This window comes from Diprion similis, chromosome 1 (assembly GCF_021155765.1).
Source record: "Diprion similis isolate iyDipSimi1 chromosome 1, iyDipSimi1.1, whole genome shotgun sequence".
NCBI classification, from domain to species: Eukaryota; Metazoa; Arthropoda; class Insecta; order Hymenoptera; family Diprionidae; genus Diprion; species Diprion similis.
The window spans coordinates 12,247,031-12,517,698 of NC_060105.1; the positions used below are offsets into that span (position 1 = coordinate 12,247,031).

General features: G+C 36.4%; 2 protein-coding genes across 2 annotated transcripts; both read right to left on the reverse strand.

The window, feature by feature from the left end:
* Positions 1–2,405: 2,405 nt before the first annotated feature.
* On the reverse strand, positions 2,406–123,895 carry LOC124406706 (dipeptidase 1). Its single transcript, XM_046882276.1, has 10 exons — positions 123,623–123,895; positions 99,069–99,222; positions 87,590–87,722; positions 71,326–71,476; positions 63,715–63,784; positions 41,074–41,250; positions 39,405–39,489; positions 37,940–38,015; positions 18,283–18,418; positions 2,406–2,931 (listed from the first exon to the last, which is right to left on the reverse strand). Exons 1-10 carry the CDS (start codon positions 123,745–123,747, stop codon positions 2,815–2,817), a joined length of 1,224 nt encoding a protein of 407 aa, XP_046738232.1. The 5' UTR covers positions 123,748–123,895; the 3' UTR covers positions 2,406–2,814.
* Positions 123,896–146,774: 22,879 nt separating this feature from the next.
* On the reverse strand, positions 146,775–149,261 carry LOC124409228 (histidine-rich glycoprotein-like). The gene is made up of 2 exons (XM_046886725.1): positions 149,180–149,261; positions 146,775–148,313 (listed from the first exon to the last, which is right to left on the reverse strand). Exons 1-2 carry the CDS (start codon positions 149,189–149,191, stop codon positions 146,775–146,777), a joined length of 1,551 nt encoding a protein of 516 aa, XP_046742681.1. The 5' UTR covers positions 149,192–149,261.
* Positions 149,262–270,668: the final 121,407 nt, after the last annotated feature.

The following is a 270,668-nucleotide window of genomic DNA, read 5'->3' on the forward strand; positions in this document are numbered from 1 at the left end:
ATCGTCCCGATGTTAAAAAGTACCCGCTAATCAACTAGGATCTATAAAATATAAAATTAATTGATAATTAGATAATTCGATAAATATAACCTCAAAACCCGTACCTCAGTAAAAGAAATAGATGAAAAATCTGTATAACGATTGTCATTCACCCTCAGCTGACTAGTTACACTTTCTTTTCAATAAACCGATCATTTCACAAAATATTCCAAATCGATTCGAAATTTTTAAGAAATGAATCTTGTAATGGCAGATTGATAATTACTTCGCTAAATTGGTGGGAAACAAAACTTGAAAATGCACTGCTCTTTCAGATATCTAAACAAATTTAAACTACTCAACGGTTTACACATAAACCCATGACAACCAGTCCTCGTAATTTCGAGAGAGGATTCTAAAAATTAATATTTCAGGCAAAAATACACAACAAGTTTCATTTATCAGGGTATTCCACTCACTAAACTACTAATTTAATCAATTTTAACCTCAGTTAGAAACGGCTCAGTGGATGAGACTACACATCAAAGGTTCAACATTTGTGGGCAAAAAAATACCCCCAAGAGTTTCAACAGAATCCTTGATCGGAAAGGAAAGTCTGATATTCTTCTTGTCAGGACCAGTTGAAATTTCACCAAAGATCTTCTGTACCTCTGTTATGAATAAAGGACACGTAGTCACGGAGTACTGAGCGGATATGTTCCAGTCTAGAATTTTTCCTACCAAAGAAAGTATGAAGATGCGGTAACAATGAAATTTGTTTCTGCCAGGATGTGAGAGCTTTGAGGTATTTGGTTCAACTTATATGATTTAATTGTAGCCTTGTAGCGAACCACCTATAACGAACTCCCAATGAACAAGAATTTAATTAACACTTTCGTTCTGTTACATAATTGTTAAAAATCTACCCTTTAAAATACCAATTTTAATTCTAATTTCTATAAAACGACTCAAGTCAATTTTCTGTAGATGAAAATCCATGGCACCGAGTATCTTTTAATGTTTATAAGTGCATATCGGTGATCTTCATGCAGAGCTGCAATGATTTTTTTGATTTTTTTTGCACAGAATTGAATCGACCGTTAATCAATTCCTTACAAAAATTGATAAAATGTATCATTAAACCACACGTACAATATAATACATACCCGCGTCGGTTTTTCCTCTTTTATTTTACCACCTGTGAGCTTGTAGAGATGATAAGAATGGTAAGATACGAAATGTGGATAAATTCGTGAAATAGAAATCAGTAAACTTTTATTTTTGACATGATAGGTACATTTACGATGTACGGATTTATATGCTGTTGATGAAGGAATAGTTCACCCAATTATCGTAAACCTAATTTAAAGTAAACTATGGTAAAATTTGAATCAGTATAGAAACTGAACGAACACATTATTACTTTTATCTTAAACATATTTTTAGGCATGAATTAAGAGTCGATGTTAATTTGACCGAGTAAGGAAAACGTTTAATTAAGGTCGGAAGAAAATGGCTTGTGTCAACTCATTTGTACCCGTCGTGTTTGGTTAAACGTAGCTGCATGGCATTTTCACTAGCATTACTTATTACTGCAGCCAATCGTCAATTTATTTCGTGCAAAGCTCTGGTGAAATTGTCTATGCTGGTTATCAGGTACCTCATGTACATTTTTTCTATCTATTTTACGTCGTTCATTTCGTTTTAAAATTCAAATTCAAACAGTGTTCAAGTAAATAATAAAATCAACTAATTCAGGCGATTTGGTGCAGTTTGAATAATAATTTTTCATGCTTCTTACGTAAATTAACAATTTTAAACGATGATGGCTATAACTTAGTTTTATACAAAAGTGTTGGTCATTGAAACAGAATATTTATTTCATTTTTTTCTTTCTTTCTTTTTTTTACTCTTCAACGTACTGAGATTCGATATTCCTTGTATAAATATTTACAGTAAGGTAAAGAAATATTTCGTTATTCGAGTATTCGTCGCGAGATAATATTCTGAATATCGTATTAGTAGTATTATATCTACATATATATGTATGTGTATATTCGTATATTCGTAAAGAAAAATTTATAGAATTTGAATCCAGTACAAATAATGTCGATATCTAATTGTTATTACGTTACTGATCTCACAATAGTTTACAGTTTTCTTCTCTTCTTACACAAACGATCGTTTATGTAAATACACTTCATTAATTCACACAGTTTACGGTACTTATTTATACACGAGTACTCGACAGTCGATTATTGAACAAAAAAAAATTTCGGAACAGTATATCACGCCATTCGTCCTACAAGAAAATTCTTACTTAATATGAATTATTTATTTAGCGATCGATCACAAGAACTTCGAAATTTGTTTCTATAATAACGTTAAAATTCTGTCCCACTATACGGATAAAGAATTTTTTTAAATTAAATTTTTAGAAAGGAACTTTTTTCGTTTACAATGCCAGAGTTTTCCCGCACTCCTCACTCCCATAAATTCAAACTTGGAGACGCGCTCATTTCCATAAGAATCAATTTCTTTTACAACAAACTACTTATGCCCAAGTAATGGCAATACGTAAGCGAATATTCACACACCTCTCGACGGTACAATTACTTCGGAAAGCAATTGCCTCGGTGGATGCATCGTAAGGAAGAGAGCTTAAACTTCTGGTAAGGAAGCGGGGCCCATAATGGTCGAATCACTGGTACACCCATCATAATTTGCTTCTCTTTATTCCCAGGCTTCTTTGTATTGCTAGAGAAAATTTCTGTCGCAACTTAGACATTCGTTGCTCGCGTTCAACCAGCTGTCAACTTTCTTCTAAATAGTTGTTCAGGGAATTGTTGATGGCGTTATTGGATATCGACAATATAATCTTCCTATAACATCGTCACGAGGGATTTCCTCCTCCAGCGGCTCGATCCCTTCACCTGCCATGCGGTCCCTCACCTGCACAGATTTACAAAGAACGACTGTTTTTTAATAGGGAAAAATGACACTCGACTACTTATTTTACAAATTGTAATTTGAGAATAAGCAGGTACAATGAATTATAAATACGTTTCGATCCTGTCTAATTGGATCGTTCGTAATTATTCTGACGCTTTTAAGACTCATTCAAGCGGTTGCATCGAGATTTGTTTGCAAATAATTTAATGTATCTGGAGAGCGTTCAGCCCGATCTTGACCCGGCATTGATCTCACCTTTTTTAATTTGGCTGAAACTTTTTCAGGCGAGAATGGGTTTTGTAAAACCTCAATTTCTTATTTTTCATTTTTTCATGCAATGATTTTTGTGTTACGAATATTCAAGTATTTTGGTTAATTTTTTTAAATTCTTTGAATTCTTGATAAATTTTTATAGCATTGATTTTGTTCATCGGTTTCAAAGTGGAATCAATTTTTCTTCCAATTTTTTGGCCTTCGTTAAATCAAGGCTCAAACATAATTGTAAAATCTCAATAAAATTCTCAACTATTTTTGCCTTCTTAGCAAACCTGTTTGAGTATTCATAACTGAAAAAGCATCGCATGAAAACATGAACAACGGAGAAAAATTACGGTTTTACAAGAAAGATTCGACCAAATTCAAGTCTGTGGGTTCAAAAAAACTTGATCGAGTTTGTATGGAATCCTTCATGCAAACGGTCTGACTGACAGGAATACGATAATGGTAGAAAAAAATTCTCGATGCAAATAAATTATGTGCCTGTGATTTCAGATTTCAAATTTCAAACAATCTTATAAAAGTGACGATACGATAAGGTTTCATGTATTTAAAATTTTCGTCGATCAGGCTTAATTAAAAGCTCTAATCGTAAGATCCAATGGAGTAACTAAAACTTTGCAAGCTATAAAAGCACGAAATGAGGCTACGTATTGCAAATTACAATCCAGATTGAGTAAAGATTTGAATTCTTGATCACGCTTGATCGATCGAAACTTTGGTTCATAAGTTTTCCTAAAAATACTTCGTTACATTAATGTTGCAAAGTTCAATCTCAGTTGAATTTCAGGATTTTTAATCAACAAAATCTAATGTGTTTGAAAAACAGTGTTGTTAAAAGTAATTATTAGACTAAATCATGTGTAATTTGTCACAGTGATAGAGAAAAACAAATTGTCGACATCACGAGAGTAGTAATGAGTATTTGACTTGATGAGTGAGGACCTTGAATTGCGTTTTAAAATATAGAAAAGGAAGGCCACAAACATAAAATATGTATAACCTTCGCTTTGCTTCGTTTGCAACAATATTACACACATATTAAATTTATCAAAGTACCACGGCATAAATTTTTAGTAATTATATATTTCAAATTAGGCAGTATTTTCAGAAAATATCATAATTTAGTTGGACCAAATTTAGTAATATAATAGCGAAATTTTTATTGCCTTTATCAAGGGAAGAATTAATTTTCAATCAAGCTCTCATTGAAAAGAATTTGGCTTGCAGAATTGCAATCTTTGTGTGCTCTAGACGGAAAGTAATGTTTTCGTGAAGATTAAATCGGTATGTAATAGCTATATAATTTAACCCTTACGCTGCAAGTCGGGGTCAAATTGACCCCAGAGTATCTTCGCTGTAAATACCACGTAAAAATCATCCTATAATTAAGATTCTACATTTGCATTTGTATTTTATAATTTGGAGAACGTGAAATACACTTTATATTAATCTTTGATCTAAAGCCACATTCGAGATATTTGCAGATATCTTTTAAGTACATACGGGGCATTCTGAGTTAAATCACAGAGTGATCGGCCTGACTCCTTCGAATTTTTATTTCCAAAAGATTTTGGTTTTTTTCACCCAAAATATGACCTCAAAGTTTTGAATTATTAGTTTCATTTTTAGGGGTGTCACGAGTTCAAAAATCATAAAATTAAGGCGAAGCACGAAAAGTAATATATTTTTTTATCTGTGAAATTTTTCTACACTCTTCAAACTTCAAAATAATCATTTTTCGTTATTGCTCAAAAATGGGATAAGAACAATTAGCGTTCAAAAAAAATCTTCTAGTATTAATCATTCTCATTTCATTTTGAAACGATGACGAAAATATTCAGATCTCAAAATTTTCAAATATTCAATTCAATTCTGATTATTGACACGGATATATTACCTGGCCAAAAAAAATGTTTCAACAAAATTTCATGATTGATTTGAGAGGAATGTGAGTCACATACTATTGGCAAGTACATATCTCAGAAACAAGTTACCATTCAATCTAAAAGGGAATACAATTTTAAAAAATTGACAACAAACTTCAAATGAGAGAAAAAATAAATCGGAGCTAGCGAGTGTTTTTGGCAAAAAAAATCACATGATTTCAAAAAAGTGCTCAAAATCGTGATATACTGATGCAGAATCGAGTCTGATAAATCTTGACATAATTTTTCTCCAGTAAGTAATTAGACCTCACAGAACTTCGTTGAAATAGTAAAATAGCCTGAAACCTCGATTCCTTGTGGATCCGCACGTTTCAGTTCATGCGTGACTTTCCACACGGAGAGACTTTTTGTATCAATATTAACTTTACTGCTTATCTGTAATAACAATAAAATATACGAATTATTAAGGATAATCGAGGAACTGCAACTCCTATAGTAATACGAGATTATGGTATTTCTGTATGAAAAGATCGCTGTTTACTCGCAGTAAGAATAGCGTGAACAATGGAAGTACATTTTTCCTCGGTTGTTTGAATTCAAAATTTGCTCTGTCTCGTGATAACATTATTTAAAAATGTATCGAGAAATTCTGCTTTAATAATGGCAGCAGCTGCTTCAAAAACTCGATAACATTTTTCCCTTCCATTTGTATACCAATTACCATACCAATAATCAGATTAGATTATTTACCCAGTATTCTCAAAAGAGAAGGTTGAAATCTTTTTTTAATGGTTGATGAAACGATTTTATCTCCCAATTCAAATCGATGCAATATTTGAATTAAGTGATCGAATATTCCCATCACACTCCACAAAATTCAACAGGCCCAAATAAGATAACGTGAAGTAAAGTAGCGTTTATCATGTTCTACGATAGATCCTTTAAGCACAATAAGCCATCAGACACAAAAACCAGCTCGGAATAATCCGAACTCAATATAACTACCATAACGTGAGAACATGAACAGGTCTAAGAACATTATTTCTTAAGAGATTCACTTCACCTCTCTATCCATCATTCAATAAAGGGGTTGAGTTACTATTGGCTTCAGTATTGGGTTAAGGTGAACCGAAGAGCACAAAGGGCCCAATCGTATTAAGTATAATGGCAACACATGTTCCTTTCGTTTCTGATCCTGATGAAACCTGCAATAGAAGAGGTGCAGTGAATTTCTGTTGAATGCCTTAGTTCGACTGGCTCTTCTCATCTCAAGCATTAAGATGAATGATGGATTTTACTAGCTCCACGCTCCTTGTTCAAGATATTCCTAAACATTAATCAACATTTCACGTTCGTCGTAGTTTCGAAACCATCTTTGTGTTCTTTTTTGTTGGAGGAATCGGTTTACTTGGATCTTCCATCGTGAAATGATCTCAGATATATATCAGCTCTTGCTCTACTTCACTTAACAACTATGAATATTGTTTTACAAGACTACAAACAACTTTTGTTGAGTTTTTAAATCAATTTTTTCAATCCAATTTTCATTAATACCACCCTAGTTTATTCTACCCAGGGAGGTCGGGGGTTGAATAACACTTAAGGTGCTTATAAAGACCCGTTGCACACCTCGAAAACGCGGGGATGCAAAACTTCTATACCGCTCAAGCGATCGGAGTGAAACCTGGGCAGTTAATGCCTTATTTTGGCAAAAAGTGGAGCGTCTTTGTAAAAAGACTTGTGCAAAATTAAAAAAAAAATTTTACAGACTAGTTACCATCCACAGAAATTGGCCAAATTTTCACAGTTGCACTGAATGGATCGACCTATCCGGTATGATGCCACTCGGCGGTGATGAAACACACATTTTGAGCCCAGTCCCATGAGATTTGATGGTGAAATGACGAAATGGCAGCTGATCTGGTTTTCGATTACGAAGAACACCGAAATCCCATTTTGGCGACATTTGTTACCGACATTACGCGCATGCCAGTAATGTATGCGTGTAATGTCGGTAAAAAATTAACGGCATGCATGAAAGGTCGGTAACAAATGTCACCAAAATGAGATTTCTGTGTTCTTCGTAATCGGAAACCAGATCAGCTGCCATTTCGTCATTTCACCATCAAATCTCATGCGACTGGGCTCAAAATGTGTGTTTCATCACCGCCGAGTGGCATCATACCGGATAGGTCGATCCATTCAGTGCAACTGTGAAAATTTGGCCAATTTCTGTGGCTGGTAACCAACTGTACATTTTTTTTCAAAATTTTGAAAAAGTAAAAAGACGCTCCACTTTTTGCCAAAATAAGGCATTAACTGCCCAAGTTTCACTCTGGTCGCTTGAGCGGTATAGGAGTTTTGCTTCCCCGCGTTTTCGAGGTGTACGACGCTTCTTTATAAGCACCTTAAACAGGTGTCTGTAGGCTTATCATCACCGATCGGAGTCTATATTAACTTGGTACGATAACCATGTTTGCCTTCTCCTTCTCCAAGTTGTCTGATCATAGTAAAATCCATTGAAACCCTTGGAATTCGTCTATAGTACCTCAAAATTGCAATCGACTAACGACTACTTGTGCATAAATCAAACATTCAACATATCCAACGAAGCCAACTGCGGTTTGCCATTGGTCAGAGATCAAGTGCGGAATCTCCATAGCTTTGCGAAATCCTCCGGTTGGAATCTCTTGGGACAGTTTCCAACCTCGTTCAGACTCTGACCTTATTTGCCTGCGAAAATAATGTAGGATCCACCGGGAATCTGGTTCTCAGACTATTTTGTCATTTTAATGGGGCCGTGTGCGATCCAACGTACCGCCAAATGATCGTGTCATAATTTGTTGAAGATTTTTATGACTTTTACAAATCATCTAATTTTCCACCACGTCTCCCAAACAGCGCTGCTCAACTTTGTTCCCAGAGTCCGCGTTAGCTGTTGATTAAGCCGGTTTATTGCAGTAAAGACCCAAGCTATAAAAAAAACTTCGGTTGCCTGTTTGTGAGGGAAGCGCTGGACATTTTCAAAGAATCCTTTCAATATATGACTACGACTCTTCTCAAATCAGTATCTAAATTCTGTTGAAGAACTTGACAATAACGAAACTTGTGATACTGAAAAATTCATCACTTTTTTTTGAAATCTCGGTAGCTAACGAAATGTACACCAAAGGTTAGCACTTTTTAACGATTCTTTGAGAACCAAACCGGAAAAACAGTTTCCTTCGCGATATTTTTTATCATCATGAAAAGGGAAGAGTCTGTCGGTATGACTTCCGCAATGACCTCGGAAACAGCAAGATGAAAAATCTGAAACTGATAGGATTTGGCAACAAAATGAAAAAGTATTATAGAAAAATTGAAAAAAGATAATTTCTACATAACTAAAATTTTTTTAAATAAATAAATTTATTCAAAGTATTTCAGAGGAAAAAGAATAGGTTTTTCAGTAAAGCATTTAAAATCGATTCATATCAATGGGATAGGGTTTATATGGTGAGAATAAAATATGGATTGAACAGTTTATATCCATCAAAAGATCATTGAGCAAGCGAGAGTGACGTCATAGTTGAATGATTATGAGAGGCATACTGCTGAGAGAAATGAAATACATGTTTCGTTCCAAAATACTAATTCTACAGACTTATCTCGTGCTTTCCATATGCATTCAGAGCTCTGATGAATACTAAGGAAAGACGATTTATTTTATATTGAACTCACGAAAAGTATTAATTCAATTCGATGTTACTTGTATTCGTATAATAAAAATCACTTGTATTGAATAAAAAAACATATAAAATTACTCGCATTCACTGGCGTGAAAGTTTTCAAAATTATTTGACAGTGAAATAATTTAAGTTATTTAATGTAATTCTGAATGCATGTATATATATATATATATATATAAGTACGAGAATGTTTTACAAAATATGTCAAGAATTATATGGGAAGGGAAAACTTATATTAGGTTATGCGCCAACAACTTCGAAAATTTTGGATTGATTTGCTCAGACTTTTTGAACTTAAGACATAGAAACCCTGAATTTCTTATTCCAAATTCTCCGAGGTCTAATACGCATAATAATGATAGAAGACGTTGCGTTGCGGGAAACGATAGAATATTAGATAAGTCGTCAAATGCGTTTAGTTTCGAAAGTGAAAGTAATAGTCAAAAGATTAGACAAAGTTATGGACATTTCCCTGAGATTTCTTCGTGCATTATTGATTCAGTCTCGCTATTCATATCATTTCCGCGCTTAGCTAGACACGCAAAACCACTCAGAGAGCTCAAAGTCATAATTCGGATTAACTAATGGGCTAAATTTAGTAATTTCAAAGCCACTTTATTTCGTGTAAATTGTAATCGCAAGCTTTGTCTAGACGAAATTTTTTATCATCAATCTTAAGGCTATTGCATTGAGAGTGTCGCTTTACAATCAGAGTTTCAATTGAATAAAGCAGATTGGTTTGGTTACACGTTCATCTAATGTAAACCCAATTCCTGACATATCTCGTTCAATTTTTATTTTTCCTCAACAATAGACTTTGTCGAGTCTTGCACCAAGTAGGTTGATTTTGAGATGTAATAAAGTTGATAAACCTAATAAGTATGAGTTGGGGTTGATTGATAAACGTAACATTTCATTTTCCATCACGTGACCCCTTGAGACGTTAAAAAATAACGAAAGATGATCGCAAAAAAATATGTTTCGCGTATCTAATCTCGATTTCATCAATAACATGCAACAAATTTAAACAATTCAGTGCACTCTCTCAATAGGGCCGCTTTCAATAGAGACGCTGTTCCAGAGTGCACTATAAATACACATGACCAATTAATTTTTACTACTCTTCTTGTTTGTATAAAATCTTCGTTTAACCGAGCTTGTTTATTGTAATGAAATAAAAAGGCTTTTAGATAAAAGGAATAAAAATCTAGCTATGAATATTACAGAAGTGCGTGATGAGAGTGGCACGTTAAACATATATATTATTAAAAGTTTCTTCATCTCATTCATGAAATATGCACACATCTTTTTTAAAGTATTATACAATCGTCTAAAAATCTGTCCAGGAAACAGTGAGATCAAGAAGTATAAAGGATTTCAATATTAGCTCAGTCGAATTAGGATTTGACATGGAAAAAATTGAGAGGGGGGGGGGGGGGGGGGGTCACTGGCAGTCTACATTTCGGTTTTCGGGATTCAGCCGACATCGTGGATTGACTCAATAACTCGTTCATTTTGAATTTCACACGAGAAATAGTTCGATTTCGACGAAAGTGCGTATGTAATAGTTTTTGAGGTCGCTGAATCCAAATCTCAAATCAAAATATTTTTCGAACTTGTGTCCGCCATATTGGATCCACTATTTTGAATTTTGGAAATCCGATTTCAGATTCGGATTCAGCGACCCCGAAAACCGTAATACTAAAATTCTAGGATAAATCTATAAAAAAATTTTTTCAAGACAAAATTGATACGAAAATTTAATTTTTGTCTCACGCATTTTATTTATTCATTCTCACCTGAAACTAATGTTGTGAAAATTTGTATCTGAACTTTTTCTAACTATTGTTACAAAAGTATTTCGTAACTAAAGTTTCCTTGGTCCAAATTTTTGCTTACCTATCTATAATCGTGGCGAATTCCAAAACTATAACTTAACGCTTGAAGTACCGCAAAATTATATCAAATTGATGAAATAGACAATATTTAATTTCACTGGGGTTTCCCTTTCAAATAACAATGTACCCTTGCATTAAGGTATTGTCCAGAAAAATTTCGAAATTTGAATCGGTGAGACATTAGTTTATAACTTAATAATGGAGGCTATTGCCGGTAGTAATTAAATGCTCGCAAAAAATTATGTATATGCTTTGGAATTGAAGTCTTGTGTTTGTACAAAGAGAATATTCTTTTTCATTATCCGAGTAACACGTACTTCAGAAACTAGCGCCTATCAAGCGTCAGATTTATCACTTTGATCGTTATAGTAAATTAGTAACTGTCTGAGACACGAGCCAATAATGTAATAAATAGAATTCATCTTGCGTGATACGTAACAATATAGCTGAAAGAGGCAAAAAATCGATTTTTCTCTTAGATGCTGCACATCAAAAGGAGAAGGGGAGGTCCTCAGAGCGTCGCGATGTCATGGAGCGGGTCCTGAGAGCTAATCGAGGTAACTAAGTACTTCGTCTCACCCTTGTAAATTCATCCTCACCGTGAGTGCAAACGATCTACTTTAAGGTCATGTAGTACTCCTGCTTTTACCGACCGAGAGCATCTTTTATTTACGAAATTATTGCAATTCCTAGTTCTCATCTAGCGACCTGAGTATTGCATGAGAACAGTCTCACGATAACTCATTTTAATCCTCATTCTTACCGGAATTGCGCAAAGAGTCTCAGCAATGCAGTTTTTGGCCCCTGAAATGCAGGAATAGTTAACACGTGTCAAAAAACTAGACAATTTCTGTGATGATTTTCGGAATATTAGTAACTTTCCTGAATTCCGTCACAAAAGAGCGATGCACCGTCGAAATTTGAATCATTTCCGTTCGTTTGTTTATTTAATATAAGAAGGAAAAGGGTGAGTTTGCTCGGTCGGTAAAGGTAGGTGTACTACGTGACCGTGCGAAACTGTATCTGCGTGTAATTATTCATTTATTGAACATATATTGTGTGCTTAGACTGATTGTAAGTCACTTACGTTAAGCTTTTCTGTATTTCCATTCACAGAAGTATGGAAATTGGCAACTAATCTATAACCGTTTTAGTAACTAATAAATTCATCACATTATGTTGATGTTTAAATTTCTTTTAGGTTATGACCCACATAAGACGTGTTCGCAAATAATCTGGTAGTAACCTATGATGACCATTCTGCGACAAAGTTTTGAACAAAATTGTCCGAAAAGCATTGGAAAGTTGATGAATATTTAAAAATTCAATAGTTTTCGTTAAAAACGACAAATTTAGTTATGATATTTGCCAGACGTAGTGTAACAATGGTTCTCATTCAATTTTTCCCCCTTCTAGTTGACGATGAGTGAGAAATGCTTGTGGGTAAATAAATGAACTTAGGATTATTCCATTCGTCATATAACATTCTTAACCGGAACGTGATTTAAATAATTCATGAGAACCGCTATTATTGATCGACCTTCGATAAGGGTAATAAATTTCTCTTCGATCTAACCTCAAGACGTAAATATCACTAAATAACATCATTGGAATTTTTACGGCACAGGTCCATTTTCATAAGTACCACCAACGATCAACGCTGCATTTCAGTTGTTGTATCGATTGCCTCACTTTAGACAGATCCGATTCTACTCTACGTACGTATGTCGCATTATATTAAATTCCGGAAACGGTACTGGAATCCAACATGGAATTCGGGGAACTTTTCGAATAGTGAAACTTTCATTTTGCGATTCAATTACGCGGTAGAAGCTTTTCCGTGTAAAGTCTAATTCTCGTGTGATACGGTCAAGCTGTTCGGGCTGGCAACTTGAAAAAATACTCAGTCCTGCAGGTCGCGTCTTTTGTAACCAGAATTTATCGAGGCCCCACTTTACTATACTACCCTTTCACTATGTTCGCCCCCCTTTTTATTATTACCGACTGTCGGTAAAGAATAACACACCTACGACTGTTCCAATGTTTCATCATTCAACTATTTCAAGCATTTCCCATTTTTTGGTTTAAATTTTATAGACTTTTGTCAAAACGTATCTGACCAATTACGTGTGATTGAACGCTAATTTTATCTTTGTTTAATCTGATCCAAGTGAGTGTAATTTTATTTAATATAATCGAATTATACATCCCATGATTTGGTCTATTCTGATCTAACTCATCTGGCTCTATCTGATCCACCTGCATAACTATACTGCAGTAAATATGCGGATATCCAACTGTGAGGTATAATATCGAGTTCAGCTAGATTTGAGATTAGATTTCGAAAGTTCTAACCTAATATGACAGAATCTGGTCGGTCCTACGTGATGTTACGTCAGCCTGATGTAACTTCTGTATCTAATCAAATAAGTACGAGATCTTGTCAGATCCTGCAAACATATCTAGTCGCATTCAGACCTGAGAATTGTTACAATCAGATTTAACAATATATTAACATTAGATCTGATTTAATGTTATTATGTATGATAATGTATAATTCAGGTTTTATATGATGATATATTTGGACGTATTTTTATCTGGTCATCGTTTTCCCGGCTCGTAATTATTCCGAGCGATTTAGTGGCGTCGGAGTTGTTCAGAGCTCCGTTTCATTTATATTTCATGTGCCCTGACTAGCTTCTTGGATAACTGACGAGCTACTGTATCGACGTTTTCATCAAACTGTCCTTGGATAGCCAGAAAATTTTCGCAACCCTCATTCGGGTCACAAACCGTTCCTAACTCACGGCATAAAAAATTTATAGCAACAATTCAATCAATTCGAGGGGTGAAAGTATCCTCTTACCTTTTCCAAACAATCGTATATAATATTTACTACATATGACGTGTATTAGTAATATTTCCAGAATAATCAAAGTGCTGCGAAGTCAAAGGCGATTTAACCCCTCTACACTCGGAAAGAACTTTTTGCTTTTTTGAAAAAATCGATTTAGACACACATTTTATAGAAGATTATCTAGTGAGAACAGTTCTTTTTTTCTTTTTTGTTTTGTAAATACCAAAATTGATGAAATGATTGCTTGAGTATTGGGTCCCAAAAATGAAGCGACAAAAATATTAAAATTCAATTTTTAGCGTGAACTAATGGTTTCGAAACATCACTATGCGTGTATCGTGTCAACCGAATTTTTCAATTATGTATCCATGGGGTTGGGCTGAAGTTCGGAATTTGAAAAGCTCCGAAAGCTCCTAATTCCAAATTATTAGGAGGCGAAACTTGAAGTAAAGAAATCGAACTTTGAAGAAACAACAAAGTTTCGAATGTTTGGAAACCTGACGGCTCAAAGTTTCCGGATGCAAGATTCTGAAAATTCAAGTTACGACAGAGCAAAGTTCCGAAAGTTAGTATATACTCACAGAAATTCAGAGAACTGAAAATTTTCGATCATTCAGAACTTTGATGTTCCAGATTTTTAAATTATCTCATTTTCCCACTTTCGGAACTTTGATTCCACGGAGTTACGTTCTTTCGGAATTTCGTCCCTTCAGAATTGGGCTCGTCACCAGAAAATTCGGAATCTGTCACTTTTGGCACTTTTCAAATTCGCAATTTCAACCCCCCCCCCCTCCCCCCCCCCCCTCTCTATCCACGAGAGTTTTCATCTATTATCATTTTTCTTTTCATTAATGCCTCCAACAGTTACGCCAACTTTTGCGCGTGATTTCAGGCAAGAGTTTTCAATTAAACTTGTAACTGTACACTCGTACACGTACGTCCATGTCCTTGTAATAAAAACTAAAAACCCGTAGGTGCCTGGCTGGTCTATTTTTCTATGTGTGCGACTCGACGTACCTACACAACCCATTATTTGTACCCAGTGTAAACCTCGCAAACTATTCGCCGTTTCGTGTTCAGGTTTAGGTTGTAACGTCCTCCCTGCTGCGACCGGAAGTCGAATCTACCCACGTGAAGTGACCCGTGCGGGACAATATCCAATAATTCCGCGTCCAGGTTCGTCGTGTTGAGCAATCCAGTCCGTTCATTTCCGCGCTTGGTGAAATGGCTGTATTACCTGTACGTGTAGCCGATGGAATTTTATTCTACTGTAGAAGAGTTTCTCGTTTTTTTTTTCCATCATTTGCATACCGTATGTGTTGCTCTTTTTTCTCATTTCGTTTTATCATAGTTCCAAAATGACAAGAGCACAATCGGTGAAACGAGGTCAACGACGCGACTCAACGTACTCGGTATTATGTTTTCCTTCGCTTTTCCCTTCTTTCATATTTTTTCGAACTTTCGCCCACGTTTGCTTTTCACTTTGTTGTTATTTTAATTTATAATCAATTTTTTCTCCGCATATTATCTGCCATTGGAAATTGTGAAATCAAGATGTTGGAAGGAGTTCGAGACTCGAGATGATTTTAATTGATTATCACTATGTTGATAATTTCATTTTTTCTTTTTTTTTTTTTTTTTTTTCATCTCTCATTTTGCCCCATTGCCATTAGACGTGACGCTTGGTGTCGGCTGTCAGGGAAATAAAGAAACTTATAATTTGACGACCACCAAGGAAATTGCTCTGCGAAAATAAGATGAGACTGTATATTCTGCTTCGGGATTAAAGTCGAGGGAAAAAAATTGCAAAGTGTCACGTACGTGACTTTTTTTATCGTGTAACTTTAATTTCACTATCAAAGCGAATGAAACATACTTGAGTCTTGCATTTCATGTTTACTCTGTCACTTTAGAACGGTAAAATTTTTTTACCAACCAACTTCTAGCTTCCGAAAAATGAGATTTATCGGTTGGTATTTTTTATTTATTTAATTATTTGTTTTACCAATTTGATAAAATAGTTATACATCAAAAAATCATTATAATGACTGCACAGGTACCAACAAGATCCAAAATAACGATAATTTATACGAGGTATTCCACGCTAACTCGACTAGAGTTAAGCCCCAACTACCTCAAAATGATTTAATATTTTTTTCTAAAATTCTACTCGGTAAAAAACGCGGCCTGAATTGAAAAAAAAATTTTTATTCAGTCTTTTTTTTTTAAATAAATATTTGAAGTCGATTGCGAATGCCCATTGTTAAAAATCTGAAAAATTTCTCAAAAATCTAGTGAATGACACAAAACAATCCCCCTCAACTAAAACGTGGGCCGAATTTTTTTCTTTTTTTTCACCCAATTCAGAATTTTTTAATTTTTACACCCAAAATTAACACAGAATCAAATCTTAAACGACAAAGAAGGGTCAGTTTACTTGTAAATGTTCGGCTTCACTAATTCAATGATATGCCACTCTAGTTAGTAAATATAATTTTGGGTTTAAAAATTATAAAAAAAATTCAGGTTGCGTTTTTTACCGAGTAGAATGTTAAAAAAAAAACATGAAACGATTTTGAGATGGTCGGGGTTTAAAACTGGTCGAGTTGGCGTGGAATACTCCATATACAACACATTATGTAGAATTCGAATATCATTCGAAAACTTAATACCTAATTGGTGCGAAATGAAGGTGAGATAATGGCAGAACAGTATCCGTCTGTGATTTCTTAGTTTCATGAGTCTTTATTAAATATCGTGATTCAGATTGTCGAGCTTCTAATTAACGGGGTCAAATTAATCATCAATTAAGTCCGGCCCTCGAGACTGCGGAGCATTCATTCCGCACGAATTGCTTCGGCATGCGAAGAGTTACTAATTAGTGGCGACCATCCCACGAGAAAAGCAGCAGATCATTCTACTCTTCGTACTGCCTACTGTCTGGACAGTCGCAAGCAAGACTTTTGCTTCGGTAGAAGTTTCCACAGCACAACTCGCCCGGTAAATGAGTTTTTTCAACAACGAAACGTGCCGCTAAAGTTTCTCCCGACAAACCGTTCGGTTAACGTTTCATTCGTATGAGTTTTAGAATTTTTTATAAATATTGTAACTTTCACGTTACTCATTACCGGATTATTCGATTGTTTTGAGTTCAAATTTAACTTGAAAGTGGAAATGTCAATCGGTAAAATTTGAAAAATAAAACAAGGTAGTGAAATTCGAATTTTTGATCTGGGGTTCATTAAAATTTACTTTTCTTCGGAGGTTTTTATTGATTGGATTGCATTTTGATCAAAAAAACAAAGTATACAAAAAAGGTGAAACTATTTATCTGTACTTTGTTTTTAATCATGTTCAATTCAAATGATTTCTAACAAAATACGCTCTAATCTAGAATAAAATTTTCCAATCAAGACTCAAGAAATGAAATCGGAATGTTGTATCTACTTTTTATATTTTTCTGTAGGATATGCTGTACCAACGTAAAGCGACGGAGTCTTGCCGCCAGTCTTCTGTGCTCGGAATGAAATTCCCAGACTGTGTATTATAGGATGGAATATGGAGAAGAAAGTAGAGGAAGAAAAAATGGGGGGGGGGGGGATGAATCTTTTTCAGTCAACCGGAAAGTGACACTTTCATCGAGTATGAAGCAGGTTGGGGCAATTTAAATTTGTATCGCAAAGCAACAATTCCGTAACTGAAAGGAGAAAGAACTTTCCAGTAATGGATTTTCTCTGTTTACTACTTCTTTTTTTAAATGAATATTTGAGCAGATTTTAACAGTCAACTGCGTGAAATATTATTGTACGACTCGTTTTTTACAATATACGTTATTTTGTTTCTTACTTATTTTCTATCGATTTACATCTACTTACAGTAGGTATTGAAAATATAATCATCACGCGTTTTAGTCAACCTTGGAATCCGTAGATACACAAAAATTTGGCATTAAATTTATTATTAACTTATAAATACCGCTACATTGCTTAAGAAATAAATTCCTGAACACTATAAATCAGCTTAACTTCAAAAATCATCGAGTCTGCAACCTACAAGACTACGTGGAAGACAAATCGATCTTTTTACCATTACAAAGTCAAAGTGATCGTATCTGATGAAAAAATCAGTTATGATTCTTTAACCAAATCCACGTTTGTTCAAATTTCAAAGACATAAAAAAAAAATTTTGCAAACGAAATGAGGAAATTCTTTAAGAAAATCACTATTGACAACAATATTATGTGTGTGTTTGAACGAGTTTGAAGTTGTTTATCAGTAAGCTCTAAAAGCAAATCCGGATCAAATTAATAATTATGATTAATAGTCACGAATTCAGGGACTGAAAAGTTTATTCTGTTTGCAGACAGAGACGTACGTTGATTACTATTTGATTACAGTAAACGGAAAAAGTTTGAATAGGTTTCAATTAGACTTTTTTATTCTGAGAATATATATTGGCCCAAGTATTAAAAACTTTTGTACGATCCTGATGGAGTTTGAGACTAAAAATAATAATGAAGTTGATATCTGATTCAAATATTTTACAGTACTGGCTATTTTAACAAGAAGAAATTTTCTTCAAACCAGCAAATCGATGTAATCATAAATGTCAATACAGCAATGATTTGCTCGGGGCAAGCCACGATTATCAAACAATTTTTCCGTCTACAATCAAATTCATTCGAACCGGCTGAAGGAATTACCTGTTCAACGGCTTTGAAAACTCTGATGAGGTTGAGACCGGCAAGCTTCTGGACATCCTTTTCCGACCAGCCTCTTGCCAAAAGCTCTGCAAAAAGGTCTGGATATTTGCTTACGTCCTCCAAACCGACGGGAGTCCTAAAATGTGAAAAGAGAGGCGAAAAAAGTAATGAAAAGTTGTTTCAAACGAAGAAAATAATCCTCATGTATAAAATATCACGTGAACTCTGAATGCTCAAAGTAGAGTAAAGCTCGATTGCAGGTATTTACAAAAAATGTTGCAGTAAGTATTATGTTGAAGTTACTGCAGTGGTTTTTTCAAGAATTTTTTTAATAACTTTTAACTGTAAATATTGATAAAGGGTTTGTTAGGCTTAATAAATTATACCCTCGAATCACATAAAAAAAACTTTTTCATCGATTTTAATTACTTTTTATACACAAAAATCAGTCTGAAAAGAAGTAGGTCTGAATCGTACGTTTTTGAAATTTTTATTTTAACTATATTTTTAATTTTAATACGTAATTCGAGAATGCATTTATTAAGCCTAACAAATCCTATATCAATATTTACAGTTGAAACTTATTAAAAAAATTCTTGAAGATACCCTCTTTTTTTTTGCTCGTCAGTTGGGTAGACCCCATAATTTTACGAATAGCGCTGTTTTGATTTAGCCTGCATATTTGACTTATCTAGTCTGTCGATACGTTACATCCTTATGTGGTGTCGCTTTACAGTTCGCTGACAGGTGTCGCCATACGTCCGTTACAAAGCGATCAATACATTCTTCTCGCGTTAATTTCACCCTCAAAAATACAACAAATATGTAATCAGTTTTATCTTTGAGACGTGGACGTAGACGTGCTTGCGCGTGTGTCCTTAAAAGGATCTTTCACTCGATGGAAGTTAGGGGTAAGGTAGTCTTCACCTGGTTAGCGAAGCGGTGAATGCGAGGGGGTGAATCCCGTTGTCGCAGGGAACTCCTACAAAATTCTTCTTTATAAGAGGTTTCATCAAACCGCGGGGCAGCTACCAGTGGAAGGTGTATTCCCCGATGGTAAGCCGCATCCATCGGATGATTTTTTTTACGCAGGGGTTCGCTAAGTGGTTCTTTGTGTGCTTACAATGGCAAACTCGCTGGAATATAACGCTTTTCATGCCTAAGGTATAAAGTGTGGACACATTTACACACAAGTATGATTATACTTGCTGATGTATTATAAGTACACTTAAAACGTAACGAGTAGGAATGCACATCGGCTTATTCGCCAGATATACGTATACAGATATCACATCCGTGGATTAAATTACACGGACTCTCACGATCAGTAGCGATTTTGTAAAGGAAATATGTCCACGGCCCACGCAGTGTTCTTCTCTTATCTTTAAAATTCGTATCAACGATGTCGATGTTTTGTTACCGTTGCTTTTCATTTTGTGGGATGGAATTAATCCAGCGTAAATATCACATATGGTTTTATCCTCATATGTCAGACTCAGTTCCATTATGTACCCATACGTGTACTGTTATCTAGAATCATCATATTTCATCTCGGATCGAGAGGTACACGATTCAATTTTTTTTAGGTTAGGACTCCTTTATGACAAAGTAAAATGGTGTAACCGAGAGTATGGCTCATCTGACGTAAAAAGTTATTCCTTTTCGCCCATTTACACCTGGCTTATGAGTGTTCGTCGCAAGTCATTTCTGTTGTCTGGCTGAAAGTAGGAAGTCGATAACACTTGTATAGTTTGGCGTTCTGCCTCGATAAGGAAACAGTAATATTTGCTAGCTCGGCAGTGTGCGAGCGACTAAACGTGACGCTACGTTATTGTGTTCGTTAAAAATGGTGTGTACGTTTTCACGAAAAAAGATTTAAAGCACGTTTGAGAGGCAGTTTCACCGCGTAGATAAGACTAACTGGTTCTCGTTTTTCCTCCGCGATATTTTTACAGCGTTCAAAGCGTTCTAAAGGGCTCTTCGCCGCTCGAGCTTTGTCGGAAACGTCCGGGGGCAACAGAGTTTGATAATAATGTATAACTATGTACCTTTGAGCCGACGAGGAATCGCGCAGAATATATAATTATGCATTATATAAAGATTAGTGAATTTTGCGCTACATCAGAAATGATATTCAAGCGAAAGATCAGTGTCGGGAGAATTATCCAGGTGGAATCCAAATTTTTCATTCACATGGTATCAAAGACCCTTAACCTTTTCAGAATTCAATTAAATCTAGAGGTTGAAATATTTTTTTTCTCTTCACAAGTATTTCGATTCTCTATCTTTCAACTCGGATATCTAATTTTTCAGAATTTTCCTAAATCCATATCAAAAGTTATTATACATATATTCATTAGAGTGAACACGTAATGGATTTCTAGTTTACAACTTTGCATTCATGGGTGCCAAGCTCATATTTTCTTTCATGAAATTTGAAGCAAAATACAAAAATATTTTTTTCCAGGCTACATTATTGTTAAATAGCAAATCATATATAATTATTCTACACCCTTTAAAGTACATACTTTTTAAGTGATCGTGATTGTAAAATTTTTACTCCGAGGTTTTTTGGGTTGCTAACTATGAATCCGCTGTCTGAATAAAAAAATTATAAATGGCGGATACTGAAATGTAAATAAACAAAAATAACAATAATGAATTTTTAGTAATTTGCATTTTGATGTTCACGTTCTTCGGATCTGCTATTTCAACTTCATGAATCTGACATTGGATTTGTATTTGTATTATTGAGTATTGGAAAAACTGAAAAATTTCGCTATCAAGCCTTATTTTTTTTCCCTTCAGGGGGCTGCGGAGTGAAAATCAAATTCAGGAATTAAATGAGCGTCCCTAAAAACCCCCGAATTCAACTTTTTGGGGAAATTATAAATTTCACCCTCAACCGTTTTTTTCAACCCTGTAACGTGATGCAAAGCAAAAACGAAGTTCAGAAATGGAATCGACAACACCAAAAACCCCCTAAAACAGATTTTCGCGTATTATAGTAAAGAATATGCTTGCACCAGTTTTGGCACAAAAACTCGAAAATACCCTGCCAGTCAACCGGTTAAAAATCAATTCTGACGAGTCGAACTTTGGTTATGAATATTTAAATATATGTCCACCGAAATAGGAAACCATTTTGATAGGGTTAAGGATAAGTAGGTAGAACATACTTTGATTAGTTTACGAGTCACCGGTCATCCTTAATATTGTGTACTAGTTTGTATCACTTTATCTCATCGAATTCACAAAATAGCAGCTACACTCCATCGACAAATTTGATGTATCATTTCGGGGCGTTTGCCCCTGTTCTTGAAGCATGATATTCAAAGATCCTTGATTAATTGATTTAGGATGAAGGGTCGTAAGCTATCTCACTTTAAAAAGAGAGAGTTATCCAAAGCACATGGACAGACAATCCGGGTTGAGTAGGCAATTAGTCATGGTTCGCGTTAGCCTTAGTCATCTGCGCTGGAACTCATGATATCCAATGATTGATGCATTCAGAATTGATGAACTTAAGCTTGTTGAATTTGTCGAATTGTAGAAGCAAGAAGGCACATCCCCTTTGTTTGTACAGTTCGAGGTTACGTCCTGTCTAAAAGATGATAAATTGCTTTGAATCGTACTAATGTGTTGCAGACGTCTCAAAGCAGGCACTGATGGACGCTAACAATCGACGTAAGACTCTCAATCTAACTTTACAGTTATAAAAGTCAAATTGACGGATTCAACTATATCACCTACCTGCATCATCAAAAAGTAGTGAAATTTCCGTACCACTCAGTTTACATTCGTTTGGGACAACTGTTTTCGAAACTATTCTTCAGATTTAAGAATTCGGTACGGTTCACCATTTCGTATGTTTGGCAGTTTTAACTAATTCAGTCATGCACAATCATCACTATTTTGAATTTCATATATTTACTTCAACCTGGTGAAAATCATCTGCACCTGTACTGACCTGAATTCCAATTAGAAATTTTCATCAGGCTCATTGTCAGAGAAGGCCATAAAGTCAGGACTACGTTACTACCTTCAAACTACCTAATCAGGGCCTAACCAGAACTGTAATGTGCCGTTCTAGAATACCCTGATCAGGTGTTGATCAGAATCAGGATCAATACTGCATCAGGAGTTTATCATGGCAGATTGAGACGCTACCTGATCAGGCTCCGGCAACGATTGTTGCATATACATAGATGCAAAGCGATGGGTACCTACACCTTCGAAAAATGAGTAGCTGATATCTGTAAGTAGATACCTACAAAAATAATAAACTGGCAAATGATAGTTCACACGATTTTGCAAGTAGATGACCACACTTTATTACAGGTCATCTTATACTTTTATCGCGAAAACGTCCAGGACTTCCATGACGCCTGGTGGTTGATTACAGTACTTGCGATGTGTCAGCTTTAGTCAGGGTCTGATCAGGTGCACCTAGTAGAGTTTGCTTGGCTTGAGCCTGCTCGGGATTGGATCAGGCATGTCCCATGCACAATCAGATATACCTACTGATCTGACTATGATCACACCAGGAACGCCTTGGTAAGAGATGTCTGAGACTGGCCTGACTAAGGCTACGTTAGGTGTGCCTTAATGAGTTGCGCCTGATTTCAAGGGCCTGCTGGTACATTAGGTAGGCGTGATCAAATATCTACTCAGGAAACGTTCGTCCTAAGAAAAAATAACGACTTTCGGTGAAACATCGGAAGATTAGAAGTTTTTGCAACGCGAATGGAGTTAAACTTTTTTCTTTGATGGTGTAAGGATTGAGCTCATGCGGGATGAGGTTGACACAATCGTAACCAAGTTCTTGGTCGTATTCTGACCTCTTTATATCGAAATGGTATATTGGAATCGAGCCAGAGGCTCCCTGGGCGAAGGGACGTTAAAATGTCGAACTTTGATATGATATCTCGTAAGGGTGGATATCGCCACGTAACGACTTCTCGTATTCGTTTGATTGTGGAGGACGAGAATCCCGCGATGGTTACGTTGGGGTCAACGCTTGTTCGCAGTTAAGGAAAGATATTGCTCGAACCCCCCAAGGCGGCTACCTATACCCCGCACTCTATCCAACTTTGATTCCTTATAACTTATCAAATCTATCCCAGTACGATATTTCCGGTGGTTCATTCCTGGGGAAAACGATACATGGTCGGACACAAAAAGAGAGAAGGAACCACGCCAAAGTATACATAGGAATAATAAAAGACACGAACGGTATACGCAGACCATATAGGTATAATATATGCATGGAAACCCGGGGCTTCGTTCCAAGTTGAAGACTTCACACCACCGTTGATTCCTAGCTGTATATGTATACCTAATGGATTTCCTTTCATTTTCAGATCAAAGTGCCTGAGTACCAGACCCAAATGTTCAACAAAGATATTGGCACAGGCACAGCATTATTCTGTTGTATTTCGAGGTATTCATTAGGGCTCTTCGGTGTGAAGGCATGCAAATCGCACAAAAGTTAATTCGTTGTTCCAGAGAAGATCGATGAAAATGATACGTATAACGACGTAGGCTGGAATGTGAGTTTGAATAAAAAATATCAACCATTCTGTATTAGGGGTGTAACTTGTAAGGGGTGGAAAAAAATCACACCCGCGAATCATTTCTTCTTTCACAATCTGTAGTGCGGAGATTTCTTTTATTCTTCTACTTCGGGATTTTCGATGGCTAGGTTCACGCGTGGTGAAAATCTCCAATAGTTACACAGCGCGCAAGGCTATTCCAGACAATTCAATAACTCCCCTACTGGTGCGAAGTGTAGTGGGACAGCGGGAAATATAGGAAAACGATAAAGATAAAAAAAAAAGAAAAGAGAAAAAAAGTCGTACAAGAGAAAGAGAGAGAGAAGGAGAGAGAAAATGATAATATGCTTATGACAGCCTTTTTCCATTTAGAAATCGATGTCATATAAAATTACAAACCATCACGCTGCGAGAATCTGTACTCACATTATTTTCACGCTAGAACGTGCGCACTTTGTTCGTCCAACAACTCCTGAATACGTAAACTGAAACTTGTACCTTATCGTTCCAGCCCTGAATTGTTTACTTAAGGACTGTGTGCATTACATTGAGATAGACTCTTATCCGCAAGAATGAAAAAATTTACGTTGCTCGGCTCAATTTTTTAATCCATAGGTCGGTATTCATTCTCAAATTGAACTAATCAAAATATACACACTGATAAATATTTCCAAGAGTTATTCGAGATTTTGAAGTTGGTAAGCGTTAGATTTTACAAACTGGTAATCGAACACGGTTTAACAATATTTGTCGAATGAAAGATATATTTTAACAAAAACTTGACTCTCGTCAAATTTAAATGAGAAGAATTAATGAAGTGACTAAATTTTATTTACACATTTCTTCCGTAAATACTTTGGACAACAATATTACAGCGTTCTAATGCTTTTGTATTATATGCTTCCAATACTTTTCGATTCGCTGATTAAAATGGATGACTCAATTGTAGTTACGTACGAGATATTTTTACTGGAGTGATCGTGAGAGGTTCATTTCCACACTGAAAATAACTGGTCAACGTTGAGGGTGAAAGAGAAAAACGGTGTTTTCCTTTTTTCTCCTTGAAGAGCCATGCTGCATAATATATGACCATATTTATCTTTATATTCCGCGGTTCAGTTTTATATTTTTTACTTTATCGTTTACTCGTTCAGAATTTGAACATAACATCGGTACGAATATAAAATTTGTGCAAGAATTGAGACAATAAAATGCGTAGACACAGTAAATTGTGGGCAATCTTTTGATATGGTTATCTGATTAAAATTCCTACCTACTTTTATCCGATCTTATATACCTGTCACGTCCAATCATTTGTCAAAAGTTTGTGTACTTACAGGACGCCATTTTGATCGAATTCGTCCCGAGTTTGCATTCCTCTTCTCCGGGTAGAACCACGAGCTCCATTTTCAGCTCCTCTTCAAATCCGTCCGCTGTGGTGACCGACATCCAGAAAAAACCGATGTTTTGTCTTTATAATCCGACCTTACACGTTTGCCCGTTAACGCCAGATTATAAAACTTTTTCGTCTGCCAGTCAAATGAATGTATATTCTGTGTCTGGTTCCCAACCACGAGGGGGCAGCTACGGTTATTGCCGAAATTCAAATCTACACATCTTTCTCAATCTTTTTGCGAGACGAATCACTAAGAAAAGCTAGACTCATAGATAACGCGAGAAATTTATTAAAATCTTGAACGAATTTCAGGAATTATTCATTTCATTCGAATGAATGAATCTAAAAAATTCTATCTCCAAACGAGTGATTGTAGACCGATGGGATTTCGCTTCGTTGATGGATTCCAATTAATCAAATAACAGCCAATTTAAAAGCGGATCTTCGACGCGAATTCATTCCGTCTCAATGTTTTCTAAGTTTTTTATGCCAATGACGCGTAATCGATATTCTTGAAAATTCTCGAGCCATGGACTGTTTGCTCACGCCTATCTACAGAGCTTTGTCGCTTCCTAATCTAAAATTCTCCGTGACGGCGGTACGTGTCTCTGTAATATTAGGCATACGTACAACCATATACCGACTGTGACACAAGGTTTTATTCCCTCATACCTACATGCGCCTGTAACCTTCTGTGGAAATCGGATTTCTCTTGCAAGCAGTTCGTGTTTGGCAATTCGAGACAATCTACGCCAGCCATAGCGCGCCGTTGCCACCGTTCAATGCCGACGGATATAATTGAGTAGCGTAGTGCTTATTGTTTCGCGATGCTATATCTGCTTGCCAAACCAATGTCTCGAAATCGATTCATCTCGTGTTGATGTTACGCCAACATCCAGGTTCAATTCTAATCCGTCACTTTCGCCGAGACCGCGCTCGCTAATATTCGATGAGCAAGAATTATTTTTTATAAGCACAAGTTTCGTGATGCGTCCATCGAATCATTTCACCGATGTTTGAAACGGTAGTTGGAATGGAGAAGTGCTTAGAATTCTGTCTACCTTGTTGGTTTTTTCCAGCTACCGCCTAACTATCTGAAGGTTTTCCGAAATCAGTGCGATCCTGATATTCTTGGAGTAATTTGTTTCCAACCTAAAGGAAACGTCTACCTTGTTGGTTTTTTTTCAGCTACCGTCTAACTACCTGAAGGTTTTCCGAAATCAGTGCGATCCTGATATTCTTGGAGTAATTTGTTTCCAACCTAAAGAAACCGTTCCTTCTCAAATTGCCGAAAAAAGATCGAAGAAGGTTCAGCTTCCCGTCTTGTTCTGTTAGTGAGTTCTTAACTTCTCTTTCCCAGTTACGACCTAGAAAACTTTTCTGAGAAATTTTCAGCCTACAAATTCACCACTTCTTCCAACACGATCCTAATCGTAAGCTTTTCCTTGCTTTCCAAGCCGCAGGAAATTGGTTCATTTAAATATTAAAAGAAGTAATAATTTCTGGGTTATTTGCACCTTAAACGTGAACATATTGTATGTAAGTTTTTCTTTTGCATGCAGCATCGACTTTTTCCGAAAAAGAGCAACGATAAAATGGTATTAGCATAAAACGATGGGATGCTGAGTTTCGAAGCTTAATGCCGTTTCGATGTCGCCCCAATTACTGTCAATCATTGAATCTCGGCACTTATACCTTGGCCTGTATTCCTAAATTCACGACATGAGTGAAATGTTTCTCATTATCTGATGTGCCATAATATTTTCCCGAAAGATGTCAACGTCTGTTCTAAAAAATGTACAAAACATAAAAATCTCCATTTCACATTGTCGGATCCTATAAGGTTCACGCTACGTCCAGATGTGTACCCAGTGTCATGTATTTAGTTTTGTACTCCAAATATACGTTCTATCAGACCCTCCTTTCCACAGCGATATTATTTCAACGGACTTTAATATGAAATAATCGAAATGGACGTTTTTAGACGTTCATTGACAGAAGAAGTCAAAGCAGAGTGATTTTTATGAATTATTTAGAAATAATAATATCCGATAATGTAAATAAATACTATACATATTAGAGGTAAAATGATTTTTCATTTTAGGAAAAATATTTGTGTTTTAACAATTCTATTATAAGCAGTGGATGTGATTAAATGGCGAACAATATAGTATAATTTAACTACATGCAACAATTCTTTATCAGGATTAAACTCTCGTATCATAGCTGCTCGATGAACTTTATTTCAATACAGAATATACGTGTATCATGTAATATCTAACTGTAATTTCAAAATTGGAGAAAATGTATATTCATATATAAATATATGATTCCTGGATTTTTATTTGTTCTGTATCTTTGCACACAGCAAAGATAAATAATCTGACTAAGCATGAAAAACTCTAGGATGTCTGTCGACAAAGTTTCAACGCAAACAAGAACACAAATCTTAATTCGCGTAGACGAAATATTTTACGTTTTTTTTGCCGAAATAATTTTCAAACGATGGATTCATTTCGGTTGATGAACCAAACTGAGAGTAGAAATTGATTGCATTGGTAAAGCAAATTGACTCTATCTTGTACGACCACTTTGCTCCGAGGTTTCCTATATTTGTACTCGGACTCACCTCAATGGAAGAAAAACATTTTCACATAATTTGAATATCATTTTAACAAACACGTGAATGAGTTACCAGCGATATTACGTCTCGACACCGTTCCGCTCGTTAGGAAAACGTCGAGGTACTCATGCACATGTACAGAGCTGTATAATTGGTGCTACACTCGGTCCCAGTGCATGCCATAGCATTCAATGGAATACGTATACTGTAATTACTAAGCATTGTTATCTGCACATGCAGCTCTAACGTCTCGATGGAACGCGTGTGGCGTAACGAGTCAAGTGTGACCATAAGATTCGTGTAATTGGGCGAAATGAAATAACTTTGAAATGCTTACCGTTGCAAGCACAACTGCAACGGTGAGCTATTTCTTCGTTAAAAAGCTTCTGGAGGACCTTTTTTCCGACGTGGACCTACCAGCGTTTGAAAGCATACCTACCCTTTAAGGATCCTTGGTCTGATATTGTTTTTGAAAAATTTCCATTAAGGACCTGGAGGGCCTAGATAATAAATCTTTAGATAAGCTCGACTTTTTGCTACCAACCACCACCATATGTCCACTTTTCAACCCAGACTGAAGACAAAACAAAAACTAGGGTATAATTATGTCTTTGTTCGCACAAAACCTTCGTGGGTTTCCCACGGCATTTACTTACAGAATCACAGATCCCGTAAATATATATATATATATATAATATATGTTATAGTTATATATATATATATATAATATATGTTATAGTTATATATATATATATATAATATATGTTATAGTTATATATATATATATATATATATATATATATCTGTGATGAATGCCTGCACGTAGTCTTCTTCAGGGTAAAGATTACAGCGTCGACCCGAGGACTTTTTTTTGGAAATAAATATATCTCTTCACTTTTTCGTTAGGACACCTTTGTGCCGCTGTGGAAACGTGAGGCGATTGTCTCCTGAGAAATGTACCATCTAAAACGAGTCTTTTGGACTTTTTTTCGTGCACAAATATTTAAGTACACGTGAAATATGATCGTCTTGTTTGGATCAAAGTCTATGGAAGATAAAGATGCGCTTGTGGGTTCTGGATTTAGATTCTGAAGACGGATAGAAATATGGTGAATCGGTTGTTGTAGTTGTATTAGTTTTAGATCAATTCTACATCTTTAGCGGACTTTCAATCACACTGTTTCCAAGGCACTGAACGAATAGTGTTTTAAATACAGTCTTAAAAAATTTTCGAAAGCGGAAATTTCAAAAATATGATAAGATTCTGTAAAAATTCACGCGTTTTCAGTAAACTCAACAAATTTATTTCATATGAGAAGAAGAAAAAAACATTCTCTGAAATCTAGTTGAATGATATTTTGTTTAAACAATATTTGTTCATATCTTTTGGACATTATTATTATTCAAATTTAATTTTATGATCGTCTTTATTGTGCTTGATTGTCTTCCGATTTTCATCTTAGCATAAAGTATTCAATATTGTTGACGAAACTGACTTTTGGTTGAGAACGATAAGTCTTCGGGTTTTGTAGAGGGGACATGAGCTGATGCTACTCACAAAATTCTTAGTAAGTGTAGTAATTGAAGGATGAAGTCAGCTTAGGTTTCCAAATAGAAAGTTTGTGGTCTGGGTCGAAAGTTAGAAGGTTTAATACTTTGAATGGCCGATATATCGAAATTTCAAACATGCCAAAATAAAGTAACGGGTGATGAATTGTTCGAAATATTGATTTTCGAAAGTTTCACTGACTAGAATGACTACTAATCAGTGACACTTGAAAAAATCAAGATTTCGACCAATTCATGTTTCCTTAGTTTATTTCTACATAGTTGAAATTTCGATATATCGACCATTCGAAATATTGAATCTTCTAAGTGACTCCTTTGACCCCAACCCAGCGGGGTGTTTTGGTAAATTCCATGGAAGCTGGTTTCAGCAGAAATCTAACAGTCAAAAAATGGTAGATTGTGCAACAAGGAGGCGAAGTAGGTCTTATACTATAATTATACGATTCAACGGTAATATTTTCTGAACTACGATGGTTTCCACATTTTTTGGTCTCTCTTCCATTTTTTCGCATCTTAGTCTCGTTCTAGTCCTTTAGTCCTAGTCAGTTTCAAAGTACCGAGCTGCTGTGTGATTCCTATATAAAATAAGAAGAATTCTTCACGCGAAAATATAGCATGAGTTATGCCCCTCTGACAACTCGGGGTCACACGAATGGTGCATTTAAGCCGGGTGAATTACGTGCCCAGTGTTGCTGACCGAAGAACACGTGATGTTCTGAACCGTAACTAATGCCAGGCATTAGACGAGGCATAACAGGCCACTTGAAGCCAAGAAACGTGGGAATTGCTGCGTCGGATTAATTTTAATTAAAGAGAAGAAATCGATACCGGTTTTCTCGTTCTTTAAATGTTCACTCTTTATCGGTGTCTGTCATTTTTTCGTTCCAATTATTCTGTATTCCAGGATTTTTTGTTCTTTTCCTTGATCACGTTATAATCTCCTGGGTTTTCGACCGTCTATAACAGAAGTGAGAACCGTAGATTATACATTATAGACGCCCTCGTTTACTCCAGGAAATGAGATTCATAAAGCTGCAGAGACAACGTGACTTAAAAATTTCTTCCTGGCTCCTCGTTACTTCATATAATGGGCAGGTATAGGAACTAAGGTGAAAATCACCTTCCAGAGTCTTAAACTTATCGTCAGCTGCTCTAGTGCTTGTCGTAAATTCTACTCCTCAAAGTTTTGCAAAACGCTTTTATCAATAATTATTTATCGAGTAAACGTAATAATATTTCGCACCTGCTTCCGCGTATAGCCCGCAGATTTATACTCTTCATAAGGAATATCAAATCTTTGCTATCACCAAGGGAAAGGATTATTTGAGACGAATGATATTAATTCAACAAATTACTTTTGATGGACGAAACACTCGTGACAACTTAATATAGAATCGAATCAATTCCTTGAACGATCAAACTGACTATCAATTTATTCAAGATAATACGGCGTGAGTTCCTTGCTCACTGATATGACTAAAAATTTGACTGTACGTACCTCAATCGTTTTGTTTAAAAAATATGAAATAGTTATTACATCAAATCGAATACAGCGTCTTCTAACTCATGGTTTTGTTAAGTCAAGAGTTCAATGGTAGAAAATTGAAACAGGTAATGAAATTTATTGTTACAAAAATATTTTGTTGACTGAACATTAGAGTTCATCAAGCGCACAAAACGTATTCTCCGAATTTAATTTATAATTCTGTTGAATTAAAATTTCGCAGAATTTACCCGATACTAAATGGGTAAACACTGAAAACGTAAGGTTATATGTGTCATTAATTTTTGTGTACTTGCAGTTGATGTCTATTTCGATGATTCAAAACTTGTTATTATGTGTTCTTCGTTTCGAAGTTGTCTGACGTCACACTTATCTTGCGTAAACGGTATCTTAGTATCGAAACAGCTGCCCAGTTTTATGAGAATCTCTGAAGCTACTTTCGTAGCGAGAAAGTCCGCCGCCTAGTGGCCGTTTGTAGTACTAGTATACCGATGTTAACGATGAATATATTCTCTACTTGTTTCAACGCATGCGGTGTTTCTTTTACCTCGTAAACAAATTAGAGCAACTGATTCGACCAGTTTCGCCAAACAAGCTCTAGTTAGATCAAAGTATGGCATTGAGTCGATGTGAATTTTTTGTTGGCTAGATTCGTGTATTTATCTTATTTGAAGTATCAAATTGTTTCTGTCAACGAATGCGTCAAAAAATTCGCTCGATTAAATCATTTTGACCAACTCATTGAATCGAAATAGTTGAATTGTTGAAATAGTTGAATTCAACGTATTTGGAACAAATAAGGGATACTAGATTAAAGTGAACGGACTTTAATGAAATCTATTTTGTTTGTTCAAAAATTCCTTTCCCTCCATACATGGTGGAGAAAAAGGAAGTATAGCTAAAGAATTCCAAGCTTGCATAATACACGATTTTCTGCAGACACTAAAGTTCTCTCTGTGCCAAAAATTTTGACAAAACCGAAAGTAAACCAGAATCAGGCAGACAATTTGTGATAAAAAATGTATAAATGAACCGGATACAGAGGCATTCGGCATTTGAATCAGATTTTACAGTTCGTGTTTGTGTTTGTGGGAACAACTACAATTAGAATGAATTCATGAATAATAGATGAGTGGTTTATCGAAGCCTCATCGTGGCTTGAGATATAAATTTTGGCTTCTAGTCTCTTTCCCTCTTTCTTGATCGCAGGATCTCTCCAGGCGACGTTTTGCTTAATTAGCTCAATGCCAGTTGACGTTACACGTGCTCGACGCTTGTGGTTGACAAACGGCCGCCGTGCGGACGCTCCTATTTGCTCAACGCTGTTTGCAATTTAAACTAAGTCTCTCCGTAAACACTGTAGCGACTCTCTACTAGTCAACAAAAGTAGCCTGTGATCTGCAAGCGAAAACTCGTGATCAATATATCGGTAGAACACGTTTTTATGCTCAGTGGCTGTCCGGAATCCTCATACCTACAAAGAAATTGTTCATGGACGATTACTGTGGTGAAAATGATGAAAGAATTGTTAAATTGTATTCGATTTTTATCAACTTTTTCTTTCACAATAAAAAGAGAGAATGGTTTACCGTATTGATAACAACAGCATAATTTCAAGCTACAAATCACTTCAGCGGATCGTCTGGAATACTGCCAGTTGAGTAAAACAAACTGGCACATGAAAATTGGAAATGGACACCAGAAATTATTTAGAAGATTCCTATGAACGTCTTTTAAGAATATAAGGTTGTATGTGTCAGAGTTCAATAAATGATCTTGTAGAATTTTCCAAATCTTGGAAAAGTTTGAACATTTTTTATTTTGAAACAAGTCGTAGAAAAGGTCTGACAGAGTTACGGTAACATAACCTAAATGTAGAAGAAAAAACGTTTACCCCGGTTGTAAGATTCCACTTTTTTCGATTTCAGATCCACCGATCCCAAAACTACACTAAAATCGAGGTTTTGTATAATGTCTGCGCAATATTTTGCCACACCTTGCACACTACAGTATCATTTATTCGAATATTCCGCAAAGTTTCACCCTATTTCTTGGGTAAAACGGCTCATTGACCCTTGCAGATTACGCTCTCGTTGAGAAGGGCTGTGGAGACGTACTGCGTTTTTTTTCTGCTTACGGATTCAACAGTTATATAGAGTCCTTTAGGAACAATCTGTTATATGCAAATTGCAGGAACTCCTTCATTTTCATCTACCATTTCCACTCCGTTATTCTTAGTCCCCAGGCTTTCTTTTCATAAATTTATTGATACTGTCCTTATGTTAATTTCGATTTAAATTAACCGAAGTTAGTCTTCAGATCGAAATTCCCGCACTTGATTTCGACCGTATGATTTCCATAATTTTTACATTAGATTTGAACCACTCGAGAACGATCTACTGGTTTTTACAAAGATATAATTATTTTGAAATTTGCATATGTAGATTGGATTGCATATTTTAGCCTTCTTCACTCTGCGCTGTACACCAATTTTCTGAAGAAAGAAAATTTGTGGAAAATATGCATGCCAGGAGTCCTTAGTAAATGGGTTGTAAAATGAGTGAACAGGTGTTTCCTCACATTTACTAAATTCCTCTAAAAGTCAATGAAAACATTATTAATAGAAATTATGTACCTTTTTTTATGCAACGAACATAAGAATCGGAATATAGCTGCAAATTAAACAGCTATTCGAATATTTTTAAGACTTTTTTACCGATTGCGCAAATACAAAGCTTCTAGATCAAGACGCAATTTTTCATAAACTGATAAGACTTGATAAATATACAGGAAACAAGAAAATCCTTAAGTCGTATCGTATTGATGCTGATGTTTCAAAGCACTTTAATCATTCTATAATCAATTTCCAGTGAAAGCTGTTTTACGCCGGCTATTTTTTTTATTTTTTTATTTTTTGCGAGAAGTACTCGTAAAAGGTCTTTCTTTATGTAATCGCAGCAGGAAGTCGAGCATCTATATTTTCTTCACCGACATTTCAGCTCCTTCAGTACTGAGTAAATAAATAAAACCTCCGCATTTTCTCGCATTCTTTGCGGAGGCCGTTTGGACTGAGAACTTCAACATGAGTTCCTCCATAGAAGTGTTGAAATATATGTCTATGTTCCATTAAATGATGGAATTCCTTTCATTCCGTGGAAAAGGAATACCGTGACAAAGATAAAGAATGGGTTCAAAAATAATAACAGAATAAAAGACGAATGCGTCAACAACAAATAGAGTAGAAATCCGATTGCAATAGCTGTGCGGATTCTAAAGAAAATCGTGCAGTGATGCTGCTTTGTTTCGTTGACAGCTTTACAGCCTTCGAGAAGAACTTATCGGTAAACCTTATGGATTCGTGTCAGTCTGGAAATGTCTTTTTGTTCAATTTTTCGTATTTGACAATCCGAAAAAATTCCAGACACGCTTGCTAGAATCTCCATCTTGGTCGAGAGGACCTTCGTACGAAGAGGGTGAACGAAATGCAAACAAAATTCCCTTACGTATGTACCTAGCTATGCCTGTATTCGGTTTTCGCACTTTGCATGTATCCGCAGCTCCTTTTATCCTGCGCAGAACGCCGTCTATATACGTATACTCCTTGACCTTTCACATTTGGTCCGCAATTTTTTATACAATTGTTCTCACTTTAAAACGCACCAGTTTTCTTTTCTTTTTTTTTTTTTAGATTTTTTCGACACGGTTCGAATTTTCTACAATTTTTCAGAACTATCTTATTGATCGACATGAAAAATCATCTTTCAGATATCAAAATTTTTAAACTCAGAGCCGGAGTTATTTTACTATATATCATTGCAGAAACATTTTTATATGTCATATTAGATTTTTGAAAAGTAAAAAAATTTTTTGAAACCATTTTATGATTTGCAAGTTTTTTTATCAGCAAAATAAAGAGGAAAAAAAAATGTCTTGCGAAAATTCTGAAAAAATTCTCAACAATCTGATGTGAAATATGAAAATGTTTGAGCAACCATCCATAGTAAAACGACTCTTGCTTCTAATTTTTTTTTAAGTTTTTTTTTCGGAAAAAGCTTGAAAACAGTAAGAATAGCTCGCCTTACTTCATTCAAACCCTTTTTATGGAACGTTCAATTTCCTACGAAAATCTATCTTGCTTGTTATTGTACAGTGATTCGTTTAGGAGTAATAAAATTACAAAAATGAGAGAAAAAGTTTTCCCTTGTTATTTAAATGGAAATAGAAAATTGAGAATATCTTTGAACAATAATATTAAATAGCTCATATTTTGACAGGGTTTTTGTTTGGGAATACTCTGACGATTTTTCAATGTTATTGGAAGAAAAAAAAAAAAACACGGGAGATTTTTTCAAAATACTCTAGTCTGCATGTATACAGCTACATTAATTACAGAAAGGGTTCCGAATTTTATTATAGACTTATTACAATCTACAGATTTTTCTGTAGATGGCTTTCTTAAGAAAAAATTGGGTATACAAGGAGAGTTTTCATCGGAAAATTTAATTTGCTGTCCGAAGTTCGAGCAACGATTGAAGCAGCTTCTGCCCCTTTTCTACTTTACCGATTGTATTGACTCACCATTTCTTTCGGATTCATCGAAATAAGGACACAGTGTTACCATTTCTGTAGCGTTAAGTTCTGACTCCCCGAGTAAGACCAGCCACGGGTTCGTCCTTTTAGACCCTTTGTATTTGAAGAAAGGAAAATGAAAAGAAAAAAAGGAAGAAAAATAAGAAACGAAACAACCCCAACGAAAAAGCAAAAATCGTCGATGCAACGTGACTGGAAAGCGATTTCATTCAAGCGTGTAATAAATGCTCTCCTTTTACTCTAAAACACGTTTTCTAACAACTTTAAAATTTTCCTTTTCGCAATGTATCCCCGTCGCGAAGGTGGCAAGAAGAGACGTGTATTCAAAGAAGATTTCCTTTTCATACTCCTATAAAACAGAAACGGAGATTTCATTTGCTTTAAAAAGTATTTCCGATTCGCTTTTGACTTACTTTTCTCCAACGTATATTTATAATCCAATTTGCACAAGTATACATAGTTCAACAGTGTTCAGGTGCACACGTGATAGGATTAATTATTAGTGCTTTCCCAGTATTTTCTCAACATCTATATCTCCTAGCACCATCAAGTACTAATATTATCAAATTAAATAAATTACACTGCAAAATTTCGTCAACAAAAATGAAATATATTCCAAAATTATGGTTAAAAAAAAAAAACAGAAAATAATACAGCAACAACGACAACAGACAGTAACATTCACAACAATAATCTCTGGCCTACCCGAGCGTGAAACGTTTGTTTATGACATGATTACTTAGGGTGATTCAAGCGAACTGTTTGTTCGAGCCCTAGCAATTGAGAAAGCCTACTAAGTATTGACGCAGGTAAACACAACAAGTGGTTTCGCCATTAACACAGGCAGTCGACATCGCAGGCAAGTCAAACTTATCCACAGATATGAAATATTTTAACAATTATACGATGTTTAATATTCAAAGATAAATCAGCAATAATATCATATATATCTATATATGCCAATTAATAACATCGATAAAATAAACAGCGTCAAAATTCACGAGAATAATATTTACTTGAACCTTTGAACACATTTTGTATTATACCTTTAGTATAATATAAACATTACAATATATAACGATGTAGGTGTTTTTCGAACATTTGATGCCGAAAATTATTCTGCTCGAAGCGTTTTTTCGATAAATTTTATCCGGAAGAATCTACCGAATTTACGCAGCAATAATTATATGCCTATATACGTATATAGAATATTCTAATCAAATTTTTTTAGAATCGAATTTCGCTATCAGAATTAAAAGAAGAAAAGAATTGAAAAAAAAAGACGAAGGGAAAAGATAAATAAATTTCGTTCGACGATTGCTCCGAAATGGTTGCTTATAACAACCAACATCGAAGGGTTGAATAATAATAAAGAAATGCAGTATGAAATCCTGTAAACCATAACTTTGTTCATCGCATGGCGCTTACCGTTTCAATTTTATTTTTATTTTTATCACTAGTTCAGAGTGTTTTTAAATATTGGCAAATGTGATACTTTCAGTCAATCTAAAATGTAATGCACTGGTTGGCGCTTGAGGGAATAAGTCCCGGAGCGTGAAATAAATATTGCTTTCTCTCTCTCTCTTTCTCTCTCTGTTCGACTTTCTCCGTCTGTTTTTATCTTGGCAAGTCACGTGTCAGGTAACCCATCTTGAATTTAAAATATATCTTAGGTTTTTGTAAAGCTGAGAGTGAGTACGGCGAGTTCTTTCACTTTTTTTCATGGTCGCTTCGACAGCAACTACGAATTTTGTGTATACGTATATTAAATGAGACAATTGATGAATTCGGATGACTGGATTTGACCGGGAACTGATGGTTTGAATGGAATCTGAACGAAAGTTGCCACCCTCTAACTGCAGTACATCCGATGGCCGGATGAACAGCTCGGAAAGAGTTCGCGATTTTTCTCACGTTGCCTTTTCAATTTTCCGCAAAATCCTTGTGCGTTTCACGAATCAACAATGATTACCCTTTATAGTTTGATCAAGCAGCTCACGAAATTCACTTGTCGTTAGATTCCGTTTTGTATTCCATTCGAAAAAACCGAAGATTGAATCTACAGCGACTATTATTTTCTGCACGAGTAAGTAGGTAACTGGAGGTGAGTTGATGCAATTCTGATTTTCAAATTGGAGACTATATCTCAGAGTAACTGCAGTCAAGACTTTTTTTTTCAGTCTATACAATGGGAATAAATTCACAATCAGTATTAGGCAGCATCTTATTACTTTTTGGAATTAATTACATTCAAATTAGAAATTACAATTGTAATTTGTAATTTATTCGAGAAAAAGTCTCAATTACTTTTGAATTTGTAGTTGATTCGAAACAAAGTGTCAATTACTTTTACTTTTCTAATTGATTCGAGAAAAAGATGTCAATTATTTTTTTAATTTATAATTGATTCATTTACTTACAAATTAATTCCATCATAGCCGGCTCCGATCCCAATGTGATCTATTCCCGCGACTTTTCGTATGTGGTTGATATGCGCTGAAAAAAAACGATTCATTAACGTTTATTGTTTGCAGAGACGAGAACGATGAGTTGTGTTATGCGTTATCGTTGGGACAACACGGTGAAATGATAATTTCGATATTTGACGTGTGTAAATGGAGGCTAAAATTCCTCGGATTTGCGATAAACGCATTCATGTTTAGCTTTGAATACACACCAACGCATCGTAAAATGGATTGAGAGTAACCAAATTATTTTTCGAAGGCAACAGTATTTGCACTCGAGAAAATTAGAGTAATATTACGCCGATCGACGAGCCGTCTGACATCAGAATCAGGATAATTTGACGAATTCGCTCATCAAACCTGCACGGAGTTCACTTCTGTAACGAAGATCAAAACACGATCCACGTCAAAACGTTTCCCTCGACATTGCGAGTTCTGAATCCAAATTGGTAATAATTTATTGGTAATATGTGTAAGGAATCGTACTTATAGACACCCAGGATGTCGTTTGAAATTAAAACACAGCCCGATCTATTGAATACTTACTCAACCTGGATAACAAAGGATATTTGAGATGTCAACAGATCACCTCACACCGCCATCTATCGAAAACTTATGGAACTAAATCGATTAACTGACACCGCCATCTATTAAAAACTTATGGAACTTATAAACGAATTGCGACCCTTTGTTCTACAAAAATTCCTTTAATTTGCAATAAAAGATATTGACCGTCACTTATCGGAATAAAAACTATCTTATCACTTAAGTTGGACCAAGCAATACACATTTACAAAGTTTCATTGAAATCGGTTTAGCGGTTTCGGAGATTAGCGTAAACGAACATCGTGACACGGGATTTTTATATATAAAGATACAAGCAACGCAACTTGGGTTAGAATGTATTGCACCCAAGGGTTCAATTATTCTGTACAGTGTACAGAAACTATTTGGCAAAGCGAGCCATTTACAAGCACGTATTGTATGTAGATAGTCATGCATATATCGAGTAACTCAAGTGTCCCACTGATTACGTGAAAAAAAATTGTGTCGGCTAAAAGTGAGTGGATTCAAAACCGAAATTATGGTAAAGTAAAAGAAAAACAATAATAATAATAATCGAAGACGACGAGATAACTGTCGAAATATTGTTCGAAACTGTAACTACCGTAGAGTTGAAATTTTCCATCGATAAAATCGTAATGCTTTTTACCCTGTGAGCGATATTCAGACGGAATGAAGTTTTCCGCGTGAAGAATTCTGGCAAATACTCGTAGATTTGACCAACAAACGACATGGAACGACTTCGATCGGTTTCACGAACCGCAAAATCTGACTACGTGCAAATTTCTCAGTATTGTTATAAATGTATACGGGGTTGAAAATTGGGGAAAAATTTTGCTGACGTGAGCAAACTCACCGGCAACGTCTTGGAGCGTTGATTTCTCTCCGCAACTGATGAAATGGGGATAAAATGAGACCATCACTATTCCTCCATTGCGAGCCTGTAAACAAATTCGCACATACTGAACTGAATCTGATTTATCGAGTTTTACTCTTTACGCTAGGTAGTCATTTCTCTAATTAATCATCCGGAAAATGCCATCTGATTTAACTCTATTTTATTGAATTAAAATAATTTATGCAAGGAATTAAGACTTGTTGAATAAATTAAAGAAGACACATGGATAGATAAATTATGAATTATTTAACCGGTTGACTGGCAGCGTATTTTCGAGTTTTTGTGTTAAAACTGGTAGAAGCATATTCTTTACTAAAATAAAAGAATGTCTGTTTCAGGGGGTTTTTGGTGTTTTCGATTCCATTTCTGAACTTAGTTTTTACTTTGCACCATGTTAAAGGGGTAAAAATATGGGTTGAGGGCGAAATGTTCGATTTTACAAAAAAATTGAATTCGAGGGTTTTTAGGGACGCTCATTTCATTCCTGAATTTGATTTTCACTCCACAGCCCCCTGAAGGGATGAAAAATAAGGCTTGAGGGTGAAATATTTCAGTTTCTCCAATTCTTAATAATACAAAAACAAATCCAATGTTAGATTCATGAAGTTCAAACAGTAGATCCGGAAAACCTGGACGCCAAAATGGAAATTCCTAAGAATTCATTATTGTTATTTTTGTTTATTTACATTTCAGTATCCGCCATTTAGAATTTTTTTGATTCAGATAGCGAAATCATAGTTAGCAACCCAAAAAACTACGGAGTAAAAATTTCACAATCATACGATCACTTGAAAAGTATGGAGGTACTTCAAAGAGTGTAGAATAATTATATATGATTCGAGTAATTTTCAGGTTAGGATTTTGAGTTTAATAAATCTGATTGATTAGTCGAATAGAGTATACCAAAAAACAGTTATATATAAATTTTCGTCCAAATTGATTGAAAGACAAAGTTATTCAAGTTCGTACAAATATGATACAATACCAGGATTGGCATAGTTTTTTGCTCTACATATATGATTCAATACCAGTCAACCGGTTAATTATATCAATATAAATAATTGACTACTAATTATCCATTCATTTGGAGATAAATAGTTTATCAAACAATTATCATTTGATTAATATATAAATAGGTTCTTCAATTGGGTCTATTAATATTATAAATGAATGTATTTTTATGTAGATGTAAAGATTTAAAAAAAAAGCTAAGCTAATTGAGCTAATGGGTTCATATTTCATGGATAAAAATTATGAATTTTTTTCTTCTTAACTATATTCATGACTTTGCAAGTGGAACTAGAATATCAAATACGATAAAATACGTATAACATATTAATATGATTCGTGAATCAAGAAATCTATAAACAATAAAGAATACCAAAGAAAACAGCAAAATTTTTCAGAAAGCATTCGTTTTTTACTAGTTTTTGCACATTTTCCGGAGACCGAAGATTTTTTGCAGTAATTTATCATCAACCATTTTCGTCTATTCGTGTCTGTGAGAGTTGAGTTTTCACATCAGAAAATTTTTTATAATTCGAATCAGTGTGGAAACTGCTAATGAAATAGTTTCCTTATAAATTTTAAACGATAGATTTTAGTGAAAAGTTATAATATTACTTACGAGGAAACGTAGTGCATGATCAGGCACATTTCGCGAAGAATTACAAAGAGCGTGAGCACTGCTGTGACTGAATATGACCGGAGCTCTCGAAGCATCCATCGCGTCCAGCATGGTTGGTACAGATACGTGTGAGAGATCCACCATCATTCCCAACCTGTTCATCTCCAATACGACGCTCTGAAATTTTCAACAACACATCCTTTGAAGAAAGACATTTTGAGTCGACGTGCGAGTAGACATATATTCATTATAAAAACTTGTGTGAATTTGTGATAAGATCAAATATAATATTGGCGAGTTTTTATACAATCTAACAGCGCATTCTTAATATTTTCGTATCATTAACGAACTGCAATGGAATTTTTAATATCGTGTCAAGTATATGGCGACTCCTTGGTAAGCCTTGTCAGTGTGATTTCAATGAAACGTTGAAAAATGTGAAAGAGCGAATCCTTGGTATGTAAATGAGGGATAAAATTTTTCCTCGGGGACTGAATATTTGAATTCCTCTGGTTGAATTTTTCAAGGATGTTTATGAAGCGTTGATGATACGTTGGCGAATTCGTGTTTACTGGTAACGCGACTTATACGTACTAATTAATCATATGAGGGAGAACCGCGTGCTGGATATCCTGCAAACGATGTTAACATCGCGCTTTCATTTACAAACCTGATCCTAACAGCCATGTTAGTTTGATACAAAAGTTATTTCATGAAGCAATCTGTATCGGAAGAAGATATACTTGGTAGAGTCTTTTGAAGAACCAACGCAATTGAAATGCAAGTATAAATTTGTTTAAAAAAAAAGTATCAAAGAAATATTCGATCGGTTGTCTTTCGAATCCTTGTGCAATGTGCATACATCTAATTCAAAAGGATTTATCCTTTTTTCAACTCTTTTTGTACAAGTTTGAACTTGAGCTTTTATTTTTTATTACATTTCATTTTCAGAGATAAAAAATATCCGAATTGGTCTATTCTTAATGGGAATTTCGGGGCAAGTTACAGTGACGAACTGAGGCCATTAATTTCCGAAGAATCGGTTCGTTAGCTACCAACATACAGTCCATGCTGAAATTATCACGGTGCCTGACGCCACTCATTCTTGCCAACTGCAAGATTTAGTGCGTATAGCTCGCAGGCAGACCCATGTTACTTGACTGACGCTTATTGCCGGTGCTGTCAGCGCTGCTTTGCTGGATTCGAAACTATATTTTGCGAGTATTGCAGGGAACGCTGATCTCCAGGGTCAGAGGCTGGGTTTTAGGGAATTTGGAACTTCGGTTCAACACCCTCCGGGGGTTAACTAAATCGTGAATTTCATACCTTGATGCTACTTACCAATAGATTAATCGTGTCGTCCTTGGATAGAAACACTCCAAGTTCGAATCACGGGAATTGCGGCTGTTTCAATGTTCCAAGAAGTGAAACTATGAATCAAACTCAGTTTTTGGTTCTGATCGTTGGATGTCAAGCAAACTCGACAGCGTAGGGAGTAGATGAGGGCCCCAGGGAAAGAGAACTTTTGGGTCGGAAGAAGTATGCATTTTCTTCTTTTGTCGAAGGATTTCGGTCAGGAGAAAGTAGTGGAATAGCCTCAGTCTACGAGGTACTTTGTTAACGCACAATACCTTGTCCATTAATTCCATTAAATATTACACACGTTTCTCTGAAGTGCAACAATTTTCTCTAAAACATTTCTGTGATAGCAATTGATAAGATTTGGACAGTCAACAGAATGTCAGTGACTTATGACACCGTATCATCACCTGGTCATCGCGCTTACATCTGAAAGGAAAACTTTTCGCAGGTGTGTGTTGAGGGTACCCGGATAAACCAGAACAATAACATATAGCTAACGGAAGAAGCCATCTTTGTACATCCCGATACCGATAGGAGATACCCCAGAAAAACATGTCGTATATTACACGCCTTATAACCAAGTGTCCAATCAGAAGTTGAGCTGGTTGTCCTGTATTGCCACCTGCGCCAAGCATCATCTGTCCGGATCTCCTATAAGCGAGAACTTCACGATAAGGGTCCCTCGAATACCGAGACTAACCGAAATCAGGAAAACTTCGGCCAGGAGGGTGAAAAAAACAGTAGCTTCTATATTAACGTGCGCTTTTTTCTCTGTTCTGATTATCTCACAGTTCACCGTTTTTCCGAGAAGCCTCTAAAAAATTTTACATCACGCTGATTCAGCTCGTGCTTATGGTCGTCAGTAAAGATGAACTTTCATTATTTGTCGTCGACTAAAATAATCTAGACAGTGTTAAAAGACGAAATTAGTCACTCATAAAGGTCACTTATTATTAGTTTGGAATCATTCTGATTGGATTCAAGCCGGTAATTTGCGACACTGAATTTTATAGATTATAGTTACTCTTCGTTTATCGATTTTAATTTCAAAATCAAAAATCTTTGTCCTCGATTGTAACCAAACCAAAAATTCATCAACTCTGATGGACAAAATTTTAAACTGCACCTAATCGGAAATAGCATGTACCAAGATGAAATTCGTAATGAACTTGAGTTCCGAGGACCAAGATCTCCGTGAAATCACTGAATTTTCTTTCTGAAAGATAGAAAAGTAAACAGGAAAGACAGGATCTATTCAATCAGTCAGATTACTGATATAAATATCCTATCCCGTATGGGTGTACGCAGGTTTATTTTTAAATCGAAAGTAATATTTTGAAAGGCTGTTGGGTAGACGGTTAGTGATGTGGTAAAAGCGCAAAAACTATCAAGTAAAATACATTTTTTAATAAATTCTTCAAACTCTGCTGATACTCTAATAAGTGATGATTTTGTCACCAGACCAAAGACTTCTAAAGGAATTGCCAAGTTTTGCCATTGTAGATAGACGGAAAAAATCATACGGGATCCACATATTGACCGAAATTATTGGTCTAAATTGTACTATGATTGGATAATCAGAAATCGTAGGATGTATTGCGAATGTGTAAATATTGTGTTCTTCGTCGTTTTTAGTGCGGTTGCACTGCACTATGAGGATCAGTGCATTCATTGCACGTCGAGGTGACAGATTGCGGTATACCTAACCTCAAATGTGCTGGCGATGCGGTGCTTTCATTACTGCTGCAAAATCGTGTCACGCATGAATTGACGATAAAGATCTGCGCATGCGCAATACATGCATCGGTTAGGAAGGAGGGACCAGAAGACGACACATCGTCGTACTGTACAAGATCATTTTATATAATAGCATTTAAAGATTCGCTGACGGTGGTTTATGATTATATCTACAAATGCACTTCGACTTGTGCAGCCAATATGGCGTTAACCTTTCGACCGTCAGAAAATGTTGTTTCAGTTACAATTAGAAAGACAACAACGAAATGCGATGGTTTCTTAGCGAACCGAAACTTCCGATTTATTACTCGAAGGTGCTTATAAAGAAGCGTTGTACACCTCGAAAACGCGGGGAAGCAAAACTCCTATACCGCTCAAGCGATCAGAGTGAAACTTGGGCAGTTAATGCCTTACTTTGGCAAAAAGTGGAGCGTTTTTTTACTTTTTCAAAATTTGAAAAAAAAATTTACAGATTGGTTACCACCCACAGAAATTGGCCAAATTTTCACAGTTGCACTGAATGGATCGAACTATCCGGTATGTTGCCACTCGGCGGTGATGAAACACACATTTTGAGCCCAGTTCCATGAGATTTGATGGTGAAATGACGAAATGACAGCTGATCTGGTTTTCGATTACGAAGTACACCAAAATCTCATTTTGGCGACATTTGTTACCGACCTTTCATGCATGCCAGTAATTTTTGACCGACATTACACGCATACATTACCGGCATACGCGTAATATCGGTAACAAATGTCGCCAAAATGAGATTTCGGTGTTCTTCATAATCGAAAACCAGATCAGCTGCCATATCGTCATCTAACCATCAAATCTCATGGGACTGGACTCAAAATGTGTGTTTCATCACCGCCGAGTGGCATCATACCGGATAGGTCGATCCATTCAGTGCAACTATGAAAATTTGGCTAATTTCTGTGTGTGGTAACCAATCTGTAAATTTTTTTTCAAAATTTTGAAAAAGTAAAAGATACTCCACTTTTTGCCAAAATAAGGCATTAACTGCCCAAGTTTCACTCTGATCGCTTGAGTAGTATAGGAGTTTTGCATCCCCGCGTTTTCGAGGTGTACAACGAGTCCTTATAAGCACCTTAAACAGGGTTGTAGAAGCATCCAGATCTGCCAACATGCAGACCGTACCATGCATGTCAACAATCCTGCTGTCTATTATCGTATCGGAAACACAAGTTACATCAATTAGCTCAAATGTGTGCCAACTCCGGATCCTGGGTGAGATAGTGAGGTTATACTTTGAAAGAAAGTAATCATCGGCGCTGCATTTTACAACGTATCAAAATCATTCTCTGTTTTCATGTTTTAGCAAGCTTCACTTTGTGATTCTAGGTTGGATTGAATATACACAAAAGTAGATAAGCTCCTGAATATTTCGCGAATAAAGACGTAAATCTGATATTAAAAATTATTGGATTCTAAATCCAGAGAATGGGTTTGTGCTAATTGTAAATTCAAAGTTCAATCAGCGCGGAGTGCCCACTCTACTGTGGAATGTCCTTCCAACCCTCGTAATGCTATTAGTTGGGTGAGGTTCCTCAGGACAAGCGGTCGTCCTAAACCCAGTCAGGATTTATGCTCGGAAAGCTGGTCTCGCACTACTCATGTATTCAGCACTGCATACTCACGCTATTCGTGTAGATTTCGCGCTCTGCGTGGCAGATGCATTCGCACGCAAAAGAAATGGCGAATTGCATGTTACATCACAAATTAGCTGCGTATCCATTGTCTACGATGAAAGTGTATACTCAGGGCAGGCGTGGCTTCACTTTCACTCTGTTCTGTAAAATTTTGTAATCATTTTCGTACCTAACTGAACTCGAATATACGTTCTGATACTTCTTCGCGTCAATGCCAAATGATATTTCAGTAATTTATTCAATAATAAAATACTTCTTTCATGCATTGATTACTATGTAGCTTCACCTTTTGCATCACTGGATCGTTTTCCATTTCTATTATGACTTGTGCATTTTTTTTTCTTCCTCTATATTGCACCAAGATTTTATTTTGATTGCCCTAAGCTTACCATTTTGACGTGTTATTTGACGTCATAGGTATTGACATTACCTGTGACGTCCTTTTTCAACATTTCCATCCACATTAGCTATATGGGCGACTTGTTGTGATAAATAATAATCATGCAAACAGTAATCTGTCGCTGTAGTATAGAATTTCATTCGGTTTTCATGAAAGCTGGCCTAATAATACACCAATTTTGTATTACTTCAACAGTACTTTCAGTAAACCACTTTGTGCCGTTTTTAGTTTGTGCATAACATTTCCACAAGCACAGATTTCACTTTTGCATGGTATACTGTTCTTTCATTCATTGTAGTTTCTTCGACATTTTGTCAGCCATTGGAATAGCGTTCAAAGGTAAAAATTTTGGTCTCTTCGTACAGAAGATTCATTTGGTAAGATTACTTTAAAGTCTTACTACACCAGCGCCTTGAAATACTACATTTGATACATTAAGTTTACCAATTGTACCATGTATAAAATCCCGCTCTGTTCTGGATTAATGAACGCATTTTAATGACGAATAAAAATTCTTGGATTTTTCCTATGACAACTGCATATAACCTCTTAACACAAAGACTTGTTCAGAAAGGATACAGTTACAAAGTAAAAGCAAGTCAACATAAAGTGTAGAAGGAAAAAATGTCAGCTAGTAGCGTACGCCACAGAGGTGCAATAAAGACTGGTTGAAATTAAGCGGAAAAAGTGGAGACTCCTCCCTGTGTCGGGGCTAAGGGTCGTGTCGTGCCATAAATGCCAGATGTGTAGAAATGCCAGCCACGGTCAAATCCTTGGCCGTAGGCTAGTAGGGCAACCCCTGGACACTTCGGAAAAAGAAAAGGTTACGATGGAAGTTAGGAAATTGCGTACACAGGAAAGCAAATGAAAATAATCATGTCTTTATCAGGTTTATGGTATTGAATGGTCGTCATAATAAACAATACACTGTTTGTCAGAAGTGTTGAAAAATTTAGATCCATTATAAAGACTTGTATTTTTAATTACATTTACTATCGCATTTCCATATGCTTCGTAATTTTCATAGAGTCGCCATCAAAAACGTCCGATCGAGAAAGAATTCTCAAACCATAGAAGAAGCATGTTTCGAATTTGCACAGGATACTATTTCAACGTCAAAGATGTGCAAGTAAGCGTTTCCACTTCCGGTTTAAGAATCTGAGTCGCTAATTCCATAAATTTTGAAGATACAGTATCGAGGTTTGAAATACACTGTATGATCGTGCCTCACGCAAATGAACTTTTTGACTAAATCAGGCTGGTTCAATCTATTAAGAAATTAGTTGTCGACAGAATCGTCTTGCTTCTTTCATCCGCAGCTATTTCACTTGCCATCATCATCCCCGGTGCTCGTAACAAAATTGAAAAGTGATCCGTGACATCCGCTTACAGTACCTCAGCCATGACTCTCAAGGATTTTCACGAGCATCAATATTTTCGTACAGAGTACGTTTACTTGAGTCCATCATTTTGGTGTAACTTTTCGTTGTTGATTTGGTGAAGCTTATGGTACCTTCATAATATGACAGAGAAAGCTTCCCAAAATTTACGTAGACAAATGACTCAGGTCTCTGAAAGCGATTAACTGTGAGAAAGCCATACTTTAAAGGCCGTCGGTGACTTGTAGGAGAATCTTAAGCTTTCAAGACGCTCTTACAGGTCGTTGGAGATATTTAACTCGATCCTCGTTTTATCTACATCCTGCAATATCCGAGTATACCAAGACGACGCGACGTTGTCAAGAGCCATGACGTTCTCCCAGAGGATGGGGTCGTTCTCTGTACCTGACAACAATAGCTTACAACTACATAGTTCTCAGCACCATCGCGCAAACTGACAAAGTAGAAATATCCCGTCCCCGGCAATATGCGGGATGCATTCACTGTCGGGTTGTCAAGAAGTCCTTTAAGATTTGCCTGTAGAGAGTAGTACGTCGTTTTGACCAGGTTCTTTTTTATCTTTCTAGTGCCTAAAGCCTAGTTATCTTATTTCGCAGACCAATACGTGCACAAGCACAGAATTACATTTTAATCGGGTTTAATTTCACTTAAAATGCAAAACCGTTTGATCAATAACAAAGCGGTGGAGCACCTCCTCCATTGAGTACTCTTCATCCATCGTTTCCGACTTTTGTCTTTTGTTTTCGATAATTGACATTAATCACAGGTGACAGTCTGTATCACCAGAGCGTTCCTCAAATTCTAGTCAGATGAAATGTCAAATTTAACGACATGCTGGCACACATAAGTCTTTAATGATTTGGCAACCTGCGACGCTAGAATATTGATAATCAACTGTACAACCGTATGAGCCGAACTTTTATTCTTAGTCAACGTCACATAAAATAGGACTGAGCTCGAAAATATCATCGCCAGGTCGCAAAACGCGTGGACTATTTTAACATCCTCATTAATATACTTAAGATTATAATTATTGTGCAGTCTACTCGTACTAAAAATGATGTTCTTCGACTTGTCTATGTTCATTTTTAAAACGATCACTTCACAGTGACTTTAAAGCTTTTTCAACTTTGTTCCTCGCAGTTTCCAAACTCTTTATTGTTTTCTAAGGTGAACATTCAGTTCCGTATAAAATTTCTGTAACATCTTGATCACGGCTGACGCATTCATCCGCATATAGTTCGTTGCGTTCAATCTGCGATCATCAACAACGCGTCTTTTCCTTCAAGTTCCAGTTTGTCTCGTATTCTTAGACTTTTTTCATTTGCTCTCTTTACATTTTAGATAGATAGTTTTCTAATTTATCGAAGACAGACTTCTTTCATCAAGGTGCTGCTCATTTTATCACACTTGGTTTTTGGCCTATGGCCTTTCCTACACGAAACACTGAGATTCTATTATGCGCATCAGGAATTAACAGTTTCGCTTTACTCATTTCTTCCTTCTTCCTTGTTTGGTACGATGAATAGCACAAGATTGTATTTAACAGTTTGCACCATATCGTTTTTCCTGCTTCATTTGTGATTATCTTATCTCTTACATAACATCAACAATTTTATTACCCGTCACCTCCATTATTTATCAATGCAGCGCGAAGTGATGAATTCCAAGAAAGAGACTCACAATAGCTTAAAAGATTGCGAACATTTGCACAAGGAAATTCGGTGATAAGTGTTTCATTTCAGGTGGAACACATGAAAAAACTGGAATAAAGTAATGGTCAAGGGTCTTGTGCTCGCAAAAAATTAGGATAATTGAAAAGATTGCCCAAAAAACCGGATATGCAAATTCTTTTTTTAACAATTTCAAAGAGCCTCATTCTTTTCTGCCCCTGAACTCTGATCTCCAGACAACAAATCCACGATACATGCGTGATAACATTCATTTGACAATTTACAGTCTCGCGATCTCTGCAAACCCAGTTGGACTACAAATTTCCCCGAACACAATTGGAGACAAGCATGTTCGCCTTGGATGGAGATAACTCAATAGGGTGACCGAAATATCAACATGGGACACTCGGTTAGTGATAGCATAACCAGGCAAACTTACTTCCAGAACCTCGCTACACGCTCGCGTCTCTTGAAACCATCCACCGGACAGTTTACTTTGATTGATACAAGTAGAACGCTTGGCTGCTGCCACTGGCTTCAGTTGTAGCTTCGAGAACGGATGACTTTACTTCGAAACTAACCCCCGCCTCTAAGCCTAATTCCAAGAGGATCCACCACCTAATTAGCCGGAAAGTTTGGAGCCAAGAGATCCACAGGCCAATAATACCCGATCCCAGGGGGCATCTGTAGTATACGTTTGAGCTTAGTGCTTTCAGGTTCACATGTTATGACATATTCACTTGAAGGATTACGGCTGCGGAAGCAATGTGTTGAGATAATTGAGCAGAAATTACATTTAGAATAAGATCTACGACTCCATGTGACGATCATTCCCGTTCAGGAGGATACTCTTCACGTGCTCTTGGTCTCAATCCATTCGGAATACCTTTAATTTCTTTCGAGAAATCATGAAAAATAACCTGCAGAGAACTATTTAGAATAGTTTGGGAGCAAAAATAAGCAGCTTAGGCAAAATTTTTAGGTCGGTAAAATTTTCCTGAGCTTTGGAATGGTCGAAAAAATATTTGCTTTCATGTTATATCCATCCATGTCAATGTACACGTACTCCATTATTCAATGACTTCACTCACACTGAAATACGTTTTTGAATCCCACACAATTCAAAATTTCAAACTCTTGCTATATGCATGAAAAATATGGTACACCCCTTTGGGAAAGGAGAGGATAGCCTGGCCTTATGTAGTTCGAACACTGGCAACGAAGAGCCTGGAGCATGGGCTTGGTTATCCTGAAAAGGGGGCGTCAATTCACATAAAGAGTGTAGGATTTTGTGTGGGTACTAAAAGAGAAAAGGTAGTGAAAATGAGGTGAATGATCCGGACGGAACGGTTCATTTGACTTGTTTGCTGCCACTGCTGTTACTGCGTGATGTCAAGCGAGGAATGACCGCGGACCACCTCGTCTCCTTGCTTTTATGTTGGTTGGGCGCACAGCGGCTGACGGTAGTTGACATTTGGAGCAGTCAGTTGTGCTCTCAGACCAACTGCTGGGTCCTTGGGTAATGGTGTGCTGTGATTCGATCGCCAGTAGCAGCGAGAACTGCGAGAACACAAGAAGAGTTTTCTGTAAAAACAACCAATTTTTTTCTCTTGCCCAACGAAATCCTACTAAACGTGAAATATTTCAGGGTGTCAAGTCCAACTAATCCAAAAATTCTATATTTATCCAACTAAACAACCCTAAGTACTGATATAGGAGTCCGAATGATGATCTCTTGTGCACTGATGTTTATGAAATGGCTTCCACAATTATCGACCTAAAGTTTAATGTTCAACATAAAATGGATCAAGGAAAAACTGTGAACATCGGTTACATTGACATATATGTATAATAAACACACTTGGAAATGGGTGTGCAGAAATGGTCGTGTAGAATCCAAAAAGGGTTTGGAATTTAACGCGGTACAAAGTTGTGCAGACTGCTTGAGGCAATTAATACCGAATTGGAATTGAATAGAATTTCGAGAGGAGTAGTCCCCGAAAGGACTAATCAAAGCCAAAATGTGTCAAGTGAGAAGTTACGCAGGCAGCAGGCAACCTATTTGGCAATTGTTTCATCAATTGAAGCCGCGAAAATCAATGTCCCTACATTTCATTTAAGCTCTCGTAAGCTTGAATGGTGGTGAGAGAACAAGCATGAAAGGGGGGAGACGGAAGAACGAGGAAGCATACGTATGGTACTAGTCGATGGAAAATTTCTGCAGGGATGCTTAATTCGCGTTAACGGATTTCCTTTGCAGCGACATGGTCTGTGGTGAATGGGTGCACTGATGTTTTAGATTCAAGTCTTTGCTCCCAGGTTAGAAGTTTAACCACGCGTTCAAATTCACGTCTGAACACACACGGCCAAAAGTTTCACCCGGATCTGCACTCGGTCTGATGATTCGTTATAGGAAAAGTTTTACCGAAGGGAGGCCATCGGAGGAAATAAACGTTTCACTAGTTTCGAAAAGGATTGTATTACTGGGACGATTCCGACGTACTTAAACCGATTTTGTCAACAGTATGATTTACAATTTAGTTTATACTCAAGTCACGATATTTTCTCAGAAAAGATTTCATTCGAAGTACCCATGGCGTATGAAACTATGTACAAGTAACCGTGACTATGCCTATTTAATAACTGAAATACTCCATTTTTTTAGGTTATGAAATTTCGACGACATCGTCGGTTGATTGAGGTTGACAATTCGAAACCCTTTTCCTTGAAAATTAAAATATAGTGGCAGTAGAGTCAGTCGATGGCTGCTATGATCCCCTTACGTGTACACCACTACCAATCAAGAGCTTATCTCCATAAAATTCAAGTGCTGAACTCGATGTATGTACTTGCTATGGAATAACCTGGATGTTTCATTTCAAATGCTTACCCCAAAGTGCTCGAGCAAAAATTTGCGCGCTAGTTGGTTTGAAACTTGACATTAAATTGAAAGGATTCGGTCGTTTGAAATTTTCAACGACAGTTGTGGGATACCTTCCAACGGTCAAACATGCAAAAAAAATTTTTAATCTTGCTACTCAGTGCCGGTCGATGGGCAATCAAGTCAAATTTTTATAGCATCAGTCATGGTAATCAATGACCAACTGAATCAATTCCATTTGAAATGGTACAGCGTTTTTAGTGTTATTCCCTGATATGGTTACGCATGATATGTATCAAAAATGTACTTTGCAATAATTATTAACTACAACTCTACATTTTTTCTGCAGAGTCTGAAGTGAATTGGAGACCAGCGTGAAGGAATCACAAGGTTTTGTAGCTGGAATGCAGTATAAACAGTTCCGTTAGGGGTCTTGACTTTCTAATCCTACGGTACTGGTCCAATTGACAAGTGTGACCTTACCAATTCGGGTTACCTCGCGGAATTCAACAACATGGCTTGATATTTGCTTTACAAGGTTTGCAGAAACCTTCGCCAGAAGAGTGAGGGAAAGTCGTCCATTTTCAGGCATTTTCTCGTTTTCGTCAAACTATACAGATGAATAGCTACTTCCTTGAATGATAAGCTGAACCCTCTTGTACGTTACGAATCGTTACATGATATTTTTTTTCAAAGTCTGGTTTGTATTACATTTTCACATAATTAGTAAGTTCAAAGTGTGATCTATTAGTTGTATATATATAATATTTTTTGAACAACCGAACGTTGCTGGGTTCACTTTAACGGTTGGATGACCTGTTTTGAAATCAGGAGGAGTAAGGTACCTACAGATGTTATTGCAGAAACGGATGCTGGAGTAAAATTTGTTGGAACTCCTTGTGGCACCACTTGAAACTTACAGGGGAGTGTTCCTGATTTTTATTGGAGTGCCAAAGTATGTCGTCGTTTTTCAGAAAGGCCAGTCACCCGAGGCTAAATGTACGACTTCTGGCCAACAGATCGCTCCCCCAGTCACCGGATCTTTAGAAAATATGAAATTAGCATTCAGGGACACCACCTGATATATACCTTTACTTTATACATGAGTAAATGTTTGTTCAGATCAACTAAGGAAATATGTTTGAATGGCAGTGTGAAAAATGTCGTCACGAGCTGCAAAACCAATGCTTCGTAATACTGCGAACAGCTTTACAAAAATTTTCATGCTAAAAAAATTTCGATTAAATCTATGAATAAGCTGAAAAAAATAAGCTAATATGAATAATCAGAATCACAATTTTCTTATCCACGCACATTACGATCACGGGCATAAAGGAGAAAGATAGAAAATTAAAGTATAACGTAAGAGCTTAAAGCTCTGCTCAAGGGTCTTGAATTCGAAATGGTTATCAGTATGTGTTTTTTTTTTTTTGTATTTTCCAAGTATCGCTGTGATTTACGCCGTTATCTTGGCGCTCGGCATCTTTGCTTTAAACACGCTGACTGGAACAAAATATCGCGTTTCGCGAAGTCGTAAGAAATTCTGCTCTCAGGGGTGAAGATTTATTTAGCTATATGCGTACGTATATATATATATGTATATGTGTGTGTGTGTGTATGTGTGTGTGTGTGGGTAAGTGAATAGAATATGTATGTATGCTGTACGTATGTAGGTGGCGAAGGAGTTGAAAATTAATCTGGTCATTGTCTGTAACGAATTGTGATTCCAGTCGTGAAATGAGACGCTCCCACCCTCGTGGGGGATGATAATTTATTTAATTTACGTGATGCTCGTGTTTACTGGTATATTATTCAATTTATATATTTCGTGAGATAAGCCTTCCATTTTTTATCAAGTTTTGACGTGGAATAATCCGATGGCTTAATAGGTGACTCAATTTCATTGAAATGAGTGCCTCGCCTGCGGTGAAAATTATGATAAACCAAATTAAGGAGTGTACATCCTGATTGGATTCAGTGTAACTGTATATGTATGCAAATACTCCTCACGTTAAGGCTCTTAATAATAATTTTCCAATGAGCTGTATTAATCATGGAATCTGCAATTTCTCAGACTCACCGAGCAGGTAGACGTTATTTCCTAAAATTAACGTACCGAGGAATCCATAATTTCACACAGAAACCTGCGTCGAATAGATGATATTATTGGTATAGTGAACTTCCGGTGTTGTGACAAGTAAGAATTAATATTTAATACACTGCTAGCATTGAACATAATCACCCAAGTCAGACCACAATTTTGTGGAAGCCTAAGGCTGTGGGAAATAAAAAAAAAAAAAAAAAAAAAAAACTACAAATAAAGCAGAAAATATCGAATAGAGGGAAAAACTAATAGGAAAAGAATATATATTCGGGTGAGACGAAAGGGGCGTTGGGTAGAAACTACGCGGGCGTGAAATGCGAATTGATTTCCTCTCACTTCCAGGATTATTTTCAGCACCAAAAGTCGGTTAGTTCACCGCAGTGGTATCGAATTTTGATTCCATCCGGCGGTATTTATTTTTGGTATAACCACGTGGTCTGGCAATTTTCTATCTCAAAATGCCTGCAACGAACTGATGTGCCTGTAGGCGTATTATAAATATTGAGATAACAGCTGAAAAGCAATATTTGAATGACGACGAACCGTCTCGACGTCTTAACTGATATTTCTACGTGTCAATATTCAAGTACCTGTTCCTGTTCCAAAAGTATTCACAACGTCTTTGAATGATCAACTTTTGTTCATTGAAGATCATCGATGACGTGAATCAGTTTTGATCGAAGAGTTTGACTTTTCTTACGTACCTGATATAAAAAATTCAGACACTTTGGTTGTTGATTTAAAGAAGGAAAAAAGCATGTCCTGTGAAATTCAACTTCTAAAAAGGATGGCGCTTTTTCCTGAAAATCCGACCACGATTTTTCACCACCCCATCGTGGAACATCGCACTTTAACGTCTACAACAAACTCGCAGAGCAACCAATCTAAACACCCTGCCAGATTCACGTTCGAGTGCTCTATTGCTAACACTTCAAAGTGCAATATCTTGCTGCAGGAAAAGCAGAAACCGATCTATGACGACTCGTTAAATCGGTTTCGACTCAGGCTAGGATTGAATCCTGTCCATATCACGTATCGCTGATCGCGTGTCAATTTGCTGGAATGTATTTAATTGTCAATGTAAAATACAAATTGAACAAAAAATCATTCTATTATTTTATTAAAAACAAATCAATATTACTCGGCACTTTATATCAATGCGACATGTTTCAAATACGTATAATCGCTGCTAGTCGATGAGAGAATGGATATACCTTTTAAGTCTGGGTACACATTAGGGTGTTTCAGAAAAAAATAATTAGCGATAAAAAGTTTGTTTAAGTTAAAAGAAAGTTTTACGTTACGTGGAAGATTGCACTCAGTTTATTTTTCTCTTTTATCCATTTTTTTGATCTAAAAAAACTTTTTACAGGATGCCATGGAAGAAAATCGTGAATTATTTTCATCCGAAACACTCTATAGACCAAAAGGTTTCTAAAGCTACTGAAATCGCATCGATATTTTGAAATATCAGACCTGATACTCTCATCTTTCATAAAATCTTCTGAACTATAATTTTCAAATCCAATAGAGGATAGAAAAACCGATCGTTAATATGATTGAATACAATATTAATAGATATTGAAAAATGAAACGATATTGAAGTCGATTACAAGAAAGTTGTTTACAGGCACCTGAAATAAATTGAATTCTGTCGAATTTCGACCCGCCTGATCGAGTAAAGACGTGAAAATTGAAATGAAGTTGTTTCTGGGCATCCGCAGATCGAACGAATGCATTTTTATGCATTTCGTTACAACCAACGTCTACGCCTTAGAAAAATTAAGAAACTGATCGAAATCCGAGATATAAATTCACTTTCCTTTATCCGAAGCTCAATTTCATATCTGGGATAAATTATTTCAAAAAACATTCTTCTTTAGAATTATAAATTATTTCGACGTATTTTTCTCGCACTCTGTTTATATCCTCCCCTCCATTTGCTTGGGACTCGACGATATCATCGTGATAAATACCTCGATTAAGTGGCACGAATCATCATCCTTTGAATCTAAGCAAGCATACAGAAAGATGAAGAAACTCAGGCAAAGAATATCGGAAGGAATCCTACACCGAGGCTTTTTCTGAAGCTAGAGGCTTTTAGCAATCAGCAATAATTTTCTTCTTGTTTTTTTTTTTTTCTCCTCCTCCTTTATCAGAAGATTAAGAAGTCTTTCTTACAGACTCGATTGCTTCGTTTCTCCAACTAAAATTATTTGCTTTTCAACTCAGGAACGACGATGATGAATTTTAAACTTTAAAATTTATTTATACATGACCTAAAAATCACTGTGAAAAAATATATGAAGGTATACGATGCGGATAAAAGACGGTAGAATCCAAAGAAGAGAACAAACAATGGTCAGCAGGATAAGTGAATCTTCTGTGAACGCGAATGTGTTTTCACAGTACAATCGTAAGCTGGTATTATTATTAACATCGTACAATTCTGAGCAAGCTTCGGATGGTTGGAGTTGAACAAAAAGCTCCTGCAACGATCAGTTTGTAAAGCGTAAAACATTTTCGCTTTTTATCCATAAGAGAAACTCGGGTTCTTGTCTTTACTTTTCTCTTTTCCTGCATTCTTGCTGCTTTTTTTTCTCTCTGCTCACTTCTTGCTTTTCCCTCACGTTTTATGGTGTTGGTTGTCGTGTTTTATTTGCCGGCTGGAAGATATTTCCGCAATCGCCACCGCCGCTCTTTCCTTGCTGTAAAAATTTTGACTACCTCCATGTTATTCTTTAAGATCCATTTAATTGCTCGCTGCTAAAATATACTCGCAATATCAGGACTCCAAGATCGTATAACAAGGGGTTTCACTTACCGAATCCATCATCATCAAATGTTTCCTTGGCGATGTGATTTTTTTTTTTTTTTTTTTTTTTTTTTTATTTGTTCGTTTTTTTCTACTACAATCATGCATTATATCTCGTTGGAACTGTATTCACGCTGGCAGAACTTTGCTTTCATTAACCGAATGACAAAATCAGACCAGATAACAACTGACGGCTGACGTTATGAAACTGTGAAAATGGCTGACTGATCAAAATTGTAATTATGTTCTGATCCCCTTAGAAAGTGTATTAAAATTCATAATTTCATCGGTTCAGCATTTTTTATGTAGCGAACAACGTAGCTCCGAAGACATTGGCATCAAATAAAAAATCAACAAACAATTTGTTGATAATCATTCCTAGGGAAGTTGATTCATTCGTAATCATCATTATTGGCACAATGAAAATTGATGGAGATTTTTTAAAACAGTTTTTCCGTTTCCAAACTTGTGGTTCGAGTTTTGATACCAATAGATCCTTGACGAGTAAAATAATAAAACTATCACAGAAGAGAGATTTCAGACTGCAACACAAGCAAATCGTTAGTCAAAATTTAGTGAAAATTTTCTGAAAAGTATGACAAAAAATGTAGTGAAAATAAGTTCATAAAAAATTTCAACGTTTGAAATAATAAAATTGAAAATTATTTCTTAAGAGATCGAAAATTCGAAGATCACACATCGATTGCGGTCACTACTTGTTCCTCTGAATTCCACGTGAATAGGTTTAGGATTTCGACAAATTTTCATCTCGTTACTCAGAGTAGCCACCGTTGTAATGTTAAATGTATCGTGATCAAAGAGTACGCACGCTTTGGCATGGAATCGCTTTGATTTCATTACCTCTGATTGAAATGGGAAAGTTGAAATACTTTGCGAAACAATGCCACAGAGTTTACGAGTATTTCTGTAAACATGGGCTGTCCCTGATAAATTTGAACAACGTATAGATAGTCCGTGGGTTCGAACCACAATAGAGCCATTTGCAATACGAGGATCGGCTATATGGTCCATGGTTGATTGTAGAATCAACCTGTTACGGTATGTTGTTTTGGAAAAGTTTATATTCAATTTAACATACGTCTGGTGTGCCGCGTAAATTTTGCCTCAGTACCGAGTTTCCCCGCCAATTTTTATCCGAGCTTGATTGATAAAATTTTCAATCAATGGTCGATTGAACTCATTATTTATTAAACTGTCAGAGAATATTTGAGATTGAACATCATTTGTCCAAGTCGTCCGTGACGTGAGAAGAATTTTTATTAATCACTTCTTCTGATTACTGCGGTTATTTCAAACCTGATATAATAATTACGTTCCAATAAGCCCATCAATTCCATTTTATCGATTTCGAATTTCTCAACTTGATTAATATTGCTCATTCAGTGTATCGGAATTTCAATAATGGCGCTTATAGGCCTTAAAAAGAGTTATGGATTTTACGAACTTCGGTAGCGCAGTGGAATCGTCTCATAACGAAGCTGCTGGCACTTTTATCGCAGCCAACGGTTCATCAGAACCTTGTAATTTCAATTAATTCACAATCATATAATCTAATAACCGTTAACTTACTTAATTTCGCACGATCGACACGGATATTGTAATTATTGTTTTATAGTCGTAATTCTTCGCATGTTTGATTCGTTTGATACGCGATTGCTTGATTAAGCAATTCATCTCACTGTTTATGCCGAAATCTAAATATTGTGAAAATCTGTAATTTTGGTTATCGTTTCACCGAGTGAATTGTCATTGTGTTGTTTATTCATGATTAATCCAGTGATTAATAAACTAGAGTAGTAATCAAACTAAACCATAACCCAATTTTTAAGGGGTCTACACAACTACCAAACAAAAAAAGGGTTTTGCAAGAAAAGTACACAACTTTTTCGAAAAATAGCCGTAATTTTGTTAATTTTGCAAATATCAAAAATCGTATGATTCGTTCCAATGCCATTAACATGCCGAATCTAAAACCGTTAAATTATTTGGTTTCAGGTTAACCATCTTCGAGAAATCTTCAGCACTGCTGACCTACCTTTTTTTTTTAAACTGATTTTCAACTACGATTTTCGTGTATAAAAAATGATTAAAATCGATACAAACATTTTTTTTAATTTATATAATTCGCAAGTGTATTTATTAAGTCTAACAAAACCCATATCAATATTTACAGTCAAAACTTATACTAAAAATTCTTAACAAAAACCCTTTTTTTTTGGTCGTTATTTGGTAGACCCCTTAAGGTACAACAAATCACTTGAATGCAGTAATAATTTTTCTATAGAAACGATTCTCAGAAAAATGGTTCTCTTCCTTTTTGATATTGGGAAAATACTGTAACAAATTATCGTAAAAACGACGTGGAGATAACGAGGCGAAGCTTTTGATAAATGCTTACGTCTGTTAGACCGGCGACGAACCTATTCCTATAAATATGAGCACTCTGGTTAATGATGAAGGTTTTTTGAAGCAAAGAATAGTCTCATACCAGAGCTGAAAAGCGTCTAACTGCCTAATCGGTATTTTCCATCACTGATCGCAATATCTGCGTAGCTTACGAAGCGATTATTTCCATGCATTTATTTTTGTGAGAAATCCCTTGAATAAATGAATCACATCCAGCAATAAAGCTCCAACGTTTTTCGAGTTCTCCAAGTGCATTATGGGAACCATAACTGATATATTGGAAATCTGTGCTGCGAGTAATTCTTAACAGATGTATATAATAAAATAAATTCTCATATCATACAAATTACTGTTTAACAAATTCGTAATACCTACCGGAAAACATGAAGATTCAAAGTTTTTTTTTTCTATCAAATGACATTATTTTCACTGCGGAATTATTTCGTAACTGTACATCCAAAGACTGATACATGGAAGATTGAAAAAATGTGCTTGAAAAAAAAAAAAAAAACTTTAGAATTATTTATTTCTGTTTTAACTGAAAGGTCAAAAAAATAAGCAAAGGACGTGTATTATAATCTTTTTTCTCGCCAAACGAAAAAAAGGCTGTTTTTTCAGCTAAAAACTTAAAAACAAAAGGGCGTAAACACCTTCGACACGCCTTTTTGCCGGTAAAGAATTTTTCTAGTAACACCGAAAGGGCGTATTCAAAATAAAAAAAAAATAAATAAAAAACAAAATATAATTATTTGCCTGCTACGTCTTTCTGGCATTAACTTTGTCGGAAAAACCATGTCGATTAACGCAAAAATTAGGGCATATCCGTCAAAAGTATTAAAATATCTTATATTTTTCGATGATTAAATATTTTTGGTAGGGCAACCCTTTTGGAAACAATTTATACAATTTTTTTTAATAATTAGGGCCTTATCTTCGGCATCCAGGCCCTCCTTTCTCTTATTATTTTTTACTCTTTCATGTCGACATTTTCTTCCGTTTCAAAGGTGTCCTTGTCGAATGACGAAAAAAACAATTCACACCCCTTTGTCTTTAATAATTGCAAAAGGGTCGCTAAACGTGTCGCTAACACCCTTCATTTCAATATTCACGCGATATTTGTCTCGAAAATTTTCTGGACAACGTTTGATAAAAATCAGCGATCTTTTTTTTTTCACATCTTCTTATAATCATAAAGTTTCATACAACTGTTTATTAAATAATAACCAAATTTTACTGCGAATCTATGTGTAAAATCGAAATCAAATTTCACGCTTTCTCACACCTCATATTTAAAAAAAAATTTCTCTCTCGTTTTTGCTAAGAAAATCCTTTTCATCCATTATTTCTGTCCGCTAATTAGCATTGATTTTTTTTTAGCTGTACCTCCTAAAAGCTTTTCTGTTTCAAAATTACGTAACCTACCAGAACTCTCAGCCACTTACGGACATATTTAAGTTCTATCGTTGCCAAAGCTCAATTTTCGGTCTGCTTAATTTTAACTCACTTTCCACCCACGTTGAGGTATAGACCTTTCGTGAATCCTGTGAATCGAGAAACTTTTCTTTTATCTTAACCCTTTGAGTCACAGTAGTAAGTATTCTTACCACTTATTTTATATAAATTTTTTTATATATTTAGAAGATTTCTCAACACACTTTGAGATTTTTTCACATTTCAAAAAGTATACGTACTAACAGGTTTTCAATACTCGAGAGTAATTATTGCGATATAGTGTAAATTATTATCGATAGAAACAAATTGTTGAAAAAAAATTGTGAAAATTCAAGGAATTATTCATTTTCAAAAAAGTTATCCCAGCACACATGGACATATTTTACCTAAATTGTAAGTATTTGGGCTCACTAATTGCAAATCTGAAATCAAATTTAAAAAATTCAAGATGGTGGATACAATATAACGGACGAATACTTCAAATTCCATCGAATTTGGAGAAAAAATTCTGTCCACGGATTTTCGGGGTCGGGCTGATTACGAATTTGAAATCAGATTTTGAAAATTCAGCGGAGCGAATCCAATCAGCGACCCCGAAAAACCCTGAATAGAGTTTTTTGACCGTATTCGATCAAATTTGGAATTTCCATCTGCCATATTGGATCCAGAGTCTTTAATTTTTGAAATTTGATTTCAGATTTGTAATCAGAGACCCTAAAAACCACATCATACTATCCTGTTATAAAAATTGACTCAGCACAATAATGTGTGACGCAAAGGGTTAACCCAAAATCGAAGGCTCGAACAATCGAATATCGTATCTCAGGTCACTCAGGAAATCATGATCGAGCTTCTCTATTTCACAAATCGGCATGAATAAAGTAAAAACGGTTTAGCTGAGTAAAAAAGGCTAGACCCGCATATCGATTATCGCACAAATGAGAATCAGATCGGTTAGTCGTTCCTGGGTGATGCTGCAGAATCAGGTATACATGTGGACGCCGGATAAAATTCCCTCGAAAATCACGAGAATCTACGTGTCTGCGGAACAGCTTCGATGGATGTGAGGTACCGAGGGTAGGAGGGTGGAGGGTGGCCGATGCCGTTTTTGCAACCTCTTGCGTGACAGAATTGGGAAAAAGGAAAGCTGCGAATCATTTGCAGAGAGTCGAGAATCGTGCGGGTCTTGCAGGCGGAAGAGTGAACAGCTCGCTTCTATTTGCACAAGATTTTTCGTCCAGTTTCTCTCTTTTTCTTCACATTCTACATTTTGCGGTATACGGATTTCGGTGTCACTCTACAGGAGATGAATATCGATTCAGTCAGCTATTCTAGGGACTTCCCCCCCCCCCCCCCCCTTTGTATTTTATGTTGTCCCGTCGTTTCATCGTCGCTATGCACTTTGGCACACATAAAAGTATAAAAGTGAACATGAAGACTCATGTATTAAAAAAAAAAAAATTTGTATACGTTTTTTCTTATTCACATTGCGTAGTAGATTTATAAAAATATACAAAAAGTGTGTCTCGCGAAAATTACCATTTTTTTTTTTTATCCTAGACACAAATATGCTCTGTCGTCAAGATGAAATGTGAGAGCAGAAAGGCTCTTGGAAAAGCACAGACAGATATTTCTGTAATTTGTTCAGGATAAATGATGAAGAAATCTCATTAAATTCTGTAAGAATAATAAACGTGACTTTAATCTCTTCAACTACTCCATTCATTGTTATAATTCGATTCTGAACAAGCTTCACGCAGTACTTGATACGCTTGATTTTTAAAACTTTGATGTTTACGTGGTTCAAAAGCACCTTTCACCTTCGTACTAATTGTGGTCGTAACTTCCGAGGTCACGTAATAAATGTGGCAAAACGTGGATCGAACAGTGACGACAACTGGTAGGTATTATAAGGAAATTTTGAATGTAAAGTAAAAGTTTTCAAACCTGCATGACGAGTGGATATTCGGAACAGTCGATAATTATATCATAAATATTCATTTCTTGTTATTGATCGACATCGTTTGGGCTACATTCTTAATCACCGACACAAGATCAATGAGAATGGATGTTCATGTGAAAATTGATACTTTGTGTATTCCCCTGTTGTTACACTACCTTAATTATGTCCAATTAAGGAAATTTTCACCTTTTGAGGTTATAAATAATATTTGACCTAAAACAGCTTTCTGTATCTCGGTTAATTTAGAAAATATTGCACGCGGTAGTTACACGACGATTCAATATTAATTTCTGCTGCTTTAATCGAGACACGAAGCAACTCTAATCACACGACACTTCCGCGAAAACATATCAGGCTCATTAGCAGGTTTTGTAAAAGAAGATCAGGGGAAGTCGCATCGATCGAAAAGCTTACCATCAACCGGTAAAAAAAGGTATGATGAGGAGAGAGAAAGAAGTGACAGAAAAGTGTAAAAAAAAAAACAGTAAAAAGTAACATTTCGAAGCAGATGGGCGAATCACAATTTCTTCCGGATCTCTAGTTTGTAATTGAGTTTTTATGATTCCACACACGTGTTACCATGGAGAGATCTTCACAGTAGGTGTACAGCTTTAGGAACTTTCATCGAAATCACCAACTCGACCAGAGTCACGTTCATTCATGAAAATACCGAAGTCATTCGACATTGAGGGATACGCATATCCGCATCTTATGAACAAATGTAATACACTTCTGGGGATATTTTGTTACTTACCTTTCCGAAATTGGAGAGACCGCCGATATGAGGTACTTGCCCGGGTTCATCCACTGTACTGCAGTCTGCCCTACCGAACCAACATGTCAATAACTTTATAGTGATAGTATTACGTTACATAATATCATTATTAATTGATTATCATATTTCGTAGAATGTCATGAAGGGTGTGATGGAAATGATTACAATACTGTAGCCACGGAGGAGTTCTTGAAAATTTGGAAAGATTTCACTCGGAGTTGGATTGGTAAAAAATATGCTCAAAACGCATAACAATTCGACAGACACCATCGGAAATTAAAATGACCTGATGGTTTTTTTCAGTTTTTTTTTTTACTCATCAATCCTCGGGGAAAAAAGCTCTCAGAACCCTCAACTTAAGGGTAAATTCGTAGCGTCAATTTTTTTTCTAATTGGAATTTAGCATTATCTATGAGTTGGTGGTACGAATCTACCCCCAAATTCAGGTTTTTTTTGTAAGGGAAATCTTTGGATTTATTTCGTTTGGCAATTTGTCGTATAACATGCCTGACAATAGGTTGTGCTTGTACGATGTGGACAAACTTTTAGTATTAGAGAAGCCGGTTTCAATTCACACCTTCAGATATATTTTATTAATTGATATTTTATGGACACAAAGGAAAGATTTCTTGGCTTCACCAAATATATGGTAATTAAGGGTGGTGGAGGGACTTTTTTTTTCTTTAATTATATTTTCATAATTTTGTAAATTTTCAAAGCGGTCAGAGAGTTGAAGCTATTTTTTGATCAAGCATTTTCATTGTAGTTAATGATCGAAAACGAAAATTTCGACATATTTTTTTCGATTGAAAAATAATATTTTTGAGGAAAGTTACACTTTTTGACTAATTTTAACTCCAAAACTGCTTCATGAAGTACCGTGAAATGAGTTTCTGCTATGTGTTTTGACATACAGAATAACACAATATTTTTCTAAAAATATTGTCATACCTGCAAATAGACATAAAAAAGTATTTTCAACTGGAAAATTTTATATTTTTTCACGTTTGTCAGGATACCCGTATTTTTATTCATTTCCAACGTTTCATTCGGGATAATTTCAATGTGACAAGTCTATTTTCATTTGACTTTGTCTCTATTTTTAACATCTTATCCAAAATAATTTCAATGTAACAAAGCAATTTTCATTTGACTCCAATACCAGCTTAAGTCGTATACTTTGAAATGTGCAATTCAAATTAAATTTCCTACAAAAAGGGTCCTTGTAACAAAAATGTGGTAATACGACAGGCAAAATCAATATTTTAGAAAGTTTGATTCAGTAATCCTTAAAAAATTCGTACCACAAATCGGGGATCAATATCTCAAGAAATATCAAACTTAGCGATTAGGCTGAATAAACCTTTTTTGTAGAAAATTCAATTTCCTACAAATTCATCGTTAACATTTTTTCCGGTAAGTTTAGTCATTTATGAAATAACAGCGAAAAACCGAGAATTTCGGTTATAAATCAACTTTAGTAACTTGTACCAACTCACCAGTGTAAGTTACACTTACGTCGCACTTAGCAATTTTGTAGACTGCTCAATTCTGAGTAGATTGCGATCTGGTTCGATCTGATAGCACAAAATATCGCGCAGATATAGAATTTCGAAAAAAAAATCTCAATTTACGTGTATTTTAGATGGTAAATCTTTTCACACTAAGGGAAAGTACTTGATTTTGAATTTCTATTTCGACATGTTCGATAAAATTTTTGATCGGGAGTGAAAAAAAAAAAAAAATTTGTCGTCTCAAACAACGCACCCTAATATATAATATACGTATATATATAGTACCTACGAACGTTTTTTGCAGCAGGATCACTGAGTAATGTTTGAATTCGAAGAATGTGTCCTTCGGGGTTGGAAACAATATTGGGACACGACAGAGCTTGGAGAAATTGAGTTCTGTATGAATATTTCGTTTTTATAAACTAGTTTTATCACTTCTTACACCCCTACACACTCTCCATAAGCCATTGTCTCACATTTTCGAACGTTTATATTGCTGAATTATTCAATTGGAACTCGAATCGAATTTTTTGTCGAGACCATTGTTTTTTTTCCACTCCCAAGGGTGAAATATTTATCCGGAGTTATTGAAAAATTTTAAAACATGGATATGTGTATTTTCCCCTTGAAATATCCATAAAAAACTTGATTATTTCATTCGACGGCTTAAAGTTCCGAAATGCAAGATTCTGAAAATTCAAGTTACGATAGAAAAAAATTCTGAAAATTAAAATATATGGACATAGAAAATTTTATTAAAAAATTGGGTGTAAAAGATCAGAAAAACTGAAAATCAGAATGACCTGGTTTCCGAATGTAAAAATATAGAAAATCCAAAACACAGAGAGATCAAAGCGGTGAAGTTTCACCAAGTCAGAAATTCACAGTACTAAAAATTTTGGATCATTCGAAATTTTGATGTTTCAGATTTTTGAATGTTCTCATTTTCGCAGTTTCGGAACTTTGCACTTTCGGTATTTTGAGCATCGGGTTTCGGATCGTTCGAAACTCTGATCTTTCGTCAAAGTTTGATTTATTTTCCTCAAGTTTTGCGACCAAAAAATTAGAAATTTTGCGTCTTTGAAACTTTTAAAATTTGGAATTTCAACCCCGCCCAGAAAGACATACATTCACTTACAAGTATGTTCATACATCACTTTACTGTTTCCTCGCCCATACATTACACCCATACTTCGAATTCTCACAGAAAGTTGTGACCGCACCTTTACTAGGTAATCTTGAAATTTGTTCCCGAGTATAATTTCAATCTGGCTTATATTTCTTATTTTCTCATGCTTCTCGGAGATTCGAATAAATATGTTCTCGTATATATTTCACATTGGTGCAGTTTTTAAGTTACTTCGAGTTCGACGGGATGCGGCGTGTGAAGCTAACAAAGCTATCAAAACTTTTATCATCCGTAAAAGTACGCATATATCTTTGATATACGTACGTATATATCGTATCCCCTAGAGATTCACGTCTGCCTACAATCCAGCTCAATTAAATTATTTTGGATTCCATCTCACATTGGAATCCCCGGGATTGAAAATGTTGATCTGTGTGTCAAAAAAAAAAAAAAAAAAAAAAAAAAAAAAATACGTTTCATTCACTGATACAACTGCTAACTTCAAAAAAGAAGTATTCATGAATACTGCTGAAACCCTAAAAACTATCGGATTAGAAAAAGACATATTTTATTTCCAAAATTTTTATAACGAAAATCATGAACATGAACGTTCTACAAAAATTAACAACAGGTTACTGCACTGGGCTGCTTTTTTTCTAAATTGAAAATATTTCGGTACTGTATTTTATACATGTTTTTTGTCATTCGATTTGAGATAGAAATTCTGATCAAAACTTCCGATCCTACAAGTTTCATCTACGGAAGAAAAATTTAAAAAGTATCTTTTTATTATCTTAACGTCGAATAATTTGGAAGCCACCACGCATCATCATTTGAATTTTGATTATTGGGTGTTCAAGTGCACTGAGAAAAAAAATGAATGTGAAAACAATTTTTGGATTCCTCCGTCAAACTTGTGCCACGCCAAAGCAATGAATCGCAATCAACAACAAAACGTGTTTACAGCATTTCATTCATTCACAATTTTTCCCATCGGACTCCAAGTCCAAAAATCACTAGACTAACAACCAAGTAGGGAAGTCTGAGCTTTTAGAAGAAGAAAAAATACTATCGTTGAAATCAAAACGGCCTTGCAGATATGAAAACGATTTTTAAACTTTCCAACTCAATTTTTATGACTATTTATGAAGTCAAGTATATGTTAAAAAATTGACGAAATGAACAATTTATACCCTAAATGTTCGAAATTGAAAATATAAGATTCCAACTTGCGACCTTATACATTATGAATATCATATCTGTACATTTTTTTACAATCTATAATTATATTGCAAAAAAAAAAAAAAAAAAATCTTTTGTAGTCTACGATATTTACTAGTGATCATTCGCCTGGATCTGGTATAAAATTGTGTTTTTCTTTGAGCAATCCATTTTCGGTGCTCTCCCGGCACCCCTGAAGGTGTTTTTTCCGTGCGCCTTCGTGGACTGATACCGGGGCTCAACCTCCGATCTCGCATCTTAAAGAACAATTCTTCGCTCTTGTAAACGGGGAATCCCCAGCCTTAGCTCGGCAGCCACGCCTCGCCTCAAGAATGATCCGGTACAACGGCTTACCACAGATCGATGAAAATGGCTGCACGAACCTACCAGCCGAAAATCCGGGATTCGATCCGAAAGACTTTGACGTTCATTTTTTCAGACTTTACCGTTTATTATTTACAAAAAACGCTCAAAGGTTCATGCAGGACGTATTTTAATTCGATTCGAAAAAACTGATGACTGGTTTTACTGTGAATTATTTTTGAATTTAGAATTTTTTAAATCTAAATTATTACAGAATCTTCAATATATTTTCTTTCAACTTCCCTTTCACTCATAAAACCTGCTCAAAACTAAAGAAAAAAGTTGCTTGATGACATTTATTTTGAATTACAGACAGTAATCGATGTCGTAATTTTTTTTAAAATTTTTACGGGTTTCGTCTTCACGTTCAAAGATATTAAACTAACTTTTATAGTAAAAATAGTCATCAAGCAGCGTATATCATGGCGTTGACTATATATAGCCATATTTTTTTAAAATGGCTGAAATCGTCCTTACGTAATTAATGAATGGCCCCTAAGCATCTAATGAAAAAGTTTGTTATATTTTACGGATTATTGCACGGCCATAGTCATGGAAGTAAAAATTAAATATGAATTAAGTAAAATTGAGTTGAGAGAACTTTTATGAGTTAAGGTGAATTCTCGCGCAAGTTTTTGCTTTATTCTTGTGAAATTTGCATGACTGGCATAGATTTCTAGCTACACGAGAATTTCAAAAGCGTTATATTAATCACTCTGTCGCTTTTCGTTTTTCATTTTACCCCACTCGGTGAGATTCTCCTCCTCCTTCTCCTCCTACTCCTCTTGAATTTTTAACGCTAAGGTATATAACAATTTTATTATTAATTGAATTCAGGTTTAATTTCTCTCCCCCTAACCATTGGGTATTTCATCAAAGGCGCCTATAGAATTCTAACTGGCGACAAGCATACCTGACAAAAATTTTCTCAGCGATTTTACGCATCGTGAAAAAAGTAATGAGAAATTGCTAATAACGGAACGGTCGACTTCAGCGAAGAACATTGAAGCGATCACCGCTTATCGATTGACTGCAACGTTAGATTGCGACACGTTTTATTTTATGCCCTTTGTGTTTGGAGCGATAAAAGTATTCCGAAAATCTTCTCTCATAGAAATGTTCTTTCATCTCATAACAATTAAGAGTGGCTAACTTCACGCACCAGCATCTTCGGTAAAAAATAAGATTACAAATTCCAACAAGAAATTCTTTTCTTTAATGAATGTGAATAACCACGATGACCTCTAATAATTGTATTTTTACTACCAGCTGTGGCAAAATTTATAATAAATAAATTTTCAGATAAATTCTTTCATACATATCAAACGTTTCGAAAAAAAAAAATTTTCTATGATTTATTATTTCTTTTCAAATATTTTTTCAACTATTCAGGTTTTCAAAAATTTTCATTTTAAATTTAAAGAATTTTAAGTTAATGACAAGTTTCGTGTGAATTTCTGTAATATTATTTGCATTGAAAAGTAATTTAGTAACTGTTATTAATATATGATGCGACGGCTTTTGTAATATACTCTCCTAATTCCATCTTACTAAAACACACGTGTAAAGATATAATGAAAATTTCAAAACGTGTTGAAATATTCAAGTGAACCATACGATGAAAAATTGTGCGGCCCGTCAACTAACCCAACATTAACCCAAATGTGTGTGACTTTAATGAACTCAGAAGAGAGTTTTCCAGATTGTACTTCGTTTCATTTTTCTCCCCGGTGGAAAAAGTTTCTCGAAAAGAACGAAAATTCCACCTCATTTATATCGTGTTATACATTTATCGATATAAACACAGTATACGGTCTCTCGTTTTTAATTCCCTTACTTTTAATTTAATTTTACCTTTATTCAGGAAACCACCGTAACAGCTTCTTCACAAAGATATTTAATTTTTTCAACAATCATTCAATTTCCTTATTGGTCTTAGAAAAGCTAATTCTAATGTACACATTCACCATCGAATCCTTTCCTCGTAAAAAATTATCCTTATCACCTTATAATATTTTCATTATATCACGTGTTCGGTATTTTTTCGTTACCTAGTCAGAATAAAATTTTTCATCCAAATCAAAAATTAGTCACAAAGTGATAATAAATGGTACAATATTTAATGTGACATTATTTATGGGACAAAATTAGATAAAAAATTGATCACGTGCTGCGGACGATTTCAGATCTACCAGCAAAAAACGGAACGTCACGTTCTTCTGCGCCCTCCGCCCCTCCACCCCCTGCTTTATGGGACCGTCACGTTATCCCCATCCCTCTCCTAAGAGCGAAAGTATTCGTCAAACGGCTCTATTGACCAATCGGTTTTCGCGATTTGGCAATTGAATTATACCTCGCACTTCGCAGAGTCATTGCGACCTTGTCAGCAGCCCGCGAGGGTTCGAATACACGAAACACCCGACACCCTTAGAATAGGCATGCACGAGGCACGTCTTACAATTAATGCAAGGCATTGACGTCTGGTTTCCAACGGGATGCAGGCGGCTTGATTTACCCCGAGATTTATCGTAGTGATCGATGGTATGTCCTTTCATCACGGGAACTTAATCACTAATTAACTACTAAATGAAAATTAAGGAGTCATTGAAGTACTACGTCACGCTATTTTCGACCATTTTGCCCCTCTTTCGGAAATTTGAAAATTTGTTAATAATATGACGGATGATGTTAATAGGATGATCAAGAGAACAAATAAAGTACGCATGAAAAAGAACGAGACGTGAGAGATTGACGTTATATTTGAACGGCCCCTAAAATGTCTTTCCAACTGCCCAATTTTTACGTATTACTGAACGTTATGTATTGTCAAAAATAAATACAGCTGACTTTTAAAAACTGGAAGGATTTTCAGGATACGAAAATATTTTTGATTATTTTGTTTTACAAAATATTTCAAGTCAAAAACTGAATAATAGTTTTCCCCGAAGAGTGTCGTAATAATAAATGTAAGTCATACTCAGAGATGAAACGTTTTTGGAAAAAAGCTACAAACTATAAGAAGTTTTGCAAGTTTTGATGCTTTCTGTTGACTTGTTGTCTAAAATCTAGTTGGCCATGGTCAGATTTTACGAGCAGGTGAATTTTAATGTAACTGCCCTGCGCGAGTGATAAGTTGATGATTTGAATTACCGAAATAATTACCATTGTGCCGTAGCTTTGAGGTGACGCTTGACATGAAAGATGAACTATGAGGATGGCACATCGATACCGGGAAGCCCTCCTGATCCAATCGATATCAATTTAACCCTAGGCGAACCGTATATAAATGGACTGACGTAGTTTCTATGGGTAGAGGACGGTGGTTTTAATTATCTTGCCTGAATGGCGGGATTAGGCACTCACCAAGGCGTATTGCAGGTGTGTGTAAGGGTGAGATATCGCGCTCCCAACTCGTATAGCATCCTAAGAACGGCCAGGCTGTTTCCCACGGCGTGACCACCTTCCACCCCGATCAAACTAGCCAGTCGACCTTCCTTGTGCGCAATTTCTATACCTGAAAAACATTAAAGAATCTATTGTACAATTTGATTTCAGTTCAAGGATTCTTACATCTATTTTGTGCAGGAATGTGTGTTGGATATACTGATATAAGTGCCAGCAGCCTGAGTATCGTTTTGAACTTCGCGGGTCAAAAGACGAGCTTCTCTGAGCGTCGATAGAGGGCGCGTTAACTACATATCGATACATCGATGTGCGTTTCTTGTAGACGTAAACTTCATACCAAACTGCATTATTCAAGATGTCTACGAGTGTGAGGAATGTTCCAATTGGCACGATTTTCATTCTATTTTGATTTCGTTATTATATTTTATTGATGAAAAACCGCAGGCTTGATGCTTCTCAATCTCAATGAAAAGGAAGGTGTTTTATTGATTTATAACTCAAAGGTTGAGAATTCGAGGAGGATCGAATGGACAGGGTTTCAAATAAGAACACAGTTATTTCGCGGGTTATGTAGTGAACTATAACTTGCTCGGACGTAAAAAACCTCACGGAGTAGAGGCACATCAGACATGAATATATCGTAAGTGAGGACCACCTGAGGTCAACCTTACTTTCTACATCTATTATCACTATCTAAGAGAGCTCTCTTACTTTAGTCTAATTAACGTGGGAGGGACGGACTTAATAGTAAGAGAAACAACCCTTCGAGGGAACGAGACCTTGATTAATTTGTATAGTATTGTGGAAAGTACACCCCACCGAAGCCTGCAACCCGGCCCCCGACGCCTCGGGGCCTCCATCATGTTGCAGGATGTGGACACAAGGTCGCATTAGGGGTGTACCCCGGAGGTGATCCTGAGATCACCTCCTGCGAGCACATCATGTGACTCGTCCAGCTGATGCTCCCTGACTAGCTTGATGAGCTAGTCGAACAATTGGCTAGTGGCTCTAAGAGTCGAGCCCCTTGTGCTAATGCACCCTGATACATGGAACACCATAGTAGAGAGTGGACACAATATAGAGACCTGATCGAGTGTCCGGCAAGTTATGAAACGCTCGCCAAGACGCGCTCGTCCGCACTCGCTCACTGCCGAAACTTATCTGCGCAGAACCGCGTGCTCGCTGCTCTCGGGCGTAAGCGGCACTCGCCCGCCCCCTGGTTCTTAGCGCTGAAACTATATTCTAACTATGCCCTGCGTCTTTAACTGCACAGATTGCCCAAGGCGCGAAAGGAAACTCTTATGATAGCTTCATGAATGCATTATATATAACACATATTTCGCAATAAGCCACTGATCTTTCTTAGTAAAAATTTTGACCAGTAAATGAGGAAGCGTCTTCTATCCCTAAGTTCAGTTCACTTTTATTCTATACAGAGTAAATTACTAACGCCCGAATGGTCTGTCGTCTGCTATAGTTTAATGCGCATGCGCTACAATTCAACAACAGTTGTTTGCCAGGGTGACCAACCGTCATGAACGTAACCTCCAAAATTTTTACAGTTGTCGCTGATAATTGTGTTGAACACTGACAGCTGTAAAAATTTTTGAGTCAACATACATCTGTTGTCTAAATTCATGACGGTTGGTCACCGTGGTAAACAACTACCCGTGGATTATAGCGCATGCGCATTAAACTCTGGCAGATAGTGGACTATTCTATCGTTAGCAATTCACTCTACATATTTTTATGCACAGGAAATTATTTTCCTTTGCTCGTAGTCTGCAGACGGTTGGCCGACTAAAACGTCACGAATAAAATAATGTTTCACCATTCATCAACGCATCGATTCAATAATAATTCCACTGCCAGGAATCCAATACATTCATCTATTCAGTTGGCTATTAGAGTTATTCGGTAAATCTAACATACTTATATTTACAGTGGAATTTTGCTGTATGATTATTCTCTTTGACATTTTACAGCAATTTGATCTGATTCGGTCAGTGATTTTTATATGATTTTTCAGACTCTAAGACACTCGATTTTTTCTCACTTCTTCGTATCGATTGTAATTACCGATATTTCCTCAAACAAACGTATTCATCTACACAATTAAAAAATTTGAAACAATTTTGAAAAATCCTGTTTCAGGTATCAATTTTTTAGGCCCTGAGTTAGAGTTGGTTTTCGACTTATTTATACAAAAAAACAAAATCATTTTAAAAAGTTCATTATGATTTTATTATAATTTCGATCAAGAATTATGTTTTTACTAGAAATATCCGTTCTCGATTTGTTGCGAAACTCTTTTGTTCCATATACGAAATCGTGATTTCAACCCTTTCGATGGTTAAATAAAATCAACAACTCTCTAAAAATCAGTAACCAAGTCATTTTTCGGTTGCTCATGTTGAGATATCCGTAGGGGTATGAATAATGAACGGTATTCATCTCGTTTGTGATGAAGATTATAGTATGATTGCATGTGAATGATTTCAATAAATCTTTGACTGCAAAGGATTGAATAAAGATCTCGTTTAATGTCAAAATTCAATCGGATCATAGTCTTCCGATGTATAATATGATTCTGGATCGTAAGGGTGTGTTTGATGACTTTCTGTCAATAATATATGACGTATATAGACAGTAATAGTATCTTCCGACAGTTTTTAGAATACCAAATTGAATCTTGTCGAATATTTTGGAGGTTATATCGAATGTTCTTAATTGTATTCAACTCCTTCTTTTCTGGATCAATTTATAGTACCCATCTCCCATTCCACTACGTGATGGTGCCACAACTTCAAAGCTAAAACTTTTCCATCTGCGTCCGCTGTGCATGCTCTCTGCAATAGTGTAGGTACTTAATTCTTCTACTTTGTGCTAATAGAATCAGCCGCTGTAGAAATGCAGAAAATGAAGGTAACTCGTTTGCACAGATTAAACTTTCGTCAAAGGAATTTCAAAACAGGAATGATGGACAAAAACGCGCTTATAGTAGCGTCTCGATAGGTGCAGGTATCAAAAAAGTGGTTAAGCTGCTTGATGTGCCTAGAGATCAGAAAACATTTAAAAAAATATAACATTCCTTTTGTAATTTTGTTACCTGAGTAACACGAATGGTGCCGGGCCCATCGAAACCTAAGCCTGGTCATTTCTAAGTTTAGACAAGCAGCACCGATCGAGACCGAAATCATCAAACCCGTTGATCCTTTCATGAGATAATTATGTATCATGCGGATTTTAATTAGCTTACTCTGTTTTTTGAACATTAATTAGCTGATTAAAACCAAAATTGTGCATAAGCACTCACATATTTTAAACTTTTGACATTCTTAAATTTTCGAAATTAGTCTTGAAAAATGTTGCTTCGATCCATTCAAGGTCGATCTTATACATTACCTATGGAGATATAAAAAAAAATATCGATTTTGATTACAACGAATTTTTGAGTTATCGGTCCTCTCCAATATCCGAAAACAGATTTTTAGAGAGATATGTTGGTTTTCAGATACAGATAAACACTATGACTTAATTAGTCAAAATGGATCCTACGGTGATAAAAATTATCTTAAGCAATACTGTTCTGAAAATTTGTTTTTCTTGTTTGTTGAAGCACTTCGAAATTTTGAAAACGCTCGGTACTCTGGAAGAGCTCTGAAGAACAAACGAAAATAAATTGGTGATGAGGTCAACCTTGAAATGACAAAAACCACAGTTTCAAAAAAAATTTCTTCAAATTTGCATTCTGACGAGTTTCACACTGCTCTTATTGTTAGGAATAATACATAAAATAATCGAGTGATGAGTCTGATCTCGAGATAACCGGAATGCGAGGCTAAAAGTGGTAGGAAGGGTAGGAATTTTAGGTAATACCGTCGTCCTAGGGTTAATAGGGGTGAACAAAGACGAACTGTAAAGAGTTTTGAATATTCGTGGCTCGATACATTTACATGATAGAAGGAATGAATGAATGAATAAATAATTACAACAACAACAATAACAACGACAAAAACAACAACAATAACGGGGATTCTTTGGATCCGCTAACATAATTTGAAAAAAATTCAACTAGAGTAGATGGGATTCAAAATCACACGCCCTGAAAAAAATGTAAGTCATCGATTAGCAGTTTTACGAAAAGATCAGAATACAGATGCAGATATATCAGCCAGTGGAAAATGAAAGATGGAAATGAACTTGAAATAAAAAATTGATATTAGAATTTGGTAGATCTGTAGCTAATCAAATATGGCTGGTGAAAATAAAAATTGTCATACAACATACGTTAAAGAATTCACATAGAAGCAATAAGTCCGCGATCAGTGAAAGTAAAAAGCATGTACGGGCAATTCCGTGCCTTAAAGGTAATCGATCAGGTAGCAAAGTTTTTGGTTAGCTTCAGTTACAATATGTCATCACGTACAGTAACAACGAAATATAAAACGATCCCAAATCTACCTTCAGGGCTTATCATTCACCAGAAACATGTTGATTCATGACACCTTGGCGCACGCTGCATTCGTACTGGTGTTCGTACTCGATTACGGCACTCGTATTCGTGTGAACGTAGAATCGGCAACTTTGCACTTATCTCTTTTAACCTAATTTCCGCACTTGTAATACAATATACTACTTTCCAGCACCTGCTCGGAAAGTTCTAGTTTCGAAGCCGCTGGAGCGTGCCTAAGGTGCTCCATTTCCAAAGAGTGCGGTAAAGCAATGTTGGCACGTCCATTCAAGTGAGTTGATGTATTTTACATGCTTTAGATTTGGCGCATGCGCACTTCAACGTACCTCAGTTTTACACACTGTCTCATTGAGTGTAAGTTACTACACCCTGTTACAACTGGATGTAAGTCATATCTACGTTGCTTTTCAAATGAAACTTTTCCTAACGGGTGTTGGAAAATATAGCGTGTATCACACGTGCGCATGAGAGATATACTTCACGCTGCGCTTACACTGGATATCTTGCGATTGCAGCACTCGCCTTTGCAACTCACGCTGCAAACGTATAACTCATCGGAAATTACCCACTTTCCGCACTCGTCACACAATTTGCGAAGCCTATGGACCGTGCGCAAAGTGCTATATTTCCGAACAGTACGGCAGAATGACGTTGGCGTATGCGCACGATTAAAGCACTCAATCTTACGCACTAGGACTTTATTTCGCGCATACGCACTTTCGATTAGTTCAATTTCTTAAAAACAGTAATTTTTCCAACTCACACAGAAGGTTAAACTTGCGCATACGTAAGTCTTGTAAAGATTTAATTCACTTCTTTCTTTTGATCTTGGGTCTTACTCAGCAGCTTGGCCTGAATCTATACTTGATATGAATAAGCTCAAATAAGAGAATGTGAAGCTAAGTAGGTCAAAACGTATAATACAGAATTGGAAACAGCCGAGTAAAGGCTCATGGACTGCTCATATCCCCCAAAATACGTTTTCTGTACTTAAAATCGAACGTCACTTTAAAAATCTCGACCATATCAGTGGGTATCATACTTGCCCTTCGAAGCATTTCAAGTTTCTACAAAATTTTGTCCTTTCTTCTCTGAAACATTTACTTGGGTGGATTAAAATCGACCACCCCGTATATACAAAGACACCCATGTTTAAAGTCGGTACTTAAAAATGTGATATGATGTGAATTCCATAACACTATCGAGCGTTAAGGGAAAGTCTGTGAAAGTTATTTGTCATTTCTTAGAAGTCGATGGTCAGGTACAGTTCTGTAGTGGCGTTTGTTCCGATATTGACATAAATTAGTACGTCACGTAATATTCTTAAGCCCTGCCGAGCGCCATCTTGAGAATAAAGAATAGAGATGCCGAGGTCACACTCAGACAATAAAAGGAGATGATCTTCGGCAACTGTGCCAGAAAGTCAATGACTCGAAGTCAGCTATACGCTATGCTAATATGGAACGACGATATTCGGGAAGGAAATGCTTTTATCACTAATGAAATAACATCTTGGTAGTTTGTCTGCCCAACGTTTGTTTTGGATTTCCGCTAGGATATTCGATGCTATATCGAGATTGGTTATATTTTTCCTGTGCTTTCTCGTCAGCCGTCAATTTCGTGGATGACATTGCAGCTGCCCCTCTAGATGTGCTCCTGAATCTAATCAAAATGTGTAATAAAATGTTGAAACATCCTCACGTAGCTACTTGAGGATTGAGATTTGTTTGTATAAACAGAATTCAAAATATTGTCACCACATTTTATCCCAACTGCGTATTTGGGTGTTGATATCCAATAAAACAAGACATTATAAAAGGCTTTGAAATATAGAATAAAATGAAATAACATTAACTACTGCACTCTCCTCCTTGGTAGTTAATCATCACCCTACTCTGTTCCATAATCGTATCCAATGAATCGCATTGGATAAAAGAAAAAAGTTTGGCAAGATGGGGGTGACTTTAATAGCTCCATAAGCTCCGCGTCTAAATCGGTGACAGGTGGTAGAAACTTTTAATTTCTTTGGTTGAACGATCAGCCAGTCAATTAGGTACAGCTAGAAAATTCTTTCTATATGTATACCTTCACATCTTTACTGTACCTGGACGCCTTTAATTTTCTTGGTAATCAATATCGTTATCTGCCACAATACCGATTACAAACGACTAACGAATGGGAGAAAATAAAAGTGGCCAAGGAATAAGGAGACACGTGCTGAACCCAACAAAGGTGAAGAAAGCCACGGATTCGATTTCCGTTCAGTCGACAAATGAGTACTGCTATCCCCTCGTCCAATCCACGCGGATTTTGTCTCCACCTCACTCCATCACTTTTCTTCTCTCCTCCTTAGTGCGCTCCCTTCGCACTTCTTTCTTTCGTCTCTTTTCTAGGGGTGGATTTCTTAGCCACTTCCAAGCTTGGTGAAACTTTCGGCTTCTGTATTAGCAACCTATTACGTTTCGACATTTCTTCGCCACCTTCCTTATTGATCGAGTCCTTTTATTCTGTGCTTGAAAAGTATCAGGACGTTTGTTAACTAAGATCTCGATAAAGCGCAAAGAGCATATGACGGGGAAGATGAATTATTCAAATGGTTTCTATACTGTTCTATTTTACATTCACTGCACCGCATTGAAGTATTTTTGAGTTGCGTTTTATACTTACCTGCTAACCGCTCACTATGTATGGAGACCGTATATTGCTTCATCGGAATTCGTTTTCTTGAGGAATATTTGTTCTATTCACTCGATGAATCTAGATTCCATCCATTTTCTTGGCAGTCTACCAACTCAACCCCGAACAACTCTGTCCCGTCTTAAAGACTCCTTCAGAGAAGCGTTCCGACTTGATATCTCTTTTAAAATTCAAAGCTTACATCACTTTCGCAGAGTGCAGCAGCGATCGCTTTACCAGTACCGTATATGAAACTAGGAGGTCGGCGAAAGGAAGAAGAAAACCTCAAAACAAATTTCACCAGTTGAGAATGCTGTTACTGATATCTCAGATCGTCGGAATAGCTTTTCCTCAAGAATATTCCACATGATCTAACTATGAAATTCAGAATCAAAAGCACACCGAAGCTTTTAAGACTTCCTATAAAAGGTCGATAAAATTTCCATCGCTAGAAACTGCGCTTTACTCCCAAAGGATTTTTCACCCTTCGGATATAGAATGGAAAATTGCATTCACACTTTAATCAAGGAGCGGAAGAAGTTTGGGGATTAGGGTAGCCCAAAAATGTAGTTCACTATACTCGCTGGGTAAACTCGATTGATAGTTGAATTTGTTTTTCATTTCAGTTTCCGATATACACGGTGATTTTTTCTGACCTTCTAAAGGGACGACCCGACCTTAAAATCGTGGATTCAGATTAGTCGTCAAAAGAAGTCGATGGAAGAAGAATACAGAAACGTACAGACTCACGATCAGTGGAACAACGTGCGACTTTCAATGATCGCCAAGAAAGCAATCAATTGATCTCTTCGAGTCACCCCAAAGGGCAGGTTTAATTAATGTTTATGGATTAAAGTAGAGTCCTTGAGTCTGTTATGCATTATTTATGCCATGGAATCAGTTATTCCAGTTTGGTCTGACTTCCAAATACATTCGAATTTGTAAGAGTACAGGTACAACCACAACACAAGGGCCAATTTATCTATCTGAATTAACAAGAGTACTTCAGAAAGCGTTGAGGTGAAAAAAGCGGTCCTTGGATAAAAAGCACTGAATCAATCGTTCCTTAACTAGTTTAACGTTGATATTCAATGACTTTAGAAACAAAGGATTTCATGGAATTCAGATAAGCCATTATCACAATCTAAAATATATTAGAAACGCTACAATAGAAAAAAATTCATTTTTCTCATTCTTCAGGTAAATGATACAAAATTCAATTCAGACTCTAGCTGTGTGATTTGATAAAACTCAGTATCGGTGTAGAAAAAAAAAAACAGTGTAAACTTCGTATTAATGATCTACATCATCAGGTATTGATTAGAACACCATCAAGGACTTCGATCATTCTATAATTGTTGGTTATTGAGATTCGTACATAAATAATTCGTGTCTAAAAATTGTCTCTATTAAAATCCAGCTGAAGATATGGGAGTTTATGATTTTGACAATATCCATCAGAAATTCAGCCTAAATTGAATGGTATCCGAACCATTTCCGTTGCAAAATTGAATCCAAGACCGCCAACTGGCTGAGTTTCCAAATTATTAATCTGCAACCAGTAATTAGCCACTTCCAAGAACCTTTCACAGTTCACCGTGACAGCTACTTTAACCTTCAGCGATAGTAGAAGAGCCAATAATTATTGATTACAAGGAATTATATTGAACTGCGCTTGAATACCTTCCTCCTGGAGCTGTGGTTACTGGTATTCGCGTAATTACTTACAGCCAGGGGCGATACGGCGTTGGTTTTTGTTCGTTCCGTGGATGGTGTCGTAACTTTAACCGCACATTTCGTTCGAGTTGAAAACCCCGCAATCTTTATTGGTACACACCGTGCATGTATACCATATTCTATACAAAACACGTGCAGATGTAACTTCAGCCGCCAATTTACATGTTTTACGTTGCACGTAACACATATTACATATGTCTCTAATTGGCTTTACTCTCAGCTTTTCCCTACAGCATCGTAATTTTCAGCTTTTATTGGCTTTCCATAATAACGTTTATTGAATCGATATGGAGAGTCAGACACGCTATGGTTAAATTGTATAATTAAAAAATGGCGATCGATTGTAATTTGTCGTTCACGTGATCAGTGAAAATGTGTTAAAATACTTAACAACTTGTTTTTCTATTTCCTTACATAGACATGTAATTGACATAGTATGAAAACTTGAAACAAGAGCCATAACTAGCTTTATTACGACACGTACTGATCGTCAAATGCCTTTCTTGACTTAACTTGGAAACTTTGGTAATTTGAATGAATTAATGTTCTCAAACGAATTCACCGTCAAGCAGCATTAACTATAAATTGCAATGTTAAATTCACGATATCGTAATAGTGAATATCACTCGTATTTACAGTTAGGCTTGTACTTACCGTAAACACCTATAACAATGAGATAAATTCCGCAAGCAGGTAAACTTCGTAACCCATGTACTTTCAGAGAATTTGATTGAACGTATTGCCATTGATTAAAAAATAATTACACAACTTTAGCCCTAAAGCTGCATGTTGATATGTGTTACCACTCGTTAGGCGAAGCGATAAAACTTTGTTGAGTTGGGGAAAAGTTGGTCAAATCCGGATAACTGTAGAGAATCTCATATTTTCATGTGACATGTGTCTCATTCTACCAAGTTAAACCAATTAAAAGCATAAAGGTTTCCTTCTTTAACGCCAAATATTGCAATATTATGAATAATTTGTACAAAAATTTGTCGATCGATATCAAATTAATTCACTCTAGTAATTTTCGAACTAGTTCACGTCCCCTTAGAATAGTAATTCCATTTTTAGGTATATGTAACCACTTCAATAATTTTCTTTGACTATTAATTAAGCGGTAATTAAAACAACGAGATACTTGATAAGGTAAGGTAAGTTAATTTAGAGGGTAAAATGTCTGCAGAAATGGTTCAGACTCTGACTTCAACGGCTATTTTCCTCGATTCCATTCCTCAGTTTCAAGAATTAGGTAAGTGTGCACATAATATACTTGTTATGGCGTTCGGTGCAGTACCACGATAAACTTGGCTCGTGGGAATAACGACTTACGGTTTATTACTAATTTAAAAGTTAGTAGCTCGTTAAATCATAACACTTTGTGGTTAAAATTACTCAATTTGTAAAATTGGGTAACTGAGATACCGCAGAGACACTGTTCTTCACCACACGTACTAAGAATTTTAGTATTATAAAAAGACAGAACAATATACCTCCAATCATTACGTTCCATTGCTCAGAACTTTGTCGATACTTTCGCAAAATCGACAGATTCATTCTACCTTAAAGTTTGATTTAAGGAAATTGAGTGAAAATTAAACAGTCGAGCACCCAAACGATATATCTATACTTTCGATTGACTGCCAGAAAAAAAAAAAAAAAAAAAAAAAAGAAAAGATTATTAGACACGTTCGAACATAATCTCCAGTCACAATTCAAAATATCAAATTCTCGGTCACCTTTTTAAACTTGACGCATAAATTAGCTTCCAACAAATTCGGGTTTTATCTGAGTTATGAAATCATGAATGATCAATCAATATCCCACCATATATTTCTCCTATCTTTATAACCAAGTAACCAAAAGCTAAAACCTTCAAGTTTGATTTCTATCTGCACTAAATCGCTTATAATAATTTTTCTAATGTATTGAACGCGTTTTTTTTCATGTGTGACGTACGTGTTCACTGATTTAACCAATACTTGCACCGAAGAGTTGCTGCCGCTTTCTGTAACTTTTTTATTCCTTTTCTCCCTACCATTAAAATGAAAGTTCTCGCTACATATATCGACGCAATAAGAACAGCGGAGCAAAGTTTGTCCGTTGTAATAGAACTGAAAACTTGAGCGGGGGTGCTTATCTATGTATATACATCTATACTTAGGTATATCTACTCGAAGAACTTAACGAGATCGTGCCTTAAGTTTTATGTCTCATTGTTGTTTCGTTAGACGTGAAAGTTCACGTCCTCATTAAAGATAGTACAGGAAGCGTGCCTTTTCTTGGACGATCCATGAATACCCCGAGTATATATATATATACACATATTAGGGTGGCGCAAAAAAACCGACTACTTTTTTTTTTTTTTTTTTTGAGTCTCGTGTGACAAAATGTTAGTTTTTGATGTTTGCACCAAACAATTGAAAAAAAATTGTGAGCGTCCTTTCAAAATTCAAATTTTGCACTGAAACTTTCGGAAACTCATTTTTTTTTTCTTCTATAAAATTATACCGTAACGAGAAAAAAAAATGTTGAAAAAAAAAATCGTTTTTTGACGATTTCTGACGTTTGAAAAAATGTGGAGCGACCTCTTCAAAAATTTTTTTTCGAACTGTCCTTTGGAGTGGGCTCTTAAAACATCAAAAACGAACATTTTGTCACACTAGACTCAAAAAAAAAAAAATAGCCGGTTTTTTTGCGCCACCCTAATATATATATATATATATATATATACATATCATGTACGTGTATCGGCGAAAGGGCTTATCGTGTTCCTCGGTAAATTAGTATTCATCGAAAGCTCTACTGTTTCGTTAGTCAGAAAAGGGCGAAAGGTGTATGGTAAGAAATTAGGGTACATGAATATCGTATGTGAATAAAATAAGAGAGAAAGAAAGAAGAGGGAACAAAATTCCGCAAAACTCAATTGACGTAAATTATACCAATTGTAGAGTCGCAAATAAGCTCGTCAGCAGGTGTAAAAGTTTCATTTATCCTTTTAACGATATTATTATTATTATTATTGTAATTGATTATTAAAACTACAAGAAAAAAAACAATCTAGGACAAATGTATAGAGAACATCCAAATTTTCGTAAGAATTTCATTCAGTATGATTATAATATTAATCCAGACGTGAAAGAATAGATTTAAAAAATATTTTTATCCTGTAAAAATAACGTGGTCACCAGCTGACTACTGCAGAGCTCTAAAAGCAACCAATAAATAAGATCGTGGTGACTAACCCCTGGTAGCTAAATGCTTATACACCTGGTGCACGAAAGCCAGGAAGGTGGTGAATTACGGTCTGGCTCTTGGTCCACGCAAGAAATCCTTGGAACGCTGCTGTGAGGTAGGCTGTTGTGGCTAACCTGCGATATAATTGTATCCTGATACTAATTAGTAGCATCGTACCTACTTCCAAGATTATTGCCTTTGTAGGTGTTGAAATTAACAACGGTGACGTAGTTTATAGAGGATTTTCAAAGGCAAGCTTATCCACTAAGAATCTTGAGCCTTATACTTGGATAAATAATTGACTCTTGGAAGATATCAAGTGGATTTTGATAAGATGTGGATGATAAATTGCTGGGACAAGCGAAAAGATCAGTTTAATTGAGGGACGAAAAGTGAATTCGGATTCTGGTCGAATGAAAGATCATTTAAGGGGATGCTATGGTTAGTCCTTACCGACAGAGTGAAATATCACTCATTTTGACTATTATTAAAGTTTTCGCAGTACTGACGTCAAATTACCATCCTGGCCAAATTCGTCCTAACTTGATGCTTCAGTCAATGTGCTTGGAGGTATCATCAGTTGACGGAGAAGAGGATTGGAGTTTTCAAAAAGTTAATAATGAAGACCTTGTGGGAGCGGCCATAAATTAAGCCATCGAATTTTGAGAGATTTTCATCCCTCCCCCCCTCCCCCCCATTTGTTATCTTCTGTCTGATTCAACTCTTTGAAGCATGATGGAAACCCACGTTCCAACCTCGATTTTCTTAAATTTTTTAAATTTATTTGCATTTTTACGTATTCAGATCCGGGTTTTTGCACTTTTTAGTTAATTTAGTAATAAACGAACATAAAAATACATTTCAGTTAGCATAATTGTTTATAATATAAGGTTTATAAATAAAAAAACTAAAAAAAAATGACATTTTTTTCCGAAAAATTAGTTTTTGACAAATTTTTCCAACGATTTCCTTGGAAATTTAGTGACAGTGAGTTTTTGGGGTCGCTGATTACGAATCCGAACTCAGATTTTCAAAATTCAAAATGATGGATTCGAGATAGCAGCGAAAAATTGAGGAAAATCTAAGTTGCGATTCGTAATTAACGACCCGAAAAACCCCCTGTGTGTATCATTTTCAGCAAAATCCCACAATTTTCTAAATTTTTCGCCGCCATCTTGAATCCGCCTTCTTGAATTTTACAAATCTGATAGCGGATTCGTAATCAGTGGCCCCAAAAACCTCCGTGCGAGAATTTTTACCATCATACGATCATTTAAAAAATGTATGCTTCACAGGGTTAAAGAGCCCCCCCCCCTGCCCGCCATCCAAATAACATGAGAAAAATTGCTAACCCCCCCCCCGCTTCTATTCCTATACCCCTTCCTCCTAACTGATAACGTAATTTATGGACGCTGTTTGTGCCGTTCAAAAATAAATGAAATAGTATATTATATAACAAGAAGGCAAACACAAGAAGGCGAAAAGACTGTTGCCTCCATGCTGCACACGATACTTTATATAACAAAAGCATGTTACACGTTCTCTCACGAAGCACGAAATTGAGGTTAGGGTCGCGAAATGTCAGATCGGTTCACTGTGTTTGTCGCGACAGCGCATGAAAGCTGTACAGAAATGACCACTTTCAAGTCCTAGGAGTTAAAAGTGGTCGTTTCGGTATTCCGCGCATGCGCATTCATAGACTCACTGGATCGTCATAGAAACGGGTACTTTGTGTACGGAAAACACGCATGAAAAAACGCGTGAAACGTGCTCGCGTTGTATAAAATGCATTACCAAAGCCCCTTTTTTTGAAGTTGAGAAAAAGAGGGTCGAAAAAGGCTGACAAGGGTCACCGGCTCAGGTAAGACCTCGTTACGTGTAACGTCAACACCAAGTTCATCGGATTTCATTTACATGTCGTCTCCAAGGGGCTTGTGAAGATGATGCCGCGGGCTCTGAAAGCCGTAGGCGTTTCAACAATGATTAAATGTGCTCCATGGACGGTGCGAAACCACGAAGGGTATTAAGATTCATGCCGCATTCCACTAAGTCCAAATCCTAAAGCTTTAGGTTGAATATCAGCTATAAATCAAGTTGCGATTGTTTAATAGATCGCCGGTGTTATATATCAATCGAATTTCTCGTCTGACCAGGTTTAATGGTCAATTGCATTGAAGGACGATATGCACCATGCCATTTTAATATAAGAATAAACAGTTTTTTTGAAAAGGGTTTCGATGATGTGATTTCTTTCGTGTCGACGTCCGACTGACAAGAATATGACAAGAGCTCAAATTGTATGATTAACTCATGATGTCATAATAAATATGATGTTGAAGTACATGAAAACTGTATTTTCATAAGGAGAAGTTTGTTTTGTGGAAAAACTAGCGAAATATTACTTTCAACTTGCGCTTATTTCAAGATTGTTCATCATTTTTTGAATTCATTTAGTGATTGTATGTAATTCTCGACTAATGAAGAAGCATGAAAAATCATATTTCCTATTAAAACTTAAGTCGACTTAAGTTGTTATCCGGCAGAACGGGCAAACTGCAAAATCCTGTTGAACCGATAAACTAAATTCTTCCGTACGACGTCCCCAAGAAGTCTGTTCTTTTCTTTGCTTTTTGTGAATAAAATTTAAAGGCATGAAATTAAGAACTTTTAGTATTTTGTTTCGGACTACAAGATAGGAACGCAATTCATTACACAACACGCACACGGGGGGAAGAGAATTATTTATGTAAAGTAATATCCGTTTGTTTCAACTAAATGCTATGGTCAAATGCAGCGAACACAATACTTAGTTAATTCAACAAAATGATACCATTTACTATTCTTGATATGAAAACCGGATATTTAACGGGTAAAACCACAAAATTTATTGTTGTGTATAAACGTAGAAGCATAAATTGAACGCGTGTCAATAGTTTTTGATTACTTACGGTCAATATGATTTTCGATTACACGTAACGTGGTATTACGATTTTGCCGTTTGTATTGAGTCTGACGACAAACTTGTCTTGCGTTATCCGTCGCTGATTTCTTACCCTACGACCCGGTTTTATAAGTATCTTTGAAGGTACTTCCGTAGCGAGAAAGCTCACCGCCTAGTGGCCGTTTATAGAACTAGTAGACTGATGTTCACTATGAATATAGTTTCTACTTGTTTCAAGGCATGCGGTGTTTATTTTACCTCGTAAACAAATCAGTGCAACTGATTCGACCAGTTACGCCAAACAAGCTCCAGTTAGCTCAACAAAGTATGGCATTCAATCGATGTGAATTTTTTGTTGGCTACATTCGTGTATTTATCTTGTTTCAAGTACCTAATTGTTTCTGTCAACAAACATGTGACTTGGAGGAACTATACATGAACTTTAAACGAAATGATATTTAGTTGACTCAATTTCGGAAACACACCAAAAGGTTTACTCGATGGCGACAAAAAAGGCTTTTTTACGGCACAGGCATTGAAAAGTCCACTTTTTGTGGCAGTTTTCGTTCCGTAAAGTGATGCTTTTATACGGCAGCGAACAAAGTTGCGGAATAAAGTCTTTATTCCGCAGTTTTGATGCGCAGTTCGAAGTGCCCATCCCAAACTGTCTAATAAAGTAGCTTCGTCGAACAGATCGCGACATAACCTCACTCTTCGTTTTGCTTTTCAATGCCCATACCGCAAAAAATATTGTATGTGGCATGCCGGTAAACCACTTTTTCAAGCTCGCCTTCAGCTCTTCCTGAAATCTTTATTCTTGCCAAAAAAAAACAGGCGGTTTACGGGCATGCCACATAAATAGCTATTGTTGGATCAAGAAATTCGCTGGACTAAATCATTTTGACAAACTACTTGAATCAAAATTGTTGAATTGAACTTATCGTATTTGGAATAAATAAGGAATACTAGATTGAAGTGAATCGACTCCAACAATACGTATGTTTTTGGTTCAAGCATTTTTTTCCCTCTAAGTAACTTTGGTTAGATCTTATTTTCAAAAGTCCGTAAATGACGCTCAAGCCCAGCCCTCGTGATTGAAGAAATTGTTGCATGTTTGGTACGCTGAATCAATTGCGAATTTAAAAAACGTAACGTACCTGCAGCCGTCGTAACCAGCACCATGTTCTGAGGATGCTTGTTCACAAGCCGCCGTATCAAGTCGATTTGTTCTAGCGCCAGCTGTACAGAATCCAAGTACTGAGAGGAACAGGGAACGTAGGCAGACCAGAACTGTAATGCATAAAAACAGACAAAATTGGTTCTGAGAAAACGACGCACCGGTGCGAATTATGGAAAATCGCATAAACGTGCGACGCGATGCGGGATCGTGAACTTTCATGTGAAACCGCTGATTACATCCACGTGTTAGACGTTTTTTGAAAGCAAGAGACTGTTAGCACAGATCGATGGATTTTGGCAGTATTGCTGTAAAATATCCTCTTACACACAGAATTTTGGATTGTTTTTCTTCGATTTTTGGCAAATACCAGTAGTAGGTAAGTAGTTTTTGTACATTAAATGTTTTCCTAAAGTTGATTAGAATGTTAATTCTCAAACTTTATGGAGTACTTTCGAGATTCAAGCTGCACTCAAAAGAGTTTGATAAATGTATTTCCAATTCTGATAATATTTTCAGACATGATAAGCAATGTCGTGTGCAAATCCTAAGGAAATACAATTCCCAAAAACAATATCTCTCGCGTTCCCAAACATACATTGCGCAAAAGTTTTTTTTTTTTTTATGTATTAAAATCATTGGATAAACTTTATATCTCCAAATGAAAATGATTGTCTTCAGTAAATTATTTTTTGCGAGGAGATAGAAAGAAAATCCAAACCAAATGCCAAACAAGTATTAACGATAATTTTTAATTAGGCAAAAAAAAACTTGACAATTAATTCAAACAGTCCACTTATTATGATTTTTGAACGAAACATGATTTTTATTTCCTTTTTTCTACGTTTTGCCTACCATTTCCCTGGTATTTACCAACAGTAACAGAATGTAAACAAACATGTTGAGACGGCGAACAAGAGTCTTCAACTTCTGAAACATAGGACATCGATTTGCGTAAATAGTTTTGATTAATCACTTTATCTTAGGCTCAAGATACTTATGAAAATTATGGAAATGCTTTCCAGCTCTGTAGATACTTTGACGTGAATTGACTGATTACAATTCCCAAAGTCTTTACAAAGCGAAATTTAGTGGAAACTCTGGGGTGAACTTCGGCTTTGCAGACCCTTTGATAAATTCCGTTTGGTCAAATAGTCGTAAATTCGTGAATCCCCCTGGCTATGTAAGGGATGACCCGAGATCAATGGACTCCCGGCAGCAGTAGGTACTCGGTAGATCCTTCGCTGGGTCTAAATTAACTAAGACAGTGATGAATTGCATCGAGGGTTGAAACCATATAAAGAGTTCTGCATTATACGTTTGGTACTACACTGTAGACAACTGAGCGTATCTAAAGCATACCTATATATGCTCTCATTTAATCGGATTACACAATATGTATGAACAGTTGAACGTCGAAACGGACGAGCTTTTGGAGTTTTTTGACTCGTATTTTTTAAATCGCTCGAACCTTTTTTTTTTTTGATAACTTGAATTCAATTCTTGTGTCCGATTTGACGTGGATTTGCCCATACATTCATTACCTGCCTACCCGTCTTCCTTTACACGTTTGTATCGTTTTTCACCCTACATCAGGTTTTATCAAGGAATGAAGACAATGATATATACGAATTATATTCACGTGATCTGCTCTACCTTATTTCTTGTAACGTTTTTCTTTACCCACACCGAGCGTTCATCTCTAATGGAGGTCCATGGACATCCATGATTGATACAATGCAACATCTCTGGGTCTACCATCTCCACTTAAATTACATTAACCCTGTGCGGTATGGTGGTCCTTGAAAGGTATCATCCAAATTTTATCACTTTTTCGCCATTCATTCTGTCATCAACGGATTTCTGTCGAGTCCTTTGCATTTTGTTGGTAGCTGAGATGTTACGGAATATAGAAAATATATCCAGCAAACACAAATATTTATTCTTGTTCTTTTATAAGCGAACAATTACAAACAAAGAGTGATTTTTTCGGAGAAATTCATTTTTGAGGAGAATTTTTAGAATTTTTTTTTGCAAATCAATACCATGTAGTTTTTGGGAGTAGTGATAATGAATCTGACATTAGATTTTCAAAGTTTAACGAACTCACAACTGAAAATGCATAAAATTGTAGGTCCCCATACTGAATCTGCCATCTTGGATGGGGAATTTTGAAAATCTAATGTCAGATGCGTTGTCATCGCCCTCAAACACCCCTGAAAATACGAAGTTTCACGGAAATACTTCAAATATAAAATGTATGCTTCAAAGGGTTAAAACTATCTTCATAAAAGATTCACAAAAATCTCATGAACTTTTAGGAGAAAGAATTTACATCTCCAGTGATCATTACTTCATTTTACTTATCCTTACGTACAGGGGCCGTGAAAAAATCTGATATCACTAGGTATACAGTTTATTTTCGATATAAACAAAATGGCCGAGTCATGTTTACTAGGCACTCAAAGATGACCAAGTCCCCAATCATCTGAAGATATTTAGAGTAGATTTTAAGGTCACTTTGCGATTGAATGAATTGAATGATGAATAGTTGACGTTACGAAACCATTTTTCATAGTTTTATAGAAGTCATTCGCAGGTATTGCGTTTGCCAAGTGAGAATACTTTATTTGCTTCAAGTTACATATTTGAAGTCATTTTTTTCTCAGTGCGTGAAAATGTAATATAACTGAGATTTCAGGCAATGAATGTTTTATCAATTGGTAGATATTTTATATTTTTTGGGACTTAATTAAGAAATTAATGAGCTGAAGAAGTATAATTGAAAATGACGAAATAATCGTTATTGCAACTTAAAAAAATTATAGCTCCTATGCTATTCAAATTCTTGCTCTCCTTCAAAGAATGTTTGAGAAAAAAAAAAAAAATTTCAAATTTAATTTCATCTTCAAATTCAGTCTTTAAAAAGCTAGCAATTACTGCAAGATTACCAGATAATATTATTAATATTCATTAAGTTGGATTCAAGATGATTGCAATAATCGTGTCATTTGTGTTGATATATGACTTTGCAGATTCCAAGATATCATCGGTTGAAAATTCTTAGATTTCATCAACTGCCGACGGAAGGTGTGATGTTGGGTTAGTTCGACTTTAACTCACCGGATATGTAGCCTCAATGAAACTTTAATATATATTATTTACCTTATCTACTACATAAAAATGATATTCATATTAACCCAATCAAATTGGAACATTTTCAAAATCATCCCGATTTATAATCAGTGACTCGCCGAGATACGTTCTTGGATGATGCAAATATTTCTGTCATTGATAGACTCAGTATCTGCTGTTAGACAAACAGTTACAAGTACAGTTGATTAGGCATAGTTGCTCTTGTAAGTTCTGTATGAATTAGATGTGAATAGATTCCAGGAACACTTCAGCGAAAGCAAAATTTTCTATATAATAGACAATAAAACGATTGGTTGCATATTTCGAATCTTCCATTAGAAAGTAGTTTTAATTATTTAAAAATTTTATTTGTATCACATAAATTTTTCTAATACAGATTACAGAAAGAATCGATTATCATTCATTCCTACTCCTGGTCATAATTTAAAATACTTAAGCTGAGTTTGCAGGTGATTGGTATATAAAAGAAGTGGAATTACTGATATTCTAATTTTTCATACGATTAGATAACTTATCTGTTTATCGCATTAGTATTATTGTTCGAATCACAAGACAAAAAAACTTATTAAACAACCTTAGCCAATTGTACTGACTACTATTCTAATTGAAAATTTTAAGTCAAGCCTGAAGAGAAATTTTGTATCTTTCGAGAACGCATCTGATTTTTTTCTTTCCCACACCTTCATTTTTCAATTATTGATTTCTACTATTTCTAGTGTTAGAGAAATTTGCGTTCCGAAGTGTTGTAGAAACGAATAGATCTCAGTGAAATTTCAAGCCCTCACCTGAGAATGTGCAAATTTTATTTTTGTAAAAACGTTCAAAGTCAACTTGATCTCAATCCATTTCAATATTTGTCCCAAATAAGCGCTCGCTTGAAACAGAATCGATACCAACCATCACTTGCAGTTAATTTGAAAAAGTGTAAGAAAATTAATACCAAAGAATGTTCAACTTAATATCCATCGCAAATTGTGATTCAAAATTCAATTCGGGCATTTAGTGAATTTTTTAAAATCGGTCAATGCGTTCGGACTTTATTCCCGTTATAAATTGCTCTGGATTTTTTCGCCCACCCTGTAAATGCGTTGCGCTGATGAACTAGTCAGACTCAATTCCCTCCAAAGTGACATCAAAATGATTGTGAAAAATATTTGGAGAAAAATTCTCAATATAAGAAAAATCACAATCAGTTTTCCGAACTTTAATAAACAAGGCAAACTAGTATCTTTCTGCTATTAAAAATGAATCCGCAGACCAAACGCGAAAGACTGACCAACTCCATTGAAGGTATTAGATTTTGAAGAGTGAACAGAGCAAAAAATCGGTTATAAGCACTCAACGTATTCTCTGCAAACTTGGTATCACATGGAGATATTTTCCACGTGCTCAATATGGAATATCTATGATATTTCTGACACCACAATTTCTCACAATTCGTCGTGGCTTCCATTATACAGGATGACAGATGACATCTCCGAGAAGACCCTATCAGTTTCTGCCCGAGGGAGGTGTAGCTTCTATCAACCGACTGATTTGACGAATTGCTAGCTGCGCCTGTTTAGTATTCTGCAAAGAATACTGCACACACGGAACACGTGCCAGAATGAACACTACTTACTCGATCTATCTTGATTTATACGATACAGATATAAAAGTAAGTCAAATACTCCGTAACGTTATAATTAAATTTACAGAAATATTTACAAACAGTTAAATGTGTACTCGTAAATCATCTTTTCGATGAGAATCTCTGGCTGGATTGAATATTACTTCTGACCGTAATCCAGACAAGTTAAGTACATGTCCAATTAGATAATAAATCATCACTGTCATCAAAAATAACGATTAATATTTCTTAGGTACATTCGTACACATTGTGCTACTAAACATGAAATTATCTAACCACAACCATTCTGGTAACTAAAAGCATGTGATAAAAACATTGATTCATGGTCTTCATGGTCTCAAGACCTTGTAATCAATGAAATGCAAGGAATCTTCATCGCTTGGATGATCATTATTTTGATCAATGACACTGTATTACTCTTGCCAAATGGTAAGTGTACATCAGTGGTCAGTTGTAACACTATTACCCAACGCTGTGATACTCGTGATGAACGACGTGATTGCGAATGGGTTCTCCAGTCATGGAATTAGAGGTAAAAGCACCTCAATAGCTATTTATGTGGCATGCCCGTAAACCGCCTGTTTTTTTGGCAAGGATAAAGATCTAAGGACAAGCTGAAGGCGAGTACTGAAATTATCAGAGTCAAAAAACGGTTCACGGGCATGCCACATACAATATTTTTTACAGTATCGGCATTAAAAAGCAAAACGAAGAGTGAGGTTATGTCGCGATCTGTTCGACGAAGCTACTTTATTCGGCAGTTTGGGATGCGCACTTCGAACTGCGCATGAAAACTGCGGAATAAAGACTTTATTCCTCAACTTTGTTCGCTGCCGTATAAAGCGTCACTTTACGGAACGAAAACTGCCACAAAAAGTGGACTTTTCAATGCCCATGCCGTAAAAACCATTTTTTTTTACCACAGACTCTGGCATTACTGCAGGGCTGAGGGGTCTGTGGTTCTCAAAGATGTGCAGTACGTTCCCAATTAGACGAGATCATCAACGACAAAAACTATCACGGACGAACAGTCACTAACTAACCATCACCCGGTGAACTTTGAGAAGGGTCAGAAAATGGAGCAATCAGTGTGATAACCGGAAAACGCTTAACGAAGTGCAAATCCGAGAGATTTCCTCTTGGATAACCGCTGGTCCTCGCTGGTCATCCCTAATTACACGAAGATTTCTATAATTGAGGTGTCGGAGATTGAACTGTGAGATATGGGTTTAGGATCGAATACGTGGTCACCTTCCTGTTGCTGACAGAACACATTTTCTTAGGGATAATCTTTTCAACTAATAGATCAAGTTTGACACAGGGATGCTCATTTCAAAGGATCAGGTATACACGATACATTTTCATTTACGTTAACCCTTAGCGGCACACATTTTTCCTTACTTACTACCGACTTGAAATTTTGAACACGAAGGTTTTTGGGGTCGCTGATTACGAATCTGCACTCAAAATTTGAAAATTCAAGATGGCGGATTCAATATGGCTGACCAAACGTGCAAAAACTCGTTTGACGAGAGCGAAAGTTGGTACTCAGGGGTTTTCAGGGTTGCTGATTACGAATCCGCGCTCAAAAGTTGTAAATTCAAGATGGCGGATCCAATATGGCCGACACCAAAACGCAAAAAGTCGTTTGACCTTCGCAAATCATAAAACCCAAGATCTTTTCCATACTTTCAAATCAATTGCAATCGTTTTGCGGTCATAAAATCCGTCATTTGAAGTGCACTGCCGCCATATTGTGTCCGCCATTTTGAATTTTGCAAATCCGAAAACGGATTCGTAATCAGCGACCCTAGAAACCCCCAACTACCAAAAATCGTAAGAATACTCTTAAAACTATCTTCAATAATACATTTTTTCTAAAAAAAAAGTGCTATTTTTTAGAGTTTGTTAATTTATATAAACAAATTAACGAAACATAAAAACAATTTGAACATAAACTTTGATCCTCTAACATATCAAGATCATAATATTACAAAAAAAAATCCGGTTAAATCGAATAAAACTACTCTAAAATCGTAAAAACGTGTTTTAAAACAGGTGGCATTCAGGAATGCCAAAGTGCCGCTAAGGGTTAACTTGAAAAATTGACAGAGACAACTTCAAGTCAAGATATGTGAATTCTACTTTGTTTTGTACCATGTAGATGGCAAAGCAATTTACGACATGCTAGAGCTGAATATTTGCTCAATTCTAGAAGCAATTTTCACTCTCGTCAAATCTGTCGGTTTTATGCATACATAGAAAGAAATCCCGGGTACAGTGGAAAATTGTATTCTGTTCAATATAATTTGGTTTTGGAATGTATTTCGCAGGGACACATTTCGATGATACGTACGTAGTATTTCTACCGATATGGAAGAATACTTCTCTTAGGAGTGCAACCATGATTTCGTTTAGATTTTCATCTTAATCTAATCTCTGATCATGAATTAAAAAAAATTCTACGTCAGGTAGAAAATATTGATCAAAGAAGTGTACCACTTCTGCCCCTCAAATTGTACTTTGACAAAAAAATATTATATTTTTTGAGAAAAACTGTTATTCTAGACCCGAATTTTTAAGACAAAGGCTAATATTCGAATCATGTGAAATCAATCAGAAATAATCTGTATTTTTTAACTAGAAATTGCAGAAGAAACGTCAACGTTCGTTAAATTAATTCGAAAGATAACGAAGTTGGCATTAATTATTTTGAAACTGGAAATAGAGAAACCCTGTTGGAAAGTTATTTCAATAAAAAATACTGTACTGTACAAATTGCAATGAAATCGGTTCGGTGATTAGTCTATTAGTAAATTATAAAAAAATTACCGAAACACATTTCAGCGGTTTGAAGTTGGATTTCAAAGTTCCAAATTCTCTGAAGGTTTGAACTTTCGCCAAAATTTAAAGAGACTCAAATAATTTGAGACTCAAAGTAATTTGAAATTCAACGCTGTTTATGATCCGTAACCTGCAACTGTTCAATCGACAAAACAATTCAACCTTCGAAAAGTTGGTGATGACTTTTACCCGAGAGGGACGCGTTGGATCGATTCGAATGTTGAAGTGATTGCCACGCGTTTGTTGTTACATTTAATAAGCCATCGAATATGTCAAACGCTAAAAGTCCGTGAGACCTGTCATGTCGACCCTCGTCAAAATCCCGAATTTCCTTTTTCTTCGCCTTGATAGATCCTGACATATTTATTTGCTTGAAATCTGTGTTGCAAATTCAGAATCGAATGATAAAAATTTTCAATATTGTTATGAAAATGAGCATAATTTTTTATTTACCTACTAAACGTAAATGTAAACTGTGATTTCCAAAAATTTGAATTTTGGATTTTTTTAAAGTCAGAGTAAATTCCTCTACAATGAAAATCAATGACTTTACTGACAACCTACCTTTGGAGATGAGATATCTGTATAAAATTTTTTATTAAACTGTAAACCGTTAAAAAAAAATGTAAGCAATGAAATGGTTAAAACGCATGGCATAAAAGACAAAAAATATTGTCACCAAATAGTGTATACACTGAGAAAAATGATCTATTTGAATCGTGTTTATCAGGAAAATACTTATTTGTTTAAAATAGATTTGAATCAAAAAATTGAATATAAACAAATAAAAATTTCACCAACTCGAGAAATGAACAATTCAATTCCATATATTCCAATTGAATTTAAACAATTTATTTTTCTCAGTGACATTTGAATTATTTGTAAAAAAAAAAAAAAAAAAAAAAAAAAAAACAAATGACGTATTCAGATTCATCGTTTTATGCAAAATAATTCTGTATTTCCACCATTTCTCAAAGGTGTTTTACTTTGCAAGAATCTGAATAATTTGCAGTATACGAATGAGTCCCTGCGTATCTCGTGAATTTTGAAGAGTTAGGGAACGAAACAACTGACAACACCAACTGGTAATTTGGCTTCTGGAGGTACCAGGTAGGGTGTGTGTGCCTGGTTAAGCGGTGGAAAATTATAAACGGCTGCGTACCTACGGTCAAAGCTCGCAGCCCTGGGGAAAAACTGGGCTGAATATTTTGACCCGTTACAGTACAAGGTTGAACTCCGGTCCCACCATACAAATGATCACAAATATCACCCATGTTAAGAGACGAAATGCGACGTTATTGCACACTGCGGAATTCCCTTAAGTTCAACCCTCCTTCCCTGCATCTCCAATTAACTCATCTTATATTTTTTTTTAACAATTTTCCAACGATTGAATATCAATTTCACGTTACACGACCAAGAAAGTATTCCAAAAGGAATATATATATGTATATATATATTTTTTTTGTTTATTGATGAATTTTCTGCCGCACGGCTGTTTTAATATTCCACCTGTGAAGGCACTCGGTTCATGGAAGCCTCGTGGAGGGTAATAAAATAAATTAGGTAGACGTATCTGACATGGTTTGTGACGCAGTGATACAGATCAGACTTCCTTTCGTGGCAAATATCCCGTTGAAACATTAACCCATGTGAACATATGTGAATGATACAGTGTTATGCTGTATATATAGCAACCTTAAATAAACAATTGAGTAAACAAAGAAGACTTGAACTATTTCGAACCGGTAGTTGATGCTACGTAACCTAAGTCTGAACTCCAATCGTGAGTTTATAAGGTACATCTGGATCCTAAACTAATCTTCATCGATCAGAAGACGAGGCAAAGCATTGAGATTTGAGTGTTTGAATTGAATCAAGTGACTATAGACGACAAATAAGCCTGGCAAACGACAAATGTCAGTCCAATCGATGGATTGAGTTTTCACTTTTAACTTCGTTAAGCTGACTTTCAAAGCGCACATTCCTTGGTGTGCTACTTTACAATTGACTCTCCGGTTATCCGGATGGAAACGAAAACTCACCACCGACTCCCAGAATTACTCTTCGCTAAAACTTCACGAAAACTATTCGACGTACCGATTGCGCTTTGAATCGATTCAGCCAATCGTCTCTGTAGAAATATACGAGTTTTGGACTTAGGAGATAGGACACGTTGCTGAAGTTGCTTCGAACATAGTAATGTACCTAAAGCTCTGCAACGGTGTGAACAAAGTGCAGTTTACGATGCCAGAATATATCTTATTAAAGTCATAATTATTTTTAAGGTAATCGATGAATTTGACAAAAAACTTTATTTAACTATTTTTAGGGAGTTTAAGGAAATTAAACAAGACTATTAAACAACCTGAACGCAGATTTGGCTTGGAACAGACTTTTCTTAATGTTCGAGAATTGTTTCAAAGCAACACTTTCAACGCGGCATTATTTTTCTTTCGTAAGTAATTTATTTATCTATCCAGACTTGAGTTATATTTGAAATTATTCGTTAGTATTATAACCAGAATTTCGTTCACTGAGTGGATAACGTGGCTAAGCTGGTTTCTTTATTTTTACAATCTGGTTTTTCTATTTCTTTATTTTTCCTCACGCACTGATAAACGTCATTTTTTCAACCGTCCACCAAGCTGTTTAATAACGAATGATCAATCAGAATTCTATACAAATTATAAGTGCAACAATAATTCAACGTCAGTGATACTCGAGAATGTCAACGAGTTAGTGGGTTGAAAAGTTCTGAAACTTGAACCGAGGAAAGAGCTGAGTTTTCGAAGCATCCATCTTCGTCCTACTGTATATAATATTTACCATCGCATAACACGCTTACATGGATATTATTCACTATCCTAGATGAAACTGGCCGTGAATTTTGAAGATGAACTAGGATTCAATCTCTTCATATGCATCGTGGAGGGTAGAAGTAAGGTGGACGACCGTCGTGTGTAGAAATTGTCCGTAAAATCGAGTACAATTAAGATGGTGTTGGTATAGAAAGAGTTCCACAATCCGCCAATCGTTTAAAAAAAGCGCTAATCAGATCGAAGCCTTATTGCTTCGTCGTTTTTTGGTGAACAATTTTTAAGTTGATAACCCATATGGGATACTTTTCTTTACCACTACTTTCCATAATATGCAAAACGAATATATACACTGAAATTAACCGAAAAAATAAATGAAGGTAAAAGACCTTACGTTTAATGGTTACGCCCTTTTAGCACGAAAATATATTCCTTCTTGTCACAGTTTTGAATTTTTTTTTTCTTTTTGATAACGACCAAAAACCTTTGGAACTAAAGATTCATGAATTTCGAGGAGAATTTAAAAAAAAAAATTGTTTTATCAAGAATATATGATATTGAACGTTACGGTGTAAGGTCGTATTCACCAATTTCTATTTTGCAAACACTTTGAAACCTAAGGATTCGATGAGTTCGAGAATAATGTTTGAAATTTCATACTTCTTTGATACCATTAGTGAACGTAATTAATTTTCATAAAATTTGCGATGAAAGAGCATAATTGATAATTAATAATTACAACGTTTTACCGTCCATTGATCCATCTTTCAATTTCAACGTTTTTTAACGTATTCTCATGTTTTTGTTTTCGCAAATTTTAAAGGAAAAAACAACGCCTTTTAACTCTTAAGGGTGGTAAAAGGTCGTATAATGGCGCGTACGTCCTTATATGATTATACACGCGATTTACGAATGGATATATACTATAATTTCACACAACTAAACCCGATTGCGTTAAAATTATGTTCAAATCGAAGAAATCTCTCAATGTTTTTGGTTTTTTATCGTACCTGTGCAGCGACCATCCCGTCTTTAAGTCTTCGAAGATCAGTGTGGCTCCAGGCACTTCGTGCCCAAGGGTGTGCGTCTCGTAAATCTTCGAACTTGAAGTCCCTGAGTTGATTTTTCAAGAACTTTCGAATGTTCCAGGGAAGATCGTTGTGTCTGGAAAAAGAGAAGGACGTGACTGTTAATGGAATCGTTCAGAAAACCCAGCACCGCTGTTCATTTATACTCTGACAATTGTAGCGAACTTATGGACAAGTGCAATACTCTCGAAAGTCATGAGTGCATAGCCATTGCAATTTTCTTGGTGAGAACGGGACAAGCACTCAGGATAAAATGCAAGAAGAGTGCAGAAAATCGTGACTCGGATATCGTGAATGAACTGAAGAAAAAAACTACTGATCTTTCAAGTAAGTAGCTAGAGATAAGTAGTTTTTGCCTTTTACGTTTCGTGAGAAGAGCTCGTTGCTCTCGAGGAAAGTCGAGTCTGAGTAAGAGTCAAAATGAGATCCTATGTTACGTATTTTTATCGCAATCAACATGCAAGGAGTCTGAAAATTGTCAGTCGATTTCAAAATTCAATTCATCTTAGGACATAAAATTTTTTGATTTTATTCAATTATCGTGAAAGATCGAAGATATGTTATTAAGTTCGTAATGTCTCATGGGACGAATTCCGGAATAAAATCTCCTCTTTTGTTTTACATCGGTAGACATTGAAATGAGTTTAATGACGAGACCTTAAAGGCCTTAGATGTTAGCGATTCTCTGGATTCGAGGCTTCTGGAATTACAAAAATCTGAACATGATCGAAACAAAGGTATCGGCACTCGGGTTGTTTCCAAACTCCACATTGCTCGATAGAATCCTGGAATTCTTGGGATTAGTCAGCCATTGCAGTCGATCCGCTTCCTGTTTCCCACGAATACTTGCGGGGTACTGCATTCAGAGTGCAGGAGAAATTCATTACACTAGCTAATGCTAAGTTTTGAGGATAATCTGATTTGTACGAACGGTTCTAGGATGTCTAATTCAGAGGTTCCTGAGCAAAACAACCTCCTGAACTGCTCGTGGCACTCCTTAATTTAATAAATCTTGACTCGAAGCTCCTTATTGGATTCCATTATCTCACATAATTCCGTCGTACCGAAGGAATTTCAGTCACCCCAACAACGTATACAGCAATTATTTTCACGCTGAGGTGAGTCTGCATATATTCTATTGCCGAATAAGTTACAATCTGCTATAACATTCGGGGGCACGTAATCAATATCCGAATATTCGTGAGTTTGACAAAAGGATAACATAATGATCATAACCTAACCTCGAACATATAATTTTCGACATTAAATTCCTTAGACCAGTTACTACGATCGTTAGAAAGTTCGTTAAACAGTCACTCCCACAAAAGTAGGTGAGTGACGTACCGAAGCAAGACTTCACTTGATTAGATTATTAATCCTTTCATTCCATTAGTCATATGGGTTTTCAGGTCTATTTTTAGAATGATAGGCAATCTGTTCTTGAGGGTAGTAGAACTATATGGAAAATGGTTGATATTCGACCTGATGCGATAACAGTCTCTTGATGCATATTCTATAATCCGATTATTAAGCAGATGCTAATATTCTAGCGGTTAGTGTATCATGAAGCGGAGTAAAGAGTGTGGCACTAGGGTGGCGCAAAAAAACCGACTATTTTTATTTTTTGACCTCGTGTGACAAAATCTTAGTTTTTGATGTTTTAAGAGCCCACTCCAAAGGATAGCTCAGAAAAAAAAAATTCATAGACCGCTCCAAATTTAAAAAATGTCAAAAATCGTCAAAAAATTATATTTTCAGTTTTTTGTTTGATTTTTAATTCATGTCGTGGTGTATTGTTATCGATTCTTTCTTACTAAATAGAAGAAAAAAAATGCATGAAATTTTAATATGAATATTAAAAGGTGGCTCGAAAAAATCTAAAGAAATGCATCAAAAAATTGAAAAAAAAATTATGAGCGACCTTTCAAAATTTAAATTTTGAACTGAAACTTTCGGAAACTTATTTTTTTTTTTCGTCTATAAAATTATACCATAACGAGAAAAAATTAAAAAAAAAAAAATCGATTTTTGACGATTTCTGACGTTTTAAAAAATGTAGAGCGTCCTCTTAAAATTATTTTTTTCAGCTGTCCTTTGCAGTGGGCTCTTAAAACATCAAAAACTAACATTTTGTCATACCAAAACAAAAAAAATAGTCGGTTTTTTTGCGTCACCCTAGTGTGGCACCCAAAACCGAGATGTTGAGACTCCAGAGAAAGGAAAAAATTGAATCCCGTAGGATACCGTCATCCGTGCCTAATCAGCCTACAGCGAGGCTATCTCTGTAATGGAGTTACGCTGTTCACCCTACTCTATCCTGTAACGTTTTTTGTTGTGCCATAATTTTGCAAAGTCACCAAAGCTGCCGCGTCATCTCTCGGAGCTTTAGAGGCGTCCGCAGCTTCCTACGTGTGGTAGGTATTTATGGGCTTTCAAATATGCGCGTGGTTTCCATGGTCGTCCAAACTTCTGCCTGCCAAGCTAATTTTAATGGGACGTCAAGCGTATGTAACAACTGAACAACGCGTTACGGTTTTCACAGGAAATGGGTCAGCGATTTTCAGATACCGAACAACATGCCAGGCATGGCCCTTGCGAGGATGACCTACTTATTTCTGGTTTTTTTTTTTTGTGACGAAAAATAAAAAAAAATAAAAAATTTATCAGTCAAAAACTTTTTTCAGAAAAATCGGGCATTGAAATCGAAGATGATTTTTTGTATCAAAGATTGATTTGGTGAAATATAAGTCAGATAACGGCAATCCAACCTTACGTGGTCGAAGCGTTGCTGCTAGTAGTGCAAAGTCCAAACAGATCGAACCATTTTCGTGTAACGTTGAGAACAAAAAAATTCTGTCCTGTAAAGTTTGGTGTAAAAATTTTGTTTACCCTAATTATAAGAACCAAAAATTTTCATTAAATTTCTCAACATGTTATACAATTTGTTATAATTTTTGTTATAAATGAAAGAAAAAAAAGTTTTCAAACATTTCTTTTACACATTTATAATATTTTCAATTCCTTGCTGACGTTTTGATATTCCTAACTTTATATCGAATCCAAACCTGATATGAAAAAATTGATTCAATGACAATATATTTACAATATATTTACAAATTAAAAGCGAGTCAAAACACTGAGACGAAAAACAGAAGTATTCGTTTAACTTCATGAAAATATCTGACATACACCATAAAGCTGTTATGAAACAAATCAAATCCTGCAGTTTACCCTTTCACGACGATCCTGATGTTCCATCAACCCCGTAATGTCTTAAAATGTGATTAATCTGGTATGTAGAGTGAAATCCAATGTTCGTAGTAATATTTCTGACCATAAAAGAAAGAAATAAAAACTCACCAGGGCGTAGATAATTCATACTAATTATTGAATGAGACCTCATCCGTCAGTTTGAACCACAAACCACCGTAGACGAATTATCTCGCTATTTATCTGGATCACTATCCGTGGAAAATCTGTTCTGTACATTACGATTATAATAACGGTGCATATAGAACAGGGTGTAAATTTCGCTGGCGGCATAGGGATTTAGTATATTGATCTAATTGTAACAATAATACACAGGGAGAGTCAAACTCGTACGCCCTAATGCATCGTAATTATTGTCGGTCCCTCCTCTAATTCCATGGTTGTAAAGGTGATAGGCTCTAACGTAACATTTGCATCTTGGGACGGACATGGCTTCGAACGGACTATATTCCATTCATATGCATATCGTGCGAAGCACCTTATCGCCAGTTACCAATTAGACCTTACAACTATGGGTACACGAATACAGTTTGCGTATACATATCTACATCTCGTATTCAGTGCCCTTGGATTCGGCAAATTACCTCGAGGAAGCCGCGCAGTTAACTGGAGAACCTTCTTACGGGTGGTGGAGTGCCTTCGGAAAGCTCCTCCGTGCAGAGTCATTCCATTTCCTCTGTAACATCTGTTTCACGGTAAAAAGTGAACCGGCCAACATTTCCTTCTTTTCATTCCAGTTTTGCTGATGAAATCTTTCCTCTTTCTTCGTCTTCTCCCCCCCCCCCCCCCCCCCCCTTAAATTCTTCATGACATCAGGTATAAGGATTGTTCCGTGGTAGCTCTGCGGCGGCTTACGTGGAGCTTTAATGTTGTTATCTGAAAATTTCGTTTACGGCACAAGACAGCTGCCTTGAAAATACCGAATTCCTTTGTACATGGAGAATTTAAATTTTCCTCTTGCAAAGTGCCTCGCGTCTTTGCAAGATATTTCATGAATTTTAGGCTACAGTATTGGGCTTTCAATCAGGTTCTTCAATTTCTAGTCACTACGTCTGTACTGTTAGAACCGTACAGAAGCTTATTTCATTACTGTTCAAACGGCCATTTTAAGTGTACCTACACCTGTAACCTAAAACTGTAACCTAAACCTGCAATTACCTACTTCATGAATCCAAATTGTAACCTGAGACCATTGAATTACAATTGTTCTCTTATAAGAATACATGATTTACACAAAGTGTTCTCTATACACGTATGGGTATGAGTTCTCTACATTGAAATCCCATGGTTAATATTGTTCAAAATTAGGCGTTAATTATCACGGTACTCACGTGACAATGATTTCGCTGATCGTTGTCATAATAACCAGGCACATTTTCTACCTGAACCTAATACAACGTCAACCTTTTCACGTCATGTCAACTGTCAGAGAATTTTTAAGCTGATGGTAAGAATTTACATAGTAACAGTCACAGGCAACTCCAGTTCCTGGTAACTACAGTATCGTGCATTGAGCTCATTTTCCAACAGTCACACTGCGCACTTGACTCCAGTGTTTCGTGTGCGACGGACAGATAGCAACTTCTACAAGGTTGACCAACTCCGGTTGGTATGGCCTTCTTCCTTCAGATACTACAGACTACCATCCGAAGTTTCTCGTCGGGTTTTCAAACATTGTGCAACTGGATTGTATACATAGTTTCTAGTAACTGTCACAAGCAGATATAACGCTCGGACTTGTTTACGTTCTTGTTTACCGGGCAGGAATGATGAGTATAAATTACGCAGTTCTGGTCTGTAATTTGAACTCTGTTTCAAGGTAGATTTAATTGTCAGTTGAAATAGAATGGTTGTTAAAACTCTTACCCATAATCTGTGAGACACGTTCGTTTTATAAGATTTGCACGAGCTAAGTTGTATTATCTTAGTAGTGGTCCTTGATTTTCTCTCAAAAGGGAATGAAAAATGTGAAAGGAAATGGACAGAAAAATTTAGAAGGTTTGAAATAGAAGGTCCAACTATCACCTATCAACTAATACTCCATACATAAGAAATCCATTTTGTTTTGTGATAAATGTAAGATCTGTATTTTAGATTTCATCAGTTCACGGTCTTAAAAGTGGACCAATTTCTCAATAGCTATACGCGGTGGTAAAATTTATGGGGGATCAAAGTGAATTTAATCATACTCAGAGCTTGGAACGCAGCACTTTCGCGTCTTAATTACCAAATACTGCTTTTCAGGGTGCAACAGCTGCGCAGGCTATAACTAGCGTGATAAGCACTTATAGGCTTTCAGACACCGTCGATGAATTAATGTAATAATGCAATATTCATTGTTCCTGAATTCATTTCGCAGGCCTTTCCTTGCGAAATTAATCACACCCAATATCACTTATTCCGTTACCTTTTCTCTTAATATGACATATTTCTTTGTCGCTGACCTTTAACCAGCGAATGTAATAAATGTACTACTCGAGTTTGGAAGTGTTCAGTAAATGTACCTAAGTTGAAGAGCCGGACTTAAGGTGCTTATAAAGAAGCGTCGTACACCTCGAAAACGCTGGGAAGCAAAACTCCTATACCGCTCAACCGATCAGAGTGAAACTTGGGCAGTTAATGCCTTATTTTGGCAAAAAGTGGAGAGTCTTTTTACTTTTTCAAAATTTTGAAAAAAATTTTACAGATTGGTTACCACTCATAGAAATTGGCCAAATTTTCACAGTTGCACTGAATCGATTGACGTATCCGGTATGATGCCACTCGGCGGTGATGAAACACACATTTTGAGCCCAGTTCCATGAGATTTGATGGTGAAATGACGAAATGATAGCTGATCTGGTTTTCGATTATGAAGAACACCGAAATCTCATTTTAGCGACATTTGTTAGCGACATTACGCGCATGACGGTAATGCATTCGTGTAATGTCGGTAAAAAATTACCGGCAGGCATGAAAGGTCGGTAACAAATGTCGCCAAAATGAGATTTCGGTTTACTTCGTAATCGAATACCAGATGAGCTGCCATTTCGTCATTTCACCATCAAATCTCATGGAACTGGGCTCAAAATGTGTGTTTCATCACCGCCGAGTGGCATCATACCGGATAGTTCGATCCATTCAGTGTAACTGAAAATTTGGCCAATTTCTGTGTGTGGTAACCAATCTGTAAAATTTTTTTCCAAATTTTGCAAAAGTAAAAAAACGCTCCACTTTTCGCCAAAATAAGGCATTAATTGCCCAAGTTTCACTCTGATTGCTTGAGCGGTATAGGAGTTTTGCTTCCCCGCGTTTTCGAGGTGTACGACGCTTCTTTATAAGTACCTTATTACGAGTGATACGAATTCACTTAATGGATTTAATACGCCATCACTTGTAAATATTTTCTGATTGTAACAACGTCTTCGTATTTTGATTGTCAAACCATTAAGAAACAAGGATTTCTTATCCGGGAGCTATTCAGCTTAAGACAGTGCGATTCATTGATTGGAAAAGTATCCCATAGGGGTTATTTGTTGACCCCATGTGCCAAGTGTTTAGACTTCACGCGTGTTTGTCCAACCTAACATTCGAGCTACGTATGTATACATAGTTGTATCACCTTTAGTCAACAACTCAGCCTTGCAACGCCCTTTCGACTCACACACATCAAAACCCTGTTTCTGACCGAGATAAAAATTTACGGCGCTCTTTTCTCCTGCGCATTCTTTCTTTTGTATCGTTGTTTCTTCTCTGCCTTGGATTTTCGATTTGTTTCAGCACCCTCGGATAAACCATTGAGAACTCACTGCTCTTGAAAGCCAAGTACAATCGATACAAACGCATCTCACATTTCTTTAGTACTTAGGTATGGGATTTCGACGTCTGTTTGAATGAATGGTCTATCGGATATACGACTAATGTGAAAAAGTTTCATTTTGACAAAATTGTTCGCGGAAAAACTGGCTAAGCTTTTGCATGCAGGAAGGATCTGACTTGAAATTGGATTTTCATAGAGGATTGGAATTCTGTAGTCACATAAGATTTTATAAAACATCAGCATTAATTCGATAAAAAAAGAGGTAAAGAATTTGCTACAGTTTTATAAAAGCTCATCTAGTATTCTGTATTGAACAACAAGAAAAATTTTATTGAAACAAAAGCATAAAATATTATTCGTAATGCAAGAAATATTTTGAATTTTAAGTATCAAAAGTTTCCGACCAAACAATTTCGTTTTCTGTCTGTATTTTATCTGATCGTCAAAGAAATATGGCCATTGTGAATTGACAGGCTTCTTCGATGGTATTAAACACGAACACAAACCATTTAGTTCTGCTGATTACACTAGAAAGACGCCTGGAACTCCTCCTAATGACTGCTCATCTTACTTCTCTTGCGAGAAAGGATTTTTAACACGTTAGTGCGAATATTTCGGCACCGCGACAAAAAATGTAGTGTCTTGCGTGTATAACTTACGCCCACCAAATTATACAACAAAATCACTTGGCTCTTACGAAGAGAAATGTAATTCATAAATTAGTAGCTAAAAAAATTTGCTTGATATGATCTTTTTTCTGACAAGGGTAACAAAACTTTTTTCCGAATACAAAAATTTGATATTTTTTTCTTATATTCTTAGGGAAATAGTCCTAGTTCAGGAATACGGGAATTTGGTATATCATCAATGTGTGGATAAATATTGATCCTCGACTCACCAACCTCCTCCAAACTTCGAATTGTCCTTCCATAAACCTTCTCAAAGCATTTTGATGCATTAGTGCACCGACAGGTGGTGGTATCCACCTGCTCTCTTCTCGCCTGAGTGGTCAAGTAAAACTTCAATCGGTACATAAAACTGGTTTCCTGCCCTGTATTCACAACGACGAAGACTTTACTGAGGACCGCGAACTCTTGAGTCAAACATGAAATCGAACAGGGTTTGAAGAGCGTTGTAGATACCAGATAGGGTGAGGGAAACGATGAAAGGTATACTCGTCAAAGCAGATTCGTGCTCTTTGGTATGGTATGCATCTTCACAGCGACAAGTATCGAAACTTGAGTGTTTGAATTAAGCAAGGTCAGATGTGGTTTGAGTTTCATTTAATTGTACATACGTTCAATATCGCTGAGAGTTACATGTGCGTGGAAACAAGTGACGTGATGAGATATCAGGCAATAGGTGCAAACACGTTAAGAACACATTAGGTTGGAAGAGAACTTGGCCATTCATTGGTCATTCACAGCTCCACAAAAGATCCATATCCATGGTGGATCTTGTAACGGTTTCGTTACGTTGCCACGAGGCTTCGTTAAATTTAAAGCATCAAGACAGGAATATTTTGAAATTATAGGTTAATCAAGAGGAATATCAAAAGAAATGAAACAACTTGCATGACATATTACTGGCCCATATAATTATATAAGTTATTTGAGCTGAAGCTCGAAGATGGTGAGGCAAGTTAACATTGGTTATTTCTTATTTTACTTAAATTCACACGCATTCACACATTCACACATACACATTAAAAAAAAAAAAGAAAATGAAAAGCAAGCACGCCGTGAAGCGAGTTGAAATTATCTGGATAATGCCTGAATTGTTTACATTGTGACTCTACGTTATATGGAAAAGAAAACTCTGCTGAGTGACTCGAAGTTATAATAGAAGAAAGAAGCTAAATTAACAGAGATTTTCAAATTATTTATAAACAGTAACTTATAAATTAAGGTTTTACAATGGTTTACTTAACTTAAGACGTCGATTCGAAGTACAAACGGTGACATCTGACGAAAGTTGCAATTCCCAGAGATAGATGATCAGTCTATGGCCATGTGCTCCACAATAATTTGAATTTTCCTTTGGTTATTTCATCCTTGCCCACATGTTTCGACGATTAAGTAGAAGATTGGTTCACGTGAGAACTTAATGCAGTTCGTAGATTATGCTTTTCGTGAATTTTCACATGTATCTTGGCTATCGAAATTTGAGTGACACATCGCCATGAAGAGAGTTCAAATAGAGCGACTGATCGGTTGGACGACTACTCGGCGAGAGAGCGAGGTTCAGGATCTAATTTCCTGACCTGGTCAATATGACTCTCGTTGTATCTATTTGTTTTGACTTTCTTTGATGGTAACTTTCTTTCAAATATTGTGCTCTGCTAGCAGGTGTCGCTACATACATGTCACAATCTTTATCATCTACAGAAATCCATAACATCTACGGTCAGATTAAGACCGTTGATGGATATCTATTGGAAGTCTATGAATATCTACGCACATAAGTCGAGGTTCTGTGTATGTACAACCACCAGACAAGGAATGTTCGCTCTCCTATCTCGCCACAAAAGAGATCCAAATTATACTAAACCCGCAGCAATACAGCTTTTCCGCTTACTCTGAATTCTTGAACATTTTGTCTGGGGCAGAACAAAATGTGCACATGATAGTTTTGAATATTTTTCATGCTACATCCATAAGAGGTAAATGTTCCGTGTGGGTAGGATCAAGGTACACATGAATAATGGATAGAAAGGATGTCCATTGGAGGCCCGAATTTCTTATCCACAAAATCCATTAGATCTCTAATGGAGTTTGGTATAGACATCTAGTAGAGTTCTACTAGATGTGTAACAAGAACATATTTGGATCTCTGTCAGATCTCTATTGTACTTAATTCCGGATAAAATGGATGTCCAATAGAGATATTGCATATCCATAATGAATGTCCATGGTACGTCCACTGGACGTAGATGTTCCACGTGGTTCTGGATGACTGCCATCTTTTGAAAACATCTAGATTTGGATTTGGATCTCTAATCAGTGACGAGAAATGAGGATTATTAAAATAATAAAATGACTTCGAAGATCAGGTTGGCATCGAAAATTTGAGTTATAAAAAATGTCAGACTTCTGAAGGTGGTCTTGACCATGACCATGAATTTGAACTTGATCCTGACGCCAAGTTTTGAAGTGAAATCAGAGTACACTTATTTAGTATTTAATTAATCGCTTAAACACGGATCTCTTTATTATGGACAATTTTTTTTGCTCAAATCAACATCTTTCTATTAGGGAAAGAGTGAGCAATATGGAAACTACCTGTAAGCCGGAACCACGTGACACGGATCTCGAGTCGCTGTGCAAATATAGCCACACTAACATCTTTTATTTACGAACGGACTTTAGTCGAGCTGACGTGAACCAGCGAAGTGTTCAGACGTTTTGTATTTTTGCATGAGATTTTTACAAAAACATTGGATTTTGTAATGTTATAATTTTTTACATTAAGTATCTCCTAAGGATATATTGTATGAATTGATATACGAAACAAAAAGTTGAACGTACTGTTGAAGCGTTGAAATTATTATTAGCAATGGGCACGTGGGCAAGATGAAATAATAATAGAAGATCTTTAACTGAAAAAACGATGCGGAAGGCAATGAATTAAGCTGAATCCACAACAATAAGCTAAACGACGATTAAATGTTGCAGTATCCGAAGCAGCTCTAACAAGATGATGTGTTTTGTGTATTTTATGTCTATTTTATATTACACATTCCACTTTGCCCGTAAGTTGAGACGAGGTTGAAATTAGTAATGTTATCTTGACGAAAGATAGAACGAAAAAATCACTCTTTTCCAATTTAGGAATGACTGAAGGAGATAAATTTTTTCAATCTGAGCGTCTCTTGTTTTCATGTTTTTTCTTCATGAGTCGTAACAAGTTTTATTCACTTAATATAGATTATTATTAATCGCATCGTTATGTAAACATGTAAGATATATTTTACGGAAGAGATTAATTGATCTTTATACGAATTTTGATGGATAACTTGCGAAAAAAATCCTCGTGTCTCGTAATAGAAAGTGTTTCTATTCAAAAACATTCGTTCAAAAAATCCAAATCTAGTGAAAATTTCGAGACCAGAAATTTCTGTCAATTGTTCTTAACAAAGTTGCTAAAAGTTCTAACACATTTTGTCACATATCTATGAATAGATATTCGCCATGAATACCGCACACATATATCCAAGGAGTTAATCACTCTGATAATCTGGTCTACATACGTCATGTAATCTCTTGTAATCCCTTGTAATCGTTTATAATCCTTACGATCTCTATGTATTCGTAATTTTTTACTCTCCAATCCTTGATATTTGAGATCCTTATAATCTGTGTAATCCTCGTGTAACTTCTCGTTTCCAGTCTATTTTTAACCCTTGTAATTTTTCTGCCACTGGAATGTTTGTAATCCTTGTAATTTGTGTAATCTTTGTGTAACCCTAGCAGTCTTTTAGTAATCCTTGTGATGTTTGTAATCACTTCTAATCGTAGTAATCAAGCCCTTGCTTATAAAAAACATATTTGAAAAACATGATATTACACAATAACTTACAACGAGTGATCACCGTTTATTACCGCACATTTTCTGCGAGGTTTTCCTTAGTGCGGTAATAAAATGCAAAAATACTGAAAAACATTTCCGCGGTCACCAGCGGTTGGTGACCCAGATCCATCAATTATACATATAGATATTATAACTCGGCAATTATTTTTCCACAGTAATTTGTTCCCCGAATGCAAAACAGCACCCACTCGACCTCTGATTAGGGGGAGGGGTAGAAGTGCGATTAGTAAACAAAGGTCAAAGGTTGCCGTGGGATCTCGTTTTATGCGCTACTGACCGTTTCCCGGATTTTTCCCGGTTAATTTTGCAACACTTGCCTTGTTTTGACCCTCTGGTTGATCCCAGCCGCGCCGGTCACCACCCGTAATTAAATATATTTATGAAAAAAGAAATGTACGAAATGCTTTCATCCCCAACGCTTGGTTGGTTGTTCTAACCGTGTGATGTACTGCTGAAACGTGAAAGGAAATCTTTTCCACACACATCTACGGCTAACTTGTACCCAATTTGTTATAAGTGTAAATAGTTTCCTTCGACACCACGAGTAATTACGCTCTTCATGTTTATTTGGATTTCCCTGAATTCAGGGTTGATTCTTAGGTTGAAAATAATTAGTCTGTGAAAAACTGTTTTTTTTTTTGCTTGCTGTGAAAATCAGATGTTTTCCGACGTGCTCAGCTAATCAATTGTATTTATCGACTATTCAGTAATCTTGAATCTTTCCTAGATTTACACACTTTTTTTTTTTTTTTTTTCCATATTTTACAAGGTTTACTTTTACTCCATCTCTCAATAAATAAATTTCTATTCAATATTTTAACAAACAGACTTTGAATTCGTTTTCTAATGAAATTCAATTTTCTATCATCGAAACAAGAATTCAAGTTCAAATTCTAAAATTTATAACCAATCCTTTTACACTCATTGTTTTTCTGCAATGGTAACGATACAGTTTATTTTTAACTTCAGAATCAATCCATTGTGGGGGAAAATTCGATCTTTGGTATGATACTACTTTTTGTTTAATGCAGAAGGATTGAAATTTCAGTTCCATTATTTTGGAAGCATTTAAAACAGGTTTGGAGTAAATTACGTCACAAAATGTTACGAATACGAATTAAGGCCAACCCTACATATATTTAATTGATATCCAAATATACATCATATACTTGGATTTCTTGAATACCCATTGAATTGAAATTGTTTTTTAATATACATTTTGATGTATATATATATATATATTAGGGTGGCGCAAAAAAACCGACAATTTTTTTTTTTGAGTCTCGTGTGACAAAGTGTTAGTTTTTGATGTTTTAAGAGGCCACTCTAAAGGACAGCTCAAAAAAAAATTTTAAGAGGTCGCTCCAAATTTAAAAAATGTCAAAAATCGTCAAAAAAATTAAATTAAAAAAATCATATTTTCAGTATTTTGTTTGATTTTTAATTCATGTCGTGTTGTATTGTTATCGATTCTTTTTTTCTAAATTAAGGAAAAAAAATTTATGAAATTTTAATATGAATATTAAAAGGTCGCTCGAAAAGATCTAAAGAAATGCACCAAAAAATTGAAAAATAATTATGAGCGACCTTTCAAAATTCAAATTTTGAACTGAAACTTTCGGAAACTTATTTTTTTTTTGTCTATAAAATGATACCGTAACGAGAAAAAAAATTAATAAAAAAAAAAATCGATTTTTGACGATTTCTGACGTTTTAAAAAATGTGGAGCGACCTCTTAAAATTTGATTTTTTTGAACTGTCCTTTGGAGTGGGCTCTTAGAACATCAAAAACTAACATTTTGTCACACGAGACTCAAAAAAAAAAAAAAAATAGTCGGTTTTTTTGCGCCACCCTAATCTATATATTGATGTTGAGATTCTTTCAAGGCTTGTGCCACGAACTTGATTACAATAAGAAATCAGTTTTCTTCATTCGTTAAATTTTTACCGACATTTTACAGAACGTCACTACGTATCACTCAACCTCAACCCTGCTGATTCAAATTTGCAAAGGCAACAAGAGAAAATACGTAGATATACAAATATAGAGACGAGGTAATTCATGCAGATTTATACATACACAGGTATACCTGAATATATTCGCTTCAACGATCAGGGTTTCACCGCAGATCTCGTCCCGCCAAGATCGTAAACCGTAGTCAGTCGAGCGAAATCGAGAAAAATAACTGAATCACTTGACGCGATTTCGCGAGCATGAAAATAGTTTAACTACACAGCCAGCAACGAGTTGGGATATTTATTGAAAATTTTTAGGTTATCTTTCGTTTTTCTTCCAACAGTGCAAAAAGTTGCGTCTGTTGTTTGAATTGAAAATTCAGCTATCAAAATACTGACTTCAATATTGTTAAAAAATTTGCATCATATTTTTCACTTCAATTTATATATCTTGAGTTTATCTTAGATGCTGTCTTCAATGCTTGCAAATATCATTCCACGCTTTCCAAATATTCTGGAGTTTGCAATTTTAGAATTGCATGCACTGAAGGTGTCTGATGGTTCCCCTGAGGTTGTCGATATTGTTGTATTTCTTTTTCAATCTCATACCTTCAAAGTTTTCCATTTCGGATCCCCACTTGAAGTATGCATCGAGCGTTCGAATATCGAAAGAATAGTCAATCATCCACCATTGAATCTATTGAATCACCTCGACAATGAATGCCCTCGATAACAGTCTGTTTTATTCATTTTTTACAGTTTATGAACGACTGTTGATACTTATGATTATTCGAATCTCGGGGGATTGCTAACAATGTTGTGATAACGAGGCAAAACGCGTACAGATTTTGAATACTCACGTACAGCTGAGGATGTTCAAATATCAGCATCTTGCTCGGTAACTCGATTGTTAACAATTACCAAAGACAAATTCAAACGGAATTTACGAAGCAACGTACCCTAAAACTCAACTCAGAATCCATCATCTTCCAACTTTCAACGCTTCCTTGGAACTCTAAGAATCTCAGGTGAAAATTTAGAGAATTTTTTTAGTTCACTTGTTACCTTTTTTCAATTTTTTTTTAACTGGTTACATATACCTAGATGGGTAAAAAAAATCGACAATGAGGGCATCAAAAGAGGTAAAATAAGGTTGACACAGCAAAAGAAAAGATCTAATGGAAACGTTGACGTCACAGGAAGATTCGTCATGTAGTCCAGAAATCGTCAATTTCATGTAAGTTTAAAATAAATCAGTTATTTCATGGCCAGTGTAAATTGAACTCAAAACTATAGACGCGTTTTTTTCGAAACTGTGTTTTCAAAATCAGGACCAGAAATATCTCCACGACGGTTATTTTTCACACAATAATCTATTTATATATTGGGCCATTTTCTCGATACCTGACAGTTTTCTTTTTCATTGTAAGTTCTGAAAAATTTGGAGGCGAAAGATCTCTTGTTTTATTCCAGAGACTGTCATGATCCGAAAAAATTGAATTTTTGAATTCCGGCTCGACAAGTTCTAGTTTTATCTCATTACTTTATGACATCTTTTTTAGGATAAAAAATTCTGGAGGCACTCAGGTACCGCAAACGCCATAAAAAAAAAACACGTTCCAGGGAAACGATGGTAATTTTTTACCGTCTGAAATTCTTGACCAAATTTTCACACAATATAAATAAAACTTCATACTTTCGAACATATATAATGGTTGTTCAATAAAATTTAAATTTTTATACGCAAAAAATTCTTAACATAAACATAACCTCAATACCCGCAACTGATGCGTCAGTTCTGATCCAAGTAGGAGTCTGGTACGAAAATTTTTCAATTCAAATGTTGCTCATGAATTCATTACTACAGCAATTCAAAGCCACTTTTGAGACCAAGATGGGTTCAATTTTTGATGCAGTATCAATTGACGTTCGTACCATTTAAATTGGGCCTAAAGTCATTAGTGAGGTATGGATTGGTCGAATGATGAGTACAGTCGAATTATGGTTCTCATTCATAGACCGAATACTAGTTCAATAGTGCATATAATGAATTGATGCTCGTAAATCGTGAATGCTACTCTGAGGCCAACCTTTTTGTATTATGAGTCTGTTTCGATTAACTGTCATGGGTATAAAGTCACCATCGATCTGTTCTTGATATCATTCAATGCTTCGCTGACATATTGTCCTGATAAACAGCCACTTACGATCTGACGATTCATTCGGCAATGGCAGTAGTTAGTCAGAAACGGATCATCAATGTTCTATCGATTTGATATTCCTGCTGAAAATATCAGTTCGGTTAATTAGGCGCCAGCCTAAGGTTGGAAATTATGAACTAACAGGTTACTTACACTTTAAACAATAGAAAAACTTATGGTGGCGAAGAATCGGACCAATAAGAGAAGTAAAAAATACAATCATAAAAAGTAAAATTCAACTTCAAATCAAGAAACTTGAGTAAGATATTGGCAAACGTGTCTCGACAGATGGTTCAGAAACGCTTTACACAAAATCTGAATTATGATTCCGCGAGGTTCCAGATTTCAAGATGGTGTATCTATGACCAAAACCCGAAGACTTATGGGGAACGACAGTTCTGGAAGTTACTGGAATATTACTACTGGATTGTTTTTCCACGCCTTAAAACGCGAGTATCGTATAGGGGTGGTTCCCTATCGTCCACTGAACCATGTCGAGCTCTCGCCTCACCCCAGCATGTGAGGGTTTCCCGTTTCCGTCCACAAATCGTTAGGGTGAACCGCGAGTTTGTATAAATCAGGATATAAAGTTACTCACGTGCAGCGCAGCGAGGAAGTGCTCGCAGTTTGTGAGGCAGAAGGTAGATATAATATAGTACAGTACACAGGTGATAACTGCATGTAAATATGTACGTACGTGCATCTTTTTACACAATAATTAGTAGTTGATGCAATTATAGTAATTATTATACTCATAAAATTGAAATTTCCAATTTTTTGGTGGCAAAAGTTAAAGTAGAGAAACAAAAGTTTCAAATGGTTGGAAACCCGACGTTGAGAGGAAAATCATTCGTCAAGTTGACACGGAATGCCCCATACCTTTCTTCGTTTACTTACATCTTTCATTTCCAACGGAGACAAGCATGATTATACGTATATATGCGCGGTTTTATCTTTCGAAGCATAAAACGGTGCGAAGAATATAATTATTGTACGGTGCGGAACAGTTTCATTTCCATTTTTATGTTCCTGGCTGTTTTATGGCAGCCACATCTCGTACTTTCTATTTTCCCCTCTGACGCAGTTCTGTCTGGCTTATTGTTGGACGAAAACCTGTCATACCCTGTCGCTCAGCAACTCAACATCTGTCAATACATCGAGTTAAAACATTTCTCTTGTCCGTGGGTTTGGTAACTTATACATCATGTGAGTCATTAAGTGGAATGAAACAACAATGGAATAATCGAAGAGCTTTCATCCCCCGATAGCACTCTACGAGTATGGACTCTATTTTTGCCAACAGTTTACTCATTGTCAGATTTCCTTCGACGAACAAAGCTCGACCCACTCACTGGCGTCTTCATGCCTTGGGAAGTCCGAAATAATAAGAGATTGCACACGACAATAGCTCTGTGGCAATGGTGTATAACACCAGTGCCGACAATAGTGCTATCCTGCGATACCAATCTGTACGTAATCATACCCGACCCCTTCTTCAACCAGGGATGAACCCTTGCTCCATCCCATAATAGATGGCCGTAGGTAGACCTGTACACACTCTGATATGTGAGAGACGTACTGAGGAGATTTCCACGCTGATTAAGAACGTATTGACACGATCAATGAGGCGAGTAATAGGAAATCCTCTGAGAATGTCAAATAACGAATTTTTTGCTGGTGAAACTTGAAGTAAAGAAATCAAGTTTGATGAAATATCAAAGTTTTGAATGGTCTGAAAACTGGCATCGCTCAAAATTTTTAAATCTTTCAGAAATCTGAGTGAAAGAAGATTTGCATTTTTGGGGATTTCTGGGTACGTGAAATTTTACCACTTTGATCTTTCTTTGTTTTGGATTTTTGATATTTTTATGTTTGGAACCCTGGTCATTCTGATTATCGATTTTTCTGATTTTTACACCGACTCGTTGAGTATACTTCGAAATTTCATTTTATCGGAACTTCACTTTTTGGAATCTTGGATCTCGGAACCTTGAACCGTCAAGTTTTCGACCATTGGATTGTTTGTTCTTTCGCAAAAGTTTGATTTATTTACTTCAAGCTTCGCTACCAAAAAATTCTGAATTAGGCGCTCTCGCCTTTTCAAATTTTGAACTTCAACCCCGATCCAAGTATACCCATGACGTGATGTTTCTCCATGAACGGTTGACTTTATAATTAATTAATCCTTCATACTTGTTTACAATTTTTTTGTGTGTTTCGTATAGTTTTTTTCCTTATTTCCAACGTGTTCTTCGTATGCTTAAAACCATAATCATGGATCTGGGAAATCACCTGAACAATCAATACTTGTTTTATCTTAGGACGCATTTTTTTGCGCCAACAACGGATCAATCTCTCTGGTTAAAAATTATACAAGCGAAGAGAAATAATTTTCGGACTCATATCACAACTAGATCGCTATGAAAAGTTGAAAATTGAAATTTTTTTCGCAGTGTAACTTGATTTATTTTTCTATACGTAGAAAGAATTTATCTCATGCAAAAGTATTTTTATTTCAAAGGTTCTGCTTTACTCTTGTAGATCTATTTACAAAGCGGAATGAAAAACGATGTTTCTTAACGACCCGATTGAAGCACCAAACTAATACGAAGATTGCGTGTCGCTATACGTATTCCAATAAAAGAGGCGTAAGAACAGGATATTATAAGATTGATCTACTTCTTCTTGGTGAGATAAATCTTGTTCCTCAGTTTTGAACCTGCATTACAGTGAAGAACAAAATCAACTATACTACACAGTACTCTCAATGTTTGAAACAAACATAAACAACAACATTAAGCAAAGAAGAAATAACCCGGAGTACCCAATTCACGAGGGTAAAAAATATTGACACACGTGCTCGGGCTGAACGTCGACGCGTAACAAGCGCTTGTGGTTCCGCGTGTTGATACATGCATATACATCGCAAAATAAATGAAATTTAGCACGCCGTTTCATAGCAGCTCACTATTTTTCTACCCTCGTGAAATTCGTACAATGTTTTCATGTTTATCAACATTTTTAGTGTTCGATACATCACCTGTCCTGTCAGGTTGTTGAGAAAGAATTTGTTTAATTCACCGAATATCGTGATCAAATGTGGGGAAAGAAATGCCATTTCATCAGCCAAAGAAGTGAGCAGAACGATAACAGAAGTTAAAAAACGAAATGTTTTTTATTGACTTTATGATTTAATAAGTAAATTTTTATGTTATACTTCGAATAAGCACCGAAATATTCAGTTATTAGTTATAAAGTCTGCTTTTGTCTTTTTTAGGTTTATAAATAATCACCGATCAACACGAATTTTGAGTCTGGTTTTAAGTTAATTTAACGAATTTTAAGTCTTAAGTTTTTGATTTCTTATACTCAACTAATGAAAGAAAATATTACTTTGTTACATAAAGTTTGCTTTTGTAGAAACCAGAACGATATTTTGGATTTTAAGAAAAATTGCCTATTTTTTTAAATATTTATTGTTAGTAATAATTGAACAAGCTTCGGTTACGCTATTAAAATTTAGAATGAAAGTGATTTAACTACAAATAGAAAAAATCTAAATTTTGGCGTCTAAACCCAGACTCAAAATTGGTGTTGTAATTGGGATGATCGATTGGAACCACTTTTATTCGTATCAGCAAAACATTATATTACCTACTTTTAGTCAATTATTAACTTTTAACTATTAACTCTTTCTTTCGTGCGGACTCTGAATAAGTTACGCTTTTTTCATATCGGTTGAGATTTTAGTTGAGATAGTTAGGTTTAGATATTTGATTGATACTGGAAATTGTTAGGTACTTGTTTTTGGCTTGAGGATTTCAAGTGAACTGTTGTTGGTTTGAGGTCTTGACGATAACAGACTTTTTGGTGATGAAAGACGAAGGAATTTTACCTTCCGTGAAAGTCCCAACCGTAAAAGAATGTATATATTAAAATAAGACTAATTACATTGAAGAAATTGCGTTGATACATGACATGCAGTTTCTGGACATTTCACAAAGCAATCGCATGCCACCATTGAGAGAACACGTGGGATCTAGAGCTACACTCTACACTTTTGCATGAATAGACAACAGATCTACCGCGTAGTTGGATTGATTTTTCAATTCTCTCTCCTACCGATAGACGTGATTAGGAAATCTGCGGTTTGGTATTTAATTCTCGTTCAGCATGTTTGTTTTCATCCAGACTTGCCCATAAATTTTCGGTTTTTCCAGTGTTTCTCAACAATATCTCGTCAAGACTTGGATGTACAATTATTTGAATGCTTGATCAATTTGCAAATTAGTTCTAAATTTCGCTTACTTCTGGTAATACTGATTGATAACGTAGAGTTTAAATAGCTTTTCTCGCACCGGAAGCGATCAATGAATTTTTCAGCTCAATTGGCGGATAAAACATCTTGTTTCTTCTACTTTTTCAAAGTGGCTAACTGCGATCTACCTAAACTTGATTGAAAACTCGTCGAACCTCTACTTCAATGGTGATAAATTTACAGAAAATGAAAGCAAATCCGCTGAAGGAAGCGTAAGACTTTCAATGGACGGACTCATTGTATATAAAATACATCGTAATTATGCTTATCCAATTTACTTAACTTAGGGTACTCGCAAACATCGGTATGCTTACGATCCATCTTTTCTCCCCAAAGGGAAGTTCGAACTTCTTTCTCTCCACGATATGAATTCGCAAGGGGCTTCCGCCGAATATAGAATCTCACTCCCCAAGTATCAAGGGAGTGAGTTAGCGATTCAAATCACATTGGTAACGGAACAAGGAATCATCCACAAGCTCCGGCATATTCTTGGAAACAATTGTTGCAAGTAGATATGGGGAAGTGTGACGGACTCGTACTGTACCAACAGTCGGTTATTCTCTTTCAAAAGAAATCCTACTTATCGACAGTTTCCAGGGAATATTGGTGGAATAATTTCTTTATTTGTTAATCCGACTTTGTTTCTGGCTTATAAGAACATAATTCGATGTATAATTTTCCGCTCTACACGAAGGTTGACTCATTTTTCATCTGTTAATAGCAGTTTTTGAAAAAACAGTAAAAAAACACCAAATTTTCATGTTTTCTTGAAACATTGGATATGCAGCCCAAAATTATATCAGATTTTTTGAGGGTTGAAAACATTTTTAATTCAGACCTATTTTCACTGGACTATGCACAGCTGGTGTCGTGTGAATGCTAAACGGAATTGAATTACACAGAGAGTCAACGTTTAATCTTCTTTGTGAACTTTCGGCTGAATAGAAATCATTAATCATGTAGTTACGATGCACGCAAGCCGCATGGACTGCAGGGTATTTACCATATATAGTACCTACTGCATGTTTGAAAGTTTAACAAATTAGCTAACGACTCGGTGATAGTTGACGGAGACTAGAAACTCTAAATGTGACGAGCGAGCCGTCGCCTTGTGCAGTTGTAAAACTGTGAAGGTGTTCATCAAGCTGGAAGTGTTATTCACACTCTTATACGCAGGTGCAAATGTCTACACGAATAGTACAACTTTGAAACCGGCTTAACTATAGTATGATAAATTGCTTACAACCTGGGTCTGTGAATTATTCGATTTCAGGCTCACTCAGAATGATATATGATACCAGACGAGAACTAGATATTCCATTTGCAAATGAAAGACGCGCCAGAATCTTTCGTGGATCGTTCGCAAAATTTGCTTCAAGATTTTTCTAGGAAAAAAACATTCAACGTATGATACAAATCTGAGAGGAATGCATAGATGAGCATCATTTTTCATGCTTTTGTGTAATGTTTCTTATCGCATAAAAACTTGAGTTAGTAAAATCCCTCCCTGCATAGTAATTTCTAAAATCTGTTTCTAGAAATCTTTGAAAAGAAAATTGTTTTTTTTTTTATTTTTCAAAAAATATCCACGTATTTCTTTTTTCAATTATCTGTGTCTTGAGAGTTACTCAAACAATTTTCAGCTCATAATCATGAAAATTCAGTGAGTTATAATTTTTTGAGTAGAATAATCCATTTTCCGGTATTTTGTTGGTTTGTCAATTATTTATCCATATTCAAAATTTTATTTCGTTAACGACAACTAATTTGCCTTGAAATATCATAGTTAAATAGTATTTCAAAATGTTTTCAAGTTATTTGAATCAATACCTCCTTTTTGATGCAATGATTTTTCATCTGGGTTCAAGTGTGTAACGTAAGGATTAAGTTACATGGTTTGAAATCAATGGTCGCTGAACTCCTTACCACCATTCATCAATGCATAAACGTTTACTGGTTAAAATGATAATTGAAGATATTTTGGTGTCGAATTTTTTTTCTAAATCAATACTGTGAGCAAATTGTTTGTTCAGGAATGTCTGCAGAGGTTTTTATGGGATTCGTTATATCTCAGATCTAAAGATTTTTGAACTTCTCTGTTATTTGCAAAGTGAAGAACTGCGCCTCCCTTTTTAATGCTCTAGTTTATCGTAAATTCACCCAACGGATGCCAACGTAATGATAAAAAAAAAAACGTCGATTTTATTACGCGCAGGCATACGCCACTCGTGCTATGCATTGTCCCTCAATAACTGCCTCCACTTGGGAGAGGACCAAAAGATCTTTAAGAAATATGGACGATTACCCCCCCTAACAAGCCATCGCTTGGATCTCACAAAACATTCCTGTCGACGCTTGTCTCCCGTCCAATTTTCGAACGATATTATTGGCTTTCTTCCGAGCATGCAAATGACATTCAGATGGTTTAGAATTTACACGTTCAATGGTTCAAGAAGAAATGTAAATTCTAAGGTCACATATTGGAATAGGCAAAAAAAATAAAATAAATAAACAAAGCTACATATATTATACAAATAATGTAATATAAAAAAATATCGATTTAAATTTATTGCAAATTTACAAACTATAATTTGTCGTTACGATTTTTTAGAAGTACTTTTATCGAACGTAATTGCAATAACGAGTAGATTGATTTCGAGAAATTTTTCTCCAACAACGTAGTAACCAGTTGATTTGTCAGTGAAGTGTACGAAACTTCGAGATCGTCGTAATAATTATTGGCGTAAAATGTAAATTCATATCATCGTTCAGACGTAAAATATAAATCCATTGAACTCACTGTTTTCACGTGTTTCCAGTTTATCGGGTAATGATATGCCGAGAAATGGAGGCGTGTATTGTTCTACGCCCGAATTTAAATTTCATAATCAACATTGATGACAGGCTGTCGAAATGTAGTATCGTTATGCTAATTTCAGAATTATACAACAGCATGGTTTCCGCTTGGAAAGTACGCCTACGTTACTATAGTGAATAGCACAGAAATTTATTAGGTAAAGGTTTATAACCTTCAGTATTGACGCATTTCACTACATAATGAGAATTAATTGTGATGAGAAGTCAGTAATTTTTCGTTTCGGTTCCGGTTCAAAGGCATAAGTTTTCGACAATTTAGATAAAGTAAAGTTGCGACAAGTTTTTTTGCCAGTAAAATGTATTTCGATACGTGCGAACTGCAAATTAGATTCAAAGATTCTTCAACGATATAAACTGTGAACACACGCTACGCTGTTTCCATTTCTTTCTCCTCTGGGCACTGAAAAATTTATTTAAAGTTGGCGAGAATGATAGAAAAAAAAAAAAAAAAAAAAATTGGTGGATTAAAATATGTAAATGAGTGTTCAATATTTGCAGGCCACTTTTTCAGGGTTCTTTTGCGTTTACGCTTTCAAAATTCACCCCGTCTGTATACGGGGGTTAATGTGTAAAATATTTACCTTTCAGAACCGTCGAGCTCAAATATGCCGATTTATTGATGCTTAGATTTTTTTTAAGCGCGTAATTAACAATTTAAAATTATAACTACGAGCCTTGAACAAAACCGTGTACCTATATAAAATTCCTAAAAATATATCGAATTAAATTCCATGTTTGCATACACCCGGCAAAATAATTTACTTCACCAAACGGAGCTCGGAAGTTTTCGTTGGTGAAAATATCTGACTGTTGACTTTACATCGCATCAACAAACTCCGTGTAACTTTCAGAATTTCATACCTATGTGATTATCCATGCGTTACGGAAACCCTTGGAGTGAAAAGATTTGAATGAAGCACGTATAATAATATAAACGAGAAATAATAAAACTGAGAAGCTTTTGTTAGTCAATTGAATTTAAGTTAATACAAGTACCAACTCTGGATTTCACTGTGATGCCGTCGTAGGAAAATACGTTTTATATTTATGGTACAGTCATATCTCTAGGCGGAATCACCGTGGAAGTGCAAGAAAGATCACAAAAGGATCCTCATGCAGTCGAATAATTTCTTAATTTCCGTGGCAAATATCTTAGGAAACGATTTTCCACTTTTGCGAAGAGAAAAGTAAAACAGAATGATCCAACGATCGATCAATCATCCCTCGGCAACGGTGCGTGAAAGATTAATAGCGTAATTCACACTCTCTGGCCTCGAAGCAACTCTTTCCTATTAAACTCCGACATCTTTATTTTTTCTCTTTTTCACCAACATTTCTAGATATCACGTGACGTTGTTACGCGCGCTACTTCGAGTACCGAAGTGCCTGACAACCATTTGTCCGACTCCTCATTATCCGAAATGCGGTTTCCGGAGCAGCTCGCACCTGAGGGAACTTGACTCACCCATCTATAAGGGGAACGTCTCTCAATATCCTGCGGGCGGCAGCAAGACGATCTCCAACATGAGCTGCTAGTAGCAGCCTTGTCAGTAGCTGACCCAGCACCATCACACCCACAACCATCTTCATCCTCGACCTCGCTGGGCCCGCAACTTCTGACCGTCACTGTCCTCATACCATCACGATCACCAGGAAAACTTCACCACGCGGAAACTTGGAGCAGCGTTAATAACCACGACGAACCAAACGATAGATCCTTGATCCCTCCAGACCCGCTTGAGAGGCGTTTTGTCAATCTTGATCACCCGAAATTTGACGAAAATTTTTTGACGCAGTGTCGGCTTCAAGGCACTGTGATGAATCACGTGATTCACTGCATCGTTATGAAGTCACTTTACACCATCCTTGGTGAAGTGAGAAGAGACGTGGCACCGTTTGAAAAAACTGAGCACGTAATTAAAAAACTAGAGTAAGAAAACGCAGCCTCACTTCTGTTGAATACTTGGAAGGTCACTGGAAGCTAACAGTGTCATCTGCGCTTTGAGAACCTCACAGATGTAATTGCCGCAGTCATTAACGAGCAACTCAAACTTGCACGTTCCAACAACGAAAACACTTTCGCATGAAGTGTTGTGGTACATGCATCGCGCACTTCACGCCGTTTTTACTACCTTCAATGAATGAAGCTTTCGCCAACGAATCCCGGTACCTACTTCAACGTGAACGTCAGTTAGTGGGCAGTTTTGCGACTAGGGTAATTATTCTTCACTCAAGTTTGTTCCGAACGTAAAACTGCTCGGGTTTTGTGAAAGCAGTTTAAACCAAAGTAAGTACGGAACACTAAGAGACGTTAAACTTTTAAAACTGAGTAATCAATTCGATCAATCGTTGTCGTAGCTTTTCTACTTGTCCTTCTAATATTCACCGCCTGATCACAGGCAATTTGTAAAAAGCAATTTGTACTCTACCAAGTTCACCCCATCATTGTTTATCAAAGTTTTCATAGTTAAAAATTTACCGTCAACCTCTCGGCAGGGTTCATCAACAATCAGCCTGACAAACTGAGTCGATCTACCGAAAATCGGATGTCAATACCAGAGGACGACTATTTGAAAGTTCAAAAGAACCGCTACCGAAAAACTTTGCGAAAATCCATCAACTGTATTTGTTACCACTCTCCTCGCGTTTATACTTAGTCACAACGGAAATTTGATCTCTAAGACTACGTCCAGGGTTGGCACAGGATACACGTTGATTAGGGTAAACTTTCGCAAGGCTTTCAGAAGAGCATCCGGAAGCGATAGTCACTGGTGCCTTCCGAGGTGTTTGCGGCTCGGAGATGAAGACCCGACTGACTGGCTTGTCCGTCGGCAATAGCGCAGGCGCTCTTCACATACCCCGTTCTCACTCTGTCAGACTCTTTCCCCCTCAGGATTCTCTTCCTTCGTACGCACTTGTCAGTGAAGCTTCCCTTCTCGCTTACAATCCTACAGGAACTGTGGGGCTCAAGTGATCCCACCTTCTCCTACATGTAGTTGGTTGGTTTTTTTTTATATATTTCTACTTTGCGACGTTTTATCATTATTTGACCGTGAACTGTAAAATATGTACTGAAATGACGTATTAAAGTCATTTCGACCACCCCACCCCACACCGTACTTATCTTCAGAAAGTCTTTATTGCACTAATCGAAGCCTGCTACTTTTCGTGAGAGGCATCGTCATATTCACGAATCTTAACCCTTAGCTAGCACCTTGGTCTTGGATTCTCGTAAGTTGAAAGTTTGAAAATGTGACATATATTACTACATTAACCCTTTGAGGGGCAGCGGTACACATTTGTACCACTTTTTTTCCTGCAGTTTTTTCATTATTGCGTTCTATTTTCCAATACCTTTATACTTCTAAGTCGTTTCTAGTATCTTGAAGGTTCAAACTAAAAGATACTTGAGGAAAAAAGTGGATATTTGTTTATTTATAATTAATTATACATAATTCAAACGCAAAAAACTCGTTTTTTTTTCAGAATAAATTCAGCTGTTTTTAAACGAAGTGTCGAAACTCTTTGAAATTTTTTTCATGTATACTTCAGGTCTATTACCAACGTGTAAAATTTTTTCAGATTTTTTGGCAGGCTCAAATTTTCAAAAAAAATTATCGAATTTTCTAAAAATCCAATTTCGAAGAAAAAAGTTTATGTTTTACATCAGACATCAGAATTGTGATCAGCGACCCCAAAAAATTCTCTATACCAAATTTTGTACCGATTGAACGAAAAACCACGAACTTAACCTAAAATAGTCGCCATTTTGGGTCCGTCATCTTGAATTTTCTAATTCTGACGTCAGAACCGTAATCAGCAACCCCAAAAACCCTTAGACCACCTATGATTTTGAAAATTTGTTCCATAGAAAAACGTGACCCCTCAAAGGATTAAAACTAAAAATCATTGTTGGGACCTTATTCATCCTGTAAAAGACACTTGAGTGAATAGCCAAAAAAAAAAAAAAAAAAGGTAATGTTTCCGACGAGACTCATACGTGTCCAAGGATCACTCATTGTTTCACATGTTCTTGGGCTCCAAGAACAATTCGAAAAATGCTTGCCGGATAAAAACGCTAACGAATGCATTTCGTACTCATGAGGAAAGTACTTTGTTAGTGATCGTCCTCAACTTTTGTTCAAATTACACATTCGCGCTAAATTGCACATTATTTGGCTTGTAATGGGTTTTGCGCGAAAACAAGCGAATGAAGTTCGTTTAATCGGAGTACAATTCCGTCCGTCTTCGTGTCCGTGTAACGAGAAATGATTCTAAACTTTGTCCAAGTTTCATCGTGAGGAAGAAAAGTTATACGGTAAACAGAATAAATGGATGAAAAGTTATAAAAACAAAATAATCAGAACTTCGTATGTTGTCTTTGAAATTTGAAACGGAGTTGCTCGAGGTGTACTCTGGCTATGACACATGTTTACTGAACGTCATTGGAACAGGGAAAATTATTCGCGTGGTCTTTCGCCTCCTTAAAACAATGTTGTTTTGTTGTTACAGTGACGACAGCGCTTCAGTCCCTTGACGTAAATCGAAAATGTTTTCTCACTATTTTCCGTCCAGGTACAAGGTCGTCGGCCATCAATATATTATTCTACTCTATATGTGGAAAGTGTATTTTATACCACGTAGGTAGAGCTGCATGGGGCGTTCCAAGGGATCTTGATCCAGCCGTGACTCTAACATTTTTTATTTCTTTTCTTTACTTCTTATCGTGTTTATTACGTTTAGCAAAAATAATTTTCTGGTTATTGTCCGATTAGCGAAATCACTGTTATCCGTAATCCATCATCATGATATTTACACGATAGTGAGTACTTTGAAAATAAAAAACCAAACTTTTGAGCCTGGATCAAAGATAGGCAGGAACTAATCAACTTGAAAGCTCCAATCAAACCAATTTAAGAAAAAGTGAGGTTCGACTTGAAAGGCTTAAGGGGCGAAAAAGGTCAATAAAAGAAAATAAATCACCGGCGTAGGGTTTGCTGTCCATGATTTTGTAATGATTTCTTTCTCCTGATATTGTTTGTGTTGTTTAAATTTCTTATGTAGAAAATTTATTCAGTCTTATATCTCCTAAGCCCAATGCACGCCCATCTTTGCCTCAGGCTGAAATTTTTCTTTACAAAGAATTCATTGAAATTAATAATAACTCATAAATTTATGTTTGTTGTGTTTGGTTGAACCTTTTGTTCAAAAATATATAGCTTTTATAAACAATCAATATTTACCAGACTTTCGAAACATGTAAGCGTTTTTCTCGTCCACGAGTTATTTTTTCATTAATAAGATGAAATAATAATATATTTTATAGCTATTAGGATTGATCAAAAATTATATAAAAATTCTTATTTGCTATAATTTTTTCTTGCAATGTACCACAGAATAGTGAAATTTCATTGATAAGCAAACCGTTTTTTAATATTTTCCGAAAATCTACTAATGTGGCATCCAGAAGTGTTACAATTGTCGCTTTACTTTATTCATTTACGATTCAATTATATTATGAGCGACTAAAGATGCTCCTAACAGGGGAAAACAGGGGCAAGGGGGGGGGGGGGGGAGCAGTGACATATTAAAAACTCTGACGTAAACATTTTCCGACGAGTTGGGGAGGAAATTTTTGTTGGACATGTCACCTGACGTTTAATAAGGAAATATGCTGCGGGAAACTATTTGAAAGTGCGCAAAAACGGTATATAAACTCAACTTTTGTGATCATATGTCTGAGAGTCTATTTCTTTCCCTGAACGGTATATATCGCAAGTAGTTTATGTCTTGTTGACGCTTGATGTCAGTGCTGTGAAGATTGAAAATTGAGAGAAAAAAATTCTACGTATATTTACGAAATGCAAGAAAATATGAGTGCTTGAGAAAAATATTATAGATTTTACATCTATGGACAGCATTTTTTTTCGAGTCAAATCTAAGCATTAATTGTGGTAGGTCCAATTACCTAATCATATTGTCCAATTGTCTCAACTCCAAAAAAACTGCTTTCCATATATTCACCACATTAGATGTAAAATCTACAATATTTTTCTTTCGATGGAAGAGGTTTAAATACTTTTGAACAATTCCTACGATATAAATTCATGTATTATAATTTTGCTAAGAGCGAGTAGATTCGTGAAAGGAGCCAAAAAGCGCGACTGATTCAGCTTGTAATATTTATTTAATTTCTTAATCAAATTCAAGGTGAAATAAAAAAAATAAAAAATATGACACACAAGTATTATGTCATGAAATTGAAAAATGATGAATTTTTCGCCACACGCCCGTTGTATCGTAGATTTTCAATTTAATCTTGATGAAATTTTATTATTTTAAACGTAAAGGTCTTCTTGGTTCGTAATTTTACTTGAACTTTGTTGAATCAATGTTCTTTATCTGATAAATTCTGGTAGATTACTTTTATAGTCAGACTTGATGTAAAATTAAAAAGAACGTGGAAACTTGTAGACACAGACACTTAAAAAATGTTACTCCAACGAGAGGTGAGTGAAGAGAAAGATTCACATGGATTAGCGAGCAGATATTCGTTTTAAAGAAGATGCGTGTCATTGGATGGAACCCATCACGTGATAAACACTGCTAATCAAATTTGCTATTGAAGAATATACAATCATGTTTATCATGATCACCTAAAATTGGGGCCAAATTATTGGTAAGCACTCAAAATTTTGTACTGAATCCGCAAAATCCTATCAAAAACTTCGAGGTAACTCATAAGCTTTGTGAGTTTGCTGGCAAAGAATAAACTGCAAGTCATTGAGTGAAATCTTGTACTTTTAATAATACTTCTACAGAATTATATGATGCCATAATATCCTGTTCCAAAATCCTTTTTCTATACTCCATTTCCCAATATTATTATATGGATATGAATTCAATCACATTAAACTAAATATCCATTTAGTTATCCGTTTACGTACTCAATCAATTATTTCCCTGCCTAAATATAAGACATAATTATACAGATATTTCTTATTCATTCGTCCATTTATTAACACGGTGTATCAAATAAATCCATGCAAATGATGCTCGTCATTTGTGTCGTTTCTATATATATATATATAGAAACGACATAATTTTTAATAGCTCATAATTTTTTTTCAATTTTTCGGTGCATTTCTTTGTATCTTTTCAAGGAACCTTTCAATATTCATATTAAAATTTCATAAATTTTTTTTCTTCAATTTAGTAAGAAAGAATCGATACCAATACACCACGACATGAATTAAAAATCAAACAAAATACTGAAAATATAATTTTTTTAATTTAATTTTTTGACGATTTCTGACATTTTAAAAAATTTGGAGCGACCTCTTAAAATTTTTTTTTGAGCTGTCCCTTGGAGTGGCCTCTTAAAACATCAAAAACTAACATTTAGTCACACGAGACTCGAAAAAACAAAAAAATAGTCGTTTTTTTTGCGCCACCCTAATGTACATACATATATACATCCATTCATTGAATTATTCATTGATTCGTTTATTTCTGTCGTCATTCCTATCGTTTTATTTTACTCATTTGGTAACCACCACCAGGACATTTGCTCGGCACTCACCTTTCTTCGCCTGATCCGCGCACATGGAAGTTACCATGACGGTCGTTAAGAACAAGAGAGCAAAGCTGGGAGGTTGAGGTGCGAAACCCTCTCTTGGATTTGCCGGGAGAGTGGCAGTGTGTGTTTTATGTTTCAATACCCGCCAACATAGACAGTCACACTGCGTGAAATACAGCCCCAATCCAGACCCTTATACTCCCCTCAGTTATCCACGTGCGTGCAACCCCCTTGGCTGAGCTAGTTTACTGGGCTGGGCACAAGAACCTCGCGAGCATGGTTATCGGATAGGGTTTGCTGCTGATATAATTTACGACACGTACTCGTACGAAATGTGGATCAAATAGACAACTCGAAGATGATCGGATACCTGTTTCAACGCAAACGAGAGTCGAGGGGTTGAATTCATTTGGTATCGTAAAGTAAGGTGGGAACCGATTTTCAGGTCGACTTGAAGAGCGGAGATACATTTACATTTTTTTTGCTTTATAAAACTCACTCGGCTTTTTCCATATCCATGTTTCAAGAAAATCGTATATTATTTATTAGCCAAAAACTTTACTTCATCGATTTTTTTTTTTTTTTTTTTTTTTTAACGTACGAATATTATGCCTTTGTTTTTTAATTTCAAGCCACATCACGTTCGTCATTATCTTCATAAATCAAATTTTGGCATATGTTGACCATGAAGTCGTAATCAATGAGCTCAAAAAGCCTCGTGTAACTGTTATCTTCGAAATCTGACGTCATTCTATTAAACATGTCCGCCAAATCGGATCTGCCATTTTGTTTACAGTATTTTTGACCTTAGATTCGTAATCAGATACCTCGAAAACCCGCCATTGTTTAGTATCTACGAAATCTGACATAATTTTATCAAAAATGCCTATCAAATATACTAAAATACTTCATCAGTTTTCTGCTGATTATTTTCAGATGTTTTTTTTTCAACCAGTTTGCAATTTTTAATTTTTTAAACTGCAATCGATTGTCTTTAAAAAATTCACTTCCTAGGAACACCTTACTAGTATCGATACTGCAATTAATTGTGATAAAAAAAATTAGAAAAAGAGGGAACAAAATTGCCAACTCCCACAATGCATTACGGTCACGTGTGGCACTTAATTTGGGCTGCTGAAGTGAACTTTATGCAGGGGATGATCTGGGTGGTTGGCTGGTCACTGTCCAATGGTGATGCGGTCGTTGCGAGCAAGCGTTCACGATTTTGCAGTATTATCGCTCGGTCCACAACGTCCCACAAAATTTAGTGGCTCTCTGATTTTCTCATAATTTCTACTCCAAGCTTTTATGCCACGTCGTTGGATTCGATAAACTGGATTTGCCTCGGCTATTCGTGAATCGGGTGCAATTCGTGTGTTTGGCCATATTATTATTTGCGTTTAAACTGAAGAAATAAAAAATTAGAAGATGTATTGCATCTTCAAAATTTTATGAAACTTTTTCCTGATGACATTCCTTTCAAATTGGATGTAAAGAATATTGTTACTATTCTGAAAAAGGTTTACTTTTATAACGAGAAGAAAATTTTTTTTCAATAGTAATCCGCAAATCAGCTGTCTTGAGTTGATAGTTGAAACAAAGCATTTTTTTTTTTTTTTTTAATGCTTATTTTTTTCCTTACGATTATATATTTTATCACTTTTTTGTATTAGCATAATATCTATCATCTGATCAAGATATGAAAATCAGCAAAAAAAAAAAAATAATGACGAATGATTATCAGTTGATCGGTGCAACTAAGTGAAACTCCTCAACTCTTTTCAACTACTTAAATTTTCATTCTACATTGCTTTTTGAAAGCAACCGTCAGCCGCGTTGATATGACATAGAAACAATTTAATCAATTGAACATTATCTTCAAGGTAAAATCATTCCCCCTAATAATAATCGCTTTTTAATTAGGCAAAATTATGGAATTTGAAATCGCTGTAATAAAAATATAATAAATCTAACTTGATAGCTCGTACAAAATTCGTCTAAACCATCAAATTATAACATCTGTTTGTTGCAATGGTCTGAAACTGAAGTGAATCCATAGTAACAAGCCACATATGGTATTGTACTTAATTAATTGGAATCATCGATCTCCAATTGGACGTAATACTATCGAAAGGCTGTGTCTAATCCATGAACATATCAATCCTTGTCAAATCTTTTGACAATAACATAATAACCAAAGTTCAGGATAAAGCTTGGTGACAGATAGATCGGATAACATCAGATTTTGATAAATTGCCTAGTGTAACGAATTGTACTTTATTTCACAATGTTTCGGAGCTTTTTTTTTTCCTTTTTTTGGTGCAAAAAAATATCAGCAAGCGAACGTGAGGAAAACCTGAAAAATTAAGCTTCATTCACATTCGCGTCATCTCACACTTGTCACTTGTCTATTGAAAAATTAGTAGTTTTTATACTCGAATTTTGAAATTCAAACTGTCTCATGTACACAGGGATGAGCATTTTGATTTTTTAAGGTAATAATCCTTGGTGATCCATTTTTGAATTCTTCGTGTCCTAGGCCAAAACGTAAAACAGTTTCGACCCTTTTACAATTAACCTTCGTCAAGAGAAATTCATTTATGCAATTATCAAATAAGATCAAAGAATCCTCGAGGGATTAGATTTGAATTCATTCAACTGTGAGTCAATTCTGATTCCTTGGGCTGACCAGATAGTCAGAAAAGAATATCCTGGTTCTCATCCAATAATATCAACGAAAATGAAACCTTGATGAAAAGCAAGATTTTATTTCATAATTTAGCTACTACTCAATAAAAGTTGCGCAAAAATTTATACAATTTGTTACACACTCTTTATTGTACAAAGTTCTAGTCATAATGCACCAATTTTAAAGTTAATCTTGACATGGGTTCGTAGAAATTTATGCTTGGAGCTGAGGTCACGCGAACAATGAATAGTTATCGCAACTTCGAACTTGGCTCTTTCTAATTGAATCGGTCATCAACCCGCGGCTTGTGATCGCATCCAACGACAGTTTGCCACGAAACAAACACTCTATCCAAACAGATTTCGTCAAGTTAGTTATAATTACTGTAGACTTTGCCCGCGGTGTAGAAGCGACCGCGTATCACGATGGGAAAGCAGCTTGTATGCGGGCACCATTTCCACGTAAGCTTCTAATTTGCATTCAATATCACATCAAGGCTTCAGGGCCAAAAGCGAAAATGTAACAGTTGAGCGAAGCGAAGTGCTCACACCCTTTTTTACCCGGAGCCATTAATACAGCCTTGTAACCCAGGATGTCAGACTCTTTTTGGGCCCCTTCAGCACGTACGAATCCCACGCTGGCGTGTCACGCAGTCATTTTTCACCATCCTGACGTTACCATCTCTGGAAAGACTGTCCCATCGCTGTATGTGACGACCTTCTGTACACCTTTCCAAACTTTTTTCTTTCTGATATTTGATATTGCTGTACTTATGTCCGCAGCTTCGGAAGTATCATTAACGTTTACATTTAAGGGTGTAGGGTTGGGATACCGAATTAGGAAAGTTCCAAAGGTGCAAAATTCACGATTCGTGCTCGGTGAAACCTCAAGTGAAGAAATCAAACTTTGACGAAACACCAAGTTTTTAATGGTTCGAAACCCGATTCTCAAGTTCCGAAAGTGCAAAATTCCGAAAGGGCATAAGTCCGACAAGTCAAAGTAAGTTAAGAAAGTGCGAAAATGAGAAAACTTTGAAATCTGAAACATCGAAGTACTGAACGATGGAAGATTTTCAGTTCTGTGAATTTCTGGCTTGAATGTCACCGCTTTGATCTTTCTTTGTTCTGGATTTTCTAGGCTTTTATTTTCGGAATCCTGGTCATTCTGATTTTCGGTTCTACTGATTATTTACACCGAATCGTTGAGTACACTACGCTGTGTGAGTATATTTCAATCTTCGGAATTCTACTCTATCGAAACTTTATTTCTCGGAATTTTGCTTCATTACAACTTTCCTTTTTGGAACTTTGCTCTATCGCAACTTGAGTTTTTGGAATCTTGCATTTCGGAACTTTGAGTCGCCAGGTTTCTAACAATTCGAAACTTTGTTGATTTCTAAGAGTCTGATTTTTTTACTTCTAGTTTTGTATCCATGCATTCATCAAATTTTGGTACATATGTTCGTATCGGGTAGCTTGCGAATCCTTATTGTAAGATATTCCTTCGAGAAATTTATATAACATCCTCAAGTGTATTTAATTATTACAATGAGAGCTATTCGTTTGACATGGGTCAGTCTAGGGCATAAATATTTGTGAAACTTTGCATATCAGTAGGCCGCAGGGATCAGTGACTGTTGTTTGGCCAGAATTGTCTTTCGGTACGAAATTCATGCGATCGTTAACGATTACTATTCTCTATAAAGTTTTCCGAACGAAAATCGATAATTTTGGTAATATAATAACGTGAAATCCGAATACATTTTTTTACTCAGAATTCGATAGTGTTACAGATTTTTTTTCTTGGTGATAATTCTACAATCGATCTAAAAATAATTAACGAAAAACTTTTCCCGGGACTACTTCAACCGTAATAGCAATCACGGGATAAAATCTTTGAAGCAATTTTCAACTTAGCATTTTCTTAAAATTAAGGAAAATCTTGTGATTCAATAAACACTAAGAAAATTTAATACAGTAACTTCAGTCAACCACAGTCGGTTCTTTCGAATAATTTATTCTTCAGCGAATGTTGCCGCACAAACTCATTTGCCTGTCAGACGCAACGTTTGAAAGTTTTTTACGTTTCCACGACGGGCTTCACATCAAACACGTAAAGCAGTGGCTCCAAAAAGTGGTTCTCCGTAGTAAATAGTATAATGTATTATGACGCGTATCCATAATATTATATTATATTATATTATATTATATTATATTATATTATGATATACGTATATATTAGAGATATAATAGCTGAATTCGAAAATGGAAGTGAATTACTTGATAAGAAAAAGATGCAGGTATCTTCTATTAACGTTCAGTTTTTCTGTTTCGACGTTTCAAGATCTAGAGAATCACCTCCGACCATTTTCGGCTGGATATCTGTAGGTATGTATGTATATTAGGGTGGCGCAAAAAAACCGACTTTTTTTTTTTTTTTTTGTGTCTCGTGTGACAAAATGTTAGTTTTTGATGTTTTAAGAGCCCACTGCAAAGGACAGCTGAAAAAAATAATTTTAAGAGGTCGCTCCAAATTTAAAAAAATGTCAATAATCGTCTAAAAATTAAAATAAAAAAATTGTATTTCCAGTATTTTGTTTGATTTTTAATTCATGTCGTGGTGTATTGTTATCGATTCTTTCTTACTAAATAAAAAAAAAAAAATTATGAAATTTTAATATGAATATTAAGAGGTCGCTCAAAAAGATCTAAAGAAATGCACCAAAAAATTGAAAAAAATTATGAGCGACCTTTCAAAATTCATATTTTGAACTGAAACTTTTAACCTCTTAAAATTTTTTTTTTGAACTGTCCTTTGAAGTGGGCTCTTAAAACATCAAAAACTAACATTTTGTCAAACGAGACTCGAAAAAAAAAAATAGTCGGTTTTTTTGCGCCACCCTAATGTATATATGTGGCATTCTGGATAGGGGTTGAAATCCCGAAAGACTAAAGAGACTGATTGAAAACCCGAAATGTTCGAGATACGAATCTGAAAACAACAAATGATCAGAGTACCGAATTTGGGATTTTCGATAAGCCACCCAGTGGAATAACTTTTTTCCCGAAAGTTCATTTAACCGAACGCTTTCTTATCCGAAAAAGTGGAGAAGTGGAGATACAGAAAAACAAAAGTTCCGGAATTAATAATTGAAAGCTGCTAATACGTCGAACAGGTGCAAGACCGAAAAATTTAATTGACAAAAATCATGGTTCAGAAAAAGCAAAATTACGATCCACAAAATGCAGAAGGGCCAGAAGCCAAACGGCCGCAATACGGTTATCATAGTTGTGCAGACTTACGCTAGATGGCACTAGACACCAGCCATCGGATACGTGTGACGTTGCAGGAAATATACGTGTTTCCTAGGTCATCTAACCTTTCGGCATTTTGGATATTTTGTTTTCAGCGGGTTTCGGGATTTCGATTTTTAGAGTCTTTGGTCAGTCGTTATGGGTAAATTCGGATTCATAGATTTTCGACAAAGGCACGAGTCTGACATTTAAAAAGCCGATTTTTTGGTTCTTAGGTATTTTCGCAAATCTGAATTTTAATCTTCGTACTCTTAGCCACTCTGAAAAAAATGGCGGTGTTTTCTTTCTACTTTTTTAACTGCCGGTAGTTTGACTTTCGGGATTTCGTCCCATCGACGTTTTGGTCTTTCGCATTTTTGTACCCCACCCGGGCAATCCGTGTAAGTTCAACCAATGATTTTCCCTCATCGTTTTTAATTTGCTCCAGAATTTTTATACGATACGATCGTTAATTTTTTTTGATTATTCAAACCTATCTAAGAATTGGCATTTTTTAAATATTTCAAAAAATTCTCAAAAATCTTATTTTCCATTCCGATCATTCTGACATTGCCCATGATCTGGCAATTTTTTTTCCAAGTTCTTTTTAGCACTTCAGACATCTCGAACAAACAAAATACCACATTTCAACATTCCGAAAACTATAAAAAAATTAAGTAAAATTTTGTGTTCTAGCGTGAAAAGATTCAGAGCTGAGCACAAAATTTCTAGTAGTTTTTTGACTCGCTGAATACAAATCTAAATTCCAATTGGCAAACTTAAAATTTGGCATAAACGATATGCTGAAAAAAACTAAAAACTCTTCCATTGTAATGAGATAGAAAAAACTGCAGGAAAAAAAATGATATCGTGAAATAGTCGAAAACTCCTTTTTTCATCCAAAATAATCCTGAAAAACTTGAATGAAACCAATTTGGTAGTTTAAAAAAAATTCTAATCACTGGTCATCGATTTTCAAAATGCTGTTTATGAGAAAAACTCGTTCAAAGCTTAAGGAGCTTGCAACTAATTAAAATTAGCATTTTCGAACTCACACCGATCATCTGTTCTAGGTCCAGCAAATCTTGCGCTGAATACAACTTCTAAAATATCCATTCGCTGCTGCTGGCGAAGCATTCTCCCCTTGGTTCTTACTTGCGTGCAGCTGGTGCCTCACCTCGTCTACTTAGTCCGTAAGTTCTCGCGATCAGCGTCCACTTCCAAAACCCTATAATCCCGTTAAAAAAATTTCGTCAAATCAACTTAAAATCTTGAGAACAACTCTCGAGATGCCGTTTTTGAAGAAAACGGTAAGAAAAACAAATATTTTCAAAATTGCACGTGACTAAGGACATGACCTCGTAAGATTTAATTTGATGAACTCACAGCTGCTAGATTGATTGTGAGTATAGCAATTTGTGGTTAATCTGTTTTAGCACACTGACGCATTGATGAAAACGTATCCGGACATCAAACAAAAATTTTAGGTAATTAGTATCTACTAACGGATTGGGCGTGACTACGACGCACCCAAATAAGGCCGAAAACGTGGTTAACCTTCATGATGATGAGCCAGTTGGTATCTTCACGAGCGATCTGTACATGCACGCAACCTAACGATTTGTAAATCATATTGTCTCGGAATACTACCCATAATGGTTCCCGGTCATTTGTCAGTGTCAAACTAACAATGAGAAGGACTCTGTTTTAGTGGAATCTTTAGAAAATGATCATTGGAAGCTCGAAATAGGCGATTGACGTGATTTTAGAAGTAGCTCATTTCAGTACTTTCACATGAAAATAAAGGTGCAGGTATTAGTTACCAGAAGTGAAGACTGTTCAACGTCAGTTCACAAAACCATGTTTTTGTAATGTACGTGACTTTTGAAAGCGAAGGAATTATACTACCTTCATCAATTAACTTGCAGTCCCAAAAATGTGGTAACTATGTGCATACAAATGACATTTCGAAAGTTGTTTAAAACTGATTGAAATTGGAAAACGAAAAATTCACACAGAATCATAAAAGCAATGTGCATGAACTCGAGCGAGACAACCAAACGAAAGATTCATGGCTCCCAGCGTTCATTTAAAAAACTAAATCATGTTTATCATAATTTTGATTGGACCCCTCATGGTCTTAACCTTTAAAAATTGGTCCAGGACAACAAATTTCTTCATCTGCAGGTGAGAAGATTACAATTGCATCCAAAAAATCGACTTTGCACTGTGAATTCAATGACCTGTTATGGCCATCTGGTGATATTGAAGTCGTTTGGTTTTGATCCGAGCTTTTGCAACTGGATTTCTTTAGCAATAAAAGTCTTGCGAGTCTCTACATGAAGGTATTAACCTCCAATAATTCCATCTCGGATTCAATCTCAACACAAACTCACTCGTCAATGAGTAAATGATTCGCGATTAAAGTTGGTCAAAGTTGAGGTCAAGTCTGGGTGCTTTGGGCGAATAAATTGCAGCCATGCAAATGTAAAAATACCAAAAAGTGTCAATTCGTCATATCATGTAATACATAAACTTCTATATGTTGTTTCGTCACGCGATGCTGTTCTTTCCGCTGTTCTGTTCGAGTCAACTATGTGTGAGATCAAACTTGGGGTGGTGGTGGTATTTTCGAGATCGGTGAACTTGTTGGGAAACTTTGTACAGAAGTTGCTCCCAGTTCAAGTTAACAAATCAGTGACACATGTGGGAATACAAGCATCCAATCACCTGTTTGACGTGACGTGCTGTCTAGCAAGAAAGATGGAAAGGAAGATAATTGAAGACTGGAAGCGGTCGAGACTGGAAGATTCCATATTGGCAGATCTTTTCTTCTGAACTTTTTTATGATTCTCTTGTGAAACAAGGGGATTCGTCGTGTGTCGTCTTGAACCAATATTTTGCAAATTTGGCAAATAATCCAGAAACCGAAAACACCTTTCTTGCGTGTTTCCGTTTTGTAATGCAGATACGAAAATGTTGTTTACTGTTTAATATAGACAAGACATTAAAGATGAATGATTTTTGATTTGTTTCTGTCCTTGGAAGCATATTGTATTCCATGAAAAGGACTATCCTAAGTTCCTCTAAATTTACAAATGAAATTGGATAGGAGAGGAAACTTTTTTTCAAGAAAGTTGTTTTACACATGAATATTGATGATAAATATTTCTATTGTATACAGCGAGAAATTTCACGATAAACCTGAAGTTTTTGGAATGAATTCTCAGTGACTTTACTCGTCATTCGAATATTTGTTAGAAAACAGAGAAAAAGTTGTTTAATAATTCAAAAGTTTTATTATTTTGGAAAATGACAAGTGATGGACTAATTATCCTCTTGTTTTTATTAAAATGTGAAGATTGTATTTTTAACATTGTTAGTACAATTTGATTGAAGTGCTTACTTCTGACCGATTATTGTTACGCTGCGCTATTCGAGCAGGTATGGCACCAGATATTTGCAATAGTTGTGCATTAAGGTGGTCCTCAAAGAGGTGATTTTTGAATTTCGACTGCCTCATCCTCCAAACCGGTACCAAAAAATTAAAAAACAATTCCCTAATTTTTTCAAATTCTTATCTCAACTCGTACCGCCAGAGGGTTGATTTCCCCATTTACCCCTTTTCAAGGGAACAGTAAATCTATTCAACGGAGTTCCATGAAATTTGGTATAGATGGGTTTCTTGGATCGCCAATTACAAATCTGTGTTAAAAATTTCAAATTTCAAAATGGTGGATCTAATATGGCGAAGAAACATCCCAAAGGTCACTTGGTATTGCTGTATTGGATCCGCTATTTTGAATTTCAAAATTTCGAGCCCGCGGTTTAATCAGTGACCCAAGAAACCGACCTTCATCGAATTTCATCGAAATCCGTTTGGTAAATTTACTATTCTCTTGAGAAGAGTTAAACAGGGAAATCAACTCTGGCGGCACGGGTTGGAATTGAAATAAAAATCTGAAAAATAGGGAATCATTACTTGAAAAAACTGCAATCCTTCAGGAAAATCATAACATCTCTTTTACAGTAGCCCGATTGGCAATTCTAGAATTTGGAAGATATTTGGAAGATGGAAATGGATAATATCTCTATTTCAGGATACTCGTTGAGGCGATAGCTTTTCTGAAAAATTTAACACTCATCCCGGCCTCGTTTCGAAATTCTAGGAGTCTTGATAATGTCAGAAATATAATTAGTGATATTTTCATCCTAGATTTCCTATCACGGCTCTCCTCTTTACAAAAATAGCTATTTATGTGGCATGCCCGTAAACCGCCTGTTTTTTTGGCAAGGATAAAGATTTCAGGACGAGCTGAAGGCGAGCCGGAAGCGGAAATTATCCGAGCCAAAAAACGGTTTACGGGCATGCCACATACAATGTTTTTTACTGTGTGGGCATTGAAAAGTAAGACGAAGAGTGAGGTTATGTCGCGATCTGTTCGACGAAGCTACTTTATTCGGCAGTTTGGGATGCGCACTTCGAACTGCGCATAAAAACTACGGAATAAAGACTTTATTCCTCAACTTTGTTCGCTGCCGTATAAAGCGTCACTTTACGGAACGAAAACTGTCACAAAAAGTGGACTTTTCGATGCCCATGCCGTAAAAAGGTTATTTATCTAACCAATTCCATTTAGAGAATCCTGTAGTCATTAAACATGACGGCGATAACGAATAGTACTGGATATTTCCAGTTACTGATCTATGATCAAATCATTCCGGAGTTTCTGTTCATCACTTGACGCGACATTTTCAAAACGTACCAATGACTCAGCTTCAGTGGTAAATGACATCCAGTCAAGAGTCGTTTATCTGTACAGATTTCAATTCGTATACCGATAATCAATTACGAGAGATGAAAAGTTGCGTATATTTTTGATGGATTCTCATAAATCTGCAGTCGGCTACTTTACTCACAAGATAAACGGACCTCTTCTCAGTAGACCTCTGAATTTGATGTCGATAAAAAGCTCACATAGAACTCTGAGATCTATAATTCAATGCCAGAAAGAGTTGGAGCTGCGAAATGGAAAGGTTATGGGTAACCCTTATGTGAGTTTGATTTCCATCGATCCAGTTATATTCAAACCAAGATGCGGTGCAGCAGACTAAGCACTGAATTGTAGGTGAGAGGGTAAGATGTGTGTTGAGAGTAAATCTGCGATAAACTTAAGTTTTAATAAACATGAGTACCGTGCGAAAACTGCATTGATTTTGCACCTGTTACAGAAAAAACGCGATCATTGGATAATTCGTTACGAATACCAATTTGTGGTGAAGATATTTTATGAACCACACTACTTGAAGAAAAAGAAGAAAGAAAGAAAAATCTCGATGTTGAAAAAATGAATTCCCCTAAAGTCTTCGAATGAAGCCGAAAATTTTAAAAGTTCTTTATACTTTTGGTACTTCAATGGTTCAGAATCTATAATATCTTTAGTGCTTGAGAAAGTTGTAATATCGTTGAGGATTTCACACGATGATTATTTCATCATTGATAATATACATATTTTCAAAATTTTGGTGTACAGGTAGAAAGCTGTAAATCTAAAAAGTTGTGCCTCAGAAAATATGAAATATATAATAAGCATTAAAACATTCAACAAATCAAATTCCGTACAATAATCTGACATTTCCACAAACTAAAGACATCATGAATACTAAATTAGATATTATATTTGACAAGCAACAATTTGAAAAACAAAGCTCGTAGAAGAAAATTGAAAACATCTGAATTATCAAAATACTGATTTTCATTTCTCAAATCAATTTCCGAATAAATTCGGATTTCATTGATGAAAATAATCGAATATTTGCAACAATTGCAAACTTTGCTCTGCTGTGGACTTCGAATCGAGGATTAAAAAAGTTTTTACAATATCACAAAAGGCACTTCAAAGTATAGTGGTTCAACATAATCAGAAAACCAATAAAAAATCAAAGTCGTTGAAGTCTACAGAGGGTTGGATTTCAGTTGGTTCCCTGCCTACAGGTTATTATGATCAACATTTGATCAAAAACCGAATTATCAGTGGAGGCACCAGAATATGGATGGAACGAACAGGATTCAATGAAAAAATGTAGCAAGACTAGCAGAGAATTAGAGAATTGAATCACAGAATGGTTGAGTTGTGTAAAAGAGTTGAAAATTGGCGGAATTCTAATAAGAGTCAAGGGCATGATATATTTACAACATTCTATCTTAATGGTTTGAATTTATTTTTCAATACTTTAGTCTCGGAAATTTGCTAATAAATTTGTTTCTAATTTTTTAGTATCCTAAAATAACCAGCTGAAATTTCGCTAATGCACACTAGCATATGAGACAAGCTGGGTGTAATTTGATGAAAGTATGCAGAACAGAAAAAAACGTTTGATAAAAATCAAATTTGGTGAAAATAATGGCCATAGAGAGAGAAACTATAAATTCAGTTTTACCAAATTATCACCAGAACATTCAACCGCATAGCTTGTTTCGGACTGTATAATACAGGTCCAAAAATGTTAAAGAGCTTAAAGTCTTGAGAATCTTAGCGACGGGGATCACTGTGGTGTGATGATGCTGCTCACTGTAATTACTGAAGCTGTCAGCAAAATTACCCGACTTCCCCAACTTTGATACCTTAAGTCCAAGTTCATTCTAGCTGCGGAACAAGGCTAAAGATGATACGACATGATTCGATGAGAATTTCCGCAATCCTCATTGCTATGTGGTGTCGCCTAATAGCACTGGAGACCACTTTGAGAACGTCTAATGAAATGCGAGCGAAGATTTTAACCGTGGGAATTTATTTCAAAGAGTACAAGATGCGATGTGAATCGATATAGAGGTTGAAAGTAAGTTCAGAGCTTTGATTTTGGGCTCAGATTGTTAGAAGATTGTTATTGACAGTCACGAAAATATAGACCTATCATTCTCCAAAAATTGATCTATTTCTTGATCTTATACCAGGAGACGTATTTCTGGGACATAGATTTTTTGCATCATACGGATACGGATCAAATTATATGTCGCAGTCAGTATTTCAAGTTAATTAGCATTGCATAACCGCGAATCTATTGGATGCGAATGTGGATAAGTGAACTTTGGATCAGGATAACAAGTTCAAGGGAACAGTCAGATATGCAGGTTAAAAGGTGTTTACCACGTTTAAAGCCCCTGTGAGTGTCAAATCCTGATCGGAGGAAACGGATTATTTGAGTCAATAGATATTCGTTTGATTCAACTAGATGCTACAGTCAAATGCGGTGAACAAAATACTTGTGGCAATTTAATGTAGAATTGAATCAAGCCATTGAATGATTATGCTGACTATCAATTTTTTTAAGATAACACGGCGCGAGTTCTCTGCAACAATGTGAAATTAGTATCAAGATAATGTGTGATTGGAATGACTAAAAATTTCATTGAACGTACCTCAATCGTTTTGTTTCAAGAATATGAAATTTTTGTATGAAAACAAATTGAGTTTGTTTTAATACATTCATTACTTATTTTATTTGATTTTTTAAATTGATTTATTACTTACTTTAATTAGATTCATGTACTTATTTTATTTGAAGCACCTAATTGTTTCTGTCAATAAACATGCGACTCGGAGGAGTAATACAAAAAACTTCAAATGAAATGATATTTACTTGACTCAATTTCCGAAACACATGAAAGGGTCCACTCGAATCAATACTTCATTCGATTGTGACAAGAAAGGTTTTTGTTGAATCAAGGAATTTGCCTAACTAAATAATTTTGACAAATCAATTAAATCGATATTATTGAATTGAAGTCATCGTATTTGGAACAAATAAGGGATGATGCATTGAAGTGAATGGACTCCAACAAAATCTATTTGATTGGTTCAAGAATTCTTTTCCGTTCAAATCTGTTTTGTCAGATTTTTTCTCTGCATCTATAAGAGGTGTTACGATTGTTTTGTTTAATTAAAAAATTATGGGGAGGGGGGGGGGGGGCGAGAAATCTACCCTCATTGTCTGTCAAGGGTTGAAAATACATTGGAAGTTTTCATTGTGCAAAACATAGCTACATCCTATCGGAAAACGAAGATTTCAATACCTTAAGTTAATGTTCACTCTTTAACAAAGACCTGCAGCAAATACGATGACGTGGAAAGAAGTTCAATAAATTTTCGGTTGGATGCAAATACGTAGAAAATTTTTTGAAAATTTACGGGTTTGAGTAGCAAATTAGAGGTATGTCAAATTACTGATATATTTAGTGAATGATGTGAGCAAATCATCTTTGAAAATTGTCAATTTTGCATTTACTTTTTCCATAAAAAATTTTAATCATAACATGCGTTTGGAAATGAACTGTTAAATGTAACGTCTAGAGTTTCAATTTTCAAAACTCAACGCTCAATTTGACTTGAGCACGCACATGAAAAATAAATACTTGAATGTTAAGCCATCAGATCATACACAAAAGAAAAAATTATCCAGTATAATGGAATTTGGTTTAATGATGAATGAATTTTAATTTAACGAAATATTACGATGTGATGGCGACTGATCAATTGTGTAATGAGTTTATTCACAAGACAAAATGCTCAAGTGTTTGAATCGTCAACTATTGGGAGTGTATCATATGGTAATCAGAAATATTATTAAAATAAATGTCCTTCGCCGGCATTGTTAATAGCGTTTTGAATTTTTTTACCGTTATCACGGCATTGTGAAAATTTTGCAAGAATAAAAATTGAAGTGGCGTATTGTCCAAAAACACAATCTGGAAAAAAAATGATGAATGCAACTCAACTTAATTGTAGAAATAATGTGATACGAAAATTTCTCGAATTTTTTTCTAATCAGAGTTCCCACGAAAATAGAAAAACATACATCCTTGTACGTGTTTTGATTACTCCTACATCTCAAAAAATTTTCAATGTCACCGCTTTCATAGATAAACAAAAAAAAAAAACCAATATTCGACACTGAGGGTTGAATAAAAGCGGTAGGGATTAAAATATTGTTTGAAAATTTTTTTCTTGTATGACTAATATTTTGCTTAAGCTGCGCAGCAAGAAGTTTCTTGGAAACTTTTGACAAGCTTATCCATCTAGACCCTTAAAGATCCAAAGTTGGGTGTGTTCCAAAATAGCACCACGTACATATCATGCCGATGAAATAAAAATTTCACCACTTCTTTTCTGCGTGTTTGCTTCTGTCTGGTTCTGTGATTAACGGACTGGAAACCTGCAGCAAGAAATTCTAATACCAAGAATCGTCTGTACTTTCACATTTTATGTACATATTGAACGCAGACGCAGCTTTCGCTAACAACAGCTTTACTGTGTATTTACGTGCAGTTTTAACGACGTTTGCTACCTTTGTCTTACCGTTTTTTGTCTCTGACGTATATCGTGTTCCACGTTCCCTCGACTAACAAAGGTTAAATCAGGTCATACAAACACCTTGACTCAGGTAATAGCGTCCTTGTCAGGCGGGTAGAATACATTCAAAATTCTTGGTGGAGTCAGTTTTTAGAGAAGACATGAGACGGTGTACCAAAAAGATTATTAATGTAGTAGGTACTCGGTCAGATTGATCAAATTAAGATTTTCAATAGAATAAATACTTTCCTATCCTCATCCTCTTTTGCCCCCCCCCCCCCCCCCCCCCCTAGCGTTGACGTAGTCCCATCTGACAATCGTCCACTTTGCCGGTATTGTTTACCAGTTCGGTAACAACTGGTTTGTAAAAAAATGGCTCTTTTGTTCTTCAGAAAGCCAAAATCTTTGATGATTTCCTCGCAATACAGTTCCGAAAAACCGTTTTTTATTCAGATACCATAATTGCATAACTTGTAGTCTCGGATCTAACTTGGGTCGGTTGCAATCACGAGCAACCGTATAGCGTAAATGATGCCTGGGCAGGTGTGGCTAAGTGTTTCCAAAATGCCTGTGATCTGTATGACAGTCACGACAAAACTTCTGTATTAAGTTCTCAGTGATCTAACCGATTAATCGAAGAGTTAGCTGGACGGTGTTCTCAGCTGCCATGAAGTAATATTAGCACCCGGAAGTTCCTTGGTCGAAAGTTAGAATTGCAAAATTAATTTAATGTAAAGTTTGTTAGGCGGCACTGATGTTGGACGCCAGTTTGAGATGGTTGAATAAGCGGCCAACTTCTGATCACTCTTTTTCTTCATAAATAATTCACGGCACAGATACTCTAATTATCCATCTCGATGCGAAAGACGAGTTTAGGGATTCAAATTGCTGCGAAAACACCAGCATTCTTCAGATGAAACGAGTATTTCATTATTTAAACCGAATACACAGTTCTTAACTTGCAACTAAACGTAATTCCATGTCAAATAATTTCTGCCAAGGTATTAAGATGCCATTTGTAATTACATGACAGCCTGATGGAGGAAGATAAGGGTGAAGGACAATGGAGATTAAGATCTGGTTTCAATATTCTAACAATATACGATGTAAATAGTTTGCTTAGGCATTTCTATGGTAGTTTAAATGGACATGAAAAAAGGGAGACTCATTCTCTTTCAAGGTATTTATTGTTTGATCATAGATCAATAAATGAGTACATTGATATGATGTATAGTTCAGATTAGTATAGAGGATAAAGCTAGTACTTAGCGAAATTGGAAAATTCGTCGTCTCCCCTGGCGATCTATTTTCTTCTGCAATCTAAGAAATTTAAACATAAATGGCGACAAAGAACTTTTCACTTTCCGAACTTTTACTATTTGGTCACATATTTCCTCTCGACATATGCTTGCCAAACAATTCTATAACTATGCGCCTCTATCGGATGCCATTTGTAAAGATGAATACGATCAATACTAGCCGTCAGAATGAAGGAATGTAAATATATCTACGAGATGGCAAAAGTCTGGAGTTTTATCTAAACTAATAATTTTGCGAATAGCCATAACCAAAACTAAAGCAATGACTTTTACTGGCGTTATTATTCATGCCACAAGATTTTTTTGAAAATTATAAAATAGAAATCACCAAGAAAAGATTAATTATCATTATATAGCCGCTTACTTTCACCAAAATATTGCGGAAATCTATACTTGTATGACGGTAGCTGCTGGATGCAATTCCGGAGGGTCATTTACAGCTGTACCTTCTGTGGACGGTTCATCTTTACTAAGAATTCCAAACACAATCGATGATGCAGCTGCCGGAGCACTTTCTTCAGCAAAAGCGTACTCTTCGTAGGCTTTTGACTCTCCAAAGTGATGGCCAAAGTGTTTGTGACCGCCGTGGTGTTTATGATATTCCACTTCACTATGCTTATGGTGATGATTCCCATGATGACCGTGCTCTTCCTGATGCTCGTGATCATGCTTATGATTGTGGCCATGCTTGTGATTCTCGTGATGGGAATGCTTGTGGTCTTCGTGATGATCATGTTTATGTTCATGACCATGCTTGTGATCGTGTTTTTGATGATGGTCATGTTTGTGATCATGACCATGCTTGTGATCGTGTTCTTCATGATGATCGTGTTTATGATCATGGCCATGCTTGTGACCGTGTTCTTCATGATGACTATGCTTGTGGTCTTCATGGTGGCCATGCTTGTGGTCCTGGTGATGAGAATGATGATGGTCTTCATGATGATCGTGCTTGTGTTCTTCTTCGTGGCCATGTTTGTGCTCATGCCCATGTTTATGATCGTGTTTTTCCTCGTGATCGTGTTTATGATCTTCTTTATGGTCATGCCCGTGATGGTGGTGATGGGTCTCCGTTTCCTTGTGGCTGTGGTGGTGGTGGTGCTCGTTGATATGATGATGCTCGTGATGATGATGATGCTCATTGTGATGAGCATGCTTGTGGTGGTGATGATGTTCACCATGATGCTTGTGTTCTTCGTGGTGCTCATGTTTTGAGTGATGTTCGTGACCATGATGGTGCTCGTGTTCACCCTTATGTTTGTGATCGTGATCGTGACCGTGTTTGTGGCTATGATCGTGGCCATGCTTATGCTTATGGTCTTCCTCGTGTTTGTGATCTTCATGATGCTGATGTCCATGCTTATGACCATGACTCGATTTATGCTTATGATCTTCGTGATGCTGATGTTTTGCGCTATGGTGATGACCATGATGATGATCACTTTTATGACTGTGACTTGCATGGTGTTGATAATTCCCAAGGTGATGTCGTTTTTGAGCGTGGTGCAAATCAGGGGCAGCTAAATTCCCGAAATGTGCCGTACCAGGATCCACACTGATTCTGTTTTCGATGTTTGAATTTGACGGTAGCAAGCCCAGCGCGGCATTTTGGCCATGTCCAATAGGTGCTACACCGGGAGACGGGAATCTAAGCGGTTGAGCTGGAATGCTATGGCCAATAAAGCCGAAATTTCCTATCCCAGGAAGTTGTCTTTTTTGGTTGACCTTCGTCGGTGAAGGGGCACTGGTTGTTATTGCTACACTTCCACCAGGTGCCTGAAAAGCCTGTGGTGCCTCCAAACGAACAGTATTCGTAGCTGCTGAACTAACGGGAAGCTGAATGGATGGGACCAGCCCAGCTTGTTTCTTAAATTGTGCATTTTGCGGGGCACCGGCCGCGACGACGACGAGAGCCAGAAGCCATATCTGTAACAAATATCGAAATTCATCGAATATAAATTGCTTAATACTTGAGGGAGGATCTCATGATCAAAACGCGCAATTTTCAACGTCCATTTAATGCTTTAACCCAAACTATGCCACTCAAAACTTCTTATCTTGCAGGATAAAAAATTTTTGGTCATCTAACGTTTAGTAATTCAAGTGTCCGAGTAGATAAAATATGAAACATATTACCACGTGCTTTGTGCTTTCCATACAAAATAAATAGCAATAAACTTGCGGATGCATGTAGGTGTTAATTGGAATTGAAATGATTTTCAATATTTTATATCTCGACTTTGCGATGCTTGAATTCACTTTTTGCGTAATAACATGTTTTTACAGTTGAAAACTTAACACCTGCAATCCCATTTTTGTCAATTACTTTCGTTACAACGTGCTTGAAGTAATTGACGGAGGTAGGCAACACCATGTTGTACAAACATGGTACATTCAGGTCAGCGGACTCTATCTTTGTATAGATTACTTTGGCAATTTTACATAATTCTGGCAATCAGATACTGTTTTTTTTCTGAAATCAGATCAATACGTATCAGCTAATTGGAAAAAAACGGGATCGCAAGTTCCCTATATTATTAATAATTTTCAGATAGATTTTATATAATTCAAAGTTCACACGGGCCGATACAAGCTTGACTTAAGTTCGTGCCTATGTTACTTGATCTAGTAAAACTGCATCTGAACGTGTGACATTTAAACAAATGTGAGTTGTTGAGAAATTGTACTTATTGCTTGGAAGTAACGGTTTTTTTTATTTTTGTTAATTATTACAGTCATTCGAGTGGAATTATTCAGTCAGTTGAAAGTAATCACCAAAAGCTCAAACTTACCCAAGTGCCCATCCTGAAGTGTTTGTGATGTGATCAGCTGCAGACAACTAGATACCAAATCCGGACAAGCGTAGCCTTTTATAGAGACACTGGGCGTGAGACTGTTCAAACTTTCTTTCGTGGGAAGTGCCAGTATTGCAAAAAAATTTATTAATATTTTAATTATTATCGTAACGTGCGGTGGAGCGCAACGACACTCATTGTTTATTATACGAGTTTGTTTTCTCTACTCATGGTTTCTCTTAAATATAAATTATCGCATGATTTTAAGTGTAATATTTCTCGCTCCACGTAACTAATCGTGAACCAAAAATATCAAAACTCTTTTCAAAATCGAGGACAAAAAATCGTTGTGCTTGATTCACCTAAAGTAAGTCGGCTCTTCCTTACCTCAAAGCTTACCTTAAACTTCAACTCACGTGTACTTAGTGGAAGCACTACATAGATTTCATCATTATATTCCAACGCTGTGAATAGTAACTATACACACAAATAGTCCCGATGCTACGACTCATATTTTTACTAATATTGCAGATGAAAACTCAGCAATATAATATTAACGTAATACTGTCACTAAAATGTGCAAAACTCTTAAAATTTCATTCTAGTGAGTAGCATAAGTGCAAATCTGGAGTAAGAGCAGTTCAATTTAAACTATGAGATACTCTTGAATGAACTGAAATTTAATTGATCCCTTCTCATTTCGAATTTTCCAAAATCGGGACGTTAAGAAAACTGCTCTATAAACTCTGAACCAAAGCAGAGCATAATTTTACATCAAGGTGGAAAGCAAAGCTCGTTGATAAATTCAATTTAGAGAGGCACCCCGAAGACACCTTTGATACCAATGAACCAAGATTGAAAAAAATTCAGCAGAAATTTCATATTCAGTCTCGAATATCTCAAATCATCCGATTTTGCTCAGTATGTGATAGCTACCGACTACCAATGAAAAATAGTACAGACTAGTGTGAATTAGTCGACCTCTCTTGAAAGCTATCAGCGATACTTTTGTGCCTTCTCCGGAGGCACTGAAAGGCTGCTCGCATGTTTGGAAAGGTTCAGGGTGAAGTGGACGCAGGATAAGTTAGATCACGTTTCACTTTGAAAATATATGAAGTACAGAAATCAATCCCGAAATTGTCAACAGCCAAGGGCGAAGGGGGAAGTTGGGGTAAGAGAGCACGGAGGGGATCCATGTCGCCAGCGTAGATTGCCTTCGCTCCACCATCGTTTCCGTCTTTTCTGATGGACCTAACACTCTCCGAGGATATCCTTTCAGCTCAAGAGTCTGGAACATTCAGGACTTACCTACCCATTGAAAAAAGGTCCATAAATGAGGAAATGCTATTTGCCCTAGAGCTGATTAACGTAATCTACTTCAAGATTGCTGCGGCTCGTTTCTCTAATCCTCAATAAATTCTACCATTCAGTTTTTCTGCTACGAAATAATAGCTTCACGCTACGTTTGCTCAATTATAAGTGCACTGTTCACGCTAAGAAAAAGGAGACAGAGTCGAGGAAACAGTCTTGCATTTCTCCTCGAAATTACTACGCTCGGGATCATCTCATCCTTCTGCACGCAAGTAGTTTTAAAAGTTTTTACCAAAATGACTATGGGAATTAGTGAATACACAATTAATCATTGCATTCGAGTTATTATGCATAGTATATGTAAGACATTGCAAACTGTGTCAATTTAAATATTATTTTCTTCTCACAATGAGTGTGTTATAGAGTGCTACAAAAAACATGTTGTGCTGAATTTAGGTTAGAAAAAAATTGTTTTTCGATAATCATTGAATGAAATTCATTTGGCAAAATTCTTATCAACAATGGAAAGTTTTGAGTGCAGAGTGAAGATAGACGTGTATTCAGTTTGGGAAATAGAAGCGACTCGATTGAAAATAACAAATTGTAATAAAATAGAAAAAATGACAAAAAAATTAGCAACAAGGAATTCTTCATCAGGATTCAAATATGGACCCCCAACATTTCGACGCTGGAATTTTTTCGTCTTTGGCTAACCTTTTTTGTCCTTCAAGCTACTTAAATTAAATTTCTTATATTCTTTATGATTGACGATCTTATATTTCCCAAACGTTTGTTCTGAGTTGAAATCTTTTGTTGTGTCATAATCAAAGGCTCGAAACACCTCAAGCCCATTTATATAAAATTACCCGAAAAATTAAAGGGTCTAGAAATGCAAACGTAAATTTTCCTTTTCTTTACTCTTATATGTTCAAGTCTCTATAATTAACTTCTTTATGCACAATCATATGTTCTTCAGTTTTTTTTTTATTCTCACTTCTCGTCAGTTCAATCAGAAGATAAGTATTTGTTAAAGGTGAAAAATGAATTTTAATCTTTTTCACAAATCTTTCGATTTTTAACTTCTGCAAGTCAATTTTCAACTTCTTATTCCATCACAAGTGGTTTAGTTCCCATTCTGCCGGAATTTAAATGAGGCTGGATTCAGTAGGTCTAATGTTTCCTGGAACATCAAAAATGATCAATTCACTCTAAATTAAGGTTTATACAACGGATAGATAACACAGTTATAACGTCACACATGCTTAATGCAGACATGCATAATGTATTCATATATAGTAGATACAGTGCAATTCAAATGCCTGTAACATTCGCAATTCTTTCTCTTAATAAAAAAAAAGAAAAATAAGTGACTTTCCTTGCGAGTGAGTCATTACCTTTGACTTATCTGTCGTATTAATCACATATATATTTCCAATTGTGACTTAAGTGCAGTTAATTTGTTGAGTGGTAGGAAAAGTGGGATAAATGAGTAATTGATTCTGTAACAAGTAGTTGAACCATCTGGCGCTTTTCAGTTTGAGTGCAGTTCTACCTGGCAGTGGTTAATCACTATGGCTGCTTGTGATGGACTCTCATACCATGTGAGTACCACGCAGTCTGTCGGTAGCTGATTGATGACCGTGTTTCCTTGATCACTTGTAAAGAGTACACATGTGAAACGTGTTAAATCGATCATGACCGTGTTCGAAAAGGGTGCAACGACTGATGAACATTCAATTCCCTTTGTTTTAACAAATGACCTTTGCATTTGGAACTCAAATACCTATGTTGTGAGAAAAAAAAATGAAAACAAATTTGGTTTTGAGGCCAAAGATCTCGGAAAAAAGATCATTCATGAATTTTTGTCCTCCTAAACATAAATTTAGTCGAATCAGTATAAACAGAACTATGGACCATGAAATAATAACTTGCAACAGTTAAAGTTATTACGAAATCAGTTTTATTTTTACATTGCAGTAGAATTGCAGAACCTATGAATTCTATACAGCAATGTAATGCGATATTTCACGTAAGCCACTCTGGATATACGTCGATTGCTGTTCGAACGCATTGGATTGCGATGCCATCCTTGTAAACCATCAGGATAAAATGGAAGTAAATCTACGACTCAACGTTTAGATCCTTAGTGCTGCCTATTTTTCAATCTTTAGTATATTTTTGATATCCACTCACGTACGACTCGGAATTTCTTCATCAGTAATCATCAGCTGTAGTAAAAAACACCGCAGTCACCTCATTTGTTATTTCAAAATTATGTCAACGTCAATTTACTCCTAGCCTCAAGGTTGATAACATTTGAAGCTCAGGTATTGACTTATGATTTCGTGTCGCTAATTGATGTTGAATTGCTATTTCTTGGCTAGATCGTTAAAGGCTTTGCAGCAGTAGTAAACAACAAGAAAGGTGATGGACGTAACCAAAGCTATAACCAAGTTTAGCTGAAAGCGATTCTTCTCTTTATGTTCCCTCATGAAACATCGCGAATATACTTTTCGAGATGTGTTGCTGCCACGACCTGCCACACTGAGTTACACAAAAGGTGAGGCCAAGATAACGAGAAGTTTGTACCACCAGTACAACGTTTCAACTCAAAAGTACTCTTAGGTTTGGGGCACTGCCCAAAACCTTGGCCTTAGATTTAATGGTATCAACCATTGCACTGATGTATTCTATGACTTTTCTTATATCTGCCTCATTTGAGTGTCATTTTGCGAATATGATGTGCCTGAAGTGCTTCAGCACAGTGGCTGTATCATTTATGAATAGCATGAAGATTAGTAGTCCTGCAATAAAGCCTTCAGGGACACCAGAATTTGTAAGTAAGAACGGTGAGTGACTACCAGTTTCATCTACTACTACCTGGGTGCGCTCAGATAGACATGAGACGAACCATCTTAAGATTTGATTTGTGAGTCCAATATTTTTCAAAGTGACATTACATGATTGATAATATTGAACGCTTTGGAGAAATCAAAGTGAATCGAGATAACGAAACACCTGTTATCTATTGCTAGTCGTACGTCATTTTTTAGCCGTTTGAGTACTGAAATTCTTTCTACATTCCATACATTCCAATTGCGTGGGGATGTAGAATTTTTAGTTAGAGATACTTATCTACTGGATCAGCTGCTTATGCAAAAAATTTTTGAAAAATTTGACTCAACGTGATATGTTAGCTGTTGATCTATCAGCTCTGATCGTGGATTTGAAAACATCAGTTGCGAAAGGCAATAATTTTTCCATCTCCTTGTTCAATTTTATCTATACATATTAGGGTAGCGCAAAGAAACCAACTATTTTTTTTTTTTCTAGTCTCGTGTGACAAAATGTTAGTTTTTGATGTTTTAAAAGCCCACTCCAAAGGCCAGTTAAAAAAAAAAATGTTTAGGAGGTCGCTCCACATTTTTTAAAATGTCAAAAATCGTTTTTGTTTTTTTTTTATTATTTTTTTCTCGTTACGGTATAATTTTATAGACAAAAAAAAATAAGTTTCCGAAAGTTTCAGTTCCAAATTTGAATTTTGAAATGTCGCTCATAATTTTTCTTCAATTTTTTGGTGCATTTCTTTAGATCTTTTCGAGCGACCTTTTAATACTCATATTAAATTTTCATAATTTTTTTTTCTCTCATTTAGTAAGAAAGAATCGATAACAATCACCACGACATGAGTTAAAAATCAAACAAACTACTGAAAATGTAATTTTTTTAATTTAATTTTTTGACGATTTTTGACATGTTAGAAAATTTGGAGCGACCTCTTAGGATTTTTTTTTTGAGCTGTCCTTTGGAGTGGGCTCTTAAAACATCAAAAACTAACATTTGTCACACGAGACTCAAAAAGAAAAAATAGTCGGTTTTTTTGCGCCACCTTAAGGTATATATATATGTATACACAGGGTGTCTCATTTTAATTAATCCAGTTTAATGTCACGAAAACCAAAAGTGTGAGTGAAAAATATTTTGAACAAAAGTTGCAAGGAAGATGAAACTGTGAAATTTTCGGTAAGTGGACCAGCGAAGATAACAAGAAGGTGAACTTGGTTATTTGAAATGAAACTGTGTACTTGTTTCATCGGCATCAGATTCTGCATGAAAAAGTATCTACATACTTACCACTTTTGATTTTTGAGACATTTTACTCGTTTGATTAAAATAATACACCCTGTATAGTATCCCGCGCATAAATCCGTGGTATCCTTCTGAAGCTTGATGCAGGCGTTCATTAATAAGAAAAAGCGAGAAGGTAGAAGGTGGAGCATTTGCATTAGTGATGAAAAATTGTTCAAGAAATTCGTTGACACTTCAGAGCTCGCTTGGATTTTAATCTCTTCATCAATCCACGAGGAAGATTTTCAAGAATTGAATGGGAATATAATCCTGAGCACCTTGTTATTTCCACCTCGAAATATCATTTGTTCAACGAATCGCAGATCAGGTCTCCAGGTATTAAATAACTCCCTCTAAAAGATAAAAAAAAATAAAAAAAATACTTTCGTAATACAGAAAATGAATTAAGAATCGCAAATCTTTCTTACATTACCATATTTACACGTTTCACATATGAAAAACACCAGAGTACTGTAACGTGTATTTTGCGACCAGTAGGATAATGGTCATGAAAAGTACGGAACTTCTTCGTATCATGTTTCCCGTTTTTCTATATTTCGCAACGATTAACTAACATGACGAAACAGCAGAAATATGGCTGGTAATATGAGCTGAAAGTTTATGATTTCTTACGGAAGAAATTTTTTTAACAAAGATCAAGTAATGGACAAAAAATAACGATACATTTTTGAAATCCTAACAACAGGAATGACATTAACACAGCATATCTTTGGATGGATCAGCAATTTTGGATTTCATCCATTGCTAAATTTTGTTCACTTGACCACAGCTGGTCGATTTAATCAATAATCGTGAATACCTCAAGAGCTTGTATTCTTTTCAGATGTTTTTTATAACATTCAGAATTGAATTTCGTAGTACTTATGTGTAAAACATATTTGTGTAGTTGACTAAGTTACCGACTAGACGGCGCATCAACTACTCGAATAGCCAGTCGTCTACTGATCATCAAGAGACACGGTCTGTAGAACGTTGAATAAAATAAAGTGAAAACAACACAATATTAAATGGAGACGTGAACATTGTCTTGGTAATAACTATTGATGTGGCATGCCCGTAAACCGTCTGTTTTTTGGCAAGGATAAGGATTTCTGAAATTATCTGAAGCCAAAAAACGGTTTACGGGCATGCCACATACAATGTTTTTTACTGTGTGGGCATTGAAAAGCAAATCGAAGAGTGAGGTTATTTCGCGATCTGTTCGACGAAGCTACTTTATTCGGCAGTTTGGGATGCGCACTTCGAACTGCGCATCAAAACTGCCGAATAAAGACTTTATTCCGCAACTTTGTTCGCTGACGTATAAAGCATCACTTTACAGAACGAAAACTGCCACAAAAAGTGGACTTTTCAATGCCCATGCCGTAAAAAGAAAATTATTCTTCGTTTTTTCAATTATTAATTTCCGGTTGCTAGATGAGTGGTTTTTCAAAGCTTGTTGTATTCAGTACCAGTCTGTGTGCTCACGTTGATTGTTCATGTGAGACGCAACGGTGTTGGGTCACTCTCGAAAGGATTGACAAGGTAAACGATGGAAAGCGTTGGTGCAAATAACGTGGAGGATTATACATATATCCTGCCGACTAGCCAGCGTGACACGATAAATCCTTAAATCCGTCTTAGAAGTGCTTCCTTTAGATTCCCTCGAATTTCTCACTATCTATCACTCTTGATACGGGGGCGAAGGCCGTTACTCGCATGTAGATCTGCGCCCCAACCTACCATTGGTACTTCAGGCACATACATATCCTACCGCGCTTGTCGTCCACCCAAGGACCCACCGTTTCCTCGAAGATAGATTTCCAGATGCCTTTAGGCCTGAAGCTGTTTGATGACCCGTGACTCAATCCTCTTATGATCCTTCCCAACATCTTAACCCTTGAAGGCGATCCATTCCCAAAATACCTACCTTTATTATATCAAAAGCCAAAAACGTTGCATTCCAAATTCTAATATCATAAATCTGGTTATAAGACTTCTACATATGCCTCCAAATGTTTATTGTTATTTACTTTTCACCATGTCTAATTTTTAGATATTTATTCAAATTAAAAGAATACACTTGGATTTCGAAATTATTATTTATAGAACTGGAAAAGAAGAACATAAGAATGCAGTGTAAAGATTTTTTTTCAGGATAAATGTGGAGTGAAGTAATCAATCATGTTATCGATTTGTATTAGCCTCATTATTGCTCCACGTAATTAGTTATCGTTTACATTAGACTTTCGCTCATTTCTAATTCACTCGTCAAGTTGAATAAATCTAAAATCTTTACAAAATTTTTTGGTAAACAATAAGTGATTTTGGTTTAAATAAATGTATCTGACGTTCTTTAATTTGGATTTAAGTGAAGGTAAGGATAAAACTTATGCATTGACGTATTAAAATTCAATAATTTTCCCACAAAAAAGGCATCCAAGTACAACCAAATGGTTAATTTATGGTGCGAGGTAACCATTGTCGAAATGGCAGTTCATCCACAGTCTCCAGAGGTGTAGTAGCTCTTCCTAAAGCCTGATCCGAAAGATCTATGGTGGAATAGAGTTATACGAAGGAGATAGACTCCTACGGATAGGTGTAAGACCATTATCTACGGAGTTGGAAGACGCGGTGAAATCTTCACCATTGATTTACAAGTCTCTGAAGTTTTATCGTCGCGTCCGTTAGTCGTTTCACAGTCCACGATACGAATACTCAGATCAGACTTCACATTTCTTTCAGGTGCTTGAAGCGACCCGTGTGTTCCATGGTCATAACAGATTACTGTAAATACCTATTTATTTGGTATGCCCGTAAACCGCGTGTTTTTTTGGCAAGGATGAAGATTTCAGGACGAGCTGAAGGCGAGCCGGAAGCGAGCCGGAAGCGAGTACTGAAATTATTCGAGCCAAAAAACGGTTTACGGGCATGCCACATACAATATTTTTTACGGTATGGGCATTGAAAAGCAAAACGAAGAGTGAGGTTATGTCGCGATCTGTTCGACGAAGCTACTTTATTCGGCAGTTTGGGATGCGCACTTCGAACTGCGCATCAAAACTGCGGAATAAAGACTTTATTCCGCAACTTTGTTCGCTGCCATATAAAGCGTCACTTTACGTAACGAAAACTGCCACAAAAAGTGGACTTTTCAATGCCCATGCCGTAAAAAAACATTTTTTCGTTAGTGAAGAGGCGTTGTTAGACGTATTTAAGACGCAAGTGCTTGTGGGTACACGTATACTGAACGCAAAATGAAATTCATTCTGTTTATTCTACTATCCATTGTCCAAGGTAGTTATCAACGTGGAGAATCCACCGGTGAAATCGCTAAGTGGTAACATTATCTTCAGTAATGCCTGTGAAACTGATACCACCTTGAAACGAAGGCGTCTCCAGCAAGCGGAAACACTTTGAAGGCGAAACGAATTTAAGTACGAGACTCCAGGCGGGATGGAATAAGAAGAGGATGATGCTTCGACAAGGGTTTTATCGAGGGAATAATAAAGTGCAGAGAAATGTTTTTTTTTTTCATTTTCTCTTCACCTTATCGAAGTTCAAATACATGAATCGGGCATATTTCATGTCTGATCTATTTATAATTTGATTTCCATTCCAAGTAAGCCTTTAACATAAGATTAAGTTATTTACTAATCAGACATGAATTATATTCTCTTTTAAGAAAATACCGAAGGTCTACGGTAGAAAAGTTCATACAAATCGTGTTCAGTTTTGGTTATTGCTCACAAAATAATTCATAAGAATTCGTTTGACACTGCAATTCACAAATATGAACATTGTGTTTTAAATTTGAATGAATTTTTACTGAACTTAACAAGGTATATTATACATATAGTAGTTCCAAAATGAAGGTGAAATTGCTTCGAAAAAAACAAAATAGCAACAACAAATAATTATGTGTGCTTCACCAATGAAAGAATCAATTTTCAAAATTCCGGACATGATGAATTCCTGATTCAGGTCTAAAATTCTGCTGAATGTGTCTCTCAAACTGCGTCCATAAATCAATTGCCTGTCGGTATTTATTGGATTTTTGTACTTTTTGGAATAAATTTTTTATCTTCTAAATAAATAGCAGTCCAGCAATGATCTCTTCATATTCTTGTAGGAAATTGAACGCTCTACAAAAAAGGTTTCTTATAATTTTTCGATAAATCTCTTCCTTTAAAAGTTATTCGAGGTTAAAGTAGCGTTCATGGTAAATTTTATAGTTTTTCAAGTTTTGCTATAATTTTCTTTTATATAATCATTAAATTTATAAAATAATATTCTAGAAATATTCTGCAAAAAGCTCAACAGTTTAAATATCGTAAACAACGCCCTACAGTTCATATCAAAATAAGATTTATTATTTTTTTTCAAATTACTTATAACTTTTTTGCTAAGCAACCTTTGATAGAATAAATTGAAAATATTAAATAATACTGCAATTTATTCCGAAAATAAAAAATGAATTCCAAAAAGCACAAAAATTCCATGTCATTCAAATGTGACATGTAACCTTATTGCGACACGGTTTAAAATAAAAATTAAGACCTTTTTTTGGGTTAAGACATTTTTTTTAGAGCAAAAACTGAAACTCTAGGGGGTGGCAGCAAAAAAAAGCCAACTTAGGCTTAATAATAACGGACACCCCAGTATATACGTCAACTTCGAAATCGACCAGAGCAATCTGGTCGATAAAAACGTAAACTGTTTAGCTTTCGGTCTGTGTACTGTACCATATGTATGTACGAAGCCATTGTAACCTGAAGTTTTTTTGTCGGTAGGAGCGACTTTAAATTGATCAGGTCTCCTAATGACTTATGAATAATCCAGACTACAATTAGGCAGCAGAAGTTATTACATTGAACTTCAAGAAATGGTTGGATAATTCATAAAGAAGTCGAACTGTGTTGTGTATTCAAGACTTAGCTGGATGTGTTGATAATTTCCTAGCTTTATGTCCAGCTCTAAAATATGGATGGCTTCAAACGAAAGTTATAGAACGTTCTTTATCGGCAGAAATAAAAACTGACTTGACGCAGTATCAGATAAATAATTTAAGAATCTACTCTTCAAGAGTTCATAAAAATTACGGATTCATTAGGACGTAAAGTTAAGGATACATCGTTTGCGATGTATGAATGACCACATAAAGTGAAAGTGGAAACAATATTTTGGAAACTTCTGCATTTTTAACACAGAGTCACTCAAACCCCAGCCAAATTTGAAATTTTATGACTCAAACCAAATTCTGAAACAACATTGAAAAATTTAAAAACAAACACGAATGTTAGTTTTTGTGAAAAAGGATTGAGGATTTGGAAAAAATTCTTGAATGTAAAACAATACGAAATACTTGGATGGGGTCCATGACACCTAAAAATTTTTAGATTTTGGATTGATTTTCATTCATTCTACGATTTTGGGTTGCTTGAATTATTCAAGATTAACTTACGTTTTCATTCGCATTTTGTACTCCTGTTATATATATATACTCATGACTCGACTCTTACCCCTCTCACCTGAAAGCCTCTTCACTTCATTAGACTAAGCCATCTCTCGCACATTCCGTGCACACCTCGCTACCACGTCTTATTCTGAGAACAAATTGCCCATCCAAACTCACTTCGTCTTTACTTTGAAGCCTGTATACTTTTTCTATATTTTTCAGACTAAAAACTTCATCCCTCACAACCTAATCGATATAAGTCCATATTAATTACGTCACATTCAGTAATCCAGATACCGATGTTTTGTGATTCATATCTTACATTCGTCGGAATTATGCACCTCGAAATTCATGGCATCTGTCACTTGTCACTCGCCTTTTTTAGAATTTAATAACACTCGATTAGAATACCACTCATCACTTTAGTTCTAGCCAATTTTTTTTTTCATAAATACAGCTGATGTGCTGTTTCCTTACTAATTTTGTCGAACACGAAGTACAGGTAGTTATTATCGATCCGAAAAAATCAATCTATGATCTTTAACAGGCAATAGATGACAGATAACGAAATTCAAACTTATTGTTAGTGCTATATATTCCAAGATCGTGGCGATCCAACAAAGAGGCGAGAAAATTTCTGGTTACTCGGCAAGTAGTCTCTGGTCAATTAACACGCTGATCGATAAACCCATAATTTATCACTTGCCGAAGTCATATAATTAGAATAAATAGAAAAAATCAGTCATATTCCTTTTTCTTTCGATGAATTAATATATAATATCAAAAAAAAAAAAATTTTAAGCTACGAAACATGTTGGAAAAAGTAAAATTGTTAAACAAACATAATTTACATTCAACGGAAAACAATAAGAATCAATTGAGTTATGTGACCTGAGGACAAAGAGGACTAGAAATAGTAGACATATGTATATTCTTTCAAAAACCAAGTTCAAACTATCAAATTTATTTTTATATACATTTCTAATCATTAACTTGGCATCAAAAATCATTGCATAGAACCGGAAAAATTGATTCAAATAACTTGAAAAAATTCTGAGATACTTTTTAAGTATTATATCGAGGTAAATTAGTTACCGTCATAAAAATTAAATTTCTAATATGAGAAGAATTTGTAAACCAATAAAATGCCGGAAAATGGATCATTCTAATCAAAAAAATCATAACTCATTGAATGTTTAGTATTTTCAGCTGAAAACTGACCAAGTCTTAAGACACAAATATTTAAACGAAAAGAAAAAAAAATTTGGAGATACTGTGTGACGAAAAAAATTTATTTAATTACGTGGATGAAGTTGAATTTTTTTCTAGAAGAATGAATTAACGATTTTTAGGATATTCCATTATTTATCTTCGTTTGAATCAGATTATTGTATCTTATCTTCACAACCTGATGTCATTTACACGAATTTATACATTGATTTGAATTTTATTGCCGAATGAATAACGACGGATGAATGTGAAATTGATTCTGAAAATTTAATACACTAACGTTAATAAAAGAAACTAAAAATATTACCTAAAACTTATCTAAAGGATTTCATTTTACCGATTTTGTCTGATTATTTGAATTAAATCATTAGTTTTGAGAAAGAATCCGTTACGGTGCCCACTTTTACTGTACTTTCAGCTCGTTTTTGATGAATTCACAGTTCAAATATTGATTCGGAGGGAATGAGCGTCGGTGAAAATACCCGGAGTTGGTTGATGTGAGGTCTTGAACTACTACGCAGCCCTCCGCCTCTTCAATTGTCTGGACCCTTTCAGGCGTGGGTTTTCAAATTTTCGCACGAAAGGTCGAGACGAGTATAAGGTTGTCCTGGATTTATGAGGGCGAGCTTGAATTTGCAGACCTGGCTGTTTGTCGTTTGGTTCAGCGGGAATAATACTGCCTATACAAAGCTGTTGAACAAATAGAAATTCCCTTCAAAACGGAGCCTTTCGCAACCTGCCACAGCTGTATAGAGTGATTCTGTACATCGCTTGATCCTTCATTAACTGTTCCTCAATGACGTAGCAGGAATAATATTCTCGTGGAGGTTATCAACCAATTAGATATTTGAATGAAAAATTTCATTAGTATCGTCAGATAGAATGTCGAAAAATAATTGACACGTATTTTTTCTTTTTTCAATTCAATGTTTATTAACAAAGATATAGCGAATCGAATTTCGCGTGACGTCACAATGTTACTAGATATAGATATACTACAATGTAATACATGTATAACATTATGACGTCACGCGAAATTCAACTCGCTATATCTTTGTCAATAAACATTGAATTGAAAAAAGAAAAAATACGTATCAATTATTTTTCGACATTCTATCTGACGATACTAATGAAATTTTTCATTCAAATACCTAATTGGTTTTGTCGGAGCGTGAAGGAACCTGGAACAAATCCGGATACTCCTTCTTCCTTTTTCCTACGGCACTCAAACGTCACAGGACTTACAGCAGAATTCTGGAAGTACTTCGCTGAAAAATCAATCTTCATCGAAGATTGGTTGATTGGTTTTTAATAACATTCCGATTCCGGATCCGCATCAAACAACGATCACCAATTTGATTAGAAACAAGCAAAATGAAGGTCGGTAATATGGTGAAATTAAACTCAAAGTGGAACCAAGGACCCGCTAAAAAAGAGAATCCTGCTTGAACAGAATGGACCAACTAAAAATATGGGAGAAACGGATTATCAGTCGTGGCACCACCGATGATAAATGCAATAAAATCGATTCGTGAACTCACGAACTTCGTCAATGGAACCAGCAGGTCACAATAAAGGATTTGTAGGAATGGGGTCAAACTGGAAGTTCAAGGCCTTCGAGAAGTAGACGATCCTTTTCAAGTGAAGGAACAAAATTCGGCAGAGAATGGTAACAAAATTTTTATCGGAGAGAAAAAAAACAACCATATGGAAGAAATCTGTGCCACGTTGAAAAATTTTCGAGTCCAGAGTTCACGGACCCTGATATACGAAATTGCGAGAAGGATTTTGTAATTTACACCGAGCAAACATGTATTGAAATTACATTCATTATTGTTAATCGTTATTTGAATCGTATTTTTAGTTCTTTAAAAACCGATGGAAAGTTAATATGCATAATAGGGTGGCGCAAAAAAACCGACTATTTCTTTTTTTTGAGTCTCGTGTGACAAAATGTTAGTTTTTGATGTTTTAAGAGCCCACTCCAAAGGCTAGCTCAAAAAAAATTTTTAAGAGGTCGCTCCAAATTTTTTAAAATGTCTCAAATCGTAAAAAAATTAAATAAAAAAAATTATATATTCAGTATTTTGTTTGATTTTTAATTCATGTCGTGGTGTATTGTTATCGATTCTTTCTTACTAAATTAAAGAAAAAAAATTTATGAAATTTTAATATGAATATTAAAAGGTCGCTCGAAAAGATCTAAAGAAATGTACCAAAAAATTGAAAAAATTATGAGCGACCTTGAAAAATTCAAATTTTGAACTGAAACTTTCGGAAACTTATTTTTTTTTTGTCTATAAAATTATACCGTAACGAGAAAAAAAATTGAAAAAAAATCGATTTTTGACGATTTCGGACGTTTTAAAAAATGTGGAGCGACCTCTTAAAAATTTGTTTTTGAACTGTCTTTTGGTGTGGGCTCTTAAAACATCAAAAACTAACATTTTGTCACACGAGACTCAAAAAACAAAATAGTCGATTTTTTCTACGCCACCCTAATGCATAATAAAGTATTTCGTAGGATAGTTGGCTCATTTTCACCAGGTTGTCGATGCCAGTCGGCTTATAGCCGAACCATCGCCACGCAAGTTTCAAAGGTGATGCTGTTGAATGAAAAGACACGAATTGAAGGTGACGCATTCGTGTAAGACACAATATGCTGTCAGCCTATCCGTAAAATGGCGTCGAATAATTTTTATTGGTTTGCAAGAGACGACTGGAAAATTTGAACCCGGAAACAAAGATTTCCTGAGAAAAGTCATGAAGCAGCCCATGAATTATGACAACAAAAAGTTGGTGTTCAAGAAAAATAACAAGTTTTGTTTCAATTCGGTTTTTCACCAGTATATTTCTTCAAATCCTTAAACAGTATGTTATATTTTGCAAATTTATGTACATATCAGGAATGCTGATTTGACTGATTGATTGTGTGCCCTAATGATCCCTACAGCATGTTTAATCGCCTTGGGGGCTGCTTGACTTTTGCCAGCCGACCAAGCCAGCATCCGAGATGAGAACCAAGACCGATAAATTTTTTACTGCAGACACGTTCTTGTCGAAGTGGAATAAATTATGTAGCAATGTTGTATCAGTACGTGGCGATCCCCGCCAGATCACCAACTTCTCAAGACGGGAGCAGATTCCGGCACTCGAAACGTTGAGACGAAGCGCGAAGAAGCGATGAACTTAAAATCCCACCAACCCCAAAGAGCGGTAGGGAAAAACGATGAAGAGGGGTGGTGGGGGGTGGAGGTAAGTTTGGGAATTTCTCCCCCGCTACTCTCCAGCTTATAAAGAATAGCGTGCATGCAATAAACTACTATGAACTAAACGACTACATGATTAAGGATGGGTCGGTGGGGGGGGGGGGGGGGGGGGGGGGGGGGGGGAGCTTAGAAGGTCTGAAATTCTACCTGTCTTTAGTTTTTTTTTTTTTTTTTTAAGAAAATAAAAACACTTACAGCAATTTAAGTTTGTGGGATTTATTATATATAGTTTCAAGAACATTTTGTAATTTTTTCATTGAAATTAATAACAAAATGGTGGCATGGTGTATATAAGTAGCGATCGACCACGTTTTCAATTCGTTGGCGCAGATTCCTCGGTCAATTATTATCCGATCACCTTGAAAGTTTGACACGATCTTTAAAACTTGTTTGTCGATTCGAGCTCCCGGCTAGATTTTTGAATTTTAATATCAACATTTTTTTCTAAAAATATTGTTAATCATTTTTTGGATTTAAATTTTTTGTTTGTAATCGTATGTGTTTGAAACAAACTTTTTTTTAAGTTTGTTTTACAAGCTCGATAAAATTTTTCCATCTGTTTCAAGTTGGACAGTAATGTCAAGAGAAGCGCCACCGCAAAAGCTCTCGAGTTTGGAGTCGATCGCTACTTATATGTGTCCTGTCACCATTTTGTTATTAATTTCAATGCGAAAATTCTAAAAAAAAATTTCAAACCATAAATGATAAGGTCCTGAAACTAAAATTGTTTTAAGTGTTCTCATTTTCTTTAAAAATAACTCCCAAAAATCGATCCAAATTGTACCCCCACCCCCTTAAGTGAAAGGCTTCAGTTTCTACATATTTTTCAAACGATAAAATCTCAAAATTGTACATTTCTTTTTTTTAACCACTTTCCTCAGCTTATCAGATTTCTTATCGCGAAAAAATCACAGCAAAAATAGATTCTTCTTACTTTGAAAGGTAGATTAATGTAAAATTCATTAATAGAGGAAGACGTTCGTGAGAAAAGGTCATTGACTGACAACTTGCATAAATTATTTTGCACTTTTGCGACGTTTTTAATGGGCCCAGCTAGTCATCATCAAGGAAAATTGACTTTAGGTATATTATACCTAAATGTCGCAAAAGTGTAATACAATTTTTGCAATTTGTCAATCAATGACCTTCACCGAAGAACATCTTCCTCTTTGAAATGTAGGAAAGTTTGCCTGTTTATAAGCTTGTGACGATTTTCTTATACCAATATTGAATTTTCTAAAACTACAAATAGTTACATACATGCAACGAGGTGATTAGTCAGCTTTATAAGTTTATTTTGTTTATACATTGAATAAACAGTCGATAACACCGATGTACAGTCGTCGATTGACGAAACTTTATTACAAATTGCATAGAATTATGATTTTAAGATTTTGGACAGTAGAAAATTAAATGTATTCGTATATGCTTATCTTTTAAAACCTTTAAATGCTACAGCTGAATCTTTTTAATTGTAGTGTATATTAGTCAGTTTTCACAATTTTTAATCACGAGGGGAATATGTAAACATATTTTCCAACGGGGTTCAAAAAAGACGATGAAACAAACGTCGTTTGGAAATTATGTATTAAATAATACTTTAATATTACTGTGTTCCATTTTCAATAAATACTAAACGTCTGACTGGCATGATTTAGTGTTAGCTCAATCCCACCAGTCACTAATACTTAAGTGCCACATGTACATACGTGACTACACAATACTTGCAAGCTAAAGATTCGGAACAATCTCACAGAGTCACTGACGGAATGAAGCGATGCCATGTAAAATTGTGCGATATCACGATTGTAGCTCACAAAACTGCTCTTCATCACTAGAAGAGTGCTTGCTTGCAGTTTTCAGCTCAACGCCGTCTAGTGTTAAGAAGAACGAGATAGTGGAAATTCATCGAATCACGTTCCAGTCTGCTCGAGTAAGCACGACGAGCAATTTCAAACCAATCTGGAATAAATCAAGAAACAATTCGGGATCCCGGCGCGCTTTAAGCTCCATGAAAATACTAGTGACAGGATTTAATTTCAAACGAAAATCAAGTTTTTTTTTTTTTCTTTTTTTTTTTGTCTGAAAAGTGTAGCCAAGGAAAAAAGTCAAGTAATTCAACCGCCACGTTTTACTGCTACGTTCGGAGACTTTGTACCACCAGATATTCGAACAAAGTTAATACTCGAGGTGGTACTTCTATCAATACTAGTTCAGGCTCGTTCTACCTCGACCATTCGCAGGCACATACCTACACAACCTAGACTTTCGGCGAGTCTGGGTTTATAGATATTGAACTACCGTCCAAACTAACCTGGCTCTGACAGCCTGGCTATTTATGTCTCCCACCACCATCTCCGCAACCCCCGTCAACCTGTGTGACCTCGGAACGACATTCGCACACACCCTCCTGCATTCCTTCCATATTTGTTCAAGGTATCCCGATAGTCGAGAAATTTTCTTCAAAATCTCTCTCGAACACTGTCTTTCTTCTTCGCGTGTTTCACGTACCAGCTACATACATATATCCCGAGTGTTCTGTCTGTCCCTTTTTCACTTCCATTCCTCATCCTTTTTTTAATCCGTATATCTGCAGGAACACTTACACGTATGAAGCAGATTCCCACGCACAATGGGCTCGATTTAGCAACTGTGAATTTCTGTTTGCTTTGTTATTGTTATCAACGCTCTGCTACCCACCGTTGTCAACACCTTCGGATATACGTCGTCGTAAATTTGGCGGACTATAAGTTTACAGATAATCAATAGACGATGGTGTGCTCCGTAGGTATTACAGGAAATCGAACCCTTTGTGAACCGGTTTAACGAACTGACCATGCTCGCCGTTTGCTTCCTGAAGGTACGTCTACCGTCTCTACAAACCGTGGCTTTTTCAGTTAGAAAATTACTTCGCTTATATCGAAGGCAACTTTGTCGTGTACAGTTCAACGATTTATCATCGAGTTTTATACCTCCGACCAGTAGCCACGATCCAAGGATTGGTTCAATTTGCTCACTTATACGTATCGCGGTGGAATCAATTAATGATCAAATCCCTTCAAAGAACTCTAGGTTGAACTACTTTGCAGGACATTTGGACAAACCAAGGTGGTATATGTGCAACTACATGAGCTTGTGACGATAAGTAATTCAGAAACTGTTGTTACGTTGGAGGGTGAAGGCAGATGTGTTTCCTTCTTAAGTGCCAACTATACATGCGTACTGAAGTTCCACGGTGCCCTTGGGAAGGGACTGAGCTAACTAATCTTGACTAATTAGTCACCACGATAAATATAAATTACCACGTGACACCGGTCTAGCTGACTAGTAATCTAAAGTTGCTCAATTTTCAGGATGGTCTGGCTAAGGACTGTGAGGTATACATGACATGCAACACGTGTATTCTCCATGAACTGAACATACTCGGACATTCTCAAAACGACTGTCACATTGATAACCTTCCAAATAATTTTGAGAAAGTTTTTTGTTTTTAGGTTAGAAAAAATCATATTTTAGACAAAGGCCACTTGCTCCGGAACATAAATTTTTTTGGTTATACATATTGTGCTAAATTACACGAGATGACTCGTAAGTAGCGCCGAAAACTAACCCTTAGACAGAAGTAAGTCTCGATGTATCAAAGAAAAGATGAAATTATATTCAGAGTCGGAATTTAGACTCGCGAATGAATCTGACTTACCGACTGTCAGCCGAAATCAGCAGAAGATTTCGACTCAGCGAAATTTTGGCGATCTGTTCACTAATTTTTGGCCTTTTCACTCACACAAAAAGCTTGAAAAATTTTCTGATTGTTAACGATCTCATAACGACGACGAGAAGAGAAAAGTTTCGAAACTTTTTCGAGACTACCTCAATGCGGACTCTTCGCGCGACCTGCTTGATGACGTCACGTACTTGCAATAATTCGCAACAATCGATCCTACAACATCAGATAGTCAGTTGTTTCCCAAATTTTGCGATCAGCTGTTGTTGTTATATATAATCTATTAACGACTAATAGAGGGTAACCTAAAGAATTCTTTGTACGCTTTTATTTCTCTAACTTGGAAACTTTGATTGAATGCGTGTTTCGAAGCAGTTATTTCGAACTGCAATCTTAACATTGATTACAAGGAATCACATTTCACTTTTATGGTCTTTTCATAGATCTGAATGTATGTTTCCCGGCCGCTTTTACTTCGATATTAGGTCTTCAAGTTGTTCAACAAGAATTCTGAACTGACGAGAACTGTTGATTATTCGAATTAATTTAATATCGATTGCGGCAAAACACTTGGCATGATTTGAAGTATAGAATAATAACCAAGAAAATAACTGCATTTTTTATGGTCAAAAGTTGTAAAAGAGGTTGAAATTATCGTTCAAATTGCGTGAAATTGTATTTGCTGAGATTTTTTTTTTATCCATTTTGTTTATCTTCTGCGTTTTGCCACAAACCAGCGTCAAAGTTTTTCAGCTGACGCCTTCTTCGCATGCCTTCTACGTACAAATCAGTTTTCCATAACTTGCGGCTACGTGCAAACATATTCACGTCTGGTTGTGTTCATTGCTCAATTTTGAGTCCATGAAGATCCTGCATCATGGACACCATAATAATTTACTACTTGCAAACACATATTTCTTAGACTGAATCTCTTGTAAATTATAGCAGTCTCAAAGGTATTTGATTACTTTATATTAACCCACGAAGTTTGAGTACTTTATTAAATAAAAAAAAAAAAACAATCTGTCTAGCTGTTGAAAGTAAAGTACAAAACAGTATCATATATAAAATTGCCATTAATATATCAAATTCATAGATCATAATTATCATATATGAGTCATTACATGTCAAACCGAACACTTTGCAAATAAAATACCGTTCTACTATTTTAATTTGCCTAAAATATTTTTTATGTATTCTGGAAACGAAAAAATTTATATCGCGTGTCAAATGCCACAAGGGCATATCATTTTTTTTTTGCCAATCGCTTTGTAAACATATTCTAAGTCTAAGATTGAAAAGAAAATTGCTTACTGTTGAGAAAAAAACAACTGTTAGTTTTAGCCGTGTTATTTCAAATTTTACTCTTACCTTCACATAAATAATATACTTAAATGATCTATTTACATTAGAAGTTGTGGAAAAGTTTTTATCAAAATGTAGTCTCAATCTAGCGAAAACGGCAAATCCAATAGTACAATAGAGACGATTACAAGTCTGTGCCCATGTGGTCGGTAATGCCACAAAAAGGATTGGAATCCTTATCCAACTATTGCTTCTTCCGGTCTAGCGCATCTTGCTTCGCGTATAATCTCATGATATTTTTTCTACTATTATATTTCCTACGTGCTGAGCATGGAAAATGTTATCTTTAGAAGCGCTCACGTAACTCGGATAAATCTAGAAGATCTTTACCGAAAAATTATACTTCCATGATGTGAATTCGCACAATATTACAGCTGCTTGCTTTGCATGCAACGGTTATCATCTTTGCACTGACTATTCAAAAAATTTTTAATTAATCGATATCATAAGAGGCATAGAAATTAAGGGATTCAAAAATATTTATTATAGACGTCATTGTATGGGAGAAGGAAAATAAAAAAATTGTGTCTGAATGTAATCCATGTTATTGACGAACTAGAAATATGTAGAGTACAACACCTTTGATTCAAATCAAATTTGTCAAACGTTAAATAGTATTAGTATATATACATAGTATTTTTTTTCAGTAATTCGCGTTGCGTTTTTTATTTTGTAATAAGTGCTCAACTATGTAAGGGTATAAACTTATTTATTTGAACGTTGTAATGGGGTGATTTATTAACGACCCGGTGAATTCTATTTAGTTTTCAGCTTATAATGGATCGAAACATAAATCTCAATCTCACTTGCATTTTTTTTTATTACCTTCTATTACACTATTGTATCGTGATTTCACTCAACCTAACTTTAATTAGCCTAGTTGAAACACGATAAAACTCAATGCACCAGACCCATCCTCTGGGTTCAAATTCCTTCGGTCCTTCGCTTCGTTTTTGCCTAGTGTCTGGCTGCATTCTTGATTTGATTGACATGTCTTTTCCATACTTCTTCATCTTTCAAAATCGTTGCTGGTATCCACCCTTTTGTTGTCTGTCTGCTATGGTTTCAGATTTGGTGTTCCTGATATCCTAGTATTTTTTCTTGTGGTGCTTTTAATCGTTGTCTGGAGAACAAATTTCGTCATTCTCCATCTAAATAATTATTCATGCAAAAAAAAAAAAATGTTTCTGGATAATCTTGGTCCGTATTGTATATACAAGATAGAGGTGACTGCGGCATATTTTCTAAGAATCAAAATAAAAGGGCTAACCATCTTCAGTTGATTGAAATGCAGGGCACAGGGCAAGACATTGGTCAATGCTGCAGAGCTTATACAGATAGAAATGGATGGTAACGTTTTCATGTACCATCGAATGAGGAAAAAAGGATATGTAGTTTGCTTTAACTTATCATTACATCTTCAGTGAGATTGAGAGAGACACTGATGCACATTTTATGTCAACTTTTACGCGCTATCTGCGATCTGTAATCTGGGACCTGGAAGGTAAAAAAAAACATCGACGTGTCTACTCCATGTGGTCAATTCTATGGGCATGACTTACATATAACTCTATGTGCTTACGCCACCATAAGAACTACAGAATGCAATTATACGTTCATTGTAAATGCCGTCTACGGAATTTCCTCGGTCTCTACTGTTTTCAATGTCATCATCGATGTTGACCATTCCCGCTACCTTACACGCAACGTAAACAATTCACTGCTAATGATGCTGTAGCTTCAGCTGTGACTACTGGAACAGATTCAATATTAGGGTCAAGTGAAATTACTGACAATCTGCTGATAATTGGGGATCAACTGTATATTTATAGTATAGTAGAGCGTAACAAAGTGTGACCTGAAGCAATGTATGAACGGTGTTTGGCTGTATCTGAATTACAATCAAGTCAGATTGCGATAGGTACAGCAATCATACAATCACCAAGGGATTCTACTCGGAAATAATTCATAGCAAGCTGAATTCTAATATATTTAGTACATTTGGGTATGCAATATAAGAATTGCCAAGAATCCTTGAAAATTTGTCTCTGGAAGTCATGAATGACGTGAAAGTATATGAAAAAATGGAGTTTTCAGTGAATAACATCCGAATCGCTTTACCCACTACAAAAATAGTTATTATCAACTTTGTAGATTTTAAACTTCGCTATAAAATTGTTGTTCAGACGAATAGTTTTCGAGACAGAACCGTGCGAAAAAGGGCTGAAATCGAAGAGCGCGTAAAGCGTCGGAAAATTGCAGTTTTTCGTCCGGATTGAGGGAGAGATAGCATAAAATTTCCTATCGATTTCGGAAACCGTATGCATGAGTCAGGTCTGGTTCTCGCGATACTCGAGAAAACACAAAAGGACATTTTTGGGATTCTTTTCCAAGCAAAGTTGATAATAACTATTTTTGTCGTAAGTAAGACCGTTCGGGTGTTATTTACCCGAAGTCCCACAGTTTCATTTGTTCATCTCCCGGGGGTGGCTTCTGGGGGATATTTTAGGTATTCTTGGCAATTCTTATAGCGCATACTCAAAAGTACCGCTGTTCCAAAATTCAGTTTGTGATGAGTTATTTTCGGGTAGAATTCGGGTCCTGCATTATTTACGAAACATGCTCTTCATTTTCACTGTTTCATCTTGTCACCCCTCAGGGGTGGCTTCCGGAGGAAATTTCTAGGATTCTTGGCAATTCTCGAAACGCATACTCAAATGTACTAGAGTACTAAAGTTCAGATTGTTATAAATTATTTTCGGGTAGGATTATGTATTATCCTGACTGTATTATCTACGAAACATGCTCTACATTTTCAAACTTGAGGTCCACTCGCCCCCACCACGCCCTTGAACGCACGCACAATTAAGGCTGAGCGCGGAGGGCGCGAAAAAATCTGTCTGCGTAGAACACCCGAAGGAGATGACCGCGCAAAAAGACGTTTCTGCTACGGAGGGGTTGCCCTGGTCGATTTCGACGTTGACGTAAATATTTCCAAATATCGATGTCCACGTATATCAAACGCGAAAAGGGCTTGATAGCACCATTATAAACGAAATCGACATTTTTCATTTGACACAGGAATAAAGAAATGGCATGAGTTTTATGAATTTACTATTGCGATTTCGTAGAATTCATACGAAAGGAATTCATACCTCTAGGGTCAAAAATATAAATAACACAAATTTAACTTAACAACTTAACGCAAGTTTAATTAAGCATCTAATTTTATGTAGAATCTCTTAATGGCAGTGATCACTGTGTTTCACGTTTTCAACCATCAACAGTTTCTCACAAATATGCTGTATTTGGTGAAATGAATTTCGTTAACTTCACCAAAAGTCACACGCACACCAAGTTTCCAGCTGACGTTGACACAAGGAGACACGACAACGACCGAGCTAACCCGACGATAGCCGAATATGACCGACGCGACGGTAACCGACTGGACACGAGGGCAGCCGAAGGCAATAGACTGAAATAACCGCGGTTCCGACTGCAGCGACGCGATACCGCGACAGAACGAAGCGACAGAACGAAATTCAGTATAAATAGAGGCTCATCAAAAGCATCACCAGTAGATTCGCGATACAGCGCCCAATTCGCTCACCTCTTTGCGGCAGACCGGAGCTTAACTGGAGCTTGTGTCTGAACTTAGAATCACGACGTAAAAAATTTCACAAACACAACGCTTTATATTGTAAGAAAGTAGAGTTCGAAGCAGTGTAGAGAGAATTATTTGATGGGTGAAGTCACTTAATTATATTAGTTTCACCTAAATAAAAGATTGTCAGGAATAAAACTAATGAATTCTATTATTTTTAGTTATCTTGTGTTATTTTATGTCATTTTTTTTATAAGCTCATTTTTGTAAACCTTTATTTTGTATTGTTTGATTACCATTTTCTTTCTAAATATCTTTGTTACAATGCATCTGTTAGCCTGATTACCATTTTCTAAAATTGTCGATATCGTACAGGTTAGCAGACAGCTATAGTGAGACTTGGGGAATTGTTCGACATTGAATAATCCGTATCCGGGAACCATCCCTGACGAACTTAGCCTGACAGAGAGCCACGGCTAGCGTCCTAGTCTGTAGTTTTAGATTGTCGCTGTCAAATTAAAATAGGAATGCCAGCTACGGTTTTCTGCAGACATAGTCGGAGGGGGAATGCGGTTCTGGTGCATACCCGGATCCGTGTGTTAGAAGGGCTCACTGGGAAAACTCCGTGTCTCCGAAAAAGGGTGCAATGGTGTAAAAACCCTTGTCACCGTAAAGGCAGTTCTGGCTCCGCCCGAGTCTGCGAAACGCATTTGATATAACAGGTTGTTTTTTTTTCAACATGATTAGCCCTTCTTTTAGCCCCAACTCAGAGGAAGTCCTTTAGAATTCATGAAATCTTTCAATCTTTTCAGTCAGAAGCCAAAGCCATCCACAATAATGTGGTGCTCTCACAAGTTAAAAGACTTCGAGAGAACCACACACATTACAGTAGACACAATGGTTCTGAAATATGCTTCCAACGAGAGAGCCAATTCCTGTATTCATCCACAAACCACTGGAGGCAAGTCTGCCCATAAAAAATTTCGTGAGTCCTTTAATATACAATGCAAGTAACAAGCTGTATTGTACTAAATATGCTTTTGATAAATTGTTCTGTTTCCCAACACATCGCTGAAATGTTTCAATAATAAATAAAAGCTAGCGGTGATAATTTGAATCAGAATAAAACTGAAATGTTTTATTAATGAATAGAAACATTTCAGTGTTAGTTTCATTCAAATAATTCAAGAACATCGAGAAATCGTTACGTTGGGTGGCCATCTCTGGTGGTCGTTTTTACTCTCTTAAAGTGTTTGATAGCAAATAAAAAAATACGCGTCATTGAGGTTTTTAGTCTACTATAATTTATTACAAAAGAAATAAAATTGAATAGATCAACTAGGGACACCTTCTTTGTCAGTCAGCCTAGGAAAAAATGTGCTAGATCTAATCAGATCCAAATTTTGCCTGTATGTAATCTACTTCAAATGTATATATATCAGTTGTCTACTTAATGGGTCGACTAGATTTTCTCAGATCGATAAATTATGAATGGTCAGATCATATTCAATCGAGAAAAACTTTAGATTCGAGTAGGTTTATCAATTTTTTTTTCTCGGCTAGTATTAGTATATATACTAAAACTACTGTAGGGTCTCTATTTTATTAACCGAGTGTAGAGTTGGCAACAATCTTGATGCGTGAGTGACAAATTGCGTAGCATCGATGAATATCATATGTAAGATCGATGAACGAGCACTTATTACGCAAGTGTTCTACCAAAGTGATACTGTTGTTACTCCGACAATAAACCTTCTTTTTCTGAGATGAAATAATCACGGTTTATTATTTTACCTCGTGCACTCGTCATCTCCACACTATATTTATTCAAATCAGTAGGTTTTCACAAGGAATTGTTTTTCCTCTTAGAACAAAGGATTTCTGTCAGCACTTCATCATTTGGTCTTTTTAGACCAATCGTGTGGCGCCGTCATATCTAAGAACCCCGTTCAACGATCACAACCCCTCAAACCCCTCCTGCATTTCATTATTTATCGGAATTCAGACTCAGAGCAGAGAAGTCAGAATGAATTCATACATCAGACAAAACAGAACCATTTAAGACCTCAGACGAAGATGTCGAGAATAAAATTAGACATAGAATAAAACAGACTTGGACGAATAAACAGAACAATATCGATCCTAAATTCACGATAGTGCAGATCAATCCACATTATACGATACCCATATTCAGACACTTTGAACTTCAGTAGAGTTAATGTGACTATACTGTTAAAAATTTCTGTATGGAACTTTTTACACTGTATTGGAAGTTTTTTTGGGATACGGAAAAGTGAATTCACCATAGATTTACTGTTGAAGTGGAAGTTTATTTCGTCATTTCCTCATTTTCCTTACGAAAATACACATCGGGTGTAACATACGTCTAATCCCTTGGATGAAAATATTGAGGAAAAATCGTCCCTTGAAATAAATAGAGTCAAAGTAGAAAGAAGAGAGATACAGAAGGAAAATGGACACAGAAAAATTAGGTGAAGCAAATGGTACATGAATGAAAATAAGATGACTAAACGACGCACTATCGACGAACTGGTGCACTATCGTCTCCACCGATTATCCTACGTTGAGCGTGAAAAGGTTGAAGAAATCTTTGCGGAGTGAAAAGCCAGTGGCATTGTTCGTGAAAGCCATTCATCGTATGCCAGCCCCATTTCACTGATAAATGAAAAATACTTGTATGAGGTTCACATGTGCGTAGATTATAGACGGGTGAATAAAACGATAAAATCTGATAAATTACACTTACCGATCATTGAAGAACAAATAAACCGACTCGATGGGAAATCGTTTTTTATTTCATTGGACCTCACGTCCCGGCTTTATCATAGTCTAATAGCTAATGATGCACAATTAGTAGGAGTTATAGCATTTTTCACATCACACGGGCATTAAGAATTTTTGCATATACCTCGTGGCCGCAAAAATGTTTCTTCTCTATTCCACAGGGCCATAAATCGGGCCTCCAGCGAGCTGAGGTTCATCGTTGCTTTGGATGTAACAGAAGCCAAACAGCTTGCAGTAAAAACAATGAACAAAATCCTTACTCTTTGAATAAATGAACCAAGATCCAATCATTTTTTGCCACTTTTGAGGGCGTGATAACACATCTCTATGGTAAATCGTTGGTGTTCTGTGTTGAAAGGAAAAAGTAAATCGTATTCTATTTTTGGAGGGCTTAACATTACAAAGTCTATACGTGAAATTTTTCCGACATTATTTGGCCACTTGTCAAGGTCCTGATAGTCAGTATTTGACATTGCATTCCTGCCTATAACTTATTCTTCCACGTTACTTTTTGTTGAAATAAGTGTGATTTTAGTTGGCATAGTCTTACTGGGCTAAAAAACACTAACTTTTTGTCTGGCAAAACAAATCATTTTTCTTTTCATTACTTTACAAACCAATTCAAACAATGAATGTACCATCGAATTGGATCGATATCTTCTGTTAACATTTTCTTCTTCTCATAAAATGGCTCCTCTATTTTCCATAAAATTGTTTTCTATCGCATTATCTAAAGTCGTGTTCAATTGAGATTATTTATTTCACACCTATTTCTGACCTCATCGCGGGAGTTTATCGGAACAGATGAACAGACCGACATACAGATCAAAACCTGTTTGAAAACGTATAGATTAATTGACTTTAGAAAAAGTCATTTTTGTCCAGAATCAATACTTTTCCCATTTCACCATAGATGATGAGAAGTAAAAAAATGGCACTAAACGATTCGTCTTGAGTTATATTAGTTGTAAAATGACGGACATAAAATTCCTACAATCTGGAAACCCTAGCAGTAGTCTAGCACTTGACGCATAAAAAGTAATAAAAAAGGAAATCCTGCAGCCTCGGGATGCCTGATGATCAGTAAACATGCAGGATTACTATCTTACCATAGTATTCAGACCAGGGGCTTAAGGTGCGCCTGTCGATGATCGAAGCCCACATGCTAGCCACCGTATGTTAATACATATTACCAACAGAGAATGGATTAAAGTAACCCAAATTGAAGACCCTGATATAGCTGTTGTGAAAAAATACTCGAGACAGGCTAAGTAGAATCAGATACTGAAAGAACTTTGAAAAGTTTGCTTCGACCCTCTCATACCAAGCCGAGGTCTGTGGGACTCTACTCGATTTCAGATCATAACTCCAAATAAGATGGTCATATTTTGATTATTTTCTTTCAGTCACGATAACGAATCGGCGAGAAATTTATTCCTCTTGAGGAACGCGAGATTTATAAGGTTTCACTTTAAGAATTCTAAGACCACAGTTTGGCATGCAAGGGTTAAAAGGTTGCGTTATTTTCAAGCGTTCAAGACAGAGGATATTCAGTAATACCTCGTGCGACACGATTTGATATTGTAAATATATGTAGTGACAGCCAGACATTGACGCACCAGTCAGCAAGTAAAAGCATAACATAAGGTTTTCGGATGCGTCATACGTAAGGTTTTTCTGTCAGTCACGCAACTGTTCTCACTAGATAAGCCACTGCCCTCACTAGTTTTCTTTAAGTCTCTATTCATTTGTTCCATTCCCAACGTAATAGCTCCAAATGAACAAAAGTTAACATATTCAATCATTTTATGTATGATTTTATTTTCGATGAATGGTGTGTACATGTGTACTTGATTCTGTTCTGATGTTAAAACGTGTACAAAAAAGAGAGAAAGAAACTGAATTGTTTCATGTTCACAAGTTCACGTTCGGCTAATTGCTGATTATACATTTATTTTTTTGTTGATGTATTTTGCTTACTATTCCTTGATTACTTACAAATCAAAATTTGTTGAAAAATCCATTTGACGGTCAAGGACATTTCGCATTAGAGAAGAAACTTGAGAAGGTTCAAAGATATTACTAGCAGTTCCAAGGGATGCGAGGATTTGTGTCTATGAATAGATAAAGGCATGTTTGAATTGCTTGTCCAACAAATGTGCCTCAGGAACAACACTCAATATGCAACTACAAGGTTGCACTCACATTCAATATTCTATATACCTTGATCATTTAGGTCCATTTATTGGGAATGTACCAAAAAACACTTGAATATTCAACATTCTAGTCAGCTTCACGAAGTGTTGCATTCCTAAATCAGTGAAAAACACACCAAAACACACATACTTTGAGTACCCACGAGGAATATCAGCGACATGGGCACCTCTTTTATGTCATATTCCACAGTTAATCAGTTATGGTCCGTAAAAAGGTATAGGAAATCACGCGGAATTAATTCTGATTTGGAAATGGATTTGACCGCCAAAGAAACATTTTTCTACTATACAGTATCTATCTATGAGATTGTGTTTTAGAAAATGTAAATAGTTGGCTCTTACATTCAATTACTACAAAGTAAGTGTCAGTTTTACATAGTCAGTTTATACAGGCTGACTAACAATATACATCAAATTGCATTTATCAATCACTTCAGACGCAGTTCAAAATAAAGCCGACTAAAGCTGTAATTGCGATGATTCACAACGTTTAAAACAATCAGGGAATACTAGGAGGATTTTCCGTGACCTATAAGAGATTAAGAAAATTATAGATCGTATACTCAACGTTCGTTAGCTCAGTACTAGTGACTTATAGTAGAGATTTACGATCTCTAAAGAAAGTTTTCTTCTTACACCGTAAGAAACTTGGCACCCAAGAGTAAGTCGCTTGTATCAACAATACGAATGGCATGGCTAAGAGAGAATTATAATGACGTCTTAAACTTTTGTACCCACATTAATGATCGCACACCTTGTGACATGCTGCATCTCGGGATGTGGTAGGAAAAACAAGTAGAACAATACAAGGCCCTGGCCTCGACCCACCCCGACAAGGTATAATAGCCCACAGGCTGGAAACACAAATCACGAGATCTCAGAGGCCGTGTCAGTCCCTTCGAGCCCTTTTCTCAGCCTTCGGATCCTGAATAGGAACGTACGACTGTCCTCTGCTCCCTTGAGGAGCTTGTATCGCTTTCTCGTTTCATGCGTGTCCAGAATATTTGCTCTAAGATTCAGGAGCTATACACCCAAGGCCAGGATTACGCGGAAACAGCTTTGCGGATTGATTTTATGTATTGACTTATCCGCATTAAGACGAATGACTGCTCGTGATAGAGAAAGCTCGCGAAATTGAATCAATTAATAATGAACAACTCTTGAGTGAGACTCTTTCGGTTGTTAGACATTTTCCAACGCAGGCATAAAGAGAAAAACAACCTTCTTGGAATTTTGAAAGCCTTTGGCCCGTTGAGTTATTATATTTACAACTAGTGTATCAGTTGGACAAGCCAACTGACCAACTCGACCAGCTGTAGAAGTTTTGACTTATCATGCTTATCGTTGGTTATTATATAATGAGTTTTTACTGAATAAACCGGCGTAAGATAGGGTAGTTGAGAAAATAACACGATTATGGTTGTTCAATAGCTATTTATGTGGCATGCCCGTAAACCGCCGGTTTTTTTGGCAAGGATAAAGATCTTAGGACGAGTTGAAGGCGAGCCGGAAGCGAGCCGGAAGCGAGTACTGAAATTATCCGAGCCAAAAAACGGTTTACGGGTATGCCACATACAATATTTTTACGGTATGGGCATTGAAAAGCAAAACGAAGAGTGAGGTTATGTCGCGATCTGTTCGACGAAGCTACTTTATTCGGCAGTTTGGGATGCGCACTTCGAACTACGCATCAAAACTGCGGGATAAAGACTTTATTCCGCAACTTTGTTCGCTGCCGTACAAAGCGTCACTTTACGGAACGAAAACTGCCACAAAAAGTGAACTTTTCAATGCCCATGCCGTAAAAATGACATTTTTTGATTCTTTTTTACTTAAGGTAGTCAAAGAAAACCGAAAATCCCATCTAATTTTTGACCTGCTGTACTTTGTCGTGGTCTTTTCCATACTTCTTCTTACGATCTTCCGCCAAAATACAACGCATCTGCTTAGCATCAGATAACAGCTCGTTTGAAGAAGACGTGGTTACCTAAAAACACTTTCAACAACACCTTCAACATGCGAAAACTTGAGCACACATACATGGGTCGTAAAAGAATCCCCAAAAGTGATGTCTAACTCCGGGAAACATCGTTCCAAGATATTTGGACATGTTATCGTAAACGATCCGTAGTTCCTCATACACGAGATGAGCAACAGACGAAGACAAACTTCGGTAGTTACTACTTGGCTTTGGTATAGGACGCGTGATCGTGAAACTGTGCAACTTTCTGGACTCAAATATTCGAGTAAAGGCACCGGATCAGATAAGCCTCAGAATGACCGTTTTACAAGCTAAAAGAATGTTCATCGGTAATAGCCGAATAAAATTTGTAAAGAACATCTTAGGGAATTCCTCATCAAATCGTGTCTCACTCGATTTCACCAAACCTTTCGCATATTAGCGGCTCAAGGAGTTTGAGCTTTTTCTACATCGCTTCAGCTGCACATTGCAATTCAAGCATTTCAATTTATTATTATGCAGAACTACTTCTGGCACAGCATAAGGTTATGTCATCATTTTCGGAATAAGTGTCATTCCGAATTTATCTAAAGTAGGTCAGTTCTACTTGTAGTATTTGGTTAATTTTTATTCTATTTTTAGCGTCATACGCGGGCAATGTTTTTGTGCGGCTAGTTCAAAAGACTGATTGCTTTAATGAGTGTGCATTGATATTTGCTGCTAATTAACTTTCATATGCGTCAATGTCACTTCAGGGAATGCCTAGTGGATTTTGACGTTGTCATATGTATCTCAAAATATTAAAATCTACGCATTTCGAACGCAAAAGGGTTTATCAGCCCTATTCTATACTCAATTCTGAGCAAAAACACTTCAAAAAATTTTCTTTACATGCAGAAATAAAGAAATTTTTAGCTAATAAATTCGTAGAATTAATTACTATTTCTTTATTTCTGCGTCGAATGAAATTGTTTTGGAAAGTCTTTGTTCAGGATTGTGTATAGAATTGGGTTGTCAAGCCCTGTTTTACGTTTAAAATACCTGGACTTCGATGTTTGGAGATATATGCGACCACACCGCCGTCGACTAGGGCACCCCCTTAAAACTAAATACAGCAGATCGACTGAAACTACGTGACAAAATGTTGAAGGTTGAATCGTGTTTTACGGATTCAAGCCAGTGTTATTAATGGTTATATTGATGGTTCAAAAAGGTGTAAAAAATGACTCCACGTCCAAATTGTCAAAATCTTGATGTTACAAAGAGTATTTCTGTTTTTACAAAAAAGAATATTACGCAAACGCTCTTACTGAAGTTTCTGATAATCAAGTTTTTCCAAGTTCTGTGATACGTCATTAAAATTTATTCAAACCAATGACTGAATGATAACGCGATAACTCTGGTTGACATTTGGATTCGTCATTTTCTATATTGATTTCGAACAAAAAGGATTCCAAACTTTGCTATAACTTCTTACTATATTAACCAAGTCGTAAATACGGTCCACGTAATTAAAGTTAAAATGTGCAGAGGTGAAAATCATCGTTTTTACTGTACATTTCATCGCAAGAATATTAAAAAAATGTTTACTATTTGACGGTCTTTATTGTGATCACAACGTTTTCTTCGATTTACCTGGAGGGCCCATATTGTATTTATATTACCGTTAAACTTTCCTCTGCTAAAACTCACTATAAACTTCATTTAGTTGTCTTCAGCAAGCTTTAGTCAATGATATAGTGGAAGTGAGTACAGAATGTGTCCATCCTACTCTTTGTTATTCATTCTGATTCGTGATGAAACTGATTAAAATCCAAAACTGTCTTGCTCTGTACACACATGATGAGAATTTGAGAAAAACAAGGCATTTCGAACAAATCATTATCGTAGAAGACTTTATGTTATTTTCGAAAAATTGTGAGACGTTGTGTATGAAATATTGGAAACGTTTTAATTGAATTTAAATGGATTTCGTGGTTGAAAAATCACTGCTTTTATTAATAGTATAATTTTTTCTACGGCAAAAATTCTATTGTGATCAATTAGGGTTTCTTGATGGAATGGCATAATTGTCCCAAAGTTTTTCAAAATGAGAAGCAGTGGAAGTCTTGGGATAAGTTGTTGTTATGATAAGTCGGTTTCAATTCGTTCATATAAGTTGTGAGGTTTTAATTGTCATCTTAATAATAATAATAATTTATTGCATAATATGAAGTTTATTAGAGATACGATGCGGGGTGATAAAAAAAAAAATGGGTGAATAGAATAAGATCTATAATCTCGATTAATGATTTTACAATAAATTGGAAAATTTCTCAGATCTGACTCCATTTTTGATATCAGCTGCCTCGAGAACCCCCATATACCCTGTTTCAAGGAATACGACTGCAAGGAAAAACGTACGTTTCAAAGGGCTGAAAGAAACCATTTTAAAGGTATACACACCGAAAAACAATACAGAGGCTATAGAATTTTCTTAAGTTTAACAAACTACTTCAGGCATTTCTTTGAAAACGCTAGTCACGTGCCGGACCCCTTACACACGCTTTTCAAACATGAGAATAGATTCCAGTAGAACAGGGATTGCCAACAAGCGTTTAAATCGATGAAAAAAGGAATAATATCAGAAACAATCCTGGCACATTCAGACACGAAACACTATTATAGTTTTTATATCCCACATTTACGAAAACTGTAAGGCAGTATCGTTACGGTTTGTTTCACAAACTTTTTACCTGCACTTTAGCAAAAGTATAGACAAATAGATAGAAAAGCATACGCCAGAATTTCGAGAGTAAGAAAATTTTTTCACTACGTATTTGGACGTCTTTTTTCGTTTTTGCTGTTTAAAAACGCCCCGATCAAATCGATCCAAAGTTCATTTTAAGAATTTCGGAATTCTCCACAACGTTTTTTGTTGAAGTGCAAACATTGCCACATTAGTTTTTATCCTAGAATCGAAAGCTCAAAAAAAAAAAAAGAAACTGAGAGTAGGAAACATGTACGTTCTGATCCACAAACCTATACTTCAAATCGTGGCACAGTTGGTTTTCGTACACGATTTTGGTCACCAAAAATTCGTATTGCTTGGTATAAACCCACATAAGAAAAAGTTGTTCTAACTTCATTTGACTTACGGTTATACATAAAACTGCAGCATGTAAAATCATTTCTTCTTGAGGGGGTATTCTAGTCTAGAAATATTAAAAAATCGATTTTTTTTTCTTCACATTTTCAAACTTCGGACCTTTAAGAATAAGCCTCTTAGAAGATTTTTGGAAATTCAAATTATTTTCGGAGATACATTCAATTTCGTGACGCGCCAACTAAACCGGTCCGGCCGGAACGAATCTTTAAACACGTTTTTCTGGAAACTACTTTTCTCAATACGGTTGACATGATATCTCGAGTTCTGATGGACGGATTTACCTTAAATTTGGTGCAAATGTTCCTTGTATATCCCTCTATGGTTGGAAGCATGGATTTAAAAAAAAAATTTGTAACTATTTTGAAAAAATTCGGAACAGGTCAAAAAACAGGCGCACAAAAATTTTTTTTCCCAAATCGTCGGTATTTTGTCGAAATTTTTTTTTTTCTCTTTGGATTTTTGTTTCGAAATACTACAATAGTCAAAAAGATGTCGACCAGGATGCACCTTTTTTTGTTGCCCCCACTTTACCACCCTGTAACTTTTTGTATTTTTGAAACATCGTAATTACGTGTTTCAGTTTTGAATATTATTCTTCAATCTCTATTGAAATCCTTTATATTCACGCCGATTGCATTAGTTGATTATGAATTGCTTGCTAGTAGTCTAAATTTCAATATCTTTCTTTGATAAATGATATCTTGTTTTGGACCTTACGTTAGTACTTTCATGGATGAATGAAATTATTTTTCTCCGCCACTTTCATGCGTGTACTTTGCGTGAAGTTTTTGCATGTGACATATTTTTGGGGTCGTTTATTATTTTCATTAAAAGTGTTTCTTTATTCTAGTGGTTTTCTCCAATGTTTCTATCGGATAAAAATATAGTCAGAAAAGGTAAGAAATAAAGAAACAAAAAGTGACACCAAAAACAAGAAATTCTTCATCATTTTGATTTACGTCAATGTATAAGGTATCAAAATCGTAGTGAAAAACGAAAAAAGAAGTTTTGCGAGGTCGGAGAAGGCTCCCACGTGTCGTCAACTAGCGACATGGTCTGAATACAAAAGCAGCAGAATGTATGATAGCATCTTTGGATCAGTGTATCTCTGAATCTTCTGTTCGAGTGGCAAAAACTGTCTGCGCGTTCGACGATTGTGGTCAAGTCGTGATGGCAAGCATGTATCTTCATTATCGTATTTACTCAGTTTTGAACCCTTGATTGGATAGATATTGTGACGTTTATTTGACTATCACGTTCGTATTGGATTAGATCCAACGAGTACCTGCAGAAAATATGCTGATTGAGAAACCATATCGATCATTTTTTCGTACTTGAATATCAAATTTGAAACCAGAAAATTAGTTTGAATTTCCAAATCGGTTTTAACTACGTATCGTTGCTACGTTAAAGACTTATTTGGATCGATACGTTTAGATGTTTTGGAAGTTCACGTCCTACAAGTGCGATCTTAATTTTGGAAAAATTATTTTCAGTCTGTAGCGCAATTTAATCGGGCGATCATCGTAATCATCGTATCGTACAAATAACGATACATCTAACTAATCACGTGATGAGAGTCCCACATTTGAAGTTTCTTATTCCTACTAGTCAAAAAAAAAAATCTTTTTTTTCAAATTCCGAACGTGCTTACTATCCATGAAATGTTGTCATGAACCAAATCGAAGGCTGAGTAGTCTCTGAGCAATTTTTTCTAGTTCCAAATTTCAGGTTCCAAATCACAAGCTGATACACAGTCGATGACGTTGTAAATGCGCTCGTAATTGAGACTTCATCTGGGAAAAAAAAAACAGAAAATACGAAAGAACAATAACGGAAATCTAAATACGAAACTAGACAAAGACGAAGAATAGTACAAAGTTCTATTGGACATATGAATGTTAAGTTTTATTATTACATCAATATTTTTATTTTTCACCTCTATATTTTCATACTTATTTTTCCGACAGCAGACATTTTATCTCTACACCTTTTATGAATTATAAAAAAAAGAACATCGATAATTACAATTGACTTGGCACGAAATAGACTGGAATCGATTTATTAAACTTGAAATATGTATGTTGTGTTTTTATTTATCTTTTTTTTCCAGTTATATCATATTGACTCAAAAACAAGGAAAAGGTAATCTATCAAATTATTTATTGAATTAATGTCAACACCCTGTATTGTGACAGAAGTGAACATTTCTGTTACAATCTACAAATGGATGAAAAATAATTACAAAAATACGCAAATATACGTAAATTTTCCTCATATTGTGACACTCCGACTATGAAGCAGTTACTAATTTTTATTTACTGAATCTTGGGTACCAATTGCTGTTAGCAATAATGATTCAATGATGAAGCGGAAACACGAGTGCGGTGAGCTGTCGAGTCTTTCTCAGGACATTATTATACAAATCAAGGGTGGATTTTCTATGTATGAAAGTGAATGAGCTGAGTGAATGAGCAGAGAAAATAATTGGAAAGACAAAGAAGGCGATTGCCATGAATAAATATTGGTTTATTTGTTAAACGGATAGGTTATGGTATACTGACTAGCCCGCACTAGAAATCTGCATGACCGACGGAAACGGAAAATCCGTCATTTAGTCACAGTTCGATGACCGCAGGGAAGCTTTCGATTTTTCGACGTCGATTTCCCTGCGTCGTTTGAGTGCAGCACTCAACGTTTTATTTCATGTCGATGGTCACCACTTTAGGTTAGTCTGGTCAGATGCCGTAATCTTTATGGGTGACGCTAGACGGTTGAATGCTACGACGTCACGTGTTTACTCGTGTGGTGCTGGTACCAGCATAGTTTCAGATCTACAATATCCGCCACTTTCCTTTTGTTTATTGTGTAGCTGTTTTAATATCAAGTATCTCCACGTCATAAGTAGAATTCTATGTCATCTTTTGAGGTTATATTATTCTGCGAGAAAAATTCTCTTGACGGAAATTTTCGGAGGATGACAAATGGCTGGATATTAACAATGTTGTTTTTTTATTATTATAGCCTTTTGTTAGGTGGTTAAAATGGCCGCTTCCAGCGCTCTTGCGTAGTTTGAATCGCATAACACACTGCGCATCGCTACGCATGCGCAGAAGTAAAACGAGTAAGGATAGGTCTGATATTTAGCTATATGAAAGGGTATAGTATAATCTATTTTACCGACCGAAGAGCCGGATCACAATTTTACTTTACATTTCGCAACAAAAACACGTAATGGATTTTTCCCGGGGCGCTCGACATATTATGAGGAGTAGTATAATGGCAGATGGAAGTCGGGGTGAAATGAAAAAAACGGAAATTTTGTTTGATCACATGAAATGGCGGATAATTGTTTTATAATTGAAATCTCCGTAGTTACGACCCATACAGAATTTTATATTGCTTTTGACCTGATGTTTTCGGATTCAGTTCTCAATTTTGTTCGAAATTTTATAAGCCCACGAAAAGACTTTCAATTTTTGTCTGATTTTTTTAATTAAACAGTTTCAAGTTATGATGTTTTTTCAAATCGCAATTTTTTTAAAATTAGATTTTTTAAGGGGGTGTAGCGCACAAACATGAGGTCTAAAAGTAGAATTTCATGGAAACAAAATACGTATTTCCATTCAAAGTTACTCAGCAAAAACAATGAACAAATCCACAACCTCCACAAAGGTGATTTTTTTTTTCTTCATAAAATAAAAAAATTGATTTTCCCTCAAGTATTTGATGATTAACTTGGCCCGAATTTTTTCATAAAAAGGTGCATTCATTACAAATATTTCAAGACCCAAATTGGTGTTATTGACGATTACAGATTTTTACTCATTGCGCAGAATTTGGGAATCCAGATGGACACGCATTCAATTACAAATGCGTGGTGTTATAAGAGTTTTCATAAATTCATTTCACCATCTTTTCTTGTGCGTCGTCTAAGGGTTCATAGTTTCAGTTGGAATTGCTGTTACTTGAACGTTAATAAAAGTGATGTCAACCAATTCGTTGTCACTTTTGTTTAGAAAATTCATCTGTCATACGTTTGCAAGAATTCATTTTATTATCTGCTTCAATCCTGACTAAAAAGTGCTTGAGTTATTGAATTGAATTCAAATTTTATGGAACGTGAGGTACAACCTTTCGATAACTTAAAAAATATTTATCTACTTAAAAACGTCACAATAATTCGAAACGCAACCTTATTTTCTAAGTAATCTGCGTCATGTTTTTAAAATAGACTTTAGCTCTTCGTGCAATTCGACTATTGTGAACGCCTTTGAAAAATTTGTCGACTGTATGGAATGTAGGAGTCTACCCATCCGTGGCAATATGTTTCCGCTTGAAAAGTTTGCGAAAATGTAATGTTTTGACATCGAATAGTCACAGAGTATATCACAGGCCCGAACTTATGGATCTCACCTTTGACTAAAATAATATGGAGGATGGATTGACAAGCTACGTAAGTTCAAGGGTTGGGTTATAATAGGCGACCCTAGTAATTCGATTGCCAATGTTGTACACGGCGCCTATACAAGCTATCCGAAACCCGCGATCCCGTTTCGGTCACCCAGCACACTTATGTCTTGTTCCTTTCCAGCCTGAAACCAATTCAACAACCTTAGAAGCGTACCCAATCATCCAATCGGACTTATTTACTTGGAATTTATATCCTGAAAGCCTATCGGATTTAAAAACATTTCGCATAATTGAATGTTCAGTTTAGGAAGCGGCTTGAGGTGCTTATAAAGAGGCGTTGTACACCTCGAAAACGCGGGGATGCAAAACTCCTATACCGCTTAAGCGATCAGAGTGAAACTTGGGCAATTAATGCCTTATTTTGGCAAAAAGTGGAGCGTCTTTTTATTTTTTCAAAATTTGGAAAAAAAATTTAGAGATTGGTTACCACCCACAGAAATTGGCCAAATTTTCACAGTTGCACTGAATGGATCGACCTATCCGGTATGATGCCACTCGACGGTGATGAAACACACATTTTGAGCCCAGTTCCATGAGATTTGATGGTGAAATAACGAAATGGCAGCTGATCTGGTTTTCGATTATGAAGTACACCGAAATATCATTTTCGTGACATTTGTTACCGACATTACGCGCATCCCGGTAATTTATGCGTGTAATGTCGGTAAAAAATTACCGCCATGCGTGAAAGGTCGGTAACAAGTTTTTATAAAAAGTACTCAAATGTGGTTCGATCTACACTTACATCAATTTCTATAACAGACGAATTTTTGAAACTGATCAACTTTTAGGTGAAACTTTTTCGTGTACCGTGCTTGGTTCGAGATATCTTAATTGACCGATTTGAAATAGGACACTCTGTATATTGAGAGGTAAAATCAATCACATATTTCAACGATAACTGGTAATGAAATAACATCACAAAATCAAGTGGAATTTTATCAATCTAATTAAAAGTGGTTTCGGCTTTTGCTGGATAGTGGCTGGCATAGATGTTTAATCTTTCGTCAAAATGAAAAAAAAATAATTTAAGACGAAGAAATTTTTATCTCTGTGTGTGTGTGTGTTTGTTTTTTCTTTTAAAAAGTCTATCGTTTCATATTTAAACATGTCTCATTAAATACCTGTAACAAATAGATCCACTCGCGTATTTTTGCCTGAAACGTTGATTTTTGTTCTCCTCCGTTGAAGCTTTGATGACAGGATCTCATATATTCAAGTGTCAAGGGTTATATTATCATTTCAGAGTCATAGTGAAGGAAAAAGTTTCGAATTTTCAACAACCTGATCTAAATAAATAAATTCTAAACTTAGCCATGAAAGGTCTGATAAATAGAAATGCGCTGCAAAAGCTCCATATTTTGAGCAAAAAAACATCCCATAGAAATTTCTGGAAAATCCCTGATCCGGAGGTCTGATACTCACCTTATTATTGTACATAGTATCCATTAGAGTGATTCAAAATGGAGAAATTAAATGTTTTTTTTTCGTGGAAACAAGCTTAGAAGTTTCATTTAGGTATAAAAGTAAGCTTATAAAAATTTGAGCACTTAATATTAATACAATTAAGATTAATATTATGTAATATTTTGCATACGGGTAACACGGGAAAAATGGATTTTACTCCTTTTGATTTTTATAACTGGCTAACGACGCGTTGTGCAGAAAACTCACGAATGAACGCTCTACAAAAAAGGTCTGCTGTCATTTTTTCATAAATCTACTCTTTCAAAAGTTACAGGTGGTCAATTTTTAACGATAAATAACTTTTGAAAGAGTAGATTTATCAATAAATGACAAGAAACCTTTTTTATAGAGCGTTCAATTTTCTACCAAAATATGTCTGTGAATTTTCCGTACGACGCCTCGTTGGCTAGTTACACAAATCAGAAAAAGCAAAAACCATTTTTCCCGTGTTATTCTTATGGAAAATAGAAACGTGCGATTGGGAGCATCTTAATATAAATATTAAGAGCTCAAATTTTTACAGGCTTACTTTTATACCTAAATGAAGCTTTTAAGCCTCTTTACGCGAAAAAAAAATGTTATTTTGTTTATTTTAAATCACCCTAGTATCCACACATAAAAAACGCGATCTAATTAAAATTCTCATCCACATTGCCAGTCACAAGTTGATACATCATTCCACCTGTCATTTTCAATTCACCAATTGATAAACGAAAATTAACAACAGCTTTTGAACCTTACCTACAACGGCCAAAATCGAGAAAAGTGTAATCACAATAAAGTCACAACGGTCAGTGTGGTAGGTGAAATTCGCAAGTCTTCCTCCATCTCCTAAATCTCGGCCTTTGTATCGTTTTCTTTCCACCCAACGCGACGTGCAGAGCTCCACCCTATCGTTACTCTCTTCCTCCTGGGTACAGTTCCACCACTTCCGTTACGCTTTATATGATAAATATTGTATTGTGGAAATAACTCTACGTAAGACATATATATCACTGGGCTGGGTCTGCTGCAAGCATTACAAACCCTGCAGCTAGACGTGAGAGTTACTATACAGCCTACCGCTTGACATCTTTATTCAAGCACTTTATTTACGTCGAACTGCTATTACTATACGTAACCGTGGTGAACCGTAAAAAAAATTATCATGCTTGACTGAGTAGAATAAAAACGTGTGGCTGAAGACATGTACGAAAGATTTTATAATCAACTCTATTATTTATTTTTGATTTTCCGTTATCGGCTCACTTTGCGAATGTCTAACCTAACCTAACCTAACTTGACTGTATTCTTCTTGTGTACTTTTTCCCGCTGAAAATGAATCTGAATTAGAATTGGGGGTCAATGTGAAAAGTCTTGAAAAAAACTATAAAAACCATGATCTAGTAATTTTTTTTTTTGTGGTTCTTTCGTCGAATGTTTTTTGTTCTTTTTTTTTTTGTTTGTTTCTCTCTGTACTACGTACCAGTACTCTACAAATATGTTTGCTCTTATATTATAGGGCCGTTCCGCGGTCATGCATAGTTGAAATATGTTTGTAATTTTTTTTTTCTACCAGATCATAGTTTTTATAGGTTTTTATGGTTTTAATAAGATAAAAGCCCCATAAGATAAAAATAAACGTGTTTGTAGAGTACTGGTGCATGGCACAGAGAGAAACAAACGAGAAAAATATTCGATGAAAAAACCATCAGAGAAAATTACTAGATCATGGTTCTGATGGGTTTTACGATTTTTCTCAAGATTTTTCAAAATGAACACTAATTTTGACTACAGATTCGCGTTCAACGGGAGAAAATACTCAAGAAACGCATAGTCTGATCCCCGGCACACATAACTTTTTTTTTTGTAAGCCTGTGTTATTTATGGGATACCATATTGCTTGTTTTCAATTTTTTAAAAATGATAATTCGAAATTTTTACGCTTTTTCATGGTCATATATTGTATACATAAAAGTAGAGTCTCCATAAACCAAAAACTGACTTTCTTTGCTTTTAATCACTATTGAATTAAATCTGCTCAAAACAGTTTATGCATCAGTCTTTAAGTTCTTTAAATTCTCTTGTTACTGTTATAACTCGTCATCTGTACCAGATGAGGTAACTGGGTCACGAATTTGAACTTTCACCATTTATGCATCGGGAACTTCGATTATATCAACTATTTAACGTATACCTTTGTGTGCCTTGCTAACAAGTTCGAAGGTTAAAGCGTACACCATATTGTTGACATTGTACATAACAAGAACATGAAAATGTAACATTGCTGCCCATTGAAAATAAAAATAAAAATGAAATTCCATAAAAAAAATAACAACAAGCATATAAATGATAAGACTTATTAGCGGCTAATTTAACATGCAATTATTGATGTAATATTGGAACGACTAAGTAGAGACGTGAAATACCGAAGCAAGCAGAAAATAGGCGCAATTCAATTGCACCTTCTTCTTAATATCAAAACAGAGCAACCATTTTCACTACCCGAAAGCACTTATAAATAATACATGAAAAAATAAGATCATAAATTCTGCAAAATTCAATTTAACACAAATGAGAGAATGTAATCAGTAAAATGTAATAAATTATGATATTATTCATAATTAATTATCCATTGATAGTTTTCGTTACTCCTTCCACGTGGTGACGATGATTGATTCCCAAAAAAAAGAAGAAATTGTATAAAATTTCGTGACATGAAATAATAAAAAAAAAGTCAAGTTTCAAGCGCAATAAATCAGAGATACGTCAATTCTGATGTATGATGCGTTCATTCGAAATCATTCGGTGTATTGAAGACCATGAAACGATAAGTACAAGGATAAACGAAACTTAAGTCGAAGAAAGGTTTCTGAAGTAAGAAAAGCCGTTTGTTTAACTTGCTCTCAAATAAAAAATGAACTAATCAGCCTAAAGCATCAAGTAAAATCTGGATACATACATTTTGCAATAATAAATATATGCAAGCTGTAGATGAAAAACAAATTTCTTTTCGTAGGACAAAAATTATTCTGCCAAAACCAACAAAATTGTAGTCATATATTGAAGAGACTAACAAAATTGAACGCAATTCTGAAAAAAGTAAATATAATGAAGTTTTGTACGTATGTTCCTAACATTGAGTGATAATTGTTTCAAAGTAGAGGATTCAGAAGTACGGACGACTATTTTATTTCAACAAGCTTGTGTCTCTTGGGAACCGATTTGTCCATAACATTTTTCAATTATTCAAAAATTCAATTCTAGTTGATATTTTTTTGGAAATGAAACAGTGAAGATACCAAGTTTCGAGAATTGTGTTAAGACTGGGACTTCTGTAATCAGATGCCGCTTGATACTCTATCCATACTAACAATCAGCACAGCTAATAAGACTTCGAAAGAACGAAACGTTGAATTATTATCAATCAATTTGTTAAGTGGACACGAACTGCCCGACACCAAAAAAAAAAAAAAAAAAAAAAAAAAAGAAAAGAAAATCAAAATAATAAAATGAGCACATCGCGTTTGGGTGTATAGTGTGAATTATATTTCGCGAGAAAAGCGAGAATAAGAGATGGGGAAAGGCAGGAGAAAAAACGAAGACAGAATGTCTGGAAGACTAGTGAAGCCTGTAACCCAGAATGAAAAAAACCATCCGTACGACCTTCGACAAATCGACGCCACTCAATCCTCTCGGGGTTTCTCTCCATACGAACAGAGATCCGCAATCTACTTCCTGCAACTCACCTACCCTGCGGCCTAGCGTTTTTTAAAAAGGGAGGCTGGTAGTACTTTATATCCTCCGTACACTGCAGCGTGGTAAGTGAAAGGACGGAGAAAATTGTTTGGCGGAGAAAAATTAATGGCAAGGTAGGTTGGTTGGTTGGTAGGTGATGGTGTAATATCTAGACTCTTGCGCCACTGCTGTCGGTATTTTTCAACGCTATTCTCATATTTCGTACCACTTCTACTGCCAATATAGTTATCACTATGGGTATAGGGTTGAATTTGTGGAAGAACCATGAAGTAAAAGGACCCGAGAATATGATGATCTTTTTGATAGAATTTTTAAAAGTACAAAATCGCGTTATAGAAAAAGGCTAAGGTATGCAGACGGGTGAAATACCGAAAAACAAAATATAGAATCAATCGAATTTTTGACATTTATGTTTCGACGTCTTACATTTTTAGACTGTATGAAACATGTTCTCATGTTTTTGGAAATACTGTAACTGATCATTCTAGTTTTGATATCTCTACATTTTGACCAGATGCTGGAAAACTTTCAAAGTAATAACAGTCTTTTATTTATTTATCCAGTTAACTCAGAAGATAACAGATCTATGGTGCAACGATATTTGGATTTTGTAGCTTTTAAAAGTGATTTAATGATGAATTTTGGGTTGTTTTTTTCTTCTTGCGGACTAGCGGCCAAAAAAATTTAACCAAGTTTGAATAAATATTAAGTTGTAATATATTTAGAAGGAAATAAGACGAAGAACTGAAGTAAGTAAAAAACAGACGAACCGAATTGGCGAGTAGTAAATTTAGTGATCCTCGAGGGTAGCGAGGTGGTGAAAAATGACGGTCAGTGGTCGCAAAATAACAAGTGCAAGCAAATCTCTTTCGGTAACTCAGGTCGCAGTCGATATCCAACCTTCCTCTCTGGTTCTCTCGAATTCCCAGAATGTATTTTTATCTTTTTTAGGTACCCAACGGCCCGATCCGAACTTCATTTCACCATAGAGATAAAAAAAATCTCTTTTGATATTTGCGACCTTCCACCATAGTGCTAAATAATTTATATCTCTTGTAGTTTACACGTGCAGCGTTACTACAGAATCGTTTATTCGACCGAACCAGTCACGTGATCCACACACGTGTAAGGGAAGGTGGGGCAAAGTGGGCACCTTAAAATTTTTGATATCTTAGAAAATTTGGGGGCAAAGTGGGCCTCTGAAAATAACAAGGGAGAAAATTAACCACCTGAACTTTTTATTAAATATGAATTATTCGGAAATCATTTACTCGAGTAATTGCACATCTCGTAACGCGAAACGTTTCAAGTTGTGCTTTACTCTCAACTTGTCAAAGTCAAATAATTTTCTGAACTCGAATTTATGATTACTTTTTCTCGAGAAAGCTACGTAATAATTTATCATAATTGTTCATATAAAAACTAAAAATTTTATTCTGATTTTAGGTATTATTTTCTTAAGGGGCCCACTTTGCCCCACCCTCCCCTACAACATGTCTAAGCGTTTCCAAAATCACGTCACATTTTAGTATGAAGCCTGAATGATCTGGCGTCAGGTGTTTGAAATTAAAAGTTATCAATTGCTGGAGTTATCTTCGAGTTATCAAACATGATAAATGAAGAAATAGATGATTATCTATCGGCGGATTTGGTCCCACTATGTTATTAGATTGTTACTTCAGTGGATCCTAAAATCAGTGACCTTAGAGAGATATTCCAAGTAATCACTAAAATTGTAATTTTGAATGTTTCTACTGCAGTTTTACGGAAATTGCATTCGAAAAATTCAATTCTGGTATCAGTGGTATCACCAAAATATCACTAAGTATTTTTTTTTTGTTTGTTTTTTTCTCTATATAAATCATTTCCGCATTATTACATTCCAGTAGATTTCAAGTATGATTTCATCCATAAGTATGAATTTAGAATTCAGTGTTATTCTAGTGGTGAAGTGGAAAATTTTTATTACAGTGTATTTTCGATGAGACTGTGGTATGCTTTTAATGCTATTACAGTGAAAATACAGTGTAAAACATTCTTAAGTACACCGTAAAATCTAAGTATAATCGAAGTGAAATCTAAGTGTAACTTTAGTTCGATTTCAGTGGGACGGAATCCGCTAGGGATTGTTGCAGACTGGAGTTTAGCGGTGGCACGTGAATATATCACACCGACAAAATAACTGTCAAAGCCACCAACGACATAATAACTAGTTGAAAACTATCACAGGACAAAATAACTCAAGCAAAAACACATACCGACTAAAAAACATCGACAAAAATCCAGCGTCAAAATTTACAAGAATAATATTTATTCGAACGTTGTTTTAAAACATAGTAATCCATCCAATCCAACATGGCATCAAATTCATTCTGATCCACTGATTCCACACACACACACACACACACACACACACACACACTGCACAGATTGTCCCGTGATGTTTTTTCCCAAGATGATTTTTCGTGTGGTTATTTTGTTTGGTGAAATTTCGTCGTTTTGTCGATTAAAATTTTTGTGATATTATCACGTGTAAACAGTTTAGTTACACTATAAGGGGCTATTCATTAATTACGTAAGGATGATTTTAGCCATTTTCAACCCCCCAACTCTGCCCCCCAACCCCATACAAGAACGCATAAGATTTCTGGGACTCGCCCACCCACTTCTTACGTAAGATTTTACCTATAGTCGTTTACCTGTATGGAAGCTTCATTTATAAGCTTCAAACTGTGTAAATATGAACACATTTACGATTTTAGAAACTTATTATAAAATAAAAATTAAAAAAATAACAATATGTAAATAAAATTGAATATTAAAAATTGAAAAATAGATCTCATAGTTTGTGAAATGTCTGAATAGAAATTTCTTTTAGTTTTTGAAACTGACCTTTTATTTTCTGTGCGATTTTTGTATCCTGAGACATTGCTGTACGGACATTTTGTTTCAATGGAAAATGTCTATTACATACATTCCGACTTGTAAAATATTACGTAACAATTAATTTTAACCCCCCCCCCCCTCCCCCACCACCCCTCCCGCCCATTCCCCCGAGGTAAAATCATGTATAGATTTTTTAAACCCCCCTCCCCCTTGGGACCTTTACGTAATTAATGAATGGCCCCTAACACGAACACGAATTTCAAATCGTGGTATTTTAGGAACATAATATCGAAGCATGTGATTGACAATTTTAATCACAAGAGAATTCAATTGATACTGTTCGCGCTCGAATCTCGCGGACCCGTTGGTACCTAGCGACGTTTAGGGTACCTGGCCGCATGGCGGCGCGCTGTGCGAAAACGGGGTCTAGAGGGCGCGCGCGCAGCTCCCGGCTTCACGCGCGCGCGCGATTCACTTGGAATCGAGCGCTCGAGTAGGTTGGACGTACTGCTAAATCTCCCTATTCTGCCCGCGCGTGCGATTACCGCGTTCTTTCCGCACTCGGTCGGGTATTGAGTTCTTTCCATCTCACGTAGTTTTGAGGATCGCGTTTTTCGGGTTGGTTATGGGAACGGGGTCCACCTTTTGGTGACCTGAGGTACCTGTTCATAAGGGGAGCGTCGACGCGGCGACACACTTGTCGCTCGAGCACAGCAGCGTTGGATCCCCGAGACGTCGGGACCGCTGTTTGTACGACCCTGAGCCATTTTGAACGCTCCCTGCTACCCTACTTCCACGTGACAGTCGGAAGTGCAGCGTGTTGATGAGTTGTACATACTTGGCAAGGTAAGATTAAGATTATTGAATGATCATTCAATTTACATCAATTTGTTTAACAAGGAACGCACTAGCCAATTTATTACTTTCTAGCCTGCCGAACTGATTTTTGTTGAATAAATACAGGACTTCCTTCGGCTTTTCCCTGTAGACCGTAAGGGTTTTTGTATCGAAGCAAACGCTCTCTTATCTCGCGCGATATTGTGAACTGTATTTAGTCACCCTCTCACTCAATCATCCCATCCGCATCCTGATGAGCTTTGGAATCGAACTGTAGACAAGTAACCAAACAAATACAACACATTGTGTTGATTTCCCTTTTTTTCGCTGTGCCCACTTTCTTGTGCTCCAAATTATCGCCATCTTTAAGTTAGGTTGGAATGGTGGTTAGGTTAGATGTGCTTGGGTTGTCTCGGCCATTTCTATCCTCTCCGTTTCTGGTTTTTTACCATGCGGTTGCTAACGTGTTGCTAAGATGGAACGGAAATCACGAAGTCAGGAACCAGCGGACACGGATAATTTACCTAATCAATCGGTAATAAAGAGCACCTCCATTACGAATGCCGCAATACTTTATTCTCTCGGAATGACTCGTCGGTCTTTCACTGAAAATATATACATTTTTTCTATACAATATCTGTCCGATCAGTGAGTTACGCATCCACCTTATTCAATCCTATATTGCAATCTTTACGTCTATAAATATGATTTGTTTTGCCAGGTTGATTATTTAAAAACCGCGAAATCCTTGCAGAAGTCATAACTGACATTTGAGGATCTATGGTTGACTTTGAAGATGTGCTCTTGATTAGTTAACTTCATTTTTATACCTTTGTTATAGTCATATTGACAATTTATATAGATTATCATCATGAAAGGATCATATAACGCTTTGGTCACGGTTCCGAATTTGTTGTACATATGACAATTTGTAATGTATTCAAATTTTGATATTTTCATTCATAAATATTGTACGTATACAAATTCACGGTTCGGTATTATAGATACTGAATTTTAAACACGTATTAAAAAAAGTTTCCATTCCTTTTTATCAAAGAAGCATAAGCTTTGAAGAGTTTTATCCCGTTTTTCCTCTGTTCCAACCACCGAATAAAATAATTCATCAAATTCCTTACGCTCTCTTTGTATGTGCGAGTTCATGGGAATATCCGCAACTACATATCAAGTTTTTCTGGGGGAGTTGAGAATTCAATATTACGAAGCCAAATCTTTCTTTTGTAAGGGTCTTCTTGTGTCAAGATATATATAGGTATAATGCAAAGACTAGAAAGAACAAAGAATAGCTCTCTTCTCGAGCCAGTTGAATCTCCCACATTTGACGTACGGGGATTCATGAAAGTTTTTTAGAATTGGTCAAGGAAAATCTAAGCACAGCGAAATCGTCCAATAATTTTATTCAGATAAGATCTTGATCGATCAATCGAATTGATCCGTACAAGAATTCTACGTACCTGAATATATTCTTAATTCGATTGATAGGATGGAAATGATGTTACTTGACTTAATCTAAATACAAATCGAACAGCATTTTGTTGTTTTTATAACATGTAACATATTTCACTTTGACATTAATTATTAAAAGCCTTCGCTTAACAACGGCCTGTAACAGATTGATTGTGACATAAATCCGTTACTCTTTTATTCATGGAAATCCAATGAGATGGTGAAAAAATAATATACCTAACAATATATTTTAAGGGTGTACGACGATCCTTTATTATTTGGTATTTTATTACTCTCGCTGTTGATTGAGATGTTAAAAATAAAACACATTCACGTTAGAAGCACCATTCGTTCCGTTTGAATTAAATGAACAAAAAAATCGATGAAATTACGAGGATTAAATATTCGAAGATATACTGCTAAGTAACCATGACATTTATATGAAATGATTTGAGGTTAATTGTCAATCCACTCGTCTAATACATATCAAAGATAACTCATGGTGAATATTGAAAAATGTCCTAATGACGTCAGAGCCTGGTTTTGGGCGCCATTTAATCAGACATAACCTAAGTTTTCAATTTTAATGTAGGCAAATCGTAATTCTCTGGGTTTGAAACTACTCATGTCATATAAATTAATGAAAGGTAATCAATAATGTACCGGATCTACCATCGACACGTGACAAAACCTTGTCAACGGTCAGCTAGCAGCCTGGTTGCATTACTTTTTAATTTTTTCCCACCAGATGACGCGTTGCAAAGTGACAATCCTAATAATCAATTCGCAGTTACGTGCCTTGTGGCTGTAGATGGATATCGAAAATGGCCGAAGTTTAAACGTTTTATCAATTTCAAATGATTGCTTCGGCTATATTTGGCTGTAAATTGTTGATCCCCTTAATATTGATCGTCAACGATTTCTGAACGGATGATATTCATGAAGTACCAAGTAGTTTTCGGGTTCATAGAGGGAATCCAGTGAGCCAAAACAAATTGTAGAGAATTGATAAAGTTTTTTTCAAGAATTTTTTTAATAAGTTTCAACTATAGATATTGATATAGGCTTTGTTAGGCTTAATAAATACGTCCTCGAATTACATAAGATAAATTTTTTTTATCGATTTTAATCACTTTTTATACACGAAAATCGTAGTTGAAAATCAGTCTCAAAAAAAGTAGGCCTGCGGTGTTGATGATTTCTCGGAGATGGTTAACCTGAAACCAGAAATTGAACGGTTTCAGATACAGCATGTTAATGGCCTTGGAATAAATGTTATTGTATGTTATTTCCACGTCATGTACTGTGTAGTCGCACTCAAAATGAAATCTCGTCAGTGGTGCGTGACGTCACTGATCTTGATTAAGTATTACTGTAACAGATTCTGAGCTTCATCATACAAAGCAATGAGATCCAAATGGAAGATCTGATGAAAATAAAAGAGAAGATAATCATAATTTCATTTTAAAAATTCAAATAAAAGTTTTGAAATTGAAAATAAAATGCTTAAATTTTTTGACATATGTTTGAAAATACATAAACTGGACGCTGGAAATTTTCAAAAATTAATTTCTCTTCGTAGGGTTTTTTGAGAAGTTATAATACACCGGTAAAAATGAAAATGGTCATTCCTTATCGAGTTGACGTGAAATATGCCATATATACATGTATGTGTATGCATTATGTATGAAAATTGGAAATGCCGCGGGTGACAAAATTTTTCGCGCCGTAGACACTGCACAATATATAAAAAGCTGGGAAAGTTTCATATTTATCAATTTTACTACCTTCGAAATACCTCAACTGATTGTAAAGGAATCTAGGAGTTTGAATAGAAAACGCGTGTCTTAGTATTCAATGTATGTGAAAAACAGATGAACGTCGTTTCACGCATGGTTATCCAAATGTTACAAATCATGGGACCCCGCAGAATCGTTAACGTGACTGTGAGAGATTAATGAACCCGTTTGGTATGAGGAGATTAAGCACACCAGTGTGTGACGCCAGATCAACGTATTATTTTGGTCCACCAATGGCTCGGGAAATTTCGCTGACCAAAGGAGAGAGAAGAAGAGAGAATAGAAATCGCGAGATAAATGTCAAAGAGCAGAGATTATTCGAGGTGGACAATGGTGGAATGCGGTCTGCTGAATGTTCAGCAATTCATGTCGGAAAATTTTGCTTTAGCTAAGCACAGACGTTTGGTTTACGAAATTTTCATCAACTCTGGTGAAGAAAAAGTTAATCCATAAGGCAATGTTAACTGACAAATAACTCCACGCATAAATGGTTTTAAATTGTGCAGGACAAATTGACGAATAATTTGAAAAAAAAACAAATGAACGATTTGGAAGTGTGTATCTCTCACATTTAAGACATAAGTCAGGATCAACGAATGATTGTAATGACTAGAATATATTTCAGATTATCGAAAAAATTTTCTGCATTCAATGACATGTTTTAAAAACGAAATGCATTTATTCAGTGATTCTCAAAGCACACGAAAGCAAAATTCTACCAAGAATCAAAATTGACCAAAACAGCTGTTCTTATTCATGCGTGAATATGATGAACCTAATAGTCAAAAATAGTGTGAAGCGTGAATTACCCTTATCGCAATATTTTAACAAAATCGCCCAGAATGTCTGTCCATTCTTGAAGAAAAAACGCTACTGAAGCTTCAAGTATTATTTTATATTTTTTCTAATGCATGCGCGATTTTTCGTTTTTTTCACCCATTGAGCGAGACCAAAGTGACCATTTTTGTCCTCTACTTGAGTATTTATCAATTTCAATTTCAATTTTTCTTTTTTTTTTTTTGCCCGTTAAAATGTTTCTCAATATTTTCAAAAAAGTTATCAATATTAAAGATAAAATATGTTTATTTACTTATAGCTAAATTATAAGCAAAAAAAAAACCATGCATGCGCTACTAAAAATATGGTGTGCACCAAGGGCTAAGCGGTTTTTTTTTATAAACATTTGCCTTCGAATCGTACTGCGATCTCCACACTCGGTTTCAAAAAGCCCGTTTTACGCACTTGGTAAACAATATACTATTGCGTGAATGTGACGTTATGTCTCCGAATATCGACATTACGAATGGATGCCCAAGATTAGACCAGCTTCACGTATAGTCTATCGGCTACGGACGTATTTCATGACAGACGGGGAACACTATTGGATCTGTCTTTTCTGAAGATGTAAAGGCGAGACGTGAGAATGAAACATCGGAACAGTTGGTGAAGGATAACTCAACCACAGCTAGTGGATATATCGAAGGAGTTTGAGTTATGAATGATTCAGTAACGGGCATCGATTGGTCAGATGCTGCTTCTGCTCCACCAGACAGTAGTAGGGCACCAAGACCAACATTGCTGGGTTCTTTACAGCCTCTCTTTTGCTCCATCATCTTACATAAATAAGATAGACTAATAACCCGTCTCAAGTTAATTTCTGATCATCGATATTTTATTGTGCAGTAGAAGAATGATCGTTCCTAACCCCACTTGGAATAATCCCACACGATCAATACAGTCCACAACTTTAATCACTTTACGCAATACATGGTGTGAGTTGCAGCATAATTACCAAGTGTAATTTACTATACCGCGAGCGAAGGCAATCCCAGGAATTCGAAAATATTTTGCGGGAATGTCGATAGTATATCATGAACAAAAATCGACTTCTTTCTATATGTTTCGTGTCATTAACGTAGATGGACAGTCCGAAAGAGGCTCATTTGGCTTCATCACTGACGAATGTTCTTTACTTATGCTTTTCAGAATCTACTGTTAGTCATCAAACCTTCTCATCCATGACCCAATAGATAGTGTTGAGCTGAGTCTACGTATAATCGAAAATCTCAACGCTCGGACTAATGCCTCAATGAATCACTTGAGTAGTTATAGCTTTTGGAATTGATTCAGTGATCAATTAACAACGGACCTTCTCATCCCTGGTCCTTCCTTACTAAGAGAAATTCTGTTCAGAGGTTTACAAAGGACCAATATGAAGGTGGTACAGATAACAGTCGACCCATAATCCGGTAACTAACCTTGATCTTTTGAATTATTCAAATAGCAGGGGATAATACAATTGAATACGTTCCCTCAAACTCTTTTGATTGCTTCCGAGCATTATTTGGATTTGTCACCTTATGCAAGCAGATAATCTATTTTGGTTTTGATAAAACAACTTTACATGTATTCATTCAGCAATTAATTATTTGGCTATCATTTCAGAGTTTGTTTCTCCAAACGTCAGCGAAATTCCTGTTGAAGATCTTAACTTTATTGAACTGAGCAAAATTGAGAAAACAATAGAACTTCATATTCAGATCAATGCATCGTGATTAAAAGACGTGGTAAAATCTCGTGTCAAGTAGAGTAGATGCACCAGATTTGCACTTATTTGTGTGTGTGTTTTTTTTTTCAATTTTTGCAAAGTAAAGCAAAACATATTAATTCACGTTTTAATGGTACAGTTGGCAATAAAAATCTAAGAGACTAAAATCTCGTTTCCAAATTAGTTAACAGATTTTATTAACTGACTTGGATATATTTAAAATAAAGTATTATTTGTTAAGAATAGAATCCGTTACAATGTGCAATAATGTGCATGCAGTTTTTGGAACAGTGAAACTTTCGTTCCCAGATATTTCCATAATTTTCAAAATAAAAGAAAAATTCTTGCGAGTGCTTGTAATTGATCGTAGCTTTGCATTACGGTTCGTTAATTCTGTTTTCAACGTTGCATTGGGAGAATTTATTTGCCAAGCAGTGAACCGTTTTCTATGTGGAAATGATTTATACATGTGTTGATGTCTTGAGGCAAGAATTTGGTGGCAGTAATAGTGAGATTGCGAGCGCAATTTGCTTGCTCGGTACATCAGTTGGATATTTCGCAAAAAATTGAAATATTATTAGTATTCAATTCTTGCGATTGCATAGCATTTTTCGTATTATGATTCTATTTCACTGTCAAGTGATCTCCATTTCATGATCGATTATTTGTTGATTGTAGTTTTCTACACCATATGTGCATCACGTGAAATACCATAATATTTCTGACTGATGTGAATTGTTGTTTCATCACTATTAATATCCGAATCTTAAACACACATCCCAATCTAGATATTCTCATGAACCTTGAATGTATTGAGAGGATTACAGGCTGAATAAAGTGTCACTTGTTGAACTAGATATTATCAAAGTCTAAGCCGCACTAATGCAAAATTGTCGCGATAAACTCAATTTTATATGCAATGTCGAACAAAATGGTCCAGAAAATTTTCATTTCCATGCGAAAATAACTCCACGAAATGTGCGCCTGCCATGAATGGTAATTCAAGTATTGGAGTAAATTTCTTGGCATGATTGTTGTGCGATAGAAAACTTTTTCTAGGTATTCGTATTCGTTTTTAAATAATAGCCGTGCACCCAGCTGATCGCGAGAGCATTTTTCAATTACGAAATTATTGTAATCACTAGTTTTCATTTAGCAGCCTCAATATTGCATGAAAACAGTCTCACGATGCCTCATTTTACTCCTTATTCTATTCGCTTTCGCGGAAAGTCCCTCGAAAATGCACTTTTTTGTCTCTAAAATGCGGGAAATGTGGGAATAGCGATACGTGTCAAAAAATCACACATTTTTTTGACGATCTTCGGGATATAAGTAACCTTCCTCGAGTCCGCTACAAAAGAGCTATGCACCCAGGAAATTTCAACCCATTCCTTTCGTTTGCTTATTTAATACAGGAAGAAAACCGATGAGTTCGCTCGGTCGGTAAAGGTAGGACTGCTACATCGCGTTGAAAGAACCACCAGTAGTTCTCACCTGCATGGAGATCAGTAGTCGAAACCGAACAAATTACAAACGTCAGATTTCTCCGTGATGCTAAATATGGCAGAGTTTTGTGCATCAGTTACCGACGTGCGTTTACTGACCATGCACTTGAAATATTAATTCCAATCACTTATTTCTTTTCACAGAACGTTACGAAGTTAGGAACACAAAAACGCAAGTGTGTGCTCTTCTGACTTCCCTCACTCTTAAAGGGTTCCATAAAAATAATCTTCAACAGGGGACGCTGCTCTCTGGGTGTTTCAGGAGATGGACGCTAGATAGCCTGGCAAGCACCTGCAGCACTTAGCAGTTTCGCAGTGTCTCTGGTGCTCCTTGGCAAGGCGATAGCTGATGGTCAAAACGTGGCGCTAGTAGTTGTAACCAGGATTTCATCCCGACGAAGAAGACGCCGTCATCAACAGATAAAGTGACGTCGCGGCTCTGACTAGAGAGAGACCAATGATAACCATAATACCCACTATCCAGTTGCAATTGGTGTGACCATTTTTAGGCTATTCTGTCATGCGGATGAAAGAGGAGTATTGGGCTACTAACAATAAGTGCATTACCTGACACTTTCGTTGAATTTAGCTTAAAATACACCAGAGACGACGTGACCTGATGACTCAATTTTGCGGGACCATGAAACTATTCATTCTCCAGGCAGCTGGCTGATGTCGTTAAAGACACCAAGTTAGCCTGCAGTAAGTAAACTACGGAATTTAGTGGTTAACGGTAGCGGTACTATTCCTACCACGAACGAAGGACGGGAATTTCTGACGACAGAGACATTGCTACTAAAGTTGAAGTATTAGCTGTCATTGTAACGATCCCATGATGTGGCGACGGTAATACCCAGGCTGGTAGAAATGCCTTTAGATAAACGTACATGTCGAGAGTGATCTTCTTTCTTATTAGCGATACTAGCTTCTCGTAGACTGCTCAAGAGCAGATTAGGTTAGACGGGATATAGATGATACAAAATAAAACAGAAGGAATGAGAAGATATTCTTAACAAAGCTTAGTCAATTTTCGGTGTACTGCGGTCACGTGATCCTTTTCTAATCCATTGCGTTATGCTAATTCGGCACTGATCCCTACTCTAACTGGATGGCTGACTAGCGTCCCCAGCCTGCGTCGATCAGAAGCTGACGAAGTCGACATCAGCGCTTCAATAGTCTCAATGGAACTAAACAATCACGTGGTTCACTGTGTATGTCATTGGTTAAAGTGAGAGAACCATGTGACCAAAATCTGTTCCTAATAGGCTATCACCCACGTGACCCGTTAGTCCAACTTCAGGTATTACAGCGCTATTGTCGGTCGTTAGAGCTTCCAATCGGCACAAGCTGCCGTGTGCTGGAAGCATAGGAGTCAGCTATCCAGTTAGTGCCGAGATCAGTGTGATTGGGCCAACAGGTCATGTGAGATTGGTTTACAGGTAATACTGGCGGCAGTCCATATCCGCCCATCTTCTTTTCCTCCGATGATATGTGTCGGAAGATCGATCGGTCGAGGCGATAAGTATGGGGTTGCGGTGAGCTGCTCTGCGATACACATGAGAGGGGATGGTGTACCCACTCACGGTATTACGGTATCGGCGCGCGAGAAAATCTTGTCCATAGTTTTGCGGTGTTGTTGAGATAATGGTCGTACTCACGACGTTGCGATATCGATAAGAGGCAAAGATCCTGGCTCTGACTCCTTTCTCTTACTGCACCTCAGGATACAAACACTACCAAGTGAGGACAGGTACATTATAATAAAGATGTGAAAAGTATTGGAATATATTGTGCTTCGGATGTGTTTGAAAATCCATACCGATGAATATTATTTTGAACTCTGAGTACACAAACCATCACATGTTTTACTCTGATGATGATAATTAGTTTCGTCGTATTCAAGTCCAAATCATATTAGTTAAGTACCTACAGATCACTTCATTTGAAGTTCAAGATGCTTGGGAACCTCTGCAAGAGGCATGGAGTGTGAGTGTATGCTTTTGCTTGTGCATGCAGTTTGAATTTCTTCATTCGTTTCATCCTCTTTGGATTATTCCAGCCTTAACCAAAGTAGGAAATAAAATGTTGAAGCTGCATTTTACGCTACGCGTACGTTTACTAAATGTGGTAGGGGGTTTCATGTTTTTGATTAATTGTGGTAAACTTCTATGTATGCATGATGTGTTTGATTCGTACACATTCTTAAACGGCCAACGCTTAGTGAGAAGGGTCAGAATACAGAAAGTTGGACACTCAATATACATACTGAACGTTTTTTGCTAACGAAGGTTCATTGGACGAGTATCAGCTCTAAGTCACCCCTATTTCTGTCATCGCTACATACTTCAATCATATTGAATTTAAATAACATTTTTCCATGGAGTTCAAAAGCTTATGATTGCCATGCGGGTTAAATGCTTTAAGTCAATACCCGATTCGCTCTGGGAAATGATTTTTTGAACTTCCATAAGCGGGAGCAAGACGTTTCGTCGAAGTTGAAAAATGAAGTTGAAGTGAAGTTGGAAAATATGGAATGATGTGATTAGGTATAGACAATCAGCCAGACCACAATGTGGCAACATTACAATATATGTAGACTTAGAAAGACTTCGGCCCTTCAGGTCGGCTAAAAAAGGTTCGGCAAATGAATCTGTTGAAAATTTACTGGGTCTTCAAACTTCAACCCTTGATTAAAGTATTGTGTATTTCATTACTTACTTTTCATTAATTATTCCGACGCTAAAATCATCGAACAGGTCGCACCAAATCGTACTGTGCCTAGGAAAAGAAAAAAAAAACAGCCTGATGACAAGTTCCATTTTCAAAAATCCATACGAATATATGTTTTCGTTTGACACTTGAGAATGAAGAGTTTTTCTTTTTGATTAGCAAGTTTGACTTTCACTCGGAAGTGTATTAATCATGTTTTCCGAGAATTATAATTGAGTTCTTGACTGATCGTGAATTGATTAGTACCGAAAACGACTAAAGAACTTAAGGGATCATTTTGGTATATAAGTGTCACAAAATCGATTTTTTTAAATACATTTTTCGAAAGTGTATGTATCTAAAAGTATTGTTTTCGAATCTTAGAGTAATCGGAACAGTCTAACTATATCGTTGATTGATTTTAGGTAAGACTTTTTCGTGATTGAGCTTTTATTACCTCAGAAATATACCCAAAAACTATTTTTTGTGCAATCTTAACTGAATCGTTGGGTTTTAAAAATAATCTAGGAATAATTTACGAACTGATACACTGATCCCTTAGTTCCCAATCATACTAATTATGGGAAAAGGGTGGTGTAATTAGGACGATAATGCACAAATTGTAATTAGTTGTAATTAATATGATTGTGAACTAGGGTATCGAATAGTAGAGGGTGGCAAGATTTGAATAGCCTGCTGGCGGCAAATGTGTAAATCCGCTATTGATTACGTGCAAGCCAAAATTCAGCGAGTGAATCTTGTTGTACAAAGAAATTGGCATATTTTGAGTTAGTAACAAACTTGCAAACAAGAAAGAATAATATGATGCGTTCCACTCGAGTATTTAACGTTTTTACTCTATACTACAGAAATTATTAGCACCGTTGCCTGAATTCAACGCGTTTAGACTTTGGATTCATTTTTCTTTTGGATCAAGTCTCATGGTGGGCTATAGATTACCAAAATTCATCACTTTATTCCGTTTTTACAAAAAATCTCTATTTTACCCCAACTTTCACTTCGGATGTTTCTCTCACAGTAAAGCGAACTAAAAAAAAGAAACTAAAATGCAAAAAGATCTACATCAACACAAATTACGTCTATCCTTTTCGTTTAATGTCTGAAATCATCCTTTCAACTATCCGACCGGTCACATATACTGACACACAGAAGTGCGGCGAGCCGGATTGAGGGACTCATCGTAAATTCGACAGATGAGAGATGGTGGCGCTGACGGCATACAAATGAATCTCCTCCTCCAGTTCACAGCTAGTCCGGGAGCTGGGAGGTAGGGGAGAGATTGAGTAACCACTTTTAGGTTAGGTTCCGCCGGTTACTGAGGCGATCCCCATGTTTTTAGATGTGCTGAACCGATTTTCCAAGGTTGCCAGGCCCCAAAGAGGTCAGTTTTTGAGTTATGGTCCAACTTTAATCAAAATCAACGGTTTAACCCTATGTTCTGGAAAACGAGGGGGTTTTGCGTAGTATACATGATTATTTAGATGAATCAAGCCTTGTCTTATTCATTTTTAAGTCCAATGAAACACCTTTTACGTAAATCGAAAAAACATAAAGAAAAGGTTCACGTAACACGCGGTGAATGATCTGCTTTGATTACAGCAAAGTTTTAAAGTCTTCACACATGTTACTCACAGTTATAAATGTGACTTTCTGAATATTCGAATATCATTTGGCTTTTTTTTTAATTTATGCGATTCATGTAAAAATTATTCATTTTACGTAATAAATGAATGAGACAAAACTTGATCAAAATTTCACGATTAATCAACTACTCATGTCTGAAATTCGAAAATCCCTTTGTTACCCAGAATAAAGGGAGAGACTCCTCACTTCGACCAAAATTCGGCCATAACTCGAAAACTGACCACCCTTCGGCTTGGTAAGTTCGTAAAATCGGTTCATTTGATGAAAAAAAAAAAAAAAAAAAAAAAAACAGAAGCATTTCTCAAGTTGCCGAAGGCACCTAAAAGTGGTTACTCAACCACCACCACCACCCCCTCCCCCCAGTGACCGAACTAAGCCAGAGTTATCCAGCGGGAGCCAATTAAAGCCGCCAATACTCTCCAGTGGTGGGGCTCAGGATATACTGTGTGAATCGTACACTCACAGAACTTTCTTGGATCTTCATATCCTTTTTATATATATGCTGTACATTGATGCCTATATTACCTATGTAATATAAATATTTATAATATAAAGCCAACTTTGAAATCCATCCATAACCTAACAGACGACAGTTCCGAGTCGGGATGCTATTTATAATTCACTTCAACGTTTTCAGAGTCAGGTGAGATCGTGATAGTGTCAATTCTTTGTTGTCTGAGAGTCAGTGAAGGCCACAGTCACCGGTGTGGCCGGCCGGTATCCTCATTTTTACTTTACGTATCAGTCAATTTTACTTTCACTAATATAATTATTTATTTTGATTATTTATCACATGTAAGGTGAGGTATTGAAATTTTTACATTTTTTTTTTAGCATTTTTCGAATAAATAATGACTGAAGAGTAGATAAAAATTTTATATTGAGTAAAATCCGTGTAAGAAAAAAAAGGTGCGATATTTAATTTATCAATGACTTTACCCATTTACGGCTTTTCATCATTTTCAGTTTTCGGATAGAAATATAATTATACTTTCTGAAAGAAAATAATTATTAGGCCTTATCGTCTTGAGGCTCAATGTATTCCCTTTCAAAGCCCGTTGAAATGTTGGAAATCGTTTGATTAGAAAAAGAATGAGACTATTTTGATCGAAAAAAGTAACTTTTAGCTCTTCGTCACACTTTTTTTGTTTTAAACAAGTTTTTCTCGATTTTATCTGGAAGAAAAGCGCTTCTAATTTACACCATCGTGTTCCTGTTTCAAAATCGAAGAAAATGATGCATAATAAACTTATATTATTGCAACTAAAAAAAGACTTTCAACATTTGTAAACGCTTGGGGTACTCCGGTGCCCCAGTTACCCCGTCTAAGGTTAAATTTGTTCGATTTTTTATCAATATAAATTTCAATTGGTCTTATTATATAATTATATCAAGTAGTGCTTACCTAAACTATGCATAATCCTTCTACAAGAGTGTAAAAACTATTTTATCTTATTGGAGGTAACTAAATCAAAGTTTTTAGATTTCCCGACATCCTTCACTAGCTTTTTTATTTTTTAAATTATTCTGAACAATTTTTCGTCCATGCTATTGATGTCTCTGGTATAATCCACGGAAACTGCAATAAGTGAATTGAGTAGTTTTCTATTCTCTGTTTTGATAGTACTTATTTTTTATTTCGGTCAAATGCAACTTCAACTAATTGAATTTTTCTTTTCATCATCAGCACTCAAATCCTCGTCACAAAAGATAATCGTCGATTACTTGCATTAACAATAAAACAACAAAGTTGGTTGGTTATCCACTCAAGACACAGAAAGTACAGGGCAAATTCGTATTTATCATGAAAATATCTATTGAAAACGATATTCCATGGCATTTTCATTAAATTTTTTCATATATTAGCTTTCCGATTTTTTTTATTTTCAAAGTTGTAAATTAGTATATGTACTTTTATAAACGAACATAGCAATAACACTTTTTTTTTGCTTTCAATATCCGACGTATCGCCTTTAAAACCACGCTTATAATTTCACAATCAGGTGATTAAGAAAAAAGATATGAATTTTGTTTTATCGAAAAATGAAGTTACCTGCAGATTTTCACCACTTTTTGGTATTCAAATGAATTTTTTACTGCTAAAACTTTTATGAAACTGAATTTTCTATGCAGCATTCTCTTTCTTACCCTAAAAAGAAGAAAAAAAAAAAAAAAAAAAAAAAAAAAAACAACGACGACTTTTGAAGGTAAAAAAAATATGTCTGTCATTCTAGAGTCAATGTTGGAGCAATTTGGAAAAATTGAATTACTGATAAGGATTTACTACCTCAAATCGTTTGTTCAAAATACAATTACGAATTAAATAAGCTGTAACTCGACAGCTGCGTGCTGTTCGCTGTTTGTCACAATCCAGGTAAGCTACAGTGGGTGAAATTAACTTCTAATCTCATTTACGCCTTACATAGCCGATGTCTAGCGCAGTTATTCTTGAGACACAGACGGTGGAACAAGCAAATGACTTGGTTATATCCAGCCGCTATCCCACCTGCTGTAATTCAACGTTCCACTCTCTATTTCTGTTCTGCTCTCGTTCGTTTCTACATGCTACAACTGCATATTATTCCAAAGCGAGAATAAGACGAACGTCAGGTCCATAGAGAAAGATCATTCTCACGCGAACTAGCATTTCCTTTATATTTCATATCCTATGCCGGTCGAGTTTTTAACGTTATTACAATATAATTACAAAATATAAAATTCTGCAAGAGATGATAATATTCCGAGAATATTCTCTGGCGACACTATGACCATCAAACAGGTATATGCATCCCAAAACTGCCTTTTTTTTTAATGGTTATTGCATAGCTACAGTAAAGGCTTCAGTCGTGAGATGTGCACACATTCGTATATTTTTACTCATAATATTCACCCTGTAGATTAGAAATTCTACGATTGCATATGCAATCGACGACTTCTAAAGGGTATTAAAACTGTCTTTATATTTACAAACCTGTTGTCAATGTTTTCCGTGGTTGATAAACCTTTTGTCATTAATAGTTATTTCATTTTAACAGATACGTATTTTTGATGTAGGTAGATGATAAATTTGAACACATGAACGTGCCATGGATAACAGTACAGTAAAGTGTTTGTTGAGAAGATCAATGATTCAAAGTCGACAGTATAAGATATTTGTTTATGTTTAATTGCTAGGAGAATATACCGTCTGCTAAACTTAAAACAGTGTGAGAATCATTGATATCTTCGTTATTATAACCTAGTTGGTTCATGATATTCTTTAACCATAGAAAAGCTGAAAATCCTACCGGTAAACGATAACCCAAGGCTTCCAGCACATGCCTTCTTCGTTCAAGAAACTCTGACCAATATCTGTAGATACGATTTCAACCTCATTTCTCATTCCAGTCCTTCTAATATCGCAACCGCAGTCCGTTCGATAAAGCACGGACCACCGATTGCACCGTCAGTGAAAGATTTTCCTATAATACCTCTTAAACCTATCCGTGTTCATATATAAGCTTATTCCCTTGCGATTTCCCTGGTAAGGGGTTCCACAATACTTCCACATTTCGATGCTGGCCGAATGGTTCTGCAAGAATTCAATTCCAACAATAACAGAGAATTATGGTATTATCTTAAGTCTGAAACAGATAAGCTTACATTCCACCGTGATAACGGTACAATGCCAAGCACGTGGAACTGGTATTGGCTTTAAATCGTTTTTGATAACATCCGCATTCTACATCAGTATAAACGGAGTGTAGCAATTGGCTTCTGGATTAAAGTCAAAGTTATTTAACAATAAGTTTACAAAAAGAACCGTCAATATTGTCACGAATAGACTTCCGCAAGGCCAGACATGGTAGTGGTCAGATTTCATCTGGATCAACTAGCCAAAGCAAACTCCGCAAAGTCCATGTTGGCGTTGGTCAGGTTTTATTCAGATCTGGATACGGAAAACTAGGTAAAAAGCCTCACACTGTCCAGATTTTTCGTGAATGTACTTCCCAGGGCGAATTAAGCAAAGCAATCCTAGTCATTCTGCGTACGGATGCTAGGAATCTTAAAGAAAAATGATTTGACAACCCGACATCGTGCTCAAAAGAAATAAGAGCGGATAGTCTGGAACCCAAAGACTGAAACACACGTTATGGAAATTTTTTTTTCGGTTTTGAGATGGTTGTTCGTAGGTGTTGAGGCTGAAAACAAGAATTCTGGTACGCATTTGGTTCTCTTGAAAAATTCTGGACTTAGAAATTTCACCGGATGCTCCCCTTATGTTTGATGATACCATGTTCCAGAATATTTGGTCTGTGCCTAATCCATGTGTGGAATAAAAATACCGTGAAAAATGTTGTAAAGATTATATGGTAAAATGAAAGGAATTTCGTAATTTGTAATCGAATCCCATTTCATAGGTTTAGAAAGTGATCAACCCATCAACCCAACCTTACCAGATACTGTGGTTGTACATGAGACACCTAGGAGATTAGCTAATTTGACTCAACTATAAAATACTGTCTGCAGTTAAGTCTAAGATATCTTCTTGGGGAAACAGAGAGATATTGTGAAGCAGACAGCATTTACGGGTGAAACCATTAATCAGGACACAGGTTTAGGGGTAATTGGACTACTGAATTATTTCATCCGTTCTTAAGCGAGTGGTAATACCGCGAGACTAGGACTTTGTAAATAAGTCCTCATAAGTCAAGCTGTAATGTACCAATGAGTTGATCAAATTTTTGGAAGATTATAAAACATTTGAAGTTACATTACAAATTTTTGCAATGTCTACTTCAATGTAATTCTATTATTTCCATGCAGAAAGGATATGAAATAGATGTTATTATTATTATTGTATTGGCGGTTGAACATTCGAGAAGATGTTTTACATTAGAATTCATTCCTTTACTCAACGATCAAAATTGAAACAACTTGACACAAATGAACGTTTTCTCTCGACAGAATGTATTGAATGGAAATTAATGAATTGCTTCTTATACTTTTGACTTACTGAGGTAAGTGTTGCTGAAAATGATACTCTAAAATAACGCTCACAAATTAAATATATCGGTGTAGCTAACTTTATACTCAAATGTCCTCGTCTGATTTCGTTGAGACTCATGTATGTTGTAGAATATTAAAAACTAAGAGACACGTATTTTCATCCTTTTAAACCGTTTTTCTACAGATAAAAAAAAAACTTATCTCTTAGTTTTTAATGTTCTACAACATAAATGAGTCTCAACGAAATCAGAGGGTGACACCAAACTGATGTTCCTTGTCAGCACCGTTAATTCTGAATATTTGTAAGCATACGTAAAAAATGGTTCCTGAAAAAGCAATCGATACGTGAATGTGTACTTATTATAAAACTGTCACATTGTTGCCAGTAATAATGATTAGTTAATGTGACGGAGCCCTTTGGTGACCCGGAAAAGCAGCTTCAGCGAAAGCTGTAGTATCATAAATGGATGTGATTTGCTGGAACTGAAGAGGAAGAATCTTCATTGTATTCTGGGAAACGATACATGTATTAGGCACAGAATTCCATGATCACCGCAATTAGCGTATCTAGTTCCCCAAGCTCATTCTCTCTCTCTTTCTCTCTCTCTCTTTCTCTCTCTCCATTCATCTAGGGAGCAAAGGAATTTGGCCAATTCAGGCGAAGTTACCGTAGGACATTCCCTTGCTGAGATTTGGTAGCGCCCTGGAGGACGACAATTGTGTCAACCGTTTCTTCGCTTTCGTAATCACGCCCTCGTCTCTAATAAGAGCCCTGAAAATAAATTATGACGCCACGAAGTCGTGACCCGCCCTCCAACAAAGTTATCAAAGTTAGAAAGAAGAAGAGATGCTGAACTGCGGAAAAGCCTGAGAAAGAAATTAACGATATATTCTTATTTCGGTAACCCCCCCCCCCCCCCCCACTCTGGGGTGTCACGTGTGCCGTACTTCTTTTCAAACTCATTCTCCCTTTTCTTTTGCCCTTTTCCGCGCTTCTTCAACTCTCTCCCAAACTCCGGCTTTCTTCATACTTCCCTTTTCTCCTGCCCGCAATTCTTCCGCCTTACTTGTCTCGTTAACCCCACGTTCCTACTCCAATATTTGCATAATTTGCTTCTTTCGCGGTAAGGTTGAGGCGAATTTCTTAGCCTGATCAACGAACAGCAGCATGCAAATTCAGATAAAAATCGCGAATGAATTTAAGACGAATATTTTTATCTGTTATGGTCTTACATGATTATTATCTTGATGATTCACACCCAAAGATGGCAAATAAGTTTATGCAAAGTGTACTCCTCATTATTGTACTCATCGATGAAATCCTCCTTGAATTTCAATTTATTATTTATGTTGATGCTGTATGATGTAACGAGAAAGGAATTATTGCAATCACGATGATTAAAATAACGATACCCTCGAGCAAATAAGTCTCCTTGAAGTCGACGTACCAAATGTTATTGAATTTAAGGCTTCTACCACTAATCAATGCTGGAAGGCGAAGGCAAAGAATTGTGTTTCCTTACTTACTGCCGTACTGTGACACAAAATTTGAAACATTGCACGTATAATGGCTAATATATAATTTAACAAAAAAAGTACACTCCGCAACAGGTGTGCAAAATAGGTGATTTTCGCACGAGTGTAGTTTTTCACCGGAGCGAAACGAGAAGAGACACAAAAATCATTGAAAAATTGAACAAAAATTCATAATTATAAGAAAACTAAATGAAATCTCTTATTTATTTTAATCTGTATTTATTCTTCTTGTACATAGTATTGAGGAACAATAATTTTGATTCAAAGGTTGTTTCGATTTTTAAATTCGATTTTACAATTCTTAATACATTCTAAAAATATTAAGAATGACGAATTGGTCACATCGTTGCACGAATCTTGAATCTCTTATGTCGTTTTGTTATATTTTGGAGAAAGGATGACAGGGTCAACCTGTATATTTTGAGAAGGCTGCAGTTGATTTACAGAGAGGAAGGTGAGAAGGGTGAAGAAGATGGCACACTGATACTTATCGACAATGAAGTTCCACTTGTCCCCTCTTTTCTCTGCGTGTCGACCCATCCAGAGCTGAAGCTTTATTTTAAAAATTTCGACGATATTCTATATCCCTAGAATATTCACACCGATTTAATTGTCAAACTGAATTCATCACATTTCAAAAACGTGAAGATATAATCCAAAATGTTTACTTTTTCACCTGGAAAGCATATTTTTTTCAAAACCTGCTTAGAAAGTTCGATTTCTGAAGTTTGAGAAGCGTACGTAAAGTATCACATTTCCTAACAGATACAATTCTGGAGTTCCTTCTGACCCTGAAGCAGAAGAAATTGCTGCTACTTCTTTGTATCTTAGAAGATTGAAACGACTGAAATCTTGCCCTAGTTTTCAATATGACACATAAATGTAATTCGGGTACGCTTTCAATAGCTGAAGCGATGTGTTTTTGATTCCGTATCTCTGTTCTCAACATTCAATATGATTTGGCAATTATACTATAACTATGGATTATTTTGTCAAGCAATTGCATCGTTTCTACGTCAAGTTATGCATTATTTTGCAAGCAATGATCTAAAGTTAACTGTAACTTGGATTTTTGTTGTCAACTGAATATAATAATATCGTTATTTATAATAAATCTGCTTCAGTATTTTAAAATAATACGAGCCAAGTTATTGGACAACAAGTTGAACTTGCTCCTATTTTACTTTATCAACACTAAAAGACGCAAAAGATAAAGATTTATTCTAATATCTAATACGTTTGAGAAAATCGTGGGATTCGGTATGTTGACTATTGAATAATTCTTTGAATTCATGAGGAGGATTTGGTAAAATTATTCAACATACAACAGTCTCCAAGTGATAGTTTGTTGGACCCTTTTTCTCTTTCTCTCTGAAACGTTTAGCACCACGTTTGAAATCAAAATTTTGCCTGCTCTCATAAAATCTGTGCAGCTAAAGCCGATTTCATTGTTACTGGGAATGTTATGCCATTTATTTACTGAAGTATTGGGAGAACTTATTCCGATAATTTAACGTATAGGGATGACCTCACGATATATTATATAGATCGTGTTGATTTTTTTGACAGTGTTATTATTGGTAATAAGTTTGTGAACAGATTTGCTGTATTAAACATTATTGTTCAGAGTATCTTATAAATTATGAGAAACAACCGGTATACGAACAACTCTGAATATTTGAGTATTTTCAGTATTTTAATCAGCTGCTGAAAAGAATTTATCATCTACAAAATAAAACGCGATGAAAAATAGGGGAGAAAATGTTGATTTATAGGATCGAATATATTCCGCTTTCGATAAAAAGTGTCCCATCAATAGTCAATGGCAAACAAATCATTTGAGGGACAGATTCGCAGGAACCATGTTCCTTTTAAAGCACATCGCTCACTTTTCCCACCACGTATACTCGGTGTGGGCTATAAAGTTCTATTTATCTAAAGGTAAAATCGAATGTCGAAGCTGAGAAAGGAACCGGAAGTGATCTCAAAGACAGAGGGGAAGTAGAAAAAGACAAAGTGGGAACGGTGAAAAATATAAATCTGTAACGGTGACGGTTTAGTGAGCATTAATGCTACTATCTGAAAAAAAGACTTCCTCTGAATAAATAAATAAAAAGTCACGAGTTCAAGAGCGTGCAATTCGTCAAGATGCCCCCTAAAACCTCGCAGTTACAAATTATTTAAACATTATTACTCTTGCAATAAAATATGCACTGAGAAAAAAAGTTTTTCCCATGTTATTTCCATAAGAAACTTCGCATCAGAGTTGAAGTACGAATCGAAAAAAGTTGGTTAATGGCTTTTGGGAAATTATTTGAAATTGATTTGTGGGGTGGGGCAGATAAATTCGTCAACACCTTAAATACAGAGATGAAATACATACATCATAAGCCCTTTGAAATACAAAAACAAGCAGCAGAAAGGAGCTTCTCAAGTGTAATCTGAGCTGCCAATATTGCTTAACAGTGAAAAAAGGTTGGTGATACTGCTTGGACGAGGCAGGCTGAAGCCAAAATTCTTACCTCGATGAAAGGTAGGGACGCACCCTATTCTTTCGGTCGTTACTTGATTCTTCAGTTTGTCTACTCATTATTCCGCGTATCTCGTGCAACCAGACCTCCACTTTAAGCCCTTTTTCCTTCCTCATTAACAGCATCATATTAAATGAACATACAAACGAGTTTTCATAAATTATAATTTAGAAAGTAAGTTTTTGTTTGACCGGTTAGAGATGATTTCCTCAGCAAGGCATTGAAGGGTCTATATACCTAACTTTCGATCAAAAAAAAGGGTTTTTTCAAGAATTTTTTTGATAAGTTTTAACTATAATTTATATGAGCTTTGTTAGACTTAATAAATACACTCTCGAATTACATTAAAAAAAAAAAAATGTTTTACTGACTTTAATCACTTTTTACACACGAAAATTGTAGTTGAAAATCTCGGAGATGGTTAACCTGAGACTAAAAAATCGATCGGATTTAGATTCAGCATGTTAATGGCCTTGAAATGAATCCTACGTTTTTTGAAATTTTGATTTGAACTATATTTTTTTTCCAAAGAAAGGCAAAATGGAGGTCTTTTTCAACTTTTTCGAACAATCTCCGCCATTTTGTTAATTTTGCAGATATCAAAAATCCCATGATTGTAATCCCATGATGATCCAAACTTATTGGAAAATTTCTTGAAAAATCCGTTTTTTTTGCTCGTCAGTTAGATAAACGCCTTAAATCATGGTGTCAACATATTGTTGGCACGGTGATAGGACTTGTTCGCTTAAATGCAAATGGCTATACAACGCATAGTGGAAATAGGCACACGGACTGAATAAATATTCATCTTGCGAGGGGTCGACAAATTGTGGATGCGGTAGTGTTGCAGCATTTGTAGCTCCACGTGACTGCAGGAGAATATTGTGCAGTCTTCAACGTCTGTAGCAGTGCAGGGTGACAAACAACTTGATCTCCAGAAGTCTGCGTCGTACAATTACCTAAGTGGATTCGAAAATTCTTATCTAATTTCACAGAAGTTAGACAGGCAAAAATAGTGTCCATTTCAGGTCATTCTACAGCGTGAAATTACGCTTCCATCTATTTACCGAGTAAATTATAAGTCTTTACCCTCCGTTTTACCACGAGTTTAATTTTAAACTTGACTTTCAAAGGCGAGATGTTATGGTACTAAAGTTTCCATTAAGATTTACATACTGTCTCTGTCCCACGCCGACTGCAATCTCATTCCGGGTTAAACTGAGCACGTTTTAGGATTTAAACAGAGTACCTACTAAGCAGCGAATGGTGGCTAAGACAATAACACACCCAAGAAATTAAAAATAAAACGCAGGTGGTGGAATCTAGACGATTATACAACCGGCCCTGTTACGTGGCTAGGTCTATAGTGCCACTTGGCGCAGTTTTAAGGTCATGTGGTATTCCTACCTTTACCGACTGAGAGCATCTTTTATTTACAGAATTATTGTAACTTCTGATTTTCGTCTGGCAACCTCAATATTGCATGAAAACAGTCTCACGATGGCTCATTTAACTCCTATTTCTTTTCGGAATTGCGCAAAGAATCTCAACTACGCACTTTCTGGCCCCTGAAATGCAGGAAATGTGGGAATATTAACACTTGTTGAAAAACTAAACTTTTTTGGTGATTTTCGAAGTATGACTAACTTTCCTGAATTGCACTGAAAAAGAGCGATGTATCGTCGAAATTTGAACCCTTTCCGTTCGTTTGTTCATTTAACATAAGAAGATGTTTGGAAAAGTAGCGGATCTGATAGGGCGGATAGATACCCCGAGTCGAAATTTAACGCCTGCTTAGAACCTCCAAGTTCCACTGTTGGTATGTCGCTGGTAACCTTGATAACTTAATAACGGGTAATCTAAAACAATAGAAAAAAAAAAAAATATTTCGGTTCAGTATATCAGTGGCTCTAGCGCATTCTATGGAAATTAATATTTATTGATAAATAACAAAATAGCGAACATTTACAGGAAAAAGCATAAGAATGAGGTTTTATTTCACTGTTTTCTGTCCAAAAAAAATAGTAAAAATCATAATTTTGATTTTGTTGTACAATACGCTGAAGTGTATAATATGTGGTTAAAATTTCATGAAGATCGATTCAGTGGTTCCGGAGAAATTACGGTCGCCGACCAAAAAAACCCAGTTTTGAGAAAAACGCGTTTGAAGTTTTTTTTTAAGGAAAAGGTCTTACCTAAAGTCGATCAGCGATATAGTTAGACTGCTCCCATCATTAAAATTTTAACATCATACTTTTAGATATATGTACTTCCGAACAATGTAAAATGACAAAAAAAATCGATCTTTTGAAAGTTACAAATCAAAATGACCCCTTAAACAATGTCCCAATAGTACTAGCCTGCCTATAATCGTTTGAACTTAATTTTTTATCCAAAATTGCAATACTTAAAATGGCGCTGTGCGATTTTCGTGAAGCAAATAAAATATTTCGATAGATTGCTTAATTGATTATTGTTATTATTATTATTATTTTTTTAATATTCGTTGCTTCTGGATGCTCTTCATTTGAAGGCCCCATTGCAGCATATCTAGCCACTACACTAATACTGCACCTTATATATTATAAAATCAAAGAAATTCAATTAAACGTAACAGTCGGAAATTACGACCCAATTATCTGAGATATATGTGCTTTATACACTCATGCAAGAGTATTGGAATCTTTTGATTTAAAAATATTGAACTTTTACGTAGGTATCCGCTATCAAAAGTTTAATTTTTTTGCGATGCCTGACATATTTTATTTTTTTGTAAGAATAAGTGATGGATGATTTATGACACATCAGGTCTATAGCTGTGTCTGCGGGCCTTTATAAAACAAATGATTTTTCATTGTTTAATGCTTTTGTCGAAAAAAATTTAAACAAAAAAGTATGGCTAATCGGTTCACTCGGGATGAAAGCCGAACAGTTTTGATATTTGATATGAGGTTTATCAGAATTATTTGAAATTTCTGAATCATCTCTATCTACATATGTGGTTAAAAAATTTGCGGATAATCCAAGCCAATTTGAAAAATTCAAAACACCGAATACCTTCGAGCCTCAGAAAAATCATATCAAAAATTGCAAGGCCAGCCTAATCATGGATCTAATTCAGGTCGAATGGTATGGAATGCCCCTAATTCAGGATACGATGTGCACGGTCATTAGCACGAATACCGAGCTTTCCGTGGCAGTAGCTCGTAATCAATCAATAAATCAATCGTACAAGAGTCTGTGGAGATGCAAGTGAAGTTTAGGCTTGATGAGTACGGGACGAACTTGGAATGCTTGAATTGAGGAAGCTCACGCACAATTCACCGTTTTCACTTTGATGTCGAGCTAAAATTATTGTTCCCAAAAAAATACTAGTGAAATCCCAGGATGTCATCCACGGACTCTATGTAAGGGGCACACGTACTGTGAGGTGCTCATTTTCAATGTTCTGTTAAACGCTTAATACATATTCGGCAGAAGCAGATGCTCCTGATGCACGTGGAAGCATGTAATACACTGAAGCCATCATAGTCTGCCAAATCTCCGTCCTGAAGCCCCATAGAATAATGCGGATGTCCAGACCATGAGATCCCATAGTACAGTCAATCTAGTGTTCTGCTCCCGAGATATGGAAGCTCCACTTGTCTTTTGCATAATGATTCCCACCCGGAATCCGAACAACTTTTCTGGGAATGTTTTTTTTTTTTTTTTTTGAGTCATGTGAAATGAATTCGTTGATTTTTCTGAATACACACGAATCTTTGAAGAGTTGTCTCCATACTGTGGGAAAGAATCTTTCCTGACATCAACTTTTTGCCACCTGATAACAAACTTATGCAAGATTTTGAAAAATGCAGATTCTGATGTCACACCCGCAGTCGAATGTGGAAGTAGACACATCGTGTCTGCAATTACAGTCTGTAACCAGACTTACCTCAGATTGCTACTAGGGTACTTTGGTTGAATGGGATGCTAATGCTCGTCACTTACCTGGTGTGGAGCAGTTCGGAAACCATCGAAAGAGCTCTTCTAGAGTATGTGTCGACCACATCAATGATCTTCCTCAATAAAGGAAACAAACCCACTTTCCATACTGGGAACAGGAATAAGCTACTGGATTCAACACTGTGCTACCAGAACTTGGAAGGGAACACCATGGGATGGAGAGTCTCGTGAGAACCTTCACTCTTTACTTATACAGAAATATACTTTTAGTTAGTAGAAATGGTGCGAGAATGGGTGACAGAGTGGCTTCAAAGTTTCCGTTTAAGATTTTAAACTCACCTCTCACCTCTAAAGCTTTTATGAATGCAGATTGCACATTATCACATTGTGCTTCAGCAGGCGCATTATTAGGAAATTCATTTCCTTGGTCTAAACCTTGAGATGGCCTTGGAAATTGAAATTTGCTGTTCTGAAGGTCATGCTCTATTCCCGAGTCAAAAACATGGAATCCCAATAGAAACAAAAAATCAGCTTTGTGACTTTACCTGATAATTCGCCGCATGAATAGTGAAATACAGAACCCCTCAGTTTGTCAAACGCTCGATGATTTATTAGGTATGTAGGTAAAAAATGCGTCGTAATGTATACAGAAATAATACAATTAGAGTTCAATCAATACTTTTATTCCTTTTTTAACACATTGCCACGATTATCTTGGATATAACGTAGTTTTTTAAGGATGGATTCAAGACAAAGATTCATTTTTGTAGGTGACTTGTATAAACTATCAAACGAGAAATAAGCTGAGCTCCAATTACGATGATGTGAAGTCCGTAACACGTGCTGAGAAGAGGAAGTGAGAAAAATAAAAAAAGGGAAATTACTGCTCTCTGGGGAAATTGTTACTTCAACTTATCTACTATTCCAGCTTTTGCTGGTCTTACCTATGTAGACTGAAATCATGCGAGCTAGGGTTACGCTAGGATAAGTTGGGTCGCAGAAGCACCAGTGGTCGTAAATTTCATATAATCGGACATGTTTAGCAGCGGCATGGCTCTCTAGCAAGCTTATGCGGACTATTTATCAGCTATTGTCTAAGCTTTACACCCAAGGTACCACCGTCCTCTACGATTTCTGTAACGACGACTTGTCGTATATGGCAAATACCTTTGACAAGTGACTGTCGAAAATTGTCCCCACATGGAGGTAGTAGGGTAAAGTAATAAGGTCGAAATCATTACTGTCGTCTCACAAGGAACATCAGTTTGGTGTCCCCTTCTGATTTCGTTGAGACGAACAGAGGGAGACACCAAACTGATGTCCCTTGTCGGTATAGTTCAAATACTATTCAAGTACTAAAAACCACTGCTATTTTCAAATTTATCAGTGGTTTCATTACCACAACTACAGTGTCACTTTTCTGTACCAAGATACAGAGATTGTAGCATCATCTGTAAAATGCCTCTGCAAGAGGGTGTGCAATTGCAAAGCTTTGATAATCACTTATCTACGTCAAGAATTTCAACATGGGCGTAGATGAAATACATATGTTGAAATGTACATGGTAGCAACTACTCGTATCATAAATGTGACTCTTAAAATTTTGAAATAATCCGCTCAGCATATTTTGCTATATTGCCATCAGTTGAAGATGATATATTAAACACTTTGACTAAATTTTTATTTTCCTCTTATTTCTCCTAGAAATTCGATATGGAACATGATATCTATAAAATGGTAGGAGCTACGTGAAGATAAGAAATTCGGTGAAACAAAAAAAGTTTATTTCACTTCAGTAAATACGGTGACTATAGGTGGCAAAATAAATATCACGATGATAAACTAATCTATGAACTGCGCGGACTTACGAAAAAAAGTTGTTTTGAATAGATAATAGCTTCACTTAAATAAAATGATGTCAAGTCAACAAAATATTCAGTCGAACGATCTGTACCACGCAGTTGATCTGAAAATCCTTCTGTTGGTCCGAATATTCTATTTTTAAAATCAGCAAATGTTAGATTGACATTCTGTTGATCTCGAAAAATTTCAATTGACGAAGCTAAGTATTTAGTTTAAAAAATCACAATATTCAATTTTGTGTTGTGTTTCAATCATTCTTTGAAACAACCGATTTGTTAACAGTAGTCTCACATTGTTAAAATAAAACAAAAATGCTTCGTCAAAATGAGATGACGTTCTAGTATCAATTCAATCTTTTTTGATGGAACTCAGTCGGTTGTTGCAGGAAAATCTGCAGTCATCATTTATCAAGAGATTCTGGATACAGATCCCTGCTACTGAGACTTACCGATATTCTACCCAGACTCGAACCCTTTCCACGATGACGTCACCACCTCTGTCACTCATCGACCCCTGCGGTACCGACGTTTTATCAACCGAAGGTTGAAATCACGCTGCCTTATCAACCAATTTCCAACGTTTTTATCCTTCTGAAGACAAAATCGCCTAACAGATAATTTGTTTGCTTGCTTACTAGGGGTCAAGGCTTAGTGGAAATGCAAACCCTTCGCTCTGAAATGTTCTACGTGCAATTGACTTCCAGGAATGTCCTGGTCTACCTTAACCGGCTTCCGGTGTGATATCAAACACTTCGCATTCCGCAATTAATAGTTCCGAGAATTGTTTGTTCATCCAAAATTCCAATGGCATATCAACGACGAGACATTCTCTCCCGTGACTCATGATTCCGAAAACTGTTGATCGATCAAAATTCCAATATGGTACCAACCACGTGACATCCTTACAAGTTGACTGATAATTCCAAGAACTGTTTCTCATCTCGAAATTTCAGTGTAATATCAACCGCGTGCCATTCTTTATCTAATGATTTCATAGTTTCGGAAACTGTATTTCGGGTAAAAATTCTGGTTTTACGTTAAACACCTCACATTCTATGCCTACCATTATTTGTAGTTCCAACAATCGTTTCGTCAGCCTTGGGCGGTTTCCAGTATGATATCAACTACCCCATATTCATTTCACATGATTCTTAGTTTTAGGAATCGGTTTAGTCAACCGAAGCTTCTGTGGAATGTTCTTACGGCGATCTACGGTTTTTACAATCAAGAAACTTTCGTGTCGAAGAATTGCCTCCTTAACAATTAAGGTGAGGGTCGTAAATTGATTGATCGACGAATTTAAAAAAGCTAGAGAAAATATATACGCCCTTTTGGCTTCAAAATTATAAATACGCCCTTTGGCTTCAAAATGTTTTTTCAATATCTAGTTTGAAAATAAGTCTACGAAACAGTTGGCGGTAAAAAAAAATTGTACGCTCTTTTGGCTTTAGATAACTTTCTAAATCCAAAAGGGCATAAAGTAAGTAAGAGAGGCCGGAGCACGACGCACCCTCCGAAAAATTTTGACAAAAAAAATGTAATCTCTTTCTTCAATATTGATATATTATCAGAGGTTTGTTTAATATCATGTGTTTAATCAAAGTATGCGACATTATTTTAGGACAAAAAAAAATCTTTTTCAACGATCTTTTAAAAACGATATTTCAGAAAGAGGCCATTTATTCCAGAATATATTTTTTTTTGTCGGACATATTGATAAACAATCAATGATTTATTCAATACAGGTTGAATTGAAGGATGAAGAGTTATTCGAAAAGAAAGAAAAAAAATTTTGGAAGATTTTTGGAGGGGGTATGCCGTGCCTCGGAATTTCTTTTTCCTATTTATGGCAGAATAATGATAAATTTTTTCGAGATAGATCAAAACAATTTGTAACCGGTGCGCAAAAGCAACAAAAGTGATAAGTGGCTTAGGGGGTCTATCGTACCCCAGAAAAAGCCCTTTAGTCATTACCACCACGATACATTTTCTAGCAACGAAAATTCTTGTGATTTTTTTTTAAATATAACCTACCCAAATTAAATTTATCAATTAAGACTGGTTTACGGATGATTCCCGAAAATCGAATACTTTCGAAGTCTTAAGACAAAGGTATTGAAAATAAATTGGTGCCGTCGGTGACTTCTATGTGAGAATTTTGTACTCTAGAAATTTGGGTCTATAAATTTTTTCTCGATCTGTAGTAGTTCTCGCAGCATAATTGCGTTGGAAGTATCAGCGATGCAAAAAAAAACACTTTTTTTCAGCATTTTGTACTTTCAAAAACATGCCAAGCTGGAATTCAAACAACTGGGATCCTTATCATTCGCGTAGTCCTGAACATGACCCATATTTGATCCTGAACTATCGAGTCATCCGGATTTAAAATGCTTATTTGACTAACAATAAACTATAACTTGCCTAACTCTGTTATCCGTAAGCCATGCTGACGTAGCCATACTGGTGTGACGCATTAAAGATAGTTGAAATACTTGTTTATGTTAGCAAACATAGAATTTGACCCAACAGCCATATCCCATAAACGAAGAAGAATCTGTGGCTCACTCCCACCAGAAGAGCGAAGTTTCCACGTAACGATAAAATTCGGACGACCCCACTTTTATTCCTGATGCATTTTACGGTTCAGAGCATAACGTATATTATACAGTTCCGGTAAAGGGCCGTGAAATTTTCTTATCGAAATAAACTACACTAAGGGTTTAAATGAGATGGGGATATCGTCGGCTTTTCGGAGTTCTGTTCCTTACTGTTACTGCGATTAAGGGTTTAAAGGTTTTCACATATTCTTTCGAAATATCTACGTTTTTTCTTTTCCTTTATTTCAAAGTTTACCAAAAATGTTTTGATGTCAAAGTGTACAACACCTCGCAGTCACCAGAATCTTTAAAAACTTGTGAATGATTGTGCGAAAAACACCGGTCAACACGAATTTTGAGTCTAGGTTTTGGATGTCAAATTTTGATTTCTTCCACGTAACTAATAGAAGAAAAAATTGTTTTATGAAATAAGGTTTGCTTTTCATTTCTACCCGCTGCTTATACTCTCAATCAAAAACGTCAAGACTTGTTCATGAACGCAAAAAGAGACAAAAGCAAACTTTATAAAAGTAATAAATACAGATTTTGGTTATTATTCCATGTACACATAGCATCAAGACTTATTCGCTTGAATATAAATTGAAAAAAAAAACTTTTTCTTTTGTTGTCCTGTGTAATTGATTGCATAAAAAAAAACATCTTGATAGGAATATTTTTACGATTCCTTTGCCTCAAAGTTGAACGAAGTAATAATACAAACCTCGTACCTTAGTTGTTACGATCTTCTTACTGGAATGGGTAAATGATAAGTTCAAAAAGGTTTTTTGAGAAACCGATAATGAAATGCTCAAGAGCTCAAAGACCGAAAACTAAATATTTGGTGAACCCGTTACGAATTATCATGCAAAGTGGTACCTATTTTCACATGAAGGAAGCTACTCAACATTGTGTCAAGCGAACATACTAAAAGTTTATACTTGAGCATTTACACGGCGTAGAAACATTGTACGATTATTGTGTTTATTCTGATTCATTGCTTTGGGTAAAATGAGATTGGCCGCCACTTGGCCGGGTGGGTTTTGGGACGCCGAACAGATTGGCGATGAAGTCAGCGATTCGTCTGCATTTCTTTTCCAGTTTTTCGTCGGGTATTTCCTACCATCTTCCCTTTCGGGATTCTTCTTGGCTTCTCTTCCCTAGATCCCTAGGGGCGCATAAAAACACCTTTCCCCGCAAACAGCAGAGGTGCAGGGAATTCATTTCCATGCCAGCCGCGTGTCTCATTATTTTTTCTCGATTTCCCTCTCTCTCTCTCTCTCTGTTAGTCCACTTTTTTTCACCGTCCATTTCAGTGGGGTGGAATGGGTCTTTGCGGTGGCCTTTTTCTCCCTTTTCTTTCGAAGAATTGCTCTCTTGGGGTGATAAACTTTATGAATTACTCTCCGGTCGTGTAACCATGCTTAAGTAAGGTCGGGCACAGTCGCCAACCAATATCCACTACTTAGCACCAGACATTTACCAACCGTAGTTCCGCTGCCAGGACTCGAACCACCGTTAGTTTCCTATAGCTTGAGGGCTGGTATGGCGTAGAGTAAAGCGAGCAGGATGATAGGCCTTAGCTAGGCAAGGCAGGGTATTTCTCGGTTAAGGATTGAGGCTTTCGAGGAATGGAGAAGCTTACAGAAGCTTAAGACCGGTATAGACGCAACGGGGTTTTCATAAATTAATTCCGAAAAGTGGGGGGTTTCCCGAAATCTGTCTGCTATGGTCTTCCAAATGCCAGGGTACAGCTGTACACAGGGGTACGAACGACGTCAGATTCAAGTTAAGGCAGATCTACCTGTGGCCAGTTATCTGAATTATCAATGCGTCTTTGAGCCTGCAGGCCTCGAAGAGCTTTCTCCTCACAAGCACGGCAAAGCTAGGGACACAGCCTATTCAACGTTCCGTAATGCGCTCTGCCAAGGGATGGCCAGTGAAATTGAATTTTTTATACCTTTTAGGCAGGAGAAAAACTTTTGCTCCAGGGTAGATACACTGATCCCATTACTACAGTTATCACTGCCGCACTTGGAATCATTCTGGACAATTTTTATCCTATGAAAAGTAAAATCTCAGGAGGGTCTTCAATCAATATAGTTATACTACATCGATCACAGAAGATTTATTTTTACAGAATCACCATCTACTGATATCTTCAAGCTTCGAAAAAGTCAAAGTCGGACGGATTTTATTTTCAACTTTCCGTTTCTCTGTTTTTAGAGAAAAAGGAAAGTTCATGTAATTACTTCGAAAATGAAATGTTGAATTGAATGTGTACGACGCTTCTTTATAAGCACCTCAAGCCCCGGAGAAGAAAAACAATCCGTTGAGCTTATGTCACATTTTACATATTTTCGTTATTATACGTGCATGAAAAAGTATTGACAATACGGATCACTAAAAAAGCTGTGAATTTTAACCAAAGCTGACGAGCTGTTATTTTTGAAATTTTTCACGCCTGTTTATGCCACAACTCTGCACTGGTGTCCCTCGAGTTGATAAATACTGCACGGTTGGTTAGACAGAATTAGGGTTTCTGGTCGAGACTTCTCGAAGCGAGAATTCTCGAGAAATCTAGCCATATTCTACACAAGAAGAAAGTGTCGAGAAATCGAGAAATTGTGTCTTAATTTTTAACTGGAGTTACTGTATGTGACTTTAAGTTAAAGATTTTTTTATGAAGATACTTCAGGTACCTACAATTAGTTTAATTAAAAAGCTGTGTGATTAATATTTTTACTTGGGTACCTCAGGAAAAAAGCTGATATACATATTCAAAGTACCTACTTCTGATTAAAAAGACAAATTAAAAGTTTCACAAGAAGATACCCAAAGTTTAATTTAGCTCATTTTGTTAGAAAAATGTGTCAGTCGTTAAATGTTTAATTGAAACAATAATGAATAAATAATAGATGTTGATGATCATTAACCCTCCTTGTGTACACTATAATTTCCGAGACTCAGTGTGTACACTGGCTCTTTTAGGAAACAGTCGGGTTTTCAAATTTTTTTAGGGTTTCAGAAAATCTGAAAAGATTTAGATTACTTCTCGAAATGTCTACTATATAGTCCAGTAGTTGCCAAAGTCAAAAGTTTAAAACCGTTGTTAATAAAAATCTACATAATAGTAGAAGCTAATCGTCTTCTACTGATTAAATCTTCTTATTCTTTGTGTTTATTTAAACATTGAACGAATTAACGAATCCACTCTGACTTGCATCCCGTTTGCGTCACAAAATACAGAAAAGTATTTCAATAAAACGTGACGTCAACACATTATTTTCAGGCTATATTTAGGTCAGAAAAAAATACCATCATCCCTAGGACGGTAACGGGGGATGAAAAAACACCCCACTCGAATTGAAATTTCTCGCAGCAAGAGATCACCTTGCGTTTTCGACTCCACTCAAACTAATTTTTAACCACTTTTCTGAAACTTACGCAAAAAGTTTTTTGTCGCACGTGATTCTTTATTAAAAAAACTAAGAGAATGAGACCCTATAGGACCCTTAACAATATGATGTACCCGAGAGGTGGAATTTATAAGATTGGCGCGTTTTTTCACCCCTCGTTACCAGAAAAGGTAAAAAAAAATAGCGTTACCATTCTAGGGTTAATAATAAATCTACGTATAATTCTACTTTTGGAAAAGGATACGCAGCTGATTGTTGCTTAGGTAAATCTAAAATCATTATAAATCACAATTTTTTCCCTGGCCTGAATATGGCACGAACGTAGTCGCTTTATCAAAACTTCGGAGTCTTCTACGACCTCGTGGTTCAGTTGATACGCATGATTTGATCAGAAACCGTTGACGTGTAAATGCAGGCAATTTTCAAACGCGACAAAAGCCTCTGAAAGGTCGTAATGGTTTGAACTTTCATTTACCTTATATAGCGGCTATTCACTTTTATTGGTTAGGATTTCCTTGATCGTTATCATCATACCATTCTATATTCGCAGATTTCACCCCCCCCCCCCCCCCCCCCCCATACTTTGTAAAGAATATTATTTTGTAATCGAGTTCGCAAAAGTTATGAACCCACCACATTACGACCGTTGACTTTTAAGGAATTCCAAACTTGGATTCAATCAATTGTCGCTTATTTGCAATGAAAATAAGGTCCCTGCTTCCTTTCCTTTCATCGTAGACTTGTGTATCAAAATATTTCCTCACATGGAGTTAGTCTTGTTTCAGATTTCCATGATTAATTATTTACCTTTGTAGTACAGTCATTAAGTAAATAAACGAATTATCTGGTTAGTGTTGTTTGAGTCTAATTTGAAGCGGACGAGGAATTGGTACGTGATCAGCGTCCCGCAATCACTACTAGAACAGTCGCAAATACATTGCAGAACAATTTTCAACTGGTTAATTGGTAGGTCATGAATATATTTGTTTATCGTAACGATGTGAGAGGATCCTCATGAAATATTTAATTATATGTACAAAGTGTCACAAACATTTTATAATGAAATGCACCCACCCTTGAGTTTAACTAAATTGTTCTACGGATGGTTGAATTTAATTACACGATGTAATCACTTGCTCTGCATGTGAAAATCGAAGTAATCAGTCTATTATCGTTTAACGGACAGATCTTCAACCCTGCTGGCAAATGTGTTATTGATACCAATGCTCGACGTAATATTGGCTCTTTTATAATCTATCGAAATAGATACGTAATCTATATATCGAGCGTCGATAATAAATTGAATAGGACTATGAGATCAATAATATGTACTGAAAACGACAAGTCAAAAATTGGAAACAGCTCCTTTTCATCAATTTATCCTTCATTGACGACCACGAGACCCAGCCGTCGTTGTGAGTCATAGAGAACTAAGGCACCCTTATCTTACTGGTGTCTGTGAACTGTAGAGACAACCTTTAATTATCGTAGAGAAAGTCAATGAATTTGTTTGTGAAACTTAGAGTTTTTTGCAGTAAATTATTTAATTGTTTTCTGTATTTTATTATCAATTTTGGTATAACCGTTTCGTATTTCATAAACTTCGGCATTCAATTTGATGTATGAAGGTCATTGAGGGGCGTCGACTGAGCAAGGGCTGATATTTCGTCATATTTTTTTGCGCAGGTTTAAAATATTAATGAATATGTTGAACTAATTGTAAATGGTGAAAGAATTGAGTGCAAAGAATAGTATAATTGAGAAAAATAGCGATCAAATAAAAGGTCAATTGGCCATTTTTCAACATCATTTATTAAATATCATCTGCTATTATTCATCGTGCCACCGTTAAAACCATCGAGTTCGTGAAAATTTTAATGGGATATATCAATCCCTCACAATATGTGTATGCGAACTTCCCACAAGTATTTCTCGAACACAATTTCAATTTGATGGCGGTGTCAGTCGTATACCTATATAGAATTCACCACCCCATAATTGATATATTGTTTAATTATCGTGTTGGCTCCTACAGATCAATATAACCAGGTGTGACAATTTTATTTTGCCGCAATTCGTTTGTATAATCAGGTTTTTTGAGGATATGAAAATTCCCAAAACCTTGAAACTCCTTGGTGTGATCATTGAGGAAAAATCCTTTGACCCATTTTGCCACAATATTTTTGCCTTCATATTTGTACCACTTTCAGTTGTCAGAAAAAATATTACTCTGCCTTTTTTTACCTAAATAAGTCTTATTTTTGAATGTGAAACTTTTTGGAGAGATGTTCAGTAACACTGAAAAATAGCGTTTGTTCTAAAAGATTTTTTTTTTTTTTTGATAAATGCTACTGAAAAAACTATTCTAATGATTTTACTTAAAGCTATGAATATAAATAATAAATGAATAAATAAATACACTCGGGAAAACATAATCCTTCATTTGAAAAAAGTAGTAAAGAAGAAAAGATATAGGTTTGTCTGGTAAAACATTGAAAGCTCATTAATTTTCGGTAATATCAGAAGTTCAAATTAAGACAGACTGACAGACTGACATTTCTCTAAAAACCTGTTTTTTGGATTATCGAGTTGGTTGATATTTTTGTTTTCTTTTTGACGACGACAAGAAGTGCTGAGAATCTAAAGGTAAACATTCGATAGGAATATGAATCAACGTACTGCTTTTTGTAAGCAGTCCCACATAGAGATCTCGAATTTGAAAGATTTTTATATCTTGTTAGAGGATAGTATCATATCAAAATTCAGGCTGAAACAAAAATTGGACCCATGATTGTCCACCTTTTGGCGGAATCGCCTATAGATTGTCCAAAAGCTCAGTCGTAAGTCGTTGAAATAACTCGCAATATTTTGAATTTAGCTGAAGACTGTATATTGGCTATTGGTGTCGGATTTAGGAGAAAGGAACTCCTATGTATCAATTAATGTATCTAATAAATCTGAGTATGGAAAAGCCAGGTTATAAAAGGCGTTCATTCTGATTATATTTTTAACGCTCTGAAAAAAGAAGATTGGAAAGTAATTTCCAATAACCAACGAGTTGCACTCGTGTTCGGCAACTAATAAATATGGCCTTGTAGGTATAGGTATTATGAACGTACGAGGTGATTGTTCCTGTGAAACAACATGTTGAGGGGAGTTGAAAACATGTCAAACCTCCCGGTAGAAAGTGAAATACCGCATCCCTTGATCATTCTGATGTTCCTTTTTTCGCTCATAAATAATTTGCACATACACGAACTCAATGATTCTGTGGTATACTATGTCTGGTAGACTGAGAGTTTTTTCATTATATCATACAAGACTTTTAATTCAGAAGCATGCCTGATTTTACTAAAGGAAGGAAGTAGTTGTCATGATATGCGTTATCGTCTTCACTCTATATCCGCTCACGCGGTATAAGGTTCTCATAAAGTCGCGCTGTACACCTTGAAAACGCGGCGAGCCAAAACTCCTATACCGCTTAAGCGATCAGGATAAAACCTGGGCAATTGATGCCTTAATTTGGCAAAAGTGAAGCGACGTTTTACTTTTTGAAAATTTGGAAAAAAAATTTATATATCAGTTATCACTCACCGAAATTGGAAAAATATTCTCAGTTGCACTAAAAGGATCGAACTATCCAGTGTGGGGCCACTCGGCGCTGATGAAACACACACTTTGAGCCAAGCCCCATAAAATTTGATGGTAAGATAACGGAATGGCAGCTGATCTGGTTTTACGATTACAAAGAACACTTACATCTCATTTTGGCGACATTTTTTACCGACCTTATACGCATGTCGGTAATTTTTTTACCGACCTTACACACATGTCGGTAATTTTTTACCGACCTTACACGCATGTCGGTAATTTTTTACCGACGTTACACGTATACATTACCGGCATGCTTGTGATGTCGGTAAAAAATGTCGCCAAAGTGAGATGTCAGTGTTCTTCGTAATCGGAAATCAGATCAGCTGTCATTTCGTCATTTCAGCATCAAATTCTACGGGACTGGGCTCAAAGTGTGTGTTTCATCAGCGTCGAGTAGCATCATACTGGATAGTTCGATCCTTTTGGTGCAACTGTGAATGTTTTCCCAATTTCGGTAAGTGATAACCAACCTGTGAAATTTTGTTTCAAAATTTCCAAAAAGTCAAACATTGCTTCAGTTTTTGCCAAAATAAGGCATCAATTGCCCAAGTTTCATTCTGATTGCTTGAGCGGTACATGAGTTTTGGCTCGCCACGTTTTCGAGGTGTACAACGTGGCTTTATAAGCACCATAAGTAGTCTAAACCATTTCAAGGATTATTCAACCTATTATGATGGTGGGTGATAAAGAACTACACAACTCGCATATGTGAGAATGAAAAGTTAAATTCCCCTGAAAGCCATGCTAGCCTTTGCCTTTCAGGCGACCCTGGCAGTAAGATTCAAATATTCATGTAAGCATTGGGATAGATTTTCGACTTCCGTATTACAAGAGCACCACTTTAGCGAGGGTGTTGAATAACAACGTGGCGGTATACCTAGGGGGATATTGCTGGGTTGAGCCTCTCACCAATCCCTAAGATTTCACGTGAATTGGCATAAAATAATGTATATGATGCTGAAATGACGTTGCAATTTCAATCTTACCGAATACTGCAATTTTTTACTTGTTTTGGGCTCAACCCAAACAGTGAAGCAGATTCCTTCCAAACTTAGTGAAACATTAATTAGGTAATGATGATGTGAATGATCCGTTGAAGTTTTGTAGACATTCGGAAGTTGTTTCAAGAAAAAATTAATATGGAATTAACATGAGGTCGTTCAATCGCAGGATTGGGGATGTAGCATATTCCGTTTCTTAGCTGCTTTAATTCGAATTATTATTGTACGAGCAGTGAGCAGAATTAAACGATTTATTCCTAGATGCTTGGTAGAGATCTACACTGAAATTAATTAAACATTATGCATATGTGGAGTATGACTATAGAAATAGCGATGAAGACGTATGCGAAATAGATTCTGTAAATGTTAAAGTTTCCAATTTCTTTAAAGTGATATGATAGAAATTGAAATTTTGTATTTGAATTTTAATTTTGAAATCCGTGGAAACAATTCTGTGGACAGATTTTACGATCATGTTCGCAGGGTTAATTCTCTTCGAAATCATCAGCAATTCACAAGTGGTTTCCAATATTCAAAAATAGCTTGAATTCCACTGATCTTCAGGTGGTTCAGAAATATTCAAAGTAGTTGGACATCTCGCTGATATCCAAGTGATTTTCAGTATTTAATTACAGCTTGAACTTCAGTGATTGCCAGTAATTTTCAACCAATTCATAAAGTGAATTATCTCTTGATGATGGTGTTTTATCCTGCGCATGTCACATCGATTCTGCTTCAGTCAAAACTCTTGTTATCCAAAATATAGAAAAAATGTTTCATTGTGCAAAATATCCTGGGTTTTTACAAAAACATACTCCACAAACTATACTTACATGAAATTCCTTGTGACGATAATAAATTTCAGGATCGATTTATTATTTCTATGTATTCCGTTATGGCTTTTAGCCATTTTCGTGACGGTAAAATAAGTTTCGTAAAACAGAGAACTATACATTGTACACATGTTTTTACTTCACAGTTATGACTCGAAGAATATACCAAACCATGAATAGTGACGAATTAATTATTCGCCAACCTTATAGCTAGCATCGTGAAACACAAAAATTTCTAACTCATATGATGATAAATGACTGAACAGCAATTGTGGGAATAAGAGGGATAGATTTGATACTTGCTAGCCAATTGTTGAGGCAGGTCGAGGTACATGTGGACCTGAAGACTCATGGGAACATTATATACAATTACATAATATATATGCAATCGCTTGCCAATATTAGATTATGTCTTCTAAGCAGCACTTTCATTATCAAGTTAGATATTACGACCATGCCAAACGAATAACATTTGCTACATGATATGATCTATATGTATCTGATTACGTTATCATCAATATCATACCAGCGTGTGGTCATATTCTGTAAATTTGACACGTTTTTCTAGACTTGAGTCTCCGTTAGACAAATTTTCTTACGTCAAGCTAAAAATAATCGTCAAGCGATTGGATTCAGTGATAGAATAATTCTGTCATGATTATGTGACAGACAACTCTTCTTTCGTGTAAAATATGCTTCATATGTTTTTTACACAAACGTTTTAGAGCACGTTCAAATGCTGTCTTGTTCATTATCCCGTTTATTTCAATAATTTGGCTCTCGTAACCCTAATAGTCAAGGAATTATTGTTCAATAAAGCGAAGCCATACTCGGTACAATATTTACGCTGCAATATTGTTATAGACAAAGAAATCAATATCATCTATATAAAATTGTGGTCTGAAAATGATGACAATTTTTGATCGAATTGGCGGTTTCGACGATGATGGAAATATCACAACTTGTACATTTCTGTTCACCGATTGCATTGGTACAGAGCTTAAATGAAAGCTCCTGAAACCCTCGTTGTAAACAAATTTTTCAAATGCCGTAGTAAATGGTGAAAAGGAAGAAATGTGTGATAATACTTTCACCGTATTCTCATCGCGGTGAAGAGAGGTCACTTTGCGTGCAAAATATTCTTTTTAACACACTTGGCGCAAGATGCGACCGCATCTTTTGATATACTTATTTGTATACAGGGCATTCGTTGATAATGATCAAATTATGCCACTCTTAAGAGTGTAATAAGGCATGCATAAACAAGTGTGTTTGCGGTAAGTCACTCATGGTCGGATGACCATACTCGCTGCAAGACATCAAGGGTCACTCTGGTAAAGCGCCTAGCATGTAGACAACCAATGCGCCTACCAACACTGAAACTGCAACATGCATCGCTTACTCCCCCCCACGTTCAGAAATCCAACGCTTCGGCTTGTGATTTATATAACTACCCTTTTCCTGTTTAGTTGTTTTATTATTAGGGTTCAAATAAGACTCACATAAATTTGCAGATTAATTTGAGATTTTCATAACAGTGTAATGTATTGATTTGATTCAAAATGAAGCACTCGTGTTATAGGAACGAGTCAATGAATCACACATTGAGAATTTATTTATTGTTGAAATTCGCGACCAAAATAATTGATTGAGGTGAATTCGTCGAGTTTTGGTCATTCATATTTATTGTATCGACGTTTTGGCCGGGCCCGACTATCTTCAGGCGCCATTTTTAAAAAACACAAATGTTTAACAGGTAATTCTTGGTTTTCTTAAGAAAAGTTTACAATTTGAATCAAATTAGATACATCTTTTTGTCAATTACACGCTCATTTACTCATTTAAATTAATTGTTAAGATAAGGCAGGGCCCAACTGAAACGTAGACACAATAAACAGAACAAATGACCAACACTCGACGAATTTAACCTCCAATAGTTCCTTCTAGATGGCAATATAACAACTGATCTGGACCTTCTTTCATCAGGAATCGCGTCTCTGTAAAATCTTCTACCAGTTCCGTGTTAATCGGAGAACCAACCATGCAAACAAATTACCTCCACTGAAATTTTCCAACTTGTGTAGCGCGAATTTGAAAGGCTCTCGAAAGTCATAATGAGGGACGTGTGCTTGCTGCTCTCGCGACCCAAGCATAGATGATACTTAAGTAGGTTCGTAAATTATACGTGAGGCAGACTTGGTCGATTCTCCCTTTGTAATCTGCAGGGTTTGGTAATGGATTCTAAAAATGAGAAACAAACCCTTCTCCATTTATGCAGTATACCTACAATGATACTGCCTACTGCAATTACATCTTCAATCCACCACCGACCTAGTCGTTATCGGTCCCTAGTGGATTATATTATTACTGCCTGTAGAACGACTGTGGTAAGCAGTCTTTGGCGTACAGGGGGTAGAACAGAGGGCATAGAGGCAGACTCTTGTGTTGTATCAGTCGGTTTCAGGAACATGAATCATGTAAACACACAAGGCTTAAGGGGTGTACCCAACTGACGAACAAAAAAAAGGGTTTTTTCAAAAAAAATTTAGATAAGTTTTAACTGTAGATATTGATATGGGCTTTGTTAGGTTTAATAAATGCATCCTCGAATTACATAAAACAAATTTTTTTTATTGATTTTAATCACTTTTTATACAAGAAAATCCTAGTTGAGAATCAGTTTGAAAAAAGGTAGGTCTGCTGTGTTGATGATTTCTCGGCGATGGTTAACCTGAAACCAAAAAATCAAACGGTTTTAGATTCAGCATATTAATGGCCTTGGAATGAATTATGGGTCAGTTGGGTGACCCCTTAAGTTTACTATTTATAGTTATACAGTAAACACGTGATTTTTGGTGATCGGTGGAAATACGGACTCAGCATTGATGTCGCGATACTCAGTTTCATGCAGTGTTCAAAAGTGATTTGCACCGTCGTTTGTTGCACAATGTTGCACATTTTGTAAGACGAAATTATAATTTCTATCATAACAGGTCAATCTGTATTGAAAATGCAATAAAATTCGTCAAGTTGGCATAACCTCGATCCAACTATGCTCAGTATGATATTAAAAACGATACTTACCGCAGCTCGCTCTTGTAGATCCCTTCTTCGTCCTGCCCAATACGTATCACGTTTTTTCAATTCATATTTTAATTGACAAACTGATCAACTTCTATATTTACTGTTGTGAAAATCATTTCACATTTTTTACACAAATAGATGATTGGATTTTGTGCTCGCAAAAGATTTTAGTACATTGGCATCATCTTCGCCGAATTTTAAGAACATGGATCATCATTAAAAATGTAAAATTCCGCTTTGAAAAACAACTTCTATGATCTAATTGTACGCAGAGCAAAATTCCTAAGGAAAATCATGTAGAAAGAAAGAATTTTATCACACAGAACCGAACGCGTCGACAAGTAATTGCATGCCTACTTCAAAAACGGGGGGAAATATTGAAACGAAACTGAATTTCTATTTCGTATCAGCTTACTGTGGCTAGAAGAGGCGCATCCCGGAGAACCAATTCTGTGACATATGTACGGTACAGAGCACACGTATATAGAACATAAACTCTTATCTAACTTCATCCTCAGCGTCCAAAAGTCCAGATTTGACCGCCTTGGACCATCAAACAAAACAATATGGAGGCAGGTAGTAAAATTTTGTTGGTCGTATAATTGGATCATTTCGTGACATCGAGATAAGATATACGTTATCCTACAAGTTTTTATGGTTCCCATGGTTTGAGGTCTAACCAAACGTATGATTTTTCCTGGATGGCCTGGTAAAGGTAACGAAATATGAGCGATGGACAGCGGTGAGAAGGTCGCGATGTAACGAAAGTAAGGTGCAGTGTATAGTATACTTGAGATACACCTCGCAAAAGTTGAATGAATGGTAGCAGAAAAAACCGGTGGCCTTAAATCGATCAGAATCCGCCTCAGGAAGTATAAATCAGCATTTTGGGTGACTCGTTTTTTCGAAATTCTGTGTGAAATGGTACATATTTTGGTGTAAGGTTTCAAATACATAAATAATTTGACAGTTAGGCAAGTCTGAATTCTAGCAGAATACGCAAAAAATTGCAAACACATCCTTCATCAATTTTTCATATCATTGGTTCCTGCTGTGTCGAGAATTTTGGATTTGGATACTTGGCAGGTACTTGGGATGCGTTTTCAGGGTTCAGGCTTTACTTAATAGATCATCCTAGCACAATGGGTCGAAAAATAGTTGATTTTTGCGATCTTTTTTTCGATTTTTTAAATACGCTAATTAGTCTGATTTTTTTTATGACGAATCAATCTATAGCAAGATAAAGAATGGCGTGAAAAATATTGTGTCCAAATTTGAGACGGATGGCTTGAAAACTTTGTTTTAGAAAGTGTACGCTGTTTTGCATTGCAATTTACATATAAATTCTCTACTTACGGTCAATCGGCGATACCAGGTTTATACAATAGCATAATTGATTGAAGTCAAGTGAAAACTGCTTGTTTCATCAACATTTATTGTGAGTTTAAGTTTCAAACACATCGAAATATCGTGAGAGTTTGATTCTTGTGTCTTCTTATGCATCACTGTTCGTGACTGACTCGTCAACTGATTAAGAGTCATGAAAAAATTCACTAAAAACATTGTCTTAATCATATTTTCATTTCATTTACTTTACTTACTATATCACTCACTGCCGATTGTCAATGGAACCTTTTTACGAAACGAAAGGAAGCGAAATTCCTCGAAAGCATGTTGAGTGCAAAAGAATTGCGTTAATTATATTGAAATGATGAACTACTATTAAAAATTGTTAAGCTACTTTTAAAAGTACCAAAATAACTATCAACAAATTGTTCAATTCGTATAAAAATATTATTTAAATCCACACTATTGCCAAGTCCATTACATAACTTTTTCTTCGACGAAAAATTTCTTCTTTAGTATTAAAATTGACGTAACTGCAAAGAATCTTAGGAAATAGTTTTAAAAAGACATAGAGAAATGGAACACAAGATTTTGATTTGATTGTACTTGGTGGAATCTTTTATGAAAAAAAAAACAATTTACGTAACCTTTGAAACTTCTCTTACCGCATTCATGAATCATTTTATTGTAAATTTTGCCAACCTGTACTACACCGACGATTAATGCAATTATAAATCCAAGACTCATTACGACTGATGAATATTTAATACGATTCTCGATAAAATATCCTTCACTTTTATTGTTGAAAAACGCATTACTATTGAAATAGTATTTTCACAATTCAAAGCAAGAGACTTGGCCGAATAGGCAGCAGTCCTGATTTATTTTTTATACGATTCGATAGAAGATGACAGTGAAATGTTCTTCCTTTTGCAGACGAAGGCATTCAGCCATAAATGTATATTCTTTCACAGCCTCAGCACGAATACGGTTACCGTTATAGCCGTTAGCACGCGAGAGCTAAGAAAATATATGAGATGGGATGTATGAATCATGTCTGATCGAATATGTTGTGCTGCGTGGGCGAGAATCGCAAGGGAGAAAAGCGCGGAAACTGAAGACTCGCAGGGAGACTCGTGTTTGAATAACGGCTGTATGCATGGAACAAACGCCTGAAAGTATCCGTACTTTGTGTTATGATGCGTTCTTCGCTCTCAACATCTGCATACATACATTATACCCTAGGGTGGGCCAAAAAGATGACTAGCTTTTATCTCGTTAGTCACCGTGAAAATATCGTTTAAGATGTCGAAAAAAAAATTCTGTAAAAATTTGATCTCTTAATATTTAATATTAAGAGGTGCCGATTTGCGATTTTCCATTTGTCGTTTGAATAACGCAGGATTATTTATTTATTTATTTTATTTTTTTGTCATTTTGTTTATTTTGAAATTTTTACAAAAATTGTTAATTACCAATTATTGCGACAATTAGATGGTCACTTGTCGGATCGCAATTTCCATGGTAACTTTTGATCTCTAGGCTCCTCTAATAGTTGTGGAATTTTTTGAAATTTTTACGATGAGAATTGTGACGCAATAAGCTTTTCGAAAAAACTACTTTTTGAGGTTATTTTAAATAATAGCTGGACACTTGTGGATCGTAACTGATTGGAAGCGAGTGAAAACCACTTGTTTTATGAGTTTAAGTTTCAAGCAAATCGAAAAAGTTTAGAGTTTCACTGACGTGTCCCCTTAAGAATCTTTTTTTTTTAAATTTTCGCCAGCGCTTATACTTTTCAAGTCATTGCTAAAAGAAACTGAGGCTTCGTTTTTTTCTTATCTGTTTTTTATAAATAACAATTGCAGTTTTTATCGGCGGGGTAAATAAAAAGATACTCATTTCTCAGATTCGCATTCCGAATCGAATGAGCTATTGCTCAAATTTTTAGGAAAGTTCTAACGATTTTTTACATAAATCGCATTTGCTGACTAGACTATTAACAGAACTGATCACGGGTTAGAATTCCATCTTTCAATTTAGTATAGTAGGATTTAACTTGCTTCACGAAATACTTCGGTGAAACAAACCGAAAACCTTTAGATGAATATTTCCCAAATACTTTAGCAAATTCGCAGAAATTGAGAATTGAGTATTCGTTTTCAAATGTATCCCAGTAAATCAAAATAGATTCAGTATAATTGAATGCATGACTGTAGAATCAAGTGCGCATCATTTCACGAGTTTAAATAACTCTAATTCAAGTTGCTAAGGCTATTCCCCGATAAATTTCAGGGTCCTGTGGGATGCCATCTGCATAAATCATCGTTATCTTTGGGCCGCTTCAGTCTTATTTCTAATCTTTCATCCAATGCTCTTGTATTTATTATAATCCTAATCCTTTTATAAAAATCCATTGATCATTTCACTGGCTTTTGGGTAATTATTCGTCGTTATTCTACGAGTATTGTAGAGTTGCTTGTCCTTCGAATCAGTTTTTTTTCTGTTTCTTTTCGTGATCACGCAGCCACTGTTTGGTTTCTTCATGTATTTGCCGATAACCGTCTAAAAAGTTTCATGTCTCTAGCGTTATACGCTGCTGCTTGTTCCGCTTGTTTGCATGCTTTTTCGTTTTATGTCACTGACTTTGTCGCCATATTCTTTTATTTAGTATTTCTGGATATTCACGTCTCATGTTCAGTTGCTTTAAATTTTTTGTTTCTTTCGCTGCATTTGAGATCGCCTTTACGGTGTTTTCGCACATTTTGGCTGTCATGGACGGCGGCCGGGATCGGGTATTCACGAGTGTGTAACGTATTTATTCTCGGGTGCTTTTAATCAATTACTGAACAATACTAGCTCATTACATCTACTAACACAACCACTTGGTTGGTCGTCACGTTGACGTATCATCAATAAATTTTCCTATCATAGACCGACTGTTAATACCTGATACCTGAAGATATTACTTAGACTAAACAATGTTTAAACAAATGAATTATGCAATAGTATTTGATTAAAGTATTTTCTGCTGACTCGAGAAATCGTTTTATTTAACATTTATTTGTTATCAGGTTCGAAATAGGTATAATAATTTGTCACAAAACAGGTTTAACTAAATTAATATTCGTTCACTTATTCATATTGCTTTGAAATTATTTTGACAAATTGAAATCCGCCCCCTTTGATTAACCTCTTCGTGACCGTTCTTTATTTTAAACGATTTGTCCCTTTTTTATTACTTATCTTGAGTTAAATGTGTCCAGCAGGTTCCGCAATTATGTTGTTTTAATCTCGTCGGATAATTTTCCTATCATAACGTTGATTTACCTATATTATGAGAATTAATTTATCGGAATGGCGATTAATCCAACGATTCTACTTCAAATAAAAAATAGATCACTTACATTCAAGACTAAACTGGCCAGTTTATATTGGTAAAATAGCGATTTAAATTTATAAAGGAATGTAATGTATGAATGTAATTTCTTGTTTACCGAAATTTGTATATATATTCTAGTACAATAAATCTTTTTAACCATACTTTAAAACGATTTAAATTTTGTACCGATAGTTGTGATGTAGACGAAAAAAAAATTTTTAAATTACACGTAGAAAATAATGTTTTTTTTTTTTTTTTTTTTTTTGCAATAACTTCAATTAAAATAATGAAGTTATTCAGCCTCAAACTTAACCAAGACAAAATGTAATGATATAGCAGAAACCCGATACTTTTTTGGGAATAAATATACTAACTCTTGTTTCTCTTTGAACAGCAACTCAAAAACAGTTACATTTGAGTTCTACCGAGCAAAGTACGTGCTTACATGAAAATCCTATGCGACGATGATAAAAAATCGGTAAGACCATATTTCTAGTGTTCTAAACCTGGCTGGCTGTCGTCTAGTCGAGGATACCCTTAGGCCTTCAAAGAAACAACTCTTCGGATTGATTCCGTTGGAAAGTTTTACCAAGATATCCAATCTTCGTGGAAACTTTTATCCATAAATTCCATCGCTCTGAAATGCCCGGGGACAGATGGAGGCACCTCGGGCGATATACGCGAGTGTAAGAAAATCCGGTGAAATCTTCAGACTCGAAGGACGAAGGACTTGTATGACACAATTCTTACCCCCGGGAACTAAGGCATCTATACTTCACCTCGTGGTACACCCACGTGTCAGAGTCCTTGAGTCCTGATCATATATCATCTCGACTGCGTTGTTTCCCGAAAATACGTGAGTTTTTCATTCCGGATGTAGGTACTTAGTCCGTGCGATTCATCACTGAACTAATCGTCAGATCGTTGTGACATGACAAGCATTCAAATATGTGCGCGAATAATTTGACTCTGACTCTGACGGATATATGTTTGATCATTGATTAGTGTGGTGTATACGACCGGCTAATCTGCGAAGGATATAGATCAGCACTCTGCGAGAAGACGCCAGGCCATCTGGTCAAATCCCTCGTTGTTGTGTCACCTTTCATTTCATTTCATGTTCAATTTAAAATTTGCTTATTCGTCGAATAAAGTCTATTATTTGAGTATAATTAGTATATTATTAAGGATTCTTTAGTCACGCAGACGACTAGAATCACTGCTTTAAGTTTATTGTTTGAACAAATGATATCATCGTGGGCAATAATCCGAAAACGCGGCAGTTAAGAAGCTGGAATTATCAGCCAATCCAGATCTGCTTGCATCAAGAGGATTTCACCACCTATTTCATCTAAAACTCTGATCGTCGAAGGCCGTTGCCAAAACCTACACACTAAAAGGAGTATTTTTCCTATCTAAGTATCAACGACTACATAAAATATAATTTGATTTAGAACCCTCAATAATATCACAGTTGTCAAGACTTTAAGGAAAAAAAAAAAGAAACAAGCCAATACTAAGATTATATAGTCTTACAAACTGGCGTATTTTAATTTTTTGGTGTAAATATTGTATGGATGGATGTGTATGCGTGTGTTATTCTTTATTCCATGTCAATGTTATCAAATTTTGAACATTTCATTGAATGTATATGACCTGACTCATCCAAAAGAATATATTATGCACATGTGTTCATTATTTTATTACGTCGTTTGATATCTGTTTTCTGAAATAATTTTAATTTATGCTCATTTCTACATACATGTATAGATCACTTAGATAGAAATGATAATTACACCGTTCCTCGTCACTTTATTCCTAATTATTCTCACACTCTGTTAAAACACCATGAAATATTCGATGCGTTACCGGATCAGACATCCAATCGTTTTTTTTTTTTTTTTTTTTTTGCCGTACATATGCGTTGGAGTAACATGGAAAATAGTAAACAATCTGGATGTACGATGTGTTAGCGACGTGCGCAAAAATTTAGTTGTTCAAATCGAGTTCATATTTTTAACATCTATATGTAAGGCCACACAATGATTCCTGGTTTTTTATCACTTTTCTATTTACTTCCCGATAATTGACACCGTATGCGCTTCTGAAAGTCGAATTACGTGAGTCGATTATTAGTGTAACACCTTGCAAACCTATTACAGTTGTTGAGTTTGCCTTTTGGAAACTAATGTCGGTTATAATTTCGCAGAAGCACTACTTATGCGATAAAAATTATGAAAAGAATTGGATCGTGTGTAAACAGCATGAACTATATTGCCAGCGTGCCTCTGGGACGAGCTATAGGGAAAAATCCGAATTTGGGATAGAATTTGAAATGCAGCCAATCAGCCTCGAATTCTATTCTAAACAGGGCTGTTCGGATTTTCACCACTACGTGGCGCCACCGAAGAGTTCCAACGCTTAAGTAAGTTTCGTACGGGTCGAGCGGCTTTCTATGTCATTTTCATACTCATAAGAATTGGTTGTACAACCGGTCAATGTTTGCGAGATGGACAACCACACTTATTACTAATTTGATATCTATGTACACCAAAAAGCGTATGTCATAGATAATACAAAAAAAATGACTGAAGGTGACGGAAATTCTTGATCGAACTAACGATTCCGACGATGTGAGAAATACAAGAACTAGTATATTTCGTCTCACTGTACATCAATCCAATTGATACAGAGCTCAGGTTAACAAAGGCTCTGAAAATCTGAAAACGTGTACAACTTGTTGAATATCAAATTGATTGCCGACTCGTCCATAAAGTTAACTTTTTTCGCTTATTTGCGAAAGACGTCTACTTTGTTCCTGCGAATCTCGTTTTTTCCGCAAAATAAAGGAATGATATAACATGTTATTAATTGATGTGTACCGTCTTATGTCTCGGTAATGTGACATTTGATTACGATAACGATGACGATGACGATAATGATCATGATAATAAAAGAGAAATATCCTAAGGTGGGCCCTCCCTCCCCCTACAGAATCATCTACACCCCCTTCAAGGCCACTGCCCTGAGCTCGCTCTCGAGCTTTGACTACCACCGAGATACATCCGTGCACTGCTTGTATTCGTTGTTGAGATTTTCTCGTCTCTTCTTATCCTCTCGAGTCAATAATGTAGCGGGTAGTCATACTTGTTGCTGGAAGCGCTGGATCAGAAGTAAGAGTCAAAAGAAGTAACACTGCGTTTTCTCAATTTTCTGATCCTTCCACCGTACTTTCTCTGCTGTTGGTACAGCCCTGTTTATCGAGTGATTTCTGGGTTCTTGAGCGTCCCATTGTTCCGGAAAGGGTCATACAAATCCATTCAGGGGATCAAGATTGTTCATTCAAAAAAAAAGAATGCTAACCTTTTTGCATTTTTTGCGAAAATTTCAACGACTTTGGAAAGTGCTGCAATCGATTCTTTGAGGCACTGTTCCGACGTAATTTTTCGAAGGGGAATCGATTGAGCGCAGTCCCAATACGCTGCGAGCGGAAGCTAGAAAATGACGGCCGAAAAACTCATGATCTTCATCGTCATTTCTCTGCTGCTGGTTCTACGCTGTTTTCGATGTGTTCTCTGACTTCCTGGGGGTCGAATTACCCTAGAGATGGTCATACAAATTGATTCCAGGATGAGAAATTTTCGGCTTCGAAAATGACTAAAAAGGTGAGGCTAACCCCTTTGGATTTTTTGCGAAAATTTCGAGGTTTTTAAAAAGTGCTGCAAACAATTCTTTGGGGCACTATTCCGACGTGATTTTTCGAGGGGAATCGATCAAGCGCAGTCCCAATACGCTGCGAGCAATAGCTCAAAAGTTACGGTCAAAAAACTCATGATTTTCATCGTATCTTTTCTGCGGCTGGTTCAACGCTGTTTCCGATGTGTTTTCTGACTTCCTGGGGGTCGAATTACTCTGGAGATGGTCATGTAAATCGATTCCAGGATGATAAATTTTCGGCTCCGAAAACGACCAAAAAAGTAAGGCTAACCCCTTTGGATTTTTTGCGGAAATTTCGAGGGTTTTCAAAAGTGCTGAGAACAATTCTTTGAGGCACTATTCCGACGTGATTTTTCGAGAGGAATCAATCAAGCGCAGTCCCAATACGCTGCGAGCAATAGCTCAAAAGTTACGGCCGAAAAACTTATGATTTTCATCGGGATTTTTCTGCTGCTGGTTCTACGCTGTTTTCGATGTGTTCTTTGCCTTCCTGGGAGTCGAATTATTCTAGAGATGGTCATGTGAATCGATTCCAGGATGAGAAATTTTTGGCTCCGGAAATGACCAAAGAAGTGAGGCTAACCCCTTTCGATTTTTGACGGAAATTTCGAGGACTTTGAAAAGTGCTGCGATCAATTCTTTGAGGCACTAGTCCGACGTGATTTTTCGAGAGGAATCGATCAAGCGCAGTCCCAATACGCTGCGAGCGATAGCTTAAAAGTTACGGCCAAAAAACCTATGATTTTCATCGTAATTTTTCTGCTGCTGGTTCAACGCTGTTTTCGATGTGTTTTCTGACTTCCTGGGGGTCGAATTACTCTAGAGATGGTCATACAAATCAATTCCAGGATGAGAAATTTTCGGCTTCGAAAATGACTAAAAAGGTAAGGCTAACCCCTTTCGATTTTTGACGGAAATTTCGAGGACTTTGAAAAGTGCTGCGATCAATTCCTTGAGGCACTATTCCGACGTGATTTTCCGAGAGAAATCGATCAAGCGCAGTCCCAATACGCTGCGAGCAATAGCTAAAAAGTTACGGCCATAAAACATATGATTTTCATCGTAATTTTTCTGCTGCTGGTTCTACGCTGTTTCCGATGTGTTCTCTGACTTCTTGGGGGTCGGATCACTCTAGAGATGGTCATACAAATCGATTCCAGAATGAGAAATTTTCGGCTCCAGTAATGACCAAAAAAGTGAGGCTAACCCCTTTGGATTTTTGACGGAAATTTTGAGGACTTTAAAAAGTGCTTCTATGAATTTTTTAAAGCACTATTCCGAAGCAATTTTTCGAGAGAAATCGATCAAGCGCAGTCCGAATACGCTGCGAGCAATAGCTCAGAAGTTACGGCCAAAAAACTTATGATTTTCATCGTATCTTTTCTGCTGCTGGTTCAACGCTGTTTTCGATGTGTTTTCTGACTTCCTGGGGGTCGAATTACTCTAGAGATGGTCATACAAATCAATTCCAGAATGAGAAATTTTCGGCTTCGAAAATGACTAAAAAGGTAAGGCTAACCCCTTTGGATTTTTTGCGGAAATTTCGAAGTTTTTGAAAAGTGCTGCAAACAATTCTTTGGGGCACTATTCCGACGTGATTTTTCGAGAGGAATCGATCAAGCGCAGTCCCAATACGCTGCTAGCAATAGCTCAGAAGTTACGGCCAAAAAACTTATGATTTTCATCGTATCTTTTCTGCTGCTGGTTCAACGCTGTTTTCGATGTGTTTTCTGACTTCCTGGGGGTCGAATTACTCTAGAGATGGTCATACAAATCGATTCCAGAATGAGAAATTTTCGGCTTCGAAAATGACTAAAAAGGTAAGGCTAACCCCTTTGGATTTTTTGCGGAAATTTCGAGGTTTTTGAAAAGTGCTGCAAACAATTCTTTGGGGCACTATTCCGACGTGATTTTTCGAGAGGAATCGATCAAGCGCAGTCCCAATACGCTGCGAGCAATAGCTCAAAAGTTACGGCCAAAAAACTCATGATTTTCATCGTATCTTTTCTGCTGCTGGTCCAACGCTGTTTTCGATGTGTTTTTTGACTTCCTGGGGGTCGAATTACCCTAGAGATGGTCATGTAAATCGATTCCAGGATGATAAATTCTCGGCTCCGAAAATGACCAAAAAAGTAAGGCCAACCCCTTTCGATTTTTGACGGAAATTTCGAGGACTTTGGGAAGTGCTGCAAACGATTCTTTGGGGCACTATTCCGACGTGATTTCTCGAGGGGAATCGATCAAGCGCAGTCCCAATACGCTGCGAGCGATAGCTTAAAAGTTACGGCCAAAAAACCTATGATTTTCATCGTAATTTTTCTGCTGCTGGTTCAACGCTGTTTTCGATGTGTTTTCTGACTTCCTGGGGGTCGAATTACTCTAGAGATGGTCATACAAATCAATTCCAGGATGAGAAATTTTCGGCTTCGAAAATGACTAAAAAGGTAAGGCTAACCCCTTTCGATTTTTGACGGAAATTTCGAGGACTTTGAAAAGTGCTGCGATCAATTCCTTGAGGCACTATTCCGACGTGATTTTCCGAGAGAAATCGATCAAGCGCAGTCCCAATACGCTGCGAGCAATAGCTAAAAAGTTACGGCCATAAAACATATGATTTTCATCGTAATTTTTCTGCTGCTGGTTCTACGCTGTTTCCGATGTGTTCTCTGACTTCTTGGGGGTCGGATCACTCTAGAGATGGTCATACAAATCGATTCCAGAATGAGAAATTTTCGGCTCCAGTAATGACCAAAAAAGTGAGGCTAACCCCTTTGGATTTTTGACGGAAATTTTGAGGACTTTAAAAAGTGCTTCTATCAATTTTTTAAAGCACTATTCCGAAGCAATTTTTCGAGAGAAATCGATCAAGCGCAGTCCGAATACGCTGCGAGCAATAGCTCAGAAGTTACGGCCAAAAAACTTATGATTTTCATCGTATCTTTTCTGCTGCTGGTTCAACGCTGTTTTCGATGTGTTTTCTGACTTCCTGGGGGTCGAATTACTCTAGAGATGGTCATACAAATCAATTCCAGGATGAGAAATTTTCGGCTTCGAAAATGACTAAAAAGGTAAGGCTAACCCCTTTGGATTTTTTGCGGAAATTTCGAAGTTTTTGAAAAGTGCTGCAAACAATTCTTTGGGGCACTATTCCGACGTGATTTTTCGAGAGGAATCGATCAAGCGCAGTCCCAATACGCTGCTAGCAATAGCTCAGAAGTTACGGCCAAAAAACTTATGATTTTCATCGTATCTTTTCTGCTGCTGGTTCAACGCTGTTTTCGATGTGTTTTCTGACTTCCTGGGGGTCGAATTACTCTAGAGATGGTCATACAAATCGATTCCAGAATGAGAAATTTTCGGCTTCGAAAATGACTAAAAAGGTAAGGCTAACCCCTTTGGATTTTTTGCGGAAATTTCGAGGTTTTTGAAAAGTGCTGCAAACAATTCTTTGGGGCACTATTCCGACGTGATTTTTCGAGAGAAATCGATCAAGCGCAGTCCCAATACGCTGCGAGCAATAGCTCAAAAGTTACGGCCAAAAAACTCATGATTTTCATCGTATCTTTTCTGCTGCTGGTCCAACGCTGTTTTCGATGTGTTTTTTGACTTCCTGGGGGTCGAATTACCCTAGAGATGGTCATGTAAATCGATTCCAGGATGATAAATTCTCGGCTCCGAAAATGACCAAAAAAGTAAGGCTAACCCCTTTCGATTTTTGACGGAAATTTCGAGGACTTTGGGAAGTGCTGCAAACGATTCTTTGGGGCACTATTCCGACGTGATTTCTCGAGGGGAATCGATCAAGCGCAGTCCCAATACGCTGCGAGCGATAGCTTAAAAGTTACGGCCAAAAAACCTATGATTTTCATCGTAATTTTTCTGCTGCTGGTTCAACGCTGTTTTCGATGTGTTTTCTGACTTCCTGGGGGTCGAATTACTCTAGAGATGGTCATACAAATCAATTCCAGGATGAGAAATTTTCGGCTTCGAAAATGACTAAAAAGGTAAGGCTAACCCCTTTCGATTTTTGACGGAAATTTCGAGGACTTTGAAAAGTGCTGCGATCAATTCCTTGAGGCACTATTCCGACGTGATTTTCCGAGAGAAATCGATCAAGCGCAGTCCCAATACGCTGCGAGCAATAGCTAAAAAGTTACGGCCATAAAACATATGATTTTCATCGTAATTTTTCTGCTGCTGGTTCTACGCTGTTTTCGATGTGTTCTCTGACTTCTTGGGGGTCGGATCACTCTAGAGATGGTCATACAAATCGATTCCAGAATGAGAAATTTTCGGCTCCAGTAATGACCAAAAAAGTGAGGCTAACCCCTTTGGATTTTTGACGGAAATTTTGAGGACTTTAAAAAGTGCTTCTATCAATTTTTTAAAGCACTATACCGAAGCAATTTTTCGAGAGAAATCGATCAAGCGCAGTCCGAATACGCTGCAAGCAATAGCTCAGAAGTTACGGCCAAAAAACTTATGATTTTCATCGTATCTTTTCTGCTGCTGGTTCAACGCTGTTTTCGATGTGTTTTCTGACTTCCTGGGGGTCGAATTACTCTAGAGATGGTCATACAAATCAATTCCAGGATGAGAAATTTTCGGCTTCGAAAATGACTAAAAAGGTAAGGCTAACCCCTTTGGATTTTTTGCGGAAATTTCGAAGTTTTTGAAAAGTGCTGCAAACAATTCTTTGGGGCACTATTCCGACGTGATTTTTCGAGAGGAATCGATCAAGCGCAGTCCCAATACGCTGCTAGCAATAGCTCAGAAGTTACGGCCAAAAAACTTATGATTTTCATTGTATCTTTTCTGCTGCTGGTTCAACGCTGTTTTCGATGTGTTTTCTGACTTCCTGGGGGTCGAATTACTCTAGAGATGGTCATACAAATCGATTCCAGAATGAGAAATTTTCGGCTTCGAAAATGACTAAAAAGGTAAGGCTAACCCCTTTGGATTTTTTGCGGAAATTTCGAGGTTTTTGAAAAGTGCTGCAAACAATTCTTTGGGGCACTATTCCGACGTGATTTTTCGAGAGGAATCGATCAAGCGCAGTCCCAATACGCTGCGAGCAATAGCTCAAAAGTTACGGCCAAAAAACTCATGATTTTCATCGTATCTTTTCTGCTGCTGGTCCAACGCTGTTTTCGATGTGTTTTTTGACTTCCTGGGGGTCGAATTACCCTAGAGATGGTCATGTAAATCGATTCCAGGATGATAAATTCTCGGCTCCGAAAATGACCAAAAAAGTAAGGCTAACCCCTTTCGATTTTTGACGGAAATTTCGAGGACTTTGGAAAGTGCTGCAAACGATTCTTTGGGGCACTATTCCGACGTGATTTCTCGAGGGGAATCGATCAAGCGCAGTCCCAATACGCTGCGAGCGATAGCTTAAAAGTTACGGCCAAAAAACCTATGATTTTCATCGTAATTTTTCTGCTGCTGGTTCAACGCTGTTTTCGATGTGTTTTCTGACTTCCTGGGGGTCGAATTACTCTAGAGATGGTCATACAAATCAATTCCAGGATGAGAAATTTTCGGCTTCGAAAATGACTAAAAAGGTAAGGCTAACCCCTTTCGATTTTTGACGGAAATTTCGAGGACTTTGAAAAGTGCTGCGATCAATTCCTTGAGGCACTATTCCGACGTGATTTTCCGAGAGAAATCGATCAAGCGCAGTCATAATACGCTGCGAGCAATAGCTAAACAGTTACGGCCATAAAACATATGATTTTCATCGTAATTTTTCTGCTGCTGGTTCTACGCTGTTTCCGATGTGTTCTCTGACTTCTTGGGGGTCGGATCACTCTAGAGATGGTCATACAAATCGATTCCAGAATGAGAAATTTTCGGCTCCAGTAATGACCAAAAAAGTGAGGCTAACCCCTTTGGATTTTTGACGGAAATTTTGAGGACTTTAAAAAGTGCTTCTATCAATTTTTTAAAGCACTATTCCGAAGCAATTTTTCGAGAGAAATCGATCAAGCGCAGTCCGAATACGCTGCGAGCAATAGCTCAGAAGTTACGGCCAAAAAACTTATGATTTTCATCGTATCTTTTCTGCTGCTGGTTCAACGCTGTTTTCGATGTGTTTTCTGACTTCCTGGGGGTCGAATTACTCTAGAGATGGTCATACAAATCAATTCCAGGATGAGAAATTTTCGGCTTCGAAAATGACTAAAAAGGTAAGGCTAACCCCTTTGGATTTTTTGCGGAAATTTCGAGGTTTTTGAAAAGTGCTGCAAACAATTCTTTGGGGCACTATTCCGACGTGATTTTTCGAGAGGAATCGATCAAGCGCAGTCCCAATACGCCGCTAGCAATAGCTCAGAAGTTACGGCCAAAAAACTTATGATTTTCATCGTATCTTTTCTGCTGCTGGTTCAACGCTGTTTTCGATGTGTTTTCTGACTTCCTGGGGGTCGAATTACTCTAGAGATGGTCATACAAATCGATTCCAGAATGAGAAATTTTCGGCTTCGAAAATGACTGAAAAGGTAAGGCTAACCCCTTTGGATTTTTTGCGGAAATTTTGAGGTTTTTGAAAAGTGCTGCAAACAATTCTTTGGGGCACTATTCCGACGTGATTTTTCGAGAGCAATCGATCGAGCGCAGTCCCAATACGCTGCGAGCAATAGCTCAAAAGTTACGGCCAAAAAACTCATGATTTTCATCGTATCTTTTCTGCTGCTGGTCCAACGCTGTTTTCGATGTGTTTTTTGACTTCCTGGGGGTCGAATTACCCTAGAGATGGTCATGTAAATCGATTCGAGGATGATAAATTCTCGGCTCCGAAAATGACCAAAAAAGTAAGGCTAACCCCTTTCGATTTTAGACGGAAATTTCGAGGACTTTGGGAAGTGCTGCAAACAATTCTTTTGTGCACTATTCCGACGTGATTTTTCGAGGGGAATCGATCAAGCGCAGTCTCAATACGCTGCGAGCAATAGCTCAGAAGTTACGGCCAAAAAACTTATGATTTTCATCGTATCTTTTCTGCTGCTGGTTCAACGCTGTTTTCGATGTGTTTTCTGACTTCCTGGGGGTCGAATTACTCTAGAGATGATCATACAAATCGATTCCAGAATGAGAAATTTTCGGCTTCGAAAATGACTAAAAAGGTAAGGCTAACCCCTTTGGATTTTTTGCGGAAATTTCGAGGTTTTTGAAAAGTGCTGCAAACAATTCTTTGGGGCACTATTCCGACGTGATTTTTCGAGAGGAATCGATCAAGCGCAGTCCCAATACGCTGCGAGCAATAGCTCAAAAGTTACGGCCAAAAAACTCATGATTTTCATCGTATCTTTTCTGCTGCTGGTCCAACGCTGTTTTCGATGTGTTTTTTGACTTCCTGGGGGTCGAATTACCCTAGAGATGGTCATGTAAATCGATTCCAGGATGATAAATTCTCGGCTCCGAAAATGACCAAAAAAGTAAGGCTAACCCCTTTCGATTTTTGACGGAAATTTCGAGGACTTTGGAAAGTGCTGCAAACGATTCTTTGGGGCACTATTCCGACGTGATTTCTCGAGGGGAATCGATCAAGCGCAGTCCCAATACGCTGCGAGCAATAGCTAAAAAGTTACGGCCATAAAACATATGATTTTCATCGTAATTTTTCTGCTGCTGGTTCTACGCTGTCTCCGATGTGTTCTCTGACTTCTTGGGGGTCGGATCACTCTAGAGATGGTCATACAAATCGATTCCAGAATGAGAAATTTTCGGCTCCAGTAATGACCAAAAAAGTGAGGCTAACCCCTTTGGATTTTTGACGGAAATTTTGAGGACTTTAAAAAGTGCTTCTATCAATTTTTTAAAGCACTATTCCGAAGCAATTTTTCGAGAGAAATCGATCAAGCGCAGTCCGAATACGCTGCGAGCAATAGCTCAGAAGTTACGGCCAAAAAACTTATGATTTTCATCGTATCTTTTCTGCTGCTGGTTCAACGCTGTTTTCGATGTGTTTTCTGACTTCCTGGGGGTCGAATTACTCTAGAGATGGTCATACAAATCAATTCCAGGATGAGAAATTTTCGGCTTCGAAAACGACTAAAAAGGTAAGGCTAACCCCTTTGGATTTTTTGCGGAAATTTCGAGGTTTTTGAAAAGTGCTGCAAACAATTCTTTGGGGCACTATTCCGACGTGATTTTTCGAGAGGAATCGATCAAGCGCAGTCCCAATACGCTGCTAGCAATAGCTCAGAAGTTACGGCCAAAAAACTTATGATTTTCATCGTATCTTTTCTGCTGCTGGTTCAACGCTGTTTTCGATGTGTTTTCTGACTTCCTGGGGGTCGAATTACTCTAGAGATGGTCATACAAATCGATTCCAGAATGAGAAATTTTCGGCTTCGAAAATGACTAAAAAGGTAAGGCTAACCCCTTTGGATTTTTTGCGGAAATTTCGAGGTTTTTGAAAAGTGCTGCAAACAATTCTTTGGGGCACTATTCCGACGTGATTTTTCGAGAGCAATCGATCGAGCGCAGTCCCAATACGCTGCGAGCAATAGCTCAAAAGTTACGGCCAAAAAACTCATGATTTTCATCGTATCTTTTCTGCTGCTGGTCCAACGCTGTTTTCGATGTGTTTTTTGACTTCCTGGGGGTCGAATTACCCTAGAGATGGTCATGTAAATCGATTCCAGGATGATAAATTCTCGGCTCCGAAAATGACCAAAAAAGTAAGGCTAACCCCTTTCGATTTTAGACGGAAATTTCGAGGACTTTGGGAAGTGCTGCAAACAATTCTTTTGTGCACTATTCCGACGTGATTTTTCGAGGGGAATCGATCAAGCGCAGTCCGAATACGCTGCGAGCAATAGCTCAGAAGTTACGGCCAAAAAACTTATGATTTTCATCGTATCTTTTCTGCTGCTGGTTCAACGCTGTTTTCGATGTGTTTTCTGACTTCCTGGGGGTCGAATTACTCTAGAGATGGTCATACAAATCAATTCCAGGATGAGAAATTTTCGGCTTCGAAAATGACTAAAAAGGTAAGGCTAACCCCTTTGGATTTTTTGCGGAAATTTCGAGGTTTTTGAAAAGTGCTGAGAACAATTCTTTGGGGCACTATTCCGACGTGATTTTTCGAGAGGAATCGATCAAGCGCAGTCCCAATACGCTGCTAGCAATAGCTCAGAAGTTACGGCCAAAAAACTTATGATTTTCATCGTATCTTTTCTGCTGCTGGTTCAACGCTGTTTTCGATGTGTTTTCTGACTTCCTGGGGGTCGAATTACTCTAGAGATGGTCATACAAATCGATTCCAGAATGAGAAATTTTCGGCTTCGAAAATGACTAAAAAGGTAAGGCTAACCCCTTTGGATTTTTTGCGGAAATTTCGAGGTTTTTGAAAAGTGCTGCAAACAATTCTTTGGGGCACTATTCCGACGTGATTTCTCGAGAGGAATCGATCAAGCGCAGTCCCAATACGCTGCGAGCAATAGCTCAAAAGTTACGGCCAAAAAACTCATGATTTTCATCGTATCTTTTCTGCTGCTGGTCCAACGCTGTTTTCGATGTGTTTTTTGACTTCCTGGGGGTCGAATTACCCTAGAGATGGTCATGTAAATCGATTCCAGGATGATAAATTCTCGGCTCCGAAAATGACCAAAAAAGTAAGGCTAACCCCTTTCGATTTTTGACGGAAATTTCGAGGACTTTGGAAAGTGCTGCAAACGATTCTTTGGGGCACTATTCCGACGTGATTTCTCGAGGGGAATCGATCAAGCGCAGTCCCAATACGCTGCGAGCGATAGCTTAAAAGTTACGGCCAAAAAACCTATGATTTTCATCGTAATTTTTCTGCTGCTGGTTCAACGCTGTTTTCGATGTGTTTTCTGACTTCCTGGGGGTCGAATTACTCTAGAGATGGTCATACAAATCAATTCCAGGATGAGAAATTTTCGGCTTCGAAAATGACTAAAAAGGTAAGGCTAACCCCTTTCGATTTTTGACGGAAATTTCGAGGACTTTGAAAAGTGCTGCGATCAATTCCTTGAGGCACTATTCCGACGTGATTTTCCGAGAGAAATCGATCAAGCGCAGTCCCAATACGCTGCGAGCAATAGCTAAAAAGTTACGGCCATAAAACATATGATTTTCATCGTAATTTTTCTGCTGCTGGTTCTACGCTGTTTCCGATGTGTTCTCTGACTTCTTGGGGGTCGGATCACTCTAGAGATGGTCATACAAATCGATTCCAGAATGAGAAATTTTCGGCTCCAGTAATGACCAAAAAAGTGAGGCTAACCCCTTTGGATTTTTGACGGAAATTTTGAGGACTTTAAAAAGTGCTTCTATCAATTTTTTAAAGCACTATTCCGAAGCAATTTTTCGAGAGAAATCGATCAAGCGCAGTCCGAATACGCTGCGAGCAATAGCTCAGAAGTTACGGCCAAAAAACTTATGATTTTCATCGTATCTTTTCTGCTGCTGGTTCAACGCTGTTTTCGATGTGTTTTCTGACTTCCTGGGGGTCGAATTACTCTAGAGATGGTCATACAAATCAATTCCAGGATGAGAAATTTTCGGCTTCGAAAATGACTAAAAAGGTGAGGCTAACCCCTTTGGATTTTTTGCGGAAATTTCGAGGTTTTTGAAAAGCGCTGCGAACAATTCTTTGGGGCACTATTCCGACGTGATTTTTCGAGAGGAATCGATCAAGCGCAGTCCCAATACGCTGCTAGCAATAGCTCAGAAGTTACGGCCAAAAAACTTATGATTTTCATCGTATCTTTTCTGCTGCTGGTTCAACGCTGTTTTCGATGTGTTTTCTGACTTCCTGGGGGTCGAATTACTCTAGAGATGGTCATACAAATCGATTCCAGAATGAGAAATTTTCGGCTTCGAAAATGACTAAAAAGGTAAGGCTAACCCCTTTGGATTTTTTGCGGAAATTTCGAGGTTTTTGAAAAGTGCTGCAAACAATTCTTTGGGGCACTATTCCGACGTGATTTTTCGAGAGGAATCGATCAAGCGCAGTCCCAATACGCTGCGAGCAATAGCTCAAAAGTTACGGCCAAAAAACTCATGATTTTCATCGCATCTTTTCTGCTGCTGGTCCAACGCTGTTTTCGATGTGTTTTTTGACTTCCTGGGGGTCGAATTACCCTAGAGATGGTCATGTAAATCGATTCCAGGATGATAAATTGTCGGCTCCGAAAATGACCAAAAAAGTAAGGCTAACCCCTTTCGATTTTTGACGGAAATTTCGAGGACTTTGGAAAGTGCTGCAAACGATTCTTTGGGGCACTATTCCGACGTGATTTCTCGAGGGGAATCGATCAAGCGCAGTCCCAATACGCTGCGAGCGATAGCTTAAAAGTTACGGCCAAAAAACCTATGATTTTCATCGTAATTTTTCTGCTGCTGGTTCAACGCTGTTTTCGATGTGTTTTCTGACTTCCTGGGGGTCGAATTACTCTAGAGATGGTCATACAAATCAATTCCAGGATGAGAAATATTCGGCTTCGAAAATGACTAAAAAGGTAAGGCTAACCCCTTTCGATTTTTGACGGAAATTTCGAGGACTTTGAAAAGTGCTGCGATCAATTCCTTGAGGCACTATTCCGACGTGATTTTCCGAGAGAAATCGATCAAGCGCAGTCCCAATACGCTGCGAGCAATAGCTAAAAAGTTACGGCCATAAAACATATGATTTTCATCGTAATTTTTCTGCTGCTGGTTCTACGCTGTTTCCGATGTGTTCTCTGACTTCTTGGGGGTCGGATCACTCTAGAGATGGTCATACAAATCGATTCCAGAATGAGAAATTTTCGGCTCCAGTAATGACCAAAAAAGTGAGGCTAACCCCTTTGGATTTTTGACGGAAATTTTGAGGACTTTAAAAAGTGCTTCTATCAATTTTTTAAAGCACTATTCCGAAGCAATTTTTCGAGAGAAATCGATCAAGCGCAGTCCGAATACGCTGCGAGCAATAGCTCAGAAGTTACGGCCAAAAAACTTATGATTTTCATCGTATCTTTTCTGCTGCTGGTTCAACGCTGTTTTCGATGTGTTTTCTGACTTCCTGGGGGTCGAATTACTCTAGAGATGGTCATACAAATCAATTCCAGGATGAGAAATTTTCGGCTTCGAAAATGACTAAAAAGGTAAGGCTAACCCCTTTGGATTTTTTGCGGAAATTTCGAGGTTTTTGAAAAGTGCTGCAAACAATTCTTTGGGGCACTATTCCGACGTGATTTTTCGAGAGGAATCGATCAAGCGCAGTCCCAATACGCTGCTAGCAATAGCTCAGAAGTTACGGCCAAAAAACTTATGATTTTCATCGTATCTTTTCTGCTGCTGGTTCAACGCTGTTTTCGATGTGTTTTCTGACTTCCTGGGGGTTGAATTACTCTAGAGATGGTCATACAAATCGATTCCAGAATGAGAAATTTTCGGCTTCGAAAATGACTAAAAAGGTAAGGCTAACCCCTTTGGATTTTTTGCGGAAATTTCGAGGTTTTTGAAAAGTGCTGCAAACAATTCTTTGGGGCACTATTCCGACGTGATTTTTCGAGAGGAATCGATCAAGCGCAGTCCCAATACGCTGCGAGCAATAGCTCAAAAGTTACGGACAAAAAACTCATGATTTTCATCGTATCTTTTCTGCTGCTGGTCCAACGCTGTTTTCGATGTGTTTTTTGACTTCCTGGGGGTCGAATTACCCTAGAGATGGTCATGTAAATCGATTCCAGGATGATAAATTCTCGGCTCCGAAAATGACCAAAAAAACAAGGCTAACCCCTTTCGATTTTTGACGGAAATTTCGAGGACTTTGGAAAGTGCTGCAAACGATTCTTTGGGGCACTATTCCGACGTGATTTCTCGAGGGGAATCGATCAAGCGCAGTCCCAATACGCTGCGAGCGATAGCTTAAAAGTTACGGCCAAAAAACCTATGATTTTCATCGTAATTTTTCTGCTGCTGGTCCAACGCTGTTTTCGATGTGTTTTTTGACTTCCTGGGGGTCGAATTACCCTAGAGATGGTCATGTAAATCGATTCCAGGATGATAAATTCTCGGCTCCGAAAATGACCAAAAAAGTAAGGCTAACCCCTTTCGATTTTTGACGGAAATTTCGAGGACTTTGGAAAGTGCTGCAAACGATTCTTTGGGGCACTATTCTGACGTGATTTCTCGAGGGGAATCGATCAAGCGCAGTCCCAATACGCTGCGAGCGATAGCTTAAAAGTTACGGCCAAAAAACCTATGATTTTCATCGTAATTTTTCTGCTGCTGGTTCAACGCTGTTTTCGATGTGTTTTCTGACTTCCTGGGGGTCGAATTACTCTAGAGATGGTCATACAAATCAATTCCAGGATGAGAAATATTCGGCTTCGAAAATGACTAAAAAGGTAAGGCTAACCCCTTTCGATTTTTGACGGAAATTTCGAGGACTTTGAAAAGTGCTGCGATCAATTCCTTGAGGCACTATTCCGACGTGATTTTCCGAGAGAAATCGATCAAGCGCAGTCCCAATACGCTGCGAGCAATAGCTAAAAAGTTACGGCCATAAAACATATGATTTTCATCGTAATTTTTCTGCTGCTGGTTCTACGCTGTTTCCGATGTGTTCTCTGACTTCTTGGGGGTCGGATCACTCTAGAGATGGTCATACAAATCGATTCCAGAATGAGAAATTTTCGGCTCCAGTAATGACCAAAAAAGTGAGGCTAACCCCTTTGGATTTTTGACGGAAATTTTGAGGACTTTAAAAAGTGCTTCTATCAATTTTTTAAAGCACTATTCCGAAGCAATTTTTCGAGAGAAATCGATCAAGCGCAGTCCGAATACGCTGCGAGCAATAGCTCAGAAGTTACGGCCAAAAAACTTATGATTTTCATCGTATCTTTTCTGCTGCTGGTTCAACGCTGTTTTCGATGTGTTTTCTGACTTCCTGGGGGTCGAATTACTCTAGAGATGGTCATACAAATCAATTCCAGGATGAGAAATTTTCGGCTTCGAAAATGACTAAAAAGGTAAGGCTAACCCCTTTGGATTTTTTGCGGAAATTTCGAGGTTTTTGAAAAGTGCTGCAAACAATTCTTTGGGGCACTATTCCGACGTGATTTTTCGAGAGGAATCGATCAAGCGCAGTCCCAATACGCTGCTAGCAATAGCTCAGAAGTTACGGCCAAAAAACTTATGATTTTCATCGTATCTTTTCTGCTGCTGGTTCAACGCTGTTTTCGATGTGTTTTCTGACTTCCTGGGGGTTGAATTACTCTAGAGATGGTCATACAAATCGATTCCAGAATGAGAAATTTTCGGCTTCGAAAATGACTAAAAAGGTAAGGCTAACCCCTTTGGATTTTTTGCGGAAATTTCGAGGTTTTTGAAAAGTGCTGCAAACAATTCTTTGGGGCACTATTCCGACGTGATTTTTCGAGAGGAATCGATCAAGCGCAGTCCCAATACGCTGCGAGCAATAGCTCAAAAGTTACGGACAAAAAACTCATGATTTTCATCGTATCTTTTCTGCTGCTGGTCCAACGCTGTTTTCGATGTGTTTTTTGACTTCCTGGGGGTCGAATTACCCTAGAGATGGTCATGTAAATCGATTCCAGGATGATAAATTCTCGGCTCCGAAAATGACCAAAAAAACAAGGCTAACCCCTTTCGATTTTTGACGGAAATTTCGAGGACTTTGGAAAGTGCTGCAAACGATTCTTTGGGGCACTATTCCGACGTGATTTCTCGAGGGGAATCGATCAAGCGCAGTCCCAATACGCTGCGAGCGATAGCTTAAAAGTTACGGCCAAAAAACCTATGATTTTCATCGTAATTTTTCTGCTGCTGGTCCAACGCTGTTTTCGATGTGTTTTTTGACTTCCTGGGGGTCGAATTACCCTAGAGATGGTCATGTAAATCGATTCCAGGATGATAAATTCTCGGCTCCGAAAATGACCAAAAAAGTAAGGCTAACCCCTTTCGATTTTTGACGGAAATTTCGAGGACTTTGGAAAGTGCTGCAAACGATTCTTTGGGGCACTATTCTGACGTGATTTCTCGAGGGGAATCGATCAAGCGCAGTCCCAATACGCTGCGAGCGATAGCTTAAAAGTTACGGCCAAAAAACCTATGATTTTCATCGTAATTTTTCTGCTGCTGGTTCAACGCTGTTTTCGATGTGTTTTCTGACTTCCTGGGGGTCGAATTACTCTAGAGATGGTCATACAAATCAATTCCAGGATGAGAAATATTCGGCTTCGAAAATGACTAAAAAGGTAAGGCTAACCCCTTTCGATTTTTGACGGAAATTTCGAGGACTTTGAAAAGTGCTGCGATCAATTCCTTGAGGCACTATTCCGACGTGATTTTCCGAGAGAAATCGATCAAGCGCAGTCCCAATACGCTGCGAGCAATAGCTAAAAAGTTACGGCCATAAAACATATGATTTTCATCGTAATTTTTCTGCTGCTGGTTCTACGCTGTTTCCGATGTGTTCTCTGACTTCTTGGGGGTCGGATCACTCTAGAGATGGTCATACAAATCGATTCCAGAATGAGAAATTTTCGGCTCCAGTAATGACCAAAAAAGTGAGGCTAACCCCTTTGGATTTTTGACGGAAATTTTGAGGACTTTAAAAAGTGCTTCTATCAATTTTTTAAAGCACTATTCCGAAGCAATTTTTCGAGAGAAATCGATCAAGCGCAGTCCGAATACGCTGCGAGCAATAGCTCAGAAGTTACGGCCAAAAAACTTATGATTTTCATCGTATCTTTTCTGCTGCTGGTTCAACGCTGTTTTCGATGTGTTTTCTGACTTCCTGGGGGTCGAATTACTCTAGAGATGGTCATACAAATCGATTCCAGGATGAGAAATTTTCGGCTTCGAAAATGACTAAAAAGGTAAGGCTAACCCCTTTGAATTTTTTGCGGAAATTCCGAGGTTTTTGAAAAGTGCTGCGAACAATTCTTTGAGGCACTATTCCGACGTGATTTTTCGAGGGGAATCGATCAAGCGCAGTCCCAATACGCTGCGAGCAATAGCTCAAAAGTTACGGTCAAAAAACTCATGATTTTTATCGTATCTTTTCTGCTGCTGGTTCAACGCTGTTTTCGATGTGTTTTCTGACTTTCCAGGGGTCGAATTTCTCTAGAGATGGTCATACAAATCGATTCCAGGATGAGAAATCTTCGGTTTCGAAAATGACCAAAAAGGTAAGGCTAACCCCTTTGGATTTTTTGCGGAAATTTCGAGATTTTTGAAAAGTGCTGCAAACAATTCTTTGAGGCACTATTCCGACGTGATTTTTCGAGGGGAATCGATCAAGCGCAGTCTCAATACGCTGCGAGCAATAGCTCAAAAGTTACGGCCAAAAAACTCATGATTTTCATCGTATCTTTTCTGCTGCTGGTTCAACGCTGTTTTCGATGTGTTTTCTGACTCCCTGGGGGTCGAATTACTCTAGAGATGGTCATGTAAATCGATTCCAGGATGATAAATTTTCGGCTCCGAAAACGACCAAAAAAGTAAGGCTAACCCCTTCGGATTTTTTGCGGAAATTTCGAGGTTTTTGAGAAGTGCTGCAAACAATTCTTTGGGGCACTATTCCGACGTGATTTTCCGAAAGGAATCGATCAAGCGCAGTCCCAATACGCTGCGAGCAATAGCTCAAAAGTTACCGCCAAAAAACTCATGATTTTTATCGTATCTTTTCTGCTGCTGGTTCAACGCTGTTTTCGATGTGTTTTCTGACTTCCTGGGGGTCGAATTACTCTAGAGATGGTCATGTAAATCGATTCCAGGATGATAAATTTTCGGCTCCGAAAACGACCAAAAAAGTAAGGCTAACCCCTTTGGATTTTTTGCGGAAATTTTGAGGTCTATGAAAAGTGCTGCAATCAATCCTTTGAGGCACCATTCCGACGTGATTTTTCGAGAGGAATCGATCAAGCGCAGTCCCAATACGCTGCGAGCAATAGCTAAAAAGTTACGGCCAAAAAACATATGATTTTCATCGTAATTTTTCTGCTGCTGGTTTTACGCTGTTGCCGATGTGTTCTCTGACTTCTTGGGGGTCGAATCACTCTAGAGATGGTCATCCAAATCGATTCCAGGATGAGAAATTTTCGGCTCCAAAAATGACCAAAAAAGTGAGGCTAACCCCTTTGGATTTTTTGCGGAAATTTCGAGGTTTTTGAGAAGTGCTGCAAACAATTCTTTGGGGCACTATTCCGACGTGATTTTTCGAAAGTAGTCGATCAAGCGTCGTCCCAATACGCTGCGAGCAATAGCTCAGAAGTTACGGCCAAAAAACTCATGATTTTCATCGTATCTTTTCTGCTGCTGGTTCAACGCTGTTTTCGATGTGTTTTCTGACTTCCTGGGGGTCGAATTACTCTAGAGATGGTCATGTAAATCGATTCCAGGATGATAAATTTTCGGCTCCGAAAACGACCAAAAAAGTAAGGCTAACCCCTTTGGATTTTTTGCGGAAATTCCGATAGTTTTAAAAAGTGCTGAAAACAATTCTTTGAGGCACTATTCCGACGTGATTTTTTGAAAGGAATCGATCAAGCGCAGTCACAATACGCTGCAAGCAATAGCTCAAAAGTTACGGCCAAAAAACATATGATTTTTATCGTAATTTTTCTGCTGCTGGTTTTACGCTGTTTCCGATGTGTTCTCTGACTTCTTGGGGGTCGAATCACTCTAGAGATGGTCATCTAAATCGATTCCAGGATGAGAAATTTTCGGCTCCAAAAATGACCAAAAAAGTGAGGCTAACCCCTTTGGATTTTTGACGGAAATTTTGAGGACTTTGAAAAGTGCTTCAATCAATTCTTTGAAGCACTATTTCGACGCAATTCTCCGAGAGGAATCGATCAAGCGGAATCCCAATACGCTGCGAGCAATAGCTGAGAAGTTACGGCCAAAAAACTTATGATTTTCATCGTCATTTCTCCGCTGCTGGTCCTACGCTGTTTCTGATGTGTTCTCTGAGTTCCTGAGGGTTGAATTACTCTAGAGATGGTCATACGAATCGATTTCGGAACGAGAAATTTTCGGCTCCGGAAATGACCCTTTGGATTTACGGCGGAAATTTTGAGGACTTTGAAAAGTGCTGCAATCAATTCTTTGAGACACTATTTCGACGTAATTTTCCGGGAGGAGTCGATGAAGCGCAGTCATAATACGCTGCGAGCAATAGCTGAAAAGTTACGGCCAATAAACTCATGATTTCTATCGTTATTTCTCTGCTGCTGGTTCTACGCTGTTTTCGATGTGTTCTCCGAGTTCCTGCGGGTCGAATTATTCTAGAGATGGTCATACAAATCGATTCCGAGACGAGAACTTTTTGGCTTAGAAAATGTCCAAAAAAGTAAGGCTTACCCCTTTGGATTTTTGGCGAAAACTTCGACGATTCTGAAAAGTGCTGCAATCAATTTTTCCAGGCACTATTTTGACGTTATTTTGCGAGAGAATCTGACTAAGCGCAGTCTGAACACGCTGCGAGCGTCGAATCAAAAGTTACAGGTAAAAAACGAAACACCTTGTTTTCTCATTTTTCTTCTGCTGGTCTTTCCTTCGTCATTTCTCCGCTGCTAGTGCTACTTTTTTTTCATGTTTTTCCTGGGTTCCTGAGCGTCCAATTGTTCCAAAAAGGGTCATACAAATCGATTCTGACTGAAGATTTACCACGCAATAAAAAAGTTGGGCCAACCACACAGCATCTTTGGTGCTCATACCGACAAATCTGAAAGACGCTTCAATCGACACTCCGATGCGCTATTCTGACGTCCTTTCACGGGAGAAATGGACTGCTCGCAGACCGAATATTCTGCGAGCAACGAATCAGAACTCACCGCTGAAAAACATCAAATCCGGTTTGAGTCTGCAGAACGAGGGAAAGGAAAATGACAAATTCACAACTGCAAAGTGTTCGTTTTATTTCAGTCACAGTTTATTCAATATGTCTTTATTCTAGTACAAGTGTGTGGGTGTCAGTGTCTTGTTTGTTGACACGTCGCCAAATAATATAAAAATCAAATGACTATTACATTAAAGTAAACGAGTTCAATACTGGTAAATATTACCAAATATCATTACTTAAGCTACCTATAGATAGTAGTATTCGACATAATTATCATCTTAGTTTGTTAGTAGGTATCAAGTTCCGCCCTGCACCGAGATTCATATACCGCTGTAGGATACGATGTGTATATCATTGTATATTTTGCTGTCACCTGAATCCAAAAATACATATAAATATATGAATGATGAAATTTTCGTGTGTTCTTTCCTTATATTCTTAACTGTCGATCCTACGCTCGTTTTCATTAATTTCTTGCGTTTCTCGGAATGCAATTTATCTAGAAATGGTCATACAAATTAATTCTGAGGCGAAAGATTTTTCGACATCAAAAAGTTATAATACTGCTAGAAACAGTACTATTAGACCCGATAAGTGGGCAGTTCAAATAATTCATTTCATTAGCTTTATTAATTTTAATAAAAATTATATGTCTACAAATTTATTAAGGGAGATATTCTGCAAAATTGTGAAAATCGAGAAGCCAGGCAAACGTCATCTTACAAAACATTTGAATAACATCGTGAAAATGTATCGCCAAATTCAAATAATTACGGATCTATACGATAATAAAATCGTTATTGATCAAATTATAAGCAAATCTGGTCTGCAAACAGTCATGAGAAAACCAACCGAGTAAAAAGAATGTTCCAAATGTGTTTTTTCTTCGGGAAATAATAGTATTCTTATTTTCGACGCTGATATTCTTATGATTGTATTCTAAAGTGGTTACACAAAAAAAAAAAATTATTTACACAAAAGTTTTTTGTTTGCCCAAAATGTATGATTCATATTTACGACAGACTCCCGAGTAACCAAAAAAGGGGTATTCACACGAAAAATGAAAAGAAAATTATCATTCACTTAGAAACGGCGGATTCACATATCAAATTTCGTCATGAAATACTACAATAATAAAATTAGATACTTCAGAACCTTACCAAATATAGATCGATATCGCCGGTCGAGGAATATATAGCCTTCTGAAGAGGGTATGATTTTAGTGAAAGATTTCACGAAGATTTTAAAGAAGATAGTATCCTACGTGATAAATAAACAATTTTATTTTCAGTCAATGACCTTCAAGTTTTCTGTATATGCAAAAAAAAACTTTGACAAGTTGTTCTAAAGCGATCATTCTGAGAGGATAAAGTTTCGCTGACCTTTTGTATCCCTATTTCGATGATCTAGTGGCGGTTTTTTTACGGCTGATCCAACTACCGTTTTTTGCTAAATTGCACAGTACTTTCACCATAGCTTTGCATTCTTTCCGGAAGCTCCTTTCAAAAGTTTCTACTGTAGAATAATGAAAGGTTGACTAAAATCGAAGCACTTGTTCTCCTTTCAATTCGGATTAAATACTCATACCCAATGGATTTTTCATTAACACCGCTAAATTATGTTCCACGATAAAATGTATTTTTATATTAGGCAACTTACACTACCGGGACCATAAAGATTTCACTTGTAAGGTTTTTTAAACCAATGTCGACGCAGTTCCTTCTGAAACGAAACTTGAACGAGAACGTTAGATACGTTCGACACTAATTTACAGGATACAGAAAATAGTTTGCAGGATGAAAACAGTTACTTCGAGGCCGGAAAATCGGTTAAGATTTGTTTTTCAAATTTTGTATCGGAATTGAGAGAAAAAAGAACTATCAACGTCTCAACTAGCCAATCGAATAAAATATGAAAAATCCAACAAAATTTGGTCTTCAGACCGATGTTTCCGAAGTTACAACTTGCTGAGATTCATTTTTACATGTGCAGAAATCTTGAAAGTACGTTTTCATTTCTTTTCGTTCACGACTGCCTTGAAAAGTTACTGCTAACACGCCTGAATAAGTTCCGCTTTGCAAATTGAATCTTTTATAATATTTATCTTGGAAAGCACGAGACAGAAAAATCTAAACTCATATCTGACGCGGCTTCATTTGTTTATCAGGCTCACTCTATAAAAAGCATACCATTTTGTATCACCCAATAAAACCCTCAGAGTACTTGCTTACGCAAAATTCGATCTTTGTGTAGCGCCTGGTCGACTTGTGACGTGAAATTTACTTGCTTGATTTATTGCTGTGGGTATAAAAAATGCGTAAAACACGGTGTTACGTCTCCGCTCTGCCTCCTATTCAATGTCGCCACCATCGTCACCTGCACTGGTCTTTCCGCCTCCTGCATGAAAAAGGATTTGTTTAACCAGAACCAGGATGCTGGCTGATTCCCAGCTAAGGTCACGCTAGTGCTCTTGCTGATGTATCACCGCGTTGAAATTGGGTTCCCTCGAGCGAGTCTCCTTCACTAGTTGTCGCCTACGGAATGGAGCGTCCACCAATTCCGAACCCGTCGTTTGGCTCACTCCATACTGGCTACAACTTGTAAAGGTCAAGAAAAAACTCTATTGAATGTCTGGAATTTATTTATCGATAATCGTAAACGTGTCCGAGCGGATTCGGGCCTCGCTCAATCCTTCAGACTCCCAACGAAAATTACTAGCTCTATATAGTCCTGGATATGTGTTTCACTCGCAATATGTGTAGAAATTGCTAAACGTGTAGTTTCCAGTCGCCACTTCTTTTTCTCTCCAAAATTGTACCTGTTGTAATGTGGCAGGGGGGGGGGGGCAAAGTGAGCCTCTTAAAAAAAAGGTAATTATAAATTCAAGTTCAGAAAATTCTTTAACTTTGACGAGTTTCCTGAGACATTCCCTGAGTACGGACATTTTATCTCAATGCAAAATGTCTATTACGTAAGAATAACTTTAACTTCAACCCCCCTTCCTCCGGGGTATGGTCATATATGGATTTTTTAAACCCTCCCTTCCCCTTGGGACCTTGCATAATTAATGAATGGCTCCTAACCTAGTTGACTGGATGACGGGAACTCCATAGGCACTAGTACCGCAATTACCCGCCGTTATTATCTGTTGAAGTTCTCGTACGGTATGAGAAATCTGAAGAAGTGTTTCACATCTCCAGGGACTGGAGTCTCTAGAAAATCCTAAGTGTCCCGTTATCTTTAACATTTAAGTTCAAAGTGGGATCACATTTAAGAAAGTCTCATGTTTTACAGAACTTCTGCCTCTAATCAGATTCAAAACTGTCCGTAACCGACTTGACGTGATTATTCTCATGGATAACAATTTTCAGATCCACTATTATTGATATATTGAAATCTTATCTTTCCAGCTAGCCTGTGGCTTCAAATTAAAAATATGGATGTTCAAAGAATTACCAACGATGCCCTCCTATAAGTCTCGATCATAGAAAAAAGCGACACTCTTTTTTCTAGTAGGTTTATCGAGAGATTTCTAAAAACATATAGTTCTCTTGATTAGTTTGTAACTTGACTGCGACAAGACTGAACTCAATAGTCTTAAGTTACAGCGTCTGCTCAACTTTTTGTTTTTGAAATTATCCGAGCCAAAAAACGGTTTACGGGCATGCCACATACAATATTTTTTAAGGTATGGGCATTGAAAAGTAAAACGAAGAGTGAGGTTATGTCGCGATCTGTTCGACGAAGCTACTTTATTCGACAGTTTGGGATGCGCACTTCGAACTGCGCATCAAAACTGCGGAATAAAGACTTTATTCCGCAACTTTGTTCGCTGCCGTATAAAGCGTCACTTTACAGAACGAAAACTGCCACAAAAAGTGAACTTTTCAATGCCCATGCCGTAAAAATATCTTTTTCGGACCGAAGAGTCCCGCTCCCAATCGTAATCGGTTATACTAGGCCTTTGCCTCTTCGTGCTCTCCCGTTTTCGTTTCTCATTTCCTCTTCTTTCCTCGCCTTCTCCATTCGTAGGTATTTCTCTTGATACCAGCTGGAGCCTTGGGTTAAGTTTTTAGCATTAAGTAAGATGTATAAGTTTTTTCCTTGTGCAATATTGTCTTTTCTTTGTTTTGTATCTCAACCTGTCTCGAAACGTTATTATGGAAATACAAGTAAATAACCAGTGACCAGTAACTAACATGAGCTTTGCTCGGTGCAAGCGTGCCTCACCATATGCATCTCGCCAAGACCTGGAGCTAGTTTGAATTCCCGGAACTTACCACGAACTGCTTTATCACGTCCTCTGTTGGTAATAATACATTCCTGCGACACTGCTGCTTCTCCTGGCATTTCGCCATCATCTATGGTATTCAGAATTTCAACGCAGTGGTAACAATAAGTATTTTGCGATAATACGCGCACATATTAATTTCATTTTTTACAAAATATATACCTTACAAGGAACGTCAGTTTAGTGCTCCCCTCTGATTTCGTTGAGACTCATATATGTTGGAAAACATTTGGAAAAACGGTGTAGAGGAACGAAAACGACCCCCAAAAATGGGCACCTAACGAGATGATTTTTTGACGCACTTGATGGATTTGAATGAAACTAACGCCAAAGTGTTCTTATCCATAAGAAAAAACATTTCAGTGCTACTTCATTCAAATACATGAAGCGCGTCATAAAATCACCCCGTTGAGTGCCACCCCTTTAAACCGTTTCTCTTAGTTTTCAATGATCTACACCATAAATGAGTCGGCGTTAAAATTCCCAGGTATTTTTACGCCACCACCGAAGTCTTTAAGCTTCAAAGAACAAAAAATATACGTAAACATGGTATACGTTCCATGCAGTAATAAAAACATCGAGTATATCACCGTTTCAGATGAGGTGGAGAAGATTCGAAAGGTAAAAATGAAACTTCAACCATCTGTTTGCTTATAATCATTTATTCATGCTTTTTATCTCAAGTGAAAATATATATATATATATACACACACATATATATATATATATATATATATATATATGTATAATTATAACAGAATATATGATTTTTCATAGCAAAAAGGAACACTATATTATCGTCATATACTGCTAGTATCACTGTAGGTACGTTCACAAAAATCACTTACGTTTTGTCTACAATAAGTAAAATTAAGTTTTTATGTTGTTGAGTGAATTTTGATATTTTTAAGCGAAAAATCCGAAAAAGTTGTGCACCAGAGAACTTCCAGCCCTCAAGTTTCTTACCGTTTTTTTTTAGAATATAAATATTGATAAGAATGTAATAATGTAAATACCATAACCAGTTCAGGCCTAAAAAACGGTAAACAGTTGATTTCGTTCTTATCCACTCACTGAATTTTTCCAAATAATAAGGATTACTTAATTTTATAGAGAGTGATTCGATTTCGAATTGCTTTCCTTATTTATCAATTTTTTAGTGC

Bases quoted from the DNA above. Each gene is read 5' to 3' on its own strand.
- LOC124406706 (XM_046882276.1), bottom strand. From the start codon at position 123,747: ATGAAGATGGTTGTGGGTGTGATGGTGCTGGGTCAGCTACTGACAAGG. The intron at 71,477-87,589 runs GTACGTTACGTT...AATGTTTTTCAG, and splicing joins GCTGGTTACGACGGCTGCAG to GTATAGAAATTGCGCACAAG. The intron at 39,490-41,073 runs GTAAGTAATATT...ATTTGTTTACAG, and splicing joins ATCATGCACTACGTTTCCTC to GCTCGCAATGGAGGAATAGT.